The following is a 214285-nucleotide window of genomic DNA, read 5'->3' as shown; positions in this document are numbered from 1 at the left end:
TCTAAGCACAAAACCACCTCTATGTTCAAGGCCATTCAAAGTTCAATAATCAACTTCCTTTTACACACCAATGCAAATAACAAATGTAAACACAGAAATTTGGTAAGGATTAGCCTCTGGAGAGTGGCACTTTCATAAATATCACACTTAAACCACTGCTCCTGAGTTTACTTGAGAGGGGTGAAGCATGGTAACACAAAATAGTCATATAGTCTGATGACATCGTTATTTCCCACAAGACCAATTCAGTGATTGAATTCACAACATTTTAGACATCAATACTTACTAACAAATCATCACAACCTACCAGGGTATAGCAATAGCACGTTGAACACATAACATTCTATTTTACTATCCTTATAAAAAAAAATTCAAAATTAGCATGAACAGAAATTTAAGGTGAGCAACTTCGATAACAGAAATTTTTTGGTTTTAGATTAACAGTATTATGCTGAACATCCTCAAAGAACAAGAAAGACAACAAAACAGACCATTGTTTTCTGAAGTTGAAACTTGTTCTTTATTTAATAATAGCATAATGACCAGGCATTCCATGGTATGCTCCCTTTCAGCCCACCACATTCAGAACGCACATAGCATGCTCCCTTTCAGCCCATAGCATATTTCTGAGTCCAAGATCGTGCAGTCGACTCGTACTTGGCTCTATCAGTCTTGTACGTATGTGCAATCTCAGGCACCAAAGGATCATCAGGATTTGGATCAGTAAGCAAGGAGCAAATTGAAAGCAGAACCTGAAAAAACTTGAGAGGTTAAACTAGTTCACACAGATTAAAATTAACATGTGTCAACGTGCTCTACCCTATACCTTGGATACTGTCAGTGCAGGACTCCACTGTTCCTTGAGGATATCAAGGCATATACTACCGTTGCTATTAATATTTGGATGGTAGACTTTGGTCCTAAATGAAACCTGAAACATGAACATTTCGTTTAAATAGCCATAAATATATATACCAAACAGCAGATAAGAGAGGTTAATCACAAACCAAATAATCTACAAGATTACCAGTCCATTGTTTTTAAATGAAGTGCTGATACAGTTCAAAGTCTCCACACCTCAACACCAGTTTGGTTGGTGGATACTATCATCATTTTTTTTCATAAAAGAGCAGCTTGACAACCTTCTAACAAAGTTCTAGGTGTAATTCTCAAAGCTTAACTTCAAAGATTTTAATGTCGGACAATTTAAACAGTTTGACTTTTGACAGTGCGAGGATGTTGCAGGTCAAGGCTTGCGCTCTTAATTCAGTGACTGTTGTATTAGATAATTTATTATTTATTATATATGAACTAGAATGACAGAATAATCAAGATATAGATAACATCACCACAGCCACAATTAATCATGACTTTAAAAGTCCAGATCAAACGAAACAGATTACACTGGCCCTGTAAGAATTCAGGCTGACAAGGGTGGCTAATACACCAACCACACATCTATTATATATGAGAAGATAAAAGGCTCCCACCTCGGCAATCATTTATTAAAAATATCACAACAAAAAAACAGAGGTCATAAACAAACGAAGACGACAAAGTAAAAAGAAAGTATAACATAGTTAATACCTTTGGGGGCTTGAACGGGTAATCAGGTGGAAAATGAATGGTCACGAGAAACACCCCACCAGAAAAAGGACTGTCTGCAGGTCCCATAATCGTGGCTTGCCAATGAAACATATCTTCACCAACAGGTCCTGTAAACAGAAGCAGAGAAGCATAGAAATTGACATTTTCAGGTCAAATTTAGTTGTTCAGTGACGAAATCACGACAAAATTTTGCACTATTATAATTTAGCTTAATCAATTACATATTCCACAGATTAAAAAGTTCACGTGAGGAATATGTATAAAGTAATCATCTAGAACATTCATAAAAATGACCATTAGACTACCAGCTTTTGCACGTATGTAATGAGAACAGAATAAAGAATCAACCTTCACATCTACGGCTTACTTCCACCATACTTTTATATGAAAAACGATCAGCTACAATCTTTTATAACTCCTACACTTTAGCTTTACCATAAGATTCTCCAAAAATTTAAAAGATCATACCTTTCACTAATGCAATCATCAAGAACATTAATTTTAAGAGACCATTGCAGTACCACAGTGTGCCGTAATTAAATAAAATAATAAACAATAGAATGAGAAGAGTGAAAACCAACCAGCACTGCATGAAGCAGGGGGATCCTTCTGCAAATCCTTCAACTCCTTAGAAATCCTCTTAGAAGCCATCACTCTTTCTTCTATCACCAACCACAATAATAACCATATCAACAATCATATAAACAAAACTTCTAACTACTTTTTTTAATAACAAAACATATAATGTACACCAAAATTACAGCACCAACATAATCAAACATAGTAAACTAAAGAGTCAATTCAATCTTCAATTTTTCAACATAAAGATACATACACACGCTTACACACACATACACACATAGAACAAGCTAATTAAACACATGCCCTTCGTCTTAAGAAAACTAAAACCCTTGATCAAAATCAACAGATTGTGCGTTAAATCAAACAAAACCAGAAGGGGATACAAAGATCTAAGAGATGGATCAATTCAGCGTATATAAACCCTAAAAAACGGTACAAAAGTAATGAAAGGAAAAGAAGTGAAACGTACGATTAAACGATTGAGAATGGAGAGACTGAGTAGTTTGGGGGGATTAAATCGCTAGGGTTTGTGGGTGAACGGAGTTTTTTTATAGGAGCGCAGCGGCTATAGGTACACGCGGCTATGTATATATAGCCCAAACAAACACAAACACGTATTGGAAGAGGGGGTATGTGTAAAGACACCGCGTGTCCTGCAAGGATACTACTACACTCCTTTACATGCACGTCCCTGCATTTTCCTCTTTATTTTTTTTATTTTATTTTAACTATTACTCCCTGTATATTTTGATTTTGACCGATCAATTTGATCACATTTTGATTAGAATTTATATACTCCCTCCGTTCAAATTAGATGTCCGCTTAAAAAAAACACAAGAAAAGTGGTTGTTCGCAAATTAATTGGATCAAAATATGTGGAGTGAGATTGATCTAGGAAATATAAATAAGAGATATGTGGAGTATAATTGACTTTGGAAATATGATTTTGCATTGAAAGTTGAAGTGAAGAACTAATTTGAAACATAAATTTTTCTTAAAATTGGACATGTAAATTGAAACGGAGGAAGTATATTTTATGAATATATTATGAAAAAATATATTTAGTATATTTTACTAAGCAACTTTCAGATTTTAAAAATATTGAATTGATAATTTTTATTGTTTAGTCATGGTCAATTTGACTCCCATAAAATCAAGATCGTAAACTAATTCTTCTGTCTCTTTTTAGTTGTTACTTTGATTTTTTGCACGTGATTCAAAGTGATTAAAAAATATTACTTTCACTTATTTTTTTTAATATATTCTTTTTATGAATAAAAATATAAATTATAAACTTTAATTCAAAAAAATAGAATTTTAAAAATAATAAGTTAGAAATAAATCATAAACCTATAAATCATTATTATTATTATTATTATATTTTTAATAAGTCAGCACTCAGTTTAAAGTTAGAAATAAGCTATAAATTGATTGAAAACAGAAGTTAGTTTAATACTTTTTATTAGTGGTTTAATTTTTCAAAACTTTTCTTTGATAAAAAAATATTTCTAAAATATAAGTTACCCGTAAACTATTTTTTTATATATATAATAATTTATAAATAATTAATTAGTCGAACTACCAAAACAGACAACCCCGGCTTATCATATTAAATTCGGCCAAAGGCTTCATTGAGCAAAAGTGATATTGAGCGGTTAAGTTTATGCAGGTTAATTTATGCCTTATGACTTGCACAGTAGGTTGTCTGTTTTAGTAATTTTGATATGCTAATGACTTATGAATTATTAAAAATATAATAATAAAAATAAAAATAATTTATGAGTAACCCATGGTCTATTAGCAATTTTTATAAGAAAAAAATTAAAAAAAAATATAAGTTATTGACAAAAATATCTCAAACTAACTTTTAGTTTTAAGTCAATTTTTGTTTAATTTCTAATTTTAAACTCTTAATCTACACACAAATATATTTTTTTTAATTTAAAATAAAAAACACTCAAAACAGGATTTAACCGGATAAACAGGCTCACAGAGTCACAGTCCGGAGGTGCACCACAACCGTTGCTGCTGGCTCGTTAACTCCTTAGCTAACAAGTGAGCAATCATGTTTGCAGATCGTCTAACAAAAGACAATTTTTTTTTTTGTCACGAGATACTTTCTCGTAGGACAATTTAATTGTGTTTGAACTCTTACATAGGTATATTGCTCCTAATTGCATATATGAATATCATCTCTTTTTTAAAATATAAGTCGTTTGATTTTTTTCACACATTTCTAAATCTTTTGATCGCATGCTAAAAATTATTATTTTTGTAATTTTTTTTTGAATAAAAATATAATTGATAGTATTATTAAAAAAGAAAAATTTCAAAAATAATGATTTTAATTATGCGATCAAAAGACTTAAAAATACATGAAAAAATGTCAAACGACCTATATTTTAAAACGGAATAAGTAATAAACATCCCCTGATAAATAACATTGCCCTTGATCAAACTCTCTTGATAACAGAGTTGACAAAACAATAAAGGAGCTCCATAACTCCCATTGCCATTCGCTTGTTATTACACAACCAAATAAAGTAAACTCTCTCGTCTTTCATTTCTTCACCTCCAGATTTTCAGTCAGACATTTTAAAGATCTTCTTCTCTCAGGTTATCTTGTAAACTTCCCCATCATCATCATTTTATTTATTTCTTCCTGTGTTTTTTTCATTGTGGATTTGAGACCGAGATTACTTGATCTTTTCTGCGTTGTTCATTTCTTATCATGTAATTCTTGATTCTTGATTTCAGCTAGTGTGTATTTGTATTGTCTGTTAAAGAATCTGAATCAGTGGTAGTGACCCATTTGTTTTTTTCCCCACATTTCATTTTCACTGAGATCTATCACCATCCTTCAATTTTTCTCAACTCAATGATCTTTTATTTTTGGAAAAAAATTTAATTATCTTATTACCTAATTTACATGATCACTAGTATAAGTAATGCTATATACAGATGTTGGTTGTTGTCCTGTTGTGTAGTTTGCCTAATTTAGTTAGATCTTTGTGCAGGTTTTGGACATACAAGTGTTTATTTATATCTGTATATAAACAAGAAGAACACACAATACAGAAATAAATACCCAGGAATTTGGTTAGAGGATAAGTTAACCTTTTAGATAAATTTTACTCGGAAGGCGGAAGCTATTGGTAGGTAATTTAGTCAGCGAGTCAAGTTTTTAACTTTATAATGGGTGGGAGCTGCAGCTATGTCCTATGCGTAGCTTGTTTCTCAAATGCTATTGCAGAATTACCTCCAGGAGCGCCATGTAATTGGTCGAGTTTTATAAGTTTGACGTGGGTAATGCCTTATTGAGATTTATACAGTCTCTTTAATTTAGTAGCAAGAAGTTGTGTGCTATCTGAATAAATGGCCAGGCATGCTGATTGATGATCAATATCTTGCATTTTGCGTGTTCATTATCTCTTCTATTTACTCAACTTATGTACATCAGCATGTAGTTTACTGTAAACGTCAATTTTAATTAACCATGTAAGATCTGAAAGTGCAATGTAAGTGGAGTGGCTTTAAGATGATTCTAAATAGCTAATCGTCACTGTACTTGCTAAATCAACATTGAAATAGAAATTGTATCTATGTTGTTAAGCCTTCAAGAGAAGTAATCTCAATCTGCAAAATTTTGAAAAGAGAGGTTATAGTCACATATATACTGTCTTATCTAATCTAAAGCAATATCATTTCAGCATCAGTGTATGATGTATAGAATCATTTTTTTTCTGTTACTGATTGCAGTATCAGTATATAACTGTTTCCAGGTTGGATCCCCCATCGCGTTGTTTTGCTAAGTGACGATGGGTGGTGCAGTAGCAAAGGAGAACTTACCCAAGGCATTAATACCCGAGACACAGCTTGAGGCTAAAATAGTTGAGGCAATGCAGTACAGAGAATCTGAAGGAACTTCCCTGAAATCATTTAACAGCATCGTCTTGAAATTCCCAAAAATTGATAGCAGCTTACAGAAATGCAAAGCTACTTTTCAACAATTCGGTGAGTGTGGTATAGTTTCTTATATAATTTATTGTTGTATGTTTAAATCTTTGATAGTTTATTGATCAAAAACCAATTTCCTGAAGACCTCGAATAGGTGTTGTGGTACAGTGGCAAGGGTACCAACATTTAAGGGAGAGGCTACTCTCGGCTCTGTAAAATATATGAAATTATATCATATAGCTGTAGTGAAACGTTATCTTTCCTCCGGTGTACTTTTGCATCTTGAAATTGTTGTTCAGCAGCACAATATGTGTTAGTTAGTCAACATTCATATATAGTCATCTAAAGGCATCTTAACTAGTGCTTACCAAGCGGATTATACATTTATTCTTATCTTTATTCACTCTGTACCTTTCATTTTCATTGGTTTTGATTTTGCTTTATGTATTAATCAGATGTCTGAGATTGGCTTGTAATTTTGTCATTAGATGAGGATGCAAATGGTGTAATTGATCGAGAAGAACTGAAGCATTGTTTCCGTGAGTTGGGAATTAAATTTACTGAAGAGGAAGCTACAGACTTATTTGAAGCGTGTGATATTGCTCATGACACGGGCATGAAATTTAGTGAATTTATTGTGCTTCTTTGCCTTGTCTATCTTTTAAAGCAGCGTTCAACTGACCCTCACGCAGTATCCGATATGCTTATTTCTCTAAGCTGGCTTTACTTGTGATTTTTGAACTTCTGTTGGGTTTTTAACAGACACAGCATGATGACCTTCCCTATCAAAGACCCATTTCATAAGATTCTACCATTAGTAGGTTTTTGTGAAGATTCTGACATACACGTAATTGCACTTAGTTTTCATAAATAAGCTGTTTCAAGACTTATGATCTTCCCTCTTTGTGTAGTTCTATCTGCTGCTTGTGATGTTGATTCCTTACTATAATACTATCTGTTGTAGTTACCGTGATTTGTTACAACCAGTATGCGTCTCCGATTGGAATCTGCAACTTGCAGCTCATAGTTAACTTTTATCTAAGCTTCCAACCTAATTAAATTTCCTGTTTAGCCTGCCTTTTTTTCAAATTGTTGTCACCCAAATAAAGGATACTAACTGTGTTACTTGGATTTTCTTTAAAGTCGAAACCCCCAACTCCCTAAGGCTATGCTTGTTTTGAAGGATTATAATTCCCGGACTTTTATCTTAGTTATTTTGAATATTGGACTATATCCTATGAAAGTACATTCCATTCACATTCCAGTACATTTTAATGAGATTATAATACAGTGTGAGAAAAGGTAATATAATCTTATAGAATTGTACCGCAAAGATGATTGTAATCTAATTTTGTGGGACAATAGTCCTTTCAAATTTTGAATATGTAATAGTCCACGGATTATAATCTTTTAAAAGAAACATGGCCTTAGACTTGTCAATCTGGTATTTTGCAGGCAAGTACCATACCAACAAAGTGCCAGTTGGAAGCATATGTTTTTCTTTCCTGTTTATTTGTTAATTTGGCTGTAGTGCATTCCTTAATGTTCAACAGAAATCCCGGACAGGATTACCAGATCTGGAGGCGACGTTTGAAACATTAGTTGAAGCATTTGTGTTCTTGGACAAGAACCGAGATGGCCATGTCAGTAGGAAAGAGATGGTTGAAGCAATTAATGAACCAACACCTGGAGGACATTCTTCTGGGTGCATAGCCATGAAAAGATTTGGTTAGTTTGGTTCTCTCTCTACAACATGCATGCACTCTATTTGTAACACAAATTAGCAAAAGCTTCGCACATGAAATGATAAAACCCAAATGCCCAGAGCAAAGCATCTCTAGTGGCGATGGTTAAAATAGTTGGCTTAATTAATACAAAATAATGATGGCTAAATTGCAATGAACAACCTGTAAGGTGATGTGCTTTAATTAGGGTAGTTACAATGATTTGGTGTGGGTGTATGGGGTTGTTTATATGGTTGGCTAAAGTAATATAAAATAGTGATTGGCTAAAATTTATAAGGTATTGTGCTTCAATCAGGTTAATTATAATGGTTGGATGTAGGTCTCGAGAAATTCAACAAATTTAGCCAATGTGACGAGGTTGCCTATAATTTTGGTTAAGAGTTCTGGATGACTTTAGGTCTTGAGTTTTGCAATTTAAACAAATTATGTATAACTTTTATCATGTAAATTTTTTTAGCAAAGGGCTTCTCCTATTATGAATAGGCACATCTGAGTTTTTCCATGTGATTTGAGCATCTTCATAGAAATCTGTTCATTTAAAAGAGAGATTATAAATGGTGGTGAATAGCAACAGGCTATATAATACGCCTTTTTATCTTTGCTTGGACTAGTATGTTGACTTATTTTTAGACGTGTCAAAACATTTTAGTCTTTCAAACAATCTTTATTATTATTGCAGAAGAGATGGATTGGGATAAAAATGGAATGGTGAACTTTAAAGAATTCCTCTTTGCTTTTACTCGGTGGGTTGGACTAGACGAGGAGGAGGAGGATGAGGATGAGGATGACGATGAAGGAGAGAAGAATTGAATCAAAAATATAGGACGTCCAGAGATCTGGGATTGCAGAAGCAGCAGAACTTTCTACTGGAGCAACGAAATGAATCAGCTTCTCATGGTTTTCCAATAAATGCAATATTACCGGACCTTGTTCTATTGAATCCCACCCTATGCTCCCCAGCACTTGCTAATATTTGTCTGAGGTTGGCTTGTATATATGATGGTTGAATTGTAACTTTATGGCCCATGTAGTAGGTTGGTATTTCTTCTACTAGCAATGTATTTTTTGTCACACCAAGCCCCAGATACAGAGGTGGGAGAGTGCAACTGTGCAAGTGAATCCAGAAATCTCTTCTTCAAGTTGGTGCTCTGGTTTTTCTACAAGTAATCAAGAAAAGGACGCGGACAATTGAACATTTTTCTTTCTTTCTTTTTTTTTTTCCTGATAATTTAGATATACTGCTGGTACTTTGTATGATTTCTCAAACACTATTTCGGCATCATAATTATCGAGTATAACACCTTTTCTTTTGTTGAAGTTCCGTTAACAAAGATGGTACAAACAATGTTACACAAGTCCAGCAGACAAGATGATGACTTCGGCTCCACTTCTTTTACAAATAGACCTTATCAGAACCTTAGAAAGAATCTCAGCAGAAAAATTCTGTTAATTTATATGGAGAGGACTGTTTAATTAAAGACCTTAAAGCACTTGAAACATGCTGCAACTGCAAGCAAACGGAAAATCCATCGTCTTTGCGTTCTCTTTTAATAAAGGTCTACGTAGCACTGACACCTATTCTATATACTTGGTGCTTCTTTCAGAACATGCAAAAAAATAAAATTTGCCAACATCTACAAATTATTACATTTACTTAGAGTAGACAAGGAATCTAGAAAAACTACGCTAGTTACAACCTAGGAGGATGAGTTTATCAACTCCCCAGATCGGTATAGTGGAGACTAGGAAGTGTCACCCAATTTGGAAAAAATAAGACTTTAACGATTCAAGTGGAGCAGAACTACATTATGGAATATAATATAATACAAAACAATCCGACCCAAATGACATGTTACAGGGTAGATTACTGTTCATCACACGTTGTATAAATCAAATACCTTATGCTCACGAGCTCCCACCCTATCAAAACTCCCATCAAAAGTATAGAATAAATCCAATAATACATAGCAGCCTTCAAGAAAACCATTACACAACCAAACTGCTAGTGATATTCAAGAAATCTCTCAGACTCTGGTCCTTTAATATGTATAATGTAAACCTCCCCAAAATAGATGATAAACACACTTCATATCATATAGAAACGAGTTAGAACTGACACATGAAGGTACCAGTGCCCCGATGGCAGTTGGAGGAACTGGCCTATACAGCACAGCAACTCCTTTAGCATGGAGACTGCTGATAATGGCAGAGACAATACAAGCTCCAAAAGCCCAATAATAAAGATTAGTCATCACCCCCTAGTCTTTGCCCTCTTCATCCCTAGGCTGCTATTGAAGGGAGATACAGAACCAGACATTTGAGAACCTTCATCACGAAGTGTACCATTGATCAGTGCCAGCTCCCGTAGCTGCTGTTTCTTATAGAAATCCTGTGATTCATCCTGCATTAACGGGTTTCATCATATTTAGAGGAAGTGTTTCTTCAGTTTATTGTTAGAGCTAATTTGTTATGATTTTCCATTTCCCAAAGCTTAAAACAATTTGGAAGCTGACATTTGGCCTGAAGTTTCAAGGACATTTGGCTTGAACCACAAGTTTTACTTCAAAGCATTTTTACATAAAAAATCTTATTAAGCTTACAAAATTTGAATTATAGAGAGTAGAGAATGATATGGTACCACAGGCTTGAGCAGATCTTCAAGGATCTCACGTGCTTGCATAAGACGAGCATCAATTATTTCAACTGGTAATTCTGCCTCAACTAGTATGTGGAGAGGTTCATTCAGGTGCTCGTACCCAGGTTTCCCTCTCATCATCTCCTCCTGTAGACAATTTATTTCATTTAACTAGAATTTTGTGAACAAAAAGAGAGAAACTGCCTTCTAGCGAATCATAAAATTGATATTCAGATTATCAGACCATCTTCTTGCAAGTATAAAGGTAAAAACTTAGTTTCTAGATATAACATTGTCTATCAGAAAAATACTTCTTAGTTTCTAGATATCACCCTGTCTATCAAAGATTACTTTAAACAGTCAGCGTCAAGCGTGTTAAGGATTTTAACTTTCGTTTATATTCAAAAATGGTATACATTTTGTAAAGTATTTTAAATGGTCCACCTTTTTGATTACTAAGTCCTAAACTTCCACAATAAACTTACATAAAGGAAAATTTCAAAGAAAATTAACCGCTCTACCCTCTATGTAACTTCACAGAATTAGTATACCTCTTGTCACAAAGACTATGATGAAAATTGAACATTCTTATAAAAATTCTAGGAAGGAAGGAGGGGGGAGACCATCAGTGTAACACAATGTGGAATATCAATTTTCTGCTACACTACAACGATTTTAAAGGTACACTATACACAATTATGAAGTATACCTATTCCCACAGAGAACTATATATTCAAATATATGTGGCGAAGGCAACCCTCCCCATGAGAACATATGACAAAGGTCATAAGTACAATTCCTTACTCCCCGTCTCATTTGTACAAATATACATATAACTTCTCAATGAAATAAAAATAATGCTACACATCAATAGAAGTCTTTACTAGGACGACTGGAAACATACCTTGACTGGATCCTTGATGCTGCCACGTCCCCTGATCAAAACACGGCAGTCCGTACTTGCTTCCACGCGCTTAAGAGAGTTCCCTCTCGGCCCAAGGAGGCGCCCAACAAAGTTGAACTACAATGAAGTAGAAACAAAAGTTTGCATTAAAAGCATTAATGAGATCTTGACAATTAAATAAAGCAAGGAGATCCATACATTAGGATAGTGGTCCACAGGAATATCTACCCTGATCGTTCTCTTCACTATAAGACCAGATGAACTACCTTGAGAACCAAGCCAGCTCTGTGAAGGTGACGGTTGTAGACCTGATATCTGAAGAGAAAGAACAAGAAAGCTACTAACCCAAGAAAAGGTACAAGAAATTCTATACATGCCTGGCTATGCAAAAAAATTAGACGGAAGAGATACAGCTAATCTACTGTGACCTGTGCAAGATAGATCCAAAACAGTAACATATAAACCTATATAGGACTGGCTACATCTCATATGCTTCTATAACCTTTTATAAAATAACTGCAAGCAAATAAAACTACCAAAGACAATTCTTACAAATAGTAACACACTAACACCAAACCACATGATGTTATATGAGAAAATAGTAACTTTTAAGATGCTAGTTCAGTTTCTAATCACATACTAGAGTTAGATAAATCTGGACACAACAAAAGTGTTTCATGACCTTTTGTGACAAAACGTATTGACCAAATAAAAGTTATCTAAGTGTCAGTATCATGCATGAGATCGATAGGCCTCACTATTGTTTCAACCAATTTAAATCCCAATAGACCCTTTCAACCTCCCACATATATATCTGCAACCCTAGAATGCATTGCATACAAGGCAGATACAGTAGGTGGATTATGCCCCCCAGACCATAATGTATCACGTGACAGCATAATTTTACCCAAAAATGTAAGAACTATCTAATCAGAAAGTTTTATATCAGAATTATGGTTAATCTATGTTACACTCATGATGTTGTTAGCTTCAAGTCAACCTACCTGTTATAGCAGAACCGATCCAAGTTTGATTAGTACAACAAAGTAAGCTAGTCAGCATTAGATGTAAAAAATGAGTGTCAGCATTAGATGTAAAAATGAGTGTCAGGAATGATTCTTGAAACAGTACAAAATTAGATTAAACAAAATGTTATGTTAATAGTTAGTATCCGTACTTCTGATGGAAATGGTGATGTCCATCTGTTCACATTGGCTCCTCCATTCGAATACATTCCTCCTGAAGCCAGGGGGCTGGCAAGTTCAATCCCACTTTGTTCTAAAACTGAAGCATTCCCCAACAGTGTGGTTACACGCAATATTTCTGCTCCAAAATAGTCAATTTTCAAGAATAAGATGTACCAGTCAGCTTTTGTTAACAATTTAGTTGCCAGTCACCAAAAAATGGACAGACAAGAGGAAAATTAGCTGGGTCAGTTAAAAAGTAAAGTTGCCCCTATCTAATAAATTTGATCTTTCTATAAGTTATAGCAAAGAAAATAATAATATGTAGTTAAATGTCACATCATTAAAGAAATGGCCTGAGCTCATCCTTCACAGAAATTATTAAATATTTACATTGCGCAACACCACCCACTAAACTTGAGCTGATTCAAGCACAGATAACTTAGTAGTACATCTGTCATATGTTAGATCACAACAGTCATAAAAAGATCCTAGCTTAACTCCATGTCCCCATAATACACTCGATCAAGCAAACTTCTATCTGCTTAAAAGCGTGTTTCAAAGAAGTTAGACCTTGAACAGCTACAAATGTACACTCTTAAACCAAGAAATGCCACAAAGGCAACTATGTTAACTTGGTCAAACTAACAACAGTCAGTAAGTCCTCTAAGCTTCTACATGAGGGTAAAATTGCTACTCATTACATGAGTTGAGCCAACAATAACCATGATGGGACATGTTAATGGTCGGTTCCTAAAGACATATATACTTATAGGTTGAATGAACAATGCCTCGGGTTTGAATTAGGCAGCTGCTTCAACTCTTATTGTACAGAATACTGATATGACCATAAAATATAGTTAAATAAGCTCTTAAATTTAAAACTGTAAAAGTGTACAAAACCTGGTGAATATATTCCTTATATTCAAAAAAGCAATCAAGGAGAGAAAGGGAACATAATATACCATATCATATATTAGTACAGACCAAAAAGAACACTAAGGTTCACAAAAAATGGGCAAAATTTTCCATCTACTCAAAAAAAGTACTGTTACAGAAACTACTCCAAAAATACTCTTCTTTTGGAAAAATAAAATATTCCAGACACAATAACTGTGCGGTTTAACTGTTACTTGCAAGAAAAATCACAAAAATGTGAGATACTGCAATATCATGGCAAAACTTTCTCCGAAAACAGATGGAAGTATATCAAACACTAAGACCATGTATTCATGTAATAAAAATATAACAAGCAGAACATGTGGGCCAGATTTTCATTTAAGAGGCCTTTATACAAATTTGGTCTAATACTGCTTAATGTCACTACTATTGCCAGAATAAGATGCTCAATGTGGTAACCAGCATAATACCTCACAAAAAGTCAAGGAAAAAAGGAAATCACTACACAAGATGGGGGATTTAAAATTACATACACCAAATCTCCTGTGTAGATAAAAGAAATAAAAGAAATTTCTATGGGGTAAAATCAATTACTCACTTCCCGGTTTTTTTAATTAAATTTTACTTCAATATTTTGATTTAACACAGAACACAATAGGGGGGCAAAACAACATTATCAAGATTTCCAGTCTTACCCTGGTTCAGCAGACGATAGCAATTTGGTAGAACTGGCATAAATGGACTAAGTTTCTGACGTTCGTGAATTAGCTCGGACAGATACCTGCAAGAATGCAAGTAACTAGTTTACAGTCTATTACGAAGATGCATATAGAAGACAAGTATTCACATAAGTGGAACGTGACATATGATGCCAACTGTGATTGTATCAACAATTCAGAACTTTTAAAATAAATATGTTTAGTACATTAAAATATAATACAAGTTTGCTTGATTCACTGTGATATGAATCAATATCATGACATTAGAAAACATGTGTAGGCAGCTCAACAAAAAGTGTTACTTGAATTTAAAATGTTCTAAGCAATTATATGCAAGATGATAGTCTTGACAACCAACATCCAATTTACCGTATCTTAAAGTTCAAAAAGACATAGTTTCAGATTTCAATATAACACTATATTATCATACGATCATCTCAAAGTTCCAAAAGAATGGCACAAAACAAGTTTTCAAACAAAAACAATTAATGTACTGCAACGAATTTCTAGAACAGTCACAAAGTGATTCATTACTAATCGAACACCTTAAACTGACCTGCATTGAGATTGTTACAGTATCCTCACAAAACAGCTGTAGCACACATTTTCACTTAAGAAAAACCACATTCAAGTTAACATGTTGACGAACCGATAACAAGTAAATCCATAGTAAATTAAAGTCAATCAATACAGTTTACTGAAATCAAACCACCAGAAAACAAATCCATTCACCTCAAATTAACTGCAAAACTCCACCGTAAAATCATAAACAAAAAATCACAGACACATACACGAAAGTTAAATCTAACAAAATTACTCAATCAAACCAGTAGATCAACAAACACAAACACACATACATCACATATAAACAGAAGAGCAACAGATCCACAACAAACTGAACTGAATTGTTTAAAAACACGATCGATCAACTACAACAACACGTAGTAAGATAGACACACACGTGTATATATATAATTCGTAGTAAAAGAGGGGAGAATTATACTTTTCCTGCTCGACGATAGCAGAAGCGGCGGAGCGAAGAGCACCGATGTGCGGCGAGTGAGGAGCCGATGGTGAGTACGCCATGTACCTGCCGGACGACATATTTTCCGGCGATATCGGCGTCAGATCGCCGATAATCAGCACCGTCGGTGGAGAGGGTAGATAAGTGTTGATAGCTGATACTGTTGTAGTGCTGTGTGTGTGTATTTATGGGGGTTTTACACGACGACACGGACAGTCAGACTTGTACTGTTGCGGTTGAATCTCTTTTTACCGCAAAATTTACTGCACAAAATATCGAAATTATTTTTATTTAAAATTGCGAAATTATAAATTCCGTGAATTACTGAAGAAAAGGAGCAATACAATGTGATTTAATTCTTGTTTCGTGGTAGACAAGCGGGTCCGAAGCTCATTATTAGGCCTCATCATTCAATCTATTCACATGATATATCTTGCCTTTCCTCTTGCACAACACACATTTACAGCTTGTTTGGTCCGTATAATCAGAATTTCGAAATATAGGAGTATTTTATTTATTGTTAAATATTGTTAAATTTAAATTTATTGACTGCTTTTTGTTTGACTAGTAAAGTTGGTTAACTAATTAGAAAGTTGAAATCTGAATAATTGAACCTGTTAAGGGTTGCAATCAATTATTATTGTGAAGGAGGTGTGTAAATCATGACCCCAACCAACTGTGTGGACTGAAAATCTTAGATTATGAGATTTATCAAATTTGATTTCTAATCCCTCTCACGCCATTGACTTAATTCATTATCGATTCTTCGTTTTTTAGGAAAATATAACTGTGTGAATTTTCAAGAGTTGACGTATTCAGTTTTGAAATCTGATTAGTTTTGTAGTTTATAAACTTTGATAAGGAATATCGTATCACCTTAAAAATTTTAATAAATGTATTCAGTTTAGTTTTATAAATTATAATTGTTGAAAGTTCAAATCTTAAATTACAAAATTCTAGATGAAGATATATGGTGGCATGTGTTATTGGTCTTTGTTAAATTAACAGGATCTTTTCACACAAAGATAATTATTATGTTAAACTACATTTTCCTGTAAATAAATTGTGTCAAAATATACTTTTCATAAAAATGAAACTTTTTGAACAAAATTATTTAAGTTTAGTGTTTGTCAGTATAACAAAATTCTTTCGCATTTTTAATGTCAGAACTCCCTTTCGTATATATAAAGCGTATCAAAATATGTCCTCAAATTTCGTTTTTATTTTTGGAAAAAATATTTTAATTTACAAGATAAAAGAAAAATCATGAAGTGGGTAGGAAATAAATATAGCAGTAGTTATAAAAATATATCAATACTGACATATATTGATTGTACAGAGTACAAAATGAGCAGAACACCTTTTTGAGAAAATGCGGTGGAAAATGAATTTGCATTTGGCATGTTCGGCGCCTGATACATGCACAAGTCCTCGAGAGGCTGTAACTTGTGGTAAGCGATAAACTTCTAGATCTACCATTTATGAATATCTTGGTTTTGTGAATGCTCTGCATCTCAAAATCATCACTTTTTAACTAGCATTTTCAATATAACTCGAAACAGGATTTAGACAAGGAAACAGCAAAGTAGCAGCATGTACTGTGTCCAACCATTTCTACATCACAAGTCAAATGATCCCCATCCAACTGACAAAAGTTGCATACTAACCTAAAATTTGACGTGGATTCAAATCCATACAACAAGACCTCAACTTCCCTTTCACTACACATAGTCACACACTACTCAAGTTACATGATCAGAAAGCATTCCAGTAACAACTTAAATCCCCTCTTATAGCTTCACTCTCAACCGCGTCAACGATGCAATGCAGCTTCCAGTTCTTCAGACACGTATTCGTTCCTGCAAATGAAGATCAAACATTGAGACGTTTGTTGGAAACATGGAAAACAATTTGTATACAGTACCATAGAATGACAAGCTAGCCAATCTGTTAACAGGAGCATTGTTAGTTTGTTACTATAATCTCACCCTCTGAACCATAACACAGAAACTGTAACAAGAGAGAAAAATGGAATACATATACTTGCAATGGTGATTATTTGTTGCAGGGAAACAATTAAACAACCTCAGTCATAAAAAAATTGTTTCATAAAATCAGTCATGGAAGTAAGAATCTTGTTCCGGGAACATAATATTCCCTGTCATGTGTAATGACTCCGGGCCATTGTTATCAATGGAAGCAACAAGTCGATCAAAGCAATAAGATAGGCACAGGATGAGCAACACTTATACATGATCTGGATCATTGAAATTGTGCATACAGTTTGTAATTTGAAATCATTCTGATCCTTAAAGACGTTGTATGTGATTTTAAGTAAAGTATTAAGATCCGCATCTAAAAACCATTCAACACAGTGAGCACATACATATTGCATAACAATCTTGAAGCACAGTTTAAACAGAACAAAGCAAAGCTCATACCAGTTGTCCATTCTAGGATTATTCCTCCTTGTAATGTGCTCCTTCGCAATCTCCACCATCCCCTCAAGACGTACCAGGCTCTCTACGTGAATGTACGACTCAGACCAACATGGATTCAACACTTCGATTTCTTTGTTATAGAACACATGATTAGTTCTAGGGTCGTAGAAATGATGAACTGCATTTGCAGCTTTATCTATGAACCCTGCCCACGTCTCTAGAACAATCTCTCCTGTGTTCAAGCACTGAATAGGACGTCGGAATTTGAACTCAAGTGGTCCGATATTGTACATCATTCTCCAATCAGCAGTGTCCTCATCCAGAACATACAAATCAACCATATTGTTGGGATGTTCACCAGGGGAATGAATTAGAGCAGCAATTGATCCCTTCAAGTTCACAGCATGCACTTCAGTACACTCATTCCTGATGTGTTCCGGGAACAAAACCGTCCTATACATCCCAGTACTAGGATCGATTCTCCCCAAAACCAGATTCGTTTGTGCTAGTGCCTCCTTCCCTACCCAGTACGGGACACCTTGGACGATGAATTTACAATTTTGCCTATGGTGTACAGGAACAAAGCGAACAATCCTCTCTTCATCAACATTCTCCCAGGAATTCTGATTTGCAGAGTAAATCTCAACCCGAGACCATCCAGCTCCCTCAGTATCCAAAAATGGAACAATGCATATAATCTTGAAATCATTCATCACCACGTCGAATCCCAAGCCAACTGACATGCCTTCCCACGCCCTGGTTTGTGGAAGGGCGATTGGTTTCCAGTAGCGGATAGTAGGGTTCCATAGAGCAACAAAACGGCCACACATTTCTTTACTATGAACGAGACAAACAATGCCATTGATCGAACCAGCAAGAACCATGTTCTTGGAGAAATCTTTGAAATTAATTCTCCTCGGGTAATTAGGCCTCTCAGAGAAGTGTAGATCGACGTCGAGGACAGGGATGTAGGAGCCTTGTGCGCTCAAGAAAGCAACGAGTTTGCGCCTGCCCTTATCATGAAAACTGTTGCATATAAGTTGTCTGTTTCTTGGAGAGTTGAAATTGATGACGTGATTCTGTCTGAATATGGGGTTATCAATGAGAGCCAACCAGAACCTTGAAAAACACCTGAGTTGTAGCAAAGATTTCGCATAGAATCTGTAAAGAAGATCAAGCAAAAGCCCTGGGGGCAAATTGCTTATGGGGAAGATCATCTTCTTCTTCTCCTTCTCCTCCTCGGGGGTGGGGTTTGAGGTTTCTGGGGCTTCAGCGGGTTTATGAATCTTCTTCTTTGCGCCTCGCTTTTTCGGCATTTTTGGGTTCGGTGGAATGAGATTTTGAGTCTTTTTCTGGGGAGAGTTGTTTTTGGGTATGAAGACGATGATCAAAGTGATCAACTGAGTTTTGGTTCGGGGGAAAAGCAACAGAATTAACAGAATTTAAAAAAAGGGTAATATGATCTCTTTTTTCATAATGTAACAGAAATCTCAACAGTCTTGGCGCCATAACTCCAAACAGAATAATTTTGATATTTTTTTTATCTTGGCTATTATAGTCACTTTATTTGATAACAATAGCGTATTATTAATAAGTACTTTTTTTTACATTTGTAAATTTTTCTTTTATTTTTTTTGAAAAATTGCAATACAAATCAATAATAATGTTTCGGTTTTATATTTTTGCTCTTTAATTGACAAAGAAATTTTCAAGACAAATATACCGACCCTCTTTTAAAAATGAAAATACAGGTAAGTGTTTTCAAATTTGAAAATTAATAGAATTATAGCGTAGTGCACTGGAAAAATATAGTATAGATTAATGATTGTTCTTTTAACATGTATGGTGCATGTGTTCGAATTTTTTTGATATGTATGTTGTAAGAGTTATTTTAAGTAAAACGGTTTTTTATTATGAATTGAAAACCTTAATCTAAATAATTATCTCAATAATAATATTATTATAAACTTGTATGATAATAATTTTTTTTTAAAAAAATCATAAATTTATCATGTCTAAGAGTGCGCTAAATAAATGTCCTAAATCAAAATTTAAAACATTTTAAAATAAATGAATGCTTGAACAATGTACCAGTGGACTAGTGGTGTTTTAAAAACTAGACATCTAACAAATACATTATTTATGAGGTACAACTATGCATATCCTATACCATTTCAATCCATACAAAACTAGTTTACTTTCATCTCTCACTTCTCTCCTTTTCATTTCTCACCGATAATAATTCTAATATATTATTATTTTAATAAGAAGGCACATTAATAACGCATATTGTTGAAATTGATATATTAAAATGATATTTTAAATTATTAGGACACTATTTTTTATTATATTTACCACGACATTGTTGTATTTACTCCTCATCATATATTTTATATTTTGGTGGGATAAAATGATCACATGTTTTTAACAAATAATTCTGCTTCTTAACAACGTAAATTTGTATAAACCGGTAATCTTTATTCTGTAATGATTTCAAGAATCTAAACTTCAAAGTGGAGAAGAGCTCACAAGAGACGTTCTCACTTATTTCTAGGTCACACATTCTTCAACCACTTACTTGCCAACGCACTCACAGAGCCGAACAGTTCAGTAATTGGAACTAAGTGATTCCAGCTACAAGGATTTCAAATTTTAGCAGAGGTTCAAAAGAACTGTGTGCATATTTTATATTTGTGTACTAATAAGAACTCTGCATCCAGAACAAAGTAAATTTATCAGTATCTTAGTTTTACTTCTTTTCCTTTGTCAGTAAATTCTTTTATATATAAGTTCTTTCCTCTTGAACATCAAGCATTTTCAATATAACTCCAAAGAGGAACTAGTATTCAGAAACAGCAAAGTAGCAACATTGTATTTGTACTGTGTCCAACAACTCAACACTGATCCAGCCATTTCTACATCACAGGTCAAATGATCCCCATCCAACTGACAAAAGCTGTATACTAACCTAAAATTTGACGTGGATTCAAATCCATACAACAAGACCTCGACTTCCCTTTCACTACACATAGTCACACAAAACTCAAGTTACATGATTAGAAAGTTAAAGATGCAATGCGGCTTCCAGTTCTGCAGACAAGTATTCGTTGCTGCAAATGAAAATCAAACATTTAGACGTTACGTTGGAAACCAATTGTATACACCATAGAATAACAAGCCAATCTATTTAACAGGAGCATTGTGAATAAGATAGGCACATGATCAGTAACAATATGAGCACGACACTTATACATGATCTGGATCATTGAAATTGTGCATACAGTTTGTAATTTGAAATCATTCTGATCCTTAGAGACGTTGTATGTGATTTTAAGTAAAGTTTTATGATCCGTATCTAAAAACTATTCAAGACAGTGAGCACAGCTGCACATACATGTTTCATAACAATCTTGAAGCACGGTTTAACAGAACAAAGCAAAGCTCATACCAGTTCTTCATCCTAGGATTAGGCCTCCTGGTAATGTGCTCCTTCGCAATCTCCACCATCCCCTCAAGACGTACTAGGCTCTCTAAGTGAATGTACGACTCACGCCAACATGGATTCAACACTTCCATTTCATTGTTCCAGAGCACACTATTAGTTCTAGGGTCGCAGAAAAAATGAACTGCATTTGAAGCTTGATCTATGTACCCTGGCCAAGTCTCTAGTACAATCTCTCCTGTGCTCAAGCACTGAATAGGACGTCGGAATATAACCTCAAGTGGTCCGATACTGTACATCTTTGTCCAATCAGCAGTGTGCGCATCCAGAATATACAAATCAACCATATTGTTGGGATTTTCACCAGGGGATTGAATTAAAGCAGCAATTGATCCCTTCAGGTTCACAGCACACACTTCAGTACTCGGATTCTTGATGTGTCTCGGAAACAAAACCGTCCCATATAACCCTGTACGAGGATCGATTCTCCCCAAAACCTGATTAGTTTGTGCTAGTGCATCCTTCCCCACCCAGTACGGGACACCTTGGACGATGAATTTACATTGTTGCCTATTTAGTACAGGAACAAAGGGAACAATCCTCTCTTCAACAACATTCTCCCAGGAATTCTGATTTCCAGAGTAAATCTCAATCCGAGACCATCCGGCTCTCTTAGTATCCGTAAATGGAACAATGCATATAATCTTGAAATCATTCCTCACCACGTCGAATCCCAAGCCAACTGATACGCGTGCCCAGGCCCTGTTCTGTGGAAGTGCGATTGGTTTCCAGTAGCGGATAGTAGGGTTCCATAGAGCAACAAAACGGCCACACATTTCTTCACTATGAGCAAGACAAACAATGCCATGGATCGAACCAGCAAGAACCATGTTCTTGGAGAAATCTTTGAAGTTTATTCTTCTCGGGTAATTAGGCCTGTCAGAGAAGTGTAGATCGACGTCGAGGACAGGGATGTGGGAGCCTTGTGCGCTCAAGAAAGCAACGAGTTTGTGCCTGCCCTTATCATGAAAACTGTTGCATATAAGTTGTCTGTTTCTTGGAGAGTTGAAATTGACGTGATTCTGTCTGAATATGGGGTTATCAATGAGAGCCAACCAGAACCTCGAAAAACACCTGAGTTGTAGCAAAATCTTCACAGGAAATCTGTAAAGAACATTAAGCAAAGGCCCTGGTGGCAAAGCGCTTATGAGGAAGATTGGTTTGGGTTTTGAGGTTTCTTGGCCTTCGTTTGAGGTTTCTTGGGCTTCAGAGGGTTTATGAATCTTCTTCTTTGCGCCTCGATTTTTCGGCATTTTTGGGTTCGGTGGAATGAGATTTTGAGTCTTGTTTTTGGGTATGAAGACGATGATCAAAGTGATCAGCTGAGTTTTGGCTGGAGGGAAAAACAACAGAATTAACAGAATTTTAGTGACTTGTGTATTTATAGAAGAGAGGGGAGAGAAACAAAAGGAGATGGATCGAGTATTATGGTCGCTTTTTTCATAGTGCAACAGAAGTCTCAACAGTCTTGGCGCCATAACTCCGAACTCAGTAATTTTGATAAATTTTTATTTTTGGCTATTATAGTCACCTTATTAAAACGAGATTTAATCAAACAATCTAAATTTGTACAAACTGGTAATCTTTGTTCTGTAATGATTTCAAGAATCTAGTTTACCAGACTTCAGATTTTAAACTGCACAATGGAGAAATTTGTTCAAATATCGCTTCTATCGGGTGGTGCATTTCTTTGGAAATGACAATTTTTATCTTCCTGCTAAAACCTGGTGATTTAGGGGCTCACAAGAGATGCTCTCACAGTCTCACTTGTTTCTAGGTCACACATTCTTCAAACCCTTGCAAACGCAATCGTAGAGTCGAACAGTTCAGTAATTCGAACCAACTGATTCCAGCTATCAGGATTTTAATTTTTAGCAGAGGCTGAAAAGAACTCTCTGCATATTTTATATTTGTGTACTAATAAGAAGAACTCTGCATCCGGAACAAAGTAAATTAAATACAGAATATAGTTCAAAGTTCAAATAATAGTAGCATAAATTCATAAGCATCATCAAAATAAAGCAACAAGCAGGATTTAACCTGTCCAACAGAAGCAGCAACGGAGTTGACGGTTGTCCTTCGATATTAAGTTTCTAAACAACAAATTTAACATAGATTAACTGAAGACTTTCAAAAGAGGCATCCTACATGACATATTCCTTAAGTCATCGAGTAGCTTCACTTCTGGCGCATTCACTGGGCTCAACAAAAACAAGAATTTATATCTGCAAGTAAAATACCAACAGAGACATTAGACATGCAAACTACGATGAATACATGAGAACTGTGTAGCTATCGTAGAAAGAGATTAAAAGACCAACTAAAAAACAGTCAAATTGAAACAACAATGTATTCCTAATATAGTATGTATAGGCGTATATCCAGTGTATATATTACATATGTATGTTTGAGTTCTATGAAGACCATGTTTTTTATTGGAGACTATGCAGAACTCTGCAAAACTTATTGTTATGCAAAACATGTCCTGCTCGCAGAACATATATGGTATTCGGGGTCTCCAATAAAATAGTGGTCTTCATATAACTTTTCCCAACATCTGTAAGTACTGTATCATTTAACTTAATAACAAGCAAAAGAAGAACATATGTAATTTATATACGACATGCTACGTTTTCTAAAACATAATTGAACAAGGAAATTACCGGAAAAACTCAGTCAATACAACAAGCTCTTTTATGATATTGTCTATAACTTCATCAAATAGTCAACAAAAACTAAGTAAAAATTGTACAGGGATAGTATAACTAACTATTTTGATTGAATGGCATATTCAGTAAGATTCTCAAAATGCATAAACTTAGCTATATAAATGACATTAATATTATGAATCAATCCAATCATGACTTCTTTGCAAAAATAAACACATTCAACATAAGAATCTTGATGCCCTTGTACTTGCAATTAATTTTATTAATCGGGATGACAATAAATGGGAACCAGCTTTGTAACTACTTACTATCTGAATGACGTACAAGATTACTACGTTGTTTCCATCCAGTGGGAAAACATTAAAATTGATAGTTGCACTAAGATAACCTGGAATTAAAAACACATTATGCTAGAACTGCTTTGCTGACGTCACGTGTACTGTTACAAACTTAAAGAAGGAATCCACATATACAGTGACACAAAATGACTCTGAGTCTTAAGGAACCAAAAAACGTCAATATTGATCAGGAAGTATTGCATCTACTTTTTCAAATACATGCAGAAAACTAAAGGCACATGTCATGTCAATCACTTTCCAAAGGCACGGTTCACGGATATATCAAAGCTAAAAACCATCCAGAACTTCAACAGTGAGATCATCACGCACCTGGGTTTAATCTACTACTAAGAATCAAATGTGGATTAGTAGATCAATAATTAAAGCTAATAGAATGAACTCCGTAGAAAAGTATTTGGTACTAATAATCAGTGCTGGAATTAAGGCAAGAAAACATTAGACCAGAATTGCGACAACTGGCCGGAGTCTACAGTCAAAACTAAGCATAAAATAAAATAAGTAGAAATAAACACGTAGAACAAATTATTGTATGCAAAAAAGGATCTAAAGCAGATAGTCCTTTAGAGAACTTTAATTTCACTGACCATGCGACCTACATTAATATCGATTTAGAGCCTAGTTGACATGAATGAAAACACTAGTCATATTCGGCACCAGTCTAACCACATGAATTAAAAGGTTCTGGCCTTTCATGTTTTTCAAGTTATGAAACCATGCTCTGGTCGTAAATGAAGGGCAAGGAAAGCAAAACAAGGCAAGGAAGCTATATTAACATAAGTATTTAAATTAGCATAACAAAGGTTAGGTGACATGTCAAGTAACCAAGAAGTTTGAATTAAGAATGAAGCATCGTAGCAACATCTTAAAAACCCACAAGTTGCTATAGAAGATAGTTGGTAATGTTTAAGCTGTTTCAAACAAAAACAAAAGGAATGATGATTAAATCTATCTTATAAACCTTTATTAGTCACAGACTCACAGATCCAGTGTTGATATAAAGTAATAGAGAAAGAAGCGCATGTAAACTAATTGTTAACAAAAGCAAATGAACCCCTACTCGCTTGTATCAGAACAACCAAGTACCAGACGTAACCTAACTTCATACCATTACACATGTCAACAGGAGTACCATAATAAAAGAAGGATTCTATCAGTCCCATACCTCCCAAAAGTCTTCCTAATGCTTCACTCCCCTGCATTAAAGATGCCAAGCCGTTTCAAGTCTTTAGACAACCATTCACTCCTGCATGTAAATATAAGATAGAAATTACAACACACACGTGAATCAATGATATAAACAGCAGAATGAGAAACCATCATAAAAATTAACAAGAACTATAACATGATAATGCAAGGCTGGCAGACAGTAAATGAGAAAAGTTATTAACATGTGGTTCAATGTTATATTTTAAACTTGCTTTGTGTAGATAAATATTACTCCGTATATCATAAAAAGACAAAAGCATGTAACCTAGATCCAGAAGGAACAAAATATTGTTGAATTGCCCCAAATTTGCAAGACAATTATCAAGAAACCAGTCACCACAAAAACCCCTTCTTTCGTACTTAGTAGCAATAGTGATTGAAAGTATGAGTCGGTTCTAGAATGGTCGTTCACTTCTATCAAGTAAATTTTCTATAAATTAAAAGTCTGAAACAACCAACAAAAAATCACATTGACATGCAAAGGCTTGATAAGACATAATATTATAAAATATAAGAAAGGCTATATGTACACGCGGAAGATTGAATCGATGACATTTAATCACACAAATATGCTTCTAACAATGTTCTTTTGGCCTATTATGTATCTTTTCTTGATTATTACCTTCTGTAAGTCAAGTATGTTATTACTTAGAATAATTTCTAGACCATTTTCAAAGTAGGATCTTCTATTAGTGCCACATTCCAATTCAGTTACTAAGTTCTATAATGTTCTACATCTAAAGCCATTCAGCAGCTAAGCACATGTAAAATTTCATTAGATTTTTAGAAAACAGTTAAAATGAAAATACCAGTCTTTCACCCTAGGGTCAGTCTTCTTGTGTTTGTGCTCCTTCTCAATCTGTACCATACCCTTAACACGTACTAGGCTCTCTATGTGACAGTAGGACTCATACCAACATGGATATAAGACTTGAACTTCATGGTTATGAGACAAATGACTAGTTTTAGGGTCACAGAAATATGAAGTCACAGCAGAAGTAAGCACAAAACCCCCTGCCCACGTCTCCACTACAATCTCACCTGTGCAAAAGCACTGAGGTGTCCGCAGTGCTTTGAAACTGAGTGGTCCAATACTATACATCTTTGTCCATTCATCAGTGTTCTCATCCAGCACATACAAATCAACCATCTGGCTGTCATACTCGCCAGGTTTTGTGACTAAAGCAGTAACTAAATCCTTCCAGTTTACAGCATGCACTGAATCAGTACCCCTGTCATGTTGGGGATACTCAACCTTCTTATACAAACCCGTAGATGGATCAATTCTTCCCAAAATACAACCTGAATCTCCTGGCTGTGCAGCAAACCCCATCCAATATGGAACATCTTTGACAATAAAAATACTATGTCGATAATTTTGAGCGGGGCAGAAAGGAATAATGCCCCTCTCGTCAAGATCTTCCCAGGAATCCCGGCTGGCAGAATAAATATCAACCCGAGACCATCCAATATCCTCAAAGTCAGTAAGAGGAACCATGCATATAATCTTAAAATCATTTCCCGCGTTGTCAAAACCCAGGCCTACATTCACATTCTGCCAAGACTTAGTCCGCGGGAGGGCAATTGGTTTCCAACAATTAATAGCAGGGTTCCACAAAACAACACACTGCTCCCTCATTTCTCGAAAATGAGTCAAACAAACAATACCATTAATCGACCCTGCAAGCACCATTCTCTGCGAAAAATCAGGGAAGTTAACCTTCCTCGGGTAATCACGTCTAACAGGCGAGATCCTATGAATAGGGAGCACAGTTTCCGGGGGATCATTGATACCACGTACCGAAATAACTCGTTTAAGGCCAAAATCAGCAACAGGGTTATAACTATTACTCAAAATTGTCTTGTTATTTCTTGAGAGGTTAAAAGTGAGGTGCAGTTTAATGAAACTAGGGTGATGAATGAGAGCATACCATGATTTGGATACACACCTGGATCTTACAAGAGATTTGACTGGCGTGCGGATGAGAATCTCTACTAAAAACTCTGCTGGTAATGCTTCTTTGGAAGATGAAGAGGGTTTGTTGCTGTTACGCTGTTGATTTCTTCTGCCCCCTCTTCCTGTTTTCTTCGGCATTGTTTGGGCTTTGGGTTCTTGAGGTTTAGTTGAGTGACAGAGAGCGAGAGTGAGCAGGCAACTAGGGTTTCTTCAAGGAGACTATACTTTACTAATTGGCTCCAATGTCGCCACAAACCAAAAATGCGATACAAAGTACAGATTACAGAACATAGTACTAGTATAATACAAAGTACTACAGATTATAGAACATATAATTAAGCAAACAGGAAAGCATGAGTTCCGGTTCCAAAAACGGAAGCACGAGTCCAAGTCCCAGAGATTTCTTCGATATAAACAAATTAGCACTATGCATGTGTATATTCGATTTGATTAATCCATAAGTTTCACATGGTTCAAAATTTAAAGAGTGATTTGGGGGACAAAATTGTGTACATAAAATTTGTATATAATGAGATGATATTAGTGTGGTGGGTTTTTTTTTGAAAATTAATGTGATGGGTTTTAAGTGAGATCGTTGATGTAAATATTTCAAGAGTAAAACACAGGCCTTGTTTGTTTAGCGAGATTCTTGGTTACATAGGAAGTTGAGGTTACTTGGAAGTAGGTTACAACGTGTAGTTGCTGTGTAACTGATAATTACAGTGTTTGGTTGCACTACATACCACATCTATAACCATATAATTTTGACAATTTAGATAATATCAAAATAATATATTATAAATATATAAATAAATAAATAAAAATGATTTGATATGTATTATTGACATAAAATAATAAGAATTTTAACCTAATATAAAAAGAAAAGAAATACGATATTTATAAATATAAAAAATTATTTAGATGAGATGATATATTAATATAATATTAGTAATATCTAAATAAAAATAAATAAAATATAGAACAAAATTTATGTTTCATAATTTAAGAAGAAAAATAAATAAATAAATTTTAAGATGGATATATTGTTATATAAAATAAACATATATAATAATATATAGTAAATATTATTAAGAAGAAGTTATCTTTACTTTAATAATTGATATATGTGATATGAGTAAATCCTAAATAAAAAATAATAATATTATTAAATAAACAGTTTTGATATAATATTTATTTATAATTTAATTTTTTGGATTTGATCATTATTAAATATGTAAAATTATGATATTTTAATAATAATAATAAAAAGCAAACAACTATTATTTCAAAAAAAAAGAAAGAAAAAGCAAACAACTATGTAACCCAGAAAAACCACGCATCAGTTGTGTAACTAGGTTACACCGTTTTACAGGAAATTGAAGTTCCATGGAAGTGTAAGTTGCGTTACTTACTTTTAATATCATACAACCAAACACTGTCATTCAGATGAGTTCCATGGAACTGTAGGTTACTGCACTGAGTTACAGCGTACCAAACGAGGCCACAATTACACAACACATGTCCTGTCATTATATACAAATTTTTGTGCACAATTTTATACCACAAGTGTTTTTCAATTTTAAATCATTTAATACCAGCTCTCCTGGTTGGGAAAATTGTGCAATATATACGTGTGAGATTCTGAATGCTATTTGCACAAAGACCGTGAATTATCGATTACCTCAGTGTTTCGTTTCAATATATCAAATGATTTTTAATAATTTTTTAATTTATTTATACACATTCGTGAGAATTATTTAAATCAAATTATATGCTCATAACTTTTTTTTGCAACATTCAATCAAGATAAATCATTTTTATGAAATTATACGACTTGAATTTGATTAAACTTAACATGAACAACACAACGTGAGGATAAAACTAATGAAAATCAACAAGTATGTCAATAATATTTGCAAAAATACAGGTTGAATTCGATTGAAAAGACTTGATTAATACATGTTTAGTTATAACGGCTGCTTAGTCTGTAAGATGGGTATACATCTTCAATAGCTATTTTTATTTTCATTTATAAAAAAAACCAAAACCAGTAAAATATTATTTTATTTAAAGTAAATGATGCAAATGGAATCAAAATTTGTCGATAACACATTTGATATATTCAACAAAAAGTGATATTTTCTTGATTACAACGTGTTCCGCTCGAAAATAATATGAACCATTATATACTTTTCTTTTTTTCTTTTTAATTTTGAAATTACCGTACTTGCATTAATCAAAACGCCTTTTAGACAATGTTACACATAATAAATTCAAGAGCAACCAGACTTAACATAGAATAATCATGCTTCACTAATTTATGAACTACGCTATTTACATATCGGTTTACAAAAACAACTAACACTTTCTCAAAGTGTTCAATTTACTCCCTACAATCTTCCACAAGGGTGTCAGAAAATCGATTTGTTTTAAACAACTTTAATTGCATCTACCAATATCTTAGAGTCTTACTCGAAAAATATACTTGTTGTGCATGCTCGTTTTCATCCATGTCACTATGCGTGTATTTGTTTGAGACTTAAGTTTTTTTTTAAACGATTGTCCACTTACTGATGCAACTCATACACATTATTAAACACATTAGTTTGAAAAAATATATACAGATAAATAATAAAAATATTTATAGAACAGTTTGCAATATAAAAATGTTATCGTAAAAGCTAAATTTTGAAAAAAAATTATAATTTCGATTAATTTAATCAAAATTCAATCCGGTAATACTAAAAAATTAATAAAATAACGGTTCAAGGTTTATGGCTGATAAAAGGGGGAGAAAAATGAAAATGAAGTCCCGCTGCAAAATCTATCGGAAAATTTTGTACCCAGTCGAGTGATGGAGCAGTCGATTCCCTTCAAGAGCCTCCATATTCGTGAGTTCCAAGGTCACAAGAAAAAGGTTATCCACTCTCCTATTCACATATTTATTTATTTATGTATCAGTAACCTAATTCAATTGAACCCTAGCTAAGCCAATCTTTAATTCGATTTATTTGTAATCAGGTACATTCTGTAGCTTGGAATTGCATCGGAACAAAACTCGCCTCCGGTTCTGTTGATCAAACTGCTCGCATTTGGCACATTGAACCACACGGACATGTAACTTTCCATGGGGTTTTTTCAATTTTGATGTTGTGCCACTTGTTTTCGATATTGTGATGCGTGTTTTTGCGCAGGGTAAGGTTAAGGATATTGAGCTTAAGGGGCATACTGATAGTGTGGATCAGTTGTGCTGGGACCCCAAGCACTCGGACTTGATTGCTACTGCTTCCGGTGACAAGACTGTTCGATTGTGGGATGCTCGTAGTGAGTTATACTTGTTGTTATACTCAGGGTCATGATTCAGTTTACATAATATAGTACTATACTTAGGATTTACTTTGAGCTTCTGTTCGAGAGCTGAACATACAAACATTTTGATCTATATACTCCTGATAAATTAGTATTAGATAAAGAGTACATTTATGGCCCATCTTGCTGAGTATTGTTGTTATTATTTTTCACAATTGAAAAGGCTAAACCACCAGGGAGATCTTCGGGAGAAGAAGAATTAGGGATTAATTTTGTAAGGTAGTCTGCAAGACTGACCAGCTATGTAGTCTCCACCTTTGTGGTGAATCTTTTACATCTGTTTTTTTTGTTTAATTCTTGGCGCTGTTCTTAATTGAGTGCCTAAGAGTACATCACCAGAAACTTTCTTACTGATCGTTTTGTTTAAGCAGATGTAATGTTAGGACATATTCTTATTATTTGTAAATTTTACAGGTGGAAAATGCTCACAGCTAGCAGAACTTAGTGGAGAGAATATCAATATCACCTATAAACCAGATGGGACACACGTGGCTGTTGGAAATAGGGTATGTAAAAATATCGAGTTCTTTGTATGTTTTTCCCAATTATTCGGAATTTTTAGCCTACTTAATTGCTATGTTCTCCTAAATATATATTTTTTTGGTGATCCTGGACAGTGGACATATCTTTCCTCAATGCTACCTTCCAGAAAATATAAGTTTATAGCTTTTAGTTCACCCCCTTCTAATAATGGTCATATCTTTGGGTTATAGGATGACGAATTAACAATACTGGATGTCCGGAAATTCAAACCCCTTCACAAGCGCAAGTTTAACTATGAGGTAATTATGATGATTTTGATTCCTAAGCAGCTGTTACCCTAATTTTTGATGTTGAGGGGAGGATTAAATAAGTGAACAGTCTGTTTAAATAATTCAGTGTATTGGTTTGATGGTTCAGTTATTTGAATTTAAGTGGATTTTTTTTATGCTTCTTATCATCCAAGTTTCCTTCTGGTGATGTGTGATTGCAGAGACATGTAGACATATGTAGAGGAAGCCAATATTGTTGCACGAACTGAAATCTTATCTATAATGCCAGAATTACTGATAGAGTGCTTATTAAATCTTTTCATTACCAGGTAAATGAGATCGCATGGAATATGACCGGAGATATGTTCTTTTTGACAACTGGAAATGGTGAGACCCACAAAACTGACTAGTCAGTTTTAATATCTCAGTTGTTGCTACTTAAATCTCGTTCTTAAGCGCCTACCTGCGGAAAAGTTTATACCTCTGCTCAAATTATTCTGTAGGCACTGTGGAGGTTCTAGATTATCCATCTCTGCGAGCAGTTGACACTCTAATGGCTCACACAGCTGGTTGTTATTGCATTGCAATTGATCCCTTAGGAAGGTTTGGTTTATATATCTCTACTATCACTATTTGTTTGTTGACCAACTCAATTGCGGGTTCTCCTGATGTAGAAAAGTACAGCTTACAGTTTTTAAGAGCAATGCTGAGGTACCAAAATAGGTCCCAAAAGACAAGTGGCATGTTTTTATTTGTGGGGTTGATATATATGCAAGAGTGTCCATTATATTTATGAGGATTGAACCAATCACAAATTGACAACTCATCTTTTGGGAAACTTTTTTGGGTGCTCTAGCATTTCTAAGTTTTTAAATTACGCTAAAAAAACTATGAACTTTCCTCTTTCTGGTCATAGAGACATCATCAAGTGTTAAAATTATTGTGTAATCCTTGAGCATTTACTCTTTTTGGTCTAAAGTTGACAGTTTCGCACTCTACAAATGTAGTAATTGGCTTTAGAGTAATAATCGTATTGCGGAAGTGTCACAGAGTGTATAAGTGCATGTTTGTGACACATTGTAGCCACACTGGGTGGTTGAATATTAATACTTGCTGCAGTTCAGTATTAGATCTCGTATGTAATTCGTTTAAAATTTCATGCAAGCCATCCGGAAGAGTAGTACAAGGTGACAAAATGTCACATAAGATGTGATATTTTGAGAGCAACAGCAGAATTTAAGAACATCAGCCTTTATGTTGTGAATTTTGTCAAATTATAACCTCTTGCTTGCTTGCTCTGTCTTTGAACTTCCAGCAATGTCACTGATACCAAGTATGCTTTTGGTATTTTGTCTATGTACTAGTTTCTGTTTGGACAGATTGTATCAAATGAACTCTCGACAGTCTACAGATAGATGCCACTATCTGTGATTTGGTTAGCAATGTTGAAATTTTTATGCCATCTTGCTGTTTTTTGCTTGTGTAGTTAGTTGTGTGTATCACTTTGGTTTGTTTCCTATCATGTTCGATTGTTTGACAATTGATAAAATAAAAATATGCTCTGATGAAATTGTTAGCTTTTATTGTCCACACAGTCACTTAGAAATCTGGTAAATTGGTAAGACCTTCACACATAATACTCATTCTGCCAGGTACTTTGCTGTTGGAAGTGCTGACTCATTAGTTAGTCTTTGGGATATCTCGGAGATGCTTTGTGTGCGTACATTTACAAAACTTGAGTGAGTCATCTCTTTGTTTTCTGTTCTTCTGTGTGTAAATATATAATAATGGTTAGTTGCACTAGGTATTAATATTGGTAAATTACTCCAAAGAATTATGTATGGCTTCTTTCACGTTATCATCTGGCAGAAAATAACAGTGTTAAATGCTCTCAGATGGCCAGTCAGGACAATAAGTTTCAATCACACAGGAGAATATATTGCTTTGGCGAGTGAAGATTTGTTCATTGACATAGTAAGTATTGGGTTCCTTGTTACCTGGGAGTTATCTGCAATTTTTGTACAATTGTTTTTAGAGCTTAGTCATACTTCTGGCATAGTACTTGTGTCAAAAACATCTATGAAGTATTCTCTTCTGCAACAGTCAGTTGTTAGTAGTGGAAGATCGGTTCACCAGATTCCATGTCGAGCGGCCATGAACAGTGTGGAATGGAATCCTAAGCACAATTTGTTGGCGTATGCTGGAGATGACAAAAACAAATATCAGGCTGATGAAGGTGTTGCAGCTGTTTTTCTGCTCTCAGCTATCATTATTATTCCTTTATTTTACTCCGTATTGCACATGTTTTCCATCTCACATTTCCTTTTTGTTTTGTTGCAGGTGTATTTCGCATATACGGCTTTGAAGGTGCATAACCAAATATTTTTAACTAAGCGCAGCCTATGGGATGAATAGTTTTCGTGGGAATACGAAGGGGCTATGGAGCAAATCCCTGCGTAGGCAATACAGAACAGTAAAGTGCGGGATTCCTTGAGCAAACAATGTGGGAATACACAGGAAGATATTTACTTTTTTCCCCATGAACCTCCAAACTCCTGTTGATGTGATTTTTATCACATATATGGTGTTCATTTAAAGTCCTTTTGGATATCAGCACAGATTTTATTTAGTAAAATTGATATATCAATTCTGGAACAAGGTGTGCTTTGAGTGTTCTTCATCTCATCTTACAATGAACATCTGATAATAAGATGTAATGTTCATTTCTGTCTCTTGTGTACAGTAATATGATTATGTTCATCTTTGTCTTGTGTGTATTGCTATTAGTTAAATCGAGTAGTATATTGTCACTGGTTGAATCAAGCCGTGGTAGCATACACCCATACTTCAGCACCGAGTATTAGTTAAATTGAGCAACTGAGTATTAGTTGAATCTGGAGTATATTGCCACTGAATGGAGCCATGGTTTCATCAGCACCGACTACCGAGTATTAGTTAAATCGAACAATATATTGTCACCATTTAAATCAAGCGCCATGGTATACCGTTTAAATCAAGCGCCATGGTATACCGTGATATGTGAAGCTTACACTCATTCGTAAGTACCAACTATTCACTCATTTGTGAGTACATGTGAAGCTTACACTCATTCGCAAGTACCAACTATTCACTCATTCGAGAGCACCATCTATACGTAAGTATCAACTGAATACTATCACCGGTTTAACCAAGCTGTGATACATGGTATGATGTCTTGCACACCCCAACGTGAACTGGATATTAAGATTGCAGACAGTTAGAGTTAAAGATTCTTGCTTCAAATGCTTCCTCCGAAGGTGAAGTCATGGAATGCAAAATGTGTGCGCAAATGTGTGATTAGGAAAAAAACCAACAAATTGTAAGAACCAGTGAACCACATTCTCTTTGCTTTCAGTATTTGGTATACTAAAAGTCCGGTAAAGATTTATTCATAAACTCGTATCAAAATCAAAAGAATGTTCTTTATTATTTTGTGATACTGTTTGTTAATTCATTTACAGTAAGTGTGTTGATCATATGAAAAATCAAAGAATCTCCTATAATTTTCATAATTTGGAGGAAAGAAGACCCTGAGTTAGCAGCTTCATCCACCAAATCTTCTTTTCTTGAACGAATCAAGTAAAATAAAGCTTAAACGCAGAGAATAACTCTGGAGGCCGGAAGCAGCAAGCCAGTCAAGCAGACTAGACATATACTTGTCAAACTCTGTGAACACCATGTCAATGGCTTCCACTTGATCTCCACACTCGAACTCTTCATCCTCTTTGCACTCATAGGCTCTTTGGACAAATCAAAACTCGCCCCTTTCATCCTCAGCTCCTGAACACACCTCGTCAGGCTGCGATGATCGCCTCGCTCTCCCTGCAGCTGCTTCCACACTTTCCAGTGCCTGCACAGTTTCACCTGAACAAACAAAACCAAAGCAAGTGAAGTAGACACTGATATCATAGATGGCACCCACCATTTACGACAAACAAGGGCGTGATCATTCACATTGTTAGTATATGCAACGGATGCAGATAAAATTGTCAAAAATAATCCGTGGAATAAAAAGAAGAAACAGCATAATTGGAATATTTCGGATCGGATCGAGTCGAGCCTCGACTCTTTTTTAGCAATTTTGCGCCCGAACAAATCTTCTTCTCTTTGCCATAGCTTGAGAAGTAAGAGATGGCCGGGGCTATTGGAGATTTCCATTAAAGGGTGGTTTTGTATCGCGGAGATTGTGGCCATGGCAGAGAGAATTTTCTGTTGGTGCTCTTCGTCGACGGGGATTTCGACTATGTGGTGTGCATTTTTGTGGTCCGCCATGGATGCTAATTGCTCAGGTCTTGAAAAATTGAAAGAAATGACTAGAAATGATATCAACAAAATTTAAGTACTAGAACAGAGTGATGCTTCTTTAATTATGAGATTAGCGAGTAAGCTTTAATTGTAATGTGGATGTGGATATCAGCTTGTTTGCTTTTATGCAGTGCCAGCTTGTTGTAACGCCTGGAACTCTAACGGCTATATTTTCTCTAGATTTGCTTGCTGGCATTTGCAACGGTCAGAATTTTGTGATTACTGTAATGGTGTAACCTATGAAGGTGATTAAAAGATTAACAGATGTCACAATTTTTTGTTATTTTATCTATTTGCAATAAATCTTATTTGTGTGATTTTATTAATAATTTATTATAATATATTTTTGATGGAATTTGAAACTTAAACTAGCAGTATCAGATAAATATAAAAAATTCGAACTAACAATTGGAATAACAATTTATGTTAAGTGATTTAATTATATTATATTATAAATTAAGGATCAAAATTTTGTATACTTTCTTTTCTTAAATTAATTTTACCGGTAACCAGAGAAAATCTGGAAATATGGACCCGGGTCATTCTGAAAATCTGATTATGTGTCGGAAGAGAAATGAACAAATACAGCATAACATGGGCATGGGCCGTGTTGTGAGCTTTGATAGAAGGCCCAAGACAAATGATTTGACAGGCTGATGGTGCATGGGAGATGCAATCTGCTGGAGAATCTAAAAAAGGCTTTGCGGGGAACAAAATTATAAGTGTCATATATACCTAGTATGAGTAAAAGATCATTCTCTAAACACCCAAACTTCACGGTCATATAAAGTTCCTGACTTCCTGCGGTTGTGGAATTGTGGTAGAATATGCTTCAGGTACATATTTTTTCCCCAAGGAGAAAGTTCATGCCCCCAATACTCTCTAGGGTCTGTTCGGGTGAATTTACAATAAATGCTTTTTATCTGAAAGAAAAAAGTGGAGTAGAAATTAGAAGTTTAAGTTGTTTTTCAGTTTTCTTTGACATTCTAGAATTTATAAAATTAAGTCATATTTGATATTTTATAACAATTTTTAAAATTGCTTTTTTGGAGTATACAATAATTTTGAATAGAGGAAGTAATTAATACTCTTTTCGTTCCGAATCTTTTGTGTTATTTGATTTTTTTTTAATCAACAAAATTATTTTTTACTTTTTCTATAATCATAAAATTTTAAAAATACACATTAAAGTAGAAACGTCCCCTACAAAATCTGCAATGATCATAAAATCAACAATAATAAATACAAATAGCAAGAAACGACCCCTACAAATAATCCACCATGATGGTAAAATCTGAGATCCGGAACAATAAATTGCAGTGGCAGCCCCCTCTCATTGACCTGACTGCCTGACCAGTGAGTCAGTGACCACCAATCAATGTTGCAACAGGCCAGGGTGGCCAGAAAGTACTCATGTTCCCAATGCGTCTTTCACCTCGCTTCTTTCACAAAACCTATTGTTTCCCCTCACCAAAGAAAACTCACTCACACACAAAAAGAAATTTTCCCCTTGTCTAAATTCTAAAAATAAAAATCCAATCCGTAGCTATCAACAAACACCCCCTCTACTTCCTAGTCACAATTACATAAGCTTTCATCTTTGTCACCGGCGCTCCCGGTCGCCAGTCAACCCCGACCAAATATCTCAACACCCCAAACCGCAATCTCTCTCTCTCTCTCTATTTCTTGTTAAGAAAGATATAACGAAGACCAGCACACAACTTATATATACACCCCCTCTCTCTCTACACAAACACATTCACTCTATTTACATTCTCATTATTCCCAATTAAACACAAACTCAATTTTATTTACACAGAAACAGAAGATGCATCTCTACAACGCCTGGCTGCCTCCCCCAATCGCTGAGGAGACTAAGAAGGAGCCTGAATCGTTCAGGCGCGTTGTTAAGTCTGTTCAACAATCTTATCGCCCTGATGATCCTGAATCTGTTTATTCTACTATTAAGTGGATCCCTGTTATTGACCTGTGAGTTTTTTCTTTCTTTCTCAATTCCTATTTATTTCTCATTTTCTCAATTTCTCAATTTTAATATTTTTATGTTCAAGTCATTCGTGTGGTTTAATTTTAGTGTATGATAGTTTACTCGTGTTAGTTGTGTACATGTATGTGTTGATTATTGATGTTTATGAGTTAATTGTGGAAATGATGAGTAGTGATGGAATGGGGTAATGAGGGTTTTGTATTGAATTGGTTTGTAATGTAGCTTTGTCAAGGCGAAAAGTGAAGTATCTTTGGATGACGTCGTAGAACTTGTCGAATTCGGGCTGCAATTGTTCCACCAATCGCAGGACAAGCTGTTTGCGCAGGTTTGTCGCCTTGTTAAGTGTAGTTGTTGGGCTGTTATGTAAGAATGTATGGGAATGTTTGATTTTTTTCATGTAATGATGATATTTACATTTGTTTGGATTGTTCTTGATCAGGTTAGATGGGGAGCTTTACTTGTTCAGTTATTGAATAAATTCCGCAAGAAATTGTCGTTGAAAATCCAGTGGCGCCCTTTATATGATTCTTTGCTTCATACACACTTCACAAGGTTGGTGATCTCATTCATTTAGCTACGCCATCTGTTTTATTTTTTCCATCTTTAATAAACTACAAGTTGGTACTTTTATTGGTTCGTGGCACAGGAATACAGGCCCAGAAGGATGGAGGATAAGGCAGCGCCATTTTGAGACCGTCACTTCTCTTGTCCGCTCCTGCCGGAGGTTCTTCCCACCAGGTTCTGCGAATGAAATATGGTCCGAGTTCATGTGAGTTTGTAAATCTTTGACTTCATGTTTCTTATTTATGATGTATCATTATTTACCAACAAGCTTGAGCTTCTTTCCCAGGCAATAGTAACGTACTTGGCATGTTGTTCCTTTTTACATGGTTTCTGCATTGGTGAACCCCATGTGATTGAATACTCCCGTCTAAAAATTTCTTTATGTAGACTTATTATAATCCATTATATTTTTTATCATGATAATATGTATCTGACTATGTAATCATCCTGAATGTGCCCATGCTTATTATTATTTCATTAATTAATTGCTTTATTTCATCTGACGATTCTCATTGACAGACATCTACTGGAAAACCCATGGCATAATTCAGCTTTTGAAGGTTCTGGGTTCGTGAGACTTTTTCTTCCAACAAACTCAGATAATCAGGACTTCTATTCCCAGTGAGTTATGCTACTGCTTGTTATGGCTTATGAGGGACAAGATATACATGGTTTGACATTTTTAATATATGGTGGAGCTAATTTATTTGTTTTTATCATCAATAACTTTCCGTGACAGTGAGTGGATGCAAATATGTTTGCATCACTGGGATATGATTCCGAATTGCCAATTCTGGAACAGTCAATGGGCGGCTGTTACAGCCCGAGTCATAAAAAACTATAACTTCATTGACTGGCAAGGCTTCTTGCCTACACTATACAGCAAATATCTGAACATGTTTGAGGTAAGTTTAATAATTGTTCTCATATTAGTTAACTATGATGTGTAAAATTTGATTAAATGATAATTTTGTAGGAGTTCTGTAAAATTCCCTTACTCTGATTTTCACAGTGTTACAACTCGTGTGCATAAAAATAAGACTCTAAATGTTAAGCATTCATTTTCTGAAAAGCTTTTCCTCCATCCAGATAAGGAGTTCAGTCACTGAAAAATGCAACTATCAACAATTTGCATATTTCATGTTTTTTCCAAAATTGATAGGTTGTTGATAGATGATAGAAATATTAGCATAACTACGGTGCCATCCTGTCAATTTTGGAAACATTCTCAATGTTATATTTCAATAGAAGCATAAAGCAAGATGAAATATATAATATATAAAGCATATAGTAATAGATGTAAGCATGTAGGGGATAAAAAGGTAAGCAGGATGGCCTTTATACATAGAGACTCTGTGAACTAGTGTTGTCATGACAAATGGCACTATGGTCCCACAATATCGGTAGCCGTAGCCATGACGATATGGGGTCCAAACATATGTTTTCTTCTCAAGTTCATGTTTTGATGTATGTTTGCATACGTATGTATTGAAAAAGAATATTACTTAACTAATTTGTTAGCCGTTCAGTATGTATCATGTGTAACTAATGTTGAAAGATCCTAATAAAGCCTGAAATTAAAAAAACTACCGTTAAATATTCCGTCATAACTATTGATGTACTCATCCTCATATTGTCCTCATCTTTTGCCACAATGATGTCTCATTTTAGTGTCGATTTTGATTTCATTTTATTAGTTCCAAATTGTTACAATGCGTATTGATTAGACTCCTCAGTATTCCGTATATAAACATTACTCCCATTGTTTTCTTTATTCGTTGCTTTATCCTGGATTGATATTCCTTTGTAGCTCTCAATCTACTCTTTAAGGGACACGATTAGAATTTCACAAAAATCTTACCTCATATTCTAGTTATTTTCCACTAATTCCATTTCCACCGATTTTGCATCATGCGCCTTATATTTATTTCTTAATTTACTCATGTCTACAATGAAGCTATTGTAATGATTTACTTAACAAAAGTATATCGATATATAATTTAAAATTTTGTAAACTGACTTTTATTTTTCTCATTAGTCATTACAGAGAAAAATTAAGAGTGCCACTCTTTAGATATTACTACTAAAAAATGGGGATAACTGCGCTTCTATAAAAAAACTATTGTACTTCTCTATCAATGTCACATGTCATGTTCTAATAATCAAAATTCTCAAAAAAAAACTATTTAATCTTTAACTTAGACATTTCAGTAAATTTACCTCCACCTCTTCTATTTGAGTTATTATCTTTCTTTTTGTTTTTGTTTCTTAACTCGTTATTTAATTGTTCACCATGCTGTATAGATCGAGACTTTCTTATCAGCCTCCTATTTTTTTTACTCATTAGCACATAAAATAATATTTTTTTGAAAACAACCTCATCTCCTAAAAAGTCGCACTTATTTTTCCAAATAAGGGCTAGAATGTTGAGATATAAATTTTAGTAGTCTATATATTGTGAACCTTAAAACTTCTACCAGCTGGCCTGGCCCTTCCTTTCTAATATCATAGAGATGCACCTCTCATTTGCTTTTTTCTGATGGATACCAAATGCAAGTAGAATACTGATATGCGAGGTCCTTCTTTTTCTTTTTGTCTCATATGATTTTATAATTTCCTGTCATAATATATTTCTGCATTTATAGGTGCCAGTTGCGAATGGCCACGGATCATATCCTTTCTCAGTTGATGTTCCTAGAAATACGAGGTTTTTGTTTTCTAACAGAACTGTCACTCCATCAAAGGCCATTGCAAAATCGATTGTAAGATTAAACAACTCTTGCTTATGGAAGAAATTCCTACAAGAATCCGGATAGGTGATTCTTAATATTGATATTGCTTTGATAATGCTGGCAATGCAGGTTTATTTACTAAAATCTGGTGGAGCAGCACAAGAGCACTTTGAGAAATTGGTCAACCTCTTAGAACAGTTTGTTTTCGAAAATTTGTTGCTCAAGTTGACAACATAGTGTGTGTGTGTGTGTGTGTGTGTGTGTATTTTCTAATCACCTGTAGTTACCAGTTCTTTTCTGTTTGTCATTTCCCAGATTTTACCATCCCTCTAATGGCGGTCGTTGGACTTACTCACTAGAGAGGTTTTTGTTCCACTTAGTAGCTTCCTTTCAAAAACGCTTGCAAAAAGAGCAAAAGTAAGAACTATACTCGGGTGAAATTAAGGCAAATTACACATGGCTTGGTCATTTCCATTTCTAATTATTTGTACACATGTTCAGGAAGTCAAATGATGGCAGTCAAGGTCAAGTAGTTCTGGGACAATCAGAGAGGGCTTCCTTTGTCAGTACTGTATTGAAGTTAATCAATCGTGGCCAATATAGCAAAAATGAGCATCTTGCAGAAACTGTTGCTGCCGCAACATCTATTCTGTCTTATGTAGAGCCCACTCTGGTCCTACCATTTTTAGCATCTCGCTTTCATATGGCTCTTGAAACGGTGAGAAAGCCTTTAATTGACCTCTTTTCCTAGCACAGTGAATACAGTTACTTTTAATTGTCAAAGCTTTTGAGTGTATGGTATGTGTTTGGCAAGAATCATAATGCCAATTTCAGATGACGTTCATTGCTTGTTTATGTGCATTAATGTTCAACTTTATCATGCTTAGACAACAGCAACTCATCAATTGAAGACTGCTGTGACATCAGTTGCATTTGCTGGGCGTTCGTTGTTGCTCTCACCATTATCAGATTCATCAATGAAAAAAGAAGATATTGGCGGCTCTGATGTCTACAGTGATATTTTGATGATCTCATTATCCAATGCATTGCTTGGTATGGATGCCAATGATCCTCCTAAAACCCTGGCTACTATGCAACTGCTTGGTTCCATCTTTTCCAATGTAAGTGCTTCCTTCCTTGCATGCATGTTTTAACTTCAAATGAAAGTTAATATATTCAACTATGTAGTTTTTTACAATGCAGATTGCACTGCTGGAAGATCAAATGGATGAACCCTCATTCATGCAAACAGTCAGCTTTTCTGAGTGGCTTGATGAATTCTTTTGTCGTCTGTTTTCCTTACTTCAACACTTAGAACCTAGTAGTGTATTGTAAGTAGCAACTTTTAGAAAACCAACTTTATGTCATATGTTCTTTGTTCCAATAAACTCTGTCTGTCTTCTCCTTGATACTTGGGAATAACTGGATGGTGGTGTCGCAGGAATGAAGGTGCCCATTCTCCTGCAACCTCAGGAACTTTTCTGGTTGAGGATGGTCCTTACTATTTTGCCATGCTACAAATTTTGCTTGGAAGGCTTTCAAAAACACTGTTTACCCAGGTTTTCTTTTAACTTAAAGTATTAAATTAAACAATTTTTAATCTCCAGATAATGATACTTCACCCTGCACACAACGTACATCAGGCTCTTAAAAAGATATCAAAGTTTCTTAAGACAAATATTCTTCCTGGAGCAATCGCGGAGATCGGGCTGCTTTGTTGTGCATGCGTTCACTCAAATCCAGAAGAAGCAGTTGTTTACCTTGTTGAACCAATTTTGTCTTCTGTTATATCGTCTTTAAATGGTACACCCGTTACAGGCTTTGGGGGAAGAGGAAATTTTGATTCTGCAGTTTCTAGCAAGGTTATTTCCTGATTATACCTTTTTGTATGATGTTTTGCAATGCTTTATGAGCATTTCTAATGAAATAATGTTTTGTCATTTTAGGGAAAAGCAACACTCTCACCAGCTCTTGAAACATCAATTGACTATCAGATGAAAGTATTGTCAGTCGCTATCAGTTATGGAGGTCCTGCACTTCTACAATACTCCAACCAATTTAAAGACGCAATTGTTGCGGCTTTTGAGTCCCCATCTTGGAAGGTTTATATATTTAATGCTCACTCTATTGCTTTAACAATCAACATCGACAGTAGTTTCATTGTAATGCTTCTTTTAAATTAGCTAAGGAATTTGAGCTTTAGAAGAAATCATGCTAACATTGCACTAAAACTGACAATAAACTTTTTGTCGAAAAAACAAGGGAATGCAAAATAAATATGAATTTTGGGAAGACGCAACAACTTAACACGCAAATGAAATCCTTAGAGTATCAGGTCGGGTTTTTTTGTATACGTAATTTTACAAAAAAGATGCTGTATATGTATTTTTCTCATCAGCAGAAATGCAGAATATGGGATGCCTATAGCATTAAGCAGGCTGGACAGTACCACAATAATCTTTTTATGTATATGTCTGTATTTTCAAACACTAGGAAAATATTTAATTTCCAATCTCAAAGTTTTTGTAAAGGACTAATAGTAACCGTCTGTACTGTCAGATTTATAATCCATGATTGATTCACAAATATGCACTTAGAATTCTGATATAAGTTGTCAAATAACACTCCATGACAGGTAAATGGAGCTGGAGATAACGTCCTCCGATCTCTTCTTGGAAGCTTGGTTCTTTACTATCCTGTTTATCAGTATCAGTATGTATAGTTACATAAGTCTAGCTGGTTCAAATTTTTTTTTTTTTATATAATTTGAAATTGGATCTCTCTGACTAGCAAGCTGTATGTGCGAGAGGATACTTTTAAACTTTACGATTGCTCAGGTCTGGTTCACGGCATCCTTTATCTGGCGGTTTAGAGAAATGGACAAGTACTAAAGATTTTGAAATGGAGTCATCAGTGGGTCCAACTTGGCACATTTCAAATTCAGCAGAAGTTCAGTTTGCAAATGAACTCCTTAACCTGCACTTGGATTCAGCGTTGGATGATCTCCTAAAAATCTGCCAAACAAAGGTTCATTCAGATACAGGTAAAGGTTTTTCTTGCACAGGTTACTTGCCTAGTGCAATTTCTGTCCTTATCTAACACATGTGTATAAATAAAATTATCTTAAAATTTCACCAAACAAGTCTTTTCTTAAATTGTCACTAATATATGAATTAGAGGTAATAAATTATTAAATTATTTGGTGAAGCTTCGACAAGGTGATTGTTAATTTAGTTTCAAAGTTACATCTCTTTTAAAAATGTGCGTCCTAATAATGTGTGGGATTTATATATATATATATATATATATATATATATATATATAGAGAGAGAGAGAGAGAGAGAGAGAGAGAGAGAGAGAGAGCAAAGTTCTATGGAGACTGGATTTTGTGGAGGACGGAGAGACTTAATCACAGCCATCCATTTCTTACAAATCTAAGGGCTCATGTTATTTGTCCTGCACATTCGTTTTCTCTCCCTATCATGTCCTGCACTTCTAAATCGGTGAACAACAAGCAGTACTTCTAAATCCCGCATAACATAAAATAATAATTCCATAATATTGGTGCTCAATCACCGAAATTCTAACAAATAAAAATATTAATTGCATACAAAACATAGATGTAGTTGGACATGGCTATGATTGGCATTGAACTCATTGTCATTGTTCTGCAACGAATTGAATTTGTTGCAAGACAAAATAACACTTAGATATATCACAAATATGCGGGACAAATTATTAATAATACATTACTAGAAATGCAAGACAAGAATAATGTAAATTATAAAGATAGTTTTGAATTAAAACTAAAACAAGAAATGCAGGACAAGAATATTAATAATACATTACTAGAAATGCAGGACAAGAATAGTGCAAATTATTAATTTACATTACTAGAAATGTAGGACAAGAAAATGCAGGACAAAGAATATTTAATCATGTCCATTAATTACCAGATTATTTTAACGGTAGATCTTTTAGTCTTTAAGGACTCCAAAGTTTTTGGTCTCCATTGAGCCCAACTCTATATATATATGTGTGTGTGTGTGTGTGTGTGTATTATACACACACAAATATACACACACACATACATATGCTGAATTGACTGCCTGTATATTGCAGAAGCACACACTTATTTGCTCAAAACAAAGCCAGTCTAGTTTCTTATTTCAATTTTTTGTATCTTACGTCGATTTATAAATTTGTGTAACCAGGAACTGAGAAAGAGCACTTGAAAGTGACTCTATTGCGCATAGATTCTTCATTACAAGGTGTCACATCTTGCTTGCCTGATTTCAAACCATCTTGTGTAAATGGGATGGTTGAAGATCAAGGCAATACTTCTTTTCTTATTGCCGGAGCAGCAGGTTCAAAAGTTGGAAGCATTGAGTTGCGAGAAAAAGCTGCTACTATTATCCATGCGGCCTGCAAGTAATATGGTTTCCATGATGATGCATAATCAGTGTTTCCTGCTTATTCTTTTCTTCTCTATATGCATGCTTTTTCTTCCAAAGAATAATAGTTTTGCGTGACTCGGAGACTTTTGACTCTCCTGAAATCAAGGGGTTTTAACTTTAAGTTAAAAAAGATGTGTTTGTGTAGTAAGTAAAAATTTACTTAGTTAAAAGAATAGTTTGAAGTTAAAAGTTGGTAGGAGGTACCTTTTTTAGTACATTGCTTGTATTTGATTTTTTTTATAGAAGTTAATATTATTATCCAAATGTGTTACTTGTAAATTTTAATTTTTAATTACTCATAAGTTACAGAATTACAATAAATTAATTGAAATGGATAATACCTTAAGGTATAAATTAACTTGCTCTCAAAGTACAATTTAAGTCTTAATTTTTTGTTAAGGATTAGTCAAACGGGATCCTACTAACATCATGAGCATTACCTGTGGCAGGCACTCGTCAGAGACGAGTCTTATGATAGCGTTGTCTGCTTGTTCTATCTTCTATATATGTGTGCTTTTTCTTTCAGATAACAGTTGTTATGCGTGAGTTACTAACATTATGAGTGTTAAACTCTGGCAGGCACTTGTTAGAAGACAAGTCTGATGATAGCATTCTGTTGCTACTTGTCATCCGTATCATGGATGCTTTGGGAAACTATGGTATTGGACACTGCGTGTAGATTGTTTAAAATTTATTTATGCTAACTTACCATTCACTTATACATTCTAATTGACATGCAGGAAGCTCAGAATATGATGAATGGGCAAACCACAGACAGACTTGGAAACATGAATCTGCTTCCATAATAGAACCTCCAATTAATTTCATTGTTTCTTCTCATTCTGAAGGGAAAAAGAGGTGAGTGGTCTTGTCTCGATTCACTATTTATATTATGTTTAATACTTCGTACGACCTTCATTTACACTCTGGTTCTGTATTTCCTTATAGACCGAGGTGGGCACTTATTGACAAAGCATACATGCATTGTACTTGGAGATCATCGCAATCAAACTATCACTTGTTTAGAACAAGTGGGAATATATCTGCATCGGAACATGTTGTACTTTTAATGAATGATCTTCTCAACCTCTGCTTACATAGCTATGAAACTGTTCGCCTGTGAGTATCCTCCTCCAATCTGCTGATACATCATATATTAGCTCACCATTTGGCACAGTATTCTGCATAAGCCTCATATATCTATGACTATATTGTACTCTAATAATAGTTTAGGTGTTTGTTATCACAATCAATGAATATAAGCATCAGCCCATGTGATATGTTTGCATAAACTAAGGGCCCGCCTACACTTTGCTGTGAAGATGACTCGTGAAGTCGTGGTGGTGCATCTCTTAAGATATTGTGTTTATTAACCTACTTTGATACAATTCTTTTTCTTCATTATGCATATTATATTATTTTATATTATATTATTATCATATATGTTGCTTTACATATGATTGCCTGCTTATCTGTAAACTTGGATTTAAAATTGTCTCTTTAAATGGCTGCCAGACATGCTGGGAAAGCGCTCTTGAAAATGATTAAACGTTGGCCTAATAAAATTTCAAACTGTGTCTTAACGCTTACTGTGAACTTGCGGAACCCCAAGGCACCAGAATGTGCTGTCTTAGGTTCTTGTGCAGTCCTTGGCACACAAACCATTCTGAAGCGTCTAACAACGGTAGGCATCTACACACACTCCTTAGCAGAAATCTTTTAGGGTTTGATGTTGATAAATCTTCATCTACTCTCATATAGGATCCAAAGGCATTTTCTTCGTTTCTTCTTGGAATTCTTTCAAGGTAACTGTTACATCATTTAGCTATCTAATTGCATTGACTCGTAGTATTCACAAACTTAGTGTTGTGGCAATACCACTGTGTCCATATTATGCCTTACGTTGTTGGTTTTGCTTATAGTTCTCATCATGAATCAATGAAAGCTCAGAAAGCAATCACTGAGGTATGATGTCATAACGAACTGATTTAACTACAGTTTTCTGTCACTGCTTGCACATGTATAAGGTATAATTTTGTTTCTGTTGATTGCCAACAGTTGTTTGTCAAATACAACATCTATTTTGCTGGAGTCTCTAAAAGGATCTACAGTAATTCTGGCAACAGTTCAGATGGAAAAGATTTCACAACTCTGGTATCTGAGATTGGTTCTATGAGTTTTGAATCGTCAAATCTGCACTGGCGGTAATTATTTATTTGTTTTCTCATTTTACCTCCACTTATCTTATACACTTTTGTTATCATTAATTTAAAATCAAAGTCCTGTAATATATGATAATAGCTCTATATATTCTTTCTCATTTCAGGTACAATTTGATGGCTAACAGAGTGCTTTTATTATTGGCCATGTCTTCTAGAAACGATCCAAATTCATCTTCAAAATTTTTGAATGAAACAGCTGGTCTGTAAATTTCTGCGCACATCAAAAAATCAAATTTGTTAAATTTAATAGTTGCATTGATCTCGACTTAGATATATATGATAAGTAAATCGGGTCTAATATAACAGCAATCAATTATAACAATCCTGATGTTACTCTACATTATTGTTTACAGGTCATTTTTTGAAAAATTTGAAAAATGAACTTCCTCAGACAAGAATTCTTGCAATCTCTGCTCTAAATACACTTCTTAAAGATTCACCCTATAAGTTATCAGCAGTGGAACAGTCTTCTGGGAATATGCAAATAAGTACCAAGTCATCTCTTGAAGGGGCTTTAAGTCATATCTTCCAGGAAGAGGGATTTTTTACTGAGACTTTAAATAGCCTTTCACATGTTCATATCATCGATACAGATAGCTCAACTTCCACAAGTCATAGTAACTCCTCTATGCAGAGTTTAGCGGATAAATCGATCACCCGTTTTTATTTTGATTTTTCATCTTCATGGCCTCGCACTCCTAGTTGGATATCTTTGCTGGGAAGTGATACATTTTACCCAAATTTTGCTCGAATTTTTAAGCGGCTAAGTCAAGAATGTGGTATACCTATTCTCCTAGAGCTTAGAGGTGTACTAGATGTATTTGTAAATTCCAATGAGAGATCTAAGCAGTGCGTTGCTGCTGAGGTTTTGGCCGGGTTGTTACATTCTGATGTTAATGGTCTGTCAGAAGCATGGGAAGATTGGATGATGGTCCAGCTGCAGAGTATAATACTTGCACCATCGGTGGAATCTATTCCAGAGTGGGCAGCTTGCATAAGGTATGCTGTTTCCGGGAAAGGGAAGTATGGAACAAAGGTTCCTCTTCTTAGAGAAAGAATCATGAACTGTTTGATCAATCCATTACCTCAAACAGCATCCACAACTGTAGTTGCCAAACGTTATACTTTCATTTCAGCTGCCCTCATAGAGATATCCCCTCCTAGAATGCCAGCAGCTGAAAGACAGCTTCAATTCACACTTCTGGGAGAGCTGTTGGGTAATATGAACCATACATCTGCCCAAGTAAGCATGCTCATCTTATGTTGTCATCACTGGCACAGCATTTGAGGCAATAACTATGCAACATCACCCCTCCCTCCCCAGTTACTTTATCATTTTTGTGCACACTTCCTAGTTTCTAGCTTGCCATTTCCTTGTTCCTAGCTTGTCGGGTTTCTTATGTTGTAATGTTACCAGTATTTAAATCCTACTTTCGTGTATAGAATTTTGACCTTTAAATTTATTTGCTATGCTCTTTTCACCCATGTGAATTTTGGTTTTAGCAATACTTTTTGTCAAAGTATAAATTTAAAATTTTATTTCTTCCTTTTTTTTTTTACTATGCAATTAACTTTGATATCAATTTTTTCATTCAGAACTGATGAAAGTCTCTGTGCATCAGGTGAGGGAATCAATTGGGATCACTCTATCTGTGCTGTGCTCAAATCTACGCCTTCATGCCAACTTTACTAACAGTAACTTGCAAGAGGATGGAAATCTTAATGCAGGAAGTTGGGACAAATTTTTAGTGAAAAGGGCATCTGAACTTGTAGCTAATATACAGCATGCGTTACAGGCTGACAATATGGAGATAGCAGATGGCAACGGCCATGCAAATGGTTTCCCAAATGGGGGTGCTCAGGATGATATGAAATGGATGGAAACGGTACTCTTTTTGAAACTATTAAACTTGTGTTTAGTTACGACTATTTCTGTGTCAAGCCATTGTGGCAAAATCATGCTAATTGGGTCCTTGAGAGTATTATAAGACCTGTATCGTTTCTTCACTCTGTACCCCTCCATAGTTTTGTTGTTCATAATCAACCGTAAAATTAATACCCCCGTTTCTATTTAAATCCTGTAGGTATTCCATTTCGTGATTGCTTCATTAAAGTCCGGAAGATCTTCGTATCTGTTGGATGTTATTGTGGGTCTTCTTTACCCTGTTATATCCTTGCAGGTGCGTATACAACTTTTGGTTCTGTTACACGAAATTTATTTTTACTGTTTTAGCATATGGTTATATTATTTATGTGTTGGCTATGAAAGTTTTATGTGTTTGAATTAAGTACTAGATAATGATAAATTACTGGCCAGGAGAAGAATTGAAGAAATGTAACTAATGTGCTAAGTTGACAAACGTTAGGTATTTAGAATAATTTCGTTTATATATATGTTCTTTGTTTAATCTGCATTGCACTTAAAAGAAAATAAATGAAAACATAAATAAAGCTCACGAGCTATCATCAGGGACAGTACGATTCCTTATAGTCACCAATTTATTCAATAGCCCCTTCACTGGTTTCCTTTGGATGCTTGTAGGCATTCCAGTGTCAATGAAACTTGTTCCTCATCACATAATTACGGAAGTATTGTTAAGTTCTTGCTAAATATATGTCTATTGCATCTGTCTATTCTTGAAGAAAGAAGTGTAAGATCTAACTGACTTCTGATGTTTTCTTTTGGCTTGCTATATGTTACAATATGGTTCTAATATTGCTGACTATATGCTTTTTCTTTGCTCAATTGTTTTAATTATTTTCTAAAGGAAACCTCAAATAAAGATTTGTCAACACTGGCCAAGGCAGCGTTTGAATTACTTAAGTGGAGGCTTCTCTGTGACTCTCATCTCCAAAAAGCTGTATCTATTATTCTTTTATCAGCCAATGATACTAACTGGCGAACGAGATCTGCAACTTTGACATTTCTGCGCAGTTTTATGTATAGGTATCTTATTGACACTACACACACACACACACACACACACACATCGTCTTACTCCTATACAAACCTCCTTGAAATACAAACTACAAACTAAAATAAAAAATTCTAAATGACATCGAAATATAGCACATATGGTAAGCAAATTAATCGTTGGGAGATAAAGAAATATACATTGAAGCCGGATTTCAAAAAAAGCTCACTGATTGACGGAAAAATCGATTAAAAAATGGAGGGATTATGTGGGATTATGTGTGGGAGGGTTTGTTTTAAACATGACGGAATCAAGTTTGTAGTTTGTACTCTAATTTGGTTTGTTTATATGTATAATATATATAATACTCCCTCCATCTCATATTATGTGTCCTCTTTTAACTATTAGATGGTCAATATGACCAAACTTTGACCATTAATTAAAGAAGATTTATTAATTATTTTAAAAATCTGAAAAATGGATTTTGAATGGGATTAGATATATTTTCTAATGAAGTAAGTATTCTAATCTTTTTAAGTCAGATAATATGTCTAATTTGCGGTCAAAATCTAGTCAATTTGATTCTTGAATAGTCATAACAAGACACATAATATGAGATGGAGGGAGTATTAAAAACTGAATAGTAACTATAGTAGATATTACTTTATGGTTTTCTTTTAAGCCTCAACTCCCAACTGACACCACGTAATTTTGGGTTGGTGGGTTCTTCTCCGGAAGGAAGGGGGGGGGGGGGGGGGGGGGTTGTGAAGTATTTGCAGGATAGTGTTAAAACATCAATTTTATTTGGTTGTTACTAATGAAGTTGAATATTTTAATGCAGGCACACTTATGTCCTGTCTTCTGTGGAGAAGCAACAAATTTGGAAAATTGTTGAGGCGCTACTATCAGATGCTCAAGTGGAGGTATGTCCCTGACTTTGAGTTAGTGAATCAATGGTTCTGTATCGTTATACTTGATTGGTTTTGAGTTTAAGTATGCAAATACAAGTACTCAATAGTCAGATAATGAATAGTTAGAAAACAAATCAATGATACAATTGTGAGGACTAGGCTACATTTTATTTATGATTAAATCATAAATGTCAATAATATTTTTAGTTTTTATATTAATCTACTTCTCTCAGCACATGCTTACATGTACATTACTTAACACTGTGGATTCACAAGATGGCCTGTTAGCAATCTTGCGGCCACGTTATGATGCTGGTTTCTCTTAAAAGGATCCATAGTGGGCAATAGCGGCCTAATTTAAAGTGATTGTGTTCTTGCTTTCTGTAGTTTATGGTACAACCGGTTTTTGTACAAAGTAATAAAGCAGTGCGCACTGTGAGAAAGTTCTGACATGTCCAAAAACTGTCTCTTACATGGGTACAACTTGTTTTACAAGATATCCATGACTTGGAAAGGAAATTATGCGTACATAGAACAGAGAAATCATTTCGTCAATGATGATGTTAGAAAGTTGTATCAGTATTGTAGGAATTATTTTAATATTTGTTGGATGGAAATTAGGTGACATGTACATCAGGTGAAAAGAACTTGTGGTGACATTTTTGTAATTACTGCAAACTTTGGACAACTAAGGTTCTACATGTGATGGAGGTTCAAATACTGTGGAATCTATGTTGAACCTTATACATGTGTTCCAGTTTTATAAATTATAATGTGATAAGAATTCGTTTGGGTTCAGTGTCTCAATATTAGGGTATGTAAATATTTAGTTATGCAGTAAATATGGTTTTTAAAAATTTTAACCTTCTTTCTAAAGGTTCAAATGTTGAGCCTTAGGTATAAAAATGGAGGTAATACAAAATTTCTGGTTCCCTAAATAAATGTCGCCATTTTAATTCCTAAGAGTTAGAAAGGGTGATTTTGCACTTAATTTCAAATTGGCACTGCATCTGTGTCATCGTTATGTCACTGCTTCTGCCGTTATCATTATGTCTTTGGAATGATCTATACAGCCCTTTTCTTAGATCTAACTGCCCAAAAAAGTTTATGAGTTCCCATAGCAACCAGGCCCATTTTGATATGATATAATTAAATTTATATATGCAAGTTTATATCAAATGCCTAGCTTGGACTAGTTGCCGACTTGATAACACAGTGAACAGCATTCTAGCCCAGTACTAGTATAACATTTTTAGGAACACTGTTTAGATGTGGTTCTTATTTCTTAATATATATTTACATTAAAGCTTTAAGTATCTTTTTGGGTATGCTTGTGATCAAAAGTCCTTTAGAAGTTTAGCTATAAGATTTTCTCTTTCAAACTGAGTATTTGAACTCTCTTTCAGGTAAGAGAGCATGCTGCTGCAGTTTTAGCAGGCCTGATGAAAAGTGAGGATGGAGAATTAGCTGAAGACTTCCGGACTAGAGCCTACACTGAGGCAAAAGTCTTGCTGAAGAGGAGAAAACAGAGGTACTTTTACTGGAAAAGGTTTTATTTTACTTTCTGCTCTTCTTTTAAAACTTCAAAAAGTACCTCTGGAGTGATGAAACAATATGATATATTTTTCATATATGTTTCACTAGGCTGTTTGTTCAAGTTTTGCAGTTCACTCTTCCTTGCAATCAACCATTTAAGAATCGTTGTATATGCTAATTGCTAACGTATCAGTTAGTGTTTTATGGTGGCTAAAGTACTTGCATCGACTTTAATAACTTGTCATCGTGTATCTTCCTGTTTTCTTGTATCTTACTGTTTTCTTGTATTTATGGTTTTATGTCTATTCTTATTTGCCACCACAGAGGTTCGCGTTCTGGACCATCCATAGCTTCCACACACGGCCCTGTTCTTGCTCTGGCAGCTTCTGTACTATCCGTACCTTATGATATGCCTAGGTATGATGATGTTCAAATAACACGTGTAGTTTATTAATGTCCTTTTAAGTTTTTATCTCTTTTTGTGTATCTGAGCCCATATGAGGCCATCTTACAGGCTACAGCAATCGATTGGGCATACTAATTTCAGTTTAAGGTGGATAATCTGACTAAATTGGCATTCTGTTATCTGATTATAAGCTTCGTCTTTGTTGCAGTTGGTTGCCAGATCATGTTACTTTGCTTGCACAATTTGTGGGGGAGCCATCTCCAATTAAATCTACTGTCACAAAAGCTGTTGCCGAATTCCGACGAACCCATGCAGACACATGGACTGTTCAGAAAGATTCATTCACTGAAGAGCAACTTGAGGTAGATTTTTGCTGAGCATCTGTTTTATATAAAGCTTACCTTGATATAATGAGTAGGTAGCTTGCTTCATTACTTTAATTTCTAACGATGTGAAAACCCTGCAGGTTCTTGCTGATACATCATCTTCGTCATCGTATTTTGCATAGTGTATATGTTTGGGCCCCACAGGTAGGAGAAGGAAATAGCAGAAAGTACAGAAATACAGAAGTGAAAGATAGAATAAAGTAGTCAGGCGAAGAGTTTTCTTGTATTTCTACAGTGTAATGTAATATTGAGAATAGAGTTATTTACAGTTGTATCTATATAAAGATTGCCAAAACTTTTATTATGACTAGTTGTGTGTTTGTTTTGGCCTCAAAGATTTGAATTGAACTTATCAAACCATGGGATTTATCAGATCATCTGAGGGTAGATCCCACAACACACAATCTGAATTGAAAATACTGGACCCGTCCCTTACTTCTTTACCTTCAGATTCTTCTCCATTTTCATCCTTAAGCTTCCCATGCAAGTGACCCCGCTCATCTCCTGCTGGGCAAGTGCTTCCTGTACACTGACTCCATGGAGACCCATTATTTTCATTCCCAAAAGACGAAGCTCCATAGTGGAATCCAGAAACAGATGCAGGGAAAACGAAGCTTGTGGAGGTTGCTCCTGTTGAATCCCAGGGTTTATCTGAAGGTATTATTTCAGGCTCTTGTATGATTGCCCTTGATAACCCCATGCGGATCCTATCAATTGTGTCATCTTTCACCTCTTGTTTGCTGCTGTTATAAGCAGCGGCTGAGTTGTCGTTGAGGGATGATGTTCCACCAGACTGTTGTAGTTGAAAATCTATACGTTTCTTGGTAAGTAGATGAAGCATTTCGTCTTTAAAGCATCCTAGTGCAGCTTCTGCCAGATTCGCCACCTGTGGCGGAGCTAGAGTGGTGGCTATTTCCGCCATGAGGTGGGAGAAGGGCTTATGAGTCACAGGATCAATTCCCATCCCAGAAAGTTTCTTCTTGAGCTTGGTGTTCCAGTGATTTTTCACATCATTGTCGGTGCGCCCGGGAAGTTGAGCGGCAATCAAGGACCACCTGCTTTTCCGAATTAGAGACCATGAAATTTGTTGGGGTTAAAGGGGCAGGCCTGAACACAAACAAGTATTTCTAGATGAGGACAATGTTGAAAAATAGCAAGTGCTGAACTCACCTGTTGCCTACAACAGAATGAAGTTTCACTATGGCGTGTTCTTCATCAACCGTGAACTGTCCGTGCTTGAGATCGGGGCGGAGATAGTTAGTCCAGCGCAACCTACAACTCTTCCCGCATCTTTGGAGTCCTATAAGTAGTTTAACCATAACATTAACTACAACACAATTTCTTTCAACGGAGAAAAGTAAAAAGAGAAAGAAAGAGCAGAGTGTGAGAACCGGCGTTCTTAGGTATGAGGCGCCAATTGCGGGTGCCATGCTGAGCGATGTAGGAAGAGAGCTTGTTGTCTTCTTCAGGAGTCCACTGTCCTCTCTTGACATTGTCCTTCTCGCAACATGGAATGCGACCCATCTGTTTTAAAGACTAACTTCTCTCCTAAAAAACTACCAAGAGCAAATCCTTTTTAGTTTCTGTTAAAACAACTAACAAAGGGTTGTAGATGTATAATAATGTTGTTGAGGATAAATTATGAATAGAAAAGTGGGGGATTTGGTTTGTTTGCAGTTGGGAGGGAGGAATGATATAAAAGTGAAGATGGGTGGGTATAAATAAAAAAATAGAGGCAGGCAGGGTAAAATTTAGTTACAGCTTGGAAGAGAACTAAAAAGGTCACTACATAGTCATGCATGGAAGCACGGCTGAAGAGTGAAGAGGGATATAGTGCATGATTTGATTAAAGAATTCAACGCTGCTGTGCGTGTGAGAGGATGACCGGTAGCTCACCCACAATACACCTGGTCAACTCTCTCTCTCTCTCTCTCTCTCTCTCGCCTCGCCTCTGTGTGTGCTCGTGTATATTAAATTTGTTTGTTTGAATGTTTGTATTATGTGAAAAGTACTAGGATTAAGAGAGTTTGGGATTCAGTTTGACGTGTGAAGTCAAAACATTTAACACACCCAGACAAAAAAAACATTCAGCACACAGTTGCTGAAGAAATTAAGAAACCAAGTAAAAGATAGAAAAAGAGTCTTGAATCTTGATTGAAGAAATAGAAGGGGCATATTCTTTGTTTCTGAGCGATTAAACAACTTGGTTACGCTTGCATTGCAAAGCTTTCCTTCAAGATGGGTTGGTCTCAATATCCATAAATTAAACACCAAAATTTGTTCGTGATCATTAACTGCTCGGCATCACTCATCATAAATTTATAAAATCTGTTTTATTTTGCTTTGGGTCGGGTCAACCCAGAGTTACTTTAAAATACTAATTGGTTAGCTCTTGACCACCAAAAGAGCTAGCTCGGAGCTGGTTAAATACTGCTTTCATCTGTAGCGGTTAAGAGAGGTTGATCAGGAAGTTTAGCATCAAGTAAAATGGTGAGGGTGTTGGTACAAAAATATCATGCAGAAGAAAGTTAAAAATTAGAAACTCGGATTTAAAATACCACCTATGGTAGAATCCCTCTATAGTGATAGACAGGACCCAAAGTATTATCATTAGAGATGTTTATTTATATATTGATATCCATCATCATTATTTCCATCATTATTTAGTGATTGGTGATTAATGATTAATCACCGACTTTTTTTTTTTCTGCAAGGATTACTCGCCGACTTTTAAAATAAGGATTATTTTTTTTGCAGCTCTTGCCCCAGGCTCCAAATTAGCAGACATACATTAACTTCCTAGAAAGTGACTTGTAACTATTAATTTCCGTCTGAAAGCAATATGATCAGGCAATGTGAAGCCGCATACAATTATTTCGCATTCTTGAAGAGTTTAAACCTCAAGTACTACCAAATTTTGCACTTACAAGCCCTTCAATGGAGCCTACCAAGGCAAACATTGCCACAAGCAACGCAATAACACTATAAATACGAAGAGCAATCCACTTCCCTGTATAAGGTCTAATGTTTTTCTGCACCAAGTACATTTCCAAGGGAAAATATATGACCAAAGGCCAATAAGTAAAAGCTCCTGCTACAGCAACAACTTGGTTAAAGTACGGAAAGATCATCCCAATTGTCATTGTTAAAACAACGTAGGCCGTTCGGAAGCACAATCGGAGCAGGTTTAGTCTAAATGATGGCAACCACGGAAGTTTGAGAGCAAAGTCTTTACATACAAATACACTGTCTGGGAACTTCTCAACAAAATATCTTTCTGCAAGTGCAAACTGTGGCTGACTGTATACCTGTCAACATAGCCGCAGAAACAATACGTAAATCCACTTTGACAACCTGAAGAATTGTTTAAGATATATGGATATGTAGCTCTTTATGCACCTGATATCCTCCAACTAAATGGAGAACGACACAAGCATTAGCAAAGTCAATAAGCCAGTACGGTTCATAGAATCCAAACCCTGTCAAGAGGTTCCCTGGAGTGGAATCCCCAAAAGCTGCATAGCCAAATCCTCCACAGCAGATATAGAAGAAAGTTGTGATAGCAGTTGAAATCACAGATGCCTTCTTCATAGTATCCTTTTCTTCTGGAGGAGACCTCAAAGTATCCTTCACATTCACAAAGTGTAAAATATGTTATCACTTATTTATAAATGTCAGTGGTTCTATCAAGAAGCCGCACTGCTCTACCTGTATGTTAAGAAGGATTAAAGAGTAGTTAAATCCAAAAGCCACGTCTCCCAGTGCTTGACAGATTGACCATACTTTCTGAGCTGTAGTAGCATATGGAGCTCCTTGAATGCTACCTTTGATTTCTCCATCTCCTGCAATTTCAGTAAGATTTGGCAACTAGTTCGTCTATGAACTTGTATGATATAAACCAGATCTTATTTATTTTCAACTTTCCATTATATATACTTTAGTACAAACTTATATACTTTAGTAAAAGCTAAAAACATGATGATAACATTAGTCTGCCATACCTAGTACTTTTGCCAAGCCAAGTACTGATCCAATACCAGCATAAGTGAAGGACATGATAGCAGCAACAATGGAAAGCCACTTTGTATCACTAAAATCAGGTATCTGGGAGACAAAAATTTGAACAATTCCAAAAAGAAGTATAGAATAAGTATTTTCATATTCACAAGGAGCCTCGTGCCCATCCTTGTGATAACAATTTGATTGCTGAATTGCCCTGTTATAAATACAACAATGAAATAAGATTTTTAGTCAAGTAGTTTACCAATTAAATGTAGACATGCATTATAAAAGTGATCAGGTGTGGTAAGACCAAATGGGCTATGTTCATACCTCATGCTGATTCCAGATGTTATCATATAGACAACTCCAGTCTTGAATAAATTCAGACGAAAAAATATATTGCATAACCAGACACTCCAATTCCCTGAAATTCAATGGACAATCTTGCTTATAGCTATTTTGAAAAGAAAAAAAAAAAGGACGATCCTATGTAATTTTAAGCAGGTAAACAACAGTATATCATATAGTACTCTGTTGCTAATATAGCTTGCCAGGCAACTTGTTGTGAAGTTTAGATGTCAATAGTCAGCTTTAAGATGGTTATTGTTTGTAATGAAGTCAGATGCAGGGAACAACGGAAACCAATTACATCAGCTGGAAACACTTTTTTTTAGTTCAGCCAATCAAAATCATGGTGTAAAAACAGACTTGTCATAGACTCATAATAGAGAAGGATTAACCACAGTTACCCCATATTGCATTATACATAAAATCTTTCTTAAACCCTATAAGGCTATAGCAAGAGCTGCAGAAAAATCGAAGCAAGTCCTTATTTATACTAGTCCAGAAAGTGCTGCTACATTGCAAAATTAGCAATTTAATATCATTTCACTATGCAATGTACTGTTATTAATAACCAGTAAGACATGAAAGTTTTACAAGACATTCACTCACCTAAGATGGCCTTAACAGCATCCATGTAACTACCATTTCTGGAGGGTCCAAAATCAGGGTCAGGAGATCGATAGCATTCGGATAAAAGAAATGCAGAAAGTAGACTCATGAGTCCGAAGGAAACAATAGATAAAGGACCACCAATCCAACCAAGCTGCGAAATACTCCATGCCAAAGATAGTACTCCTGACCCAATGACTGCTGTAATTATATGTGCCACAGCAGTCCATGTATTCCCTTCAATAAACAAATTTAAAATTGAACATTCTTGTTAATTGCATTAACCAGTCGTAATCCATATTTTAATCAACATTAAGCACCAATAATTAGTAGGTTTGACCCTGCTGAGAAATTGAGGCTTTTTTGCATACATTTACATCTCTGTGATCGCTATTGCTAGAGGAAGGGAGAGAGGGATAAAGAGAGGAGGAGAGGGCGAGAGAGAGAGAGAGGGAGAGGGTGAGAGAGAGGGAGGGAGAGAGCGAGCGAGAGAGAGAGAGAGAGAGGGGAGAGAGAGAGAGAGAGAGAGAGAGAGAGGCACCATTGCGGTTGTGGAGGTGGGGAGGGATCAGAGATGCATTTGCTGGTTTGGGGGGCAGGAAAGGAGCGAGAGCATCATCATCTTCTGCTGTTTTTTCTACCCCCATCACCTCTTCTGGTGCTAGTACACAAACCACATAAAACTATGTTCAGGATACATCTCGTCAACTGTACTGCATATATATAATCTACTCTATTAGTAACAAACATGGCCAAAAGTTTAGCGCCGTCTTCAACCAAACTCAGAAAAGATGCCTTAATTTCAATTTTACCAAAAAAATGTCTACAACGGAAACTGATTTTTGAACTCTCTTTCTTTTCCGTCAAAACATAAATTTGGAACATGTTTTTTTTTTTAATAAAAAATTTGGAACATGTTATAAAATAGACCTAAATTATATGGAGAATTCAGCCAAGGCAATGATCCTTGTTTATTATTCTTGTATGTACAATATGTTACTATTATTTTACAATAATTATAAAATTGTTCCATTATCACTTTTAATTTTATTATGCATTCACTTCTTATCATGATTCGAAATCAAATTTATTTATTAAGTTGGGACTAGGATATTTCACGACATTGTAAAAATTTACTCTAGTTAACAAAATATTATGCCTATTTAATTCAAATTTTAACACATTAATAATAATATATAGTTTTTAATAAAGTATAGTCGATTTTAAATATATATATATATATATAATAAATAACAAAAAAAATAGAATTTCGTAGAATTGATACAGATCTTCAAGTCGGTATAAGTTTTTAAAAACTAAACTTCCAATGTATATATATATGATGGTCGATTTTTTGTTCGAACAGAAGTCTAGATGTGGTCTGGCAGGGGCACATACATCAGTATTGTGAAAAAATTGAACTGTGACGTTTTCTTCATCATCTGCAAACAATTTTATCAGGCAATGTACAGCTTTATACATAATTTCAATATTCTTAAAGATTTTGAGTTAGCCACTGCCAAATTTTGCGCTTATAAGTCCCTCTACGGAGCCAACCAAGGCAAACATTGCCACAATCAAGGCAATGGTGCTATAGACACGAAGAGCGATCCACTTCCCTGTATAAGGTCTAATGTTTTTCTGCACCAAGTACATTTCCAAAGGGAAATGTATCACCAAAGGCCAATAAGTGAGAGCTCCTGCTACTGCAATAACTTGGTTGAAGTAAGGGAAGATCATTCCAATTGTAATAGTTAACGCAACATAAGCTGTTCGGAAGCACAATCTGAGAAGGTTTAGACTAAATGATGGCAACCATGGAAGTTTTACAGGAAAGTTTTTACATACAAATACACTGTCTGGGAACTTCTCAGCTAACGGTCTTTCTGCAAGTGTAAACTGTGGCTGACAAAATACCTGTTAACATGACCGTGAAAACAAATATGTTAATCTGCTTTACCTGCAACAATGTATAAGATAGTGTTTGGTATCGAATTCTGAAATATTTAAATATATAGAATTGGACTTCTGATACTTGAAGATCCTGTAATTGTAATATTTGAAACAATATGTAGACGTGAAAATTTTTGGAAAAATATAAGGAAAAAGAGTAAGCTATATTTTGATGATAATGCTGCTTTTCGTACCTGATATCCTCCAACTAAATGGAGGACAATGCAAGCATTAGCAAAGTCAATAAGCCAGTATGGTTCATAGAATCCAAAACCTGTGAGGATGTTCCCTGGAGTGGAATCCCCAAGAGCTGCATAGCCAAAGCATCCACAGCATAGGTAAAAGAAAGTGGTAATGCTGGTTGAAATTACAGATGCCTTCTTCACGGTGACCTTTTCTTGTGGAGGAGATCTCAAGGTATCCTTCACAATTTAAATGTTTATATACATGATATCACTTATGTATTAGAAGATTGGCTAGTTATTTGTATTAAAAAGCCACACTGCTCCTGCTCTACCTGTATGTTGAGAAGAATTAAAGAGTAACTGAAGCCAAAAGCCATGTCTCCAATTGCTTGACAGCTTGACCATACTTTCTGAGCTGTAGTAGCAGCTGGAACTCCTCGAATGCTCCCTTTGATTTGTCCATCTCCTGCGTTTGGCCAACTAGCTCGTTTATTAACTTGTATTATAGTGCAAATATCACGCAATTTTCACTATAGTTTCTGCTGAATCAAGTTTTCACTTTTCATTCATATACTTCAGTACAAGCATCAAACCAGGGAAAGCATTAGTCTTCCTACCTAGTACTTTGGCCAAGCCAAGTGCAGATCCAATACCAGAATACGTGAAGGACATGATAGCAGCAACAACAGACAGCCACTTTGTATTACTAAAATCAGGTATTTGAGAGACAAAAATTTGAACAATTCCAAATAGGAGCATATAAGAAGTATCTTTATATTGACAAGAAGCCTCGTGTCCTTCCTTGTGATAACAGTTTGATTGCTGAATCGCTCTGTTATAAGCAAAACAACAATGTAATGAGAATTCTAGCCAAGGAGTTGTCGATCAATTTAGACATGTGCCCCATAAAAAAAAGATTGTGTATTATGAGACTGAAGGTGCTATACACCTACCTCATGCTAATTCCAGAGGTAATGATATAGACAACTGCAGTCTTGAACAGATTCAATCTATAAAGTACATCACATAAGCGGAAACTCCAATTCCCTAAAATTCTTGAACAGTTATAAATAAGCCAGTATTCAATAAAAGTTGGACACAAAAATTGAGCCTTTTTAGGATGCCACAATGTGCTAGCATCAAAACCAGAAAACGAGATAAAAGAGCTAGTATGCCATCCATGTATGGCCCTTTACTTCTTACTAGGCAACTTTTGTGAACTTTAAACACAGCAGTATGGCTTTCAGATGGTTCTTGTTTGTACAAAAGTCTAATGCAGTGTAAAACTGAAATTGCTTAGACCGCTTTGATTAATTTCATTCAGCTAATGGAAACCATAAGAGGAATAGTCTTGTCACAGCAGAACATTCATATACATTAACCACCACTATCATAAAAACAAAATATTGCACTACACATGATCTTTTTACAATCTTTACAGCGAGCCTAGCAGCAGTAAGAAATGCTGATACCTTGCAAGAAAGCAACATAAGGAATCGCAAAGAAGCATGAATTTGATAAGACATTATTAGTGTCACTCACCTAAGATGGCCTTAACAGCATCAACATAAGTACCATTTCTGGAGGGTCCGAAATCAGGGTCAGGAGATCGATAGCATTCACATAAAAGAAAAACAGAAACAAGAGACATGAGTGCAAAGGAAAGCATGAATAAAGGACCCGCAATCCAGCCAAGCTGCGCCATACTCCAGGCCAGAGATAGCACTCCAGACCCTATCACCCCTGTTATTATATGTGCCACAGCAGTCCATATGTTCCCTTCATTATAAACAAATTCAAACATGCTAAATCATTATTCAAAAGAATCAAGATACTAATCCAAATAATAAGATACACATGCACATAAGTAGAGATCAAATGAGAAGAGTGAGAAAAGTCAAAAGAGAAGCAAGAGAAAGCACCAGTGCGTTCAGGATGAAGAGATGAGATTGAAGAAGAGGGGAGCTTAGTTGAGTTGGGCAATAAAAGATGGGTCTCTTCATTGTTTTCTTCTCCCATGACTAACTAGTCTGCTAATCTGAATCTTGATTATCTGCTAACATTCACTTAACAATAGGTCAACAGTTTGATTCCATTGGATTATACTAATATATCATCATTTCTTGCAGCTACAAGCCAACGATTTGGAACATGGACCCTTCTACTTCAATTATTCAGGAATGTCACCATCATTCCGTTCTTGAATTCATAGTCTATTGCTATAAATATCTAGTATTCTCTAATCACACAGTGATACAAAAATCCAACTATTTATGGAACAATTTTAATGATAAATCATATTAATTTATGGAAATTTTATTGAGGCTCTCCCCATTTTTTTTAACTAAATATAATTTCTATCCTCTCCAATTTTTTAACTAAATACAAATTCTCCATGTTTGTTTTTAACAGTATATACACGATTAGTTGTATTTGGATTGAATTAACTGTAAAAAAAAATTAAAAATATTATTATTTCAATTTTGTATGTATAGACAACTATCTAACTGAAATTTTTTTAAATAATATTTCAATATTAACTCATAGAAATCATTGTTTCAGTTCATTATCTATAGATGTAATATTCAAATATAGTAAAACTTTTTTTATAGCTTAAACATACACATGATAATCGATTCAAAAAAAACATAAACATGATAATGATTTTGTCGTTTAAAAGATGTGTCTGATTTAAGAAATGATCATTTAACCTGTGCTTTCATCTCAATATAATAATAATATAACCAAGTCATTAGTGTTTGATTTTACAAGATCATTTAAACTAAGATTTATTTTTATTAAAATAATTATATAATCTAATTTAAATTAATGTAAACAAGAAAATATATATTTATATGTAATTGGAGTCAGGAAAAGATGAGTTCTGCATAAATTTGTTCTTTTTATGTAAAGAGAAAGAGTCCATTTTGCATTTTGCATTAGTGTGCCATTATTGAAAAGAAGACACAGCAAGTGTTATCCAGAATATTTTAAGTAATGTATTGGAAAGAAGTTAGCAGGGCCAAACAAAGAAAAAAAAAGGGTTAGAACTGGTGTTATCTGACAAAGACAGCAAGTTAGATTAGCCTGCATGAAAAAGAACAAAGAAAAATAAAAGAAATAACAACCTTCTTGTAAAGTTATCTATTGTTATTTATACTTGCTTTGAACAAATCACCAAACTGATACTATATGGTTTCCAGAGGCACCCTATAATTAGCTAGTTCTTGCTCGGATGAGTCCTTGAACTGAGCCAATTAAAGCCACTATTGTGACAAGCAAGCAGACCATGCTAAAACACTGAAGAGCTACCCATTTTGTTGTCCAAGCTCCTATCTTTTTCTGCAGTAAATACATTTCTACTGGGAAATATACAGCTAAGGGCCACAGGTTCAAGGCCCCCAACACTCCTAGTATCTCATTAAAATACGGGAACACCATTCCAATTCCTGTCGTGGTCACAACGTATACAGACCGGAAACATATCCTGAACAGACTTAACTGAAAAGCTGGTAAAAATGGGAGTTTCAAGTCATAAAATTTGGTCATGAAATCGTTATTTGGGAACTTGTCGTTGAACCATCTTTCTGCAAATGCAAATACTGGCTGACTGAACACCTAGTTAACAAACAAATTACCTATGGTCAATTAGTTTCTATAAATGTAAGGAAAAACTGAAATTTTAGTTAACAGACCTGATATCCTCCGATGAGATGTATAATAATGCAGGCATTAGCAAAGTCGACTAGCCAAAAAGGTTCATAGAATCCAAATCCTGTCAAAAGGTTTCCAGGTGTATCATTTCCAAAGGCTGCATATCCAAAACATCCACAGCCCAGGTAGAAGATAGTCGTGACAATGATGGCGGATACTGAGGCTTTCTTCATTGTCTGGTTCTCCGGAGGAGGGGACTTGATAGTATCCTTCATATTACAGCCGAATATTTATATCAATAACAAATAACATATCTTTACTTATTTTAAGTAGCTTGAGCACTGTCATAAACATAAACATTACACATGATGGATATAATTATTCAAAAAAAAAAAAAAGTAACCCTTAAGCAGTTAATCATCGGCCATTCTGCAATTTCTCTCTTACTTTGGAATGAATAAGGTAGGACATAGTTCACTTGTATATTTTTAAGTCATGATGCTGGTATTTATAAAGAGATCAGAAACCAAACCTGTATTTCTAAGAGGATTAGTGCGTATGGATAGGCAAAGGCTATGTCGCCAAGTGCCTGAAACATGAGAAACAACTTCTCTGCTGTGGTATCAGCTGGGACTCCTCTGATACTTCCCTTAATCATTCCATGCTCTGTTAATTAAAAGACATTAACATGCTTTATAAACAATATAATTACAAACTTTAAAATTTCAAGCCAGCAACTCCAACAGAGTTTGCAACTTTGCATGGACTAGTTTAAAAACAATGAAAAATTTGGTATGGTCCTTTTCCCCTATATGTTTCTAGCAACCTATTTTTCTAGTAAAAAATTATTGTTAAAGATGAAAAATAGAACATACCAATTACTTCTGCAAAACCAAGAGCCAGCCCGATGAGAGCGTAAGAAAAGGACATTATAGCAGCAACAATAGACACCCAAGCCATGTTGTGGAAATCAGGTATCTGAGACATAACCATCTGAATCCCTCCAAATGCCAGCATATAAATGTGTACCCCAAAATCACAGGGAGAATCGCGCCCCTCTTTGTGGTAGCAGTTAGATTTTTGAATTGCTCTTCATTGGATAATTGTAGTAAGATAAGTATAACAAAGTAGGCAGATTATGTAGCATAAATATGCTGATTAACTGTAAACTGAATATCTGTCGGAATCACCTCATACATGTTGCAGTGGTAATCACATAAGCAACACCAGTTCCATACATACTCACATACTGAAGCAAACCACATATCCATGTTTGTTTTCTTCCTGAATGATTATCACATTAGAAAGTTAGGGAGAAAATTTGCTATAAGTTGAACACTATAGAGAAACTTTAACTGATGATGGAATGTGTTATATATACCAAGATTTACTCTAACCGCATCCATGTAAGATGGGTTTCGCACTCCAGTCACAGAGTCAGGAGACCTGTAACAATCAGCTAGAAGGGAAGAAGACACAAAAGTGACAACTGCAAAGCAAAGCAAGGCTACTGGACCTCCAATCCATCCTAATTGAGCCGTGCTCCAAGCAAGTGAGAGGACCCCGGATCCTATCACGGCTGTGATAATATGAGCCATGGTACTCCATATTGTTCCTGATGTGAAGATTGAAAATAAAGAACCAACTATTAAGAGCTCAAATCAACACAAATATTGGTTTTTAGAAAGAAAAATAAAATTCTGTTTTCCTACCAGTTCTTACTATATGCCCATCGTCATCTTTGAGACGATCCTCTGGCAAGAGATTGTGCTCTACTTCCATACTTGTCCAAAATATTGAAAGTGCTCAATGAGCCTTTCACCATATAAACACGTTAAAAATGATCCGTCTACAACACATCCTAGGTAGGTACTCATCAACGATATAAGTAATAGAAAGGTACTTAACAATGTACGCTACGTCTGTATGACCTAATGCAAAATTCTTACAATTTTACCATGTAAAAAAATCATATGACCCAAACAGGTTAATCAAACCGGATGCATTTGTCTGATTGCATTGATGCCGGCAGTATTCAAAGGAAAACAATACTCCCGGACCATAAGTAAAAGGCGATGCTCTCTTGCAGTGAGAGCTAACAGCAATGGACAAATCCATAGAAAAGGACGCAAGCAATCAAAATCAAATGAGACAACAGCAGTCACAAACTGTGTATACATCGAGCAAAAAGTAGCGAAACAGCATACGATACGACAGGGAGTTGTATCCAAGTGAAGGAAGTAGCATAATAAGAGCCATTGATTTATATGAAAATGATAAGATGGAGATATGGTGGTGTGTCCATGTCTAGACACATACCAGTGCCACATGCATACAAGTTTACTCCAACAACGACGGATACTAACAGTGAGTCATTATAGTACACACGATGAGCAAGTAATTTAATCGTACAAAACTAAACAAAAAACAAAACCCCGTCGTTCCAGAAGACTGTTAGACAGAAAAACAAATTTCTCCCTCAGTGTCCGAAATATAAAATAAGTTAATTTTGTTGAGATGTTTAATAATTTTGTGAGTCAAATACAAAGTTATAATAAGTCACATATTTAAAAAGCACAAAGAGGCAGAGATTCAAAATCCGAAAAATAAGAGTATAAATGGCCGTTGCCAGGATTCGATCGCGAGGATACAATCTGGTTTTAGTGGTTAGGTAAGAACCGGCACAAACAATATTGAGGAAGAAAATTATTAATGCTCACGGTGTTTTAGAAGTGAGAGCAGCAGAGTGTGCAACTTGTTATTGTAAGATAAGTTATCGATTAAAATTTACAAATAACAGAAGATAATAATAAGTTTTAACTGAAAATTAGTTACAGTAAAGAAAAAAAAAACTTCTTCATTATCTTCTTATTGGATTATCATCATACCTCCAATAGTACAAGGGAAGAGATTAGCAGAAAGTAAATCAAGGCCTCTTGTGATCATTTAACAGTACACGAATTTAAAGTCATGAATTCATGATCATTATGATCTCTCATGTTATTCTCCGCAAAATCGTGTGGTAACAAGTGCATCTTACATTATTTATGTACTACAAAATGAATTTGGAATTGCACAAAATATATATATGAAAAAGATGATGCATCGACTAAACTTCCTGTCATTATCTATCACATCCTATGGAAAAGGAAGCATCCACATACGTGATAAATTGGATGAAGTGTTCGTATTTGGGCATACATCTTATATTCTAATTCTAAAGCAAAAGGTTCAAGTTCTTGCAACTGAGGGCAAAGATTTGAGAAGTGACAAGGATGGTCGCCGTACAGTGTGATTCAGCAGGATCATAAGCGTTAGTAAAGTTAAAGCACCAGCCTGGTGGGCACTTCCTAGTGATACAGGTACATAAGATAGAAGAGTGGATATGCCCAAAGTCACCTGCAACCGGAAATGATAATTTAAAATGAGAAGCAGGCAAACAAATGAATGATTTTTCATGACCGATAAATATACAAAAACAAAACACAAATAAAACACAAAGCTACAGACTCGGATAATAACCTGAAGAGCAGCCATTCCTAGTGTGCTTCCGATCAATGATCGTACTGCAGGATGTATGTCCAATTTTTTAGTTGCCCACCATAGGCCTCCAATAGAAACTAAAGTTGCACTCGCAAGGAGTCGGTGATCAAACTGTTTAAAGAAGAATTAAAAAAATTAAAACATACACAGTTTTAATCACGACAAAGATTTTATGAAATTACCTGTACGGTAGCTGTATTCTCAAAGAAGTTGCGTATAAGCGGTTTCATCCTAAAGATGTCATCTGGTATCCATGTGTCACCCATCTTTGGGAATGTATTAAATGCGCGACCCTGTGGAATATTGATTCAAAGAATAATTTAACCTTACTTGCTTTTGATAAGAGATGTTAATTTTTGTTTTTAAAGATGCTTAGTAGTAACAAAAACTAGGTGAATGCACAGAGCATCATTTATATGCTTGTAAAGATGCGGAAAAAAATATAAGTGGCAATGCATACAGCATCATTTCCCGCAACAAATGCTCCAGATATAGCAGTTATGCCAACAAGAACGCTTATAGGAATCGCAAGTCTCTTCACTTTTGCAGCACCATTCACCCAAGCTACTGATTCAGTAGGGGGTTCAGGCATAACAACAGAAAGGGCAGTCCAAAAGAGCCCACAGTAAATAACAAATGCCGAGGTGAGATGAGCTGCCAGACGATAAGGGCTTACTCTTGGTTCAGAATATTCTGATATCGGTTCCTGTCAATGAAATAAGGAAAAAATGAACTTCCTGCAGATAATTTCTTTAAAACAAAATCCTCAAAAGATTTTCCAATAGCAAATACATACAAGAGCCTTACCTCTAAACCACTCTTAACCATCCACCAGCCAATTAGTCCTTGTCCAGCACCAAGTGCTACGAGGCCAGAAAGTCTAACTCCAAGTTGTGGAGTGATATATCCTTTGCGAAGAAAATATCCAAAGGGCAGCACAAACATGATGCCCAGTGCTCTTCCCCACATACGATGAGCGTATTCCATCCAATAAATGAACTTAAAGTCATCCAAATGCATCCCTTTATTTATACTGCACCACATTAATTCTTCTTATGAAAAACATCTTAAAAAAAGTTCTGACAAATCTAAATTATGTAATACTGACACTTTATTACAGACATAAAAAAACTACAGTTTAGTTTATTTTAAAAAATTCCTACTTCCTGGATTACAACATCTGCTTACCCTCACAAGTATATAAAAAAAGAAGTTAAAATATATGTATCGGACGATATAAAGACTTATACTGACAACTTAGCCTGATCCTGACATTTATACAGTATAAACAAATACCAAACACATATGAATCAGCTATTGCTTGAACTAACCGCTTGAACTCCGGGGATTGCTTATACTTTTCAAACTCAATTAACCAATCTTCTTCTGACAAAGGAGGGAGGCTCCCGGTGAACTTCCAGTCAGTCATTGAAAGACCAGACCGGGTTAACCTTGTCACACCTCCCAGTACCACCATACTAAACACCCATGCAGCTGACACAAAAAGCCATATACCGATTGCTTTTTGAGCATGAGGTCCTGCAGTAACTAAGAACTTTAATCCTTCCTTATTCTCCTTACAGACAGTTGCAGCTACAGCTGCAGTGGAAAACTTTCTTAACGATGGTTGAAAACCCTGAAAAAACATAGCATGCTACCGTCAATAATTTCAAAAAATAAACTTTTCACACATAATTACTCACTGTCCCAATATTTTGTGCCATGAAATCAATATAAAACAAAGAGGTAAAGGGCAGAAAAACTGCAGCAAACAAATTCGTGCTGTCGCACAAATTCGGAGACTCGCACTTTATTGTAAATTAAAAATTGAAGGATCATACTCAAAAGAATCAAAATGCATCACAATAAATCACAAATCCCAAATTCATTAATTTTCTAGTTACCTAGTACTACTACTTGAATCTATTAAGTTGCATATTGTAAACCTAACAATAGTGTTAGCGCATCAAAAATTGAAATCATTGTTAGCTTTTCATCCTATTTCCATTACATATAAGAAAAAAATAGGCATTTAAATCTCAGGATACCCAAATTCAGACCAAATTTATCCGTTAAACACATATGAATCATGGTTCACACTACAGTTTACACCATGTGCATTACTTAAATATGAGAAAATAACTCAAATTTAAGCTCCATATTTACCCAATAAAAAAAAGTAAATCAGAAATAGATACAAATAGTAAAACTGTCGAGAGAAGCAGAATTAAAATGCGTATAATCAATCAGTCAAAAAAATAGGGTTATTAAAACAACACCCAATATATATCTAAACACATAGAAAATAAGCACCTTGTGATACTTGAGAAATGAAGTGAACCCATTGTAGATAACAGGATTTCTTGGAGATATTGAAGCTGGAGGACTATTTGTAGATTTGGAATGGAAGTATCTAGAAGGATTCAAGAATGGGGATTCATTAGAAACCCTAGATAATGAAGATGAAGATCCGGTCTGAGGCTTAGAGAAAAAGGATGATGATAATGTTTGATTAAAGGCCTTTCTGTTTTTCTTTAGAATCGCAATTAATCTGCTTTCGAGCATTCTTTGATTTTGCTTCTCTTACCAAAATGTATGAGTTGGACAGAGGTTTTAGGTATTGGTTTGTTTGATCGTGTTGGAGGCTTGGAGCTCTTTCTGCTGTTAAATCTCACCCGATGTAAGGTTTATGTCTCAGCCGGCCGGTTTTCTCTCATGTGTGGACCGTTCCTGGCCGCACAAGGCACAACTATGGTACACGAGTAACACGACTACACGTAACATTTCAATTTTATTTTTGCATTTTTAATAGTTCTAAAAATTTCTTAATTATTTTAACAATTAAATTGCAATAGATATTGACCCCAAATCGGATTTTTACGGAGTTTGAATAATATTTGAGACATTTGAATGTCAATGGTTAATTTTATCAGATGGTTCGTACTTATTGCGATTAATTTTGATAAGAAAAACGTGAGATTGAGACCAGAATATTACTCATAATTGTCGGAGCTCCTGTATGCACATAAACCATCTAATTAAAACGTGGGAAAAGAATTGGAACAAAAAATTTGTGGTGATAACTAGTCACTTGAGATCAAAGAGTGGATATTATTTCTCTACAATGTTGTAGAGTTTCAAGCAAGGTTCAATTAATTTACTTATGGATGCTGAAATTTTGATCACAGAATATAAACACTGAATCAATGACTAAATCAGATGATGACAATCACATCCCAGTGGTATGAATCTTGAACTGGTTCTGTCAGCGTAAATGTGATGAATCCGGACTTCTCTTCGTGCTCAAACTCTATCTCATGTGTACCTGCTGTTATTCTTTTAGGTCGAACTGAAGCGTATGCACCAAACTTGCCACACCCGCGAACTTTGATGTTAACAGATTCGTCTTTATCGGATTCATACTTCAGTTTTTTGATTGCTCCTCCTGAGTTAAACATGTTGATTAGGCCAATCGCTGCAAAAGTATCCCCTGTGGACAGTTTCTTGACAGGAACTACTGTAAAGACTTCGTATTCACGTGCATTCAGTGTGACAGGCACAGATGTATTCTGTGGAAGATAAACAATGTCTCCTGCATTTAACAGCAAATTGTAACTGAGGGATCTATGAAATCTTTAGCTACAGTTTGTATTACAAATTTATTTATGCAAGGTAATATTGCAGGGAATATCAAGTGTCAAGTTTTAAGCTCACAAAACTTACCACCGCGATGTGAATAGACAACGGCATCCCCACACCAATCCTCGTTAGCAACTCTGTGCAAATATTCAATATCTTTAGATCTAATATTGCCAGTAACTGTTCCAGGTTGAACATCGTGGATGAGATTTATCTTCTCAACTTTACACCAGCCAGCACCTTGACAGTTGAAGACTCCAACAACTCCATTGTAATCGTTTAGATTCCATATCTTTAAAAGGCTGTCATACATTTTCATGAGTACATTTTAAGTAATAACGAATATTCAAAATCCTTGCTTGTGAACGTGTTTACCTCCTACCGTCCCTTGTAGGATCTGAAAACAAGCAGTCCCTAGTTGGTCTCCCGGGAAGTTTGGCCCTTAATATAGAGCCATCAGGAAGTACAAGCTTCTTCAGCAGTTCAAAATCGTGATGCCCAGGCTTGTCACTAAATATAGTAAAAATTATTCAATTAAATAATTACTAATTCAATTCGATATTCACATTGAGAAAGTGAAAATGATTAGTGACTGTACCTAACATATATTCCACAGCCTCCCACTGCACGGGCTGCCCCGTGATATTCAGCCATCGGGTGTAAACTCTAGAACGTGAAATAGTTTACAATTAGCCAATAAACAGGAACAATAGTCATTTAAGCTACAAAATAAAACGTTCCCGCTTACATGGAACATATCCCAGTCTGGCTGCATAAACTCTCCTAAAAAGATGGTGTTGTAAGCAACTGATGCGATATGTATTGTGTGTGATGCTGGATCTCTAGGCCAGAAGTCATCTGATGCTCTAATGACCGCAGCCCACTTAACACTACATTTAGTAAGAACCATGAATTGAACTCTGGAAATGGTCAAGACACGTATGATTGTGCCATTAACGTACACAAGTAATATGTGAGTTTGTTACCTGTATAGACTATCTGTGTTGTGGCTCATGCAAGATATGATTCCATTACCAGGGAAATTCTTAGAAATTGATGCTTCAAGTGCCTGATGGTATTTTCTTGTCAGTTTCACTCTTCCGCCATGGCCTGTCCCAAGAGTTTCAAGGATGTTCTGAACATCCACCTTGACACCATTTATTCCAGCAGATGCAAGATAAGAGTGCAGTTCATCATAGAAGCTAAATACTTTGTCAGGGTTAACAAGGCCTAGCCCGTTTTTGGCCATGCACGTAAAAGCACCGCAAGGTTCATTAGACTCAACCCCTGGAGATGAAATGGGAAAAGCCAGTTTGGACTCGTAGTGCTCCATTTCAGCAACACCTGGCTTTACACCTCCCCAGTAACCGGTTATTGCATGCCACATAAAGACATAACTGCAAACCCAGGGCAGAAATAAGTACATCTAGAAATTTATAAACATGTATTCTAAAATTTGTTAAATTGATTAAATATCATACTTCACAGCATGTTGCTCTTTGATGTAGCTAACAATGTGCCTCAATCCTTTTGCTGGATCCTCCACCCTGTAGCCCTCTTTCCCATCTTCTTGAAATTTGTGGTTCTCCTTGATATTGGTCAACCTATTTGCAAAGCTGCCAAAATTTACAAATATAATTAGTAAGTGTATTAACAATTATACATAAGAGCAACCCCAATGGTGTTACTTATCTTCGACCCCTAAAATATAATAAAACAATGATTACCTAAAATATAAGTAAGCAAAAACTTGTTTTACTCCAATGGTATTCCCTATAATCATCCCTATATTTGAAAAAAAAATATTTTATTAAAACTTTTACTATGGTGGGGTAGATAAAAAAAGGAGGGAAAATAAAAAATGAAAGAAAATGAGAGAGAAAGAGATGAGTTGGAAGAAATAGGGGCTCACTTTTCTATCCCCAAAAGAAGGGGTTTTGTTTTCTCTCACCTAAAAATTTTAGGTAAGGAGAGGATGGTTGGAGTGAAGAATTTTTACTTCAACCCCTATTTTTGTCCATGTAGGCTCATTATAGGTAAGGGAGGTGTTCCGTTGGAGTTGCTCTAAGACTGAAGTTTATAACTACTGTAAAAAGTATACGGAAATATTATAACTCATAATTCTCACTTTGCTGAGTTATCAGCTTTTGATTCAGTGCTTGTTGGGTCCATATCAACTGATTGCCAGCCATCATCAATAATAACGAACTTTGGGGAAATCCCACCTTTCTTGAAACTGCAACAAATTACTATGAAAGTTAAGGTTGTGATGTAAGAATTTATTATAAGTTCACTTGCTTAGCTTCATACCTTTCCAATCCTTGCTTAATCTCCTCAGCATTAACATCGGTGTAGAATGCATCCCATGTACACCAGCCAAACCAGTTTAACATATCAGGCATCTGAATTATGATAAAGAACACAAAAATCAGAAATATAGACAGCATTATCCTTCCTATAGCAGCTAAATAAAGAGAAGCGAAAAGATCACTCTCTACTGTCTTTCTTTCGCGATGGCAAAATGTCTGTAGATGTCTCTCAACGCTCCTGCATATATTTAAACTTACCTATTAGCATTTTTTTGATTGCATTGATTGAGCCATAAAAATATATTATCCCCCAAGTTTGACACAACTCATAACTCCAGCGAATGTGAAATAAAAATATGCTAAAGTAAGACATTTAAGCTTAAATCAGAGCCCCTGACAAACAATAAAACCTTAAATATGAGCCCAACTTAAAGTGCAGACTACAACCAGAGTAGAGGGCTGAGGCAACAAGACACTGAGCACGGAGACTTCAAACGTATCTCAAACGTATCGAAAAGAGAAACATTTCATATTGAAAGGATTGGACTAAATGAAACCGATACAATGAATCCTTATAAGCACGCAATAGCTAATAGAACTAGTTTGATGAATTTAGTAGACTGTGATAATTAAAGTAGACTACATAACTTTAGAATATAGCAGTAAGTAACAAAACAAAATTCCAAAATTACTTGATGGAAATTACAAGATCCTGATCTGTGAAACAAAAAAAAAAAATCACTAGCACTAATGAAAAATAACTCTAAATTGTACATACTTGACTGCATTTGTGATGAGGTCAAAGGGGTTGGATCCAGCAGCAACAAACACCAAATGACTCCCTTCAAATCTATCAACAGCTGGATCTCCTGCAATTCACCACCATTCTCATCATCTAAGCAACAGATAACATACACACACATATGATATCATACAAAGTTAAATTAACATACCACTTTCTAAACAAACATCCAAGTAATCATCTTGATTCCCCTGAAGCACAGCTCTAAAATCACCCTCAAGAATTGGCAAGAAGACAGTATACACTGCTTTAGAATCTCCCAGCTCACCACCCGGAGCTTCCACCAACAAAAACTGGGTCTCAAAAGGCACATCTTTACCACAAGTCCCCATTCTCTGCGTCATCCACCACATCTTGAACCGAAAAACACACATGAACCTCAACCCCCTGCATTTTTACAACCAAGTTTCGATTTTTACAAGATCAAACACTTGAAAATCAAAACTTTAGTGCTAAACAACAAGTTAAGAAGAACGAACTCGAGTTTGCCGAGGGGGAAGACACGGCGGCTACCAACATGATCGGAACGAACGCCGATGAAAGCAGCATTGGGGAGATGATCAGCGACGGCAGGGGTAAGAAAGACATTGTCATTATTAACGTTGGTGAGGATAGTTTTACCTAGGACTTTAAGGTTGCCGTCGTGTTCTATGGAAATGCCTGCGCCCACCGTCATGTTTTTTTCACTCTGTCGCTTGCACAGCTACACTTTTTTCCGGTTATTATGGGCCTGTTTGGTTGAGAGAACTTCTAGCTTCGGCTTCTCTTGACCAGTTTGTGTAAAGAAGTAAAAGCATTTTTAAGAAGCTGAGAATGCTAGCTTCTCTCTCACACCTTCGGCTTATTTTCCAAACATTTTATTAACTTATTTACTTCTCACTTATACTCCACTTCTTTATTATAAGTAAGAAGTCACTTCTTTTAAGTTAATCCAAACGGTCCCTATGTCCGGTTTTTTATTTTAAGTCTTACTTGTCGAATGTACTGTTGTTTCGTAGTGTCATGGCATTGTTATCTGTTACTCACTTGCTCTTGGTTTTAATTATAGTTAGTGAGAAAAGTAATTTTATCCAATAAATTTTGGAAATTGATAAATAAGCTCCAAACTCTACTATTTAAGCTTCATTTCAATTTTTTCCTTTACCCAAATAACATAATCACCTATAATATGGATGAAACATGAGTAGAAAGCATAAGTAAATGTGGTATAAAATATGGAATTGGAGCTTAAATAGTAAAATGGGAAGCTTATTTATCAACTCCCTAAATTTTTATTATGGTTGGTTTAAAAAGGTCTTATGACAGAGGAGTTTCTCAGAATGCATACTTGAATTTATAATTTTATCTGAATGGTTTTTTAGGAATTTCTTAACACTATTTGTTACTCGTTTATACTATATTGTTTATATTATCAGAGCTCAACTTTTCTAATATATTCATTCAGTTATAATTTTGATTAAACATTAATAACTCAAATTTTGTTTCTACCAGTAAAAAGAGATGTTCACTGCTCGGAATTTGATTCATACCCATTTGAGGAAATGGGGGAATGACAAATGTGTATGTGGGGAGTTTGTATATAACACAGATAGTTGGACGAATACGTGATAGTCAGAAATTCTGACTATATTTAATCAAACGAATATGGTTTTGGGTCATTAACCAAATCCAAATCCAAATTTGTGATCCAAAACCAAACCATATCCATTTTATGTCACGTCTAGTCATAATTATAAGTCTGTTAGCAGAATCAGAAGCTATTTTTAATTTTACTTTTTTTAACTCGTTTGTATAAATAAGTAGAAATATTTTTAAAAAGTAGAGAATGCCGGCTTCTCCACCGAATTTCAGCTCATCCACTTTTTTATTTTAAAAAAGAATTCATTTTTCTAAACTTACCCAAACGACCTCATAATATATGGTGATTGTTGGATAAATATAGTTAATGATTTTTTCGCGGGACGACTGGACGAGTAAAATGCTCATTTTAATCGTCCAGTTAAAAGTTACTATTAAACGGATAATAGTATTATACATGTACACTGCAGTCAGCTTATTATCAATCACTCATTTCAAAAATTTATGTACATAAAATATGAGTGAGACGAGTTATTTATTTTCATATTTTGGATATCAATTTGAAGAGTGATAATTTTATATAAGTATACAGAAATTATGATCATTACGTTATTTTTTTGAAAGAGATTAGTATATAATAGAATATTTTAATTATGAACTGAGAATCTCTAAATGATAATTGCAGCCTGTTTTACTTTCAAGTTTCAACTGGGTTTTACAATATAGGTGAAAGACTGGAAGTCTTGAAGTATGATTTGTGAAGGCGGCTGCAAATTGTGACAAATTATACGAGAGGAAAAGAGAGAAGGTAAACGTGTATCCACGTAGGATGGCGCATGTTAATAAAGTAATAACGTGAATGCCCTCAGAAAGCCATGAAAATCGCTTAACAGTTTTTGTCCTTTTCTCTGTCATACCTATTGACAAAAGTTAGGAGCAAAATAAAAATAAGGACATGATGAAAAGGGAGGTTAAAGAAAAATTAGAGTTGAAACAGTTATTTGGACTCCAGTTGCTAGCTGGTTTTTCAATCCGAGGTTTGTTATTTATTTATCTAATATATAAAATTATATAAAAAGTTAATGAGCAAACATATTGTTATAAAAATAAGTAATTTAATTTGATAGTCGAAACAATTACTTCTATTAATCATTAAAATAATTAAATCAATTCATTAATACCGAACCACTAATTGCCACTCAGAATCTGAATTCTGAAATTTATTAATTTTTGCCTAGTCAAAATTTATCCAAAATCCAAAACCTCCCATCGGTGTTTATATTGTGCGATTAGATTTCGACAACCGTCGTTCAAAATACCTTGGAGCTTGAGTCGACAGTGTTGCTGGTTTACACCATTGTTCGGAACTAGGCCCATTTCTATTGGTATGAAAACACAAATGGGTCAATGTTGTCACAGATAGCTGCTATTGGGCTATCAGGCCAATACATTTTTGGCTTACGATTAAATATTTAAATGTAGTGATTGGTAAAAATATCAGTAAATCAAAATTTTACAGAAATGTTTTTAAAAAATCTCTACTTTGCAATCAATATACTTATATAAAGGAGAAGCGAGGGGCGTGTAGGTGGCGCCTCTCACATCGCTCCGTTCTATTTTTCTAATTTTTTGGAATTTTCGGATGAAAAATATCAAAAATTAGAACTACCTTTTTTAGTTTTGGATATATTAGAAGCAAGTTTCAGAATCTGATTTTGTTTTAGATTATTTATGGAATATAATAGCTTGAAAGTTTTAATCTGATTGTGTTTCAGATTATTTAATTATGAGAAAGACAGATTATTTATGGAATATAGTAGCTTAAAAATTTTAATCTGATTTTGTTCAGATTATTTAATTATGGAAAAGAGTAGCAAACAAATCTCTCTGCACCTATAAATACCCGTATAGAACGTAGGATTTTGGATTATCTAAACACAACCTCCTCTCACAATACCACAAGTTCTCTTACTCGAATTTTAAAAGAGAAGCGATAGGCGTGCAGGTGGCGTCTCTCACATCGCTCCGTTCTATTTTTCGAATTTTAAAAGAGAAGGAGAAGCGATAGGCGTGCAGGTGGCGCCTCTCACAACCCTTCGTTCTATTTTTCTAATTTTTTGAAATTTTTGGATGAAAAATATCAAAAATTAGATTTCTCTTTCTCTTGCTCAATTTCTAACTCGGAGGTATCGTTCTTCTGCAACGATAAGTGAAGGTTGTTTATACAATTTTAAAAAAAACAAAGGTTGTTGCAAGCAAAGGTAGTTATAGATCGTTATATTGGAGTCGACAAATCCAAACACGGGAAAAGAATATAGTCTTGACATGATATTGATGGTTGGTATCAACAGGATAAACTATTAGTGATGTATGTTTGTTGGTTATTCTTTTATAATATTTGTTTTGTTCTTTGGACATGTTTGTTGTTGTTAATTTTTATATGATTTACTTTATATACATGAAAAAATTATTCGTGCATTATCTGTTTGCTCCGTTCAAATAACTTTTAAGAGGGTAGTTATAGACGGCTATCTCAAATATTTAAGTTACATGTTTTTGTGCACAATCAATCCAAAAAAATTGGAGGAAGGTGACAATGCAAGAACATGATTACTTTTAAAAAAAAATTAATTAAGATTCGTCATGCTTTAAATTGTTAATTAATTGTATAAATTTATTTTCATTTTTTCACCTTGAATTATAGTCCAATTTTGCAATTTTATATATTAGTATTGGTATTACAACTAGATTTTTATAATATAAATTTATTTCATCCTACAAATATTAACTTTGAAACATTAATATACTTTTTATAGACAACCACACAATTATTTTATTCTACAAATATTAATATTAAATCATTAATATAATTTTTATAGACCGCCGCAACGCGCGGTTTCTCAACTAGTTACAACATATGTGAAAATTGATACACGTCCGCCTTTTTTATATGTGCTTATTTAAGAGAACTCCCAAAATATCCTTGCATAAAAAGTTAAAAACACTGTCCAATAAATTTTAAGCCGGTGTTCAATATTATATATCAATAGGCTGGCCAGAAGACTCAACATAAATAATTAAATTAATCTAAATAATTAAGTAATTAGTATTGTGTTTAACTATTTTAGATATTCCGTTTAATTTGTTAAAAGGTGATCTTAATTGTTTAGTTGAATAATTAAAATTAATTTTTTTAATTGTTTGATGATATATAATAGTATATTTTGAAGAAAATAAAGATAACAGTTTAATGATATATTCAGAGGAGAAATAATGTCCCAACAAAATGTTAAAAAAATGGAGACAGTGCCGTAAAAAAATGTTAAAACATAATAATTTTTTATAAAATTTATATCAAATAAAAGTTTAGAACATAAACTTTTATTTGATATAAGAATTGAATTATTTTATTAAGTGTAGATATTGTTTTTTTACATCTCAATATACGTGCTAGAAAGTCAAACATCAGTTAAAATGAGAGGGAGTATTAATTAATCTCAACTTTATCAAACCGTTGGCCAGACAACGTTAATACTTAATGGTGTCATACAATGTTTGATTGAGAGATTTGAATTTGAAAGCTCCAAACATTCCATGTGCGGGTCGGTGAGCGGCTCATTTCTTTGCTTGGAAGTTTAGATCGTACTTCGATTCTGACTATTAAATTTGTTATTATAATCAATTATATATATTGAAGCAAATTCTATGGGCGATACAGAGTCATATGCTTACACGGCTGCAGCCACTCGCAAAATTTTAAAGATGCCGGGGAGAGGTGGGTGACCATAATGTTAATGCCCCCGCCAAATTTTATAAAATTTTTAGGTATTCGATTTTTTTTAAACAAATGGATAAATAAATTATTGATTTTAATTGATTGATTTGTGTGTGCAGAGGAGGATCCATTTATCATTAATATGATGGAAATTAATCTACTGTTATTTCATCCATCTTCTCAATTCTTTATTTTATTTCCCCCATTGTTTGGCACATATTTAAAGTACATGTAAAATATAATATTATGACATGTTTTTAAATTATTTTTTATGATATTTAACGAATATTCTTTATAGTATACTCATGGAATTGGCCTTTTCCTATATGGTACCATCACATTTTTTACTTTTATTTCTGGTAATTCTGTACTTATGATTTTTCACATATAATACCTTCATGTACGTAAAATTTAATAGAATTGATTTCAGATTTTAAAATAAATTAAAAAATATTTGTATAAAAATACACGAAATAGACTTTTAAATCATATAAATCAGAGTCAAACTAATAAGATACAAATCATCAAAATTCAGTTATAAAGTTTAAATATATTTCACTCAGTTTAACACCGATTTATTTGATTCAAAGGTCTATTTCAAATATTTTTTAATAAGAATTTAATATATATATATATTTATTTATTTATTTTACAATTTGAAATTAGTCCCACTGGATTATCAAAATAGAAGTCAAGATTATAATAGTATCATTAGAAAAATCCAACCACATAAATGTACTATAGAGAATATTCCAATATTTCATTAAATTTTTATTTACAAAAAATAAAATTTAAATAACTTATAAAATTATATATTACATGAGTATTAAAATACGTGATAAAGTCCTGTATCCATTATAGACAATCTCAGAGGAGCAAAGAATTAGAATTTAGGGGATAAATGAGAACAATTTCTTAATCTTTGAAGTGCCAAGCATTTTCCAATTTTATAACCGCAGAAAATGTTAAAGTACATTAAATAAATGATAAAATAGAAGAGGCAAGATTGTCCAGATCTCGACGTTTGGCCCCTGGTAGCAGTCCATAATAAAACACTTAAAAAACCATCTGCGGTAGAAAAAACCAAGATACTTGAGTACTTATTAGTGGCAATCGGTATCCAGGACAGGGACGTGCCCACTTAAAAATATAGAGATGATAATAAAAAAATGAGAATAATTACAGGCAGAGAAATGGGATTAGCTTTACATGTATCTGTATCGTGATATTCGTCCAATCCACTGAAGCGACTTCCACAACACAGACAAGGATACGAGAGTAGAATATTATGTGCCTCCAAACTATGTCAATTACTGTGAGTCCCTACATCTTCTAGAAGCCTTGCCACGCGACAAGACCTCTCATTTCCTTGTGGAATTTTTTACTTCTTATTGCAAATTTGCGATCTTTTATGGAGTATCTTTTAATTCTGCTTCAAACCTAATTTTAATGTTTATCAGAAGATGAGTTTGGTGCACATTCTTGATTTCCGAAATGTTGGCTCCTTTTTTTCGGAAAACATATTTAAAGTAAATCATATGAATAATTTGAAAAATGTGACCTTCTAAATCCATACCGAGCATTCGAAACATTTTATTAAAATGTTATACATGATTGATAAAATTTCTTGACTCCCTATATTGAACTCATATATTCAAATATTTTCTCAAATTATGAATCAAATCACTGTTACGCGTTTTGAAATAAAAAACTAGATTGTATATCTGAGCTTTCCGTAACATTTTTAATAAAGAGTATTCTTTTTATTGTAGTACGTCGTTTTTTCAACTTTTTGACGTGTACATATGATTTTAGGAATTTTAGTATATAAGTAAAAATAAACTTTTATATAAATATTAATATTTTCATTCATGAAAAACATTTACATTAAAGATTTTAGCTCCGTCATCAAAATTTTAATTTAACATTAAAAATGATTTTAATGTAAAAACTCGGGCAAACACGGCCTAAAACTAAAGGAAAAGAAGACGAGAGAGGGAAAGTTTCTAGAAGAGTAGTAATGCATCCAAGCTGGAGCCATGTCAGCACAAGCAGGCCTTAAAAATCAAATACAACTCTTCCTGTTTAACTTGTTCCACAGATATCCTCCCGTACGCACCCAATAGCCGCGCTCACAGTTAGTTTGTTACCCCACCCACTGATTACTCAATACAGTACACAACACTCCCTTTCTCTTTCCATTCCATATCTAAATTTTATATATATACACCATATATCACGCCCTTCCTATTTCTCATCCATCCCCGTTTCCAAACCTTCCTTTATCTTACTATTTACCAATCTGCCACTCTTTTTTTCCTCAATGGCCGGAACCCTAGCTGCTCCCACACTTCTCCATTTCTCAGGCGACAATCAGTTACTTCATGCCGCCAAATCGATTTCTAGCTCGACAACCTCTCTGCCGCGCCGGAGATTTTGTGCGACGGCGCTGCACGCTGTCGCCGATCCGACGCCGGTGATGGCGGAGTCCAGGAGGCCGGCGAGTCTGTACGAAGTGCTCGGTCTCAGCAAAAACGCGTCGTCGGTGGAAATCAAGTCGGCGTATCGGAGCTTGGCGAAGATGCACCATCCGGACTCGTCGGAATCAACGGATGGCGGAGATTTTATTAGGATTCATAAGGCGTACACGACGCTCTCTGATCCGTCGGCGAGAGCGCTGTACGATCTGTCGTTGCGGGCGGCGGCGAAGATGAGAGATAGGAGGCGATTTGAATACGCGGCGGCGCCGGCGAGTTATCAGAAAGGATATTGTACGCCGAGACGATGGGAAACAGATCAGTGCTGGTAGAGATTGATTAGGATAATTGTAGTGTATCTATTATCATCATCATGTAAATTCTGAGGCCTTTTCTTCTTTTTTTTTTTTTTTTTTGAGTGAATACAAATATTTGAGACATTTCGCTTCATTTCTGTGATTTTTTCTGCTAATATATATCATGCCCATGTTATTTAACATGAGTAATAATCAAGGAATAATCCCTACTAATTAAATTAAAGAGTAATAAAATGTTGTAAATGAATCGTATTATACAGAAATAAAATAATAAAATATAAGATGAAAAATTATGTATCTAGAAAAAGAAAATCGAAACTGGATGATATATTAATTCAGGATTTATAGAATTTAATTCATCAGACTATTTTAGTTAAATTGAAATATAATTAATAAATTCATAAAAAACTTAGGATATTTTAAAATTGAAAAAGCAGTAACATAAAAAAGTTCTTCAAATAATACTTGGAAAGATATCATGTGGGGAAATTGAACATGTGATAAAGATAGATTCTTCAAATAATCATAATTTGGAAAAAACATCCTTTGGATAATGGGATTCGTTAATATTTTGCTAGTAGGTCCATATATTCTAATTGTTAGGTATTTTGGAGAAGAAATATATTGCAAATATCAAAGATCATATGATGTCATGTAATTAAATTTTAATCTTGTCTTCTTTTATTACTATTAGTTAATTTTTTATTTTTTTAATAAGTTTTCAATTTATTTGTTCTCTCCTTCTGTGAGAGTTAGGTTTTTGTTTGGGTTTTGTGCGTTCATCATGTCCATGATTACAGATCTACGGGATTTTCATGATGTTGATTCAGTGATAAAAGTTTATATGGTGATGCATTTATGGTCGATTGCTCAACTCAATATTCGGAGTATTACAGCATGTACATATCTCTTAAAAAATCGCTTGGTTGCCTACCGAAGAAAGAAGGATTCAATGGCGATATGATTCTGCGTTTGTTCAGTTTCGATTATATCTGTAAATGCTGTATGACTTTTTCATTATTGAATTTTTCTTTTAAAAAAAAATATTGGCAAGTTACTTCAGATCTTATCGGATAAGGTTTCGTTTCGTCGGATTATAAAATTCATGAACCCGATTGACTTTTCATATATTTATCCAAAGGCCTTTCCGATGTGTGTCACGGGTACACACTAATGATTATTTTTTATTTAAATAGAAGAATAGTGTTAAATTATTAGTGAAGATCTTTGTGCATGTACGTGTCATCATTATTTAATTGGGAAAATTAATTCTAAAATCCCTGAACTAGAACTATAGTCACTTTTTTTTCTACGTCCCTGAACTATAAATGTCAATTCACAAGTAATTCAACTCTTGATTTTTTCCTATTTGGGTCCTTCCGTTAGATCTGATTTGACGCCGTTAATTAATCTTAAGTTCACGAGAATCAATAATAACTTTGAAGGTGATTCCGGTATCCAAATTTGAAACTTGAGTAATCAAATTGCTCGTTTTTCAATCCCCTATCCATCTATACCATCAAAATTTAGTTTGGTAATTTCCGAATTTTGAGTTGAATATTAGTTTTCATTTTAATAGCTTTTATTCGATTTATAATGATGTAGATTGATAGATCGTGTGATTATGAGCATGTTCATATAATTTTCGTGATTTTTAATGTTCAAATTAGCCTCGTCGGAAAATTCGAGCTCACCGGATTTGAGCCTTTCCGACCAAGTTCGCCGGAAAAAACTAATGACATCAAACCAGATCTAACGGAAGGACCCAAGTAGGAAAAAATCAAGAGTTGAATTACTTATGAATTGACATTTATAGTTAGGGATCTAGAAAAAAAAGTGCCTATAATTCATGGACTTTAGAATTAATTTTCCCTTATTTAATTAGATCGTCGCTAATAGAAATTCATCACCTACTTAAAAAGTTATTGTTAGCGCGCACACAATTCATAAATTATAAATATTTAAGATTGATGGTATGTTTCAAAACGATAATACACAGTATTCGAAATTTTGTCGGCTAGAGTTTCTTCGAGCTTTTTATCTAGTTTAAGCATGCCGAATTATTGATGAAAAAAGTTTAATATCGTGACCTACCATGCTAGTTTAAGGTTTGAACGAAGAACGAGATTAAACCTTTTAAGTTCGTCCAAATTCAAACAAGATAATATTTGATTTACATGACCTACAAAACCTACAAACATTAAAAAATTTCAAATAAAAATAAGTCTTATAATCCGATAAATTATCAATATCTAAAAAATTATCCAAATACAGAAAATTAAATTTTTTTGCACTAACAAGGTGACTTGAGCAATACATTTATTCTGATTCCCATACGCTGTCTGGGTCGATTAATTGATGAACCAGATCCTTGATTTATGATTTAACATGATATGAGCAGTCAATTAATTGATGAATCCAGTTTCCTGATATTACGAACGCCACAAGGCAATTCCAAGGCCAAGATTGATTGTCATACGGTAAGCTTGCCTCTTTGAATTTACTTCTGAATTCAGCTGCAGAAAGCTCCGTGTCTAGTCTAAAATTCTAGAGTATAGACTAAATACAAAGACCAGCCTAGAATTTTCCAAGAGCATCCGCATTCCGCTGATGGTCTTAGCTCTTTGAATATTCCATTCAACTATAATAATATATTTTACATGCAAAGCAGCAACATTAACAAAATTTCAACCACAGACAACACAGAGCTCTTAATTAAACCTCGGAAATGTCAAATTAATTTAGAATGTCAAAGAACATAAGGAAAAAAGTATTCTATCAACACATCTTATAATAAAGATGAAAAAACCTTGAACACTCGGAAGAACTACTTCACATATTTGACAACATATCCTTCCGCCTGTCTCCAGCTTTCTTAACCACAAACAGATTCCAAGAAAAACTTGCTCAAAAAGTATAATCCCTACAACTTCTTACAATGGTTCCTATTTCACCAAAAGTTTTGTACTCTTATTATAACAAAATATAAAGAATAGTAACCGTCAAGATCATTTACCACATGTCACAAGCAATGAATTGATGATATGCATCACGAGCCGCATACTTGAAAGCTCGTTGGGAGGTGTGGTGGGAAGATTCATTTGATGGCTAAGGATCTGATAAACTTGCTCAAATATTGGCTTTACATGTTGTGCAATCATTACATCACCTGGATTTATCACCATTGCTACATCTTTCATCCAAACAAGTTTTCGAGATGTATCCTTGCTGATATCACAAGCCAACTGCTGCAGAAGTGAGAGTAATACTCCTTGGCTCAAAGGAAGGGTCTTCATTGACAAAATGTTACTTAAATCAACCTGAAAAAAGAAAACAAAAGGAACACTAAATTTATGACCCGGGCTACTAATAACTTTCCAGACAACTCAATGCTAAGCGAAAAATATCACATAACATGAGTGAAGACATAAACTAACAATAACAAAATAAAGCAAGCATCGGCAATGGAACAGAAATACTAAAGGGTGATCATGAAAAAACTTAATTCCGATGTTAAACTCCATTCAATTTAAAAGTTAAAACATCAATATTATACTCTCTATATAAGCATACACAAGGGAGAAATTTAACTTATCAAAAACCTATAGCACAGCTGTTGCATAGCTGATTATTGACTACATCTGGAGCACTATATGCACTGGCATAACTATTGGCAGAAGGTTTTAGAAAGGACAGCAGCATTTAATACTACCATCATACAGAAGCAGCCTGAAACAAGGGATAGATATTAATAGTACATTCACTTTTTCATTAAGGTCTCACAAACACCAGAATCTTTTCTTTTTTTTTTTTTTTCTGCAGACCACTGTCCTCACAATTACATGTTTGAGGGTTGAAGCTTTTAAAGTGGTATATTAGAGTAACCACTGCCTATATAATATAACAAGAGAAGCAATTCACAATGAGCACTGGTAGTATAAAAAATGCACTAGTTCTGAAAGGCCCGGGGATGGGGCGCTGCAAAAAAGATTCATACCTGAGAGCATAGCCATGATACAATGGAAACATCACTTCTTTGCAGAGCGATAGTGAAAGCATCTTCATACTTCTGTTCAGAAACCAATCTCAATAGTTCTCTTGTAGGATCCAGTGACCCTTCAATCTAATGGATGATTGAACTATTTTAGTTACACAATTTAGTTTACCTAAGTTCAGTTTCTTGATACTTTGTAAGACCAGTAATGATACGAATTGCACAAACCTCGCCCCGAAGACCGCCAATAGCTCCATTACTCTGCTGTCTAATCAACGGATTTGCAGAATTGGAACTAGCTCCTGCAACGGCAAGAGCAAGCAACTTTCTCTGACCGTCAACCAGTTCAGTACTAAGAGTTTGGGTCACAGACGATGCTGAGTTGATAATCTCCTGCCAATTACAGTACAAAGTTAAAATTGGTAGGAGAGATCAGTCTGTTGACATTGAAAAACTAATAAAAAAATACATCCATCATATAAATTGTTTGGATCCAGGTTCATAATGATACATTAATATCAAAAACCAGAAAAGTCAGTCAAAAGAACATATGATGACAAGGAGTATAATGCTAACCCTTAAAGCAAGAGCCAAGGGTGAATGTGTGGATTCAAACTGGTGTTGAGCTGCACTTGTATGCTCAGCCATCCCCCTTTGAAATGTAGTATCAACTTGTTCAAACATGGCCTTGCACGACACCTCAAATGAAGGGACCACAGAAGTTTCTAAGCTAGATTTCAATGCTTCCTGCATACAAAATTAAATCATTAAAATTTGTAGTGTCGGAATAAAAAGATATAGGGTCTGTTTGGGATTGCTGTTGAAAATTGCTGTTGCTGTGAGTAAAAGTGCTGTTTAAAAAAGTGCTGTTTGTAAAAGCTGGGACTGTTTGGTAAACTTGATTTCAAATGTGCTGTTTGAGTAAAAGCTGAAAACAAACTGTTTGGTAATTTTTTTATTAAACTGCTGTTTAGAGTTATAATTATAAATAAAATAATATTTTATTCATTATTTTATAGACAAATACTGAAAAGAAAATAAGGAAAGAAAAAGAGCTAAGATAGTTAATTTATTATAATAGAATGTTTTATACGTGTGTAGAATAACCACTAAAATTTATAATTTTTATATAAAACTATGGTATTCTATTTACAAAACTATATAATTTTTGTAAAATATTTTCAACGGTAACACGTCATTTATATTTATTTTTAAATATAAATGATAATAATTCTCTAGTATTACGTAATTTTAAACGCTTATCATATAATAAAATACATACCATTTATCAAATAATAAAAAAATAATTCTTTAATATTTCATATTTATTTAAATTATATATAAATAGGTACCATTTACCAAGATATACTACCTAAACTTATTATATATATGAAGATATAATTTTATTCTCCGTTTAATGTATATCACTCACCAAATTTAATTTTTACGAAAATATATAATTAAATTTTTTAAACAAAAAATTTAATGAAACCAAAAAGTATAACCTTAAAATCCATTAAAACAACAACCAAATATATATAATATTAATAATTTATTTTGAGTTTTTCTTTTTATTTTTTTACAAAAAATTCACCTACTAATAATCCAAATTATAATAAAAAAATGTTTTATATATACTTTGTTGAAGTGTAACAGTTAGGGTATATTTTTAGAAAAATAATTGTGTGTGTGGGGGTTCGATGCCAGGACTCTAATAGCTGGGCGCAACAGCAGCTTTTGTGAAAAGCAGGGATACACCAGCTTTCTGTAAAAGCAGCTTTTGGATAAAAAGCACGGTTAGAAAAAGCTGGTCTAGAGTTTACCAAACACATTTATACCCGCTGTTTGATAAAAAGCTGCTGTTGTGGTTGACAACCACAACCCCAAACAGGCCCATAGTGTGTAAAGAAAGAAACTGAAACAAGGACTTTATGTTTTAGCCGGATTAGCTAGCCTGCTGATGCTAAGCATTACTGAAATTCCACTTAAAGCAAAACACTTTTAGCTCTTTCTGTTCCTACTGTATTTGAGCATCAATTACGCAAACCTGAAGAATTTGTTTGCCAGAAGTCTGAAATTGTGCTTGGATGTGTCTAGCAACAGTAGCTTCAAGTCTAGAGTTGACAGACTTCTCCAGTTGGTTCACTGCTTTGTCGCCTACTCCTCTCTGCACCGTATAAAATATTGAAAGCAGTTATTATCATTTTAGCAATAAAGAAAGTAAAGTTATCATCTGTAAAGTCCAAGTCCTCAAATATACCTGGAAAGCCTCGGTGATGGCCGTCGATACAGTTTTCTCTATAGCGGTAGTCAACGTGCGGGATACAGCTGGCCCAACTGCAGCTATTTCCTTCTTCACCATTTTCTCCAACACCACTGGTAATTCCTTCGTCAAAGAGTTTGTTACCAAATTCAATATTTGCTGTGTCCGTTCTCGCAATAACTTCTCCTGTTTTGCATTTTCTTCCTGAAAGCGGGCCCACAGAGCATCTGAATTAGCCTTTACAGATTTCTCCATATTCTTCCCGAGGGAAGCTTCTACTCTCTTGCCTTCTTTGTTAACTGGTACAGCAACCATCACTGATATTTGCTTTTGTAGTTCTTTTTGCATATTTAGAAGCTGCAAGATACAATAGGTTGAAATACAAGATGCGAGAAGACAAATAGAATACAGGAATAAAATTGGAGCAAATTGTTCTCCAGTAACATCCACACATAAGAGATCATAGGATCAGATGAATAAACATTTATAGATCATGTAATTTAATTTTGTTTATACATAAAGCTTACCTAATAATAAAACCCAATGCAAAGAAATCTATATGTGGTTAAAGCCTTTACCCAGAAGGTTCATTCATTGTTTATAACTAATTGTTTCAAATCCTATGAATTTAATTAGTTAATAGAAAGATAACTGCTCAGAAAGTATGAATTATAACGGAAGTATAAAACATATAATATTACAGGGTCAAGTTCTATGGAGTACACAAAAATATTGGAGTGCAAAACTGGATAATATATAATCTAGTCTTTTAAATTTTAATTTTTTTTGTTCTACAGTATTTGTAAACATCCAATAACCTGCATATTATGTTCTACAACATAAATATTATAATCAAAAGGTAGAACAATTACTTCTATAAATCGCAGGACACTATGTTTTACAATATAACTCATAAGCAGAACAATAATCTTAATGCTTGTTAAAGTTGAAATATATTAATGATTAATTAATTGATAATTATGTTTAAGACTACTTATAAATGATAAATTATATATAAATTTGGATAATCAAAGATATTATTTATGATTGAACTAAAAAATTATGACTGGTACTCCGATACTGCAATGTTTTTATTTACTCTATAAAACTTGACCCTATAATTATATTGATAAATGTTAAAACAAAACAACCTTCGCAAAGTAATAATTTTTTCTTCAGCAGTTCCCTGCAATCCCAAAATAAATTATGGAGCAACTACAGAAACATAACAAGCACGACAACACAGAAATATATATAACCTGGAGCAACTTATTCTAAAGAACAAGAGGAACACCCCAGAAAAAATAAATTAAGAACTAAAAATTCAGGTATATTGAGTCGAGTGTAATATATAATGTAGAATATATATTCCATCAAAAACCCACCCAATTCTATGAAGCAAAAAATAAACGAAAATCAAGACCTTCATCACTGATAGTTGCATCACTTGCATCAGTGTGTTCATGCATCTATACCAGTTAATAACAGTGAAAAGTGTCAAGGGAATAACATGCATGTGCAAAGATAGAGCCTGCACCTGATTTATCGACTCCTGCATGTTCTGAAGTTGAGAAAATGCAGCGTCTACAGAAGGCAAACTCGAGCTGACAGCTGCTTCATGATATATATCTGTTGAATTAGAAGCACTTGAAGGCGGAGAATTCGAGATCGATCCTTGAGCATTTTTTGTTTTCTGCTTTTTTCCTTTTGTTGTCTGTGAAGGAGCAGATGCAGGCACAGATGAATCGCCAAACTTTCCAGAGATATCTTTTAAAGAGTCTTGAACTTCTTCCTGGTTGCTTGAAGGTTGATCAACTGCATCCGTTTCTCTAGCCCCATCAACTTGTCTAGATTCTTCCATAATATAGGCCTCAAGTGGCAGAGCGTGTGACTCTCTTGCCATCTCAATACCAAGATCAGCAGCTTGAGAATAAAATGATTTCTCCCTCCTATCTGAGGCAAATCCATGGAGCTCTTCTGGAGAGGCAAGTTCTTCATTTTGACTAATATGTGTCTCACCAACAACCTTAACTTCAACTTCGACATTATGTGCATCATTATTGACAACGGCATCCTGAATATTTGGTTCTCCCTCACCCTTGGGCTCTGTATAATTTGTTTCTGAAGATGAGGTTGCCCTTAATATCTCAGACGGGGTTACTAGATGAGTAGGGTGCTTGAACTTGATAGGATGATTGAGAACAGCCGAATTATCCTCTTGTGGAACTTTCTTCCCCTCCCTTTTGGGATCATCCACGGTGGAATCAGAAAAGTTTCTATGAACAGTATCCATTTGTCTGTCAACGGAGTATTCACTAATATTCTGATCTACGCTGAAGTCATTGAGCTGAGAACCTGGCTCAAAGTTGCTTGATGGACTTCTGAACCCAGAGAGCTTACGCGACAACCTAGGACTAAGAGGAATTGGTGGTGATGAAACAGAGGCAATATCACTATCACCATTCACTCCCGGCAAAGGGAGAGGTCCAGACTCTGCACCTAACATAGCAGCTTCCTGTGAAGTGGTTACCTGTGTAGAAGGGGAGGTCAAGGGATTTCTTATTGCAGGTGCCACAGTCTCGGAGCTAATTTCATGTACCGCCTGTCTGGCTTGTGGACTAGCAAAAAAAGTTTCTGTAGGCTTACTTCCACTAGGCTCAAAATTCGTCAATCCCACAGTACTAGTTACATCACGTGAAACACTAGAATCTGACCTATCCAGCATATTCTCTAGTGGGGGTGGCAAGCACTGAGACAGGTCCAGCGCATATTGTTGGATGGCTTGTGTCTGGACACAATAAACCTGCACAATTTGGTCACCATGAGGCAACAGATCACTCGTCCCAGTAAAGCTCAAAATTGGCATTGTCACAGTAAACTCTGCAATATAATCCATGCGGGTTGCTGCTGGATGAGGACCATATTCCAGGTGTACTGCATAGATAGCATTTTTCTTGGCATTTGCCAATAACAGAAGACCTGCTTGCGACAAAGCCACTACTTGATTAAAAAACACATCTTCGACCCTGGGTGCAGCAGAGCTCCGCAACTCCAAAGTCTGGGTGCACTGCCATGAATCAGCATCACTAGGAAGCAGCCATCCTTCTTCACTTGTAGAGGTCCATATTTTCACTTCGCGATTCAAAGGGCCCTAATAAAGTAGATTTATGTCAGGAATTGTATAGGAATAGCCTTCTTCTTGTTGGAAGAATATATCAAGTTATCAGAATTCGTGGACATCAAACTAAGAACAAATTTTTCATGAATAGAGCCACTAATGTGTAAGAGGGTGAAGAATACTTAATACAGATAACCCGGAAATTGATCTACTCTAACTCTACACAGTACGGAAAAAGAGAAAATAAAATGGATAGTAAAGAATAATATACATAAACACCTATTAATATTTTATTGGCTTCTACCCTATGTAAAAAAAAAGAAAAAAAACTATTATGATTGCCAATACATACCCCAGTAATGAGTATAATGTGATCTGGGCGATGAGGGGAAGTCAAAAATGTAGCTGAATTAACAGGCAGACCATCATGCGGTCTCAGTACAGCGATGGGGTGTGACTTTCGGTCTTCCCAAACTTTTATCTGCAGATGCATTTAGACAAAATATTTATTAAAAATGCACAGAAATCAAGTTAATGATGGAAATCATAAAAATGGAATCATATAACCATATCTCATGTTGCACAAAGACGATATTTTAGTAATAGTTGCCAATAAGACAATTCACTCCGATTTATTGACTGGGTTCAGTTACCATAAAAAACTAGGATCGTTACTTGGACAGTGATGCTCAGATCATCTAAAAAGGTATTTCAAACACCTGATAGGTAACTTCAGAATGTCATTTATTTCTTTCATTACCAGCCCCTAAGAAACCAAAACAAATGTAAAATTTCCCTGTACAAGTAGGTATTGGGTATAGCACATGCATACAAATACCTTCCACAGACATAAACAAGTACAGACAAAAAACAAAGATTTTGCCAAACCCAAAGTGGAACCAAGAGAGGCTTTTCAAATAATTACTTTTCAAACCTAATGCACTGATTAAAAATAACTGCTCATAAAAGTAGTTGAGACCGGAAAAAACATACCGTGCCATCCACAGAAGCTGAAACCAATCGTGTAGTCATCCACTGGCACATTGACAGATCAGTCACTTCTCCATCATGATTACCAACAAATTGGACCCCGTCTATCAATTTGTCAACAGGGCATTTTAAAGGTTCTTCTGCTGAAAGAACTTCACCTTTTCCAACCTTTGTGGTATCAATTCGCAGAACAGTTCTCCCAATACCAACTACAAGAACTTCCTATGGACAAGAAGAAATAGGAGTTAAAAAAATTGTAGAGCAAAAATTGTACAGCTTGTACATCCCTAATAAACTGTAGCATGTGAATCATAGTATCACATGAACCTTTTCGGACCAATAGAATGTGTACCTGTTTGTGGCAGTGCCAACAAACCCGGGGATGAACAGAATCTCCTTCTCCAACAATCTGAATAGCCATAACTATCTTTCCTGTAATTTGTGATTTCTCTTCCTCACCTGGCCCTTCTGTTATCTTCCATATATATACACGTCCATCTACACTTGCACTGCAGAGAAGAATGTTAGCATAGCTCAATAATTAAGAACTCGAAAGAACACGTCAGAGTCATACCTAGCCAGCAGGTGAACATCTTCGGCAAAGAAAGCCATGTCTGTGACCCTCTGAGTAAAGCAAACAAAAAAATATGTTATTATTCAGTTCAAATATTATTAGCGCAAAACAATTCCTCGTGAGGATAGAGAGACTTCATTCAATGCTAAATGACAAAGTACAAGCTAGCGAGAATTATAACACTGCAATTCAAGCTAGCAGAAATTACTTGACTATAGTGCTCCGCTAGGTTGAAGCGTATCTAATAAACTTCATAATAAATTTTTTAATACGAAACTCATTCCTTCATTTACTTCTATACCAAATTCAAACTAAAGCCAAAAACCGCCAATTTGCAAAGAAACGATCCATTCTCCTTCCTACTTGCGTCCTTCGCAAGTCTCATTGTAAATAAAGGATTGCGCACATTCATTCCAACAAAATAAAGTATTAGACCATTGAAATTCAAAACTACAACCTATTTAAGTAATTTTACAAAACTACGAAATTGAAGTACCAATATTTATGGCAAACAAAAGAAGCAAAAACTAAAACACAGAGCAAAAATATGATGTAAAATGGCCTAAACAAGCCGCAAATCAATCAGAAACCTAACATATATGTCGCCACAAATTTCGACACAAATCTACTTTACAAAAACAATAAAAGAAAAGATAAAAATTTCCTATTAACTTGAATTCTGCAAATAAAAAAATGGAGCGACTGGCCTATAAGCTATAGCTACTTTACAGGTGCACAGAGTTGCAATGTCATCCCTATCAAAGAAACACAGTTGTTCAAGTGCGCAAAAAAAAAAAAAAATACTACTTCTAAAAGTCATATGCACCATCTATTATACTATAGTCATCATAAATGTAAGACCAAACTAACCTGCGCAAGTCCTTTAAGCAACGATCTCAATGCAGTATTTATATTAAGCACACGAATAGCCCCCAATTTCAACCCGTAGCAAATATAACTCTTATTAACAGCAATCTGCCTACCCACAACAAGTCCAGGATCCGAACCATACTTGGTAATGGGAGTAACCTCGAGCTGAGGCTGCACCTCCCCCATCAACCTAACATCAATATCATAAACAGCGTGATCACCAATCAAATGCCTCCCTTTGGGCAACTTACTACTCTGCATTCTCATCGGACTTGACTGCACCATCGCAGCAGCCGTGTTACTAACATTACTCACCATCTGCCCCGACTGTAAACCAGGCAAATTCTGCGCCATAGAAATATCCGAACCACCCGACGACGTAGGCTGAAGCGGCGCCATCACAGGCATGTAACTCTGCTGCTGAATCTCCGATTGCGGTCCGCTGAGTAACGCCATGAGCCTAGCGCCGTGATTCGGGTTGTTATTAGGCGGAGGCTGAAGCGGCGGCGTCGGAAACGGTATGGATCTCTGGTGGTGCAAGTTAGCAGGAGGGATGTGGAACTGCTGTTGCTGAGGGTGATGAAACGGCGACGTTTGGGGCGGCGGATAAGGATAGGGCCCCGCGGGTGGAGGATAAGAGGCTGAAGAAGGTGGAGGATAAGAGGAGTTTGGGAGTGGAAAAGGCGGAGAAGTTAAATTAGGGTTTTGTAAATTAGGGTTAAAGAATTTGTGCATATCTAATTGAGGTGGAGGGATGTTTGGCTGTTGGTTAGGGTTTCCTGGAGAAGCCATCGATTATAAGTGAGAGAGTGATTGATTGAGATCTGTGTGTTTGTGTTTAATTGGAGATGAATATGCGATGTATTCGATTGTGAAAGTTCCAGATTCGATTATGCATGTGGGCAAACAGGGTATGATTTGTTATTTATGTGATTGAGATCCACAAAATGGTTTTCAGAGAGTGGGGAGTCTGTGTGTATCTGTGTATGTATATGTGTATTGGATAGTGAAGAGGAAGAGGATGTGGGGGATGATGACTTTTTGGAGACCAGGCCCATGTATTGTAAATGAGGAAGATGATGATGACTACCCTGCCTCCGAATTATTTTATTATTTAGCATTTTTATTGTTATTTCTTGGATTTTTAAAAAATTATTATAACAAAAATTATTACCTTAAATATTTTTCGGATTTACGCATTTGGATAAAAAAGAAATGGGAATGAAGAATATATTCGTAACACCTTAGTTTAGCTTGAAATAACTGAAATAGACTGTTAAAGATAAAAATAAAGTGAAATGCATAATAATTATAATAGACACGCTAATTCTTAAGAATTGTATCATTTCCCTTTTATTTATATTGCAAAGGAAGTAGAAAATATTGAAACTTCATTGTGTAATTATGATTATGATACTGTAATTTTGTTAGCAATATCATGAATCGATTTGAATTGAAAGAGATTTTTTGGTCGCTCGAAACATATTGTATGAAACTTGTGATTCATACTATTATGTTATGATAATATTTTGAAAAATTCTATAATTTTTTATATATAATATAATAGTACAAATAACTGCGACTTTCAATAATGGCACCATTCTAATATGCATCAGATCGAGAGGTTTAATCTAAGAATTTTGAATAAATTAATGAATTTGAGTCTGAGGGCAACAAAAAAAGTAGAGAGAAATTTATTGTAGATATTTTTGTAATATGAATCATTTATATACTCGTGTTTATAATGAGTAATATTATAAAGAACTTCAATATGCATCAAATCGTGTTTACTTTTTTAATTCTTAATCATTATTTTAACACATCACGAGTGATTAGTATACATAGACAATCTGAAACAGAACATGTATGTATTATCGAAATATAATAAATACATAGCGATGTTCTATAACAATTCAATGCAAAAGAATGTTACAATAATTTGTACATATAAAAGTCATTATCCTGATAAAAGATAGTAACTCGTGGTTACATAATCATTTGCATAAATATGATACTGCTATCCTCCTAAAATTTAATATTACACACCCATGTTTGTAATATATATATATGTGTGTGTGTGTTTACTTTATTACAACGCATTAATATAATATAAAGTTGAAGAGTGAAGTCATATGTGAGGTTACAATCCAGCTATCAAGCCCTTCAGCATGATTATTTAATTATCAAAATCTGATTCATCGACGAGTCTTCATCGAAAAATCAACATAAATTTTCAAATATCAGCGACTTCCGATCTAAAAGTATACATACATTTTCTCTACGTGGACTTTTATGGTATATTTATATTTTATCATTTTTTTCCTTGTTCATTCTAGTTAATATAAATTAGGAGAAAGGGTGTATTTCATGAAAGATGGTCCGTAATAACCAAAATATGAAAAGTAAGGCCCAGATTACCTCAATTTGATAAAATGGCCGTGAATGACCATAAGAGACGTGCAGGAAGTAGCGTTTTTATATAATAAAAACACGCTACTTCGTGTAGCGTCTTCTACTTTTAACAAAAGAGAAGACGCTACTTGAAGTAGTGTTTATAAACTTTTTATTATATGTTTATTTATAAATAAAATTAACAACAAATTTATAGTCGTTAACATTTAGGGTTTATATTAAATTGACTGACAGTTAGGGTTTATGATTGAGAGTGTAGGGCCGGTAGATCCTACTCCCGCGAGCCTAAACCCTAATTAATGCGAGGCTGCAGGGCCGAAGGCTCTAAAGCCGAGAAACCGGCGAAATAAATAAATTTACAACCGTTAACATTTAGGGTGGGTTGCAGAATGATTAATTCGTACTGTATATTAAATTGGCCGACGGTTAGGGTTTAGGATTGAGGGTGTAGGGCCGGTAGGCCCTACTCCCTCGAGCCTAAACCCTAATTAAGCGAGGCTGAAGGGCCGAAGGCCCTGAAGCCGAGACGCCGGCGGAATAAATAAATTTACAACCGTTAACATTTAGGGTTTAGGTTTGGGTTGCAGAATGATTAATTCGTACTGTATATTAAATTGGCCGACGGTTAGGGTTTAGGATTGAGGGTGTAGGGCCGGTAGGCCCTACTCCCTCGAGCCTAAACCCTAATTAAGCGAGGCTGAAGGGCCGAAGGCCCTGAAGCCGAGACGCCGGCGGAATAAATAAATTTACAACCGTTAACATTTAGGGTTTAGGTTTGGGTTGCAGAATGATTTATTCGTACTGTATATTAAATTGGCCGACGGTTAGGGTTTAGGATTGAGGGTGTAGGGCCGGTAGGCCCTACTCCCTCGAGCCTAAACCCTAATTAATGCGAGGCTGCAGGGCCGAAGGCTCTAAAGCCGAGAAACCAGTTTAAAAAATAAATTAACAGTCGTTAACATTTAGGGTTTATGTTTGGGTTTTTAGAATAATTAATTTATATTTTAAATTAATATGACTGACGGTTAGAGTTTAGGACTGATTTTAAAAAAATTAATATTTGAGAACAAAAAAACAAAACAAACGCCAAGGGAATTAACGTTTTAATTTATAATAAAAGAGAAACGTCACATGAGGTGGCGTTTGATCTTAACAAAAACCCCAAAACAATAAAACATGCATTAAACGCTATTGTGTATAACGTTTTGGCAGATAAAAGAAGCCCATTACAAAGGCCCATCAAATATAAAGCAGCAAATGAATTCAGGTTGAACGTGATATCAAGTAGCGTCTTCCTGATTTTATAAAAATCAAATTACCTAAACGCTACACGATGTAGCGTCTTACATCTTTTAAGCCGCGTCTCTATTGGTCAGTGAGGGTCAATTTTCGGGTATTTTGATATTTGGGGCATTTCCACCTCAAATTTGGTTATTTGGGGCCTAAACCCGTATTTCATAGATTGAATATTAATAGCTTTAAATAGTGTGCTATTTTCTAATATTTCGTTATCAATAAGTTATAACTTGAGTGTGGCCTATCTACTGAAAGGATTGAAGTAAATGCTTTCATAGCTCAACTTATAAAAATAACAATATATAATGTGATGAAACCGAGCAATTTATATCACTCAAATTGTTATATATTATAATTGACAGTTGAAATCTTACATCACAAGTCTTTCCGCTTCGTTTAGCAGTAAAATCTACGTGGGACAAAGTTGAAGTTTCAGTTTCATTCTGAGCTTAAACAACAATCATACACATCACATATACAAAAACATATCTAATTTATGTGAACAGATTGGTTAAAATCGACACAACGTCGACATGTTATTTTTTGGCGGGATAAAGTAATTTCTGACAATGTCGACATATCTAATCTATGTGAACAGATTGTAATTTCGGTTTCTACAAATTTTAAAATGTTAATATAATCTACAAACAAATACTACATCTATCTCATTGTATGTACAACATAATTTTAAGTTTAGATAGACTCTTTCAAAAGGTTATGTGCTAATTTAAACCGAGATTGTAATAAAGTGCAACATTTATAATAAATAATTTATATACACGACTCAAAGCAATAAATACAATGGTGAAATAATATGAACTTATTCCAAAAAGCTGTCAACCTCGCATTTGTTAATATAATACAGATTGATAATTACGCAATATCTTTTATATTTTACACCGTGGTTAGGGTTGGAGCCTCCGCGCAATCACACCCTTACGATATATGAATGGTTGTCCAATAAAGAAACTCCATTAATTATACAAACACTTATCATACTCAAAGTACATATATCTATAAAAGAATAATAAGTTTAAAATAACTATTCTGAATTTTTAATCGATAAGTCCGAACTTCATGGTTAGGGTTTAAGCGCCCCCATACACTTACAATACAATATAATCCAATATAATTATACATACACTTGTCATACTCAAAATACATATACATGTGGAAGAATAATAATATTATAATAACTATTTGAGTTTTGCATCGGTAAGTCTGAATTTCATGGTATTTCTTTCTCTACATAGTCTTGATTTTTGTCACAATTCCAAATCCACAATCACCCTAATTTAAAAAACTAAAATTATCATGAACAAAAAAAATGAAAATGAAAAACAGGCTAGAGAAAAAGAATGAGAACCGACCCTTGCTGTAGCTACATGTCAAGATGAATTATTTTGCAAAGAGGCTAAGGGCAATGACATTTAGGCAATGCCTAACGGTTTACCAAAACTTGCCGGTTTGCTAAAGCTTTACCGGGGACAACGGTTGAGGATATTATTGATATGGATTAGAAAATTTTCAGAGGCAAGGTCACTAAGGATTTTGTTCAGAGGTCTAGATCTATAGTAGTTCTCATAGGCACTGTGGGAAGACTCTACATTTGGCTCACCAACAAAGAGAAGACCAACCTCCTGATCCAGGAAGAGAAAAACAAAATTGTTATTGACAATCTACAGTAGAAGCTCACTTGTTCAAATTAAAATTTAAATTTAAATATTTACGGTTGACAATATTATGAATTTGAGACACACTAGTAAAAACGTGTCTAGTGTGACTTTTAGATTCTTTATTTTAATTATCAGTTTAGTAAATGTATCACAATTTTTAGACTCTTTTTTACTCCATCAATATATTTAGATTCTTATTTTCGATAATTTGTTTTTCGAAATCTCTGTATTTCATTTTCTAGTATAACAAACTTCAACTCTTTCGACCATCTCCCCTCATCACCATCATCAACGATCACCACCCATTATCGCGTATCTGATGTCATATGTTGTCAGGCAACGATACAGATTATACATATAATAGTGAAGACCACAAATGTTACCGACTAATAAAAACACACACATATATACATACACAGAATAAATTCATTATAATTTTGCAAGATTCAAAATTATATTAAAAAAAATTAGTTTAATAGTAATTATTTTCTTCCCCTTTATAGTTTTTCTGGAATGTATTATGTTTATCAACACATGTATCAGTATTTTCACAGTTTACGAATTGACGCTTATAAAAAGGAGTATGATGATTTTTTTCAAAACTGGAGAAAAAATGCATATCTGTCAAAAAATTATCAAATTAAATACTCATGATGGCTTTTTCTTTCACAATTATTGTGATAACATATACATGTATTAGGTACGTAGGATAGCTAAAACACGTACGATTCATTTGGCAAAAGAAAAAAAACACGAATATTTATCCGTCATAATTTATTTGTTCATTAAAATAAAAAATCAGCGATTAAAGTTATAAGATTGTTTTTTTTCAAATTTTAGTTGACAAAATTTAATTGACTTTATTCACGTTAATAATAAAAAAAAAATGTTACATCATATAAATTATTTCTCACAAAATGATACTCCATTAAATTTTGATCGGAATCACCCGTATTTATGTAAATAACATCAACTAAAACATCTCATTTAAATTAGAGCTTATTGCAATTCGCACCCCTAGACTTCGGCCCAAAAACAATTTAGTATGCAAACTTTAGATAATTGCACTTCGTCACCTACAGGTATTTTGTGCGCGGCAATTTCCACCCTTTCCGTCAACCTCCATTAATTAATTATGTTTAACGTTAGTTTAGTTAGTTTAAGCCGGGGTAAAATTGAAAAATTCACTCCCTAACGGTCTTCTTTCCCCATTTTACTTTATATAAGCCCTAATCTCATACCCATTAGCCCTAATTTATTTGTTATTGCAGTGAACCAACTTGGAATAGATAGTATAAACTCAACTGGCAAACTTCAAATGAAAACTCAAAACAAAACTCAGCTGGATATCGACACAACTTGGCAAACCGATTCAGCCAGTCTGAACAACCCAGGCATGACTCGACGCGAAAACAAGAAAGAACCCAACAGAAAAACGAACCCAGACTTAGCACGACTGCACAAAACCCCGATTCAGTGACTCATCGCGACCCAGTACAAAACCAGTGATGCAACTCAACTAAAAACTACTACACCTCAACAAGGAGATTCAACAAACAAACATGATCAAAAGGAAGAAATTCAAAAGAAAACCCAGCACGAAAAACAGCGTCGAAAACTCGGCATTAAAACTCTACGACTCATAAGAACACGATGCACCAAAAACAAACCCAGGCAAACAAACTCGGCAAATATTGGAAGTGAATTAGTTTTAAAGATCACATAAGAGGAATATACAGCAGTAATCGCAAAAAGAGGAAATTGCCAGTGGTTTAAGTGGCAAAAGATTGGAGTTTTAAATAATGAATTTGCTTTAGTAGAGATCTCGATCGAGATTTCTTCAGCGCGCAGTTGATGTTTGTCTTGAGTGGGCTTGATTTGGTTTATTTATTAAACTATCTAATTAACCCACTATTAGTGGGTTAATTCTTTAATTTTTATTTAAATGTCTAAACTGTCCTTAATATTTGACGGAACCGTTAAAATTAGATGGAAGGGGTGGAAATTGCCGCGCACAAAATACCTGTGGGTGGCGAAATGCAATTATCTAAAGTTTGCATACTAAAGTGTTTTTGCGCCGAAGTCTAGAGGTGCGAATTGCAATAAGCTCTTTAAATTATCATTTTATTTTATACATAACTATATTATTATATATAAATTATTTAATCAAAATCTGTTATTTATTTTTGTAATTATTATTCGGTAAAAAAACGCAGAGCACTCTTGCTGGAGTGGTTCAGTGCAAGTAACGGAAAAGAAACGTAAAGTAACCGCTCGAGTGGGGAATTTAAAGACCGCACTCCTATCCTTTACCAGCTCTCCTGATTACACTCAACAACTACCACCTCTCTATATACCTATCCCCATCTCGTGGTCATGCAGCAACTCAGATCCAATCCACCTCCCACAATTATCTAATCTTTTTCCGCTCCCGCAGATCGCACCAACAGACTAGATCGCAGAAAAAAAACAAAATGTGTTGTTGCGGCTGCAAGATTTGTACGTTATGCTTGTGCCTAATTGCGGTGGTGATCACCATAGGAGTCTTGTTCGGATTCGGTGTATTCAAGAAAGCGTACCACTCCATCCACAATGATTTGCATTACAGTTATAGCGCCACCGGCCGAAGAGGCGGCCCCGCCTTGTTTGCTCCGTCGCCGTTCTAGGCCGCACGTAGGAAGATTATGAATGTCAAGACATACTGTGTAATGTTTGGTTAGTGAAGTTAAAGATTGTGGTATTCTCTTATATTCGTTATTGTTGCATGTTTGTTGCGTTCGATTTGTTGAGAAATTTATGATTTAGGGGATTTTATCAAGTAATGCTGTGTGGAGAATGTGTATATAATGTGATCGATTCTCTGATCGAAAGCAGCAGGAGGGTTTCAGGGTTGTTTGGTTGATAGTTGAACTGTTTTTTAGGGCTATTACAAGGGGATTTGCAACAGAGTTTAAAGAAAAATATATTGCTTGCTTGTTCTTTTATGTTTGTTTGGTTTTCCTGATGGATAATCTTGTTTCTTGTATTTCTTCTCCCGGTGATCAGATTCTTGTTATTAGAACCATCACCACTTTGCATCGAACGTCTTTTTATTATAAGGCTCTATATTTTCTCAATTAATTCTGAGTGAACACGGGCCATGAAATATCGAGCTCAACAACTCGAACCAAACCAGTTAATTGATAAGATTAAAAGCAGCCTAAACTTGGATCAGAGTCCAACTCTTTTGGCACCTCTGATGCTAATATGGCAGATTATGGAGTACTGAGTTTAGGATCAATGCAAACTAGGTAGTAGTAGTATTTGCCCATTCGCGTGACCTGCTGAAACAGTAACCGGATGGAACAGCAGATATCACCGAGTAATCTGAAGATATTAAAATACTTCAGTCTAAATTTGGACTTTGAAGACTAAAATGGTAAAGTGGTAAGCAAAGAGAATATTCTTAGGAACAAGCATAAGATTCGAGTCGCTCATACATCTGATGCTTCAAATATTTCCCACATACCACCTCCTTAATCCCCTAGTGTCAACTGTCAAGTCTTTTGCCATAAGGTTGTAGCTATGCGCCGTATACTAAACAGGACAGAAAAGAGATGATTACACAGCCCGGTTTCAAGTCCCTGTCAACTGTTTGCAGCATAACTGGCTATACCAATGTAATTTCTCGAAGAAGAGAATCAAGCAGCAGTTAGTTGCTGATTTGCAGCAGGGAATGTTTTAATTAGGTATGTCTTCTCCAACACATGCTATTTTACTTTGGGATCGAAAACCATGAATATTTGTAATTATCTGGAGAAGGTAGATGGAGATGATCAGATGAATGCAATTCTAAGGTGACTGCTAGACTTATTTTGGCTAGTAATCCTGCAAATTTTGTTTGCACAAGTTTGTAATATTACAACTCTCCCCCAACCTTAATTATCTGTTCGAAGGAGAGAATGAATAGAAGTCGAATGGAACAGAATATTATTTTGTTGAGTAGGTAGCAGTTCATACTTCAGCTCATTTAGTTCACAGACCTCATCATAGAAAATATGCAGCATCTGATCTTTCCCTTAATGCATCCTTTCACCTTTGTTCTCATCTACAAGTTTTCATTTTATTTACTCCCTAATCCATTCTCTCCAACCAAATCAGACATATGATGTTAGCAGAGGGTCGATTGAATCTATATCTTTAACATTCCAGTTTGAACTCCAGACCCTTGTATGACCCGAGCTCTAATGACATGTTAAGTGATCAACTCTGCTGAAATCTTAAACTGTTGGCGAAGAGGCTAATGGGATAATACCATTTCAGACACAAGTAAGAACCAAGGTAAACCTTTTGTACATTTCTAAGCTGCTTAATTAGGAGAGATCCAGATGTGAATGTCCAAAAGGTAAACAACCTGGGGGCAGAGGGAGTATTAATATTCACTAAAAATCAATCAGTACAGCAATATACTGTACGTATATGTACATGAAGGTAAGCAGTTTCACTTGAGCAAAAGAATACTAAAATCCCAATCCAACAAATTTTGTACAATACAACTTTTTCTATAGTCTATTTTGCTGGATATACTGTATACAACCCATACTAAACAAATATAATTTCCTTACATTATAACTTCAGAAACCCTTCCAGCCAGCAAGAACTTCATGGAAAATATCAAAAATTAGATCCCTATCTGCTGACTGAAGAAAGGTGTTCAAATCATCTTGAAGATCATATATCTTGCCAAACTTCACAAGATACTGCATGCAGCTGCTCTTCAGTTTAGGCAATTGATACAGAGTACCACACTGGAGTCGCTCGAGCACATTCTTAATATCAATGTCTTCAACTAGACTATCATGACATGCCTCTTTTAGATCAGAGATGTCATACTTATCAGCTGCCCGAAGAAGTTCCAATCGGTGAGTTAGAAATACTTCGTGTTGTATATTCCCGTAAATGTAACTAAGAAAAGCATAACAAATTTCACTTGACATGTCAGAGATGTTTACAGCGGACAGTTCTTTCTCTTTAAGGTCATGAGAAAACATGCTGCTGAATACAGGCGACCTTGCGGCAAGAATTGCACGATGAGCTCCTATGCTTCCATCGGAAGTATTGATTACAATATCCGTGTGTATGCCATCAGATAACATCCGGCCAAGTGCTGTAACAGCTGTTGCATTTGATTCTCTGTTTGTTACTCCTTCAGCCCAGATCGAGCGAGGCTCCTCGCCCTGTGTAAAATTATATACTTATTAGACCATTTGAGACAAATATACAGTGTATTTTAGCTACCAATCTATCTTATGATGATTTTGGCGACACAATAAGTCATGCAAAAATCATTTCAGATCATATTATCACTCATTTATCCCCATATTTATGGATATTACTGCGATACTGCTACCACCTGATCCACTGATTATATATAAACTACTCTCAAATCTTGACGAAATTCCACAATTTGGGAGGGGGGATAAAGAAATACAAACATTAATAAATGCTTACGTTCGGAGATGCCGTCTTCAAATCAAAGAATTCAACATCAATGATGAATTTTCCCATTAACGGAACCTCAAGTGACCAAACAAAATCTTCACTGCTCCTCCATAGCTTATTAGTGATTTCTGCAAGTACAGTGTTGGAGGAATAGAGTGGGACAGAGATACTAAAACAGCATACTGAGCAAAATAAATAAAATTATGATGGGCAAGACTCTTTTTTTTTCTTGAAAGTGAGTAAACCATGGCCCTTGTATGCAGGGTAAAACCTCAGATCAACTCAACTACAAACTATATCCCATAGACTAGTTATTCAGATTTCATTTACTCGTTAAGTCCATAACCTTATAAGAATTAAAAGGTTCTGAAAATATCATCAGTAACAATTCTTCTCGAAAATAACTCTGATTCAAATTAACATTTTTGGTCTAACATTATTTCATATTTTCTTTTCCTTGGCTTTGAAAGCATTCACTATATCTTCAGGTTTTAATACATAATTCTAAAATATCAAATAACATCAAACAATACTGACACAATTGGTACTACTTAATAGTATAACTCAAATGAAAACTACCTAATTTTAATCTAGTTTACCTGGATGAGCCAAAGTTGTGCGATTACCCAGCAAAGAGACGACTCGGATGATAAAAGATGCAATCGGAGGATTTTCTCTTGTTACATTCGATGCTTCTGGGAATAACTTAATAAACAAACTCCGATTCTTTTCCACAGCCAAGTGCCTTCATTTTAACACAAAAAACAACAATCATACCGTCTGATCAAACATAAACTACTGGAATCACATATTAAACCAACACAGAAAATCAATTAAACGACAAAATTCAGTTTCTCTTGATAAAAAAAAACCATAACAATACACACACACACAAAAAAGTTCTTGAGTGACTAAGTTTGTTACCAATTCCACTTTCCGATCTTGAAAGGTTCCGATTTCCGATAAGTACACGAGGCCAAGCTATCGATTCGCCATTGAGCGAGACGAGAGGTGGTTTCAACACGGTAGGCCGAAGAATCATTCATCCTAAAGGCTAATATGGATGTAATTTCATTGATACAATCAAAAAATCCTTCCAGCAACTGATCCCCGTGCTTTCCCAGCTTTACCGATTATACATACAGCTTTTTGTGTGTATTAATCTTGTTTCCAGGACTAACTGATTGATAAAAAATAGAATCTCGAACACCCCTGATATAAGAATCGAGATGATCAATTTTGTGGGTTTGGGAGGACCCAGTTTCTTAAATGATTCGGGTACGTTAGGATTAAGTATTAGTATTTGCTTTACGCCATTGATTGTGAAGTTTGCAAGGGAGGGAGGGGGAGAGAGAGAGAGAGAGAGAGAGAGCTGCTAATGCTGAGACTGTGAAGTGTTAACTTAGAGCATCTCCAACCCCATTATCTATAACCATTAGCTAAAATATAATAAAATAATGGTTTGCTAAATTATACATAACCAAAAAGGTGACTTGCTCCAACCATGTTAGCTATAACCGTTATCTATATTTGAAAAACAATATTTTATTAACTTTTTAAATTTCAAATTTGTAACGGCTATATTCCAACAGCTATCTTTATAACGGCTATATCCTAACGGCTATATTCTAACGGCTATATTATAACGGTCATATTCCAACAGCTCTATTTCTTTTGTTTATAAATAGACCACTTAATTGGGGACTGAAAAACACACAAACACAAATTTATTCTTCATTCTAGATTCAATTCAATGGCCAATTCTATACGAATTATTAATGAGATCATGCAGGCCGAAGAAGAAGAAACTGAAGCAATGATGACGATGATGGGTGCTGTTCATCTTCATCGCCGACGTCAAAGAGAAAATCGAATTTCACGTCATGGTGGATCTATAATGAATCATCGTGTCATTGATCGCAATAGAGAAGATGGTCACAATAGATTGTATCATGATTATTTTTCAGATACTCCTACATATACAGAAACACAATTTCGTCGAAGATTTCGGATGCGCCGACCATTGTTCCTACGAATTGAAGAAGCAATTACAGCTCATGATACTTATTTTATTCAAAGAATCGATGCTGTGGGTGCTCGTGGACTCTCATCTCTTCAAAAAATGACAGCTGCTGTGAGAATGCTTGCATATGGAACAGCCGCTGATGCTGTTGATGATTATGTAAGAATTGGTGAAAGTACAGCAATAGAGAGTCTAAAAAGATTTGTTAAAGCAGTCGTCGAAATATTCGGTCCTGAATATTTGAGACGACCAAATGATGCTGATGTGGCTAGATTATTGGCAGAAAACGAAGAACGCGGCTTTCCTGGAATGTTGGGGAGTATCGACTGCATGCACTGGAAGTGGAAAAATTGTCCCACTGGATGGCAAGGTATGTATACAGGTCATGTTCATGAACCAACTATTATTTTAGAAGCAATAGCTTCAAAAGACCTTTGGATTTGGCATTCTTTTTTTGGATTGCCGGGATCATTAAATGATATTAATGTATTGGATCGATCTCATCTATTTGAAGATTTGGCAGAAGGTCGTGGACCTGAAGTGAGGTATACCATCAACGGGCATGAGTATAATATGGGATATTATCTTGCCGATGGTATATATCCTTCTTGGCCAACATTTGTTAAAACTATCCCAAAACCACAAGGTAACAAAAGAAAATATTTCGCAATTGCACAAGAATCTACTAGAAAGGATGTTGAAAGAGCATTTGGAGTGTTACAAGCTCGATTTGCAATGATTCGCGGGCCATCACGCTTTTGGGATGTAGGCACAATGAAATATATTATGACAGCTTGTATAATTCTGCACAACATGATCGTGGAAGATGAAAGACAACTACCTATTGAAGAAGAGAACTGCGATACAAATGGTGAAATACCATTTGTTACTCCGAGTCGCAGTCGTCCAAATGATGTTAGAGAATTCATACAAGTTCATCAACAAATTCGAGATAAGCAAGTACATTTACAATTGCAAAATGATCTAGTAGAGCATCTTTGGCAGATCCACGGTGGTGACATCAACTAAAGCTGGGAGTTGCGGTGTTTGTTTGCTCTTTGTAATTTGCACTATTTATTTTATTTGTAATTTGCACTATTTATTTTATTTGTAATTTGCACTATTTATTTTATTTGTAATTTGCACTATTTATTTTATTTGTAATTTGCACTATTTATTTTATTTATTGCAATTGGAGGGAAAAAGGGGCGGGAGAGAATTGGCAGTGGAGGGAGATGAGGTGGAATGCTCTTACAGATCTGTACGCGTTTGACATATATAGATAAGCAGATGGGTTATGTAAAAAAATTATTAGTTACAGACTAGGGTTGGAGCTGGTGCTTTTCTATCTCAATAGCTAAATGGACCTGCCACATAGGATATTGCTAACAGATGTGGGCTGATTGGAGTTGCTCTTACACTATACTTTAAGGGGCAATTTGCCTTTGGTCCGATGGTCATGATTGTTTTATGTATGGTCGCAAACTATACGTGTCCCTCGAAAAAGAACAATTTTTCTGATTTTCTCTCAAAAACTTTTGTATTTTATTTATATATTTTTGATTTTTTAGAAAAAATAATTTTATTTAAACAGACTATCACAGTTTTTTTTTTTTTTTTTTTTTTTGAAAATGAGAATAAATCTCAACGAGAATCGGCAATTCACCGTGATAATTCTTTCATTCAAGAAAGCTTATTATCTAACCGTCGGACATGCAAGATGACCGGGGAAATTTAGACAATAAAACTTTAATGTCCGAAAGGAAAACCGGCCTTCTTCCAAGAATCCTGAAAATAAAATAAGAGAAACGAAAGAATATAAGTCGATATATTTAACAGATTATATCAAAATATTCCCACAATCATGAAAACTCATGATTGAGACAATTAAGCTCTTAATTAAGGCATAATAATAAAATATTAATATCCTTAATTAAGACACAATTAACGCCCTCAAATAAGGCCCAATTAACGCCCTCAATAAATAGGCACAATTTACGCCCTCAATAATTGAGGCACAATTTACGCCCTCAATAAAGAGGCATAATTAACGAGGCACAATTACCGCCTTCAATTAAGGCACAATTAGCGCACTTTCCTTTCTGAAACCGGATCCCGTCCTGAAACCGCCGTCACCGCCACCATCCGCCACCACCGCTATGCTATCGATCAAGTTGTCTCGTCGTATGCGAAGCGAACAACGAAGCGTATCACATGTAACACGAAAAATCGCCAAAAACACCAAAAACCAAACAAAACACATGGATTAAACAAACAAATACACACAAACAAACAAACAAGATTAAAATCAACACCTTTCGCAATTTCACTCAAAATCATGAGAAAAAGAAAGAATATTGTAAATAATTGTAACAGAAGGGCATACCATATCATATTGTTCACGTAAGAAATATCAAAAATCAAGAAGAGACATACCCATGAACTGATCAGAAGAAGCATTGATTTTGATGAGTTTTTCCTAAAGTGAGTGTTAAAATGACGCGAGTATCAAAGAATATATTTTTTAAAAATCACTGTTAAAAATGACGTGAGTGTCTATATTGCCTCAAAGCTAAGAAAAGCATAATAATTGCTCATCTTGGTGATATGGAAATTGCTATAGCTTTGAGGACCATTGTTTTTCCAACAGGAAGCCGATGTGACACAATGTACTTGTACAGGGATGCTGAGCAGCGCCAGGAATGGGTTGCGTACCTTCAAGCTGGAGCTGGGATCGTGGCAGACAGCACTCCAGAGGACGAACACCAAGAATGTGAAAACAAAGCTGCTGGTCTTGCTCGTGCTATCGACTTGGCTGAGTCAGCTTTCTTGAGTTAGCCAGAACACAAAAGTTTTTAATAGATCCCATACCGCGGGATCAAGCGGCAGACTGATCTCTTTGCTTATTTTCTGCAGCATTATGTGTGTGATAGGCGTGAATGGAGAAAATGAGCCAGTCACTTAATTATAGCATATGAAAATATATCAATTGTTTAGAATCTTCAAGATATATAATAATCATCATCTTCTCTAAATTATTTCTTTGTTGGCTAAAATATCTGTTTTGCAACTGTGGAAAAACAGATCTGAATTGATCACACCCTTCTATGATAACTTGAGACAAATCGAAAACAAGTAATTAACAGACTATCACAGTTTATAAATAACAAATATCCTTTTTCATTTCCCTATATTTAGTGTTGAGATGTTGTCGGAGAGAAATTTTTTAAACGTGCTTAGTGATTAATAAAGAGGGTCTTTAATTTATAAGATTATACATTAACTAGGTAATAAAAATCGAATCAACAACGTTTGATTGACAGAATTAACGTACTGGACCCAGGATTTTAGTTTGTTTTTTTTAAAATTAATTTAGAGTCTTATTTTTTATGTAGCTAGGGATCTTAGTGTCGCAGTAAGTGTAGAACGGTTTTCAACGTGAGAACATTGAGAACACTACTCCTTTTGTTTCGATTTATATGTATTTTTTATTTTTCGAGTAGTCAAATTGACTAATTTTTGACCAAATATTAAAAAAATATTTATTTGTTGTTTTAGATAATAGAAAGTTACATATTACAATAAACTAGGTTTATTTTTTGATAATATTCTTTTAAAAAAAATTCGAGTATATAATACATATAAATTTCAATCAAGGTATAATTAATTTAACTACTCAAAAGTATGTTGACACGGAGAGAGTATTATTCTACTCATAAAGAAAAATATTCACACCCGAATCCCTGCCTACGTAGTTATTCAATAATTCCCAACTTATTATATATTTCATGTTCATTCTTTTAACATTCCAGATTTTCTTAATTTTTCTAAAAAGTTCTAGAGAAATTGTAACATGCTGCGTGTCAGTTATCGTGCTTTGAAGCAAAGTATATTATCTGTGTCTATAAAATACTAAAAAATAAATGAAATTCGTTTGTCGACCATGTTTTGATAGTCTTTCTTTTTCTGGCTAATTTTGGTAATTAACCTATTTTTTGTGGATATTTATACTCTAAACTAGATATTATTTATGAAGTTGTTCACTAAAGTACAGAAGTTGTGGGGTTAGGTTATGGTTGGTAAGGTTGATTATATGAATGCAACGTCAGGACTCCAATCGGAGACAAGTCATTCAATTGTAGCTAAAGACCACTGTTGAACAATCTTGCTGAGCTAAGGTTTTGGTGTGTTCTTTTTGACAAGAATTGCTAATTAAAAAACCAAACTCAATTTTGTTTCGTTTAGCCGAACGCGATAAGCCGATAACAAGAGGTCGAAGATCCGAGCCTTGAAAAATACTCTGATTTTTTGTAGTTTACCTTACTGTCTGAATTATTTGCCGTGCACCGTGATCTGATATTTCAACTCTATTTTGTACTGTACTAATTAAAATCAAGAATGTTTGTTGTGTTAAGGTACTTTCATGTTTCATCCTCAGCATTCTGCAGTGACTGTGAATTATTCTCCTCTAGAGGGGGAGAGAACTTGAAGCATACAAAATCTTCACGCTAGCTGATAATAAAATATTGCAGAAATTTAGTTAAATATTGCAACTTGGTAAAAGGAAAATAATTGGTATCTCAAAAGCCAATGAAAGCAAGATGCAGAAGGGGCCATTGATTGGAATGGCTGGAAATGTGGAATCCTGAGGGCAATAAACAAGTAAAATACAATCATTCAAGTTGACAAGAAAAGTATCTATTTTGTTGTGGGACATGAACATGTAATTTTTCACCAGAATCTCTCAAGCATTCTATTGGTACAAGCAATCTTCTCTAAAAGCTCTCATCAGATTCATTTTAGTATCTTCAGATGTTCAAACACACTACAGTATTATTACCTACTAAATCTAACAAGTAACAACTATATACTGTAATATATAATAAAATAAATAATATATTATTCAACTAACGGCCCAGCTGACATGATTGTATTTGCTGGTTTGCTAAATGATATATCCCAGTACTGCAAGTGTAAAGAGTTGTTAAGGCACGCAGATTACAGATTTGTGTGTGAATCCTGTTTTGTCTGATTCTTTATTTTGCATAGATTCTGTTTCAGATACTCAATACACAGACGATTATGGATACTGTGACAAAATATTAAGCAACATAACACAAAAATTATCTAATTCTATTTCTTTTTTGTTTTACCCAGAACTGATCAATTCAAAATGGAACCGAACCGATATTCCCTCTGTCCTTTTTTACATGCCTTTTAAAATTATTTAAAAATACTTGTTCCATTTTTTAAACACTTTTCAAAATATCCTAAAATATGACTTTCAATATTTAACTAATAAACATAAACACATAAAGTAATTTAAATTAATACATTTATTAGAACATAGTCAAATATTCAACTAATAATTTTTAAAATATGTAATGTTTTTAAAAGAATCATGTAGAGGAGATGCGGGGAGTATAATTCATTCCTCAGCATAATTTCAATGACCATGACTATACAAACACTGAATTCCCTTAAATGGTGAAGTGTCATGGATATACAAAATCCGTGCAAAACACAATAACTTAACTCATAATACGACACTGTTCGATATGGACATCATGCTGACTCGCATGCAGATGTTACCTACAATACCTACATGTATAACTTCAAATATTTACACTACAAGAAAATCCGATATTCCCAACGGAATTTCCCGTTGGTAAACATGAAATCCCATTGCTAAAACCAAATGCCAACCGAATTACCAACGGAAAAAACTGTTACTAAAAACCTCGTTGGTAAAATTTTTCCAACGGAATATGTATTCCGATGGTAATATTACAACGGATTAACAACAGATTGGGAGGCTGTTGACTTTCGGAGAAATCCAATCTACCAACGGATATTCCGTTGGTAACTTGCCAACGGACATTAAACCGTTGGTAATGTGCCAACAAAAATTGCCAACCAACATTCCGTTGGCAAAAAACTTTAGCAACAAAATGACATTCCATTGGTAAAGCACTTTACCAACAGAATGCCTACAGATTTTGCTTCCTAATAAAGGTTAAATTTTAATTATTTATAATTCCATTCTGTTGGTAAACGGTTGGTAAAGATATAAATATAATTTTTTTTTATTTTTATGGATACATTTAAATCTTTTTGACATCCTTATATTATACAATTAATAAAATAAATTGCTTCATTAAATAAAAGAAAAAGTCATAAATTAAAAGCAAAAGCAATATCCAAACATCCGAGGTTATAATTCATAGGTCACACATACTTCATACATAACATATAAAAAAGCTAGCTTGTCTCGTACACAATATCTAATTTGCAAGTCAGCTCTTCATTTCTTCCATCTACTTTCTCATCTCTTCAAATTCTTGACTTCTCATTTGAATTCTGATCACCTTCCCTTGTGTGCGGCTTCGTCATTCGAATTCTTCTCCGCTAGTTCTTTAAACACCCTGACCTAAGAAGGAGGCTAAGTGCAGTACACAGATGACTTATTAGGATCAACTGGCAAATAAGTTATCATAAACAATAATCTTGCACAAGGCCAGCAAAAGCAAATGACCAGTGATCTCAAATCGTCTAATCAGAGTACAACAAGCTCTTATAAGTATTTTAGATATCAAAGGACAATTATTATAACATTCTTGAGCAAAAGACATGAAATAGGAACAATAATCAAAGGACAATCCCTGACCATTCTAATGCATATCAAAACCCCTGATCCAAGCAAAACAAGTAATGATGAACTAGTTAAACTTTTATGAAACAAAACTGTAGAGACACGTCTAAATGGACTTAGAACAGAACTTAACTGGTGCATAACAAACCATATTGAGATACTCCAGCAAGCAGAAACCATAATTAAGAAGATAAAAAATAGGAAGATACATTGTGTTGTAAAGTCAAAAGGGTCCAAACCGAAAAATCGACAGAGATGGTTCTGAGGGTAGGAGGGGGGAGACTGGAATTAATTAGTTATATATATATGAATAAAGGCAATAAAACTAAGACAAAAGTACAATACAAGAGCAAGGCATAATTACCCATTTCAAGGCCTTTACAGTCTACACGAATCAGCTCTTCCACAAGAAAAGCATCACAGACCGTAGCTACAAGACTGTAATAGTAGCCATTCCTTGCTACATCTCAACAAAAAGTATATGAGTCTCTGCTAGAATTAATAACAATATGAACAACACAGAGTCTATGTACCAAGTCTTGTCAAGGTGGGAACAGCTAATCCTCGTCTTCTTATTTCTTTCGTCTCCTCGATGCTCAATTGTTTAATAGTTGTTTTTATGAGCCTTGGATATACAGGTTTTGAGGCTTCCATGGCATTAATGGAATTACTAGCCTCTTTCTGGGGTGATAATTCCTTCCTCTGTATTATCAGTAGACCACCGTGTTTATGGATAATCTTACTAAAAGTTTTATCTTGGAAGATGGACATTACTATCAATAAATATTAATTAGATGACATCATACCAAGAATTTAGCAGTTTGCGTGAAAAAGTGGCTAACTATGTTGTGGTTCAACAACTTGAGCAAGTGAAGGAGATCTTCGACGTCTTTTGACACATTTGGTCATCGAAATATGATCACTTTCCACATTGCACAAGCTCCTGATTCCAGTGCCTCCTGCTTCAGGTTTTATTAAGTTCATCACCATTGGTCAGATATTGAACTACATCATCAAACATAGTAGAAAGATTAATGAGTTGGCAGTAGCAAATTATCAGGAAGATCAAGAAATAAACACAAGTACACAACCTGGTTATAAAAAACACTAGCTAAATAAGATGAACATGTGTAAATTAAAAGATGGATAACAATCTCACAATAGCAATTAGACTGAACAAAACTAGCATAGCATTCGAAACAAAGATGGATCCTTGCACCTAACACTGAACAAATCCCAGATCTGAATATTGCATTCTTCTCAATTAGGAACAATACATGTAAACCAAAAGCAAAACTAAAATTCAGGTAACAATACCTAATTGAAACCCCAATTAGGAACAAGGAGAGCTTTGCAAGCAGAATACCAAAAGCAAAATGGCCAACCAGAGAGAGCTTTGTTGCCGTTTGAGAAAGAGAGTTTTTGACAAATAAAACCCTAACTCGCGCTTTGTGCTGCATTTTTTCACAATGCCGCTCTTTTTTTCCCTCAAGCCGCTCTTTTTTTGATTTGGCGGTGCCTGAAATTTTTAATATATAAATAATTTATAATCAAAAAATAATTACATAAGACTATCTCGAAAGGAGATATCTATAATTATTAATAATTACTATTATCAAGTTTTAATGGCTATATTCTCAAATAATAATTTATCATAAAAAACTTATAAACAATATTTTCCAGATTTACAAGGACTTATAAACTTATAATTTATCATAAAAAATCTATATTGTAGCGCAAACAATAAAAAAATTTACTAATTTAATAAAAAAATTTTAAAGAAATTTATTTAAATATAAATATAAAATTAAAAGTAATATATACATATTATATAATTATTAAATTGTAGAATGCAAGCAAAGAAGACGAGAGGGATAGAAGACGTGGCATAAAAAACGATTTCTTATTCAACAAATATAACATCTCAGAATTCGATAGGTAAAATTATACCTAACAAGAGAGTATCATTGGTGTTGGATAATAGGAGAAGAATATCTATAGTTTTTATTTTTTGTTGCGAGCTAGGGAGATTTACCTAACAGATGCAAATGGTTGGAGTTGTTTTAAACGAATTTAAAATATATCAGTATTTAGATATATAAAATTTAAAATAAATATGTACCTAATTATAAGAATCATTATTGAAATCAGAGTGAACATCACTTCTTGATGATCATATTTCTACCGAATCTTGAATCAAACTCTATTTCTTCTTCTCGCAACCATTCACAGTCATCTAAATTTATTATTTCTTCGTCATCATTTAGACGTGTATGAATATCTTCTGTAGTAATCATGTTTAAGTGTATAGGTATCTCATCTTGACACGATTCAACAAGTGGGCGAGTTTTAATTATGATGATAGAAGTTTAGAAACTGAAGAGAGAAAGAAAAAATTGAATGCTCTAACAATGTCTATTATGTGATAAAGTCAATTGTAATGTTGCTGCTTTGTGTGATGTTGGTGCAATTTGAATCGCTCGGAAGATCGTTGATTTCGTTTTCAGCTTTAAGAATTTTTGAATTCTATGTCAAACGATCAGAATACAAATTATCAAATTGTTTTTAGTATGTTATTTATTTTCCAACATGTATGGTCAGTTGGGGTTTGTCCAACTGTATTATGTTCTGGTTAATGAAAATTATTTTTATTTTGTGCCAAAAAAAAACTTCTAATATGTTTATAATACTGACGGATTGCCAACGGAATCAGATGACTCATCTACTTTACCAACAGATTTCCAACGGTTGCTCTATTTTAGCAACGGCTTCCCAACGGAACAAATATTGACTCTGGACAAATTAGCAACTGAATTACCAACGGAACGAAGCATCAAGTTACCGACAGAAATTCCGTTGTTAATCCATAACAAGTCTGTTAGTATTCAGATGCTAGATTTTTCCGTTGGTAAACCGTAACAAGTTAACAACAGAAATTACCAACGGAAATGATGACTACAAAGCATCAAGTTACCAACGGAAATTCCGTCGCTAATCCATAACAAGTTTGTTAATATTCGGATGCTAAATTTTCCGTTGGTAATCCGTAACAAGTTAACAACGGACATTACCAACGGAAATGGTGACTACAAAGCACCAAGTTACCAACGAAAATTCCGTTGCTAATCTGTAACAAGTCTGTTGGTATTCGGATGCTAAATTATCCGTTGGTAATCCGTTGAGAATTCTGTCACAACGCCTCCATTTCCCAACGGAATATTTCGTTGGTAAATATTGGTTGGTGAACCGTTGGTAATCTGTTGCTGACTGTTTGACCTCATCCTGTACAAAAAGTGGTCAGCATTCCGTTGGGAAATTGTAACGGAATTAGTTCCGTTGGGAAATTTTGTTGGTAATTCCGGGAATTCTTGTAGTGTTAATTTTTGATTTCTTCTAATTAGTGACGACCTCTCGAATAAGCAATTAACAATGAATATCTGGCTTATAAGATGATTAAGACAACTCCGCCTCTTACATCAAAATAATGTAATATAGAAACTATATCATTATAGTGTAATTTACGGGAAGTAATCCACAACTTTGATTCAAATTTATGCATTTTATTAAATTAGAGTTTGTGTTTAATTTAATTATGTGAAATTGTGCACTTAATGGAGACAAAATGATAATACCTTATTCTATAATATTATTCATGAATCATGAATCGTCATCTCTGATCATAAACTTTAGTCATAAATCGATCAATCCGCTTAACCGAACCATCAAAAACCGCACCGCTTGATTCGGATTAATTAGTTTGAAGGTCACGGGTTGGTTTGAAATTTTTAAAAACCGGACCGCGATGACCCTTAAATAACATAACACAAATGTGATTCATAGCGATGAAGTTCGATGTAATTTGCTGAACCAAATAAAGAAACATATGTAACATTTGCAGGATTGTTGGAATGTAAATAAGCGGTCGCCATTAACAAACTAATAAATGAAGCCTTGTTTATTTTTTTAAAATTTATCAATAAACATTTATTAAATTAGTAAAATTAAATAAACTACACAATCAGCACGAATAAATTGGTGGCTCATCCATTATCCATCTCATGTTACTCTGAAGCATGTTACGAATTTCGTTATCAAATCTTACTAAAAATATTATTTTTATAACTCAATATAAGCACATATTAAAATATTATCAAACATTTATCTAATTTCTACGACAACACTTTTTTCTGAAATTTAACCATACATCACGTGGTAATAATAAAATGAGTAGCAGTATAATAATACGCTGTTTTTTCATCACATTTATAAAGACTAAAAATCAAATAAAAATTGGTGATTCTTAAATAGTTTTTGTCAGATGGGAGTTGGATTTTGCTGAAAGTCTATGAGCAAATAACTAAACATCAGTACGAATAAATTGGTGGCTCATTGATTATCCATCTTAGGTCAAGCAAGCAATCATACTTGCCTATATTTACCCATTTCTAACTTTACCTTCTTCCTCTTTTTTTTTTGAAAGAACCTTTTTGTTGTTTTACTTTCAATAAAGAGAAAAGAATTATTTGAACAGTAAGATATAGATTTGATTCTATCATATTGTTATTCAAAATAAGCATAAATTATAGTGTAAATCTTTTTTACTATAACGTATTCATTCCAAAACGAACATGAAATCAATATAAAATAAATAATGTTATTCTCCTCTATGAAGAAATAAAAAATATTTAAAATGAAAATTATTAAAAATAATGTTTATAATTTTTGTTAATTATTCAATTCCAATTATTTGAACCAATCTAATCAACATATTTTGAAAGAAATGTTCATCCTAATCTTTCATCATGTTTTTACTTAGAAATTTATCATAGAAAATGAAATTCACTCATAGATAATTATCATCATCTTATATTTTCTTTAATCATAATATTTTTTTTTTTTAATTTCCTATTCTTTTCCGTTCTCGAACACCTTACAAATAACATTCCAACGTCATTACAGATCAAGTCCAAACTTTTCTGTTGGGCCCCTGGTTATATTGGACTTCAAGTAATGTTCCTTTCTAATGTAGACATACCTTGGGCTCGAGTATAGATCAAGTCCAAACTTTTCTGTTGGGCCCCTGGTTATGCTGGACTTCAAGTAATGTTCCTTTGTTGGGCTCCTCTAATAAGACTAGGGTACTGGACTGCTGGTGCTTGGCTTAGACCTACCTCTTAACCAACATAACATTTTTTAGTACCCGGCTAGGAAATTGCAGAACAAACAAAAAATCAACAAGTTCTTCGTATATTTAGGTGTCATCTGTATATCCAATCTGATAGGATATTATAAAATTTGATATTTTATATTTATGTTTGTATTTGGGATTTATATGTATGGAAATTAAATGCTTGATCCCCGCAGGGGTTGGCTCAACTAGTTAAAAAAAAAGACTTGTATCTCTTCGTCACAGTTCAAATTCCAAAGGTTTGTAATTCTATTATAATTTTTTAAAATCTAAATTAAATACCTTAAATTTCATAAATGAAAAAACTATTTTAAAATCTCAAGACACTCCGGACTCAATCCAAATCATAACCCGATACGCGTACATTTCATAAACAAATATATAATATAATAACAATTTAAATGCATGACAAATGATATACATATATTTTATTTCATTATCATCTCATAGTCAAATCTTTCAAATTTTTTATAAGTGAATAACTTACTTTTTAATAATATATTTATAATAATTTAATATTCCAACAATTTTCATTAAGTTCACTCGTAAAGGTTATGATTAATATTGCTTGTTCTAACAACTAAAAGAATATATTGTATTCATAGCATATCAGGGAGGGATTAGATTTTATTACGTTATCCAAAAAATTTGAATTCACCGAAAAATCCATATCTAATTTAAAATATGATAATTTCGAATTTAGATTTATTACTCAAAAATATTTAAATTTTAAATTAAATTTTATTAAATTCGATCCAAATCTAAACATTTGCTATTTTTGAGAGTAAAATATAAGATGTCTAATTGGAAAAATTATGAAAATCATTCGTAATCAACATATGAATGGAGTAATTCCTCCGTTCCTTTTTATTAGTCGCTTTGACTTTTTGCACGTATTTTGAGGTGTAATAAAAATGTAATTTTATTCGTTATTTTTTTTAAAAAAAATTTGAAAAAATATAGATGTTAAACTTTTATTCAGAAAGAGAAAATTTGAAAAATAATACGTAGAATTATATTTTTTGTATACCTGAAATTACAATTACGTGCACAAAATCAAAGCGACTAATATTTAAAAATGGAGAGAGTACTATTTCCTATGAAGTCACTTATACAACTATCAACCGTGGGTCTCTCCGTCATACCAAATCAAGGCTATATTAAATAGTATTGTTGCTGTAACAACAGTTTCTTGTTAAACCAAAAATTAGTTTGATATAGTGAAAAGTACTATTTGAGAAATAATTTTAACTCAAAATTAATTTTCGGAAAAAGCAGGCTTTTCTATTTTTGGGAGAAAAAAATTATTTTCTGATTTTTACGAAAAATTACCATAAATTTTATTACCAAATCTCATTAAAGATATTACTGAAATATATAATTATAAAAAAATTATCTAAGTTTACATTAACTTTTTCTTAACTGGTACAATCTCTAAGAGCAGTTCCTGGTGAGACTTAAGTAGGTGAGCCCTAAAAACAGAGCATGTAGGACGCTGTTGGAGCAATATTATTAATTAAATGCCTCAAATTATATTATGACTTAGGAGTTAGGACATCATTTGAGTCTGTCGGACTTGCTCATAGTGGTGCCAAGTGCCTTATTTTTTAGTCACTGCTATGCATGCCCTATCAATAAAAAAATAGTTTTTTACCATTTCACTAAATCCCTCTCCACTCTCTTTTTCAATTCTCTCCAATATTAACAATTCAAATATATTATTATTTTACTAATAAGGCACAATAATAAGATATATTGTTGAAGTTGATATATTAAGCCTAAGTAACTATAACATTATATTTTATTATATTTGTAATACATTTGCTAGGATATTGTTGAACTTGCTCTAATACTTAATTCTTAACAACACTATGCAAAAACATCCGTAGATCAACCATTCAACCGGGTGTCTCTCACTCTCTGCATCTTACCAAACTAACGCGGACAACGGGACAAGTGACAACCGATGAACCGAGTTAAATTAGACCCTGTGGCCTTCCACCGGGTGTATATGTGGGGAGATGTCACTAGTAGTAGTATCCATTTACCCAGTCAAATTATTCTAACATCGTTTGGGAGAGTTGATTAGTGCCTGGTTGCCGGGGTACCTGAAAATGTGTACCCGACTCTCACATGCTTCCCCTTTGTCCGGGTCAAACCGTGGGCAAGTGTTCTATGATAGTTTTAGATTAATTAACAAAATTTATATTTAACCTATTTAAAAAATTATGTACACGATAACTGTTTATCTAGAATTTCATTGTATTCTTTTCTAAATTATATTCAATATATATTATGTGTAATTTGAATTACTAAATCAGCCAGTTTGATTATGAAAAATATGAAATTTGAAGCCTAAACTTTTATTTGATATAAAAATTGATTTTTTTTTATTAAGTATACATTTGAAGTCTGACCAGAATTAAATATACTCGCCTGTGTTCAAAGCCATGAATATACTCAGACCTAATTATTGATCCATTAACCCATCTATATAATGAAATCCTACCTAATACTAATAATTATAAAAATAAAGAAGAAGCTACTATCCCTATCAACAAAAATTTGGACTTCTAAACTCTTACGACGAAAGAGACGAGAATAAGAGCATTCCAAGTAAGTAATGTTAGAAAACCGATCGAGACAGATGAACCTGCATCACGCTTAATGTGTAAGATTCATTACAATTTACATACAAAATCAGAAATCCTTGATAATCACAAGTTAATGAAAAACTAATCAATGACAGTATTTGAAAATCTCGACACAATGCTGATTTGCTAGAGGTGGATTTTGACAACCAAAATAACTAGCCATACTTGTGTATTCACATGATGGAGCAGCCTGAATCATCCACTGGCCGATCACATGAATAATAATACTGAGGAGGAGGAGGATAATATTGCGGCGGAGGATTGTAGTAGTAGCTAGCCGGCTGGCCATAATAAGTGCCGTAATATTTTTGTTGACCTTGATACATTACAGATGCAGCCGCAGCAGCTGCTTCATATTCGTCTTCACCAGATCCACGGTTGAAGAAGGGCTCCACCCTCACCAGAGTGGTGGCGCTACCAAATTTCTTGACAAGCGAATGAGTCAAGGTCACCGCATCCACTTCATTTCCGATCACGATCACTATGTCTTTATCTTCTCCTCCTATCTTCACTGAGCTCACACCTGTTCATATTTAACACATAATTAATGTTAACTCCCGCTGACTTCCGAAAAACAGTTATAAATTTATTGTTAGTTAAGTTCAACTATATAGTTCGCACAAGTATGTACCTATTATTCCGACCACAATCTTCATCGCCTTTGATCGGTCCTTTTCTTTTTTCATAGGCACCCTAACCACGATCCTTTGCTGCATGATGGATTAGTCAACAAATTAAGTTAGCTTCATAGCCATTTTAAGTACGACATGTATAAACTTGCGTAAAAATGTTCAACTGTAGTACTTATGCAACCAGTATCTTACCTGCATGATTGGTTTAGTTGAAATTATATAACCAGGCAGAAGATTATGCAATCTAAAAGAGCTTTGTATGAAAAATAATTCTTGAGACTTCTGAATTCGGCCGGCTAATAAAAATTGAAGAAGATGATCAACCAAATGCTGAAATTTGGTTCGAGTGCAAAATGTTTGGGTGGGTACTGATCGGTGAGGATCGGGGTTTATATATGCATGTCAATAACAAGAAGTGTATGTTGTACATTAGTTTGTCCGAGTAGAAACGATTAGACGCGCATATGTGTAAATATAAAAATAATGCTCGAGTTTCCCAGAAAAGGCTTCTATTTTTAAGCAGTATACTACCATTCATTCCGCGTAGATACCAGGAAATAGCTTCGACATATTTTACTAATTAGCCACTCATGTTGATAATTGTTAAAATTGGACATTGTTTTAAGAAGATCTGTAATAGCGATAATAAGAACACGAGAATGTTTGTGGCAATCTGATGTTGAGTCAGAGATTTATGTGGTCATATAAAGATTATTTAGCTCCAGAACTGTCGTTACTGTATTAATTGGATCCTGACCAGTTCTACAACACTAACAACTGGCATAGAGTATTCAACTTCGTGCAGGTCAAACTACTATAAAGTTTACCCAATTTCTCCATTTATAAATCAAAAGTTTATAATTGATTTGTAAGTTATAGGTCACTCATTCGTACATTCCATATAAAGAATTTATGTTTTATAATAATCTGAGAAAATGAAATTTTATTTTTTGTGATGTATTTTATTTTCAAAAATTGATATTGTAAAAGTATAAAAGATTATTTTAAAAATAATTTACAATATTTAGTTATTATACAAATAATTTTTATACTTGAAAGTGATATATTATAAACATTTTATCAAAACACATAACCTAAAAATTATATTTCACTCATAAGAAAAAACTTAAAAATCAAACAGCTCTACTTGTACAAAATGAAATAAACTCGGCCATTTTGCTTAACTTAAAAGCTTACTTATTATTTAAATTGAAGAAGCAAGTAGATGTGTGTTTATAAATAATTTAAGTATCTTGATAATTTTACCTACAAGTTTGAGTGTTTTACAAATCAAATCTAAGTTAACAACTTTTTAATTAAATTTATTTATTACATTAATTTATTAATAATATTAAATTTAGCACACAAATTCAAAGTGTTAAAAAGCATACAAATTCTTTTAAAAACAAGCGGCCAGTAGAACTGCTATTAAAAAAAACAGAGAAGCAAGAGAGAAGTCAGGCACCATTGCACAAACTTGTGTGTGTAAAACTGCCAAAATAAGTACTGTAGCAGCTTTAAAAAAGCGGTTGCCAAGACTCCCACTATTTCCGAAAAAGATTCAGAAAGCAAATTTGAAAGTACAAGCATTCCCAGCAAAGAAGCTCTTATCGCATTTCCTTCCATCTCCCTTCTTGTTCACATATCCATCATATTCATCGATGTCGAAAGGCGATTTCTCAAGCAAGCCCAGCCCGGCTTCCTCTGCCAACTGCTCGATATCCCACTCACTGTAAGGATACGTTGTTTTGTGGGTCACATGAACTTCACCTTCTTCCGTCAACATCTCCGTCGCGTTGATCAGGAACGCCCAGACCAACTTCCTGTGCCGCCTGAAATTCAGGAAATTAACAACTATTAGCATTAATTAGCTAATATTGCATGTTGTAATAACATGACAACAGAGATTTTGCATTACTTGATCATATGAGAACTATCTTCTGCTTTACGAGTGAAACCACAGTGAGGGAAGTTGTAAACAATCCTGTCAAAGTACTTAGATTGTAGTTGGGGGTGATCTTTCATCCAGTAAGCGCTCACTCCATGTATGATTGTGCAGCCCAAGTCCTGAAGTTCCTCCACGTGCACCATTGCATGTTTGTGCTTGCTCATTAACGATTCTTTGTGGTAGGAGCATTAGCATGCACAAAAAGATGAATGCTATATGTTACACTGCATATATGATGCACAAAATCAGTTTTAGTGAAAGAAAGTAAGAAACAATGCACATACATACCTTGGGTATCGAGGGAAGTGGCGGTCATATTTGCAGCAGTCCCGAATGCAGTGGCTAAGCACTTGGAAAATGAAAAATCGCCCTCCCCAACAAGCAATATGTTATGCTTGCTGCTATAGTGCTTTATCCTTCGCTCTCCTGCTCTCTCACCCATATCAGATATGAGTCTGACCTCTCTTTTCTTTTCTCCAAACCAGGGAAAATAAGAATAATGAGCAATGAGTATCACAATTTATAAGTCTTGCATTCAGCAGTGTTATCAAAATTCCCGATTTAATTGATCGATTCCCGATTAATCTTCAACAATGTGAGTCGTCGATTCAATTTTTGAAATCCGATTAATCTTTATAAATTTTTCTTAATTGAAGTATTTATAATAATCTATTAAAATTAAAATACTATATTACTTTAATTATGAACCATTAAATAACTGATATAGTAAATTTATATTTTGTTAATAAATAATTAATATAATAATAACTAAATACTAAATAATATTTTATTACCAAAATACATCCGATTTTCATTTCGATTAAACCTTTTGATTAATCCCCAATTTTCAATTAATCCTGAATACGTAACTCAACCGATTATGTCTCATTCCCGGAATCCGTGACCTATGCAGGCTGCAGCGTAAGTGGAAGGATAAGCTGTTTGAGAATCTAGAAAGAAATGTATTCGCAAATTTTGCAATAATGAGCATCACATCACATATTTACATCACTGCTTCAGATCATGTAAAGATATACCTGACTTTAATTCACTACTGATATTTACGGCGATCACCAGAGAAGTCATGATGACTTCAGTGAGGAGAACTAATACTTACAGTACAGTATACATAGAGAACTATCCCTTCACTGCTAGTTTCATTATCAAACCATAAGATAGGAAAATGTAGGTGGAAGGATAAGTTGTTTGAGAATCTAAAAAGCAATTGCAGATTTTGCAATAAATAAGCATCACATCACATACTTACAAGTCACTCCATCACTGCTTCAACTCATGTCAAGAAAGATAGCTGAATTTAATTGACTAAATTTTACGGCGATCACAGAGAAATAATGGTGACTTCAGTTCATCAGAGAACTAAAACAAGCATAGTACATCTGGGCTGTGTATCCATTATACAGAAATAGAACCATCCCTTCACAGCTAGTTTGATATCAAACCAGATTAGATATTATAATTCCACATCCGACAAATTGCCATTTTTACAAGCTTCATACTAATAAAAAACTCCATACTCACAAAATATGCCACAGATAAGCTTCATACTAATAGAAAACTGGTAGTAATTAAGCTTTTACAAACTTGAAGGTAGCTGATAGTCCAACAGGGAAGCTCTCATTACATTTGGAACCTGCTCCTCTTTTGTTCACATAGCCTGCATATTCCCATGGACAGAACCCTGAAATGTCCAGCAAGCAAAACCCTGTTTGCTCAGCCAACTCCATGATTCCCCACCTATTGTAAGGCTCTTCTATTTTGTGTGTGATGTGAACTTGACCATTGGGTGCCAACATGGCTATTGCATTCCGCAGAAATCCCCTCACCACACCCTTATGGAGCCTGCCAATAGTATATACAGTCCGCACTTAAATTCTTACTATTAAATCACTAATTACTATTGATTAATCTTAAGCAAGACATTTTACTTACTCGATAACAGATGCATTGTTCTCTTGAAAAATACCGCAATGAGGAAAATTGAAAACAATCCTGTCAAATGTGGTGTGGTTAAGTCTGTAATCATATAGCATGATGGAGGCGTCCACTTCATGTAGAATGGTGCAACCCAAGAGCTTAAGTTCCTCTATGTTAGCGGTTGCATCCGTGTAGTTGCACATTAAGCTTGCTGTACATGAACAAGCTAGTTAGCATTATAAATTTATAATCAAACAATAAATGGTTGTATTATGGTAAATTTAAGCTATAACTTTCATAGAGTCACAATTGTGTGTATGATTGTGGTAATTGGAAATTTTTATGAATTACCTTGAGAATCAAGAGAAGTGGCAGTGATATTAGAAGCAGAGCCAAAAGCATTTGCCAGACACTTGGAGAAAGAGAAATCTCCCTCACCCACAAGCAATATCTTGTGGTGGTTGCTGTAGTGTTTTATCTTTCTCTCTAGTGTAAACTCCATGGGTTCTTCTGAATATTCCATTTTTGCCTGCACACACGATGAGCTACTCAAACGACTTATAAATACAAGAAGAATGAGAGAAGCCCCCTCGAGATGATTAAACTTTGAAACCAGGCTTTCATTTAGTACTGAATGTCATCTTGATTCTTGAACCATACATGCAGTCGATCCCGATTGTTTAAGTGTCCCTCTGTATTCTAATTTTAATTCAAAAAAAAAAAAAGAGAAGGGTAGTAACACAAAAATTAAATAGAAGCACCTCCCCGGTTAGGAGCCGTTTGTACAAATTTATTATTTGATTAAAGTAAAGAAGTCGATTAAAAATGATAAGTAAATAAATTAATAAAGTGTTTAGAAAAGAAGCAGAATATATATATATATATATATATATATAGGCTCTTGCTCAAATGAGAACCCCAACTAATGTGAGATCTGAGATTTAATCTCAGCCACAAATTTTTATCCCCCAAATTAAATCACAACCACACATTTGAACTTTTATTTTATAATTCATATCTTTATTCAACTCCCACCACCCAACACCAACCAACACCACAACCCACCACCATCACTTACAGCCACCTTCCCCGCCACTGTTGCGCTCTCTCTCTCTCTCTCCCTCCACCCCCCCTCCCACTACATCGCGAGCTCCGTTGCAACAGCGAAAGCGCCACCGCCGCCTCGGCTCAATCGCCACCGCCGGCAACCACACACACATCATCACTTAGTCCCTTGCATTTCCCCCTCCCTTGGCTTCACCATATCCTTCATCTAGAGAGAGAAACTCTATATCTTCGTAGCTGTTTTCGGAGCTTGGCAGATCGATCCGCTGTAATTCCTCGATTTTTCGTGTTTTATTTTGTTCGGTTTTGTTGATTTGGATTAAAAATTTCGACCGTGTTTGTGTGATTAGTTTGATGATTGCATTGTGTGATTTTAATTATTTGTGGTTGGATGTGGTGATTTTCATTTTATGGGGTTGTTTTTGATTTTCTGGTGGTGATTTTATTTTGTAGTTGGTGATTTTCGGATTTAGGAGGTTGTGGTGGTGGTTTGTAGATGGTGGTGATTTGATGATTCTAATTTTCTGGTGTTGTTTTTTGGTTTTCTGGCGGTGATTTTAAGATTTCCGGTGGTGATTTTTAGTTTTACAGTGGTGATTTTATGTTTGCCGGTGGTGATTTTCTGGTGGTCGCCGGAGTTGGTGGTGGTCATTGAAGTTGATGGTGGTGGTTGGTGGTGAATGGTGATAGGTTGTTGAATTAGAAGATTGTTAAATAATAAAATATTAAATGAATGGTAAGAGATGAATATAATGTACTTAAATGAGTGGCTGAGATTAGATCTCATATCTCACCATAAGAATGGTTCTCATTTGAGCAAGACCCTATATATATATATATATATATATATATATAGAGTTAAGTTCTATGGAGTACACAAAAACATTGGAGTATTGGAGTACAAGTCTTAATTTTTTAGTTTAATCATAAATAATATATTTGATTATACAAATTTATATACAATCTATCATTTATAAGTTGTCTTGCACATAATTGTCTATCAATCGTTAATATCTTTCAATTTTAACAAGTATTAACATTATTGTTCTGCTTATTAGTTATATTGCAGAACATAGAGTCCTGTAATTTATAAAAGTCATTATTCTACTATAAATTACAATGTTTTTGTTGTGTAGAACATAATGTGCAGGTTATTAAATGTTTACGAATATTATTGAACAAAAAAATTGAAATTTAGATGAATAGATTACATTTTACCCAACTTTGTACTCCAATACTCCAATATTTTGTGTACTCCATAGAACTTTACTCTATATATATATATATATATATATATATATATATATAGGGTCCTACTCTGGTACAAACCATCTTAGCGTACAAACTACAAACTAAAATTAAAAAGTCTCTAAATCAAATCGAAATATAGCACATATGGTATGGAAATTGATCGTTGCGAGATGAACAAAAATACAGTGAAGTCGGATTTCAAAAAAAGTTCACCGATTAACGGGAAAATTCAAATTAAAAACTGAGGGGAATCTGCGGATCATGTGTGACAGGGTGTATATTAACTGGTGTGTGGTTGCCCCTGCGGGGCCATTGGATTAGATTGATCCAAGGGCTTATATTGAGTTTGTAGTTTGTACACTAACTTAGTTTGTATTTGAGCACTTCCCGGTCTTACTCTGGTACAAACCTTCTTAGCGTACAAACTACAAACCAAAATTAAAATGTCTCTAAATCAAATCGGAATATAGCACATATTGTATGGAAATTAATCGTTGCGAGATGAACAAAAATACAGTGAAATCGGATTTCAAAAAAAGTTCACCGATTGATGGGAAAATTCAAATTAAAAACGGAGGGGATTCTGTGGATCATGTGTGGCAGGGTGCATATTAACTGGTGTGTGGTTGCCCCTGCGGGGCCATTGGATTAGATTCATCCAAAGGCTTATATTAAGTTTGTAGTTTGTACACTAACTTAGTTTGTATTTGAGCACTTCCCTATATATATATATTTCCTCTCTATTTTTTTATATATAAACTCTTTTGTTTTTGTTTTTATTAGATTTTCTTGTATATTAATTTATATTTTGTTTGATTGTTTTTTCTCAGGATACTGTGGAAGCGAGCTGTATGGGTATTCTTTTCTCATTCATTTAAGCTTTATTGTCTAAACGTCCGGAGTTATGCTTGCATGACTTTCGGTTAGATGATAAACTTTCTTGAAAGAAAGAAATCCCGGTTGCGGTTTATTGTATTTCGATACAATTCATCTACGATTATGTAGACCATACAAAAAAAAAGAAAAAAAAGAAGCAGAATTTAAAAAAGTTAGCAGCTTCTTAAAAGTAATTCTACTTCTTTACATAAACGCGTTAAAAAAGGTAAAAGCTAGAAGCAGAAATTGATTCTCCTAAACAAACAAGCCCATAATTTCTGATTTCTTACATGCAATTTAAATGGTATGAAAAATATAGTTCTAATAATTATTCTTTGGATAAGAATATAAATTCTAAATTTTTGGTTGTCGAAAAATTTGAGAAATATCAGGCAACTTTTTTTTTATATACATTTTAAATTATACGCAAGAAATTAAAACATGCATGATAGAATGAAGGGAACATTTTGTTAGGTATTAATTAATAATTTAATACTATATATTATTTAGTTCGATGCAAATGACATTACAAATTGAGGTCCATTAAGTTTTTATTATTGTTTTATTTCAACAGGCCTTCACATATACAAGAAGCTATGGGCTATAATAGAAATGCACAAAGGCTAATCGGGCCGGGAAGCGGGCTTTGACCAAGTTCTAAAATGATTGGCTCATCGGGCCTGGTTTTAATTGAGACCTAAAAAACTGGGTTTTTGATAACTTTAATCGGACTGGACACCGGGAACCTTTTTCACGCATCTGTCAGATAAATTTTCGGGTACATGTTTTTTTTGCATCTCTAGCTGCAAACTTATTTCAGCTCATGTCTGCCTGTTTGGATGTTAACGTAAAATAGTTTACTTTGTAGTGGACGTGTAAAATAATTTACGTTTTGAGGCCCTATGGAAGGGTAGGCCAGTTTTGCGGCCCAATTCTGTTTTGAGGCCCTCAGTTGCTCGCAAGATGTCCAGAAATAAGAAACTTGTGAACACCGGTCAAGACATCAATCATACACACTTGACAAGAGCAAAAATTTGGCGAGAATCCAAAAAAGCAATACTCCTTCCATCACAAATTACATGTTCCTTTCATTTTTTTTAAAATCAAATTGATTGGCCAATTATTTAAAAATTATTTGAGAAAACAGAAAGTTATATTTTAAAATGAACGAGATTATCTTCGAAATGGTATAAATTTCTTTTATTTTCTTCAATAATATAAACATATAAATTTCAGTCAAATATAATCAATTTGAACCGTTACAAATCAAAATGAACATGTATTTTGGGACGGAGGGAGTGTATCGGATTCAGAAAATAATGCGATTTATATAACCTATATCAAAGTGAATAGTACAGAGAAACAACAGATGCTAAATTATGGCCCGAGTTAAAATGTGATCACATTCCACTAAAATTTAATGAACATTCATCAACCATTCCAACCTAATAAATGGCTAGTTGCTAGATTTGCTTTAGCTTAAAGAAGAAAGGAATGCCTTCAAATTTCAATCCTAATGCTATATTATACTAACAAGACAAATACAGATCAAAAGGAGCACCCCAGTTCAAATTTAAGTCCTATCTGTCAACTATTTATACACACAAAATACATTCTTAAAGTAGAAGCAAATTTAATTTAAAAGATTATATTCACTTGTCTCACGGCACGAGGACCACCTTTCCGCAAAACTTTATCTTAACGAGCAAGCATTACTCACATACATCTGTAGACTATGCATACCAAACAAAGTTAAAGCAGAACAATACACTATACATGTATGCAGCCTCAGTACTTTTCTCTAGCAACAAGGGTTTATTTAGAAGATCATTTTAACATGTTTAAAAGACAAGTTGAACACCAGTTCCAATTTCAAGAAAGTTAAAGCCCTCTCTTTTCTTTACCTGCTATTCCTATGATTTAGTTTTCTTCTTGGAGAAAGTATGAAAATTCAAATCCGAAAATCTGTCCGACCCGAATTATGAATCTAACCCCACTTAATTTTCCTTTACTCGTATCTCAATAATAGAAAACATATCGAGCCCCACTATCCCTCAATCAAAACCACTTTTCTTTCCTCTTTACTTTGTTTAATCCAGTGCTCTTTCCCCTTTTCTTAGGTTTATTTAAAGCCAAAACCTCCATTATTTACAAGTTCAACATCTCTATATCTTAAAGCTTCTGTGTTCATAATTATAAAAATTCCTATAATGCTTCCACCACCTTCTCCTCCTCTTCCTCCTCCTCCACCACCACCACCACTATTTCTACCACCTCCGCCAACCCCTCCTCCATTTCCACTCACCCCACCACCACGGAAACTACGAGTTCCTCCTCGTAACCAGCTTGTTGTATCAGAAAAGGATATAAATCAGAAAAATATTGAAGCAGACTTACTCGGCAGTGGAAGAAAAACGAGAGTTCAGCCATTACTTAGGCCGCCTCGCAGGACCAATCCTTTGATATGGTTTTGTGCAATCCTTTGCCTAATTTTTAGCCTCACTCTCATCGTTTCAGGGATTCTTACTTTAATTGTCTTTCTTGACATAAAACCGCGAAAGCCATTGCTGGACACACCCAATGCCAGCCTAAGTGTCATCTACTTCGACTCACCTGAGAATCTCAATAGCGACTTCACTTTTCTTGCCAATTTTTCCAATCCAAACAGAAAACTTGATGTGAGAATTGAGTACCTGGAAATAGGGCTTTACTTTTCCGACAGCCTACTGGCAAGCCAAGTTCTTCCGCCTTTTAGCCAAAGACCAAGAGAGGCCAAATTGATTTCGGTGCGTTTTATATCCAGCCTGGTATATTTGCCTCCAAAAGTTGCTTTGGAGCTGCAAAAACAGGTAGTTGGTAACAAAGTTGTATACAACATCAGAGGAACATTTAAGGTGAGGGTCAGCTTTGGTTTGATTCACTTCCACTACTGGTTGCATAGACGATGCCAATTAGAGTTGACGAGTCCTCCAACTGGCATCCTTATCACCAGAAGCTGTAAAATTAAGAGATGAAAAACACATTCTTCCCCTGTTTTAAATTCATCTCCACTGAGATTTCTTTCATAGCAAAAAGAGTGAAAACTTCAAATGTATAGATTGATGTCATGCATATGGCTCTGTATGCAGAATTACTTATCGCAAACACAGACAGACTAGGAAGCATGAGTGCGGGTGCGGGAGTGCGGGTGCGCAGTACGTGGATACGGGAATTCGTCAAATTCCAAAATATGGGGATACGGGTACGGGGGGATACGGCAAATATTAAAATATTAAAAATTAAAAATATTATATATATATATATATATATATATATATATATATAATAAATAATTCATAAGATGCATTTAAGTAGAACAAAATAGCGGAATAACTATATCAATCCTACTAGAGATAGAAATATACACACACACACGAGCAATTATATATACTTACAATCTATAGACACACATGAGCAGATATTACACAAAACACACTTACCAATCGACATACTTTAGCTGAAGATGCTCTGCTCTCTCTCGTACAGGTACTCAATTAGTCTAATTAGGTTTTGATCCCTCTTTTCTTTCTTTTGACCAACTAGTTTTAAGTTAAAAAAAAAAAAAAAAAAGTTGTTAAAAATTACGATTTGTGCCACTGCCGCACCCCCATCCCCGCACCCCCGCGTATCCCCATCGCTGCCTCCACCGATACGCCACGTGGCGTATCCCGTGCGTATCCCGCCGCACCCCGCCGCACCCCCGCACCCCCGCACCCCCAAGTATCCCCTACGCAGTTCTTCACCCAGATGAAGTATCCCTGCTTTCTAGCAGACAGACCTTATATTATATACTATTGCATATTCCGTAGAAAGTTCTAACAAATTAAATATCCAGGAGTATCTTCAATATCAGAATAATAACACAAGCACAAAAACTGATGACACATTGACAGGCACCAAAAAGACCTTCATATAGAAGTGCTCCCTTTGGTAGCCTTTCTGGGTTCTCTATAAACATTATAGTATATCCGAAAAACATGAATCAACTTGTTCGTACTAGCCTTTCTGGGTTCTCAATCCAAGTTACAGAATATTCTGAAAACATGAATCGATTTGGTTGACAAATTACCAACCAAGGGGTAATTGCATCAATTAGGTTCAAATTATAGCCATCTGAATTTGAACTATTTATCACATTGGACTTTATCTTGCTATTTTATAAAAGTTCACCAGGAAAACCAACACTGTCAAACCAATGGCAAAAACTAGAAAAATGTTCTCTATATCTATGTAAGCTCACAAAAAACAAATTGCTAAAATGCAGACTTGCAATGGGAATGATCAATCATCTCAAATGACCTAAGTAGACTTCAGGCTGTGACAACTGTGAAATCCACATCAAAAGAAGCCCACAACTACTAATTCTTTTTCTAAAACAACCAATTAGAAGTTAAATTGTCCTTTGGCATTGACAAGTTTACAGACAAACACACAGGTTTCCGTAAAGTAAGTACATTCCACCAATTCCCACTTCACACCAAATTTTTTGAGTGCTTACTTGTTAATATGTCAGAGGTAGCTCAACAAATTAATAATTCGCCAAATTCCAAGGACACTGATTTCTGAGTTCTGCTCTGCAGGGACAACCTCAGGTGTATATTAAAGTGCATGAGTGAATTAAACATGAGGTCACATCACACAGTAAGTTCTACAGGACAAAGAACCCACTAAACAACACTCAACAAAAGTAAGATGCAGCTTTTTAGCATTTAAGTAATAATCAAGATATGAAAGATAACAATTGCATTAACTTATCTTAAAAAAGCAGGAAATCATATGAACAAAACATTAAATCAAAAATGTCACAGTTACCGGAAATTATATGCGAAATTATGTCAATTTATGAATATACAAATACAGCATACAGTATAAAATTTAGCACGAGAAGCAGGACTTATTAAAGAAGATCTCTTTAAAAGAAGATCTAGGTGCTCTTAACTTATTATTTATGAATATAATATTCACTTGCCCCACTTCTATTCACTTCCCTCCAATTTGATCTCCCCCTTTTTTCTCAAATACTAACAATAAAATATAGATAGCGAGCAAGTTAAAGAATAGTGTTGGAGTTGTCACGTTATTCAATGTATTAACTTACTAAAGGGCCACATATTTTATTAGTTTTAGAGAATGATTTAAGAACCTGTTAGAGATGCTCTATGTAACTTATAAGTTGAAAACATGCATGCATATTTCACCCCACAAGCTGCTTTTAAGTGGTACCCAAATCTCTTTATCATAATAAACTAATAAAGCGGAATAGTCCTCTGAAAAAGGAACTTAAATAGATTAAGGAAACCAATGACACTTACGGGACTGTCATATGAATTGAATTATGCAAGAGATTGTTAGCTTTGTGGCTTATAAACCTTAGTCACACAGGCAGAACTCTCGGATAATAATGAAAGAAGCTATGATGTGAAGCATATACATAAACTGATATATCAGTAAAGTAGAAAAAACAATTTAGGACTTGACACATGATAAGCTACCACTTACTCTAAAATTATAATTTACTTTATAAAGGTAAGCAATTATCAAGAAACTTCCCTCTTCACTCTTTAGACAGTAAATGGTAAATACACTGAGAGAACATACTAATGTCATCCAGGAGGGTCATATCTTATGAAATAGATTCAAAGAACTAGTTAAAATCTCAATTTTTCTACAGGGGTCTGTTTTTACTTTATGCAGACACAAGTTCAAAATTAATATCACTTGATTCTGTCGATAATCCAGTGGCTTCCTCTTGGGGTATTTATGATAGTTTACAGAGCCTTTAACATCTAGCATATCAAATGTCGAAAATACATTTGATATGCTAGATGTTACAAGTTTGGAAACTGCGGAATGCCAGGAAGCTTAAAGTCCTAGGTCTATTTATGACATATTAGATCTTAATATATGTTGATCAGTTACTGGTCAAAGCTGAAAAAGAACGTAAAAAATCATTCATGCCAAAAAGGTAGTTTTAAACAGATCGACAGTGTCCAACTTAACACAGATTATAAACAATAATCTACTTTATAGAGGATAAAAAAGTACAAAAGGAATGGTCGAGGATCATAACGTCTTTCATGGAGCAATGATGTGAAAAAATATTACACACCAAGCTAGTAGATAGTCATCCAAGTAAAAACAGAAGATCGGGGGGAGGGGGGAGGGGGGACTTGAGAACTTGCAAATCAAGTTTATTATGGTTCAAGAATTAGGATTTTAGGAAATTATTGCACGTATCTGGGCTACCTATCCTACCTCAGAGGGGTTTTCGTTGTACTTGTGGTTAAACAAACATATACAACATATACAAATAGTTAATGTTTCGAGGAATAGCTACAGATGACATTTTATATCTATAATTTACTGAGTCTAACCCGTTTCAACTAATTTGCAATATATGTGGAAAGCCACATAAGGGGGAACTGCATTTATTAGCTTCCATGGTACAAATAGTTGTTAACTTATTACTGTCATCATCATCATCATCATTACCATTACTATCCAATATCTGCAAATTTAAGTCTTTGAAAGTCATAATCAAATTGTTGCTAAAAAGCCGTCATTTTATAGATAAAATTCCTACTAACTTTAAAACTCTCCAAGAGTGGGAACTCTAAAACTCACCAAGAATGAAATTTGAAGGACCGAAGACCAAGAAAGAAGTAAGGAATACACAGTAATTGTCAATTAAGAAGCTTATTTAGAATCGAAGTAAAGAAAACAGCAGTTTGCGAAAGGAGAAACTATTTCTATGCTCCTGTGGACTTCTATGTGCAAACAAGTCAGTACTAGAACTGACTATGCAAGCATATTGCAGAGCAACACGAACAAACATATATCAGAACACATTTTCTTTTATCTTGTAGAGACCAAAGCTGGGACCCTTAAGGCATGATCCATACTTATAATGCACCGGATGGTTATCATAACACTGAACACAACTGAGTCGCAACGCAAAAACGAAAGTCTAACTTTAATTAGATATACACAATACTAGATATAATTCACAACCATAAAATGACAAGTTAAAAAAAAAAAATCCGCAGATGCAGTTCCCCTTCCCCCGGAAAATGACAAAAGGAACATACATGAGTATCAAGAATCCCATTAACATAGTTGCCATTATCTCACAGTATGTTTAGAATTAAGGCAACAACCATGGTGCAGCTTTAGCATAAAATTAATAAATAAACTTCAAGCGCGTTATAGTGTAATCTCTCAGGGGGCAGGAAATTATAATAGATACATGTTTCAAGATGTAAATGATTATATTGTATTATCATTCCAAATACATAATAGTATCAGATTATTTGCTAACTACAAGTACAATGAAACATAAAACAAGTTTACTGACTAATTTCAAACAAAAATGGCATATCAGAAAAAATATATAACATGAAAACCTCTATTCCATTAGCTGCTTCCAACTTCAGTCGGTGTTTTCGCTTCAATTGACAATGCATGAAGTCCACTCTGCAGTTCATCTTGCAATAGCCCATAGATAAGCCTATGCCTTTTAACTAAACTCTTTCCTTCAAACTCCTTTGAAACCACTCTCACATTAAAATGCGTCTCTCCATCACTGCCTCTCACCCCAGCATGTCCAGCATGCTGATAAGATATATCTTCCACTTTCAATTCAACAGGCTCAAGCTCTCTCTCCAATTTCTCCCTGATCCTCTCTCCTCTACTCCCCAAAGCAATCACATTATCAGAACTCGAGCCCGAATCACCACCATCGACTTCCACACCATCTCCCACAAACAAATCACCGTCCTTATCAGTACTCGAACCCAAACTCAAACTTTCCACCACCATCTCATTACTCCCACTTTTCTCAGCTTCAATGAATAAATTTAAAGCCTTCTTTTGCATCAACTTCAACATATTCAAAAACCCATTATTCCTAGAAGGAGTCAAACTCTGTTGCAACCCAAGAAGCACAGCAAAATCAGGTGAAACCCGGACAATCTCCTCAACAGGCTCCCCCGAAAGACCCTGAACAAGCAATGCCGCTAAGCCCTTGGTCAGCACAGAATCAGAATCAGCTTCAAAGACCACATTTTTATCGTCATCAAAATAAGCCCTGACCCAGACCTGGGAAACACAACCCTGAACTTTATTATCAGAAATCTTGAATCTTGCATCAAGGGGTTTCAAATTCCGACCATAAAACAACAACTGCTCATATTTAGCCTTGGGTTCTTGAACTGATTGAAAAAGCTTGACAATTTCTTGAAGCTTTGGGGGAAGATCAGAAATGGGCTGGAGATTAACTGAAGCTGAAGGGGTTGAAGATGATGATGCGTGAGGAGTTGTGGGCACTTTTTGGATTGAAATTGACCTGAAAAATGAGATTTTTGTGGGGGTTTGTGGAGGAATTGTACTGAGAAATAGGGTTTGAAAAACAGGGGTTTTAGTTGGGTGGAGAATAGGTTGTGGGAACCTTGTGGAAAATACTCGGAATGAGGTTGAGACTGCCATGTTTGTGTGTGTGCTTTTGGTTTGGTTGATGAAAATTTGCAGTGTGTTCGGAGAGGAGCTGGAGAAGATAGATGATTGGATAGTTTATGAAGGACGAAGCCCACGGTTGTTGAATCACGAGATTGTATGGGTCTGGGCTGGTTTAATATTGGGCCTATTAACTGTTACTGCAGTCTTATTATTGTTCAAGTGCAATAACCAAGTCTAAACTCGACCTTTGGCGATATAAACCCACGGATGCACATTCTGATTCCGGGCTGGGAATTCAAATGATTTAGAAATTTAGATCATTTATCTCTTAATAATATGTATCCGATCAATTTTTATTATTAATATTATTAGAAATATTATGTTATAGTAAATTATTTTATAATTTAAATTTGTATAAAAATATTATATTATAACATTTCATATCCGTTAAGTCGGATTGTTGAAAACATCTGTTAGATATAATTTTGTAGACCACACTAATACAAGAGTATTCTAATGTTACCCTTAGAAACTCGAAGCCACCTTTTAAGTATATGTTTAGCTATTTTAGGAAAAAAATTGATATTCTCAAAAGTGAAAAAAATTTAAAAAACAAGTAGTTATTGCTAGTTTTCTCAAGTAGTAGTGAGTAGAAGACAATTTGAATCAACTTGGGTATACTTTGGCCCATGTCTGGCAGCTGCATGCCTGTAAGACAATGAATGCACAGTGCAATATTTCTTTGAAGGCTTGAACCCTCAACATTAATATTACACTACATTTGTTATTAGTATATTGTAGGTGGGGGACAAAGTGCAATCCAAGTAAACTTGAGCTCATACTATTATGTTGTCCTTCCACACCTCTTTATTAGCAACTGCATAGTACATGGTATATTTTAGCTGTCACTATGATCACTGCACCCACCTGCATTTATATATCGGATTAATCCACTTATGTTATAGTTTTACTAAACATGGAAGGACAGAGAGTGAGTCACTTGAGGCTGCTCATTCTTTTGTTTGCTATGGCGTTGACAATTAGTGTCAGTTGTAGTGCTGACAACAGAGATTTTACTTCTCTAACTCGTCCAGGGGATGCTGCAAAAAGAAACAAAAGTGGTTATAACAATGCTGTGATGAACAACAAGAGAAACTACGATGGAGGTGGTGGTGGTGGTAGCGGAATTGGAGGTGGTGGAGGGTGGGGATGGGGAGGAGGGGGAGGCGGGTGGTGGGGGTGGGGATGCAGGAGGCAGGAAAAATATAATGACAGAGGGAGTGTCAAAAAGGGAAACTATGGTGATCATAATGGTAAAGTGCACAAGAATGAGAGGGGTGAGTATATAATGGGAGAGTATGCACAATGCATGGGGAGGGGAAGATGCAGATGGAGGAGATTGGACTGCCCTCTTCACTGTGGGGGTGCTTGTTTCTATGACTGTAAACATATGTGCAAGGCACACTGTCGTCGCTAGCTACCTCTCATACCCTTTTGCTTTGTTTAGTGTGGATTTCTTTCTCAATCATGGTTTTTTGGTTTTACGCCTAGTTTAGTGATCTGGTTAGAAAGAGTGATTTCATGAGACTTCTAATCTGTTGTTGTCTTTATATTTGGTGCTGCGGAGTTTCTTTCATTTTCTCAGTTCTAGTGTGATTTCTTCCTAGTGTGACTCTAATCCATCATATATCACAATCAAGTAAGAAGGATGTATTTAACTAATTAATTAAGTACTGTTTTGACACATTTTAAGAAAAAGTGCCAGTTTTGATTCTGATAACTGCAAATAATGTAATAGATGGGTTCGGGTTCTTTACAGAAGTATGCATTATACAAAGGGCTTTAAACAGCAAAGTCTGGTTTGGCAAGGTTTTAGCCTGTGGGCAAGAGTACAGGACAATAACCTTCCTGAAACTGAAGAAAAACTAGTGTATTCTGATCATCTGGACTCTTCATATATAATGTAGAAAAACAGCGTATCTTTAAGTAGTCTATTCTATCGAGTAGAGTAATAGACCAGGGCTGTGTTTGTTAACGGGGATTGTCACAGGACAATTAGAGTAACCGCGGCACCTAGGACTAGTTTTTCAATTTTCTGACCCCGCACATATTCCACATAAGTAAAAGTAGTCCCAAACAAGAATTGGATGAGTGACTCCAGCCCTGCATCCCATTTCACTCCTTTCATATTTTGTAGGTCCTATTCATCATCTTTCACATTTAGATAATGAAAATACAAGAAGCAGGACGGGACCGGGAAAGAGGGACTACCCACTTTTCTCTATTTTCCTCCAACGCCGACTGACCCCTTTTTTCCACTTTGAAACCACTTCACGCCGCCCAATGTACAAAATGGGACTGCGCTGCGGTTGCTCTTAGCCTGTGTGCTTAATATTTATATCTTAAATTTAGTTTTTAAGTTATCCAATATTCTTTCTTGTAAAAATTGAATTCAGTAAAGTACTGGACTTGTGTGTCTCAGTTATATTTGCTATCTTTTATATCTGGCAAGCGGGATCTTATACTACTGATACACACGTCTCCTGTGAAACTAGAACCTTAAGCTCACAAAGGGAATGGAGAAATCAGATGTTATAAATTCTCGCAATCAAAATTTAATCAATGTATAAATGTGTGCATACAAGAAAAAACAATTCTCAGTTCCTCTTTACCCCTTCTAAATCACACTACCAGAGTTGCATCTTATCATGTATGCAAGTTAGTTTTCACCAATTCATATAATCCACAGCAAGTAAATGTCTTTTAAAAAAATGGCTAAAAACCAAATCCAACTCAATCACATATTTAGAACTGTAATTTAAGATTCAAGAATATCAAATTATGAAACTGCAAAAAAATTTCAAATCCTAGTCTGGAACAAACTGCGTAAAGTGTAACCATAAATATTCAAGAAGGAGAAATGGGACTAACTGGCTCATTAATATTTGATCCTTCCGATATACAACTTGTTCGTGTGGCTGACAAATCTTCTTCATCTTTACGATATGGGACTTGAGTTGACACCCACTCAACAATTCGAGGGCGTACAACAAGACCAGTGCCCTGTTTTATAGCCAAGAATCTTCAGATTAGCCTGCAGTTTGGTTTAAACAAAAGTTTAGTTTCTCTGCTACCCTCATTGAGAACCCAAGAAACCCAGAAGGGGCTCGCAAAATGGACATCTTGGATTCTAATCTTGATCCTTACTGTTTTTTAATTGGTTAATAAATCCTGTTTATTTCTAAAATTAAAAAATTAAAAATTAATATACCATGTCCAGATAATACCAGCCCATATTCTATCGCACATGATCTAATTTTCTTCTTCTCCTTGCACGAAAAAAGATTAGTATTGAATCTTGAATTCTTGATGCTTATATAAATTAGACTACAAACCAACAACTTCTCCAAAGTTTGGGGAAAATGTCAACCCAAATGTCATCTATGATGAGTCTCACAACAACCCCATCTCTCAGATTACCCCATTTGCAACCCCAATTTGCCAATTTTCCCAAGATTCAGTTTTTATCTTTTGTCAACTCTAATGTGAGGCCTAGGGTTTGTAAAAAAGGGAGTGCTTCAATTAGAGCTGAAGCAAGTAGCAACATTGATATGGGTTTTGTACAGCAAGCAATAGGATTAGTCCAAGCTTCACCGCCCACCTGGCAATCTGCTATCTTTAGTAATACAGCTATATTTCTTGTGGGTTCTCCAGTTCTTGTTTCCGGCTTGTCTCTCTCGGGCATTGCTGCTGCTTTCTTGCTTGGTTCGCTTACTTGGCGTGCTTTCGGTCCCTCTGGGTATCTTCTTGTTGCTGCCTATTTTGTTCTTGTAAGTCACAAATTTTGTTCCTTTCATTGTTAATGTCTATGAATTGCCATATTGTTTGATGATTAATATTTGTTTTATTCTGTTACGGTAAAATAAGTTGCAAGTTTTTTATGTTTTTTTTAACAATTTGGATGGAAGCTTTGTTTATTTTGTTGTGTTTTGTTTTTAGTGAATCAATACATTAGATTACTGATGTGGTGTTTAGTTGGGTTGGATGGAATCTGAACAATGTTTCTAGCAGATGTTTAAGATTTTCATTCCTTTCTCCATACCATTCTTAAATCTTAATAACCTAAACAAGAGCTTGAACCCCCGATGCAGTAGTGAACATAACGATCTTTTGCATGGTATAAGATGCTTAAATTGCTTAGATAATGTACTTACATTACCACTGTACTGTCAAATTTGCCGTGCTTGATTTTTACTATTAAGTTTGGAATTGATGTAACTATAAATTATTGGAAGAGAAATTGTGGAAGTTGGTAAAAAGGAATTTGTTTATCATAATAAGAAATGAATACGCAACTATGCATAAATAGTCTTCTCACTTCTGTCTACTGTGTGTTATTGTGTATACTTACTAACTGTTACCAGGTCATCCCCACTGTTAAAGTTAGGGAACGGCAGCAACAAAAGTGAAAATGGCTGAAAAGGAAGCTCAAGGTGTTGCTGAGAAGAGAAAGGGAAGAAGGGGACCAGGAAGTGTGATAGGTTCCAGTGCAGCTGGTTGTGTTTGTGCATTGCTTTCCATTTATGGAGTTGGCGGGAGTGCAGTATCTCGGCTCTGGGAACTCGGTTTTGTTGCCAGTTTCTGTACTAAGTTGAGTGATACTGTCTCAAGTGAAATAGGGAAGGCATACGGGAGAACAACGTAAGTGAAACCTTTCCACTTCAGTCCTGCAATTCGCAAGTTCTAATACCTAACACGCTTGGATCAACTCCCGCATTTTTAAGGGACTATAATAGACTTGTATCCTGGCTTGGGGTTTCTTATATATCTTCTGCCAGTACTAGTCTAGTTTCACTCTAAGAATCATTCAGTTTTTTCACACCAAAATTAAGATATAATTACATTACCGCTGTGCGCCTACTATTTGTTATATACACAACAGTATACTTCCTAAAGCATTAGTCTTTAGAACTTGTGGTAAATATAGCTTTAATTTTCAATGGAAATATTATTTGCGAGTCCATTGTGAATTCGAATGGGATCCCCGGTCCAAAAGCATTAGTCTTTAGAGCTTGTGGTAAATATAGCTTTAATTTTCAATGGAAATATCGTCTTTGGCGTGTTTGCGAGTTGCTTTTTTATCTTTGCTATTATGATTTTGCAGAGAAAGAAGCAAAAAAATAAATAATAATAACAAGAACGACTTTATAGTGAATTTAGGTCTGTGAATTGTGATTTACTTGATGAGCTTTTGCTGCCGGTAGCCCGTAGTTCTACTGCTACTCCTCAGTGACTAGTTTAGGAGACAGAGAGGTCGATCCTCAATGGATGCATTGTGTGTGAAAGAGCTATAAATTTCTGCAATTGGCCTTGATAGTTTATTAAAGAGAAATTACTTGTACTATTTTAGGTACCTAGTAACAACATTTAAGGTAGTTCCAAGGGGAACGGAAGGAGCTGTTAGTCTTGAGGGAACCTTTGCTGGAGTTCTGGCTGCAATTCTTCTTGCCTCCTCTGGTATTTTATTAGGCCAGGTATGCTATGCTAATTTAGTAAATATATTCAATCAAACTTTTTCATCAATGCTTTTAGCATCTTTGCAGGCTTGATCCTTATTATATTATAATTAAAAGGCCATCAACACTCATAGATGTGTATTAAACACATGTGTCATTGGACTTTGGCCGAATCTTATGATAGTACAATCTAAGGTCCGAAGATGCAGATAACAACTTTTAGGGATGTGTAGGTTTGACGCACTTTACTAGTTTAGCGTCTCAAAAATGCAGGCTCATTTTTGCTGAAGCCAAGCTTGTAACATTAAGGATTTCTTATTTTCTTATGACGTTATTGTTATATGTTAAAATTTGGTGCATGCCTTCCTGGTTCTAATATTATTCCCACCAACACCAAGGAAAAGGTTTTACACATTGCTCTAATTTCTGATCCCAAATTCTTCTTAATATCTCAAAAACTGAGAAACCAGATTAGCACACTTGAAGCTGTCATATGCGTACTAGCTGCCCAGATTGCTAATGTTGGTGAAAGCCTGATAGGTGCTGCACTCCAGGACAAAGAAGGGTTTGGATGGGTAAGTTTAATTCTGATTCTCAATATTTCCCTGCACCTTAAGCCAAGCCATCATTATCTTCATATTGTCTTGTCACGCTGAAACCTTCAAGGAACATAATATTGTCTAATCAATCCATTGCTCATCAACTTGCAGCTCAACAACGATGTTGTCAATGTCATCAATATATCCATTGGAAGCATTCTAGCAATCGTGATTAAGCAACTTGTACTGCAAAACTAGTACATCTATTTGCACTGCAGCAATGGTATATTAGAAGCTGGCAGAACTTGCTGATATTACCAAAATGACATGTAAATTTTAATTTGACTGCCATGATTGGAATTCTAGTCTATTTGCACAGCAGCAATGATATTTTAGGAGCTGGCAGAATTTGCTGATATTACCCGTATGACATGTAAAATTACAATTTGATTGCCGATATTTAGTGTTCTAAATATATTACCTGGATCAAGTTTAATCGTATTGTGTTGCCGTCCATTCTGCAGTTTCTGCGGGAAAAACATCTGCAGATCCATCTACAGCATGAGCCAACCAAGCTGCTTCTAGGTTATACAACTGCTCGGTCATTCTGTTGTACGATATACTAAATTCTCTCGGCTCTCTGATGAATGTACCAGGAGAGCCCTATTCATTTTGGTGCACATCATAGTTTTTATGTCATCGAGTTATCAACTTAGGAATGTGCTGAATTTTATTGTGATTTTAGAACTCAGAAACGCATATTTCAAGTGTCAAAGGAAAGGAATCCTGTTACTGCTACATGGTTAATAGGGATGCTGCTCCCAATATTATATGAAAAATCGCTTATAACATTCTTTCTACCCTTTGGTCATATTTTCAAGCACCTTATGGTGAGAACCTCGCACAAAGATTGGTTTTTGTTCCAAAACACAAATTATATAACATCGACTTTTTAGAAACTCCAAAGTCTATGACAAATATCAAGTAAACTTGCTTAGACCAACTGCCACATGCAGTGGTTATTATATTTCACAAACCCAGTTGTAACTGCTATGACAGCCGGTTCATACATAGATATCCTACCGATCGAAGTCCCAAGTCTGGCAATTTTAGTACCCTGTCCTTGGAAAGGTAGGGAGTTGATGGCTCAACGACCGAAGAGGGCAAACTACTACAAGCTGTTAACATACATTTGTCTATACTTCAAAAAGTAGAGGCTCGAAAAAGCTATGCCTACGATACAAGTTCCTTCACCAACCATAGACGCGTCAGAAAACAGTCTGGAAGTAGCAGCACAACTGAGTGATGTTATGGCAGCACTTCTACAGGACTCGGAAGAGGAAAGTAAACTAGGGCCTTCTGCGCTTTAAACTGTTTACCATGTGCTGATCTTGATACTGATATTGTCTGGTTGAGTAACATACATCAGGGACAAATGCAGGTGTAATTTCCACCTGATGCTGATAGGTATCTGGCCAGTGAAGTCCTGAAGCTGTTGGAGGCGATGGTAGCTCTGGCACATCCCATGCTGTTTCAGGAACATGACCTAAGCAGTCATCACTATCTAAATCGAGATCAGCTGCCAGTAATATAGCTGAGCAATCCAACTCTCCAAACTTGCCACTATCTGCCTGTTAGGATTAACCATATAGATACATGGGTTAGAATTAGGCACAAGGGAAAAGAAATTAGTAACTTTTCCAGATTTATAAATGTCAGAGATTAGCAAGGCTGCTTGTCACAGCAACTGATGAATTTTTATCTACACCCATACCTATCCCCGGAGTCAAAAACTCACGCTGAAAGCAATGCAATAGTATAATAAACAAGATAAGTTATGGTACAGGTTTATAGACCATATACCTTGGATGACCCATTGTCCATATAGTTGTAATTCTGATTGAGATCGTTTACTCCAAATATTTCATCTAATTGCCATTGTTGAAAGCTTCCACAATCAGACCCTCCACCAAAAGACGAATTGGTCGGTGCCACCTCGCCAACTTCGCCAACTTGGAAATGTACACTGTTCTTTTGACCTTCCAAAGCCACGTCGTTATTCTTTTTAGACAATGGCCTTGACTCTGTTTCAGTAACTTTGTCAGGGGACTGAGACTTTCCTGAAGAAGATGGCGCACTACGTTCAGTAGGTTCAAGTCCCACCTTCACTCCAGTAAGCAGAAAGCGTTGATGAGCTGAAACATGGGCATTGATCGAATGTATGGAGACATCACATTTCCTGCATAGCAAAGCACGATCTTCCAGACAAAAGAAATATCCAACTGTTTCCTGTACATTGAAGCATATTTGAACACCACAATGAGAAAACAAAGATTCGATCTAAATGTTGAACACCGAAAAAATGTGAACCTAAAAAAATCTCTCAAGGACACTTCAGTGACACTCGAAGCTGTGCTATGTACCCCATACTCAAAAGTAATAAGATGAAACGAATAATTATCCCTTCATGAGTCCTGACTAATAAAAATCATCAGATGAATATATTGTTTTTATCCATTTTATCAATTTTATTGGTCACACTCCACAGAATTTAATCTCACACGGGAAGCTTGTTCAAACAAGGGGATCTTTATTTAATTTTAGCCAACTGATCGAATTTGACTCCGTGCTACTAGATCAGTATGAGCTTCTACACTAAGACGCTTCACACTAATCACTAGGTTATAATATCCACAAAATCACATCTTCATTTCCCGTGTATATAAATCCAATTGTTTAAATTCAGTTGACAGGAAAGTGTATGCTTGGTTATTTATATTCTATTCGTAATTGATGGATTAAACAGGAGTAAAAAAAAAAAAGTCTATCAAATTGTGACTTTAAAAGAGTGATAATCAGATTAATCAAAATAATATCGGACTTAATCAATAATGACACGGTTAACCTGACAAATATCGCATTTGGGCATAGGAGATGAGGAGTTAGTGAGAGAAACTCTCTGGTGTTTACTAGCCAGCTTGTTAGCTGCATGGACGGTCTCATCGCAACCATAACACAACGCCGCCTCGTCGGCGCAGCACAGCACCGTCGCCTCCGCCGCCTCACACACGTTACACTGTATCTTCATCTCTCCCTGGTGATGAGCAGCTATTAGAGGAAAGGCTAGTGTGTTTTAGAAACCGCAGTGAAAAAAGGTAAGTGGATCAGCTTGAGGAGATTATGTAGCATTACTTGTACTCATCATCTCGTTTTGCTCCCGCATTATCTTGTGCTTGTAATAATCTTATTTGGTCTGACCATTATGCCCCTCCTGCGATATTTTCGATAAAACAGAATCCCTAATACGTGGCGTATTTGTGACGACAAGGCACCATGTACGTGTAGCTTGCTGGGGCGTCCAAGCTCTGTTCAGTTCTACTCAGCCTCCTTTGAATTTTATATTCTATTTTCGCCGTTTCGTACATATTTTAATATAAATAATAATTTTGTAATTTATTCTAATTTTTATTAAATTTTAAAAATAGGTTATAGAACTGTATTTTATAAAAATATTAAAGTATACTCATCCCTCAGTATATACATGATGACGAAGGGATAATGTGTTTTTCTTATTTATGAATTATGATCGATACTGTTAATTAACGGATATTATTGACACACAAGTCATACCGGTAATGCATAATAAACTGGAAGAAGCATCCAGAAATGACTTGGTAATAATTGGAAGAAGCATTTCAGCTCTCTCGAAAATTCTATAAATTGTGGTAGTATCCGGAATCATGTGAAAAGTGTAGACTACGCTGCTATCGATGCTTGTTTTGGTACGTGGTTTTAATAAAACGGTCTTTCTAATGTGTGCTTAAGGGCCCACATTAAACATTAAATTCTATAAAAATGGTTTGTTTTGAGGGGTGGAGTTGATATGAATGCAGAGGGGTCATTATCATTTATTATTCATCCACCAATCAAAATGAGTTATTTTTATTGGAGTTAGGGACTATTGTGTGCCCTTGGGTACACCATGGAAAATCCCTTAATAAAATACCGGTATTGATTAAAAATAAACAAATTGACATAATCTTTACGATTCTGGAAGGTGTCTTAGTACAAATCAATAATGCATGTACGAAGGGTGGAATCGTTTGTGAGTGGGAATGTCCTGAATATCCGCATCTAATATCAGAATTTTCAAAGAAAATTACCAGTTGTATAAATATCTGAAAACAAGTTGGTAAAAGTTAAAATACGCAAATGTAAGAGATATCTTGAGATCAACTAGTTCAGACATCATAAATATCAAATATTGAGACAAAAAATATTGAAAATAACTCTAACATATAAGTGAATATTATATGTGAAATTGAAAATATCATAGATACGATCAGATGAAAATTAAATTCAAGTGCAACTAAAAATTGCGCTTCTAATCTAAACTCCCATGTATAATCATGACCCATAATTAAATTATAGTCTCTCACATGTAGGGGTCGTTCGGCTTAACTTAAAAAAAAATGATTTATTGCTAAAAAGTGTTTGGGTACTTGTGACTTATTTTGTTATAATAAACTTCAAACCCAAAAAAAACTAGGTTTTCTAACTTTTTTTTTAGGGTTTTTAAGCCTCATTTTAAGTGCTTCTCTTGGGTTGCCAAACGATACGTAAATAAGTTGGAGTGACTTCTCTTTCAAATAAGCAATAAGTCCAGTTTGCCAAACACCCATGTAATCTCTTCGGTTTATAAGTTGATTTTCGATTGATGAGTCTTCCTCCAGATCCTTTTTTTACTATATTTTTTATTAATTCACAACGATTTACATACATGCTTTATCTCTTAACAAATAATTTACATACATATGTGTTATATTTCGATTTGATTTATAAAATAATATTTTAATCTATGATTTTAGAAAAATTCGTATTCAGATAAAACCCTCACCTATTTAACAGTGACATGTTCAATCGAGTTCGATAAACTTAACTTACACAAATTTTAGAAAGTAACTTATGGTTAACAGCCTAGCATGTGGGTGAATTCTACAGCCGTGAATTGATACGGATTATCCGGTGTCCCAGCTTATATCCGACTCGAAAATATGATACATGTTTCATATCTGTTTTGAAAACGATCCAAATCTAACGGAAAAATTAAACCCGTATAATATATGATCCAGAATACGAACACATCTATACCCGCTCAAATTCGGTCTTATATAATTTTTCATAATATGATCCTACCCGAATATGATCTGCGGTTCATATTCAACTCGAACTCATATACATATCATATCACATCTATAAGTAAATAGTCATCATTTTATAAATTTTTCAATGAAAAATCGTTGCCCATCATTCTTTTTCCAAGTTAATTTCATCGTGTTATCAGACTTAAATTATTTTTTTAAACAAACACTGCATATTAGAGTCACTCATGATATCTGAACATGATGAATCGAGAAATCACGAATATTTAATAAATTCAAGATGCATTAGTTTATCACAAGAAGATTTGATTTTTGGTTTTTTTTTTCTGAATCTATTTTATATTCACTTTAAAACTTATTATAATATAAAAGGAAGGAATGAAATTTATAGACAAACTAGAAAATGATTGAATAATTTATTTTTGATTTTCATTAAATAACTGAAAATTTAAATCATTTATTTTGAAAGGATTAATCAATTTTTTATTCATCAGGTTTCATATATTTCCGGCCTACTCACTCATTTATATTGCTTTCACCATTCTCACATATATTCTTCCTTCTTCCTAATATATTTTTTTCATCATTTCTCCCAAAACGAAAAACAGAAAACATTAACATTGACATCAGTGACTGTAACACTTGAAATCAACTTAGCAACAAACAAAAAACACTTGAAATCAAAAATTGCACGAACAACCCGTGAAATAAATTCAAAAGCATATATCCTAAGACCCGTATCCTAAACTCAAAAAGCCCAATCCAATTACAATGCCAGATCAACCAACCCGACCCAAATACAGAGGTAAACACAGGTTGGATCGGAGCACTCACTTTATAACCCAAGCAGCGTCGTTGACCCACCCAATCAACCGTAACCGGTAACCCTAACCATATCTTCAAATCTGGGTTTTTGGTAACGCTCCGTCGGGCTAACTCGCACCCGATTCAAATCAATATATTCCTTTAATCCCCTCTTTCGGATCATCTAATCGGACTCTCCGGGTACACAATTACAGGTTTCTTTCTGTTTCTCCCCCAATTTTGTAATTAGGGCTACTACATTTCACCTCTTTGTCTTCGTTTTAGCTTTTTAGTAGCTTTATTGTTACCTCTTTTTGTGTGTTTATACGCTTAACTTTGTGCTGATTGTAACCCGTGAAAATGCTGCCCTGAAACAAAGCTGTGGCCTTGGAATTGTGTGTGTGTGTGTGTGTTTTTAAAGCTCATTGTTTTAGGAATTTTTTTTTTGGAATGGGCTATTAGGAAAAGACAAAGAAAGAACATATACATGTTAGAGGAAGCTGTGCTAGTGTCCAAATCGTCAAGACTCTGAATTTGTTGTTATGTTGACACGTATAAATAGATGTTATCACTCGAATCGCATGAACTTGGCTTGGAACGAAAAAATGGAGGGGGCGATTAATATCAAGAAGTAGACTGACAAGGGTAGTTATGTGTATATGTGTTTATGAACCTTAAACTATAATCGAGCAATGCACCTGACTTTGTTTAAGTTAAGCATTTATCAGGCTGGTCTTCCTCTTATAAATTATTCATTGTGTTTTGTTTTCTTTTGGCTGGACATTTCTTAATTTAAAATGTAACATAAGAAAGTAGTTAGTAAAAGGCAGATCAGGGAGTTACTTGTGATTGTTTTTTTAATTATTATTTCTAAGAATGGCAGATCATCATTGGCCTACTTTAAGGCTCCTGTTTTATGACAAGCCAAGTTTTCGAAAGTTGGATCTGAATACCATGTGTGAAAACCGGTGTCAATCCCGAGTCTTTTCCGAAAATCGGGTTAAGTCCCAAACTCTGAATCCGAAAGACGAAATATACCGGCCCAAATGCAACAACTTGGGTAATCCACAAGCCACCACCAGAGGTCCCAAAAGATCATGATTTGTTGGTACATTTGGTAGTTAAATTTATGCTTATAAACTAAAATATAGTCTCCATACTCCTCGATGTAGGACTGGGTGTTGCACTTGAAGCGAAAGATTTACCCACCTAGAGGAACTAGGTTCCCATTACAAACAACCAATTTGCTAATCAAAACACTGACGCGCGGGATTGAGGTTTTGATTCATGTTAAGCAGACTCGTTAATCGTGAACTGAGCACCCCCTCAATATGTGATTTTGTTTGTTAAATATTGGTGTGTTCGCGTGTCTATCTGTCTTTATTTTGTATACATGGCATAAAGTTTGAGAATTCGACTATCCTCTGTTGAGGTAAAAGGAGGAAGAAAAAAGGCGATCAGTGGCTACACTTGACAGATAAAAGCATTACTTTTACATTTGCAAATTCTCCCCTTCCAGAATTTTACTTTTGAGATTCTGATTATCCTTCTCTTTTTTTTGAAGGAGTGGTGCTTACATTGTGTGATTTTAAGTGTCAACTACCAGATTCATGTCATGGAGGTAGCAATTGAAACACCTGTTAAGAAACCAAAGAGGTTGACATCTGCTGTTTGGAATCACTTTGAAAGAGTTAGAAAGGCCGACATTTGTTATGCTGTTTGTATACATTGTAAGAAGAAGCTGAGTGGATCAAGCAACAGTGGGACAACTCATTTGAGAAATCATTTAATAAGGTGTTTGAAGAGATCCAATTTTGATGTTTCTCAAATACTTGCAGCGAAGAGAAAGCGGAAAGATAATAATAGTCTTGACCTTCCAAATGTCAGTTATGATGAGGTGAAACGAAAAGCAGAGGCTATAATCCCATTAGCTGCCTACAGATATGACAACGAGCAGAGAAAAGATGAAGCTGTCAACCTTGGAAGTATTAAATTTGATCAAGAGAGGAGTCGCCTTGACCTTGCTCGCATGATCATGTTACATGGTTACCCTCTGGGCATGGTTGACCATCTCGGATTTAAGATTTTTATCAAAAATCTTCAGCCATCATTTGAAATTTTGACAAACAGTGGTGTTGAGTATGATTGTATGAAAATATATGAGAAAGAGAAACAAAAGGTGTATGATATGATACGCAATTTTAATGGCAGGATCAGTATGGGTGTTGGTAAGTGGGTCTCACCAGAAAATGAAGAGTACATGTGCTTAACGGCAAACTTTGTTGATGCAGAATGGAAGTTTCAGAAGAAGACATTGAATTTTATAACATTGGATTCCTCGCATACAGATGATACACTTTCAGAAGTTGTTATTAAATGTTTGATGAACTGGGAAATTGACCGTAAGTTGTTTTCATTGACTTTTGATGATTGTTCCATTAATGATGAGGTAGCACGCGGTGTCAAAGATTGGATATCCCAAAGCAAACCACTTTTAAAGAATGGGGAGTTGTTTGATGTGAGATGTGCTTCACATGTTTTAAAATCTCTTGTGCAAGAAGCAATTGAAGCACTTGAAGAAGTATGTTGTAAAATCCGAGAGAGTGTGAGGTATGTTAAGAGCTCGCAAGCCACCCAGGGGAAATTTTATGAAATTGCCAGTGATGTTGGTATCAACAGCGAGAAACGTTTGTGTCTTGATACCCCAATGATGTGGAACTCCACTCATCTCATGCTTGAGACAGCCTTAGAATACAGGGGTGCCTTCTCTCTTCTGCAAGAGCATGATCCTGCTTACTACACGACTCTCTCAGAGGAAGAATGGGAATTAGCAAATACTGTTACTAGCTGTATAAAGCTTTTTGTTGAGATTATAAGTGTTTTTACAGTTAATAAGCACCCGACTGCGAATATATACTTTCCTGAGATTTGTGATGTCCACATACAGTTGATTGAGTGGTGCAAGAGCCCCAATGAATTTATTTGCTCTATGGCATTAAAGATGAAAATGGAATTCGACAAATATTGGAGCAAGTGTAGATTCAGCTTAACAGTAGCTGCCATCTTAGACCCTCGGTTCAAGATGAAGTTGGTAGAGTATTATTATCCCCAAATATACCCCAGTGGTGCCCAAAATTACATCAAGCAAGTTTCTGATGGTATGAGGGAGCTGTTTAATGAGTATTCCGTGGGGTCAGCTTCTCTTGATCAAGGATGCAGCAGTTTGCCGAGTACTAGTAATGGTACAAGAGATAGGCTACGCGGTTTTGACAAGTTCCTCCATGAATCTTCACAAAGTCACAGCATAGTTTCCGACCTGGAAAAGTATTTAGAGGAACCAATCTTTCCTCGCAACCATGATTTTAATATATTAAATTGGTGGAAGGTTCACACAGCACGGTACCCCATCTTATCTATGATGGCACGTGACATATTGTGTATTCCATTTTCCACTCTTACATCAGAGTTGGCATTTAGCACTCGCGGCAGAGTGCTCCCCAATCATCTCATCTCACTTAATGCTGATACTCGAGAAGCTTTGGTATGTGGTCAAGATTGGATGCATATAGAATCAGAAGGTTGGTATATCTTAATCCCCTATTTTAAGTACGCTTAACACTTGTATGCCGAATGTGCTACTGAACTTATCTTCTTCTTTTTCTTCTTTTTTGCAGTAGACCCAAACCAATTCTCCAGCTACACAGCATTGCCCGTGGTTGCTGAAGCTATTTAAAATATTTATGGGTATGAATTTTCTCAGCTATGCATGCTTCATTGTTTATTTGTTGATACTATTTCACTTGGTTCCTGCTTTGCGTGCTTGGACATTGGATTTTTTCTAGTTTAGAGCTGCTTTATTCCTTTTCTCTGTATGTCTGCTTAATTTCTTTATCTGTGTACGTCTTTATTGACCAAACCTCACAAATTTGATAAACTAAACCATTCAAAATTCACTTCTGTGATGAGGTCCAAATGTTACGAAATTGGTCAACCACTAGAAGAAATCGTCCCTTTACCCTTGTGTTCTTTTCTTCTATTAATTATCCTTGCATTTATCTCATTAGACAGGATTTGATGCAACTGAATGACATTCAGTAGAAATCTCTTAGTTCACCCATTTAAGTATCAATTCCCAACTCCAGATACATTGGTCAAGGTCATGACTCATGAGATTCTGTGACCTGAAATTGATTCTAATGTAGTGGTGTACTGGCGTGCATGGATCAAGTATCGAGTTCCTGGGTTGCGATGCTTTGGAAGTCTTACATTATCTAACTATACTTGCAAGTGAACCCACTTAGCCGTATATTGTTGAAAACTTCTCCACCAGTTCCTGTTCTGACCCTTTCTCTATGGAATTTGAAAGTACGTGGTTTTTATTACTGAAAATTTTATGATTTTGAATGACATTTGAATTCTTGTCCGCCAGGTTTCTCAGTTTAGGATCGTCTATGATGACTAAGAAAATTACAGGGGATTGTTTGTTCTGTATGTGGCTGCACTGTGAAGGAGGTGTCCGCCGTATTGTTTCATTAGAGTGTGGAGAAGATCATTGAAGGCGAGAGCTTGTTGCAAATTTCAACTTAATTCAATGATTTTCAAGTAACATTGTGTTTATTCCTTTTCCCCATCCCATTTCCCTACATGTTTGGAGCTTTCAATTGCAATGCCATAGCCATACTAAAACCTAAGGTATATTTATATCATGTATTTTGTACGATGCTCGACTCTTGTGGACTTGTGGTGTTGGCATAATCAAGTAAACTGGCCTGCTTCAGATGATGTGGTAATAACCATGCGGGCTAGATTTAAGAGCAAGTCCAACAATGTCCTAATATAAATTCGGTTTTTCTGGGCACACACTAAGCACTAAAATTCATAAGTTTGGGTGATTTTGATTGGCCCCTATTTCTTTATAATGGTGGACCTCCCCTCCAAATTCATCAACCACACCAATCAAAATCCACTAAACTTATAAAATTTGGTGCTTAGCATGTGCCCACCATGGGCACACACTAGACAAACCCATATAAATTTAATAAAAAATAGTGTACTAGTGATGTAGGATATCATTGTGATGTATGAACTCCAATAACATGTTTTAAAATTGTGCCTTATAATTAAACTAATAATTTGTTTGAATTAGAATTGGAGGGAAGTGGAAAAGTTAGAGGAGAGAGAGATGTAGTGTAAAGGAAGAAAGCTAATATTTTATTGAGAAAATTGGTTTAGGACATGCTAGTAGTGTTCAAAAATGAGGCACTTCTAGGATGTCCTAGTGATTTAAGAGCAAGTCCAACAGCTGCCCTATTTAGTGTCCTAAATCATAATATAGGGCATTTGATGAAAAAACTTGATCCAACAATGTCCTGGTGATGCCCTATATCACTAGGACAACCCATTCAAGCCCTATTTTTGAGGCACTCACTCTCCTTGCCCTATCCCATATTTTATAATAAATTTTTACCAACACACTTTTTCTCTCTCTATTTTATATTATGTTTTAATAATGAAAGTGAACTTTTAATAATAAAATATTAAACATATAGTGAAAATAAGGCACATTGTTGGAGTTGAAATTGGTAGAATATATCCTAAACTACTAAGACATAATTTTTTATATTATATTTAGGGCTCCAACTAGGGCACTGTTGAACTTGCTCTATGACACTAGTCACTACTATGTTGGTTCAATTGTCATAAATTTGAGGTTAGGATGTCAATTTAGGACATTGTTGGATAAGTTAAATAAATAGACAAGGAAAACAAGTAAAATCCTGAACGTTCCGAGAAGTTACACTGGGACTTGTGATGAATCAAATTTTATTAATGTTGGTTCCAGATTGGATAATATTCAACCTCAAGCTGTTTAACGGGATTACGGTTGTTATTCTAGGGAGCTTGCGTTTTACTTATTCCAGAATAGTAATAATAAATATAATTAAATATGAGCTCGGTTGAAAGGATCTTGTGACAAAAAATAAAAATAAAAAATAAAATAAAATATGAGCTCGGCTCAAATGCACAATAAGTACCCAGCGCCGAGCCTTCGCGGATAATGTTTATGCTGGAGCATCTTTTATCATGAAAATTGCTTAGTTAAAACGGTGTTTGCATATCAAAAATTAAAAATATGGTCAAAATCTCTTTAAAAAGAGCTATTCACCAAAAAACCCAATCAACTTTTTAATTTTTTGCCAGAAAACTTTTAAACTTTTCTTTTCGCTAACAACTCCAATAAACTTTACTAAATTTATGAAAAAATTTAATCAGAGTTACTTTCGCTGACATATATGGATTAATCATGATTAACATATCTTATGTGGCAACATGATTAAAATTAATCAAAAAACTAAAAAAATTTATTTTTGTGAAGATTTAACTACAAGATCTAAAATAAATATAAATTATGATTTTGATATAAACTTTCGTATCCGTGAATTTTAACAAGTAGTCATGATGATTAAATAGCTTACTTGACAAATTATAACAATTCAAATTAATATAATAGAAGAAAAGACAATGGGAAAAAAATCAGACTAACAAGCACATCTTCCCTTATTTTCATATTATTTTTTATATCAAAATTATAAAATATCATACTATAAAATCATAATCCGCCAATTATCCTTAAGTAGAATATATATACATATGACTCGTAGAAGTTAGACACTTATGTAGAATAATTAATATAAATTAAGTTTAAATAAATTATAAAACGGTCAAAATAATATATTCTTTGGTACAAACGATGAAAACACTTAGATCTTCCTTGTAGCGTGGGTTTATGAAATTATAATATTATAAAATATTAAAAAAAATTATATTTATTAATGAATAGACAATATGTGGCACACACGTGTATAAAAAAATGCAAATAAGGGAAAGATACTTAACAAGTCAGATTGATAAATTTAACTATGATTTATTTTATATATTTTTATATAATTTAATAAAGTTTATTGGGGTTGTTAGTGAAAATTAAAGTTCAATGGTTTTTTGGCAAAAAAATGACAAGTTCATTGGGTTTTTTGGTTAATAGCTCCTTTAAAAAAATCACACTCCAATCATACTCATTCTTTGTCTATAATTTTAGTTAATCTCTCATCGACGAATATATTTGTCGAACCTCTACAGACATGTGAGAAATCAGTAGAAAGATTACATATTATTTATTATTATATTGAAGTGATATTTTCAATTTATAACAATCTAAATATTAATATTTCCTTCGTCTTATTTTATCAAATCTTTGTAGGATGTGATTGTTGTTCTAATATGAGTGATTTTTTTTTATTTTCATATATTTTTTAGTAGGTGAATTTCAATTTTGCTCCTCATTAATGTAGCTTATATATTCTATGCAATACAGATAATAGTTTAGTTTGACTTTATTAGGGATAGTTATGTAAAGTATTCAAATAAGCATTTCAATAAATGTAGAAATTGGTTTGTGCGCATTTCTCTTGAACCAGTTAAAATGGGACAGAGGCAGTAACATACTACTCTCTCTGTTCCTTTATATTAGTCGCTTTGACTTTTTGCATGTATTTTCATATGCAAAAAAATATATTTTTACACATTATTTTGCAAATTTTTTTTCATGAATAAAAATACAGATGTTAAACTTTTGTTCGGAAAAAGAAAATTTAAAAAATAACGCGTTGGCGTATGTTTTTTTAACACCTCAAATTACGTGCACAAAATCAAAACGACTAATATAAAGAGGCAGATGAAGTATTTTTAAATTATACTCCCTTCGTCCCCCTAATAGTTTAGGTACCCTGTTTGCACGCATTTTGAGATTCGTATAAAGTATAGTTTTATAATTTTTTTAACAATTTTCTTTTCTTGAATAAAAGTTTAGACATCAAATTTTTATTCAGAGGAAAAAATTAAAAAAATACATTACGGAACTATACTTTAAATGAACGTGGAAAAATGTGCCAAAAAATAACGTAAAGAAATGAGTGGGACAGAGGGAGTAGCCAATAGATCCAATAATACACAATGTCTTACATGCTCAGCAATTTTACATAATGTCTCATATCTGATTTAGCAACCTCATTGACGGTGCTAGTGCATAATTTGGTTTTCCAATTTGTCATATACAATTTTAATCTTTACATTTTGAGAATTTTATAAGAGCATTTTCAAGAATAATCTCTTTTTTAAATTTGTAGATAACAATTGCCTAAAATATAAGTATCAAAAAATTAGTTTACTCTTATGATATTCCCTAAATTGGTTTCTTATCTATTAAAAATAATATTTAACTAGATGAGTATTTCAGACATGGTAAAAGGAGATCCCCGAATTGAACGTGAATGAGAATTTACACGCACATGGGGGGCACTATCAATTTAAATCTTACCACTCCGTCCCAATCAATAGTATACATTCGAGGATGGGACGCGGCACCGATTTTAATGTATCAATATAATATAGTTCCGTAAATTATTTTTAAAATTTGCCTTTTTTGTATAAAAATATAATAGTTATATTTTTATGAAAAAAGTAATATTTTAAAACTAAGTTGTAGAACTATGTTTTATAAAAATCTTAAAAAACGTGTCGAGTAGTGAAAATTGACCGGGAGGATTGAAAAACGATAAAAACAAACATTAGAAAGCTGAAAAGCATATAAAAGTGAATAGACTTGATGTTCAAAAGTGTAAAATGATGCAAATGCAACTCAGAGGAAATAAATAAATAGAAAAAACCTTATACCTAAATGGCTAAATGATTAATAATAACAAGGATCGGTCTGGTGCGTGCTCATAAGCACATGCTAAGCATCAACTTTTATAAATTTGGTGGATTTTAATTGATGTGGTTGGTGAATTTACAGAGGGTCCAACATTATAAAAAAAGAGGAGTCAATCAAAATCATCCAAACTTATAAATTTTAATGCTTAGTGTGTGCTCAGAGGCCCACGCTATAAAAAGGGTAATAACAATAAGTCAATAATAACTTTAAAATATATTAGTCACGTGAGCACTGAGTAAACAGGACGAAGGCAGATTCTAGACAAACATAGTGACAGAAAATAATAATAAAAAAATTATGGATGAATGAGAAGAAAAGGTGTGTAGGGAAGGGAGTGAGATCCCATCAAACAGACAAGTCAATAGAATAAAATCTTACTCCCTCCGTCCCTTTTTATCTGTCCATTTTGGAAAAAAAAACGCATAGCAAGGAATAATTGATTGTATAAATTTTTTCATTAAATACCTCTAATTAATATCTTGAAGATGGTGGAATACCCCTACTTTATGTCTTGAAAACATGAATTCAACCAAGTTTTAAATAAGTCAAGCCTTGAAAATTGAAATTATGAAGATATATTTGAAAAACTATCATTAAGTTAGTTTTGAAAGTATAAATGGACAGATAAATAGGGACAAATTTTTACTTCCAAAGTGGACAGATAAATAGGGACGGAGGGAGTACTTTTCTTTACCCTCGTTCGAATGGTATGACATGCAGGTCCCCTGCTGCCCCTCCTGCATGTCCTTTACGTGTGCATCTCCTATTGGCCGCTTCACATCTTTACATACCCCCGGCCCCCACCTCTCTTGCTACCCTGCCATTACGTACTACCAATTATATGTAAATAATACTCTTTCTCGTTTCTTCAAAACAAAATAATTAATTATATGTATTTTAAGATTGTGCAAACAATTATATATTTTATAATTTTTTTAAAAAAATTATATAAAAATTATAAATTTAAATTATATTTAGAAGAAATCCTACGATTTTACATGGTCGAAAACGTGATGTAAAATTGAAGCCTCTTGAAGGCTGGGGGGCCCACTGTCGGCAAGGGGAGATAATTATAGAAAGCTTTATGTTAACCACTTAACTGTCGGATAATTGCTTACTCCTAAATGTTTTGATCATCTGGTCATTACATACACCTGAACTTTTATTCTTTACAGTACAATCTGGCTGAGATGAAAACTTGTAACTGATCCGTCCTTTAATTATTTTTGGTGTATGTCACTGTGTAAGCTAGCTGTTGTAGAGCTTGTTGGGTTGCATCATTGTAGATCCCTGCTAGTAGTGGCTGTGCAGACTGCAGATCTTCCAAATATGACCATGCTCAGTTGGCTGCAATAATACATAGAATAATAGTGTCCATGGAACAATGTCAAAGGTCAAAAATTATGAAATACATATTTAAAACAAGCTAGGACAGTAACGATGTTTTCAGTGGGATTCAACTTTGGAGTCTTATTATTAAGCTCATAATTTTCCACTATACATGTATGTGTATGGGGATTGGGGAGTAATATATTTATCATGCTGAAAGATTACATATTTTAAAATAGTTATTATATTTTTATATTTTCCCCCTTAATAAGTAATAATTACAGAGAACTAAATTGAGTTGTGCGTATATGTATATTAGTCAAATATTGAAAATTATATTATAAAATAGTTTTTGAATAAATATTTAAAAATTGTTCTGAAAAGAGGAGAAAAGACGTATAATTTGAACTAATTTTTTCTGAAGAGGCATGGATTAAAATTTAACAAAATTTGTTTTTTTTGGAGTTATTTTGTCGCACTTACCGTTTAAGTCTAGGATCCAAGTTGCCACAGACACAGTTAATTTGATTTCGACAGACAAAATATACATGTGTGTGTAATAAATTAAAAACTGATTTTAATATAAAAACGTGTAAAGTGAGTATGCTAAAATGAGGTATTACTAAGGCCATCTCCAGCAGTTGTGATCCAAAAATCCAAATTTGGATCACCAACTGATCCAAATTCTGATCCAAATTTCTGACCAACTCCAGCAGCGTGATCCAAATTCTGATCCAAATTACTTTTTGTATATTATATTACATAAATTTTATATTAAATTTAAATTTTAATCATTATTAACACTTATATTATATTTATTTAATTAATTTAGTTATCTTTTAACATCAATCAAAGTATCTCAAAATCAAGGAAATGAAGATGAAACTCAAGGATCTCAAAATCAAGGAAATGAAGATGAAATTAATTAATTTTATTAATTATTAATTATAAACTATTATTAATTAAATATTAATAATCACAAATTAATTTTAAGTCCAATAAACGAACGATATAGAAATAACAAAATCATTATTTTATAATAAAGTAGGTGATCCAAATTTGGATCAGTGAACAGTGGTGATCCAAATTTGGATCAGTACTATTCACTGATCCAAATTTGGATCACTTTTTGGATCACTGCTGGAGGAGAATTTGGGATAATCTGCCCCAAATTTGGATCTTTAGATCACTGCAGAGTTTGCCCTAAGAGATGAACTTTGGTTCTAAAATAAAATCATGTCTTCGGTGATCAGTTGTATGTTATTATTTCAAATTTCACCAACCCTCCAAATACTCTTATTGAATATAAAATTATTTCTCTATTTAATATAAAGTGGATTGATGTGTCAATTATAACTCAAGTGCTATTTTAATACACGATATAGAACATTTTTGAAATAATAAATTTTATTCGTTATTCTATAATATTATGGATGCAGGGCAAGATATAACGTACTATCAAACTTGTTCTACCAACAAGACATAGGGGCCGTTTGGGTGAGCTTAAAATAAGTGTTTATTGCTTAAAGTAAAAAAGTGAAGTAGAAGTTAGAAGCAAGTTAAGACTTATAAGTGATAAAAGTGTTTGAGAAATAAGTAGAAGCCGTGAGACAAAAACTAGTAATCGTAGCTTTTTTTAAGTACTTCTTGACTTCTTAAACAAACGGTGCAAATATGTGCTTCTAGCTTATAATTCAGAAGCCGGGCTTATAAGCCTGTGCCAAACACCCACATAAACAACTATTTGAGAAAATTACGGGCATGTAGGTTTTTACTTAAAAACTTGTCTTATTTTTGCAATTTTACAGGATAAGTTATCAACTTCAAGTTTATTATTTTATTTTTAATAAATCATATATTACTCGTAATATAAAATTTTCAAATATACAATTCTTGCTTTATAGGAATCCTTATTTCTCGCAGATATAAGTACTCTATTAATTATGCAAGTTGAAATGCTGTGGGCATGAGAAAGCTGTGCACTTGAAATCTTGTCATACACACCCACTTGTTCACTTTATACAGAAGATGCCTCCATAGTCCATTTAAATCCTGGAATGACCAGAACTAGCTGGGACTTGGAGCCTGGGATGCTCACAACTTATTAAAGTAATCAGTTTTTGACAATTTAGTCCAAATTTAGACCAAATCATCTTTTTATTTTGATAGTTTCGTTTAAATTGTGATCCAAATTTATATATCAGTATTTTATTCTTCAAACTATTTTTATATAATTATTTTAATCTCTTGACAACAATATAAGATTTTATATCAATATTAAACTTCATACTATGATTTTTTTTAGGATGAAGAAATAATCCATTTCATTAAATTTGAATTTTAGTTTATATTATGTTTTCGAAATTTTAGTTTATATAATGTTTTCGTATAAGTTGTGTTTAGAAATATGTTTTATGGAGTGTAATCTTTATTTTTTATTTGATCTATTGTTAATTCGAATTTAATAAATTTTAAGAGTGTTTAATTTTATTATATTTCACAATATATGTATGTATGTATGTATGTATGTATGTATGTATGTAGGTAATTATTTAAGTAAGCACAAAATATTTAATATAATTTATTACTAATAGTCATATTAAATACAATCAATCAATTTACTAAATATATAAAAGATAAAATGTTAATATATTATTATTAAAAAGATTTAGACGGGAATAGTGCTGGTCTAAATTTAGATCAACACTATTCACCGGCCTAAATTTGGATCGAGATTTAGGTCAGGAAAAATTTAGGTCAGGATCAGTCTAAATTTGGACTTTTATGTTACTGTTGGATTCGCACTCGTACAAATTACAAACTGTATATCACTCTTATATATTAGTAAAAATTGATCAATTTCATATTGTTGTTGTTCTATCACCACATTCTTCATTGAAATCATTATTTTTGTTGTCTTAAGTTAAGATTTAATTGTAACAAATTATAAACTGTATATTAGTATTATATTAGTCAAAATTGATGATTTCGTATTCTTGTTGTTCTATCAACACATTCTTAATTAAAATCATTAATTTTGTTGTCTTAAGGTAAGATTCAGTTGTAGTGGTAAGATTAAATGGTATTGACTATGGTTGATCGTAAGATCATCCAAACCGTATTTGAGAAAAACTATTATTCTTGATTTTTTACAATTACTTCTTAATTTTTTACACAAACGATACGAATAACGAATAAGTACTTCTTACTTATTTAAAATTTTATTTATAATTTTAAATGAAAATATTTATTTTGAAAGAACAAACCGTATCATATCATGTGATTATATGCTAGCGCGGCCTACCAAACTGTATAATCTGCAATTTGAGAAAAAAATTTGCGGCGAAAGTAATAAACATATACTCAGAGTCGGTGGATTCGATCCCTTCATTCATATTGCACAAATACTGCATGTTGTGCAGCAATCTTGCAAAATGCAGCAGAAAACACTGTTCCCTGCTGCAGAACTATTTTGAGAAGCGTCCCGCTAGCTCGATCTGGAGAATATAATATTGAGGAAAATATCTGTGTGTTGCAGTGAAGTCATGGAGTGAAATCTAAGTATTAAAATTTTATGCACCTGAAAAGCTATGGACCCGGCCCACCTTACGAACAAATATTTTCGACCGTTGATATGAGATTGCCCGAATCATATCCAGAGTACCCGGTATATCAAACGGCTAGAAAATTAAGTCGTCTTCATCATGTCATTTGGATCATCGACGACCTAGGGGGTGCCCACTATTCCTGCATAATTCTGCTTCACAACAAAATAGTACTCCCTCGTCTCTAAATACTTTTTCTGTTTGTACTTTTCACGTTTGCCAACACTCACTTTTGATCGTTAATATCTTTCATTTCGTAGTAGTATTAAATATAAAAACTCCATAGTATTAAAGTACTTGTGAATACGAATCTAACAAGATCACTCATGACTATATTTAGTTTTATAGATTAGATGTAAATTAGTAATTTGTCTCATGTTATGAACAGTACCAACATCACAAACAAAGAGTATGACACTCTTATATCGAAAAAGATGCTCTATACGCCTCTGCTTCTGCTTCTGCACTTGCCCTTGCTTTCCCTACCAATTCCACCACGCTGCTCCGGACATGCGCCAATAATGTGATGGTTTAAGACAATTTGTTTGACCTCGGAGGTGCTCACAAAAACATATTCTTTCCGTTTCAAATTATATATCCATTTTCAAAAAATCACATAATTTAAAAAAAATAAATTTTGGAAAAAAAAAGATGTAATAAATCATTGATTGAACCTAATATGTGGTATATGTTTAATTTTGGAAATATGTGAAGCGGTTAATTTTGGAAATATAAATTTACGGTGAAAGTTAAAGTGGGAAAGTATTTTAAAACAATTTTTTTTTTCAATATAAAAAATATTATTATACAATTAATACAATTATCTATTTTTATAGTAACACTCTCAAATAGTGCGTTTTTCCGATTAAAATTCGATAGTTCAAGTCTCGTCAGAAGAAATATTTAAATTGTACAAAAAAAAATAAGGCCAGAGTAAGTGGGTTGTAGTCGTAGATTCAACACGAGAAGGATACGTATTCAAGTGATCACCAAAACCACCACACGAGTCGCCCACTAGAATTAGTTAAGAGTCGTGAACTCAAATAACATATTCTCTAGTTTATTACTATTATACAGGTCATCTATTTTTTACATCTTTTTTTTAAGCAACTATTTTACATCTAAAATTAGATGGGGTGAGTATATAGTAAAAATTAATATTTTTATATTTTTTTTCTCAAAATATATAGAAGAAAACCGATTTTAAATATATGATTAATTTATAAAAATACGTGTAAAAAATCAAATTCTTTGAATAGAATTGAGGTGGCCTTATATGTTGCTCTAATTTTTGCCAAGAAAATAAACGGAGGAGGTCCATTGCTGTCTATTTTGCAAGTCTCTTTTACGAGGTCCTATCTTTGTCCTCCGAATCCGTTTAGTTACTCTTTTATACCCGCGAGATTCTTCCTCATCCATTCTTTCGGTGACGTTATCATTATTCCCTGTTCTATCTCTCTTTAGGATACCATTCCGGCATTCTTCATTCTTTACCAGTACTCGGGAAATGTATAAATTTTTAAATCAATGAACATTGATGCATATACAAGTATGTCAAAAATACAAGTATATTTTCTAGAGTAGCGATGAATACTCCAAATTATGTTTTCAAATTTTTCTGAAATAACGTGTGACATAGATTATTAATTTTAATTGGGTAGTTGATATTCATACATGGATCTTATTTATTAACATGAGTTGAGCTAGTCATACTGACTAGATTTGAAAAAAAAATGAGAATTTTTTTTGGACACATTTCGACAATCATGATCCTCTCTATTTAACGGCACTGCAAAACACCGATGCTTTATTCAAATTTATGCAAGTGATCCTAAAAAATGGTGAATGCTGGGTGTAAAACAGATGTTTGCTGGAAACTGAAGGAGGCAAGCACCATATGCTCGAAGCTGGAAAAATGGGATAAGCCTAGGGACCGAAGGGGGGCAGTGGGGGCATAGAAGTTGAGAGAGTGGAAGATGTTTTCAGTCACGTGAACACCGTGACCATTTTGTCAGTACATAGTGGAGTTTGTGGCTCTTCCTTTTGCATGTTGGATATGCTAACAACCTTTTCTTTTCTTATTTTATTTACCAAACAATACGTTCACTAAACTATAGATATACCTCAAACACTCGCATTTTCGTATGTAGTTTTCCTTTTGTTAGAAAAGACTATAAAATTATGAGCATAGCTTACTTCTTAAGTAACACATTTTGTGTTATTTTCCAAGGATATGTTAGTGACATCACTGTGAGCCGAGAATAGTGTAACCTTTTCCAGTGGTATCACTTTATATATATTTTTTGAGTAAAATATTGAATATTGCAGTGAAAAATGCATAAAATTAACTAGAAAGAATATAGAAATAACCCCTGGATATATATACACGCACTTGTAAATGATCAAATGTAAATAAATTATATGATTATTAAATAAATAAATCTTTTACACAATAATTTCTTGCTGTATATATATAGTGGGTGTTTGGGAATGTGACTTCTGGGCTTAAAAGTCCAGAAGCTAACTTCCTCTTTTTTGCCATTGTTTGGCAAATGATTCGCAACACTTTTAAAAAAGCAAAAAAAGTCCGGAAAAAAGTCACAAAACCTAATTTTTTTTAGGATTTTACTTAAGCTTATTTCAGCCATATAATTAAAATTATAAGATATTGAATGAGGCCCTTTTTATATAATTACACTTGTCGAAAATAATAGGAAATCCAATTCTCAAATCCACGTTGTGTGCTAGAAATAGTGGTAACACAAAAACACAAACACAATAATGAGGCTTAGAGTAGCCAATTAATGCTCGACCGTACTCGAGCCCCCCCTTCAATTGGAGAAATGAAAACGCATATTGTGTTTTTGTGTGTGTCACCTGCATGGCACTAAATACCCCTTTCTCCATGTCATCATTTTTCAACCGCCCTATACATACGATTCCACCTTCACACTAGTTTATAAATCTTATATGCTTCTCTCTCTCGTCCGCGATCAAACAAGCTTTGTTCCCGATACAACTTTCCAGCTTTTAATCACTCAGCTCTCTCCGCTCCATCACATTATCCAGGTCAGTCACTCCTTTTTCATTTCCTCACTCGCCTATATGTAGCTCTTCTCTCAGATCAGTTAACAGTTTTAGCGTGAAAACACGTGGAACGTAAATATAAAAAGTACTTCAAATTTCTTCTTATCAGTTTATTGCTTCAATGTATTTGTGAATATTTCCGAACGAGTTATACACGTACTGATCTATTGCGAGTTTAATATGAAATGTAGAGGTCCGCTGTTTTGGAGGCACAGATTGTTGTGTATTGTAGAGAACAGGCCATATGCCTGGGAATGATAAGTACAACAATAATGCATCTATTTCGTCGAATCGAATAGAGAGATTATTACGTTACCGAGAGCTCAGAGAGCTAAGAAAGAGCGGTAAAGCTTCGTATTCAATTGATACTACTAGTGAGGGAATCAGGAATTCTGGCCTGTCCGAGCTCGATTTACGAGACGTGGATGATCTAGGAGTTTCTTATGTAGAACAGTATTTGGAAGGGGCTTTGGCTGCTCATGCACTTGTTGATGGATTCGAAAGGCCTGATGGAGAGCCTTGTAGGCAAAGGCTGCTGGTGGTGGCTAATCGGCTTCCGGTGTCTGCAATTAGGAGAGGAGAGGAGTCGTGGTCACTGGAGATCAGTGCTGGTGGTTTAGTTAGTGCTCTTCTTGGTTAGTATTATAGAGTGATTTTTGTTTTTTGTGTTTGTGCTTTTCCATGCTATTTACTCACTGTTATTGTGTTATTTGTTTGTTACGTTTAAATGCAACATGAAAACTAATTTCAAGTAGCTGTAATTTTCAAGGCGTGAAGGAATTTGAGGCGAGATGGATAGGTTGGGCTGGTGTGAATGTGCCAGATGAGGCTGGCCAGAAGGCACTTACGAAAGCACTTGCTGAGAAGGTGCACTTGTTTTACTATCTTATTCTTTTTCTTTACTTTTGACATGGATTCCCCATTCTACTTGCAAAATAAGAATGTTGTGTTTATCTCATTTCGAGCTAAGGAAATGGCAGTTTTAATATTGGAACTATATATGCTAACACCGCCCTCCTCTCTCGCAGAGGTGTATACCTGTATTCCTGGATGAAGACCTTGTTCATCAGTATTATAATGGATATTGCAACAATATATTATGGCCCCTCTTCCATTATCTGGGGCTTCCCCAAGAAGACCGTCTTGCGACTACCAGAAGTTTTCAGTCTCAGTTTGCTGCATATAAAAAAGCAAATCAAATGTTTGCTGATGTGGTGAACGAGCATTATGAGGAAGGTGACGTAGTGTGGTGCCATGACTACCATCTAATGTTCTTACCCAAATGCCTTAAAGAATATGACAGCAAAATGAAAGTCGGTTGGTTTCTTCACACACCATTTCCATCTTCTGAAATTCACAGGACGCTGCCATCCCGATCAGAGCTGTTACGTGCTGTTCTTGCTGCTGATTTAGTTGGGTAAGAAATTTTTTATGTAGTTAATAGGCTTGCAGTCATAATTATCATCATAGCACAATGAGTCGGTTGCTGATTTTAAATCATAGGATCAATAACTGCAACTAGGCTCATCATAATACAGTTATACTGAGGGGAATGACATAATTAAAGGTAATTAGTGAGGAATTAGGAGTTAGTTTTGCCAGCTGAATGTTGCAGATTTTAGGCAATCTGATTTCTGCAGAAGTATATTCATATAAAATTTGCGTAATCTTTTAATGCCTACCTCATAATTAAGCATGATTATGCTTTACCAATAATGCTGTAGTTTCTAATATACCAATCTCTATAACTCTGTATATACAGTAAAGCTGATTTGTAGTATGGTGACTGCTGGTTATGTTTAGCTTGGGTATTAATAAGAGCTCTATTTTCTGAGTTTACCAATGTTTACATATATGTATATATTTACCCCCCCTTATCTGTAATAAGGCGCAATAACTAACTGATGATTTCTCTTTTTAGATTCCATACCTATGACTATGCAAGGCACTTTGTTAGTGCATGCGCTAGAATTCTCGGACTGGAGGGTACACCTGAAGGAGTGGAAGATCAAGGAAGGCTGACCCGTGTGGCTGCGGTATGCATAAGTTAATATGTACATAGATCAATGTCTTCAAGCACTTATATTACCACTTGCAAACTGTTTCCATTAATTAAATATTTTAATGCTGCCTTTAATTGGTTGGTTGGAAAGGAATGAAGTTTGAAATGAATTAAGTATGCGTGAGACAAAGTAAATGTGTAACATAGGGATGATATATTTTAGTAGGTGAGATCAAAGTTGATGATGTAGTAGACAATATCTGTGAATGATGTGGGTGGGAGATAGAAGAGCGTATACACCTGTACACTAGAAGATAGTGATCTGAAGTTTTAGAAAGGCATGAACAAAGTGATGGATATTGTACTTGGATGTTAAGAAAACAGACTATATTCCCAATCCCCCCCCACCCAAATACCATTTTAGCGGAACAACTGCATATGTGATTTTACCTTCCAAAATTTTATAGACATGTCCTTCTACAAATTATATTTCATTTCAAGAGGGAGGGGAGACTTGGGGTGAGGTGATCGGTGAGAATCAAACTCTAGACTCATTCTGTCGCAGGCATAGTTGCTTACTGCCAAGCTACTCCTTCATCCCCTACCACATACTTAAGTTCTATATACTTGCTAAATTTCAGTTTCCTATTGGGATAGATTCAGAGCGGTTTATCCGAGCGCTCGAGGTTCCTGAAGTTCAAGAACACATCAGAGAATTAAAAGAAAGATTTTCCGAGCGAAAGGTACATGTTTTCTTTTCTACCCTTGACTGAGGGTAATATGCTCTTTTTCACTAGATGTAGCAATAGAACTAGTCTTGGAGTAAAAGATTTTGAGCAATGTTTAGCTCACTGTTGTTCAGTCTTAATATAATTGAAGTGACTGGTTAACAGTGAGTAAAAGCATCTCTAAGAATTGTAGTTGATATTTTCATCTACTCCATTCTTTTAGAGGGGATCAATAAAGCCAGCAAGTGTCTAACTATGTTCTGTTATTAACAGGTAATGTTAGGTGTTGATCGGCTTGATATGATTAAAGGAATTCCCCAGAAATTATTGGCATTTGAAAAGTTTCTTGAAGAAAATGCATATTGGCGGGACAAGGTTGTTTTACTGCAGATTGCAGTGCCAACAAGAACAGATGTTTCAGAATGTATTTTTTCTAAAGGCTGGTTCTTATTGTTTGATAATATTAATTCTAGTATTTTGAATGTGATATTTATGTTTTCTATTTGATCAGATCAAAAACTTACAAGCCAAGTTCATGAAATTGTTGGGCGCATCAACGGTAGATTTGGCAGTTTGTCTGCCGTTCCTATTCATCATCTGGTAAGTCATTTCTTTTGCATTAGTTAATGATCCACAAGAATCCTCATGATGTATATACATTTATATGGACATGTCAAATTTATAAATATATAAGGGCATGTTTAAGAATGCTTGAAAACTTCATGGTGTATTATGCATTCAAATACATGTTTGATAAGCTCACAGAATTATGATGTAACATCATTAAAAGAATATATTGAGGGTGATTGTTTCTAAACTTAGCTGATCATGGACTGTTGGACTTGCTTTCCTTGCAACAGTTTTCAGTAACATTGTATGCTTCATACCACTGCTGCTTTGTCAGATCTGTACTTTGGATGTCAATAATTATTCTGCAAATCTATAGCATATCTTGTTTTATGCAGGATCGATCGCTCGACTTTCATGCATTGTGTGCACTATATGCCGTCACTGGTATTAATTCTTTTTCTATAGTTAATCAAGTAAATTACGGAAAACATTTTGTATTATTTGTGTATTCTGCACAGTTTTGCATCTATTAGAAAGCGTTTGGCCTGTTTCCTATGCTTTGACTTGATATCAATATCTTTTATGTGTGTTTTACATGTATGTATGTGTAATTTGTTTTATTACTTGTTATTGGCAAGCAGACATGCTCCTCGTACATCACTCTGTAACTCTCTCATGGATCTACTAGGTAACCGTTCAGATAATCAATCTATCATTCATGAATTTGATATAATTCATCTAAAAATATTAAATATAAATCGTCTGTAAATGACCTCATGTGCAAGTCCGCTTCCCTATTTTCAGTTTAGCCACCTTCTTGTTTAGATAGGAAAGATATTTTGGGGTCCAGGGTAAGGAAATTGTTAGCATGCATCATCAGACATGTCTAAGGCCATATATATTTTATATGAAAGTTCAACTGTTGTTCATTGATGGAAATGTTTACTATTGAACAACTGCAAAGATTCCAATTAAGTTTAAAAAGTGTGTGCAGCTACTCACTGTATATATATGTTTCATTTATGCATAGAAAATATCAATGTTAGACTACTTGTGGTATTTATCCAAGGAGATTAGGAATAATAACTTGTTTGTTTTCTATCCAGATGTAGCACTTGTCACATCTTTGCGGGATGGAATGAATCTTGTTAGCTATGAGTTTGTGGCATGCCAAGATTCAAAGAAAGGAGTTCTTATTCTGAGTGAAGTAAATACCATTACCCCGTATTTATGCTAAGGCCAAAATTTTGTTTTTGTATGCATATGTGCTCCTACAAATTTTGTGATTGTGGGCGACACTGAGAAAAACATTCTGTCCTTTTCCATTATGTAGTCATGATATTTTTTAACATATAATCCCTTTTAGTTATGACTGATAATGTTATCTTTCTCGTACCCAAAAATTTATTTTATATTTATCACGTGATTTATTTTCTTTAATAGTACAAATTTAAAATTATTGACTAAAGTCTATAGCTCCCTTCTTGTATATCTATCCGTCTAACTTGATTCAATGGTTGTTAAGAATCTATGTCATACTCTAATACTTTTATAAGCAAGTTTATAGTGATAACCTTCTGGATCTTGATCAAATTGAAAGTGAAAAACAATATGAATGTTGTTTTTGGACTGTTGGTTGGATTTCGTGGGAGCATATAAACAAATCAATTTCTCCAAGTATACCCACTCTTGTAGTTTCACCTTTTGAGAGATGCACAAAAATTTACAGTTGTTACATTATAATAATATGAATATACTTTGTGGTATTACAAGGAAAAAAGGGGCGTTACTCACTTGTCCTGCTCGAAGAGCAGGGTTGGATGGATGTACGCGGCCCTCCCATACTCAATTGAGTAGAGAGGCTGTGTCCTTATAATGACTCCGGCAATGTTGGATAAGAGATCGAACCAATTCAATTTATTTTCCCTTCTTTTTCGCTATATTTGGCCTAACTCTCTATGTGAGAGTCTTTGTTGTTTTCTTTTGTACAGGCCACTCATTTCTCATTCTTTTGGCTGATTTATAGTTTGCAGGTGCTGCACAGTCTCTTGGTGCTGGAGCACTACTCGTGAATCCCTGGAACATTACTGAAGTTGCTTCTTCTATCGGCCAAGCCTTGAATATGAAAGCGGATGAAAGGGAAAAAAGACATCACCATAACTTTTATCACGTCACAACTCATACTGCTCAAGAGTGGGCTGAGACGTTTGTGAGGTAACATAGAACATTAATGTCATATCTTGATGCACTCCTTTACACGTTTAAAAAGGGATGATAAGTATGTCCAGTTCTTTATGCAGAACAATGATCTAAATTAGTATAGTTACAAGTCAATGTATTGTTTTTCAATAAACTTGACCGTTGTGCATGTGATTTTATAATGATTGAAATGAAATTAAGAATTGGTAAAAGAAGAATCAATATAAATTGAACTGGTTATCTGCTCTGGTGTTTTGCAGTGAACTAAATGACACTGTAGTTGAAGCTCAGCAAAGAATAAGAGAAGTGCCACCAGTACTTCCTGTAAAAAAAGCAATCAGGCACTACCTGCAATCCAGCAACCGTTTACTCATACTGGTACTTTTTGTTCCTCCAATTTTTGTGACTACTTCTAGCCTTCATTGAGAATATTGCGTCCTATTGTACATATCATTTTTGTTTATGGAATTTATATTTGTTTAATTGTGTTACTGCGTTCCTGATAAGTTAGGGTCCAAATATTATGATAGCTTAACTTTCCCAATAAGGTATTTGCTTAATTCTAAAAACTGTTATAATTAATTGCAATTGTGTGTTGATGTCTACAGGGATTCAATGCTACCTTAACCGAACCAGTTGATACCCCTGGTAGAAGAGGCGGAGATCAAATAAGAGCGATGGAGCTGAAATTGCATCAAGATATAAAAGAGTCCTTAATGGAACTTTGCAATGACCCAAATACAACTGTTGTCGTCCTCAGTGGAAGTGATAGAAACGTCTTGGATGAAGTACTTCCTGTTGCCACATCTTTGTAATGCTTTTTTTTTTTGCCTGCTATATTTTCTTTTGATCGAATTGAGTCCTTTAACAGAATTTCTCTGAGTACAACATGTGGTTGGCGGCAGAAAATGGTATGTTTTTACGAGCTACAAGAGGAGAATGGATGACAACTATGCCAGAGCATTTAAATATGGAATGGGTTGACAGCATAAAAGTATGTACACAAGATCCTGAACTGAATTTTAAATTTGAAAACTGCGTTAATTTTGACAACATTAATTTGCAGCATGTCTTTGAGTATTTCACTGAGAGAACTCCTCGATCACATCTTGAACTGCGTGAGACTTCACTTGTATGGAATTATAAGTATGCAGGTATGTAATATATTGTATTTTGTATGAGTTATAATGTTAAAACATTTTTTGATTGATGCTGATACAATTTTCCTTGTAACTGTAATATTTACTATAATTTTGCTTGTCGAAAAAAATGTTATTATAATTGTAGATATTGAATTCGGAAGATTGCAAGCCAGAGACATGTTACAGCATCTCTGGACTGGTCCAATATCTAATGCATCCGTCGATGTCGTTCAAGGTAGCAGGTCAGTCGAGGTTCGAGCAGTTGGTGTTACAAAGGTAATTGGATTTTACCTTTTCATCACTTATTTGCTTCTCTAGAATCATTGGAGACCATACATTCAGACTTTTGTCCCCTCCCTACTTCAAATACAGGGTGCTGCAATTGATCGAATACTAGGAGAAATAGTACACAGCAAATCCATTTCTACACCTATTGATTATGTCTTGTGTATAGGGCACTTCCTTGGGAAGGTATGGTTTAAACCTGGAGTTTGGCTATATTTGGCTTGAATATTTTGTGTGGTTTCAGTTTTTAAGAAGATCCTTCCTTGGTCTGAATATGTATCCTTTGCTAAGATCTTGGTTGTTGATCCAGTTGCCAATGGATATAGACCAGAGTAGATAGGATAGCCGGAATGTTTTTTCGGTTATTACACAATGACAGTATAAAAGCAATCTTTTCTGTGTTTCTGTAGAGTAACAATGACTGTGTTAGTGAACTAGATTGGTTACAATCTAGTAATTATGCCGGTTGCAAGTAATGGTGATATGCATCTGATTCCATGTGTACACTGGATAGGCACACTCTGTCTTGTGTGCATTAGCTTGGAAATGGTGATCTGCATCTGATTCTATATGTACACTGGATAGGCACACTCTGCCATATGTATATAAGCTTTCACACATTTGCAGTCAAATCATATGCACCAATTTAAGGTCCTAGATCTGATGCACTGCACATAGACTAAGAGAGTTCTGTAAAAAAAAATCACTATGATATAAGAAAATTTTGAGTATTTGTTGATTCCTTGTTTCATCAACTTTATTTTGTTGTTATTCCTTCTTATGTCGGCCCCTTGAGGCAATGACCAGTACTTCTGTTTGCTCCAGGATGAGGACGTCTATTCTTTTTTTGAGCCAGAGCTTCCTTCTGAATCCATCATAGGTCTTCCAAGAGCAAAGATAAATGATTCCTTGAAGTCTCCTGGGGAGAGAAGACCTGCTTCAAAATTACAAAACAGCAAAGGCAGTTCAAAAGTGCTACATAACAGAAGTCAAAGACATCTCCTGAACCCAGAAAGAAAGAATACGAATAGTAGTAACAATAGTGCCCAGCCGCATGGGCGACGACAATCATCAGAAAAGATATCATGGAGTGTGCTTGATCTCAAAGGAGAGAATTACTTCTCCTGTACTGTTGGCCGCACTAGTTCCAATGCTCGATATACTCTTGGATCTTCACATGACGTCGTTTCGTTTCTGAAAGAATTGGCTATGGAAGCTTCATCAATCTGAGCAATCCATCAATGTTACAGGGATATCTAGCTAATCTTAACTTATTGCAAACGATATATGCACGAGCTTTGGAACTGCTACCTACGGATATATAACTTAATCAGATCATAGGGTTTGCTCATCTCCAACACAAAGTTCCCATTGCTCCTTTAACGGTATTCACTCTAGACCATCTTAATCTAGTGCGCAATTCAGTGGTATGTAGCAGCATTATAATGGTTCAATGTGTAACTAGTGTAAACAACAATTTCCAGTTTTAGTGCATCAACATGGGCAGTGGAAGAAGTGTTTGATGTCTTCAATTTGTTGTTGGTATTAACATCACTAGAGCTGTCTTTAGTTTTTAAGAACGGCTTCTATCGAAAAGTCAGATTCCTGCTGGATTATCTAGCAGTGATCAAGTTCAATGAGTCCGATGCACCTTTTATGTCTGAAAAGAGAATGGTTCAAATTACTTCAAACTATTCATCCTACTATTATCTAAAAGAACAAACGGCATTGCCCATTACCTTGATTCACTTGCTCGTTGAAAATTACAGAAACCTGGTCTTGTGGGAGACCTCATTTCAAGTGTTGTTTTTTGGCATACTTCGGAATTTGATTTAACAGCCTTAAATTTCCAAAACCTGGTGGATGAATAGCTGTATGAATGACTGTCGGTGTCTTTTACTCAGAGGCTGTATCCAGCTCTCACAGATTATAGCAACTCTATGTGGGTTATGCTAAATCTCCAGTTTTGTTAAAAAAAAATCATCAAAATTTAATAAGATGATATATATAATGATTGAAGTTTTTTTTTTGTTGCTAAATTGATTTGAGTATTTTAAATGAGTATCCATAAAAATCAAGTAGTTAGATGAGATATTTTGACAAGAACAGTGGCCGTTATGATATAAAATTTTTTTAAAAAAAAACTGGAGGATCAATTTTCTTTGGCCTATCACTTTAAATAATTTTGCCGTTGGGATTGAGTTTATTTATTCTTTCGACCTCTTTTAAATTTAAAAAAGCGCAATGCATTTGCCCGTTCCTTTTGGTTTCTTCACATTTGCTTTTGATCATGTTTTATTAGTTTGTGTTTTTTGAAAAAAGCTGGATAAGTAAAGTGTGCATCTACAAACAAAACTTAAAACTGATAGCTGCTATAATTTTTGCTTATCTACTGTAAGAAGATAAAATATATGCAAAACAAAGAGAACATTAGAATAGAAATAAAGGAATACTGATATAAATGAACTGTAACAGAATCACATATTACAAAAGTAGCGGTGGCTTGAAGAAGAAAACATATGTGGAGGAACACCTATAAACCAAGAACTTCTAAACACGGACGGGTATTTGTTTGTAAAAGGAAATATATTATAACAATATTAAGAAAACACAGGAATCAGCAGGAAATCTACTATGACAGTAATAATGACCTCAGGGTAATAATAGTAAGGTAAATCAAGACTGTAGAGGTCGCCTGAAGTTTACTATTCTACAGTGCTCAACCAGCAGCTAAACTTTTTTGTTGGGTTCAAAAACATACTTGATCAATGATTCCTTGATTGACAGCAACTCAGGGAACTCGGCCTTCAACTTCGCCCCATCCATCTCATTATTGCTTCTAGCTGCTACAATTACTTTGGCTTGCTCCTCTAGTGTGAAGTTTGAGTATTTAAAAGATGGGTCGATATATTGCTTGTACATCTCCAAAATCTCATTGTGGCTTACGACTCCAGGGTTGGTGAAGTTCCATATACCTTTAAGGTTCCTCTTGGCCATCTCGATTGAGATAGGTAGCAACTCATCCAAGACTGTCATGCTGTTGGGAATATTAACCACCTTATTATAACGACTAATCTTTGTGATGAAGTTGCGGGGGTTGCTGAGGTCTGATGATATGGGCATCCGAACTCTGAGGGTGCAAACATTGTCAAACTCTTTCAAGAGTTCTTCAACCTGTTTTTTATGTTGACTACATTTAGTATTCATTACTACATTATAAGTAAAGAAACAGAAACTATGTAAAATATATTATGGCAAACTTACCATGGCCTTTGTCTTTGAATAGAATGATCCATGAAAATTGGGTGTGTCTTCTTCTTTGAACCCAATGCCAGAACCTTCTGGGTGTGCAGCATCATACTCAAATATGCATCCAGTAGCAAAATTAATCATCAGAAGTCCTTGCTCTCTGCATACATCAGCTAGTGTCAGTGTACCCGTGACATTTGTACGAATGGTTTCTGTTTTGTGGGACTCGCACCAATCGACATTGGGTCTACCAGTCACACCAGCAGCATTAAAAACATGTGTGGGTTTAACTATCTGGAGATCAGACACTAGCTGTGATCGATACTCTAGGCGCCCCCTTCCATATTCATATGGAATACCTTGTTTTTCACATAATTTTCCGAGCAGACCACCAATCCACCCAGTCCTACCATAAATTAAAAACTTAAGAGCTAATTTCTGAGGCACTGTGCTTTTGGGATCTGAGGAAGAAACCTGTGATGGGGCAGATTTATCCACGAAACGGGTTGATTCAGCGTCACGGTTTTCAGATCCGTCAAAGTGTCTCTCAATTCCACCAGGCATCATCAGCATTCTTGGATGAGGAAGCAATGCTCCAGATACATCTCCCCACCAATCAGGGTTGCTAGTGTACCAGTCCATAGTCTTTTTTAGCCCTTCTTCCCATGTAGTGCGCTCAGCCCAGCCCAAGTTTTTCAACTTCTGATCATCTAGGAAATACCTCTGATCATTGAATGGCCTGTTCTCTACATAGTTAATATTTGTTTCTGGGTCCACAGAAAAAAGTTTACAGATGTCTCTGGCAACATCAGTAACTCTCCTTTCCTTCTTTGTCCCAATATTATAAACATGGCCAACTTCTCCCTTGTGAAGAACAACCTCAAAGGCCTCAGCAACGTCCTCGCAGTAGAGATAACTGCGCACATTGGCACCATCCCCATGAATAGGAAGTTGCATTCCCCTCATGGCTAAAAGGATGAACTTTGGGATCAACTTTTCTGGAAACTGATTAGGACCATAGACATTATTACCCCGGGTTGTAATAACAGGTAAACCATATGACCTGCCGTAAGCCATGACAAGCATCTCAGCCCCAGCTTTAGTGGCAGAATAAGGATTCGTCGGAAGGAGTTGTGAAGCTTCGTGATTACCCACAACAGCATCCTCATCTGTCTCCCCATAGACCTCATCCGTGCTAACATGGATGAACCGCCTGATCTGTCCAGTCACTTTGCAGGCTTCTAAAAGCACATGAGTACCATAAATGTTGTTCTTGGTGAACTCAAAACTGTTACCAAAAGAGTTATCAACATGGGTCTGAGCAGCAAAGTGCATAATAGTATCAATCGACTCGGTGATCAAAAGATAGTTGACGAGATCAGCACTTCCAATATCTCCCTTGACAAACTTAAAGTTGGGAGCAGTACGAGAGGGATTAAGATTCTTAAGATTGGAGCAGTAATCAAGCTTATCGAGCACAACGATCTTGTACTCAGGGTAGCTCCGAACAAGACGATTAGCCACATGAGAAGCAATGAAGCCAGCAGCTCCCGTAATCAGGATATTCTTGGGAGTATAATTAGCCATCTCAAACCAAAATTCTAGCAGTAAAAACACATTCAACAAGATCAGATCACAACTTATCAGACAAATTCCAGCATGGATCAAACAATATCAACAACTTTTTCCAAGCCTAACGAATTGGGTCAGTTTTCAAAAGCGATCACAAAGACATTCAACACCAACCAACCCAACAAAAAATCAAAAACTTAAAAAACCCAGATCCAAACAGAAAATGCAGAGATAACAACCCCCCATCCCTCAATTATGAGGATAAACAAAACGCACGTACATTATGCGCGCACACATACAAATCACAGTTAAGCTAGATCTGGATCAACACAGATTTGAATATAGTAAAAGCTAAGAGAGGTAGATCTACAGAGATTAATAATACAGGAGCAGCATGATATAAGAAATCAACAATAAAAAGCTTAAAAAAGCAAGAAAAAAGAAAAGATAAAGAGGGGTGAGAAGGAACTTACAGGAATGAATGTAGGAATGAAGGGAGACGCAGAAAAGACTTTGAAAGCAGAGGAGAAGATAATGAGGGAGGAGGAGGAGGCAAGAGCAACTCTCAGCACAGCGAAACGTGAGGAGAGACAATCGTAATTGCCCCTTATTTATAAGCTAACCATACCTATACTCCTTTTCGTACATATCACATCACACTCGCCTCTCAGATTTCTTCCAACTTCACCATATTAAAATTCACTTATACTAATGAATGTTACAAAAATGAGAAATTGGATATAATCGGTTGAAGGACTGATTCAGAGATTAATAATTGATTGTATTTTAATATTTAAATATTATTTAATATTTAATTATTATTATATTAGTCATTTATTAACAAACATATATTTATTATATCACAAGTTTTTTAATTGTTTATAATTAAAGTAATATAATATCTTAATTTGAATTAATCGAATTTTATAAATCGAATCGGCCGGTAACATTGTTGGGGATTAATCGGTTGAATCGGGGATTTTTAGTTAGCTGATACTAATGTGTTGAGACAATTTTTTTATAATGTATTAGATTTAATCTTGTTCTTACCCAAATGAGAGCTTTGGTTTATTTCATTGTTTGTTGAATAACAAAATTTATTAAAATGTTTCGTTGATGTTTGGCTGGGATTAAAAGTCACAGGCAAATTATTTATAATATTAAATTAATTCCTATTTTTTAAGTCGGAATATGAGAAGCTGAAAATTATAATGTTTCAATAACTTATTTTTATATTTAAAATTTGATTTTACAAAATTGTCAAAATTGTGTTATATTAAAAGTTTTAAATCATAAATTCTAAATAACAGATTTTTTTTAATATGAATGTTTCGAAAATAATTGTATTGGCAATTTTTTTAACTAATGGAATAATTTTATGATTTTATTCGATGGAGCTTCTGCTAAACTCAAGCACCAAACCAAACATGATATCTATATTATTTATTTCTACTATATTTATTATTTTTACGAGAAGTTTGCGAATTTGGAGATGCTCTTGAGATACTCCCTTCGTTTCTATTTACTTTTCTCGTTTGAAATGTTGGGACTGTTTATGACATGAGATGAATGACTAATTTACATCTCATCTATAAAACTAAATATAGTCGTGAGTGATCTTATTGGGTTCGTATTCATGAGTACTTTGATACGGTGAAATTTTTATATTTAATACTAACATGAATTTAAAGATATTAACGATAAAAATGTGTGTTGGCAAACGTGACAAATGCAAACAGAAAAAGTATTAAGACGGAAGAGTAGTTTTATTTTTCCAGGTGGCCACTGGCCAGAGTTGCTGCAAACCGATCTTCCTTAACAAAAAAAATCCAATGAAGAAACTTTGCGTATAAAATAGTCGACATTAAATCAGCGCAGGCTGTAACGCGGACCATGGATAGTCACACTCGGATGTAAATCTGCTGTCGGTTAGCTCAACACGTAATTACTTGATCAAGAAGCCCGCGCCATCACTTTTAATCTCTTATCATTGACCATAGACTAGAGAACCTTCTTTCCGGAGCTCCCGCCTTCACAACTGACCTTTCTTTAGGCTTTTTTCTCACAAATGGGTAGAAATGTATGAATTTTCTGAAGAGCACGCAGAGTAAAAGTATAATTTTTTAAAATTAACAATTGTTATTGAAATAAAAAACCAATTATCAGTTTTATAATTAACTAAAATGAATCCTGAACCTTTCTCGGTAATTCATGTGCTTCAGTCAAATCTTCTCATTAGTTCGCTGTATTTGGTACTGTTACATAGTCAAGTTTTAAATACAACGCAAAGTTTGTTTTATCCCCTCTTTAATTAGATATCACGGGAAAGATTTTCGAACTATAAATGATGAGACATGACACAAAAAATTCTTATGTGTAATTTTTATTTTCTTCCCTATAATGCTTGTAATGTGAGTCAATTATGTAGTGCGGTGGTAATATATTTCGTCCGAAATTAGTAAATATGTTCTTTTAGTGATTGCATAATTTATTTATTGTTAGTTATTAAAGAAAATTTATATATAATACTTATATATTTGCATAACAATTAAAACACAGTACAAATAAATTAAGGAGCTTATAAGTTACTCCCTCCGTCCCCCTGAGTAGTATACATTGGGGGACGGGGACGCGGCACGGACTTTAATGCTCCTGTAAAGTGTAGTTGTGTAATTTATTTTTAAAATTTTCTTTTTCTGAATTAAAGTTTGGATGTTATATTTTTATTCCGAAAAAGAAAATCTCAAAAATAAGTTACGGAACTATGTTTTATAAGAGCATTGAAATGCGTGTCGAGCAGTTGAAAAGAAACGTATACAATTAAATGGGACAGAGGGAGTATCAGTTATCACCAACCTAATTGACCTTGTGAAAATTGTCTATTGAAATCTCCAAAGATATCTAGGACAATCTAAAGTTAAGACGATTATTTAATTATAACTAATTTTACGAGAGGTGCTCTAATTTGAGGATATCATGAAATTATTCTTTTGATTATGAGTATTAAAAGTAGCTTATTAATTTTAATTAATTTGGTACTTCGTTCTCAATGAATGGAGACATCTTTTCTTATAGAATATTACGCCTCTAGACTTAGAAATCACACAAAGATTTATTCTCGAAAACGGTTAGGACGCAAAGTGGTTTTTTATTCGAAAAAAGAAAGACGCTAAGTTTCCACGCAAAGAGTGTTGCACATACCCTATTAAACACTAGATCCAGTCCAAGACTTGATAGCCACAAAATTACTCAATTCCGAGAAAAATGTCAAAAACACGAATGACATACACATGTTCTAAATTTGGATTCATGATGAGAATTTGTAGAAGACATCAATATTGATAAAAAATAATTGAGTTCAAGCTAAGTAAAGTTAAAAATCTAGTTCAGAATAAAAATATGTTCGAGTTGGAGCTCGAAAATGAGTTGAGTCACGTTTGTAAAATATTTTTCGATTGTTGAAATTAATAAAAAATAATTTCTCAGAATTCCCCGGCCTCCAAGAGATCGAAAAGAGAGGAGAGGGGCTGAGAAGACATGAGATGCGGGAATATTTGTTTGAAGAGCGTAAAAGAGCACATGACGATGATATGTAAACTAAGGGTCTGTTTGGGATTGCTGTTCAAAATTGCTGTTGCTGTGAGTAAAAGTGCTGTTTAAAAAAGTGCTGTTTATAAAAGCTGAGACTGTTTGGTAAATTTGATTTCAAATGTGCTGTTTGAGTAAAAGCCGAAAACAGACTGTTTGGTAAATTTTTTTGTTAAATTGCTGTTTGGAGTTATAGTTATAAATAAAATAATATTTTATTCATTATTTTATAGACAAATATTGAACAACAAATTATAGTTGTATAAAATAAGAAAATAAAAAATTATTTAAGATAAAAATTAAGTTTTCACAAAGGAAAAAAAATAAAAATTAAGCAAACTAAAACACTATGGGACTATCCTTAAAATAAACACAATAAGATTACGAGTCAAAGTCCAACTAAAACACTATAGGAGTAATGGAGAAGGAGGATGCATGAATTAAAAAAAAAAAAAAAAAAGGAGGATGCATGATGCTTGCTTTATCTTAATAAAAAGGTAATTTGTTGTTGTTTACTATACATTATTACAATAAAATGTTTTATACGTGTACTGCAAATTTTATTAACATCTGCAATTTATTAATACTGCTTTTTTTAAAAAAAAATTAACTAATTTTTTTATAATGTATCAGGTTCTTAAAAGAATATATGTTATTAATATTAGTATATATATATATATATATATATATATATATATATATAATTTGTAATAATATATATTTCATAGGTTCATTTATAAGTTATTAAAGTCAATCTCTTCATCAAACTAAAAAAATATAAAGTAAGTAATGATATACAAATCATATTTAAAATATAAAATTATGTAGGAATAAGTATTAAAATTTATGATTAAAAACTATATTCTATTTGCAAAACTATATAATTATGGTGAAATATTTTCAACAGTAACTTATCATTTATTTTTTATATTCTAATATAAAATAAAATAATTTTTAGCATTACGTAATTTTAAATGTTTAACGGGCAATAATAATTCAGATTAGAATAAAAAAAAGTATTTCATAAATGTGTAATGCTTGTTTTGTTGTTTTGTTTTATGAACAAAAATAATTGCAGGTGCTAGGGTTTGATGCCAGGACTTGCAATAGCGGGGCGCAACAGCCGCTTTTGTGAAAAGCAGGGGTATACCTGCTTTCTGTAAAAGCAGCTTTTAGACAAAAAGCGCGGTTAGAAAAAGCTGTTTAGGACGTTACCAAACAACCTTGTACCAGCTTATTGACAAAAAGCTGCTGTTGTGGTTGACAACCACAACCCCAAACAGGCACTAAGCTGGAAAATGCAGATAGACAGGCTGTCTGGATTCATGTTCATATTCATCCTCGCCGCAAATGCATATGAATAATTATTATCAGATCTAAGATCCAGCTTTTCAAGTCAGACGCGTCACTGTTCTAGCTACCCACAACATCTACACCCTTACACCACCACACTTCCATTTCTGTGATTTTATTAGTGATTTTATTAGTAATAAACTTGAGTTTGGAGATTACAATTTCATACTCCCTCCGTCTCCATCATTTGTTTACATTGGGGGACGGGAGTTCGACATGCATTCTAATGCTCTCGTAAAACGTAGTTTGATCAATTATTTTAAACTCTTTTTTTTCTTTTGAATAAAAATTTGATGTTTAAATTTTTATATAAAAAATAAAATTTTTAAAAATAAGTTACAAAACTATATTTTATATGCGCCTTAAAATACGTGTCGAGCAATGTAAAAAAATTGTAAAAAAATGAGAGGGACATGTGAAGTATTACATTATGGGAACTTATAATAGTTTATGAGTAAGTATATTAAAAGCATGATTATAAACAATCGTTAAATTTTTTTTTATCGATTGAAAAAATCATAAATTATCTGACCAATGTCAAAGAATTCCCCGTCTCAATTTATTTTTGTGCGATAAAGTTAAATAAATTTAAGCTGCACGCAGTCACGCACAAAGTATTCCACTCACTACCTGGGACTCTATCGGCCCCACCGAAAATAATAATTGTCACGTGATAAGTCTGTGAACCCAGCACATGAATATGCAAAAGTCTGGCCCAACCGACGGACGAGCCCAATTAAATATTGTTGTTTCCTTGTTTGTAATGGACTGGGCTGGTGCCCATTTATTACGGGAAAAGAGTTTCTGAAACAAACCAAGGTAATTTCATCACTTAAATGCAGCTGCAGCTTAGGTGAGACGTGAGGTCACAAGCAAAAGTAAAAGGAAAAACAATACTCCCTCCGTCCCTATTTATCTGTCCACTTTGGAAGTAAAAATTTGTCCCTATTTATCTGTCCATTTATACTTTCAAAACTAATTTAATGATAGTTTTTCAAATATATCTCCATAATTTCAATTTTCAAGGCTTGACTTATTTAAAACTTGGTTGAATTCATGTTTTCAAGACACAAAGTAGGGGTATTCCACCATTTTCAAGATATTAATTAGAGTTATTTAATGAAAAAGTTTATACAATCAATTATTCCTTGGTATGTGTACTTTTTTCCAAAATGGACTAAAAAGGGACGGAGGGAGTACTCACATATCCCAGTTATGAAAATCATGTTCCATGTTCCCAATTTTTCTATGACTGTATAAAATCACCACAACTGGTGAGCTAAATATCAGAAATGACAAGATAGTTGTGGTTTTATATTGTTACAACCAGTCAACTGTAGTTGACTATTTCCAGATGTAATTAACTGTAATTTTCAGCTGTCATTTCCACACACTACCCTGCAGTTCCTTCATGCTCTGGTGAATCAAGACCAACATCACTGTAGCCTTATACTATGATTTAAGACGTACCAAGACTGCCACATGATCCTTAGCACCCGTATTACTCTCCCCACAAGCTTGAGACACACAAGGATTGTGAAAATCAAGCTACTCCCCCCACAAGCTTGAGAGTTGAAACACCCAAGGATTGTGAAAACCAAGCTTGGAACATATGGAAAGAGTCACCAAGATCCTTAGTAAAAATGTCTGCCAACTGATCTTTAGTTGAAATCTTCAATGGAAGAATAATTCCAGCTTGAACTTTCTCCCGTATGAAGTGACAATCGAGTTCAAATGTGCTTTGTGCGAACATGTTGAACGGTATTGTTAGCAATATCAACAGCTGCTTGATTATCACAATACACCAGCACAACACACAATACAGGAACAATGAGATTAGCTAGCAAATATTTAAGCCACATAATAGAAGCAAGAGCTCGATATCCTGCCTCAGTACTATGAGAAGTAACAGTTTGTTTCTTGGCTTGCTAAGAAATGAGAGAGGCACCGAGTTAAAGACAAAACCCAGTTACTGACCTGTTAGAGATGGTACAGCCACCCCATCGCTGTCACAAAATAATACTCCCTCCGTCCCTCCCATTTCTTATCAAATGGGTTGGGCACGGAGGTTAAGAAATATGTATAAAGTAGTGAAAAAGAGTAAGAAAAGTGGGTGAAGTGGTGGGACCCATTGATTTTTAATGTATAAAAAGAAGATAATGGAGTAAAAGTAGTGTGAAAAGGAAAGAAAAGTGAAGAAGTGGTGGGACCCATTAACTATTTTTGGTAAGTTTTGAAATGTAAAGAATTGGATGGGACAGCCCAAAGAGGAAAGTGTAAAGAAATGGGAGGGACGGAGGGAGTATTTTATAAGATATTTAAAAAATGATACGAATAAATAATGATTCTGATAGTTTATTTTTGAAGAAAATAAGTGAATATATATGCTTATTTATTAATAAATAACATTAAATATCTTTGAAATATTTAATTTTAAAAATTAATATATAAATATAAACCTTATTTTAGAATTAATTTTAAATTTTGTAGAATAGGGGGAGATTACGTTTCGACATCATTACAACTAACGACGTTTTCACAATTTTATTGTTGTTGACTGGTAATTGACTATAGGTCCATAACTGTAAATGGGCAACACTCACAATACATCTCCGTAGAGCTGAACGCGAAGAACACGAACCAAGTTCAATAGTTACTGAATTGCCAAAATAGGCTATACAGAGACAATTACATACACAAACATCATTTGTACACAAAGCCCCCATAAACTTTCTTTACTCATATATTCATAATATAAAATTTCCCACACAAACCCTACAGAAAACAAAGAAAGAACACTGATCAAATATACAGTGCTGTGAAATTTTGAGCTCCTTTTGGTTAAAAGAAAAATGGGTTCCAGTGAGATGGAAAGAAAGTACTCTTTGTTGAAAGATCTCAACTTTCAAGTCAATGTTAATCAAGAAGATGAAAGCAGCAGGAGGGGTTTCTTTATATCCTTCTGGCTTTATATCTCCACCATCTCCACTTCATTTCCATCTGTAATTCTTTATCAGGTCATTTTGCATTTTTACAATCTTTTCTTTTCCTTATATACTTCAGTTTTAGTTGAGGGTTTAATGATTCTTTGCCTGTTTTTGATATTGGGTTTTGATCAGATTGTGTTTTGGTGAAAGTTTAGAAATATTCAAGCTTTATAAGTTTTTGTTTTGGTTTGTCGAGTTAATCAAGAGCTTCTGGTTTTTGATTGTGTCATGTTTTGTTTCTAGCTGTCCTCCTTAGTCCTTTGTTGAGATTTATCTTATTTTATTTTATTTATTTCTTTTTATTAATTTTGTTATTGTTTTTTTTTCAGTTTTTTGTTTTTTGTTTCCTTAACTTTCCTCATTACTATCAAGTATCAACTAGTTTCAGTACAGTGTACATAGAGGAGAATCTATGTAAAGTTTGTGTCAAGTTTTTAATATACTGACAATGCATCATGAACTCTAATGAAAGCAAAAATTCTCGCATTTCATAAACGACACCCCTATCACTATGTCAATGGCGGAAAGGTTATGTTTATTGTTTTTTGTGTAATTGTGCAGGCTGATCCTGATAAAGCTTACAATGTCCCCTTCCTTGGGCTGAGTGCTAACAAGAAGTTGATGCTGTTTCCCTTGCCTTTTCTACACCAAGAAGCACCTAGCCCCACAGATCCAGTATCGTGGATAGAAAACACATATGCTTCTTCGAAGACTGATTTCCCCCTCAAGAAATGGGTTCATGTTGGATGCGAGGTACATAAACTCACCAACTTTGAAATTCAGCCAATATAGTATTATTAGACTTTTTGGATTGCTGATTATTGAGATGTACTATAAAAAAGATGTAAATGCATATATACTTTTAAATAAGGATGCTTTTTTGTGATTACTCATTCTTGTCAATAGTAACAAGATTATATGTTGATGGCTTCGTATCAGGTTTCTATTGATTTTGTGCGTATTTACACCAACGGGGTGCTTGTTGGAGAGAAGCCTTTATCATCCACATCAGAAAAGGGGTTACATTTAAAAGGTCCGAGGACAGTGTCGTTGTCTTCTACTCATAAAGATATCAAAGTTAATTACGAGATACAGGGTTATGTCTATGGAGTGGAGGTCTTATCACATGCATCAGATGTGAAGGATCATTACCTGAAGGTGCATGCTAGTAATTATTAGAAATCTACAGCCTTTAAATTTTCTTGTTGACATCACTTTAAAATATTTTTCTTTAATTTTTTTATGATGTCAGGATCCCCCTCTTGAACTATCTATTGATGAATCAAGTGCCTTGGACATTGATGAAGACAATGATGGTGTGGGGAGCATTGTTTGCGGAAAGGTTAGTCATGTTTTATCTCCTCTCAATGTTAATGTATTCCGTCGTGGTGCCATTTTGGAGAATGTGCGAACTGGAGTTTTGCTCCTATGCTGAAGAACAATTCTTTATCTAGAAAAAAGTTACTTAGTATACTGCTCATTTGTATGATTGTGCTGCCACTATTCCAATATAAGATGTCAGCATTGGGATTTCCTTGCTTCCGAAAGTAAAGAGGGTGGTTTTAAATATATTAAAAGTTAATATAAAGCTTTATATAGCCACATGCTAGGTTTCCCCGACTCTTCACGAATGTTATCTTCGAAAACTACTATGAACTTGTGAGCTTTACTCCAAAAACAAATGAAGTACATATCATAAATTTTGACATGTCAAATACTTGTATTTACACTGTTTTTGACCAGAATATACAAAGAATTAGCTGTATTAGGCTCTGCTTGTTTGTCTGAAAATAACTTGATTCTGGAGAATAGTTTATGGTTTTTTTTTCTGGAAAATGATTCCCTGTAAAATAAATTTCGAGAAAATATTATATTTTCCATTATTTGACTATCATGAAAAAAGTTAAGAAAATATTCAATTTGAAAAATGTTATCTTTTCTGAAATGGAGAAGTCATTTTCCAAAAACTCATAACATTTTTTAAAGAAATATTCCTCCATTAAATAAATTTTATTTTCCCATATTAAAACAAACAGAGGAAATTAGGAGAATATTTGCTTTCAAACAAATGCGAGAGGCAAGAAAATCAGAAATCCTAGAAAATTCCTGAAGCTAAACTTAAAAAATATACTTCAGGAAACAGACGGAGCGTTGCTATCACATCTCACTCTGACTTCCTTGAAATTGAAATTTTCTTATTAAAAGCTCGGCGAATCCTGCACTCTCTTTCTTCCCTTTCTTCTTAAGTTCCCCTTAATGTGTATAGCAAAATTGCAAATGTACTTATTAATGTCGTGTCTTTTGAACTATGCTATGGTTTTTGGAGTTTAGGTTTGTTGGAAGTCATCCATCATTAATGAATGGATTTATCCATATAAATTGTATGCTTTGATGTCCATGTTTTTTGTGATTGTATTGTTTCCTTTGCCATACAGTATTGGTGTAATTTGAACCACGGTTATCGTGTTTATCACCCTGTGAATTAGGATAATAGTGCATATAAGGCAAGTTTGCGACACATGCAAGAAATTCCTATAGAAGCAGAACATTGTCCATCTGGTTCAGAAAGTAATGAAGCAACAATGTCAAATTCCCGCAGCATGTCAAGTTGTAAATATCCAGTTTCAGATTCAATTGTATTCAAATACTGCCTAGATGGCCCAAGTGAGAGGTCTCTGATGCTTAGGGAAATAGCAATGCTAGCGTCTGAACAAGAACTTCTGGACTTTGCCGAGCAGGTTTCTATGTATTCAGGATGTTTTCATCATAGGTAATCAACATGAATATTATATCTTAGTCTTTCAGAATTCCTTATATTTAGCAGTCTTAGTTGGCATACTTTCACATAGTGCTTTGCTACATATCAGTAATAATTTGTTTGAGACAGCCAGAGGTTCAAATTTAGTTTATCAGTTAGATATGAAAGTGCAATTATTTTTAGTTTTTTTTAGCATTCAGCTATGCCAATGTCAATTTTTTGCTGCTACAATTGGTGATGTGCTACGAGTAATCATAGTATTCTTGATCTAGGACATTCAGCGTAATACAACTTAAGATGTTGATGATGTTGGAAAAACACTACTTCTAGTGCTTGTATTATCTGTTCTAATCATGACTATAACACAGAAATTATGTATTTAATTCCTTCCAAATTATGTTGACACTTCCTTAGTCAAAGTTTTTAAATGACTTGATTGATATTGGCCTGTCCTGGTGGTACTTATGTAGAAAGTTTATATTTTTTCAGGCACCAAATAGTTATGTCAAAGAAACTTCTCGAGGATGGAACTAAAACTTGGAATTTGGTTTCAGAAAAGAATAAACAAGTTCTTTGGGAGAATTTGGCTCCTGAGATTGAAGAACAGTTCAAGAAAATCTCCTGTTGCAATACTAGATATTTATCATTGGAGGTCCCGATCTTTCCTTATATTGTTGACGTACAGCTGAAGATTTTCTGGCTTATAACTTATAAGACTTATATTGATTAATTATGTTCAGCAAATATCATTTGATACTAATTTTTCCAGGACTTGGAGCTTCTGCGGAAAATTGCTGGATGTCAAGATTTAGTGACCCGTGAAAACTTCGAGAGGCTATGGCACTGGCTATACCCTGTAGCTTCTACAATATCACAAGAATGGATAAAAGCGATTTGGGATTCTGTGTTACCAAAATGGATTGAAGGGCTCATTTCGAAAGAAGAAGCAGAAGCTTCACTCCAGGGTAATGGAAGGTTTCAAGACCCTGGAACATTTGTACTGCGGTTTCCTACATCAAGGAGCTGGCCCCATCCAGATGCCGGTAGTCTTGCAGTCACTTATGTTGGTTGTGATTATAGTATTCACCACAAGCTTCTGTCTCTCGATTTGATCTATAGGTGTGTTTCTCTTTCCTTTTTGTTTTTCGCGGTTTCTGCCAATGACATTAATTGTGTGTCTAATTTGACATATAGTAACCCTATTTTTGTTGACTGTCTATGGTTCTGAGCTCAATCTTTTTTCATTGTCAGTTATAATAGATTTTAGTAACCAGTTTTCTCTCTTGCCTAACCAGCTCTGGTGCCAAAGAAACCAATGCGAAGCCGCTTAAAGAAATGCTACTTGAAGAGCCCGAGCTTTCTCGATTGGGGAGGTAAGACGTACTCACTATTTATAATTAGTTAATATCAGGTGCATCAGTCTAATGCTAAGTTTGCATGGTTCATTATTTTGCAGGATCAGAAGAACTTTCTAGCTCATTTGAGATGTATATATGTACAATCTGTTTGCCGGAGAGAGTGTACCCCTTTTTGAGTGAGTAAATGTTAGGATCTATTATCATGTATATTTAGTGACAACAAAAATCTTTTTGTGTAGCTTCTGTGATAGTTGATCTTCTCATCCTAAAGGGGTAGTGCCTTTTCATTGGGGTTATATATCAAATTGGCGACCCATTCCGTCAAATTGTGTGATTATAGTACCCTGTGAGAGATTGTATTATGATCCACAAAAAGTGATCAAAAAGCGATTGAAATACAATCCCATTAGATTATAATATTTTAAATTAAAAAATTATAGTTATTTGAAAAACACAGCACCTACCTCTTTCAAAACAAACATGGCCAAAAGTTTTACAAGAACGGGGGGTACAAATGGTATGGCGATAGCAAGAAGATTCACACGTTTCCTTGCTCAAACACCTCACTTGATATATGAAGTTGCATGTTCTTGCATGATGTAATTTCAATATGGATTATATGTGAATAATCAGCTCATTCTGTTATGTCTGCGCGTATTATTCGCAATCTTATATCTTGAACCTGATTTAGAGCAAGTCCAACAATATGCTAAAATGATTTGCAAAACTAAGTGTGGTAATGCTAATTTGTTCCTCCTTTCCTCAGAGAAAAGGTAATGAAAATATGAAAGGGAAAAAAGTGAACAAGAATCTACCAGTGTTTGAATATTTTACAATGCTATTGCTGTATGTAGCGTTGCATTAACGTGTCTCGAATCAGATCCACAATAAAAATTGCAAAAAAAGGAAATCCGCAGCCGGGGTTCGAACCCGGATTACATCAGAGTTTGATATTCAATTAGCCAGTGCTACTGCGGAACCAACTTGACATAACTAATAAAACTAAGAGTACATATCTGTTAAATCACCCCAAAAAACCTCTAGTCCTTGTCCTTGACTAAGAATTTAAAAGACCGGCAAAACACAACCTGACCAATTAAAGGAAATCCTGTAAAGAGTAAGATTTCGTTTCAAGCTCAGTCTAGAAAGATGCGACGAAATGTAGTCCAACCATATTTATCGAATATTTCACATTATCACTCACAACTTAATATTCTTTTTGAGTAGCTCATTATTAATTAATCAAATTAAATATAGAATATAAGTATTATATTGGCATCAGAAACATTTATTCAAAATTTAATATACCATGGGTTTTTAATTAATCAAGGTTTTATTGTATGTGTGTGTTTTAATTTGGATTTGACAATGATATTTAAATTTTGTTCACTTGACTGTGTAATGAGTTTCCAAGTGAAGGCTGTGAAATTCTTATTTAGGATTTTGAAGTAAACCTGATAAGAGAAAATTTGAAGTAGGTACAATATATTTAACTAATACTTTTAACTTTTAAGAATGGAGGGTGAAGTCCTCATTCGGGATTTTCTCAAAGTCTTAAGACATTCAAAAATATTTTAACAAGCAGAAAGCAAACTAATTGATTTTTTGCACGACAGGCTCTGATCCAGGAGGTATAATCACAAATTCTGCTCCTTTCAAGAGTCGAACCTGTGACCAAGAGGATACATGTCTCCTCTTTTAACCAGCTAGACCAACCCTTGTGGGCCCAATTTTTACAGTTAAGCTAATTAAATTTAAATGAAAAATAATAGCATACATATAAGGGAAGTCTTCTCGTGCGCTTCAAGATAAATTTGACGTTCATAGTCTTGCTCTGCATCAACAAATTACAAAGATGCATGTTGAACTTCAATCGAAAGTACCGAAACTACTACGCATGTAAAACGAAAAGTTATTCATAGCCAGGAAATAGCAACAAAACAGGTAAGTGTTTGTACATAAACAAATAGATATAAATATAAAATTAATTTTACAACCCCAAACATATGTCTGTAATAACGACTTTACAGGAAGCTAGCTCGCTTTCAACAGATATGCATCGATCACCAGCTATCTGATGTCAGATCAAATATGGTAGCAAAAGCAGCAAGAACAGCCTGCAAATAGAAACAGGAGTAAATGCACATTGTCTGTGATATCTGTACAACTTCAGGTGGGTAAATAAAATATGACTACACCGTTTTCCAGCAATAAGAAATTTTAAGAGGCATCTTAAATTTAAAAAAAAAAAGTCTTCAAAAGTTTTGTCCATAATCAGGAGAGTGATAGACATCAAAATGTCAAATAATTTGACATGTCTACCAATGTGTTCTATCGTCTATAATAATATATCTATTTCAACAAATAGAATATGACTGCAAAATTCTATTAGATCATACATTAACTTATTTATACCACAGGATAGTATCTAAACATAAGAGAAGATATGAAACTAAATATGTGCTCATAGAAGATCTTCGGTAGCTCTGCCTTTGTAAACGGATCTGGTATCATGACAAGGGTATCAATTAGTCTAATATCTCGCATACCTTCAGGAACTTTATTGATATAGTTCTTTTGTGACATTGCCATACTCCCTTAGATTGATCTTGGTATAGTTAAATTTCTTAGAGAAGTCGTAGATCTCTCGAAAAGTTTTGACAATTTATTCTTGGTGTCAATTTAACATCTTTATTTCATTTGTAGCTAGCAAGAAGATATACTTACTCATACTAACTTGTGGTATACACATTTATCCATTATATTTGCTTCAAAATGCCATCTCAATAAATTTAAAATAACACTCGCAAGAAGATCGCTTCAGCATAAATGGATTTAGTTAATTTACTTACTATATTCTTCAAGTCTTTAGACACAGTTTTCAGGTTGTGTCATAGAAATGGACGCAATGTAGGATAGTTACATACATGCTTGCAAAGTAGACACAAAAAACCAATGTAACAATTTGTTCTCTTGAAATGGAACTCAAAAAGGATAAATACGAGGGCTAAAAGAAGAAGAAATATTGAACTATATGAGGTCAAGCAGTTAATATACTAGTGTCTCAGACAGATGTAAAATATGTCCTTTGTTAGTAACTTGAGCCCAAGAAGTCTTTACAAAATGATTGACTGCATATAAATGATACATGACGCAGTTAATGTTCACATATCACAAGGTACAACATGCACATATTACAGTTAATGTGTTGCCCTAGAAGTGGAAGGATAGAGGAAAACACAGCAGCATCTCCTGGCATAAAATAAGATTTACGCCAAAGGCAAAAACAATTCTGCTAATGTAACCGATCTGAGTTCAGTACTACTTACAGCTATTGTGCAAGCAACATATCCTGGTTTCTCTCTGTGGTCATATCTGGCGCAGAGTAGAACAAAGGCACCAAAATACCAAGGAATAGCAGCAAGAAAGAAGCCAATTATGAACCTTCAAAGAAAATACAGGTCATTTGCATTGTGTCCGAAAGTCGCCAGGATTCAGAAATTGACACTATAGAACATTTATCAATTTCTTAGCAAAAAACTGTCACGGAGCCTTTTACAGGTCCACCTATACTACTTTTAAGCTGATGGAATAAGCTCTATTATTCCGATTTATAGAATTATGTACAAGATCTTGAATGTGGTTGCTGGTTTTTGATTAAAAGTTGCATCAATAAATTAACTATGTTCTTCTCTATAATTATAAAACATATATTCCAGAAATCTTAATATACATAAGAGTATTTTTGAAGCAAGCTATGCAAAATCCTATCATTGTTGATTAATTTGCAGCTCTGCTACTACTTCAGAAAAGGAAATGATGCAAAATTAATTGTATGGAAGCCTGGTGACAAAAGAAAAATAAGGCAACTATATGCTACCTAACCACTCTCAAACCATCATAAACTATTTTGATATGAACACAGATGGCCAAATTTCACGAAGAATTTTTTGAAACTAGACACTATAAAGCAGGGAAATTTGCTCTCAAGGCAAAAGCTTTAATTAGTATTAGAATCTTGGAACATGATAGCTGACATTTTTGTTGCATAAATATTCTTCAAGCTTATAAGGGATAAGAAAACCTTGTGATAGATGTGATCAAGGGAATTTTCTTCACTTCCCTTCCCGCAAATATATAGATTTAACTAACACATACTAAATTAGATTTGATTTTCATAGACAGACTAGGGATTGGCAATTCCAGGTAAGGTCGGTTCAGGATCATAAGATCCTTTTCTATTAGATAGGATGGGTTGTGGTACAAAATGTGATTTCAATATATCTTCAATCATAAGTTCCAATGACACCTCAATTTCAAGCTTCGTGGAACTGCTACACTGAATGTTAGGTGGACAGATCATCAAATAGTATATGACTAGATACACTGCCAGTCCTTAATTAATTTAATTCATTGGAATTTTGATTTAACAATTAATTTTGAAACATCAACCACAGCCTCTCTAATTCTAAATATTGGTTCAACTCGAATACATATATTTATATACATGTAGATAAAGTGACACAGGATTCCAGTTTCAGAAGTCAACTTACAGGAACCACGCACATCCAATGCCACAGCAAGGAAGACGAGGCTCTCTTATTGGTCTTCCTTCAACAACAGCATAACCTAGGTCGTCACAATAACAAAACATTAAAGATTAAAAGCTATAGGGGACAACCACACAAATTTATATTAGATGATCAACCATAATACATACTAAGTCGAACTGTCGAGAAGTTATTGCACAAAAGATCAGAAACAAATCATGTGGCAGGGTTATTGAAATTTAATGAGAACACAACAAAAATCAAGAAAAGATGGAATAATATACTTCTTAGCTACAATCTTGCTATAGCCTATAGTCCAGTGTCAAAATCATCAAGGAAACTCTAATCAGGTAGTCAATAAAGAAACCTACAGACTATGACAATCAAGAAGAAAAACCAAGTCCTTGTTTGATTACCTTGTCAAAGAACTCATTCTAACTAATTAGCAATCCATTATCCTGGAAAACAATTAATATTTGATTCCTAAGAACATTTCAAGTACTTAAATCCGCTCCGAGTCGCAGAATCTGGAATTCAAAGCAATAAAGTATCTACTTCCATCCACACAACTTTTCCTACATACACGATCATATCCTTCTCTCATCCGAAAGTCAAGATTATACCCACTCTAAAAACTTACCCACCGAGATACACAGAAACACAACGCATTCGTCTTTAAGATCACCCCAGATCCGATCGACGTCAAAGTCTCAACTATCACACCTTTCTGCCTACGCAATACCCAGCAAAGCCCTTCAACTTTCGAACTTAAAAGCTAAGCTTGAGTTGACTTACAAAAAATCATGATCAATTCAATACCACTATCAAGCTCAATCAACATAAGCAGTTGCAAACTTAATTCTATATTAATTAATTAATTAATTAATACACATATATATAGTTTAAATAAGAAATTAATACCAGGAACAGAAGCCTGATAACCATGGGCATAGTAGTGAGCAGTGGGTTGACCCGAGGCACCAGGCGGCGCAACAGGGTGGGGGAACCCCATCGCCGGCTGCGGCTGAGGATAGTTGGCAACCCCTTGAAACGTTCCGTACTGCGGCGGCGGCGGCGGCGGTGGCTGCTCTTCATCATGGTGGTGGTGTTCATATTGACTGCTTCCCTTTCCTTCGCCCATCTTGTTAAACCGAACAATTCGTGTTAATAATTTCTGGGGTTTCCAAGATTTAAAAAATTTGATGATGATTCTTGGGTTTTTGTTGGTAATGAAAATGAGTACAATTGCAGAGTAAACGACAAGGTCGTTGATGTATGTATGTTAGGGGTGTGCACGGGTCGGTTCGGTTCGGTTTTTACCAAAAACCGTTACCAAACCGTGTATGTCGGTTCGGTTCGGTTTCTAGGTATTAACCGTAACCGAACCGTTCGGAACGGTTTTTTTCGGTTCGGTTAACCGTTTGTCGGTTTCGGTTTTTTTCGGTTTTCAAATTTAATAGTTTATTCTCTTGAATATCATGCTAATAAAAAATTATAAATATCATATTAACATCGATAAAAATTATAAAAGTCATATTAACAGTGCAAAAATTAATTAAAGGCAGTGAACATATTGATATTAAATCGTTAAAAGGATGGCAAGATTGAACAAACTTTTTCTTGTAAAACTTGAAAACTCAAGACACAGGGACTAGACTACATTTTTTGTTACCACACATTAGCTTTGTTACCACACATTGGCAAATGGTGACAATAATCGGATGAAAGCTGACCTGCAGACCCCATCTTGATACAAGGGAATCGATAACTAGTAATCACTAATGCACTGATCATCTATTAAAAAAAATATAAATGTATATAGTTAGTAGCACATAAATCTATATAGAATAAATAAATATATATATATTAAATATTTTAAAATAATATGATTTCAAAATATATATATATATATATATATATATTAAATATTTTAAAATAATATTAGCGGTTCGGTTTCTCGGTTCGGTTATTGGGGTAAAACCGTAACCGTCGGTTCGGTTAACCGTCGGTTCGGTTAGGCTACGGTTTTTTTCGGTTTTTCTCGGTTTCGGTTTTTTTCGGTGTGGTTTTTCGGTTTTTCGGCTCGGTTTCGGTTTTTCGGTTTTTTTTGCTCACCCCTAATGTATGTACTTAAATGCTGTGTCTAATCTTCATCTGGCTGATTTAAGCCGTCCACGTGGACTAGTCCAGTTGTTCATGTCCTTGAATGTTATTGGCCAGTTAGTTCATGTCCTTTGCTAAGTTGTGCTCACAATATATTGATGAATAAGATTTTTAAAAAAAAATAAATTCCAAATTAAAATTTTATAGTTTTAAAACTGTTTGAGCGACAAGCGTAGACCGATCTCAAAGTCTGTATATTTCTAAACCTCTTTAATATGAATGCTATTTACAATATAGAATGATGTACCATAATTTACAATCAGAAATTGTGACAATTATTCATGACTACGAGATCGACATTCGTGTTATTTATCTGCGCTGCTTCCAAGTATGTAACAATGGTGAGATATATTATTTGCGATGCTTCTTTCCTGCAAGAATTGGTTGAATTTGTAATCTCCTACTGAAAGCTTCATTGAAAAGGAAGCGAGTTTGGAAAGCTGAGATGATCGGGAGCCACGCAAGACAAGCGATAGGAGCAAACAGAATGATCCCCATTCCATAATCATAAGCTTGAGCAAATAGCCTAGTGAACTGCCACAATGCAGTGCCTTCTATCTTTGGCCTCACAGCTTGCCCAATCTGCAAACACCAAATGCATATTTCAAGTACAAAGCCACAATAAAATGTCGTGTTTCTGCTTCTCAAGCTCAAGGGATATCGATCCTTACCAGAATTAATCCCCAGCCTGTTGGTAAAAATGCCAGACAGCACACGATTAAGTCCATCAAGGATAATTTACAAACAAACGAGAGAGCCATTATGGTGCCTACAACTCCAAGGAAAAGTAATACTTTCGAAAGCCTGAAAGCAAGCTGATGGTTATCACTGAGATAGTACCTTCCAACTTTTACTCCCTGTTGGTACAATGAAGCTTTGTAAGCAAGTTTAATTAAATGTTATGTTTAAAGGTCAATATAAAGATTTTTTGCAATTAGATGGATGAATCAACAATACAGTAATTAGTATGATTATAGGAAAATTTACCTTGATGAGCAGGAAAATCACGATGATGACAACCCACGAGAGCAAATAAACTATAAAATTTTTGTTCTGTCCAGATATGTCGAGGTGATAGACCAGACCATACTGGTAAAGGAAAAATCTAAGAGAAAGAAGTATCTCGATCAACCTTGAACACAGCCCTGAGTGACGAAGATGGGCCTGCTCATCATACCACCAAGACTGCCAGCTTTTATCTTGTTGAATCCCCATGCCACCCTGCTGTTTGATCCACTTGTTCCAGTCTTTCCAGTCATCTACTATCTTTCCCCATTCGAATCCAGAAGGATTAAACAGAAATGGAGCAAACAACCAAGTCAATGACAGGAACCAGACAGCATAAGTTATCAATACATATGCCATGCTGCTACGGTATGATTTCCGAAACAAATCATAAACAACCAATAATAACAGTAGCTCAAATCCTTTCATAAAATGACTCCGAGAATATAACCTATAATTCTCTGTGAAACTGGAATGAAAAACTACAAACTTCCGACCTGTTGGTCTGTACTTTGCACCCCCGTGAAGAATTGTTCGGCCATAATAGTGAGATTTTGTTCCAAGGTTAAAAGTGAAAAACACAGCAGCCAGCTGTAATTGCATTAGTACAAAATCCTTGAGAGCAGTAAGAAACCCTTTCTGAAGTCCAATCTCCATTACCATAGGTAATCCTGTTAAGAGTCCAAGCTGGATAAATGATTGAGATGCTAGAGCAGTTTCCAGGGACTGTATATTCTGGATTTTAGCTTCCAGAAGAATTGCTTTCTCCAAACCACTGAGGACAAGGTATAGTTGTCCATACAGGAAAACATAGATTCCAATTACTGATATCTGCAACAATTTCAATATCAAATGTAACAAATCTTTCGACACATAACAGATTAAAAAAAAGATTTTGCACTTTAAATATCAGGCTAAACTTAAAAATGAGCAGTATAAAAAGGTATACATGTCTTGTAATGGTTATATGGTCTCACATAGGTCTATTGTCATATATCAAAACCATGCTGGTATGCCCAAAAAAAAAAGATAATTTTCGATATTTGTGTAGAAAGCTAAATGTAATATAGGTACTTACCATTTTTTTTCTATTTAATTAAATTTGGCTCAGTGCAATTAGATAGCCGACATGTTCCTTTTTTTCTCTCTATATACTAACACAATATTTTACTCATCAAGTAGTCTATATGTCAGCAAGTCTATAGTATCGGTGGCCATTTATGAATTAAAACTTCAATCTGCTTTGTTATTCCATTAACTTTAGTGTTGAAGAGCTTAAACTGAAAAAAATTGGAGCATATATTTTAAGTCAACTAAATGCCATCATCATGATACTACAGCTATAAAGAAGTAGCATCAAATATTACCAGGCTGCTAAAGTAAAATCCGGTGGTTGTGAAGTAACAAGAAAGCATACGAAAGAAATCAAATCGACGTCCAAGACGATATATGTCACGGCTAATAGTCTGTTCACTGTTTCCATTTGCTACTTTGGCTTCAAACTTTGAGATCTGATTAAGGCCTACATCACGTCCTTTGCCAACTTGCATATATTCATGGTATGTAACATATCCTCGTCGTAATGTAGTGTTGTACCCTGTATCGTATGGAATTACCATTTGTTTCAAACTACAACAAAAAAAATTAATTTCCTGCCAAAAAGGCACTAAACTATATATAGCTTACCGGCAAAAACATCTTCACTCAAATTAATTGTCTTTGATGCTTTGCTTATGCCACCTCTGGTTAAGTGAAATACCCTGTCAAACAAATCTGGATGCCCATAGTGGAACCTAACCCTGTTTGAATCATGGATGACTGAGTTTTAGCAAGCATATTGGATTTACTGAAGAGCTGATGAGCACAGAATAAGAAGCAACTGTATAGAAGTTAATGCAAAACATAGAGGAAACAGATACTGATTCTTATCATTCTATAAGAAACATGATAATAATGTGCACAGATAGCCCTTCAAGTATATTGAAGAGGATTTACAGTTAAATAAAAGTTACAAAAAACTTCACAAGAAACCAATACACTTCATGTTCAATCTTATACCACACCAGGGAAACATCAAACCTGAGAGGATTTGCTAGAATTCTTTGACCAATGGTGACAAAACTGGTTTCTTGATAAGACATGAACCATGCTAATGAAGAAACACTGCATCAAGAAAAAATAGAGAGGATGCTCAAATACGAACTTTCTGTCAATTGCAGACATATTTTCAGATGAAAGGAAGAACATTTTATGTAATAATATATGACATATATTATCATATGAAACCATGATTAATCACTTGAGGCTTTATTAACATATGGTGGAACGGCTAGCAGCTTCATTTGCACTGCTATAAAGTTATATCTGACTGTTACATTTGACATACATATTAGATCTAGATGAGGAACAAATAAGCAAATTACGTTTCAATAGTGTCACGATTTGCAATTAAAGGTCATAAAAAAGGATTCACTTATCAATTTTTAAAAAAGGATTATTTTGTACTTCTTTTCTTCAGAAGATAGTTGGGAACATAAATTCGAGTGATCACATGGCCAGCCTAACATGCCTTGCATGAGGCTCAAACTCCTAACTTCGTTAAGCAATCTGTAATATTAAACTCAACTTCATAAAGTAAACAGAGAGCAACACGCATGACTGTTATATTTCTGTTTAAAGGAAAAAAAAATTTACCAACCTTCCAGTAAATATGTGTTCCCTCATACCAAGTATTGTTGGACGGTGTGTTCCCTGGTGCCTTAAAAATTCTTGTAGGACATTTCTCATCTTGAAAGCCTCTTCCATATAATTGTCCTGTAAAAATTAGAGTCAACACGGATAAAGACTTTAAAAACCAATAGTCTTCTGAAATCTGAGGTTGAGCATACTTGATTCATGTCAATAGCTTGGAGAGCTTCACCACGAGTAAAAATTATAGCATGATTTTGATTTTCAGGTTTCCCTTCTCCAATATTTGGTGGACCTGGAAGCTTTATGCGATATATTTCCTATGGGTAGACATTCATGTATAAATATCATAATTATAATAAAAAATGGTCCTGTAGTACGATAAATAAGATAAAATTCGAAGGCTGGTCTATTGACTATTCCATTTACCTGATCAAAACCATTGACAGCTTTAACTAAGATGGATGAGTAAACCTTTTGAGTCTTATTAGACATAATCTCTTCTTTCTCCTCAACATAAGCAACACGTAGAGAAGGATACCTGCAAAAAATAAATTTTACTTTAGACAAATAGTATATATTCAAGGACTTAACAACTTTGAAATTTCTTTAAGGTGTATTCTCTAACAGAAAAAATATTACTTTATCATAAGATCAAGTATATCTTGGGCCTGGGGGTGTCCAGTGGATTTTTGTGATCCAAACAGTTGACAAGAAATGACGTGCGTAAATTTTAAGTCTGCTAATGCATCAAGCTGCACTGACAGTGTATCATTTCCCCTTTCAATGGCATCATACCCCTGAATAATATCTGCATATCAATATGTTAAAAAGAAAAGGCATCAAATTATCTGACATATGTACTAATATTTGGATCTCATTTCATAATAACTACAACTACAACACAAAGTCTATGCACCATACCATCATCTTCTGCCATGTCAAGGAAGGCTTGTAACTTTAAGGCTTGCCTATAGTACATCATTCCTCTGACTGTTGACCCATAATAATTGTGATGGAAGTTACATACAAGTAAATGAAATAATTCTTTGTCTACCAGATTCAGATAGATAAAGATGAATACTGGTTATTGCCACTCACCAGTTCTGCTCAATGTCTGTCCCCTATATGAAGCCCAATTTCTGAGATCTTCCTCCTTAATATCATCACCTGTGTTGTCTGAATTTTCACTCCCAATGCGTTCTAAAAAGTTCTTCCACTCATCTGCAAGATGCACAAGGTAGAACGAACCAACTGAATTATGAGGTTCATTCCTGACATATAGAACATAATCTTTTATTTTTTAAAAATATCAAAGAGCCGGGATCGTAGAACCTGGATATATCCGTTGCATATAAAAGCTGATGGACACTCCTTCTTGGCTGGAATGAAGCTCTTTAGTTGAAAATGTAACTTCTTCCAGGTAGTGTGGAGTTAATACACTGGTATTAAAAATAAATAATTAATCAAGTTGAAAGAAAAGTCTGTATGTCTGTGTTGCATAAATATGCAAATTAGACAAATAATGAGTCATGAACATGACAAATTTAAAAGAGAAGAAAATTAAATTTAGAGCTTAAATTGTGTATGTTAAAATTATGTAGTTAAGGTTAAAAAAATTCTGACTGCAATATGGGTCTCAAATCCCTGGCATTGTAGCCTAGTCAAGGGTTTACATTCAATGGAGACTGGCATGCGGGTTTATATTGCTTTTAATTGACCTTACAAACAAAGGTTTTGGCCAACAAAAATCCAGACTTACTTTATGTTGTCACCCGAATTATTTATCTTAAATGGAACAATCAAATTAAATTGTTTAACTTCCAACTATACATAGATACCAATACACATGAATAATACAGCACTGCGGATTAAGAAACAACAATCTCGTAATACAAAGTGAAGACATCTGAATCTAATACCTATCTGAAAAGGATATAAAGACTGACCTGAATGACAACATGTTACGCACTTTTGGAGCAGTGGGTATGTCCATAAACAGAGAGGTGGCGAAAAATGAAATTCGCCTCCGGGCCTCCAAATTTGAAGGTATGTCTAGTGCTGTATCTTTAATGGTAAGTAGCATAAGGAAACGCTTGATCTATCAATAAAAAATATATCACTTAGTCACATGTGTATCTACACAAACATACAAGTTTTTTGTGCATGATAGTACAATTTATAAAGTATAACTGCTAGAGCTGTAACTGCTAAAAGGTTTTTTGGTTTTGGTGGAAAAGAGATAACCAAACTAAATTAGGTACCTGTTCGTTTAAAGGATTACTATCTGGCAACGGGAAATGTATTGAATGCTTTGAGGCAAACAGTTCTGGTACCACATGACTGAACAGTTCAGCCGAGCCTGCCTCAATTTCTCTGTCTGCATTAAGTGCATTCAGTGTTCTGCAGGCATGTACAATAAAACTTTAAGGTAACAGAGAACTTGGAATATAATCTGTACTGAACCAAATTTTTCAGCGACCAACCTGGAACCCTTCAACATCATATCATTTGTTACAATTTCCAAAATATCTTGGAGTACTTTCACCACTTTAACATGGTGATCTTCATCTCCCTCAACCTTGAAAAGTTACAATGTTAGAAAGTCTGCAGACTCGAAACTCATTTGACATATAAGTTCTCAAGTGTGACGTACCAAAAGTTCAACCATTTCAATTAATTTAGCGTGTAGACATGGAAGTGCACTCATTTTGAGGTCTTCAAGAAAGCTTGATCTTCCGATACTTTCCTCTATCTCATCTACTATGCCAGAAATTATCCTACGAAGAAATGCATTCAGAGTACATTTAATTTTAGATGACTACATTCAGGAAGCCATCAATTATTTTTATGGAACCAATTTTTAAAAGATAAGCAGTATGTTATTTTGTAGTACTTTGGTTGACAAGAAATAAACTTGTCTAGAGGAGCTTCAAAACTCATTCTAGTCTACCTTCTTTCCAAGTCTCCCACTACAAGTATTTCAAGGATGTTTTTGAGTGATTCATAGCATTCCATGACAGACATGTACATGTAGTCATCTTTCCTAATTTTCCTAAGAAGATTAGCATCCTTTCCCACAAAATCTTTTGCAATGCTTAATGCTACTGAAACCTGGGGCAAACAACAAAATGGCCAGTTAGAAATTGATATATCTCTCACATGCTATTATCAGAATCCATTACAAACACAGTAGATCACCTTATTTGCTAGAAGAAAAACAGGCCAACGAATCTTTCCGGACAGCAACTCTGGTGAGAATGGTATTTTCATCAAATCAACCTCCCTGATTTCAGTAAAATATCATATTTTATTATGTTTCAATCTATAGATGTAAATAATTAATGATAACTGAAAGTAACCTAACTTGTTGCTCATCAAGTCTTCTTCTCGGATTCTACTGATAATTTGGTTCCAAACTAGAACAAACTTTACAAGACCGTTCTTCTCCGTATGAGATGCCTAAAACAAATTTAGTTGATATATGCATCAATATTTAATAGTAGACATTTTTTTTTAATATAAAGAAATGAGCTAAATACCATATAGTCGATATGTCAATACCTTCTTAAATCTCCCGTTGAATAATCCCATCCTGCTACTTTTACTTTTCACTGGTGGGATGAAGCAGTGATTGAATGCAGCAGGCAAAGCTTGAAATTTACTTCTCAGCATGCCTAAGGTTCGTATCTACATAAAATTGGGTCAAGACTAATAATAAACTATAATAATGCTTTGAAGATATTGAGATATCTTACCTCTCCAATATGATGCAGAACCCCATAAAAGCCACCAAATATTGCGCAGAACACAGAATACCATATCTGTATGTCCATGAAATATACCTGAACAAAATACATGCGCCTCAGTTAATGTGTTGGTGTATGAAGATTCTACAGAAAACTTCTTTACATATCCATATTTAATGGATGTTCGCCCAATGCATAATTACTACATGGAAGTAGGTTCTTGTCCAGTTCATGTGTAATGAATTAAGAGACTTTTTCTCAGACTACAGTTAGCTACTAACCATGATTATCGGAGTCCAAATTGCGATGATTGCACCAGCATTACTCTTGACTGATTTGGATATAACTTTAATCAGAGAATTGAAGCCAAAAATATCTATTGATCCATATTCACATTAAGTGGAAAATCTACCTCTCGGAAAAAGCTCATGCCACTCGTAATCCTTCACCCCAATTTTCATGATTTGTCTTGTTGGTGCTATGAGCGGCTTTATCTGCATAAATTTAATAAGCACCAGAAGTACGAAAGATGTCAAGTAAATGCCCTTCAAATTTCATAAGATAGCGCTAGCTTTTTCACCAATGGGATTACTTTATGCCATTCAATGTTTTTACAACCTGTGGACATCTGTGCGAGATATTCTACACTCTGTAACAATCAATATTTGCTAATTCAACTTTTCAAGAATCTCATGATTTTAAATATAATGCCTTCAGTAAAAAAATCCAGCAACACTAAAAAAATCCTTATAATTTATTTCTGAAGCACCTGCATGAACAGCAGATAGCTTATGCAGTAGTTCCTTCCTTGGTAATATAGGACAATAAACTGGTGATAACTGCTAAAATTTTACCACAACAACATATATAGGATTTTCAATTTTTCATTTCAAAGTGGTTTATTCACTATGAAGTATCTACAGTTTATTACCTAGCCATGTTCAGTTTTCTATAAACCTTATCATCACAATATTTGGCTGTCGTTTTAAATAAAGATCATTTATATAGTACTCACTTCAAAATTGTAGCTAAATGAAAATTTGCTTAGCAACAATAGCACCCAGAATAACGTGTACCTACAGATAACATCAGGAAAAGGAACAGAGAAATCAATAGCTGTCAATAAAAGCAGGATTAACCAAATCATTGGGTGGTAGGAGCAGTATAAATACTTCAATATGGATAGCTGACTTTCTTGCATTCCTCGTCCAACATATAACCTGGGCTACAAAATACAGAGCACTTTGTTAAAAAGTATCATGGATGAACGATTTAATAAGGTGACAATATACTGTATATAGATTGTAAAACATGCAGGACTTCTTGAACTTTTGGAAAGAGATAAAGGATACCCCCTATTAGGTTTAAACCATTGGTTGAATGAACTTATAGTGTTCATGTAAGCATGGATTTATACTTAATTACTGAAGTATTCTTGACTTATCAAACAATGGAAAAATATGAAGCATTTAACAATGACGAGTTTCCACGGTTATATAAAGGTAATGAAAAAGCAAACTAAATTTCCCTGCACTTGTCAGAACACCAAGTGAAGATTGAGATACCATGTTTGGAAGTCAGTGAGGTAGATGCGTGGTGCTTAAATCTTGGAGCATACACTATAACTCTATAAGTTATTTTATCAGGAATGTGTCAGCCATCTTACACAATGATGATTTCAGAGTGGTAATAGAATATGTGGATTTGAGAAGAAAATAATACTATGGATGTACCCATTCAGACACAAGGTAACCAATTTAAGGTTCTGTTTAGTTTGGCTAGTGAACAGAATTCGATTTTTCCCTTAAAAAATTTACAGAGTCTAATGTCATTGAACTTCCACTACGAATCCGCAACTTTTCTACATGGCAGATGTAGTTGTTGGTTACAGACAGACCGGATCTGTGCAATGGGTAGGCATTCTTTTTAGAATAAATTTCAGAAGTCATTTCTATAAAGAGACAGAGCCAATAATATCATGACACTTGCATCCCACATGTTTGGTCGGGTTGAGTTTGCAAAAAAGTTTGGGAGGTGTTTTCTAATTATAATTTTTATTGTGCTACTTATAACAAAGAACTCTCGAGTCTCCAAAATTTGTTGGTGCACCTCACTTGGTTGAATATGAAGGTCATCAATTATCGTCTTCGGAGAAGCCAGAAGTATATATTATGATGATATTTGCCTAAAGTGCAGTATTCTAAAGCGCACATGTAACACGTGAAAAGTCAAGAAAAGGACATGTACAGTAATACTACCTGAGTCCACCAAGACAAGACTGTACAGATTCGGAAATTTGAAGTTTCAATGTATCTGCCGATTGCAGGTACAAGAAAAAGTATCATGTCAAGTGCATTTGTTAGCAAATAAATTGCCACTGCAACCATATAGGGGGAATAGCACCATTCTCCAAGCCAACTCCCGTACTCTGAAGAATAACATTTATATCTTTTGCTGGAACTAGAATATAGAATAGGAAGAATGATAATCCATATCCCTGCAACTACCATCTTCAGCACCTTTTTCTTCATTTGAGAGGAATTCATTGTGCCTCTAGCATTCCATGTAAAGGCAATATCCAAAACAGCTGCATGAATGATATCATAGTAAATGTGGGTTAGAAAATGCTTTTATAATGCACAAGTTATGTTTCCTCAAGGGTTTGTTTAACACAGAAGACAACTAACTAACACTAGAGGTGGTTGCTGAAAATTATTTTTAAGAGCCTATAGTTCTGTCATACTGAAAACCAGCATTTCTGATATTGCTTACATCTTGAAATGATTCTTACCTGCCTCGTGACCAATAGACAAAAAGTACCTTCATTAATTTTATTTATCCCCTTTATCCAGTATTTTTTTAAGAATAAGTTACCCCCTTTTTTTAAATTCTTTTGATTAAACTTAAACAAAATTAGATCTAACCTTGTATTAGTTTAAGGGCTGCAGAGGTAATAAAAATGCTCATGATGTCTTCAAGTATTTTAGTGTCAAACACTTGTAATGGAGATTCCATATCATTAGAGGCCATCATTATCATTGCCTGTTGGAGACAAAGTAAATATCAGAACACACAAGAAGTAAGTTAATGCCTAACGTTGCTTACGCACCTGGAGAGACAAAATAAGAAAGCTCCACATTCTGTCAAAGCTTCGGAAAATCTGCCAAAATGAGCGAACCTCAACAAAATTTGTCTTCCCCAACCATTTTTGTTTTCTCCCTTCATCTGTAACAGCCTGAAAGTTACTTGTGGGTTAATGAGTAGTATTTTGAAGTGATGGTATTGTAAAATCAAGTATTAACATGAGCCTGTAATCCTGGATAGATATTGATTTTTGATTAGTATACATACAATACACATGTACACTTATATATGTACATATATACATATTGTGTATGAATAAATGTCCTACTTTACTGAATGTATCCCCCAACAACTACAATTTATTTATCTTATAAATCTAACAGATTCATCACACAGAAATCAAGTTACCCTCCCTGTAACTGGAACTCAATAATCAATATATATCTTTAGTCATTAGAAACTGATCTTACCCCCATTCCTCCATCTTCATTTTCTTCACAGTTATCTTCTTCAGTAGTTTCAGTTGACCCCTTATCTTTTCTGAGTATGGGCTCCCCTGTGTTATTGACACAGAAGAAATCATGGTCCTCCCTCATGGGCCAACCTATTTGGAAACATTCAGGAGACCTGAGCATGCACAACAAGTGGTGGTCAAAGACCTATAGCTACCTCAAATCGTGCCTATAGCAGTCTGTACAGGAAATTCCATTAGCAGGTATATTATATAGGACTAATACTTACCAGAAATACTCATTTAAATCATCATAATTTCTCCATTTGGAATGATCAGTTGTGCCATTTTTGCTTTTCATCGCTTCCTGTAATTAATAACAGGTAAATTATAAACTATAATAAAACGATAGGACGAGTAACAGTTTTTTTTTAAGCTCTATACCTCTTGAATAACCTTGTATATGGGGGAAACTATTTTGTTAAGAAACGACTCAGATTCTCCCCCATAAGCAGGCATGAGTTTCTCGCCCGTCATGTTAACCGCATCAATCAACATACTATGCAGTTCATATGCCATCTGCAAGAGAGTAGTAGAATATACAGTTAATTTTGGCTTAACTTTCACTAGGATAAGGTTATAGTGTGGGAAAAAAATCTTGAATAATGGTCTTCTAAGACCAATCTCTAATTTGTATTCATATAATCCAGTGTACATGATCGTTATAAAGTATGTAGAGAGGTATTGAAAGTCTTGCTAAAACAATTCAACTCCTTACCGTCTCCTCATATGCAAAAACACATTTAAAATAGAACTTTGGACCTTAAAGTATCAGATAGCATGACAACTGGTCTGCACCCCAATAAATTGGCTAGCTTTATTACTCCAGGCCATAGTTGTGAAGCGTTCTTGGTAGGACTAAACATATGTACAGAAAATTAATCCTAGGAAAGGCAATGAAACCCCACTTACATGGTGAAATATATAACATAGACACTCTGGCATAAACCTCAAGTTTGCAGCTTCTCCCCAAATAAGAAGATAAAGTCCTATATATAAAAGCTTATATTGCTGGGCTTCTTGCTTTAAATAGGGCAACCTGAATTGTAAAAAGACATACAGTGAGGACACTGGATTGAGGCCAAATAAATTTATGGTTTAAACTAAAGGTTGTGTACTTGAAGAGGGTGAATACTTCTCTTTATAAATCTTACCTGATGTTGCTTTTTCTTTCCAGATATTTGCACCACTCTGTATAATTTTTAAAGAACTTCTTCATCAGGTCATCAAGAGCTCCATCCCCCAACTGATGTCATTAAGAATCATTTTAATCACAAACTAAAAGGACAGATTACATATGTGGTAATAAAAACTTTGAATCAAGAAATAAGAACCTTCGGCGTATGCGCTTGCTTATTACTTTGTCGAATATGGGTGTTGGCAAGGAGTAATATCAGATGCTCCCTCTGATTGGAAATGTTTCCTTTCTAATTATGCCAAAAAAAACATGAGCACGTATAAACCGGGATAGAGCACCGTTCATTTAGTGGTTAAGTTTTTTCTTATGTAAATGTAAGAAGCACAAGAAATGATTTTGAAAAGATTATGTTCAGTGTTACCTGAAATCCAAAGCAAAATTGGAGCCAATCAAACAAATCAATGTGGGCTACACGTCTCTTCAGATCTTCAATGAAAGGTAAACCCCGAACATTGCGAATAACAGCTACTGAAAATTTAATCTGTGAAACTCATATTATTTTCTTAACAAATAGTAATTCGCACAGGCTAACTAGTACGATCAGATATTTATGCGGTCATAGTGCATTAGCCTTGCACTGGGTCACACGTCACAGAGTATCAATAAACTGAATCACTGGAAAATTATAAACTCTTATAGATGCTGCTACCATCATTATCATATACTGGAGGTTATTTAAAGGGCACGTGACTAAGTTATCTTACAACATCAGACCTCAGGGAGTTGCATTATTGCTTGATGAACACCTCCTTGATCAAGGGGAAGAATGTTATATGGCACGTAAAAATCAGACTTTGCTCTAATACTATCACCATCAGCTACAGCCTATATCAAAAGGAAGAAACTCAGTCAAATAATTTTTTAAAATTTCTGATCTTCTTAGGTATAATGAAAGGAAATAATTAAAATTAAGGGGAAAATTCTTTTATTTTTGTGATCTTCATAATCATAATGCAAGAGAAGAAATGCTTCAAAGAATATAGTAAAAAGAAAATAGATATCAGTAAAGAAAGCACTGAAAAACCTGTGAATCAGCTGCATTAGTCACTGTATCCAATACTTCCCGGAGAACAGAAGCGATTGCACGATACTTAATCAGCCTCTGTCTGTAAAAGTTGAATGCTGGTATATAAGTTAATTAATTATTAAGAGCATGTTTATAAGATTTAGCAGAATACACTAATACACTCAGCTACCTATGTTCCAAACTGCAATCTCCGCCATGCTCGATAATGTAGTCTTTGTAATACTTAAAAACACGTTTAAGTTCACGTATATCACTTTTTTCCTTCCTTGTTCTGATAGTAACTTCTTCATCCTGTAAACGCATGACAAGAAAGCAGAGGTCCATAATCTAAAAACTAAGGTCTAAAAGAAATGCTTGTGATGCTTGTGAAATAATACAGAACAACAGAAGGCTTTGAGAAAAAAATTATCTAGTGAGTCACACGCATGTTTCTGGCTGAGCAATAATAATTAGCATAGATAATCAAATCATAAACCTGGTTGTGTTTATAATCTGAAATATACAGTCCAGCAATATACTCTATATTTTAAGAGAAGTAACTGATAGACCGTCCACACTCCAACCATACATGAAAAACTTCTCAAGTTATGAGTTGTTCATCAAATTTGCTATATTATTGTTGCAATAAAGACATTTTAAGCTTGGAAGTCTTACAACTTGAATCTTGGTGAGAACTCTTAGCAGTGAAACATCCTAAAACAATATTAAAGTCCTTTTCGGGAATCAATAGAAGAATATACCTTACAGCTCAAATTCCAAACATATGTTTACAATAAACAGAGAGGCATCACCGATGCACAACAATTTCATAAGGACTTGAATGGAGACCTCTTGAAGTAGTACGTAAGTGAAGTATACGAGTTTTTTGCTGAGATCATGACTAAATAGTCACATTGCTGTTAGCTACTATACCTGTTCAAGCCGCTGAAGTAGTGAAGTTTTAAATTGCCTTACTCCCCTCCCACTAGAATTCCTATCCAAGTTATGTGCAACTTCAAAAGCATGAAACCGACCTGCTCAATAATTTCAACAGCCCATTAAAACCCACAGTTAAACCAAAATTTAGCAAAACTAATATCAATTGTTCTTCCCCTTTTTATTTTTTTTATTTCGGCTAATGGCATGTTACCGAAGCTAATATCTATAATCTTGAATTAAATTTCACCCAATTAAGCTTAGTGACTCAAGTCTCCTATGAATTAAACATATAAAGAAAATTGGCAAAACAGAAATAAAAAATTATTAAACCCTGACTTACAAATATATGCAACGCGGGGATTTTCGAATTCGATTAAATTAGCAACACGAAGAAACCTCTGAATTTCGGAAACCAAAGTGACAGGTAACTTCTCACTATCAAAAGGCTCCGCAGCGTAGTGACGGCCATAAGTAATCGATCTCGTAAAAGGCCTCGTATCGTTACTAATATACTCTCTACTGTAGCTGCTGCTACTGGCGCCACTTTGATCAAACGGCTCGGCGACAACAATTTCTGAAGACGAAGACATTTTGTAAAAGAGTGGTGAATAATGCATGGGAGTGTAGTATATATAGATGGTTGAGTAAGAGAGATACAAGGGATATTACATGTATATGCATCATCATGGTGGTGATTGTGATCTGCTTTATTCCTGGGTGCTGCTTTAATTTCCATGGAAATCTTTTGCTTTTGCTTTTCGATCGAGTTTGTGGGTGTGTTGTGTGTGGGGATTTTTGTTGTTTTCTTGGTTTTTTACTCGTCCCAGGGTTCTTGTTTATGCCAACATGTGTGTGTCTGATTGGCGGCCTTGCTTTTTTCCCGTTAGGGTTTTTGATTTCCCCAAATTGAAAACTTTCCATATCTACCGTTTCTTAAATTTTTTAATTCTCGTCAAGGTAATGTACGAAATAAATTATTTTTCTTTCTTTATAAGCAGAAGCCCTCTCTCATGGGTTCGTGGACTTGTTTGATTCTGGATTCTGGCAGCAGCATGCCATTCGGTGATACGTAGTAAAACTAAAATTAATAATTGGATTATAGATTTTTATCTCTAATATTATAATTATAATATTATCGATTTTTCGATTTTGTATTTAAATATTTTCCTTTTCAGAGGTGGACATGTAACCTCAAAGAAGTACGTATTTTAAGTAATTAGATTTGATTAATCAATAATTTATAATAAAATAACATTTAAGATTATAGAGTATTGGTCCCATCTTTATAGCAACAATATATATATATATATATATATATATATATATATATATATATATATAATTTCGATATATTAATAAGTTTAACAGATCTTGAAATTTTTAATTTATAAAATTTTTACCGCATCACCTCTTTTTCCTAAACTCTAATAACCACCGAGAAAATAATAATATGTTTTATTAAGGAACTCTTTAATGTTCTCCTCAAAGTTAAAAAAAAATACTTATAAAAAATTATTATTTCATATTTTTATTAATATTTTTGATATTATATTCTGACATATAATTAAAAAAAATTGATTAGATCTAATATTAAAATATATATCAATTTTTCAAAATTACAAAATATTTATAAACCAAAACTGATATCATGAAGAATTTAAAGTAATATATCAAGGACTCTTCTAAGTTCAAGATTTGTTTGAGTGCTTACACATTTCTTATATATTTTTGAAAGATTTTGATTGGTGTGATGATTGTATAAGTAAGGTCATCATTATTAAGATATGAGAACTCGTAAAAACGAGTCAAATTTATAAAATTCCACGCTTAGAAAAATTTTGGAATTTTTATCAAATCGTATGCTCCTTCTGATCCATTATATAAGGCGTTTGATTTTTACACGTAATTTTAGATACTTTGACCATATAGCAAATATTAATATATTTGTAATTTGACGTCTACACTTCATGAATTTAATGTTGATTCTATATATTCAATTGAATTTCGAATCTCCTGTAGCAATACACTATACACCAATAAGTACGTACGTATTTAAGTTTTAGCTGGTTCTGAGATACCATGATAAAGTTAAATCCGAGAAAGCTTTCGACTTTGTAGCGCAAACTGTAAAGACACCATCCCAATCTTGTATATCAAATAATTCTACTTAAAGCTAACACACAACTAACATATAATATTACAGAACAAAGAACGAACAG

The 214285-nt window shown here is 34.5% G+C and overlaps 33 protein-coding genes and 2 long non-coding RNA genes across 44 annotated transcripts; 12 read left to right on the top strand and 23 right to left on the bottom strand.

Annotated features, from left to right (window-relative positions):
- Positions 1-377: 377 nt before the first annotated feature.
- On the bottom strand, positions 378-2800 carry LOC108215994 (ubiquitin-conjugating enzyme E2 28). The gene is given in 6 exon segments (XM_017388642.2): positions 378-617; positions 619-752; positions 827-931; positions 1588-1715; positions 2190-2267; positions 2660-2800. Coding segments are annotated over 5 exon segments (486 nt in total). The 5' UTR covers positions 2260-2267; positions 2660-2800; the 3' UTR covers positions 378-568.
- Positions 2801-4655: 1855 nt separating this feature from the next.
- Positions 4656-9209, top strand: LOC108219551 (probable calcium-binding protein CML21). Of its 3 annotated transcripts, none has more exons than XM_017393051.2 (5): positions 4656-4806; positions 5973-6204; positions 6636-6838; positions 7701-7875; positions 8572-9209. In XM_017393051.2, exons 2-5 carry the CDS (start codon positions 6009-6011, stop codon positions 8700-8702), a joined length of 705 nt encoding a protein of 234 aa, XP_017248540.1. In that variant the 5' UTR covers positions 4656-4806; positions 5973-6008; the 3' UTR covers positions 8703-9209. The 3 variants fall into 3 exon arrangements, with proteins under 3 accessions (XP_017248540.1, XP_017248541.1, XP_017248542.1); XM_017393052.2 differs by having other exon boundaries at positions 5956-6204; XM_017393053.2 differs by having other exon boundaries at positions 4669-4806; positions 5950-6204; positions 8572-8843.
- A 468-nt stretch (positions 9210-9677) lies between these two features.
- Positions 9678-15450, bottom strand: LOC108219109 (KH domain-containing protein At5g56140). The gene is made up of 7 exons (XM_017392395.2): positions 15238-15450; positions 14211-14296; positions 12609-12754; positions 11630-11746; positions 11432-11548; positions 10531-10674; positions 9678-10293 (listed from the first exon to the last, which is right to left on the bottom strand). The coding sequence occupies exons 1-7, from the start codon at positions 15336-15338 to the stop codon at positions 10144-10146; spliced, it is 861 nt and encodes a 286-aa protein (XP_017247884.1). The 5' UTR covers positions 15339-15450; the 3' UTR covers positions 9678-10143.
- A 1413-nt stretch (positions 15451-16863) lies between these two features.
- On the bottom strand, positions 16864-19111 carry LOC108218294 (F-box protein At4g22390-like). The gene is made up of 2 exons (XM_017391195.2): positions 17700-19111; positions 16864-17117 (listed from the first exon to the last, which is right to left on the bottom strand). Exons 1-2 carry the CDS (start codon positions 19013-19015, stop codon positions 17072-17074), a joined length of 1362 nt encoding a protein of 453 aa, XP_017246684.2. The 5' UTR covers positions 19016-19111; the 3' UTR covers positions 16864-17071.
- A 1987-nt stretch (positions 19112-21098) lies between these two features.
- On the bottom strand, positions 21099-22454 carry LOC108217422 (uncharacterized). Its single transcript, XM_017390254.1, has one exon. It carries the CDS (start codon positions 22452-22454, stop codon positions 21099-21101), a length of 1356 nt encoding a protein of 451 aa, XP_017245743.1.
- Positions 22455-23138: 684 nt separating this feature from the next.
- LOC108216591 (putative F-box protein At3g16210) lies at positions 23139-27797 on the bottom strand. 2 transcript variants are annotated; one of them, XR_001806116.2, is made up of 3 exons: positions 26477-27797; positions 25392-25472; positions 23139-23426 (listed from the first exon to the last, which is right to left on the bottom strand). XR_001806116.2 is itself a non-coding variant. In XM_017389395.2 (3 exons), the coding sequence occupies exons 1-2, from the start codon at positions 27528-27530 to the stop codon at positions 25415-25417; spliced, it is 1344 nt and encodes a 447-aa protein (XP_017244884.1). In that variant the 5' UTR covers positions 27531-27794; the 3' UTR covers positions 23139-23426; positions 25392-25414. The 2 variants fall into 2 exon arrangements, 1 of the variants encoding a protein (XP_017244884.1); XM_017389395.2 differs by having other exon boundaries at positions 26245-27794.
- Positions 27798-30161: 2364 nt separating this feature from the next.
- LOC108215933 (THO complex subunit 3) lies at positions 30162-34240 on the top strand. Its single transcript, XM_017388566.2, has 11 exons — positions 30162-30309; positions 30414-30509; positions 30587-30716; positions 31176-31267; positions 31475-31543; positions 31843-31900; positions 32017-32116; positions 33166-33252; positions 33409-33487; positions 33617-33749; positions 33854-34240. Exons 1-11 carry the CDS (start codon positions 30247-30249, stop codon positions 33886-33888), a joined length of 942 nt encoding a protein of 313 aa, XP_017244055.1. The 5' UTR covers positions 30162-30246; the 3' UTR covers positions 33889-34240.
- Positions 34241-34952: 712 nt separating this feature from the next.
- On the bottom strand, positions 34953-35959 carry LOC108217751 (uncharacterized). The gene has a single exon (XM_017390631.2). The coding sequence runs from the start codon at positions 35822-35824 to the stop codon at positions 35144-35146; it is 681 nt and encodes a 226-aa protein (XP_017246120.1). The 5' UTR covers positions 35825-35959; the 3' UTR covers positions 34953-35143.
- A 1401-nt stretch (positions 35960-37360) lies between these two features.
- Positions 37361-54295, top strand: LOC108218377 (proteasome activator subunit 4). Its single transcript, XM_017391288.2, has 35 exons — positions 37361-37846; positions 38085-38187; positions 38302-38414; positions 38509-38631; positions 38946-39047; positions 39166-39331; positions 41072-41188; positions 41288-41355; positions 41474-41575; positions 41660-41876; positions 42046-42279; positions 42362-42489; positions 42600-42717; positions 42802-43020; positions 43105-43260; positions 43794-43870; positions 43996-44201; positions 45373-45589; positions 46195-46274; positions 46356-46473; positions 46564-46734; positions 47131-47299; positions 47377-47420; positions 47538-47580; positions 47674-47819; positions 47942-48036; positions 48191-49080; positions 49460-49723; positions 49922-50017; positions 50606-50784; positions 51594-51675; positions 53070-53194; positions 53524-53616; positions 53814-53967; positions 54072-54295. Exons 1-35 carry the CDS (start codon positions 37686-37688, stop codon positions 54111-54113), a joined length of 5418 nt encoding a protein of 1805 aa, XP_017246777.1. The 5' UTR covers positions 37361-37685; the 3' UTR covers positions 54114-54295.
- Positions 54296-54343: 48 nt separating this feature from the next.
- LOC108218379 (transcription factor MYB80-like) lies at positions 54344-55925 on the bottom strand. 2 transcript variants are annotated; one of them, XM_017391291.2, is made up of 3 exons: positions 55383-55924; positions 55162-55291; positions 54344-55046 (listed from the first exon to the last, which is right to left on the bottom strand). In XM_017391291.2, the coding sequence occupies exons 1-3, from the start codon at positions 55513-55515 to the stop codon at positions 54344-54346; spliced, it is 966 nt and encodes a 321-aa protein (XP_017246780.1). In that variant the 5' UTR covers positions 55516-55924. The 2 variants fall into 2 exon arrangements, with proteins under 2 accessions (XP_017246780.1, XP_063947821.1); XM_064091751.1 differs by having other exon boundaries at positions 55162-55925.
- An 837-nt stretch (positions 55926-56762) lies between these two features.
- On the bottom strand, positions 56763-59692 carry LOC108218378 (probable amino acid permease 7). The gene is made up of 7 exons (XM_017391290.2): positions 59489-59692; positions 58948-59184; positions 58324-58417; positions 57993-58207; positions 57700-57833; positions 57391-57618; positions 56763-57299 (listed from the first exon to the last, which is right to left on the bottom strand). The coding sequence occupies exons 1-7, from the start codon at positions 59592-59594 to the stop codon at positions 56892-56894; spliced, it is 1422 nt and encodes a 473-aa protein (XP_017246779.1). The 5' UTR covers positions 59595-59692; the 3' UTR covers positions 56763-56891.
- Positions 59693-60352: 660 nt separating this feature from the next.
- Positions 60353-63326, bottom strand: LOC108219499 (probable amino acid permease 7). Its single transcript, XM_017392978.2, has 7 exons — positions 63008-63326; positions 62628-62864; positions 62039-62132; positions 61703-61917; positions 61418-61551; positions 61095-61322; positions 60353-60864 (listed from the first exon to the last, which is right to left on the bottom strand). The coding sequence occupies exons 1-7, from the start codon at positions 63102-63104 to the stop codon at positions 60457-60459; spliced, it is 1413 nt and encodes a 470-aa protein (XP_017248467.1). The 5' UTR covers positions 63105-63326; the 3' UTR covers positions 60353-60456.
- Positions 63327-64180: 854 nt separating this feature from the next.
- On the bottom strand, positions 64181-66661 carry LOC108217779 (probable amino acid permease 7). The gene is made up of 7 exons (XM_017390665.2): positions 66452-66661; positions 66121-66354; positions 65930-66023; positions 65615-65829; positions 65272-65405; positions 64781-65008; positions 64181-64703 (listed from the first exon to the last, which is right to left on the bottom strand). The coding sequence occupies exons 1-7, from the start codon at positions 66519-66521 to the stop codon at positions 64302-64304; spliced, it is 1377 nt and encodes a 458-aa protein (XP_017246154.1). The 5' UTR covers positions 66522-66661; the 3' UTR covers positions 64181-64301.
- Positions 66662-67700: 1039 nt separating this feature from the next.
- On the bottom strand, positions 67701-70964 carry LOC108216187 (cytochrome c oxidase assembly protein COX15). Its single transcript, XM_017388879.2, has 7 exons — positions 70596-70964; positions 69614-69918; positions 69090-69315; positions 68743-68988; positions 68465-68575; positions 68262-68393; positions 67701-68138 (listed from the first exon to the last, which is right to left on the bottom strand). The coding sequence occupies exons 1-7, from the start codon at positions 70845-70847 to the stop codon at positions 67971-67973; spliced, it is 1440 nt and encodes a 479-aa protein (XP_017244368.1). The 5' UTR covers positions 70848-70964; the 3' UTR covers positions 67701-67970.
- Positions 70965-71373: 409 nt separating this feature from the next.
- LOC108215744 (probable galactinol--sucrose galactosyltransferase 1) lies at positions 71374-75993 on the bottom strand. Its single transcript, XM_017388305.2, has 14 exons — positions 75977-75993; positions 75512-75757; positions 75184-75419; positions 75009-75099; positions 74420-74468; positions 74232-74323; positions 74050-74157; positions 73403-73537; positions 72908-73318; positions 72670-72811; positions 72520-72587; positions 72297-72431; positions 72006-72223; positions 71374-71874 (listed from the first exon to the last, which is right to left on the bottom strand). Exons 2-14 carry the CDS (start codon positions 75706-75708, stop codon positions 71498-71500), a joined length of 2259 nt encoding a protein of 752 aa, XP_017243794.1. The 5' UTR covers positions 75709-75757; positions 75977-75993; the 3' UTR covers positions 71374-71497.
- Positions 75994-82708: 6715 nt separating this feature from the next.
- Positions 82709-83194, top strand: LOC108217421 (chaperone protein dnaJ 11, chloroplastic). Its single transcript, XM_017390253.2, has one exon. The coding sequence runs from the start codon at positions 82709-82711 to the stop codon at positions 83192-83194; it is 486 nt and encodes a 161-aa protein (XP_017245742.2).
- Positions 83195-85890: 2696 nt separating this feature from the next.
- On the bottom strand, positions 85891-96081 carry LOC108218447 (enhancer of mRNA-decapping protein 4). Its single transcript, XM_017391379.2, has 12 exons — positions 94989-96081; positions 94119-94168; positions 93897-94053; positions 93548-93766; positions 92907-93035; positions 90974-92587; positions 89434-89793; positions 89221-89340; positions 87750-87920; positions 87402-87566; positions 87177-87302; positions 85891-86499 (listed from the first exon to the last, which is right to left on the bottom strand). The coding sequence occupies exons 1-12, from the start codon at positions 95778-95780 to the stop codon at positions 86188-86190; spliced, it is 4215 nt and encodes a 1404-aa protein (XP_017246868.1). The 5' UTR covers positions 95781-96081; the 3' UTR covers positions 85891-86187.
- Positions 96082-104757: 8676 nt separating this feature from the next.
- LOC108215710 (BTB/POZ domain-containing protein At1g55760) lies at positions 104758-107289 on the bottom strand. Its single transcript, XM_017388261.2, has 4 exons — positions 106778-107289; positions 106453-106598; positions 105863-105981; positions 104758-105588 (listed from the first exon to the last, which is right to left on the bottom strand). Exons 1-4 carry the CDS (start codon positions 106897-106899, stop codon positions 104986-104988), a joined length of 990 nt encoding a protein of 329 aa, XP_017243750.1. The 5' UTR covers positions 106900-107289; the 3' UTR covers positions 104758-104985.
- On the top strand, positions 105133-105760 carry LOC135152104 (uncharacterized). Its single transcript, XR_010291303.1, has 2 exons — positions 105133-105273; positions 105354-105760. It is a non-coding gene; the product is annotated as an uncharacterized LOC135152104 (long non-coding RNA).
- Positions 107290-107606: 317 nt separating the features above from the next.
- On the top strand, positions 107607-108905 carry LOC108217420 (uncharacterized). Its single transcript, XM_017390252.1, has one exon. The coding sequence runs from the start codon at positions 107607-107609 to the stop codon at positions 108903-108905; it is 1299 nt and encodes a 432-aa protein (XP_017245741.1).
- Positions 108906-114038: 5133 nt separating this feature from the next.
- On the bottom strand, positions 114039-116009 carry LOC108216293 (uncharacterized). Of its 3 annotated transcripts, XR_010290886.1 has the most exons (5): positions 115846-116009; positions 115335-115533; positions 115062-115230; positions 114893-114988; positions 114039-114318 (listed from the first exon to the last, which is right to left on the bottom strand). It is a non-coding gene; the product is annotated as an uncharacterized LOC108216293 (long non-coding RNA). The 3 variants fall into 3 exon arrangements; XR_001806066.2 differs by having other exon boundaries at positions 114039-114988; positions 115846-116008; XR_001806065.2 differs by having other exon boundaries at positions 114039-115230; positions 115846-116007.
- Positions 116010-122358: 6349 nt separating this feature from the next.
- Positions 122359-123431, bottom strand: LOC108218194 (heavy metal-associated isoprenylated plant protein 16). The gene is made up of 3 exons (XM_017391110.2): positions 123195-123431; positions 123002-123080; positions 122359-122893 (listed from the first exon to the last, which is right to left on the bottom strand). The coding sequence occupies exons 1-3, from the start codon at positions 123198-123200 to the stop codon at positions 122544-122546; spliced, it is 435 nt and encodes a 144-aa protein (XP_017246599.1). The 5' UTR covers positions 123201-123431; the 3' UTR covers positions 122359-122543.
- Positions 123432-124419: 988 nt separating this feature from the next.
- LOC108217419 (uncharacterized protein At4g26485) lies at positions 124420-125392 on the bottom strand. The gene is made up of 3 exons (XM_017390251.1): positions 125239-125392; positions 124921-125122; positions 124420-124834 (listed from the first exon to the last, which is right to left on the bottom strand). Exons 1-3 carry the CDS (start codon positions 125390-125392, stop codon positions 124564-124566), a joined length of 627 nt encoding a protein of 208 aa, XP_017245740.1. The 3' UTR covers positions 124420-124563.
- A 1112-nt stretch (positions 125393-126504) lies between these two features.
- Positions 126505-127437, bottom strand: LOC108218293 (uncharacterized protein At4g26485). The gene is made up of 3 exons (XM_017391194.2): positions 127237-127437; positions 126901-127096; positions 126505-126810 (listed from the first exon to the last, which is right to left on the bottom strand). Exons 1-3 carry the CDS (start codon positions 127406-127408, stop codon positions 126537-126539), a joined length of 642 nt encoding a protein of 213 aa, XP_017246683.1. The 5' UTR covers positions 127409-127437; the 3' UTR covers positions 126505-126536.
- Positions 127438-131913: 4476 nt separating this feature from the next.
- On the top strand, positions 131914-133221 carry LOC108216896 (NDR1/HIN1-like protein 6). Its single transcript, XM_017389755.2, has one exon. It carries the CDS (start codon positions 132288-132290, stop codon positions 133089-133091), a length of 804 nt encoding a protein of 267 aa, XP_017245244.1. The 5' UTR covers positions 131914-132287; the 3' UTR covers positions 133092-133221.
- A 4130-nt stretch (positions 133222-137351) lies between these two features.
- On the bottom strand, positions 137352-138697 carry LOC108216023 (sufE-like protein 1, chloroplastic/mitochondrial). Its single transcript, XM_017388676.2, has one exon. The coding sequence runs from the start codon at positions 138598-138600 to the stop codon at positions 137530-137532; it is 1071 nt and encodes a 356-aa protein (XP_017244165.1). The 5' UTR covers positions 138601-138697; the 3' UTR covers positions 137352-137529.
- A 594-nt stretch (positions 138698-139291) lies between these two features.
- On the top strand, positions 139292-140214 carry LOC108217418 (glycine-rich cell wall structural protein 1.8-like). The gene has a single exon (XM_064091742.1). It carries the CDS (start codon positions 139547-139549, stop codon positions 140045-140047), a length of 501 nt encoding a protein of 166 aa, XP_063947812.1. The 5' UTR covers positions 139292-139546; the 3' UTR covers positions 140048-140214.
- A 1637-nt stretch (positions 140215-141851) lies between these two features.
- LOC108219158 (protein VTE6, chloroplastic) lies at positions 141852-145476 on the top strand. 3 transcript variants are annotated; one of them, XR_001806549.2, is made up of 6 exons: positions 141852-142400; positions 143018-143271; positions 143981-144104; positions 144557-144661; positions 144797-145049; positions 145150-145476. XR_001806549.2 is itself a non-coding variant. In XM_017392452.2 (5 exons), exons 1-5 carry the CDS (start codon positions 141993-141995, stop codon positions 144881-144883), a joined length of 978 nt encoding a protein of 325 aa, XP_017247941.1. In that variant the 5' UTR covers positions 141852-141992; the 3' UTR covers positions 144884-145126. The 3 variants fall into 3 exon arrangements, 1 of the variants encoding a protein (XP_017247941.1); XR_001806548.2 differs by having other exon boundaries at positions 144797-145058; XM_017392452.2 differs by lacking the exon at positions 145150-145476 and having other exon boundaries at positions 144797-145126.
- A 118-nt stretch (positions 145477-145594) lies between these two features.
- Positions 145595-147875, bottom strand: LOC108219159 (B-box zinc finger protein 22). Its single transcript, XM_017392453.2, has 3 exons — positions 147531-147875; positions 146489-146914; positions 145595-146256 (listed from the first exon to the last, which is right to left on the bottom strand). The coding sequence occupies exons 1-3, from the start codon at positions 147711-147713 to the stop codon at positions 145975-145977; spliced, it is 891 nt and encodes a 296-aa protein (XP_017247942.1). The 5' UTR covers positions 147714-147875; the 3' UTR covers positions 145595-145974.
- Positions 147876-150653: 2778 nt separating this feature from the next.
- LOC108219186 (zinc finger BED domain-containing protein RICESLEEPER 1-like) lies at positions 150654-155311 on the top strand. The gene is made up of 4 exons (XM_017392491.2): positions 150654-150806; positions 152156-154169; positions 154266-154335; positions 155021-155311. Exons 2-3 carry the CDS (start codon positions 152207-152209, stop codon positions 154322-154324), a joined length of 2022 nt encoding a protein of 673 aa, XP_017247980.1. The 5' UTR covers positions 150654-150806; positions 152156-152206; the 3' UTR covers positions 154325-154335; positions 155021-155311.
- Positions 155312-167222: 11911 nt separating this feature from the next.
- On the top strand, positions 167223-175840 carry LOC108215895 (alpha,alpha-trehalose-phosphate synthase [UDP-forming] 1). Its single transcript, XM_017388508.2, has 18 exons — positions 167223-167364; positions 167574-168017; positions 168152-168249; positions 168411-168799; positions 169304-169418; positions 170026-170127; positions 170386-170536; positions 170624-170712; positions 171078-171126; positions 171789-171889; positions 172709-172896; positions 173142-173259; positions 173490-173669; positions 173753-173875; positions 173948-174035; positions 174169-174299; positions 174396-174494; positions 175134-175840. The coding sequence occupies exons 2-18, from the start codon at positions 167627-167629 to the stop codon at positions 175536-175538; spliced, it is 2817 nt and encodes a 938-aa protein (XP_017243997.1). The 5' UTR covers positions 167223-167364; positions 167574-167626; the 3' UTR covers positions 175539-175840.
- Positions 175841-176744: 904 nt separating this feature from the next.
- LOC108218895 (trifunctional UDP-glucose 4,6-dehydratase/UDP-4-keto-6-deoxy-D-glucose 3,5-epimerase/UDP-4-keto-L-rhamnose-reductase RHM1) lies at positions 176745-179742 on the bottom strand. The gene is made up of 3 exons (XM_017392052.2): positions 179603-179742; positions 177573-179158; positions 176745-177482 (listed from the first exon to the last, which is right to left on the bottom strand). The coding sequence occupies exons 2-3, from the start codon at positions 179142-179144 to the stop codon at positions 177039-177041; spliced, it is 2016 nt and encodes a 671-aa protein (XP_017247541.1). The 5' UTR covers positions 179145-179158; positions 179603-179742; the 3' UTR covers positions 176745-177038.
- A 6901-nt stretch (positions 179743-186643) lies between these two features.
- On the top strand, positions 186644-191471 carry LOC108218351 (SH2 domain-containing protein B). 2 transcript variants are annotated; one of them, XM_064091799.1, is made up of 9 exons: positions 186644-187087; positions 187619-187810; positions 187997-188215; positions 188310-188399; positions 189544-189827; positions 190305-190494; positions 190585-190934; positions 191111-191188; positions 191272-191471. In XM_064091799.1, the coding sequence occupies exons 1-9, from the start codon at positions 186923-186925 to the stop codon at positions 191288-191290; spliced, it is 1587 nt and encodes a 528-aa protein (XP_063947869.1). In that variant the 5' UTR covers positions 186644-186922; the 3' UTR covers positions 191291-191471. The 2 variants fall into 2 exon arrangements, with proteins under 2 accessions (XP_063947869.1, XP_017246753.1); XM_017391264.2 differs by having other exon boundaries at positions 186646-187087; positions 190305-190467.
- A 1602-nt stretch (positions 191472-193073) lies between these two features.
- Positions 193074-196988, bottom strand: LOC108218352 (large ribosomal subunit protein eL20z). Its single transcript, XM_017391265.2, has 4 exons — positions 196645-196988; positions 195727-195802; positions 194503-194617; positions 193074-193290 (listed from the first exon to the last, which is right to left on the bottom strand). The coding sequence occupies exons 1-4, from the start codon at positions 196862-196864 to the stop codon at positions 193237-193239; spliced, it is 465 nt and encodes a 154-aa protein (XP_017246754.1). The 5' UTR covers positions 196865-196988; the 3' UTR covers positions 193074-193236.
- A 1071-nt stretch (positions 196989-198059) lies between these two features.
- Positions 198060-212702, bottom strand: LOC108218350 (putative callose synthase 8). The gene is made up of 41 exons (XM_017391261.2): positions 212407-212702; positions 212061-212161; positions 211318-211439; positions 211146-211227; positions 210836-210946; positions 210483-210602; positions 210258-210350; positions 210078-210169; positions 209836-209962; positions 209308-209442; positions 209154-209230; positions 208883-209039; positions 208438-208563; positions 208253-208370; positions 207587-207915; positions 206501-206553; positions 206344-206404; positions 205741-205822; positions 205610-205659; positions 205338-205424; positions 205144-205269; positions 204947-205041; positions 204781-204865; positions 204533-204693; positions 204236-204359; positions 204066-204160; positions 203844-203982; positions 203529-203680; positions 202915-203021; positions 202681-202803; positions 202504-202572; positions 202222-202390; positions 202009-202120; positions 201780-201899; positions 201590-201705; positions 200971-201054; positions 200578-200690; positions 200259-200488; positions 198874-199722; positions 198558-198743; positions 198060-198468 (listed from the first exon to the last, which is right to left on the bottom strand). Exons 1-41 carry the CDS (start codon positions 212681-212683, stop codon positions 198238-198240), a joined length of 5886 nt encoding a protein of 1961 aa, XP_017246750.1. The 5' UTR covers positions 212684-212702; the 3' UTR covers positions 198060-198237.
- Between the last annotated feature and the right edge of the window lie 1583 nt (positions 212703-214285).

The sequence above is a fragment of the Daucus carota genome, chromosome 4, assembly GCF_001625215.2.
Source record: "Daucus carota subsp. sativus chromosome 4, DH1 v3.0, whole genome shotgun sequence".
Taxonomy (NCBI): domain Eukaryota; kingdom Viridiplantae; phylum Streptophyta; class Magnoliopsida; order Apiales; family Apiaceae; genus Daucus; species Daucus carota.
The sequence above is the reverse complement of the archived record's forward strand: the minus strand, read 5'-3'. Positions and strand labels throughout refer to the sequence as shown.

Bases quoted from the DNA above. Each gene is read 5' to 3' on its own strand.
- LOC108219551 (XM_017393051.2), top strand. From the start codon at position 6,009: ATGGGTGGTGCAGTAGCAAAGGAGAACTTACCCAAGGCATTAATACCC. The intron at 6,839-7,700 runs GTATCCGATATG...AATGTTCAACAG, and splicing joins GTTCAACTGACCCTCACGCA to AAATCCCGGACAGGATTACC. The intron at 7,876-8,571 runs GTTAGTTTGGTT...TTATTATTGCAG, and splicing joins CATAGCCATGAAAAGATTTG to AAGAGATGGATTGGGATAAA.
- LOC108219109 (XM_017392395.2), bottom strand. From the start codon at position 15,338: ATGTCGTCCGGCAGGTACATGGCGTACTCACCATCGGCTCCTCACTCG. The intron at 11,747-12,608 runs GTACGGATACTA...CTTTCTCTTCAG, and splicing joins CATCACCATTTCCATCAGAA to ATATCAGGTCTACAACCGTC. The intron at 10,675-11,431 runs GTATGTTTCCAG...AATTGTCTACAG, and splicing joins GCATCAAGGATCCAGTCAAG to GAGGAGATGATGAGAGGGAA.
- LOC108218294 (XM_017391195.2), bottom strand. From the start codon at position 19,015: ATGCCGAAAAAGCGAGGCGCAAAGAAGAAGATTCATAAACCCGCTGAA. The intron at 17,118-17,699 runs GTATGAGCTTTG...CTTCATTTGCAG, and splicing joins AATCCTAGAATGGACAACTG to GAACGAATACGTGTCTGAAG.
- LOC108217422 (XM_017390254.1), bottom strand. From the start codon at position 22,454: ATGCCGAAAAATCGAGGCGCAAAGAAGAAGATTCATAAACCCTCTGAA.
- LOC108216591 (XM_017389395.2), bottom strand. From the start codon at position 27,530: ATGCCGAAGAAAACAGGAAGAGGGGGCAGAAGAAATCAACAGCGTAAC. The intron at 25,473-26,244 runs GTATTTTCATTT...ATTTACATGCAG, and splicing joins GACCCTAGGGTGAAAGACTG to GAGTGAATGGTTGTCTAAAG.
- LOC108215933 (XM_017388566.2), top strand. From the start codon at position 30,247: ATGGAGCAGTCGATTCCCTTCAAGAGCCTCCATATTCGTGAGTTCCAA. The intron at 30,310-30,413 runs GTTATCCACTCT...ATTTGTAATCAG, and splicing joins TCCAAGGTCACAAGAAAAAG to GTACATTCTGTAGCTTGGAA. The intron at 31,544-31,842 runs GTAATTATGATG...TTTCATTACCAG, and splicing joins AGCGCAAGTTTAACTATGAG to GTAAATGAGATCGCATGGAA.
- LOC108217751 (XM_017390631.2), bottom strand. From the start codon at position 35,824: ATGGCGGACCACAAAAATGCACACCACATAGTCGAAATCCCCGTCGAC.
- LOC108218377 (XM_017391288.2), top strand. From the start codon at position 37,686: ATGCATCTCTACAACGCCTGGCTGCCTCCCCCAATCGCTGAGGAGACT. The intron at 38,415-38,508 runs GTTGGTGATCTC...TTCGTGGCACAG, and splicing joins CTTCATACACACTTCACAAG to GAATACAGGCCCAGAAGGAT. The intron at 43,871-43,995 runs GTATGTATAGTT...ACGATTGCTCAG, and splicing joins TATCCTGTTTATCAGTATCA to GTCTGGTTCACGGCATCCTT.
- LOC108218379 (XM_064091751.1), bottom strand. From the start codon at position 55,484: ATGTCAAGAGAGGACAGTGGACTCCTGAAGAAGACAACAAGCTCTCTT. The intron at 55,047-55,161 runs GTGAGTTCAGCA...TCGGAAAAGCAG, and splicing joins CATTCTGTTGTAGGCAACAG to GTGGTCCTTGATTGCCGCTC.
- LOC108218378 (XM_017391290.2), bottom strand. From the start codon at position 59,594: ATGGGGGTAGAAAAAACAGCAGAAGATGATGATGCTCTCGCTCCTTTC. The intron at 59,185-59,488 runs GTGCCTCTCTCT...TGTTTATTGAAG, and splicing joins CCACCTCCACAACCGCAATG to GGAATACATGGACTGCTGTG. The intron at 57,300-57,390 runs GTGCATAAAGAG...CTATGTTGACAG, and splicing joins ATTTAGTTGGAGGATATCAG to GTATACAGTCAGCCACAGTT.
- LOC108219499 (XM_017392978.2), bottom strand. From the start codon at position 63,104: ATGGGAGAAGAAAACAATGAAGAGACCCATCTTTTATTGCCCAACTCA. The intron at 62,133-62,627 runs GTGAGTGACACT...CAAGAATTTTAG, and splicing joins TGCTGTTAAGGCCATCTTAG to GGAATTGGAGTTTCCGCTTA. The intron at 61,918-62,038 runs GTAGGTGTATAG...TGCTTATAACAG, and splicing joins ACCTCTGGAATTAGCATGAG to AGCGATTCAGCAATCAAACT.
- LOC108217779 (XM_017390665.2), bottom strand. From the start codon at position 66,521: ATGGAAGTAGAGCACAATCTCTTGCCAGAGGATCGTCTCAAAGATGAC. The intron at 65,830-65,929 runs GTGATTCCGACA...TATCCAATGAAG, and splicing joins ACCACTGCAACATGTATGAG to AGCAATTCAAAAATCTAACT. The intron at 65,009-65,271 runs GTTTGGTTTCTG...TGTAATATGAAG, and splicing joins TAATCCTCTTAGAAATACAG to GATACTATCAAGTCCCCTCC.
- LOC108216187 (XM_017388879.2), bottom strand. From the start codon at position 70,847: ATGCTCGAAAGCAGATTAATTGCGATTCTAAAGAAAAACAGAAAGGCC. The intron at 69,316-69,613 runs GTTAGTTCAAGC...AATGTGGTGCAG, and splicing joins CAATCCCCGGAGTTCAAGCG to TATAAATAAAGGGATGCATT. The intron at 68,394-68,464 runs GTAATTTCATAA...TTCTTTAAACAG, and splicing joins AGAATACAGCTACCGTACAG to TTTGATCACCGACTCCTTGC.
- LOC108215744 (XM_017388305.2), bottom strand. From the start codon at position 75,708: ATGACGGTGGGCGCAGGCATTTCCATAGAACACGACGGCAACCTTAAA. The intron at 74,469-75,008 runs GTATGTACAATT...AAATATATGCAG, and splicing joins CTCATCACAAATGCAGTCAA to GAGCGTTGAGAGACATCTAC. The intron at 72,224-72,296 runs GTAAACACGTTC...AATGTATGACAG, and splicing joins CCTACAAGGGACGGTAGGAG to CCTTTTAAAGATATGGAATC.
- LOC108217421 (XM_017390253.2), top strand. From the start codon at position 82,709: ATGGCCGGAACCCTAGCTGCTCCCACACTTCTCCATTTCTCAGGCGAC.
- LOC108218447 (XM_017391379.2), bottom strand. From the start codon at position 95,780: ATGGCTTCTCCAGGAAACCCTAACCAACAGCCAAACATCCCTCCACCT. The intron at 94,054-94,118 runs GTATGACTCTGA...TCTTCTCTGCAG, and splicing joins GATGTTCACCTGCTGGCTAG to TGCAAGTGTAGATGGACGTG. The intron at 93,767-93,896 runs GTACACATTCTA...TCTTGTCCATAG, and splicing joins GTTGGCACTGCCACAAACAG to GAAGTTCTTGTAGTTGGTAT.
- LOC108215710 (XM_017388261.2), bottom strand. From the start codon at position 106,899: ATGAATGATTCTTCGGCCTACCGTGTTGAAACCACCTCTCGTCTCGCT. The intron at 106,599-106,777 runs GTAACAAACTTA...GTTAAAATGAAG, and splicing joins AAGATCGGAAAGTGGAATTG to GCACTTGGCTGTGGAAAAGA. The intron at 105,982-106,452 runs GTAAACTAGATT...CTGTACTTGCAG, and splicing joins CACAACTTTGGCTCATCCAG to AAATCACTAATAAGCTATGG.
- LOC108217420 (XM_017390252.1), top strand. From the start codon at position 107,607: ATGGCCAATTCTATACGAATTATTAATGAGATCATGCAGGCCGAAGAA.
- LOC108218194 (XM_017391110.2), bottom strand. The intron at 122,894-123,001 runs GTACATACTTGT...AAATATGAACAG, and splicing joins GATTGTGGTCGGAATAATAG to GTGTGAGCTCAGTGAAGATA.
- LOC108217419 (XM_017390251.1), bottom strand. From the start codon at position 125,392: ATGGGTGAGAGAGCAGGAGAGCGAAGGATAAAGCACTATAGCAGCAAG. The intron at 125,123-125,238 runs GTATGTATGTGC...CCTACCACAAAG, and splicing joins CACTTCCCTCGATACCCAAG to AATCGTTAATGAGCAAGCAC. The intron at 124,835-124,920 runs GTAATGCAAAAT...CCTGAATTTCAG, and splicing joins GATAGTTCTCATATGATCAA to GCGGCACAGGAAGTTGGTCT.
- LOC108218293 (XM_017391194.2), bottom strand. From the start codon at position 127,408: ATGGAATATTCAGAAGAACCCATGGAGTTTACACTAGAGAGAAAGATA. The intron at 127,097-127,236 runs GTAATTCATAAA...GTTCATGTACAG, and splicing joins CACTTCTCTTGATTCTCAAG to CAAGCTTAATGTGCAACTAC. The intron at 126,811-126,900 runs GTAAGTAAAATG...TACTATTGGCAG, and splicing joins AACAATGCATCTGTTATCGA to GCTCCATAAGGGTGTGGTGA.
- LOC108216896 (XM_017389755.2), top strand. From the start codon at position 132,288: ATGCTTCCACCACCTTCTCCTCCTCTTCCTCCTCCTCCACCACCACCA.
- LOC108216023 (XM_017388676.2), bottom strand. From the start codon at position 138,600: ATGGCAGTCTCAACCTCATTCCGAGTATTTTCCACAAGGTTCCCACAA.
- LOC108217418 (XM_064091742.1), top strand. From the start codon at position 139,547: ATGGAAGGACAGAGAGTGAGTCACTTGAGGCTGCTCATTCTTTTGTTT.
- LOC108219158 (XM_017392452.2), top strand. From the start codon at position 141,993: ATGTCAACCCAAATGTCATCTATGATGAGTCTCACAACAACCCCATCT. The intron at 143,272-143,980 runs GTAAGTGAAACC...GTACTATTTTAG, and splicing joins AAGGCATACGGGAGAACAAC to GTACCTAGTAACAACATTTA. The intron at 144,662-144,796 runs GTAAGTTTAATT...ATCAACTTGCAG, and splicing joins ACAAAGAAGGGTTTGGATGG to CTCAACAACGATGTTGTCAA.
- LOC108219159 (XM_017392453.2), bottom strand. From the start codon at position 147,713: ATGAAGATACAGTGTAACGTGTGTGAGGCGGCGGAGGCGACGGTGCTG. The intron at 146,915-147,530 runs GTTAACCGTGTC...TTCAATGTACAG, and splicing joins CCAAATGCGATATTTGTCAG to GAAACAGTTGGATATTTCTT. The intron at 146,257-146,488 runs GTATATGGTCTA...TAATCCTAACAG, and splicing joins TGGACAATGGGTCATCCAAG to GCAGATAGTGGCAAGTTTGG.
- LOC108219186 (XM_017392491.2), top strand. From the start codon at position 152,207: ATGGAGGTAGCAATTGAAACACCTGTTAAGAAACCAAAGAGGTTGACA. The intron at 154,170-154,265 runs GTTGGTATATCT...TCTTTTTTGCAG, and splicing joins GATGCATATAGAATCAGAAG to TAGACCCAAACCAATTCTCC.
- LOC108215895 (XM_017388508.2), top strand. From the start codon at position 167,627: ATGCCTGGGAATGATAAGTACAACAATAATGCATCTATTTCGTCGAAT. The intron at 168,800-169,303 runs GTAAGAAATTTT...TTCTCTTTTTAG, and splicing joins CTTGCTGCTGATTTAGTTGG to ATTCCATACCTATGACTATG. The intron at 173,670-173,752 runs GTACTTCCTGTT...GTCCTTTAACAG, and splicing joins ATAGAAACGTCTTGGATGAA to AATTTCTCTGAGTACAACAT.
- LOC108218895 (XM_017392052.2), bottom strand. From the start codon at position 179,144: ATGGCTAATTATACTCCCAAGAATATCCTGATTACGGGAGCTGCTGGC. The intron at 177,483-177,572 runs GTAAGTTTGCCA...CATAAAAAACAG, and splicing joins ATTCAAAGACAAAGGCCATG to GTTGAAGAACTCTTGAAAGA.
- LOC108218351 (XM_064091799.1), top strand. From the start codon at position 186,923: ATGGGTTCCAGTGAGATGGAAAGAAAGTACTCTTTGTTGAAAGATCTC. The intron at 187,088-187,618 runs GTCATTTTGCAT...GTAATTGTGCAG, and splicing joins CATCTGTAATTCTTTATCAG to GCTGATCCTGATAAAGCTTA. The intron at 188,400-189,543 runs GTTAGTCATGTT...CCTGTGAATTAG, and splicing joins GGAGCATTGTTTGCGGAAAG to GATAATAGTGCATATAAGGC.
- LOC108218352 (XM_017391265.2), bottom strand. From the start codon at position 196,864: ATGGGCGAAGGAAAGGGAAGCAGTCAATATGAACACCACCACCATGAT. The intron at 195,803-196,644 runs GTATTAATTTCT...GTGACGACCTAG, and splicing joins TTATCAGGCTTCTGTTCCTG to GTTATGCTGTTGTTGAAGGA. The intron at 193,291-194,502 runs GTAAGTAGTACT...TTCTATTTGCAG, and splicing joins ATGTTGCTTGCACAATAGCT to GCTGTTCTTGCTGCTTTTGC.
- LOC108218350 (XM_017391261.2), bottom strand. From the start codon at position 212,683: ATGCATTATTCACCACTCTTTTACAAAATGTCTTCGTCTTCAGAAATT. The intron at 203,983-204,065 runs GTTGGTCGCTGA...ACATGCCTGCAG, and splicing joins ATGATGTTGAAGGGTTCCAG to AACACTGAATGCACTTAATG. The intron at 199,723-200,258 runs GTAATATTTGAT...AAATTGTTGCAG, and splicing joins GATTTTACTTTAGCAGCCTG to ATATCAGTAATTGGAATCTA.